At 42.8% G+C, this 288,358-nt stretch overlaps 4 protein-coding genes across 4 annotated transcripts; 2 read left to right on the top strand and 2 right to left on the bottom strand.

The window, feature by feature from the left end:
- Positions 1 to 3,925: 3,925 nt before the first annotated feature.
- Positions 3,926 to 87,404, top strand: LOC120031564 (zinc finger protein 236-like). The gene is made up of 32 exons (XM_038977372.1): positions 3,926 to 4,021; positions 7,375 to 7,508; positions 8,529 to 8,693; positions 9,416 to 9,594; positions 9,839 to 9,969; positions 19,350 to 19,522; positions 25,974 to 26,096; positions 26,540 to 26,713; positions 28,700 to 28,877; positions 30,673 to 30,945; positions 38,105 to 38,308; positions 38,394 to 38,526; positions 44,612 to 44,872; positions 45,184 to 45,440; positions 49,166 to 49,267; positions 52,525 to 52,664; positions 53,524 to 53,633; positions 55,560 to 55,711; positions 57,472 to 57,648; positions 59,795 to 60,083; positions 64,151 to 64,254; positions 65,251 to 65,652; positions 67,793 to 67,938; positions 68,179 to 68,401; positions 70,404 to 70,607; positions 71,943 to 72,086; positions 73,898 to 74,064; positions 75,119 to 75,247; positions 75,355 to 75,549; positions 77,512 to 77,641; positions 79,018 to 79,191; positions 85,224 to 87,404. The coding sequence occupies exons 1-32, from the start codon at positions 3,970 to 3,972 to the stop codon at positions 85,358 to 85,360; spliced, it is 5,562 nt and encodes a 1,853-aa protein (XP_038833300.1). The 5' UTR covers positions 3,926 to 3,969; the 3' UTR covers positions 85,361 to 87,404.
- Positions 87,405 to 91,896: 4,492 nt separating this feature from the next.
- Positions 91,897 to 106,522, bottom strand: LOC120031565 (myelin basic protein-like). The gene is made up of 5 exons (XM_038977374.1): positions 106,409 to 106,522; positions 94,085 to 94,177; positions 93,693 to 93,719; positions 93,342 to 93,371; positions 91,897 to 91,995 (listed from the first exon to the last, which is right to left on the bottom strand). The coding sequence occupies exons 1-5, from the start codon at positions 106,520 to 106,522 to the stop codon at positions 91,897 to 91,899; spliced, it is 363 nt and encodes a 120-aa protein (XP_038833302.1).
- LOC120031269 (myelin basic protein-like) lies at positions 104,341 to 150,984 on the bottom strand. Its single transcript, XM_038976946.1, has 4 exons — positions 150,822 to 150,984; positions 135,124 to 135,182; positions 125,694 to 125,781; positions 104,341 to 106,927 (listed from the first exon to the last, which is right to left on the bottom strand). Exons 2-4 carry the CDS (start codon positions 135,166 to 135,168, stop codon positions 106,635 to 106,637), a joined length of 426 nt encoding a protein of 141 aa, XP_038832874.1. The 5' UTR covers positions 135,169 to 135,182; positions 150,822 to 150,984; the 3' UTR covers positions 104,341 to 106,634.
- A 17,003-nt stretch (positions 150,985 to 167,987) lies between these two features.
- On the top strand, positions 167,988 to 174,355 carry LOC120031566 (galanin receptor type 1-like). Its single transcript, XM_038977375.1, has 3 exons — positions 167,988 to 168,662; positions 168,881 to 168,946; positions 174,038 to 174,355. The coding sequence occupies exons 1-3, from the start codon at positions 167,988 to 167,990 to the stop codon at positions 174,353 to 174,355; spliced, it is 1,059 nt and encodes a 352-aa protein (XP_038833303.1).
- Positions 174,356 to 288,358: the final 114,003 nt, after the last annotated feature.

Genomic DNA, 288,358 nt, shown 5'->3' on the forward strand with positions numbered 1-288,358 from the left:
ATAAGCGGCAGGCGGACGAGCAATATCCACAGTTGTAGTGCAGATGAAGCCTGAGCGGGAATGTGAAGCTACATGAACTGGCTAGCTTTATAAATGCCTGCGGAAATCTAGCTTCTTTTGTAGTATACCCCTATAGCCAGTTTCTTTTGAAACCTATTTTACTGTGCCAGGTCACATAGACCGTATGGTCACACAAGGTGTCACCTGTGGATTCAAAATGGAAAGCCTAATATTTGGGGTAGATGTTCCTAAAACTGATCTATATATAGACATATTATAAAGTATGAAATGGCTTGGTCTTTCACGTCATGAATTTACAATCATATTATCATATCTGTATATGGTTTATTATGCTTTCATTATGTACTAGACCATATGGTTGAAAAGTTTCTTTTTCTCAGACATAAATAAACAATTCCAGGTGAAAGTCAAAGACCTAGCTTTCTGGGGGGACACATTTTGCAGGTTTCCCAAGGCTCTGACACTCTTATCCAGAGCAATTAGGGTGAAGTGCCTTGCTCTAGGTCACATTAACAGATTTTCCACCTTGTCGGTTCGGGGATTCAAACCAGTGACCTTTCGGTTACTGGCCCAACGCGCTTAACCGCTAGGCTACCTGCCACCACACTATTAAAAATATTGCTTCAACACCATAGTACCCTCCAAGCTCATCATTAAGCTAGAGGCCCTGGGTCTCAACCCCGGCCTGTGCAATTGGGTCCTGGACTTCCTGACGGACCGCCCCCAGGTGGTGAAGATAGGAAAAAACATCTCCACTTTGCTGATCCTCAACACTCGGGCCCCACAACGGTGCGTGCTCAACCTCCTCCTGTGCTCCCTGTTCACCCATGACTGCGTGGCCATGCACGCCTCCAACTCAAACATCAAGTTTGTGGACGACACAACAGTAGTAGGCTTGAGTACCAAAAACGACAAGACAGCCTACAGGGAGGAGGTGAGGGCACTCGGAGTGTGGTGTCAGCAAAACACCTCTCACTCAACGTCAACAAAACAAAGGAGATGATCGTGGACTTCAGGAAACAGCAGAGGGAGCACCCCCCTATCCACATCGACGGGACAGCACTGGAGAAGGTGGAAAGTTTTAAGTTCCTCGGCATACACATCACGGACAAACTGAAATGGTGCACACAGACAGTGTGGTGAAGAAGGCGCAGCAGTGCCTCTTCAACCTCAGGAGGCTGAGGAAATTTGGCTTGTCAACTAAAACCCTCACAAACTTTTACAGATGCACAACTGAGAGCATCCTGTCGGACTGCATCACCGCCTGGTACGGAAACTGCACCGCCCACAACCGTAAGGCCCAGAGGGTGGTGCGGTCCGCACAACACATCACGGGGGCAAACTACCTGCCCTCCAGGACACCTACAGCACCCGATGTCACAGGAAGGCCAAAAAGATCAAGGACAACAACCAGCCGAGCCACTGCCTGTTCACCCTGTTACCATCCAGAAGGCGAGGTCAGTACAGGTGCATCAAAGCTGGGACCGAGAGACTGAAAAACAGCTTCTATCTCAAGGCCATCAGACTGTTAAACCGCTATCACTAACACAGAGAGGCTGCTGCCTACATACAGACTTAAAATCATTGGCCACTTTAATAAATGGATCACTAGTCACTTTAATAATGGCACTTTAATAATGTCTACTTATCTTGCATCTCATATGTATATACTGTATTTTATACCATCTATTGCATCTTGCCTATGCCACTCTGTCATTGCTCATCCATATATTTATATGTATATATTCTAATTCCATTCCGTTACTTAGATTTGTAGATATTTCTGCACTGTCGGAACTAGAAGCACAAGCATTTCGCCACACTCGCAATAACATCTGCTAGCCATGTGTTTGTGACCAATACAATTTGATTTGAATATAGCCATTGCAAAACAGTGCAAAATGCCTGTTAGCTCAAGATTAAACAACCTTTTCTCCTGGAATAGAAATCTCCATGTGGAGTATTCATTCCAGCATCACACGCTGGTCATACCATGGTGATGATGGGAGGTGGGTGATTTATGATACCTGTTGAAGGGATCCCCTCCCTCTTCGCAGGGGACGCTGGCTGCTGGGAGGATCTCCTCCCTCTGCAGTGATACTGCCAGTTAGGAGGATCCCCTCCCTCTTCACAGGGTTGATGCATGTTGGGAGGTTTCCCTGCCTCTGCAGTGATGCTGTCTGTATGGAGGATCCCCTCCCTCGGCACAGGAATACTGGCTGCTGGGAGGATCCTCTCCCTCTGACCAGGGACGATGCCTGTTGGGAGAATCCCCTCCTTAACAGGGACTATGCACAGTGATGCTTGTTGCCTGTCTCCCTCTGTGGAGTGATGCTGTCAGTTGGGATGATCTCCTCCCTCTGTGCAGTGACAACGCTGGCTGCTGGAAGGATCCCTTCCCTCTGAACAGGGACAATGCTTGTTGGGGGATCCCTTCCCTCTTCCCAGGGACAGTGGCTGTTGGGGGATCCCTTCCCTCTTCCCAGGGACGGTGGCTGTTGGTAGGATCCCAAACATCTGTGTAGGGATGCTGTCTGCTGGGATGATTCCCTCCCTCTGTGCAGTGATAGACTTGCCATACAGATTTTAGAGTAGACCTATGAGACCTATGCCAGGATAAGACAAATAGTTTATGTGCAGGACCATATGTTTATCTGAGACATGCTTGACAGAGCGAATCTGTCACTTCATTATCAGAGCAGATCGAATTTATAGCCTTATATACATGAAAGGTCACAATCATATTTGGTAAATCTTTGCATCACACATTAGGGTACAGTCAGTGATGCATATCAGTGTTCTATATACAGTATATGCAGTGAACAGGGTTTACCTTATTAAAGTGAGAAGATTAAGCCTATAGGCTATGCATTTTAGTTCTAAAGCTCATCACATTTCACATAAAATTGAATTGAGTTTACATGCACTGCATCACGGAAACTATGTAGCCCACAATCCTATGAGGATAACATGTCCAATGCCATAATCATGGCACAGGAACAGGTAGGCCTAGACCACATTAGCCTAAAGGAGGATAATACATCTTAATACATGTATTAATGCTTCATGTTGCTTTCCCCCCATCCTATAGTAGCCTATCCTTGCTTTTTCTTGCATGATTTTGAACAGGAATCGTGCCTACTTTATAAAAGTCCTAATTATATGCTGTCACTGGACATGGAAAAAAAATAGACCCTATTCTTTTTTTTCTTTGAAAAGTATACACCAGTTGCATGTGACAAATACAATTTCATTTCGATTTGAATGGTGTCACGTGATCGATGACTTTCCCCATTCCTTCTACAGTCTATTTTTTATTATTATTATTTTTTTAAATAATGTAGAATAGTCTGTAAACATACAGGAAGTACACAAATAGACAATGATAACATATGCTAGGGGATACAACAAATTACAGATTATACAAAGACCTTAAAAGAAACACACATATTGATTGTTTTACAGCTTTCTTATTAGAAGAATGTTGAATGGTCTTAATGTACTGCTCGAATTCCTTATAGAAAACACGGAAGTGTTTTTTTATTAGTGAATTTACATTTATGAATATGACATTTTGCCATTAGCACAATTAGATTGAGATAAAATTGTTTTTCTTTATCTTTATTATAGTAAAGGAAACCGAGCAGCACGTTCTCCCATAACAAACAAAAGTAATCAAGCATATTAACAATTATAAAACTGTAGACTTTATTCCCTATTCTTATTAAGAATTTGATGACACTCCTGCTCCTCCTTGAGACAATGCATATCCATATACGCTAGATGTCTCCCTCCTCCATGCATCGGAGCCTCGCAACAAGTAGCCTAGTTAGACGTGCACTACTACCGCACTGAAGAGTTCATGTGTTCGAGAAGTGCTCGTCGTGAGGCAGTCGCCATTTTGAAACCCAAATCGTTCACAGTACACCCGCCCTGAAACCTGGAACTATGCCGCGGGGCCGGCCTCGCAAACTGAGGGATAAAACCAACGACGGAACAGGTAATCAGTCCCAAAATATCACGAATAAAAAAAGGCAGCAACCATGCTGTTTACACAAGTTCGTAATGAATGGACAAGCTGCTGCGTAGCTGAGATAAACTCACTTGAATATAGTGTATATAGTCCCCGGATATAGTATTCCGGGTGTCCATTGCTTTGTACTGTAAAGTAGTGATTGAGGCGGAATGATATTAATAACATTTCGGTGGCTCTACTTATCCAGATTCAGTCTAATTTACACTTCAGTGAGGCAGTGGTTCCCGTAGAGTCCTGTCAAATATAGAGAATTTGGCTAAGTAACGTTAGTTCGATGTTTTTCTGACTCGTGTGTTAGCATGTTGGTGCTAGGCAGTTGGCTAACAGGCTAGCCTTTGTTTTTAATTTGTGTGCGAGAAGACCGCTAGCTAGATGTCACTCCAAACCATCAAGAAAGTGGAGTGTTCACCATCCAGTCTCGGTTCGCTGCAGCTCGATAGCCACATCAGCGAGTTATAACTACTACTGTTAACTACCTAACTCTAGTTAACTAACATTAGTTTAGCTAGTTAGCATCCAACTCAAGTCGAGTGATCAGAAGAGAATGGGTTTTATGCATGTGGCTAAGTTAAAGTTTGTTGACATCCTATAGCTAACTAAGTTAACGCGTTGCCAGCGAGATACATCTGTAATACAAAAAACCCCCGAAGAATATCCCTATGCCAGAATTAAGTCAATTGGTAGTTAGCTAGCTAGTGTCGTAAGAGTAGTAACCTTAGTTAGAGCTAGCTATAGTATCAGATCATTTTTCCATGTCTGGTTTTATGACAGCCTACTAACTCGTCCAAGGAACTAGCTAGCGTAAAGTATGTTCTACCAGCTAGGCCATCGGGTGTGTAATCATCACCCCTAGAAATGTAGCGTTTCTATTGGTCAGATTCAGTTAGGTCCATCCCTATTTGCTGAACTTGTCCAATAAAAACGCTAGTTTTCGTTCAAATGTTTTGAGTGATGATTACCCCCCAGGAATATTCAGTGGGTTTGTTCAGTGCAGTGGTCACCAACCTTTTCTGTGTCGAAATGCAAGGCGAGATCTACCACTCAGATATGTTTTGAACATGACTTAAAAAAGCAAGCCTATGCAACATTAGCCTATTAAAAACAGTACTGTAGCAATGAGGTTTGTGCCCTAGCCTATAGGCCCAATACATTATCACCGCATTGCTTGAATTGCCCTGCCAATGCATTGTTGTTTGGACCATTTCAAAAAATATATATATATATAAAAAATTTGAGGTAAGCTATAGGATCACACCGGTAAGGGTCAGTTGTTGTATTACTTCTGAGGTACAGCAGAGTGAGCATACATTTAAATAATTTGCTTTTTATTGTACTGGGCTGATGGTGCCTGCATCTGGTCAGTCTCAGTGGAGAGAGGGCAGAAGACTGAGGGTCTGCCTCTCAATGTCCCTCCACTCCCTTTCCACCTCTGACACTGACCAAAAAGTGACATTCTTCCAGTTGATGGTGAAACTCAAGTCGCACCACATTATGTCTGCTTTATGCACAAATTCATGTTACTCCTATGAACAGAGAAAGTGAAATATTCCTCGATATAGAAAAATAATTAAATACCCAAGCTGCTAATAATAATGCAAGCCTATTGATACAATTTCCTACTCATTACAACTCAGTGCTGGTTGTAGCGTGAGTGGAAGTAGGAAGAACCTACATTTTATGGCTTATAAAAGTGTTGAATAAAAGTTTTTGACAGTGCGGAGTAAAAACAAGGACTCACTCATAAAAATGGCAGCTCTTTGATGTATTCGTTGATAGTCTAGTAATGGCTTTAAAAGTTTTTGAAATCTCACAGTATTGAGTTTTCTGTAGCTTACTTTTATGCCTGCTATGTTACTGCAGACACTGTAATCTTAGCCATCTGATTGGTCAGCGTTGGGCCTATAGTGCATTTGATTTGCTCTCCGGGCATGCCAGGAAGGCAGAGTTTGTACCTTCAGTCACATGAAATGGTTCAAAATCAATATCGACAAAACAAAATATGTTAGACAAGGTGGGATATTTCTTTGGTCAATTGCGGTGGGAACCCTTTTATGCGCAAACATGTCACAGTAAACTTGGGAGTCACGTGATGTTGTAGCCTACTACCACCACGACATATGACCCGCCCATATAACCATTACACGCAACATGTGCAATGGCTGTGGATATAATTACAGCGACCTATTTCAAAAACAACTTGTGTACCTCTTAATTTTCTATCAATGAACTGGGCACATGTAGTAGTTACAGAAAATATACAGGCCTGTACATATATACAAAATGACCAAGTGAAGTACAATTATGAGAGTGAAACAGTTGTCATAAAAAGTAGGCCCAATCCAGAAATAACTCCTAGTCCCCCTGATATTCAAATTCGGCCCCTGACATTTCATGTGGCCCCTGGTGTTCACTAATTTTATAGACTTAAAGAACAAATCATTTTGAGCATTGTGCATACTATTGAAACTGAACTCCCTATTTGCTCCCTAGCCCATGCCCCTGGCTTTAATCCTTCAATGTTTGCAGATCTGTAAGGTCAGCTGTATCATTTATGGTGGTTAGCATCACCACTGCACTGCGTAGGCTACCTATCCAGACCCTTCAGATTTGCAAACATTGAAAGATTAGGTACCAAGAGGAAGGGGTTGGTAGTGATTTGGTACAGGCTCGTATCTGTTTCCCCCATGTTGGCCTGCCCATTACCTGATTTGGCTACCAGATAAAGGCTAGCATAATAGGCCAAAACATATTGGTGGATGCTCTGTGTCTGTGTCTTAACCCTCTTTTTAGTTTAAGTATGAAAATTACAATAAAATGTGATTTATTAGGGCTATTCCATTGCCTGGCTGGTTTTTATTTGGATTAGTTTAGTTCTAAATATCTCCTTTCCACACATCAATCAGACTGACAGATGTATACAAACCCAGGGTTTTCCCCAAATAATGTAAGAGGCGCTGTGCCACTTTGTGGACTGGCTGCACCACTATTTAAATATATATTTTTAAAACTGTTATCATATAAGGCCATTATTTTCTCTAGATTACATGACATGGCAGTTGCAGGTGTTCAAATCCTGTCCCCCCCCCCCGGTCCTCCCGTTGCCAGACTTAGCAGCACCACCCTGTAAAAAAAATCCCGGGGAGAACCCTGCAAACCCTAAACCTAATATTTTACTGTCTTGAATCTGCTGGGAAATATGCTGGTGGACCAAAGCATTAGGGAAATTGCAGATACCGTTTAAGTAACCTAATTATGAGCACCATGGTAATATGATGGTAATATAATGTCTTTGTCTCCCTCTCTCTTTCTGTCAACAGAGGGTATATCTGGAGCCAAGCAGGACTACAGCCATGGGGATTCCAAGGACAACAAGTGCACTGTCTGCTCTCAGAGCTTCACTACTGAGAGCCAGCTACAGAGGCACCAGCGTGACCATGAGGCCAACGACAAGGCAAGCACAGTGCAAAGGGCCAGACGAGGCCGTTTGACACGACATAGGCTGGACAGACCTAGCCTGGGTGCCAGTCTCTTGCTGCTCTTTTGCCAACGCCTTATGGAATTGTCATGCCAATGTTTAGCTTGACAATGACAGTGGAGTAAGCAAAAGCATAAACCCATCTGGGACCGGGCTAGTACAGACCTACCTTAATGATCTCATTTGATATGGATAGACATGTACTTCATTCACATGATTGATTTTGTGTATGTATGAATGGTTTTCCGGATGTGAAAACACTAGATATATGTTACATCTATTGTTGATGAAGGTGAAGAACCCCCAAAAAGTACCAGCATGTAGGCCTAGTCCTTTTACTGATGTTTCTGCCCGACACACAGATGAGTTGTTCTCAGACGACAGTTGTAGCTTGTCAACAGAGATACAGTACGAGTAGATTTAAGTTTGTGTTTACTATTCATTATTCAGCCGTCAAGAGTGGGAGAGCCTCTTTGCAGGCCAGTGAGCAAACAGTCAGACAGACAGAGGGAACATCCTCTTTAGACAAATAGCCCAGTGTATAAGGGAAATGTAGTGCCACTAGAGAGCAAATGCAACTGACAAGAGTTATTTAAGAAATAAATATATTAGAAAATATACCCAGGAAATAAGACCTTCAGCCAAGCAGACCAACTGACATTTGCCTGAAAATTATAACAGGAGAGAAAATATACTGTCTGGACTATTTGTTATTGTAGGACTCAGTTACTCAGTCACATTTAAAAAAAAACGTTTAAGTCATTTAGCAGACGGTCCTATCCAGAGTGACATACAGGATCAATAAGGGTTAAGTGCCTTGCAAAGGCACATTGCCAGATTTTTCACTTGCTCTGCTTTGGTGATTCGAATCAGCGACATTTCGGTTACTGGCCCAACACTCTTAATAACCACTAGGCTACCTGCAGCCCACACAGTCACTCACTTGCGTACACTCGCTCACTTACTCACTGTCTTTTCTCTCTTTTTCCCTTCCAGCCTCACCGGTGCGACCAGTGTGCCCAGACGTTTAACGTGGAGTTCAACCTCACGCTCCACAAGTCCACACACGCCACCTCCAACCCCACCTGCCCGGTGTGCCACAAGAAGTTCTCCCGCGTGGCCAGTCTCAAGTCCCATATCATGCTGCATGAGAAGGAGGAGGTCAGTCAATCAGTGATATGGGGCGGCAGGTAGCCTAGTGGTTAGAGCGTTGGGCCAGTAACTGAAATGTTGCTGGATCGAATCCCCGAGCTGACAAGGTAAAAATCTGTCGTTCTGCCCCTGAACAAGGCAGTTAACCCACTGTTCCCCGGTAGGCCGTCATTGTAAATAAGAATTTGTTCTTAACGGACTTGCCTAGTTAAATAAAAAAATATGATTGAACTCATTCAAACATGTAATTAAAAAAATGTGATTGTCTTCTATCTGCTGGGGAAAATGGTTTATCGAAGGTTAAAATGTAATTTGTAGCTGGTGGCTAATACTTTTAATTATCTTATTAATTCAATTAATCAATAAATATCTGTGGACTTTTTCACATCAGGTCACAACCATCCTCATAATGATAATATTGCAACTGAAAATGAGTCCTTCCCTGTTCGTATGTTTTCTTCCATTTCATGCCGAATGAACACGACCGAGCTGGCTGGGCTTTTTAAACGTCTTGCACGACCGAACACGACCGAAGACTCAGATCTGGAGTTGTTTACTTCAGAAAGCGAATTATAATAATTTATATAGGTGACAGCTTTCTAAAGCACATGCATGAGTCGATCATGCGTGTCTTCTGAATTGGGGTCCTTCTCCGTCCTCCTCCTCTTGTCTGTGACCTCATCTTCTCGTCTCTTTCTCCGCCTCTGTTCTTTCCCCCTCTCCTCCTCTAGAATCTGATCTGTACAGAGTGTGGCGACGAGTTCATTCTCCACAGTCAGCTCATGCTGCATCTGGAGGAGCACCGCAAAGAGCTGTCTGGGGCCAAGGTGTACACCTGCAAGACCTGCAGCAAGGAGTTCAAGATGGCGGGCCAGCTCAAGGAGCACACCAAGACCCACATCAAGATGAGGTTAGAGAGCGAGGGGACAGTAGCACAGAGGGTCTCAGGTTTATTGATACTGTTGTCCAAAGTGCTTGTTTAGCAACACATTACTAAGTGTACTGAGTGCTCTTATCTCCCTGTGTCTTTCTGTTTCCTATTTTTCGTTTGGAGGACCAGCAGTTAAATTGTGTTTCAAAAGAACAACCTGACCCAAAGACTGTGTCCACATTGCGTTGATTTCTGTTTCTCGGGCACTTGTTTTTTCCGTCAGGCCACTCAGCTCGAATTCCAGAAACTACAAGAAGAATATTGATCGCAGTGGATTTACCAACAGCTGTCAGCACTGTGGCAAGACGTTTAAAAAGCCCAGCCAGCTCGTTCGACACACACGAATACACACAGGTAAGCAAAAGACAGCTGGGTCATGTTCATTATGGCACGCATCAGAAAACATTGAAAAACATTTTGCAACTGAAAATGAGTCCTTCCCTGTTTGTATGTTTTCTTCCATTTCATGCCTAATGAACATGACCGAAGACTCAGATTTGGAGTTGTTTACTTCAGAAAGCGATTTTAATTGGAGAGCATGAGATGAAATAATGGCCTCTTCAGCCCTAGAGGCCCAGTCAGTGTGCTGTATCACTGTTGGACACCAGGGGTCTCTACCATGATTGGGAATAATCCTTGTCTCTCATCAACAAGGACTCCTTTTTCACTGTTGCACCTACTAAGGATTCTGTCACAGGAGGCTGCTGAAGGGAGGACGGCTCATAATAATGGCCGGAACAGAGTGAATGGAATGGCATCGAACACCTGGAGACCCTGTGTTTGATGTATTTGATAGCACTCCAGTTGTTATTACGAGCCCGTTCTCCCCAACTAAGGTGCCACCAACCTAGTTAATACACAGGAGGCAAAGGCCACATTTGCCCTGAGAAATACAACAGGGCCATACAGTTTTCCCATACATGTTTCTACATTTTCCCCTTGTAAAATGTGTTGAAGTAGATATGGCATATATAGCCTTAAAAAAAAATCTCCCAAAACATCCACTAAAATATAATAGTCATACGCTACATGTACTGGGGCATTGTCATGCTGAAACAGGAAAGGGCCTTCCCCAAACTGTTGCCACGAAGTTGGAAGTACAGAATCATCTAGACTGTCATTGTATGCTGTAACGTTAAAATTCCCCTTCACTGGTACTAACGGGCTTAGCCTGAACCATGAAAAACAGCCCCAGACCATTATTCCTCCTCCACCAAACTTGACAGTTGGCACTATGCATTGGGGCAGGCAGCGTTCTCCTGGCATCCGCCAAACCCAGATTTGTCTGTCGGATTGCCAGATGATGAAGCGTGATTCATCACTCCAGAGAACGTGTTTCCACTGCTCCAGAGTCCAATGGTGGCGAGTTTTACACCACTCCAGCCGATGCTTGGCATTGCGCATGGTGATCTCAGGCTTGTGTGCGGCTGCTCGGCCTTGGAAACCCATTTCATGAAGCTCCCGACGGACAGTTCTTGTGCTGACGTTGCTTCCAGAGGCAGTTTGGAACCCGGTAGTAAGTGTTGCAACCGAGGAAAGATGATGAGTTTCCACTTCACAATAACAGAATTTCCAGTTGACCGGGGCAGCTCGGTCAAAAAAATGTGACAAACTGACTTGTTGGAAAGGTGGCATCCTATGACAGTGATACGTTGAAAGTCACTGAGCTCTTCAGTAAGGCCATGCTGATACCAATGTTTGTCTTTGGAGATTGCATGGCTGTGTACTCAATTTTATACATCTGTCATCAACAGGTGTGGCTGAAATAGCCAAATCCACTAATTTGAAGGGGTGTCCACATACTTTTGTATATATTCAGTAGTGTATCTTGCCAGTGGTGTGGAGAGTGACCCTGTTTAAACCCACAGCGTCAACACAGCTACTGACAGCTGTGTTGACACGCACACACATGCACACCCACACACACACAGACACGTATGATGCTAAGAAGGCGCCGACGGAGATGGTTGCCTCGCTTCAAGTCCCTAGGAAACTATGCAGTATTTCGTTTTTTTAATGTATTATTTCTTACATTGTTTGCCCAGAAAATCTTAAGTGATATTACATACAGCCGGGAAGAACTATTGGATATAAGAGCTACATCATTTTACCAACATTACAACCAGGAATACGACTTTCCCGAAGCGGATCCTTAGTTCGGACAACCACCCAGGACAGTGGGTAATCCCAGAAGCCATCCCAAAACAAGGTCGCCGCTGAAGAGGCAGACGTAGGGGCCTCCTGGACAGGCTTCGGGCACACCGCCCACCGCTTCCGAGTATACTACTCGCCAATGTCCATTCTCTTGACAACAAGTCAGACGAAATTTAAGCAAGGGTTGTCTTCCAGACAGACATCAGAGATTGTAATATTCTCTGTTTCACGGAAACATGGCTTTCTCAGGATACGTTGTCGGAGTCGGATCAGCCACCGGACTTCTTCATGCGTAGGGCAGACAGCGATAAACACCTCTCTGGGAAGAAGATGGGCGGGGGTGTATGCTTCATGATTAACGACTCATGGTGTAATCGTAACAACATACAGGAACTCAAGTCCTTCTGCTCACCTAACCTAGAATTCCTTACAGTCAAATGCCGGCCATATTATCTCCCAAGAGAATTCTCGTCAGTTATCGTCACAGCTGTGTATATACCCCCTCAAGCAGACACTACGACAGCCCTCAAGGAACTTCACTGGACTCTATGTAAACTGGAAACCATATATCCTGAGGCTGCATTTATTGTAGCTGGGGATTTTAACAAAGCAAATTTGAGAACAAGGCTACCTAAATTTTATTCAGCATATTGATTGCAGCACTCGCACGGCAGAAACTCAATCAGCTTGTACCTGTGACTATAAACATTCAACGCTGGTCTGACCAATCGGAATCCACGCTTCAAGATTGCTTTGATCACGCGGACAGGGAAATGTTCCGGGCAGCCTCAGAGAATATCATCGATCTATACGCTGACTCGATGAGTGAGTTTATAAGGAAGTGCATTGGAGATGTTGTACCCCCTGTGACTATTAAAACCTACCCTAAACAGAAATCGTGGATGGATGGCGGCATTCGCGCAAAACTGAAATCACAAACCACCGCATTTAACCATGGAAAGAGGACTGGGAATATGGCTGAATATATAAACAGTGTAGTTATTCCCTCCGCAAGGCAATCAAACAAGTGAAATGTCAGTATAGGGACAACGTGGAGTAGCAGTTCAACGGCTCAGACACGAGATGTATGTGGCAGGTTCTACAGGAAATCACGGACTACAAAAAGAAAACCAGCCACATTACGGACACCGACGTCTCGCTTCCAGACAAACTAAACACCTTCTTTGCCCGCTTTCAGGATAATACAGCGCCACCGTCACGGCCCACTAACAAGGACCGCACCCCCCTCTCCTTCTCTGTGGCCGACGTAAGACATTTTAAACGTGTTAAACCTCACAGAGCTGTTGGCCCAGACGGCATCCCTAGTCGTGTCCTCAGAGCATGCACAGACCAGCTGGCTGGTGTGTTTACGGACATATTCAATCGCTTCCAATCCCAGTCTGCTGTCCCACATGCTTCAAGATGGCCACCATTGTTCCTGTACCCAAGAAGGCAAAGGTAACTGAACTGAATGACTACTGCCCCGTATCACTGACTTCTGTCATCATGAAGTGCTTTGAGAGACTAGTCAAGGATCATAACACCTCCACCTTACCTGCCACCCTAGACCCACATCAGTTTGCATACCGCCCCAACAGGTCCACATATTGATGCAATCGCCTGCACACTGCCCTATCCCATCTGGGAAAGAGGAATACCTATGTAAGAATGCTGTTCATTGACTAATGCTCAGCATTCAACACCATAGTACCCTCCAAGCTCATTATTAAGCTGGAGGCCATGGGTCTCAACCCCGCCCTGTGCAATTGGATCCTGGACATTCTGACGGGCCGCCCCCAGGTGGTGAAGGTTGGAAACAACATCTCCACTTCGCTGACCCTCTACACTGGGGCCCCACCCCACAAGGGTGCGTGCTCAGCCCCCTCCTGTACTCCCTGTTCACCCATGACTGCGTGGCCATGCATACCTCGAACTCAATCATCAAGTTTGCAGATGACACAACAATAGTAGGCTTGATTACCAACAACGACAAGACAGCCTGCAGGGAGGAGGTGAGGGCACTCAGAGTGTGGTGTCAGGAAAACAACCTTTCACTCAACATCAACAAAACAAAGGAGATGATTGTGGACTTCAGGAAACAGCAGAGGGAGCACCCCCTATTCACATCGAAGGGACAGTAGTGGAGAAGGTGGAAAGTTTTAAGTTCCTCGGCTTACACATCACAAACAAACTGAAATGGTCCACTCACACAGTCAGTGTGGCGAAGAAGGCGCTATAGCGCCTCTTAAACCTCAGGAGGCTGAAGACATTTGGCTTGTCATCTAAACCCTAACAAAGTTTTACAGATGCACAATCGATCATCCTGTCGGGCTGTATCACTGCCTGGTACGGCAACTGCACCGCCCTCAACCGCAAGGCTCTCCAGAGGGTGGTGCGGTCTGCACAACGCATCACCGGGGGCAAAATACCTGCCCTCCAAAACACTAACTCAGAGCCGCTGCTGCCTACATAGAGACTCATATCACTAGCCACTTGAATAAATGGTTCACTAGTCACTTTAATCAATGCCACTTTAATAATGTTAACATATCTTACATTACTCATCTCATATGTATAGACTGTACCTTATACCGTCTGTTGCACCATGCCTATGCCCCTCATCCATATATTTATATGTACATATCCTTATTCCTCCCTTTAGATATGTGTGTATTAGGTAGTTGTTGGGGAATTGTTAGATTTGATTTGAAATAAACGTAACATTTTCAAAAGTTGCCATTCCTCCTAATACACCTACTGATTTCCTTTCAGACATATCACCTTAAGCCCAGACTCCTCTGAGTTCATTCAGAGTTTCAGCTATCCTTCCTCACAGAGCCCCTCCGTGCCACCTCATCTTAATGTTAATTTGTGGGCTGGATGGATGACTAATGCTGTGCTGGAGATGGTTGGTCTGTGCTCTGAATCTCAAACAGCACATTAAGGGGATGTGCTGAGGGGAGCTATGGTGCTTCAAGCTCAGCCTGCAGGCTCCAGTTAGCTAACTGAAACTAAAGCCGGTATCCTTTGCATCATGCCTTGCAGGCCGCTCTTACCAGGTGACGTGGAGAGGATCTGTGGCTGCACCACGTACTCTCATTACTGGTGTCCCCCATGGCTCGGTTCTAGGCCCTCTCCTCTTCTCTCTGTACACCAAGTCACTCGGCTCCGTCATATCCTCACATGGTCTCTCCTATCATTGCTTTGCGAATGACACTCAACTACTTTTCTCCTTAATAACCACTTCTGACACCCAGTTGGCGACACACATCTCTGCGTGCCTGGCAGATATCTCAACTTGGATGTCGGTCCACCACCTCAAGCTCAACTTAGACAAGACGAAACTGCTTTTCACACAGGAAGCGGCGCAGGTCCTAATCCAGGCACTCTCCTCTCCCGTCTGAACTACTTCAACTCGCTGTTGGCTGGCCTCCACTTGTGCCATCAAATCCCTACAACCTATCCAGAACGCTACAGCCCGCCTAGTTTTCAACCGTCCAAAGTTCTCTCATGTCACCCCGCTCCTCCGCACACTCCACTGGCTTCCAGTCGAAGCTCGCATCCACTACTACCATGGTGCTTACCTACGGAACAGCAAGAGGAACTGCCCCCACCTTCAGGCTATGCTCAAGCCCTACACTAGAGGTCGACCGATTAATCGGAATGGCCGATTTAATTAGGGCCGATTTCAAGTTTTCACAACAATCGGAAATTTTTAAATATATTTTTTAACACCTTTATTTAACTAGGCAAGTCAGTTAAGAACACATTCTTATTTTCAATGACGGCCTAGGAACGGTGGGTTAACTGCCTTGTTCAGGGGCAAAACGACAGATTTTTACCTTGTCAGCTCGGGGATTCAATCTTGCAACCTTACGGTTAACTAGTTCAATGCTCTAACCACCTGCCTCACGAGGAGCCCGCCTGTTACGGGAATGCAGTAAGAAACCAAGGAAAGTTGCTAGCTAGTATTAAACTTATCTTATAAAAAACAATCAATCAATCATAATCACTAGTTATAACTACACATGGTTGATGATATTACTAGTTTATCTAGCGTGTCCTGCGTTGCATATAATCGCGAAAAAGGACTGTCGTTGCTCCAACGTGTACCTAACCATAAACATCAATGCCTTTCTTAAAATCAATACACAGAAGTATATATTTTTAAACCTGCATATTTAGCTAAAAGAAATCCAGGTTAGCAGGCAATATTAACCAGGTGAAATTGTGTCAATTCTCTTGCGTTCATTGCACATAGAGTCAGGGTATATGCAACAGTTTGGGCCACCTGGCTCTTTGCAAACTAATTTGCCAGAATTTTACGTAATTATGACATAACATTGAAGGTTGCGCAATGTAACAGGAATATTTAGACTTATGGATGCCACCCGTTAGATAAAATACGGAACGGTTCCGTATTTCACTGAAAGAATAAACGTTTTGTTTTCGAGATGATAGTTTCCGGATTCGACCATATTAATGACCTAAGACTCGTATTTCTGTGTGTTATTATGTTATAATTAAGTCTATGATTTGATAGAGCAGTCTGACTGAGCGATGGTAGGCACCAGCAGGCTCGTAAGTATTCATTCAAACAGCACTTTCGTGCGATTTGCCAGCAGCTCTTCACAATGCTTCAAGCATTGCGCTGTTTATGACTTCAAGCCTATCAACTCCCAAGGTATATGAAATACAAATCGTATAGAGAGAAATAGTCCTATAATTCCTATAATAACTACAACCTAAAACTTCTTACCTGGGAATATTGAAGACTCATGTTAAAAGGAACCACCAGCTTTCATATGTTCTCATGTTCTGAGCAAGGAACTTAAACGTTAGCTTTCTTACGTGGCACATATTGCACTTTTACTTTCTTCTCCAACACTTTTTTTTGCATTATTTAAACCAAATTGAACATGTTTCATTATTTATTTGAGGCTAAATAGATTTTATTAATGTATTAAGTTAAAATAAGTGTTCATTCAGTATTGTTGTAATTGTCATTATTAAAAAAAAATAATGGGTCCTGGACATTCTGCAAACATTGTCACATGAGGGCGACGCGTGCAAGTTGATGGCAGAACAAGGGGTAGTTCTAATAGAATGGCATCAAAAAAAGCTTTTATTTACATGTTGCTTATGAGTGCATCTCACAGTACTTTTAGATTTTAAGGCTCGTATGAATGTCTTGCTTAACATAATGTTTGTCATCGCAAATCAACTGCATTATAAACTCAGCAAAAAAAGAAACGTCCTCTCACTGTCAACTGCGTTTATTTTCAGCAAACTTAACACGTATAAGTTTGCGGCTATGGAACCCTGACCTGTTCACCGGACGTGCTACCTGTCCCAGACCTGCTATTTTAACTCTCTAGAGACAGCAGGAGCGGTAGAGATACTCTCAATGATCGGCTATGAAAAGCCAACTGACATTTACTCCTGAGGTTCTGACTTGTTGCACCCTCGACAACTACTGTGATTATTATTATTTGACCATGCTGGTCATTTATTAACATTTTAACATCTTGGCCACCCCTCATAGCCTGGTTCCTCTCTAGGTTTCTTCCTAGGTTTTGGCCTTTCTAGGGAGTTTTTCCTAGCCACCGTGCTTCTACACCTGCATTGCTTGCTGTTTGGGGTTTTAGGCTGGGTTTCTGTACAGCACTTTGAGATAGCCCTTCTTACATCAGCTGATATTTAAATACATTTGATTTGATTTAAATATTTGAATGAACATTACAAGATTCAACAACTGAGACATAAACTGAACAAGTTTCACAGACATGTGAATTAATATAAATGGAATAATGTGTCCCTGAACAAAGGGGGGGTCAAAATAACAGTCAGTATCTGGTGTGGCCACCAACAACAAGTACTGCAGTGCATCGCCTCCTCATGCACTGCACCAGATTTGCCAGTTCTTGCTGTGAGATGTTACCCCACTCTTCCACCAAGGCACCTGCAAGTAGCCTCTTTAGTGTCCTAAGTTCAACCAGTAAAATGGTTCTTTGCTAGCTTTTGCTACAGGCTATATCAATGAGCGTTAGCATTCTAGCTAACAACTGCTGCATCCAAAATTGTTTTTTTTGCGAAGATCACAACCAAATATAATCTTAGCGACTGTTCAAGCAAGAAGTATTTTGTTTAGAGGTAATAAAAACGCAAATCTAGGCTATGTTCAATGGGCACAGATGGCGATGTATTTCATACTGCCGCACGCATCTCAGTGTGTCGTGTGCTGGGAATGTGCTGGGAATGGGTCTATTTAGTGGTGTGTTCTCCCTCTTCTTCTCTCTCTTTTCCCTTTGTATCTCCCAGGTGTATTGAGTATTGTGTGTTACACCTCACCAACGAGGTATACTTAAGCAATAAGGCCCGATGAGGTGTGGTATATGGCCACAGCTAAGTGCTGTTTTTATGCATGACTCAACGTGGAGTGCCTGGACACAGCCCTTAGCCGTGGTTTATTGGGCATATATCACAAACCCCTGAGGTTGCTTTTATAAACTGGTTAACAATGTAATTAGAGCAGTAAAACAATGTTTTGTCATACCCGTGGTATACGGTCTATCAGAATTCAGGGCTCAAACCACCGAGTTTATAATGAGTTTTATAGCATGGGATTGTTGAGTACTCGTTTCTGATTGGCTTGAATGGCATTCTAGAGCGTGCATCATTTCCCTATAATGCACAGTATAATTGCACAGTATAATTCAATGGCAATGAAGTTCATTCTTACATGTTCTATTTTAGCTGCTTTTGAAAGCCAAAGTCGAATTGAAAATATCAATATCATTGTTGATTTCGATTTTCATAATAGCAAGCTAGGATATTGGTTTAGTTAGCTAAGCTAGCAAGTCTATTTGTTTGGTTACCAAGGCAACTACTCTAGCTATCTAGCTAGCTAGTAAACATGCTAGCCACTTCAGTGGATGTTGTCACATCTCTACTGGCAAATGCGTTAAATTATAGCCATGGTATAAAATAGATGATCACCTCAGGACTCACCTCAGGAGAATAATGCAACTCCGCGGAAGGTTCGTTCCACTCCGAACACACATTCCAGGTCATGCTTTATTTTCCACAGAACTCATAGCCCCTCATTGATTTTCCCTTTCGTGTTCTTTCCCTGCCTCCCTCTCTCTCTCCCTCTCACATTTTGTCATGGGGTGCAGAGAAAAGTTTTCAGTTTTAAAGCACATTTTCTTGCAATTCTATACACTTTGCAATGTCTAATGTGTGTTCATGTGTCATTTGAGTGACTCAAGCATTACAGCAAAATCTATGGGCAACAACTCGTTAGCTGACACGGGCTAGTTGATCTTGAAATGTCTTATGAATAGCTCTGAAGTATGCAATGACTGACATGACAACAGGAAAACGGATGATGCAATACCCAATATCGAAATTGCACCTTGTGCATTCTACTATTACAACTTTCAAGAGTAAGTTGGAAGCCTGACTGAGTTCCTTAAAAATTCTGCCCCTCCCCCCCCACCTGCCGACCCACAATTTGGGAACCACTGATCTATACCACCCAGGTGTATTGAGTTGTGTTCTCTCTCCCTCCTACCCAGGCGAACGGCCGTACAAGTGCAGCCACTGTAGCAAGGCCTTCAACCAGAAAGTGGTGCTGCAGACCCATATGGTGAGGCACACGGGAGAGAAGCCCCACCTCTGCATCTTTTGCCCCGCTTCCTTCTCGCAGAAGGGAAACCTGCACTCGCACGTCCAGAGAGTGCACTCTGAGGTAAACAACCAACTAACTACATCACCTGGCACATCTCTGTTGCCCTGGTCTTTAATCAGTAGGCTGGGTGGAATTATTATTGGCAAATAGCTTTCACCTGTCTGATCCTCAAAGTTGTCTACAAGGTAATGTGTATGTGTGTACAGTACCATTCAAAACTTTGGACACACCGACTCATCTTAGGGTTTTACATTGTAGAATAATAGTGAAGACATCAAAACTATGAAAAAACATATGGAATCATATAGTAACCAAATTTGAGATTCTTCAAAATAGCCACCCTTTTCCTCGGTGACAGCTTTGCACACTCTTGGCATTCTCTCAACCAGCTTCATGAGGAATGTTTTTCCAACAGTCTTGAAGGAGTTCCCACATATGCTGAGCACTTGTTGGCTCCTTTTCCGTCACTATGTGGTCCAACTCATCTCAATTGAGTTGAGGTCGGGTGATTGTGGAGGCCAGGTCATCTGATGCAGCACTCCATCACTCGCATTGGTCAGATAGCCCTTACACAGTCTTGAGGTGTGTTTTGGGTCATTGTCCTGTTGAAAAACAAATGATAATCCCACTAAGCGCAAACCAAATGGGATGGCGTATCGCTGCAGAATGCTGTGGTAGCCATGCTGGTCAAGTGTGCCTTGAATTCTAAATCACTGACAGTGTCACCAGCAAAGCACCATCACACCTCCATGCTTCATGGTGGGAACCACACATGCAGAGATCATCCGTTAACCTACTCTGCGTCTCACAAAGAAACGGCGGTTGGAACCAAAAATCTCGATTTTATACTCATCAGACCAAAGGACAGATTTCCTCCGGTCTAATGTCCATTGCTCGTGTTTCTTGGTCCAAGCAAGTCTCTTCTTATTGGTGTCCTTTAGTAGTGGTTTCTTCGCAGCAATTCGACCATGAAGGCCTGATTCACGCAGTCTCCTCTGAACAGTTGATGTTGAAATGTGTCTGTTACTTGAACTCTGTGAAGCATTTATTTGGGCTGCAATGTGAAGTGCAGTTAACTCTGCTGAACTTATCCTTTGCAGCAGAGGTAACTCTGGGTCTTCCTTTCCTGTGGCAGTCCTCATGAGAGCCAGTTTCATCATAGCACTTGATGGTTTTTGCGACCTCACTTTCAAAGTTCTTTACATTTTCCCGATTGACTGACCTTCATGTCTTAATGGAATGATGGACTGTAGTTTCTCTTTGCTTATTTGAGCTGTTCTTGCCATAAAATGGACTTGGTCTTTTATCAAATAGGGCTATCTTCTGTATACCACCCCTACCTTGGCTCAAACGCATTAAGAAGGAAAGAAATTCCAGAAATGAACTTTTAACAGGCACTCCTGTTAATTGAAATGCATTCCAGGTGACTACCTCATGAAGCTGGTTGAGAGACTGCCAAGAGTGTGTAAAGCTGTCATCAAGGCAAAGGTGGCTTCTTTGAAGAATCTGAAGTATAGTTTTGATGTCTTCGCTATTATTCTACAATTTAGAAAATAGTACAAATAAAGAAAAACCCTGGAATGAGTAGGTGTGTCCAAACTTTTGACTGGTACTGTATATTTTAGCGATTTACATTTACTTTTGATACTTAAGTGCATTTAAAACCAAATACTTTTAGACTTCTACTCAAGTAGTATTTTACTGGGTGACTTTCACTTTTACTTGAGTCATTTTCTATTAAGGTATCTTTACTTTTACTCAAGTATGACAATTGGGTACTTTTTCCATCACTGATCTTTATCAAAGGTGTGCATAATTTCGGACCCCACTGTATATACCATCTAGGGAAGAGTCTAAAATGCTGACCACACCACTCGCGTTACGTACGCGAGCCTTGCAAAATAAATGTACACATACATGTTATTCAATCATTGCACCCACACTACTCACGTGCGCGAACGAGCGTCTGCTTTGCCAAGCGCTAAAATAGAAGTCAGTTCTATTTGTGACGCTGAACGCGGTGCAAATCCTGCCTCTCCCATCTCCTCATTGATTTATAGAAGCAGATACCCACGTGCCATCTCTTCATTGGTTGTACCCGCGTGGGTGATTGAAAGATGAACTGAGGTCGGTCGGTCGTTCGTCGTGGTAATACTATGAAAGTTAGATGCCAATCGCAATATAAAGTCCAAAGAAGAAAAGGCCTGGAAGAAGGAGAGATGACTAGAAACAATTCGGTTGACTGTTTTATGTGTGGATTAATTGTCGGGATAGTGGACCTTGTGTATTTCAGGTAAAATAACAACTCAACATTTATATCCCAGGACAAATTAGCTAGCAACAGCAAGCTAGCTAAATAGGACAAATTAGCTAGCAACTGCAAGCTAGCTTGCTAAATTGCCATAAATGTGTAATGCTTTTTGACCTGTCCCTAAATTAATATAATTGGTTCAGAGTTTGTTTTGATATTTCAACCTGCGTGTCGTGATCGCGTTTGGTGTGGGGCGACAAAATATATTTGCACGCGTCCGGTCTGGGCATGGTGTAAGGGTCTCTGGACAGGCCCCCCTGTCTCGCTCTCTCTCACTCACTCCCACACACGGACACCCTCCTCCCGGCTCAATTGCTTCAATAGAACGAGACTCTGTTGCAGGTAAAAAATGTTTCAGTCTCTTAGACAGAGAATGAGCTTAAATTACAGTTAATTGTCCTCGTCACCTACAGTCGTATGAGAAAGTTTGGGCACCCCTCTGAGGCTGCATAATAATTTACTCTGTCGTCACAGAAAATGATCACAGTGGCATGCCATTCATTTTCTAATAAAAGCTGAGTACTGGGGTATTGTCCAGACAAATCATTTTAGTGTAGCAATATTAAGTTGTATGAAATTAAATCAGATGTGAAAAATAGGCTATGCAAAAATGTGGGCACCCTTGTCATTCTGTTGATTTGAATACCTGTAACTACTTAGCACTGATTAATTGGAACACACAATTGGTTTGGTGAGCTCATTAAGCCTTGAACTTCATAGACAAGTGCATCCAATCATGAGAAAAGGTATTTAAGGTGGCCAATTGCAAGTTGTTGTTCTCTTTGACTCTCCTCTGAAGAGTGGCAACATGGGGGCCTCAAAACAACTCTCAAATGACCTGAAAACAAAGATTGTTCAACATTATGGTTTAGAGGAAGGCTACAAAAAGCTATCGCAGAGATTTAAGCTGTCAGTGTCCACTGTGAGGAACATAGTGAGGAAATGGAAGACCACAGGCACAGTTCTTGTTAAGGCCAGAAGTTGCAGGCCAAGTAAAATATCGGAGAGGCAAAGGCGAAGGATGGTGAGAACGGTCAAAAACAGCCCACAGACCACCTCCAAAGACCTACAACATCATCTTGCTGCAGATGGTGTCACTGTGCATCGTTCAACAATTCAGCGCACTTTGCACAAGGAGAAGCTGTATGGGAGAGTGATGCGGAAGAAGCCTTTTCTGCACACACGCCACAAACAGTCGCTTGAGGTATGCAAACGCACATTTGGACAAGCCAGCTTCATTTTGGAATAAGGTGCTGTGGACTGATGAAACAAAGATTGAGTTATTTGGTCATAACAAGGGACGTTATGCATGGCGGCAAAAGAACACAGCGTTCCAAGAAAAACACTTGCTACCCACAGTAAAATTTGGTGGGGATCCATCATGCTGTGGGGCTGTGTGGCCAGTGCCGGTACTGGGAATCTTGTTAAAGTTGAGGGTCGCATGGATTCCACTCAATATCAGCAGATTCTTGGGAATAATGTTGAAGAATCAGTCACAAAGTTGAAGTTACGCCGGGCGCTGGATATTTCAACAAGACAACGACCCAAAACACTGCTCAAAATCTACCCGGGCATTTATGCAGAGGAACAAGTACAATGTTCTGGAATGGCCATCCCAGTCCCCAGACCTGAATATCATTGAGAATCTGTGGGATGATTTGAAGCGGGCTGTCCATGCTCGGCAACCATCAAACCTAACTGAACTGGAGATGTTTTGTAAGGAGGAATGGTCCAAAATACCTTCATCCAGAATCCAGACACTCATTAGAGGCTATGGGAAGCGTCTAGAGGCTGTTATTTTAGCAAAAGGAGGCTCTACTAAATATTGATGTGATTTTTCTATTGGGGTGCCCAAATTTATGCACCTGTCTAATTTTGTTTTGATGCATATTGCACATTTTCTGTTCATCCAATAAACCTCATTTCACTACTGAAATATTACTGTGTCCATCAGTTATTTGATAGATCAAAATGAAATTGCTGATCCAAACACCCAATTATTTATAAATGGAAATCATGGAAAATAGTCAGGGGTGCCCAAACTTTTTCATACGACTGTATGTGCCTATGTAATTCGAAAATGTATCTTATGAGTCATCTAGCTGAACGCAAGACCTGGCTGTTTCTATATTATATGCCAGCCAGGTCATTTTAGGCTCCCTAAATATCCTGTAATGTCCATAGAAGAGCATGACTCCTCCGTCGGTTGCAGGCCCATAAAAAATGAAGGCGACTAATGGAGAGGAAGAGAGCGAGGATAGCGCCCAGCTCCTGTAGCCTCGATGGAGAGGCAGCTCTGTGGGGTCATGGCACATAAAGAGATGACTCCGTCAGGGATGCAGGGCAGGGCACGCAGATCGATGGATGGATCCAGACTAATGCTGCACCAGTTCATGATCTGCTGTCGCATTTTACCACTCAGAAAAGATGGCTTCCATTCTATTACACTCTCAGCAACGGAGCTTGTTCATTTAAACAAATGCCTCTGCATGCATTCTGATCACAGACAAAATCATACATTGTCAATGGTAGGAAATGGATTTGATGTGAAGGTGGGTCTTGTGTCTTCTGACCTTTGACCCCCCCCCCCCTGCCCCTTTGTCTTTAATCAGTTAGATATACGGAAATAATATAGGACATTCTTATGAAACAGAAGCTTCTATTACTGATGTAGCAACATTGCACACATCTAATGTGATATTTTCACATATTTGACGGTCCATGTGGAAAATAATGAGCCTAAATGAAAAGCAGTCTCTGGGTTATTCAGTATGACGATGGCAGTCGAGGAGTTAGTGTTTTATAGGTAGCCGTTTTTGAGTGACTGGCTCTATGCTCTATTGGACCTGAGTGCTACTTTCATCGAATTTGTGTCCAGTAGTCACCATTACTTACATCGATGCAAATGAGGACATGCAAATGTGAGGCTTCGTCCTTTTTTTATTGAGTGGCCAACTCAATCAGATAGCCTTTCAATTTTCCCCACCCCTCACAACAAATACATGTGATCGTTTTATCAACCGACCATTTTGAAACAAATGGGGAAGAGATTCTAAAGAGCCTCCGTAGCATGTTTTTGTCCGTCAGTGCTAACTGGTAATGATGCGGTGAGTTGATTTGAATCTGCCCCGAAGCCCCAACCCGTATTCATTCAACGTTGTTTTGAATAATGCATGTGATTCTCACGAGTGTCCTTCAACCTACTCTGGCAGTCGTGACCTCGGCTTTATGAACGGACTTTATGAATATATTACAGTTGGATGTGAGTGGGAATGCATTTCACAAGCAGCATCTGGAATATGGACAGGGAAGTGGGATTGTTTTTGCATGAAATTGTTCTCTATCCTCCTAATCGCTGCCTTATATTAGATTGCCCTTTAAAATAATCAGAAGATGGATATTTGTAATATCTGTCTTGGCGGAAGATAAAATATGTATAATGTATACACTGATTGTACAAAACATTAGGAACACCTGCTCTTTCCATGGCATAGACTGACCAGGTGAACCTAGGTGAAAGCTATGACCCCTTATGGTCACTTGTTAAATCTACTTCAGTCATTGTAGATGAAGGGGAGGAGACGGGTTAAAGAAGGATTTTTAAGTCTTGAGACATGGATTGTGTATGTTAGCCATTCAGAGGGTGGATGGGCAGGACAAAAGATTTCGGTGTCATTTTGAATGGGGTATGGTAACAGGCGCACCGGTTTGAGTGTCAAACCCAGCAGCGTTCCAGTTCTTTTCACGCTCAACAGTTTCCTGTGTGTATCAAGAACCCACCCAAAGGAAATCCAGCCAATTTGACACAACTGTGGGAAGCATTGGATTCAACATAGGCCAGCATCCCTGTGAAACGCTTTCGACACCTTGTAGAGTCCATGCCCCGACGAATTGTGGCTGTTCTGAGGGCAAAAGGGTTGCAAATCAATGTTAGGAAGATGTTCCTAATGTTTTGTACACTCAGTGTACATCTTAGTTGGTATTAAATTAGAATGACATGGCATGAGGTAGTTTATTTTTACCTGATGTAAAATAATTTGTTATTAATATAAAAATCGACGAAGAATGTAGCTTTCTGCTAATTCCCAATGGCATCATATCCAATGAAAGCATTTAGGCCTTTAACTGCTCATTTAATATAAAGTAATAATCACAGTTGTGTGTATACTGACTTTGTTTCCTGTATATGTGTCTCTTCAGCTTACGGGGGTGCCACTGTTCCCGTGCATGGACTGTAGCTGTGTGTTCAAAAAGCTGGGCAGTCTCAACGCCCACATCAGCAAGATGCACATCTTGCTCATAGAGGAATCGGCCAACACACAGGTGAGCGAGTGCATGCAGATGATGTGAACTTCTAGAAGTTTCTCCTGATTCGGTTTCTGACCTCTTTATTCAGTTTGTTGCCTCACGCTAGCTTGATGCTGAGGGATCAGACACACACACACCCACACTGGAACCTCCCTGTAGCTCTACCACTACATGCAGATTTTTATGTGATTATTTCAGAGTGGGGCTCAATATAAAAAAGCCTCTCATTTTCATAATATGTCATAAATGGAACCTTGAAAATAAGGTGTTCAGGTTCACTATTAATTAGGTGAACTAGGCTTCCATAAAAAAAATTCGCTCATCAATGATGCACTGCAAAAAACAAAAGATAGAAAATGCTCTACGCTGCTTAGATCAGCTAACCTCTGCCATTCTCAGTATTCCCTTTTTCTCCTCTCATTCTCTCCACCTTCACACCCTCCCTCGCTGTCCCGTAGGAGGTGGAGGAGTCGGGTCAGGGCGTGGCGGGGTCAGAGGGCAGCGAGGTGGTGACTGACGTGATCCAGCAGCTCCTAGAGCTGTCAGAGCAGGTGACAGGGGAGGGGACCCAGTCACAGCCCCAAGAACAGACCATCACCATGGAGACGGCCATCAACCAGGACATCCTACAGGTGGGAACCATAACACACTCAGGAATGCACGCATACATGTAGATACACATGCATGCTCATAAGCGTACACGCACGCGCAGACACACGAACGCACGCACGCACTCATGGATACATGTGTATACACACACACACACCTGCCCTGCTATACTTGAGAGGACTTTTTGAGGACCAATTCAAAGTCCTATTTTCCCTAAACCTTACCCTAACCTTAACCCTAATTGTAACCCTAACCTTAACCCCAACGCCTAAAATAGCCTTTTTACAAGGGAGGACCGGCAAACTTCTGGTACCGATTTTTAGATTATACAAGTGGATTTTTCTCTTCACTCGCGTCGTAGCCTGTCTAACTCCCGTTCAAAAGCCTGTGACTTGTCTCATAGTCAATCAATGTGATTTGTTTTTTCACTGAATCTGTCTGTATATTTGGTTAATTGATCTCTGGCTGGACAAGTGGAAGTGGTAGCTTGTTTAATCGTTCACTGATCAGAAACATTTAGCATGCAATAATGTAGCCTAAATCGACTAATCTATTGTAGTAGCCTTATATAGAGCCAAGGCTATTTTCTTAACGTCCCAATCCCACTGAAACGCAAAATCCTGACTCCTGTCTCGCATGAAAAGTCCTAACTTTATTCTGTAATCCAGGGGTTGGATTATCCAAGAACATCTCGTCTGTTTTATTTTATCTTTATTTAACTAGGCAAGTCAGTTAAGAACAAATTCTTATTTTCAATGACAACCTAGGAACAGTGGGTTAACTGCCTTGTTTAGAGGCAGAACAGATTTGTAACTTGTCAGCTCGGGGATTCGAACTTGCAAACTTTCGGTTACTAGTCCAACGCTCTAACCACTAGGCTACCCTGCCGCCCCAATGCATGTCAAAATACCGCTATAACATTTCACGCGCTTCTCTGCGCTGTCTCGTATTATGAGAGCTTCCCTAGAGAATGTGTGATCAACAAATGGTGAGAGTAGATATGGATATTTACATTTTTAAACATGGATCAAATATAACACCTTGATATTAAAAACAATTTCCTCTCTCCATCTCCCCGTTATTCCTGAGCTGATCTGCGATCTGTATAATCATCAACTAGATTTAGCCAAATAAGAGCTATTCTGTCATTTGTTGGAGGTTATCTAGCAAGCTTAGCAATTTTGCTCAATTTACTTTTGTTTGATGGCGATTACAAAGTTGGTGTTATTCGACAACGCTATAGACTGTCTCGGGGTGCACTCTGTGTGTGCTCTGTGTCCAGATAGCCTAGGCCTACTGCTGAAATGCGCTGAATTAATTGAGGAACATGATTTCGCAATTCACAACAATGTCATTGGCAATCAAAGTTACTGTGTCATTACTAAATATCAGTTTCACTTGCTGTGAATTCTTTAAATAGTGGCACAGCGACAATCTTGTTTTGTGAGAACCCTGGCATAGTGACCATATCTTGGTTTTAAACTTGGTTTGAATGGGAATCGGTTTCTGGCTCATTTTAAATGTCAGACCAGGCTTGGGCTTCAGCTCACCAGGCTTGGGTTGGGACCGGGATCGAATTTTCAGTTTGCTTCTGATGAGAACTTCATTCAGGTCTCGTGTGCAGTCTGGCAGTGTCAATTATGCGTGTGCTTTGAATTTATGATGACTTTTTGTGAAGTAAATACACTACTTTTAAGGCTTCTTTGCGACAACCTGTTTGGATAATGTGATATTTTTTTTCTTGCATATATGCTGCTGCGCATGTTGTGTATTCCGTGGAATTGCAATAGTGCGACATTGGGGGGAAAACGTTGTAATTTCCCCTTTTTGGGGAAAGAGTGGGCCCAGGATAGTCCCGGGATCCTGGTTAGCGTCATGTAGCCTAGCTCTAATAATGTGATCGAGGGATACAGCACAGTATTGTCCAATACTGTGGATGGAAAAATGTACTAATTCATAGTATTAGTCAAAAAAAAAATTTAAACCCTGTCACCCCTGAACCCACACAGCAAGCCCTGGAGAACAGTGGGTTGAGCGTGGTTCAGTCCCAGACCAACGGAGCGGCCAGACAGACTCAGAGCCATGCCGCCGAGGGGGCTCTACCTGACAGTAAGAAGTTACCAGGCCAGGACAAAACCGCCAAGAAGGAGAAGAAAAGTATCTTCAAAAAACCTGTACAGATGCCAGGTAGGGCATACCCCAAATAATGTCCATGTGTGCTTGTGTATGTCACCGTCTCTCCGTTCCGTTTCAACTCCCATCAGTTTCCTAGCTCGTGAAATGTCCATTGACAATAAACATGTATATTGCATATAGTGCATTTGGAAAGCATTCAGACTACCTTCCCTTATACCACATTTTGTGACGTTACAGCCTTGTAAAATGGGTTGAATAAATGTTTTTCCTTATCAATCTACACACAATACCCCATAATGACAAACCGAAAAAAGTTTTTTAAAAGTCTTTGCAAACGTATTCAGACCCTTTGCTAGTGGACTCGAAATTGAGCTCGGGTGCATCCTGTTTCCGTTGATCATCCTTGAGGTGTTTCTACAACTTGAATGGAGTCCACCTGTGGTAAATTAAATTGATTGGACATGATTTGGAAAGGCACACACCTGTCTATATAAGGTCTCACAGTTGTCAGAGCAAAAACCAAGCAAAAAACATTTCTGCACCATTGAAGATCCCCAAGAACACAGTGGCCTCCATCATTCTTAAATGGAAGAAGTTTAGAACCACCAAAACTCTTCCTAGAGCTGGCCGCCTGGTCAAACTGAGTGATCGGGGGAAGAATGGCCTTGTTCAGGGAGGTGACCAAGAACCGTATGGTCACTCTGACAGAGTTCCTCTCTGGAGATGGGATTACCTTCCAGAAGGACAACCATCTCTGTAGCACTCCACCAATCAGGCCTTTATGGTAGAGTGGCCAGACGGAAGCCATTCCTCATTAAAAGGCAAATGACAGCCCGCTTAGTTCGCCAAAAGGCACCTAAAGGACTCTCAGACCATGATTAACAAGATTCTCTGGTCTGATGAAACCAAGATTGAACTCTTTGGCCTGAATACCAAGCATCACGTCTGAAGGAAACCTGAAACCATCCCTGCGGGATCGAAGGAAAGATGAAAGGTTCTAGTCAGGGCCGAGGGAAAGATGAACGGCGCAAAGTACAGAGAGATCCTTGATCGAAACCTGCTCCAGAGTGCTCAGGACATCAAACTGGGGTGAAGGTTCACCTTCCAACAGGACAACGACCCAAAGCACACAGCCAAGACAATGCAGGAGTGGCTTCAGGACAAGTGTCTGAATGTCCTTGAGTGGTCCAGTCGGACTTGAACCCGATCGAACATCTCTGGAGAGACCTGAAAATAGCTGTGCAGCAATGCTCCCCATCCAACCTGACAGAGGTTGAGAGGATCTGCAGAGAAGAATCGGAGAAGCTCCCTAAATACAAGTGTGCCAAACCTTTAGCGTCATACCCAAGAAGACTCAAGGCTGTAATTGCTGACAAAGGTGCTTCAACAAAGCACTGAGTAAAGCGTCTGAATACTTAAGTAAATGTGATATTTCAGTTTTAAAAAATTTATAAATTTGCACAAAAAAAAAAAATCGGTTTTTGCTTTGGCATTATAGGGTTCCAACAATTTAAATAATTTTTGAATAAGGCTGTAACATAACAAAATGTGGAAAAAGTCAAGGGGTCTGAATACGTTCCAAATGCACTATATATCGGGAGTTTCAATTGATCCCCCGAATTGAAGGAATTTAAGTGTATTTTGTCTCAGCTCTGCTCATCTCATGTGGGACCGGTGTCGTATCCATTAGGGCACCCTATAACAAAACGTTTTGAAACCTAACACGAAAATGAATGTTTGTTATTGGCCAGGTCCAAGGTAGTCTCTCCCTGTTTCAGTCTGTTTTTCTTCCATTTTGGTGCTTAATGAACACAACCCATGTCACCTCTTTCCCCCTTCCCCATAGGTTCCATCAGGGAGGAGAACGGCGTGCGGTGGCACAGCTGCCCTTACTGCAGCAAGGAGTTCAAGAAGCCCAGCGACCTGGTGCGCCACGTCCGCATCCACACGCACGAGAAGCCCTTCAAGTGCAAGCAGTGCTTCCGCGCCTTTGCCGTCAAGAGCACCCTCACTGCCCACATGAAGACGCACACAGGCGTCAAGGCCTTCGAGTGCCAGTGCTGTATGAAGTGTTTCTCCACGTCGGGCAGCAGGAAGGTCCACATGCGCCTACATACAGGTGAGTGATTATTATGGCGTTGTGTGATATTAGCACCAACAGAGATTTGAATTCAACCATTTTGATTGTATTCAGAGATACACATTTAGTTCCTGTTGGCAGCTATATCGCTCCATAATGGTCATGCATGGGACTGTGTTGTCAGGTTTGCAGGAATGTTGCTTTTGTACATAATTCTGAATTTGTGATCAAGACTTATTATGATTAACGTTGGTGTCACAATCTGGGTTTGACAGACTTGATTAAGTTATAGAAAAAAAGTCCTATTTTCTTTTATTAATTTGTCCTGTTTGTCCTCTTGTTTTTTTTGTGTTTAATGAAAATGTAGTCTATTTCAAAAGAACAGAATACTTTGAGTTGTCCTTATGTTAGATCCTGATCTGTCTATGCCATATGGCCGTGGGCTACACTAGTTAATTTAGCAGACAAGAATTGCTTTGAATTCCGTGGAATTCATTTATATTATTTTAAAGTATGAAGAATGCATTTGAACAAAGCTGAATAAAATAGCTATTCTGTGTTGGGCAGTTAACAAAGAGATACTGTAGGTACTCCTATATGCTTAGAATTATTAATGTAACTAGTTCTACAAATGTCGGGCTATATGTGTTCCTTACATTGTAAGGTTGCATGATGTGACTAATGATGTTTTGAAAAAAGCAGCCTGCTTTGTTTAATTGCGCAGGCTGTACACACTTCATCAGTCTCTCATTCACAATTTGAGAAGCACTTGATAATGCCTTTGTGTGGCCAAAACGCACCTAAACAAAATCAATGCCTTTTGCGGCCCTTCTCCCTGAGTGCTGCCTGCTCCGAAGCACCTCTCACTCACACGGTTCTCCATCACGCGATCGGGTCTTTCTCACAGGCTACAAGTGATGACAGACACATCGGGGACACAACTGCGCACGTCCTTATCCAATTCCGAGGTGCATATTAAAGAGATTGGAAGAACTGTCCACATTTACAGTACCAGTCAAAAGTTTGGACACGTTCAAGGGTTTTTCTTTATTATTACTATTTTCGATATTGTATAATAATAGTGAAGACATCAACTATGATATTACACATAAGGAATCATGTAGTAACCAAAAAAGTGTTAAACAAATCAAAATATATTTTATATTTGAGATTCTTCAAAGTAGCCACCCTTTGCCTTGATGACAGCTTTGCACACTCTTGGCATTCTCTCAACCAGCTTCATGAGGAATGCCAACAGTCTTGAAGGAGTTCCCACATATGCTGAGCACTTGTTGGCTGATTGTCCTTCACTCTGTGGTCCAACTCCTCCCAAACCATCTCAATTAGGTTGAGGTCAGGTGATTGTGGAGGCCAGGTCATCTGATGCAGCATTCCATCACTCTCCTCCTTGGTCAAATAGCCCTTACACAGCCTGGAGGTATTTTGGGTCATTGTCCTGTTGAAAAACAAATGATCTTCCCACTCAGCGCAAACCAGATAGGATGGCATATTGCTGCAGAATGCTGTGGTAGCCATGCTGCTTAAGTGTGCCTTGAATTCTAAATAAATCACAGACAGTGTCACCAGCAAAGCACCCCCACACCACCTCCTCCATGCTTCACTGTGGGAACCACACATGCGGAGATCATCCGTTCACCTACTCTGCGTCTCACATCGTCACATGGGTTTAAACCAAAAATCTTGAATTTAGACTCATCAGACTAAAGGACAGATTTCCACTTGTCTAATGTCCATTGATTGTGTTTCTTGGCCCAAGCAAGTCTCTTCCTCTTATTGGTGACCTTTAGTAGTGGTTTCTTTGCAGCAATTTGACCATGAAGGCCTGATTCACGTGGTTTCCTCTGAACAGTTGATATTGAGATGTGTCTGTTACTTGAACTCTGTGAAGCATTTATTTGCGCTGCAATTCCTGAGGCTGGTAACTCTAATGAACTTATCCTCTGCAGCAGAGGTAACTCTGGGTCTTCCTTTCCTGTGGCGGTCCTCATCAGAGCCAGTTTCATCATAGCGCTTGATGGTTTTTGCGACTGCACTTGAAGAAACTTTCAAAGTTCTTGGAATGTTCCGTATTGACTGACCTTCACGTCTTAAAGTAATGATGGACTGTCGTTTCTCTTTGCTTATTTGAGCTGTTCTTGCCATAAAATGGACTTGGCCTTTTATCAAATAGGGCTCTCTTCTGTATACCCACCCCTACCTTGTCACAACACAACTGATCAAACACATTAAGAAGGAAAGAAATTCCACAAATTAACTTTTTACAAGGGATGAAGCTGGTTGAGAGAATGCCAAGAATGTGCAAATCTGTCAAATAGCTTTTTTTATGGTGAAAATGATCTTCCCCAAACTTGAAACTCGCGCTGCGAGTTAGCTTCTACACCCCTTGTAAAGCGGATTAATCTGTCTTATGGCTTGGGGGTAGAAGCTGTTAAGGAGCCTTTTGGTCCTAGACTTACTTGGCGTTCCGTTTGCCGTGCGGTAGCAGAGAAAACAGTCTTTGACTTAGGTGACTGGAGTCTTTGACAATTTTTTGGGCCCTTCCTCTGACACCGCCTAGTTTATAGGTCCTGGATGGCAGGAAGCTTGGCCCCAGTGATGTACTGGGCCGTACGCACTACCCTCTGTTGCTCCTTGCGGTCAGATGCCGAGCAGTTGCCATACCAGGAGGTGATGCAACCGGTCAGGATGCTCTCGATGGTGCAGCTGTATAACTTTTTGAGGATCTGGGGACCCATGCCAAATCTTTTCAGTCTCCTGAGGGGGAATAGGTTTTGTCATGCCCTCTTCACGACTGTCTTGGTGTGTTTGGACCATGATAGTTCGTTGGTGATGTGGACACCAAGGAACTTGAAACTCTCGACCCGCTCCACTACAGCCCTGTCGATGTTAATGGGGGCCTGTTCGGCCCGCCTTTTCCTGTAATCCATGATCAGCTCCTTTGACTTGCTCACGTTGAGGGAGAGGTTGTTGTCCTGGCACCACACTGCCAGTTCTCTGACCTCCTCCCTATAGGCTGTCTCATCGTTGTCGGTGATCAGGCCTACCACTGTTGTCGTCAGCAAACTTAATGATGGTGATGGAGAGCATTCCAAGACGCATGAAAGCTGTGATTGAAAATCAGGCTTATTCCACCAAATATTGATTTCTGAACTCTTCCTAAGTTAAAACATTAGTATTGTGTTGTATAAAAATGGTTATGAACTTGATTTTCTTTGCATTATTCGAGGTCTGACAACACGGCATCTTTTTTGTTATTTTGACTAGTTGTCATTTTCTGCAAATAAATGCTCTAAATTACAATATTTTGATTTGGAATTTGAGAGAAATGTTTATAGAATAAGTAGTTTATAGAATAAAACAAACATTTTCATTTTACCCAAACACATACCTACAGTTGAAGTTGGAAGTTTACATACACCTTAGTCAAATACATTTAAAATAATTTTTCACTATTCCTGACATTTAATCCTAGTAAAAATTCCCTGTCTTAGGTCAGTTAGGATCACCACTTTATTTTAAAAATGTGAGATGTCAGAATAATAGTAGAGAGAATGATTTATTTCAGCTTTTATTTATTTCATCACATTCCCAGTGGGTCAGAAGTTTACATATACTCAATTGGTATTTCTTAGCATTGCCTTTAAATTGTTTAACTTGGGTCAAACGTTTCGGGTAGCCTTCCACAAGCTTCCCACAATAAGTTCGGTGAATTTTGGCCCATTCCTCCTGACAGAGCTGATGTAACTGAGTCAGGTGGTCATTATGGCCAAACAGTTATATTTTTGTTTCATCAGACCAGAGGACATTTCTCCAAAAAGTATGATCTTTGTCCCCATGTGCAGTTGCAAACCGTAGTCTGGCTTTTTAATGCCGGTTTTGGAGCAGTGTCTTCTTCCTTGTTGAGTGGCCTTTCAGGTTATGTCAATATAGGACGCGTTTTACTGTGGATATAGATACTTTTGTACCTGTTTCCTCCAGCATCTTCACAAGGTCCTTTGCTATTGTTCTGGGATTGATTTGCACTTTTCGCAGCAAAGTACGTTCATCTCTAGGAGACAGAACGAGTCTCCTTCCTGAGCGGTATGATGGCTGCGTGTGTCCCATGGTGTTTATACTTGCGTACTATTGTTTGTACAGATGAACGTGCTACCTTCAGGCGTTTGTAAATTGCTCCCAAGGATGAACCAGACTTGTGGAGGTCTACATTTGTTTTTTTGAGGTCTTGGCTGATTTCTTTTGATTTTCCCATGATGTCAAGCAAAGAGGCACTGAGTTTGAGGGTAGGCCTTGAAATACATCCACAGGTACACCTCCAATTGACTCAAATGATGTCAATTAGCCTATCAGAAGCTTCTAAAGCCATGACATCATTTTCTGGAATTTTCTAAGCTGTTTAAAGGCACTTCTACTTGGTCACAATCCCGGATCCGGTAGCACCCTCATCAGTAAAAAAAGCTGACTAGCATAGCCTAGCATAGCGCCACAAGTAAATACTAGCATCTAAATATCATTAAATCACAAGTCCAAGACACCAGATGAAAGATACACATCTTGTGAATCCAGCCATCATTTCTGATTTTTAAAATGTTTTACAGGGAAGACACAATATGTATTTCTATTAGCTAACCACGATAGCAAAAGACACAACTTTTTTTTTCACCATTTTTTTCCTGCATAGGTAGCTATCACAATTTCGACCAAATAAAGATATAAATAGTCACTAACCAAGAAACAACTTCATCAGATGACAGTCTGATAACATATTTATTGTATAGCATATGTTTTGTTAGAAAAATGTGCATATTTCAGGTATAAATCATAGTTTTACATTGCAGCCACCATCACAACTCTCACCAAAGCAACTAGAATAACTACAGAGACCAACGTGAATTACCTAAATACTCATCATAAAACATTTATGAAAAATACACAGCGTAGAGCAAATGAAAGACAAAGATCTTGTGAATCCAGCCAATATTTCAGATTTTTTAAGTGTTTTACAGTGAAAACACAATATAGCATTATATTAGCTTACTACAATAGCCAACCACACAACAGCATTGATTCAAGCCAACAATAGCGATAACGAATAAACCAGCAAAAGATATTAATTTTTTCACTAACCTTCTCAAACTTCTTCAGATGACAGTCCTATAACATCATATTACACAATACATATAGAGTTTGTTCGAAAATGTGCATATTTAGCGGCACAAATCGTGGTTATACAATGAGAATAGTAGCCAAGCTGCCAACAAAATGTCGGGAGAAATCTTGGGAGAGGCACCTAATCTAATCATTAACTAATCATAAACTTGACTAAAAAATACAGGTTGGACAGCAAATGAAAGATACATTAGTTCTTAATGCAACCGCTGTGTTAGATTTTTTAAATTAACGTTACTACGACATACAGCCTGCGTTAAAGCGAGACCGCACCGAAATTAATGGCGGAATAGGAGTTTTACATTTTTCAACAGAACAACGAATTAACATCATAAATAGTTCTTACTTTTTGATGAGCTTTCATCAGAATCTTGGGCAAGTTGTCCTTTGTCCAGAAGAATCGTTGCTCGGTTGTAGATTGTCGCCTTCAACTTTGGAATTAGCAGTAAACATTAGCCATGTGGCGAAGACGTGCCCAACTCACTATAACGCAGCACTAAGAAAATTCAGAAAATCGCAATATACTGATATAAAATGATATAACTCGGTTTAAAATAACTACATTATGACGTTCTTAACACCTATATCGAATAAAATCAGAGCCGGATATATCTAAGGCCTATAACGAGAGCTTTCCAGAACGACATCCTGAGGTCTGTCTTGCGTCATGGCGAATGTTGAAAAGATTGTACCCTACGTACCAAGACCATTTATATGGCCTCAGATCTGCCTAGCAACTCCATTCCAATTCTCACTGCTTGCTGACATCTAGGGGAAGGCCTATGCAGTGCATGTCGACCAATAGAAGACATGCAAATTAATAAACTGACCCTAGAACAGAGTGCCCGATTTCAGATTTCTCACTTCCTGACAGGAAGTTTGCTCCAACTTGAGTTCTGTTTTACTCACAGATATAATTCCAACGGTTTTAGAAACTAGAGAGTGTTTTCTATCCAATAGTAATAATAATATGCATATTGTACGAGCAAGAATTGAGTACGAGGCAGTTTAATTTGGGAACGAAATTTTTACAAAGTGAAAACAGCACCCCCTATTGAGACACAGTCAACTTATTTCTGACCCACTGGAATTGTGATACCGTGAAATAATCTGTCTGTAAACAATTGTTGGGAAAATGACTTGTGTCATGCACAAAGTAGATGTCCTAACCAACTTGCCAAAACTATAGTTTAACAAGAAATTTGTGGAGTGGTTGAAAAAACGACCTAAGTGTATGTAAACTTCCGACTTCAACTGTATAAATAGTAAAAGCAGAGAAACTGATCATTTAGCAGTGGTCTCTTAATTTTTTCCAGAGTTGTGTTATGACAACATTTTGCTCGTTTTGGACTTCGGTGAGTTTTTTTTCAGTTGTTCGGGCAGCCGGAGTCAAGCGAGTCTACGCCCCTTCATCTGTGATTGGTCAACAGTAGGGATTCTTCAATAAAGTCTTTGTTGTCATTCAAAGAGATGACTCGTTTTCATGCAAAAAACAAATATTGGAAAATACTGCACCAAACATTCTAGTTAGATGTAAAATTGAGCGATTTAAGATCTCTTCGTCAAAAACGTAAAAATGAATGACAGATTTCTAGAGTTATCGTAGATTAATTCGGACAATTCTGAGAAATTGTATACTGGCTATGGCGTCTCAAAATGGACAAACAGTACTATAGCCGCTTGAAAAACGAAAAGAAAAAGTGAAGGTCTTTAAAGCGAGTATGTGAGTACACTAGTTCGGTTCGGCTAGCCGAGCTGAAGCATGCTGACAACTTTAGGCGTTGGCGTGCCACAGGATTCTTTTGATTTCATGTCATCTCTCAGGAGACATTGGTACGTTAAATCGATTTTTGGCATACTCAATACGATACTGTTTAAGTTAGCATTTTCTCTAGCTTGTCTCTTGATTTAACTGACATGAATACATTTCCATTTCAAAACTGATGCAGTTTGTTCTCGTTATTGTTATTTCATTCTACGTGCTAATTGAGGTGTATGTTCTTGTTGTCAGGTCTGCGTCCGTTCCCGTGCCCTCACTGTGACAAGATCTTCCGTACGTCGGGCCACAGAAAAACACACATCGCCTCCCACTTCAAGAGCCTGCAGCAGAAGAAGCACAAGTTCCCACGCAAAATCCACAGAACCAAGGTGTCCAAGAGCAACCTACCTCTGCCTGATATCCCCCTGCAAGAGCCCATACTCATCACGGACCTCGGTAACGCATGCATGCTCGCGCGCTCCCTCACATTCACGCATGCACACACACACGCACTTTGTTCATATTGTCCTCCCCTCCCCAGGTCTCATCCAGTCCCAGAACCCTCGCCTGGTCTTTCAGACGTACCTGGAGATGGTGGACAATGATCGGCCATACAAGTGTCCCTGCTGTAACAAGGCCTATAAGAAATCCAGCCACCTCAAGCAGCACGTTAGGTACAGCTATCCTCTATACGCACTCACGTACTGTGTCTCACACACACACACACACAAGCATTTCGCTACACTCGCAATAACATCTGCTAACCATGTGTATGTGACCAGTAAAAATGTATTTGACACACACACAGCATATGTTTTACTATCCTTCTGGGGCCTAAAATTGATTTGTCCTTGTCGGAAATGTCCCCACGAGGGAGAATTTTCCTTGTTTTACTATCCTAGTGGGGACTTTTGGGGATTTCCGGTACCCATGAGGATAGTAATACAAGCACACACACACACACACACACAAGCACACACACACACACACACACACACACACACACACACACACACACACACACACACACACACACACACACACACACACACACACACACACACATTTAGTTTGTATTCACATTTATTCCTTTAGAAATATCATCCTCTCTGAAGCAGCCGGCATTGCCGACATATACCAGTGAATGTATTTCTGATACAGTGCATGGATATATAGTAGTGAGAGGAAGTTATATATTTCGCCTCAGTTTAGATCCTCTTGTACCTTGTCACTGGGATAAGCCTGCTGTAGCATGTCAGACAGCTGCTGAGCTGCTGTTATCAGTGGAGTTAGAGTCCACCCCTGTGGCTTAGGGGCATTAGCTCCTCATTTGATGCGAGAGGGATGAGCCGGGCTGAGCAGAGCCCGGGGATGGACAAGGCGGCAGGGGGAGGAGGGCTCAGCACATGGCAGAGGGTTTGAGCCACTGGCAGGCGCATGGGTTCAAGTAGTATTTGTTTTCTTTCAAATACTTTGAGGGTTTTATTGAGCCTGCCTAGAGTAGTACACTATATACACTACGGTTCATAAGTTTGGGATCACTTTCCATGAAAACATACATGAAATGAGTTGCAAAATGAATAGGAAATATAGTCAAGATGTTGACAAGGTTATAAATAATGATTTTTAATTGAAATAATAATTGTGTCCTTCAAACTTTGTTTTTGTCAAAGAATCCTCCATTTGGAGCAATTACAGCCATGTAGACCTTTGGCATTCTAAGTGGTCAATTTGTTGAGGTAATCTGAAGAGATTTCACCCCATGCTTCCTGAAGCACCTCCCACAAATTGGGTTGGCTCGATGGGCACTTCTACGGTCAATCTGCTCCCACAACAGCTCTATAGTGTTGCGATCCGGTGACTGTGCTGGCCATTCCATTATAGACAGAATACCAGCTGACTGCTTCTTCCATAAATAGTTCTTGCATAATTTGGAGCTGTGCTTTGGTTCATTGCCCTGTTGTAGGAAGAAATTGACTCCAATTAAGCGCCGTCCACAGGGTATGGCATGGTGTTGCAAAATGGAGTGACAGCCTTCCTTCTTAAAGATCCCTTTTACCCTGTACAAATCTCCCACTTTACCTCAACCAAAGCACCCCAGACCATCACATTGCCTCCACCATGCTTGACAGATGGCGTCAAGCACTCCTCCAGCATCTTTTCATTCTCACTAATGTTGTTCTTTGTGATCCGAACACCTCAAACTTAGATTAGTCTGTCCATAACAATTTTTTCCAGTCTTCCTGTGTCTGTGTTCTTAATCTTTTCTTTTTATTGGCCAGTCTGAGATATGGCTTTTTCTTTGCAACCCTGCCTAGAAGGCCAGCATCCTGGAGTCGCATCTTCACTGTTGACGTTGTTTTGCGGGTACTATTTAATGAAGCTGCCAGTTTAGGACTTGTAAGGCATCTGTTTCTCAAACTAGACACTCTAATGTACTTGTCCTCTTGCTCAGTTGTGCACCGGAGCCTCCCTCTCCTCTTTCTATTCTGGTTAGAGCCAGTTTGCTCTTCTGTGAAGGGAGTAGTACACAGCGTTGTAGTTTCTTGGCAATTTCTCGCATGGAATAGCCTTCATTTCTCAAAACAAGAATAGACTGACGAGTTTCAGAAGACAGTTCTTTGTTTCTGGCCACAAATGCTGATGCTCCAGATACTCAACTAGTCTAAAGAAGGCCAGTTGTATTGCTTCTTTAGTCAGGACATCAGTTTTCAGCTGTGCTAACATAATTGCAAAAGGGTTTTCTAATGATTAATTAGCCTTTTTAAAATTATGAACTTGGATTAGCTAACACAACGTGCCATTGGAACACAGGAGTGATGGTTGCTGATAATGGGCCTCTACGCGTGTGTAGATATTCCTTAAAAAATCTGCCGTTTCCAGCTACAATAGTCATTTACAACATTAACAATGTCTACACTGTTTTTCTGATCAATTTGATGTTATTTTAATGGACAAAAAATGTGCTTTTCTTTCAAAAACAAGGACATTTCTAAGTGACCCCAAACTTTTTGAACGGTAGTGTATACAAAAGTACTTGGACTCCCCTTCAAATTTGTGGATTCAGCCACGCCCATTGCCCATGACTTTCATCGTGGCACCGTCATAGGATGCCACCTTTACAACAAGTCAGTTCGTCAAATTTCTACCCTGCTAGAGCTGCCCCAGTCAACCGTGAGTGCGGTTATTGTGAAGTGGAAATGTCTAGGAGCCGCGAAGTGGTAGGCACAAGCTCACAGAATGCGAGCGCGGAAGCTGAAGCTCATACCGCATAAAGAATTGTCTGTCCTCGGTTGTAACACTCACTACATAGTTTCAAACTGCCTCGTCAGCACAATCATTGTTAGTCGGGAGCTTCATGAAATGGGTTCCCATGGCCGCACAGTGGCACACAAGCCTAAGATTACTATGCGCAATGCCGAGCATCGGCTGGAGTGGTGTAAAGCTTGCCGCCATTGGACTCTGGAGCAGTGGAAACGCGTTCTCTGGAGTGATGAATCACACTTCACAATCTGGCAGTCCGACGGACGAATCGGGGTTGGCGGATGCCCAGGAGAACGCTACCTGCCCCAATGCATAGTGCCAACTGTAAAGTTTGGTGGATGAGGAATAATGGTCTGGGCTCCTTAGTTCCGTTGAAGGGAAATCTTAACGCTACAGCATACAATTACATTCTAGACGTTTCTGTGCTTCCAACTTTGTGGCAACAGTTTGGGGAAGGCCCTTTCCTGTTTTTGCATGACAATACCCCTGTGCACAAAGCGAGGTCCATACAAATGGTTTGTCGAGATCGGTGTGGAATAACTTGACTGGCCTGCACGGAGCCCTAACCTCAACCCCATCGAACATCTTTGGGATGAATTGGAACGCGGACTGCGAGCCAGGCAAAATTGGCCAACATCAGTGCCCAACCTCACTAATGCTCTGGTGGCTGAATGGAAGAAAGTCCCCGCAGCAATGTTCCAACATCTAGTGGAAAGCCTTCCCAGAAGAGTGGAGGCTGTTATAGCAGCAATTATTTTGCAATTAGATGTTAAACTAGCAGGTGTCCACATACTTTTGGTCATGTAGTGTATTTAAAGTATAGAAAACAAATACTATTTGAACCCAGGTCTGGCTAATGTCTATTGTCTATGTCCTGCGGGCCTGGTTTATGATAGGACAGGCCAGTTAGATCTTTTTCCTCTGTACATGCTTTCCTCTCTGAGGGGATTTAGGGACAGAGAGGGGGAGAGAAATATTCAGATGTAGTGTGGGGCGGCAGGTAGCCTAGTGGATAAGAGCTTTGGGCCAGTAACCATAACAGTAATTGCTCCTGTAAGTTGCTCTGGATAAGAGCGGTCTGCTAAATGACTAAAATGTGTGACAGGACATTTTATTTTGTCTGGTTTAATCTCCAGGTTGTTGTCAGGAATAACGTGTAATGTCACAGTGATGGATAGGTCTTATTTTTGTTTTCAGTAGCCTAAGTCATTATAGGTCCATTAACTAGCAAATGTATCTGGAAAATGTCATCCCGCCATTTACCACAGGGAAAAATCCCTCTACAATGAGTATTGCATTCAGTTTCTGAGTTTTTTCTTAGGATGAGAAAAATGGGAGATTGAAGTTTGGGGCTACAAGGTGTAATTGCCGAGCGATATTCATTGATTCTCTCAAGATGTCGTTTTGCCCTTTGGGCTGACACATCGAATCTTCCCCTTGACTAAAATGTTTCTTCGTTTTACTACTGTGGGGAAAAGAAAAGTAACAGCCTATTTAATAAAGGTCACAGTCTCGATAAACAAGGAAACAAAAGTTAACCTTAATAAGGACGTTGCCTTCGCTGCTCTGCTCAGCCTATCTGAGATTGACGTTCTGTATTCCCTCGTGTCTGTTTACCTCAGACCAGGACCGAGCCCAAGTCAAAACTCTGTCACATTATACCGATAAACGTGTTCCTCAGAGGGAATTTACTGCGTACACCAATCAGAACATATAATGCTTACTGTTTTTTTTTCTCAGGATTTGCAAGTTCGAGTCCCTTGACATGTATAGAACTATTTATTCTTCCTCATTTGAGCCATTGACTCAGACCATAACACACCCAGTCATAACATCACCTATAACATTACATTCATAACATTCTACTATACCCAGGGTTGATATGCAAAGTGTTTGTGATATGACCAGAGGAAGATCCTTTGTGGATCAAAACGTTGTCAGTGAAGGTGGTCTTTGGGAGCATATTCAGTGTGCGGGCCTTTCTGTTCTTGTGATGATACAGTGCATTCGGAAAGTATTCAGACCCCTAGACTTTCTCCACATTTTGTTACCTTACAGCTTTATTTAAAAAATGGATTTAATTGTTTTTCCCCCTCATCAATCTACACACAAAACTTCATAATGACAAAGCAAAAACAGGTTGTCAGAAATCTTTGCAAATGTATAAAAAAATATATAATAATATCACATTTACATAAGTATTCAGACCCTTTACTCAGTACTTTGGCAGCGATTACAGCCTCGAGTCTTCTTGGGTATGACGTCACAAGCTTGGCACACCTGTATTTGGGGAGTTTCTCCCATTCTTCTCTGCAGATCCTCTCAAGCTCTGTCAGGTTGGATGGAGAGCATCACTGCACAGCAGGTGTCTCCAGAGATGTTCGATCAGGTTCAAGTCCGGGCTCTGGCTGGGCCACTCAAGTACATTGAGACTTGTCCCGAAGCAACTCCTGCGTTGTCTTGGTTGTGTGCTTAGGGTCGTTGTCCTGTTGGAAGGCGAACCTTCGCCCCAGTCTGAGGTCCTGAGTGCTCTGGAGCAGGTTTTCATCTCTGTGCTTTGCTCTGTTCATCTTTCCCTCGGTTCTGACTAGTCTCCTAGTCCCTGCCGTTGAAAAACATCCCCACAGCATGATGGTGCCACCACCATGCTTCACTGTAGGTATGGTGCCAGGTTTCCTCCAGACGTGATGCTTGGCATTCATTCCAATGAGTACAATCTTGGTTTCATCAGACCGGAGAATCTTGTTTCTCGTGGTCTGAGAGTCCTTATTAAGGGGCCACTCTACTATAAAAGCCTGATTGGTGGAGTGCTGCAGAGATGGTTGTCCTTCTAGAAGGTTCCCCCATCTCCACAGAGGAACTCTGGAGTTCTGTCAGAGTGACCATCAAGTTCTTGGTCACCTCCCTGACCAAGGCCCTTCTCAGTTTGGCTGGGCGGCCAGCTCTAGGAAGATCTTAGTGGTTCCAAACGTCTTCCATTTAAGGATGATGGAGGCCACTGTGTTCTTGGGGACCTTCAATGCTGCTGACATTTTTTAGTACCCTTCCCCAGATCTGTGCCTTGACACAATCCTGTCTCGGAGCTCTATGGACAATTCCTTCGACCTCGAGGCTTGGTTTTTGCTCTGACATGCCCTGTCAACTGTGGGACCTTATATAGACAGGTGTGTTCCTTTCCAAATCATGTCCAATCAATTGAATTTACTGCAGGTGTACTTCAAGTTGTAGAAACTTCTGAGGATGATCAATGGAAACAGGATGCACCTGAGCTCAATTTTGAGTTTTTCTGTTTTTTATTTGTAATAACTCTGCAAAAATATCTTTAACCTGTCATTATGGGGTATTGTGTGTAGATTGAGGATATATATATTTTTTAATCAATTTTAGAATAAGGTTGTAGCATAATAAAATGTGGGAAAAGTCTTGGGGTCTGAATACTTTCTGAATGCACGGTCTGTCTCATGCGATTAACATTGTTAGGTCATCTTCCATCAGGTCTCACACGGGAGAGAGGCCGTACAAGTGTGTCCAGTGCAGTAAGGGCTTTGCCTCCTCGGGGGTGCTGAAGGCCCACATCCGGACCCACTCGGGCCTCAAGGCCTACAAGTGCCTGATTTGTGACACCACGTTCACCACCAGCGGCAGCCTGCGCCGCCATATGACCACCCACAGCGACATGCGGCCCTACATGTGCCCTTACTGCCAGAAGACATTCAAGTCCTCACCCAACTGCAGGAAGCACATGAAGACCCACAGGTTAGTAATGCTCATGTGTTGTCGGGCACAGAGTTGTTTCAGGTCATGTGATCTGACCAGGTGGGAAAAGGAAAAACTACAGGCCCTAATTCAGGGCATGTGATCAAGAATACTGGCTAGCTAAGTGGCTAGCACTGCGTCGCTCTCCCAATTTGGTTATTGTCACATTGCTGAAATTTGTGTGAAATTGAATCTTTCTCAACTCTAAATCTCTAGATGTCAAATCTTTCCATAAAAAATGGCTGATTTCTGTTTGTTTTGTAGGTCAAATTAGTAAGCAACCTGAATCCACCTCCCCTTTCCCCTGCCAGGTATGAGTTGGCCCAGCAGCTCCACCAACAGCAGAACCCGGAGCCCTCGCCGCTGGACGACCCCATGGATGGCACCACCGTGACCCACGACCTGCAGGTGGAGTTGGAGGACGGCACCCTACAGCAGGAGGCTCCTCCCACGGTGGGCTCGGAGCAGCAGGGCATGCTGGAACTGGGCCAGGCGCAGGTGGTGGACGGCGGCCAACAGGTGTCGCTGGAGACCCAGCTGAGTGACCAGCCCCTGGGACAGGATGAGGGTAAGAGTGTCAGCGTGTTAGAAGGCATCATTTTAGACAAGGCACAGACTCACTGGTCTTGAACACGTAAAACGTAGTTATTAGGGACGCGTGGTGATCGCCAGATCAGTGATTCGGTGCAGTCTGACGGCAGTCTGATCTTGAACATAGTCTTTTAATGTCGATGACAATCATGCCATAACTTTATAGGCCTGCTGCCACATAAATGGGGTCAATTTCACACCATGTGTATTGATTTCAAAATAAAATAAATTGTGAACATGAAAAATTAAAGTTGACAAAGTAAACATTGTATTTTCGAGAACGGGTGAAGTATGTTGAAATCAAAAAACAAACATTTGAAAGCTAAATGTATAGAATTCTAAACAAAAATAAGACATCAAAATGCAAAAACTTACAAGCAAATAATTTTAAAGCAAGAGCAAAACTATGACAAAAGCTAAAAATATATATTTGAAAACATATGCAAAAATCCTTTTCGGTGAAACTTTCCCAGCAACCAATCCTATTGAATAAATGTTGCCTACACTCTTGCCAGCATGTACTACCTTTTGGTTACGCTACTCATATCTCTGCTTTTGATGGCTGTTTCTTTGCTTTCACTGCCAGTCTTTTCGATTGCGAGTTTTGGCATTATTTTTCCGTGAAGAGCGGGGTTTAGAGGGAGGCGTAGACAATGAGTCTCCAATGGTCCGCTAGTTTTGGAGTGACAGTTCGTCTTAACCCAATCAATGAACATGAGACAGGCTTTTTTTCTATTGCCTACTTAAGTAGACGGTCTGACGACACCATTACGCTAAACTTTTTTTTGCAGTTACCTGTACAGTCGTGGCCAAAAGTTTTGATAATGACACAAATATTAATTTTCACAAAGTCTGCTGCCTTAGTTTGTATGATGGCAATTTGCATATACTCCAGAATGTTATGAAGAGTGATCAGATGAATTGCAATTAATTGCAAAGTCCCTCTTTGCCATGCAAATGAACTGAATCCCCAAAAAAACATTTCCACTGCATTTCAGCCCTGCCACAAAAGGACCAGCTGACATCATGTCAGTGATTCTCTCGTTAACACAGGTGTGAGTGTTGACGAGGACAAGGCTGGAGATCACTCTGTCATGCTGATTGAGTTCAAATAACAGACTGGAAGCTTCAAAAGGAGGGTGGTGCTTGGAATCATTGTTCTTCCTCTGTCAAACATGGTTACCTGCAAGGAAACACGTGCCATCATCATTGCTTTGCACAAAAAGGGATTCACAGGCAAGGATATTGCTGTCAGTAAGATTGCACCTAAATCAACCATTTATCGGATCATCAAGAACTTCAAGGAGAGCGGTTCAATTGTTGTGAAGAAGGCTTCAGGGCGCCCAAGAAAGTCCAGCAAGCGCCAGGACCGTCTCCTAAAGTTGATTCAGCTGCGGGATTGGGGCACCACCAGTACAGAGCTGGCTCAGGAATGGCAGCAGGCAGGTGTGAGTGCATCTGCACGCACAGTGAGGTGAAGACTTTTGGAGGATGGCCTGGTGTCAAGAAGGGCAGCAAAGAAGCCACTTCTCTCGAGGAAAAACATCAGGGACAGACTGATATTCTGCAAAAGGTACAGGGATTGGACTGCTGAGGACTGGGGAAAAGTCATTTTCTCTGATGAATCCCCTTTCCGATTGTTTGGGGCATCCAGAAAAAAGCTTGTCCGGAGAAGACAAGGTGAGCGCTACAATCAGTTCTGTGTAATGCCAACAGTAAAGCATCCTGAGACCATTCATGTGTGGGGTTGCTTCTCAGCCAAGGGAGTGGGCTCACTCACAATTTTGCCAAAGAACACAGCCATGAATAAAGAATGGTACCAACACATCCTCTGAGAGCAACTTCTCCCAACCATCCAGGAAAAGTTTGGTGACGAACAATGCCTTTTCCAGCATGATAGAGCACCTTGCCATAAGGCAAAAGTGATAACTAAGTGGCTCGAGTAACAAAATATTGATATTTTGGGTCCATGGCCAGGAAACTCCCCAGACCTTAATCCCATTGAGAACTTGTGGTCAATCCTCAAGAGGCGGGTAGACAAACAAAAACCCACAAATTCTGACAAACTCCAAGCATTGATTATGCAATAATGGGCTGCCATCAGTCAGAATGTAGCCCAGAAGTTAATTGACAGCATGCCAGGGCGGATTGCAGAGGTATTGAAAAAGAAGGGTCAACAATGCAAATATTGACTCTTTGCGTCAACTTCATGTAATTGTCAATAAAAGCCTTTTACACTTATGAAATGCTTGTAATTATACTTCAGTATTCCATAGTAACATCTGACAAAAATATCTAAAGACACTGAAGCAGCACATTTTGTGAAAATTAATATTTGTGTCATTCTCAACTTTTTTGCCACAACTGTACAGTTGAACCTTCGAACTACAAAATGTCCTTGTCATATCATGTCTGCCTCGGTTAAATGCCAAAGAACAGTCGACATAGAGAGGCTGTTTGAGTCTACAGGAAAGTCTCTAAAGTTACCCCCCCCTGTCTCCATCTCGGATGGGGTAGGATAGTATTCTTGGTCTCTGCGGTGCCACATAGGGCTCTTGTCAAAGGTAGTGCACTATATAGGGAATAGGGAGCCACTTGGAATGCAGTCTGAGTATCACAGTGTGACAGTGATTGGGACTGGGGAGCTTTAGACGGATCAAAGGTCAGCAAACTGGAATCAGGTTGTTACTCCAGAGGACAGGTCGCCTGTCTGCCTTCAAGAAAGGTCACTATTGTCAGTGGCAGTCTTTTTGCCATTCGAAAAACTAGAGGGCAAACGGAAATGGAGACTTGATTAGTGACCTTTCTCTCTAGACTCTCAATCTCAACTTTCAAAAAATATGTTCATATGACTTTCATTTTGCCAGGATATACCATGGATGTTAGAAACCTCTGTTTCGAGGGTAATCCTGATTGCCATCTATAATGTTTGAATTGAAACCCCATGCACGGTAGAACTGGCCGAATTTAACCATCTGAGGTCAATAGTCTATAATTCCTCTCAGTGAAGAATCTACGTGAAGCATCTCTAGTTCTCCAGTGCTTTGTGCTTGATATTCAGCCTGGGGTCCAAAGACCGACAGCAAATTAAAGATGAACCCCAATTTGACTACTGAACCTTGGCTTGCTCTCTTGTTGCTGTCTGCGTGCTGTGTTGCTTTAATGGCCTAGAGCAGTCGAAAGCGTGATTTTTCTGTGCTTTATATATATTTCCACACTATGAGGTTGGAATAATAGTGTGAAAATTATGATAATGACCTAGTGTAAGAGCTGTTTGAGCTGAACTTTCTGCCTATTTTGGTGGGAGGGAGTTTTTGCCTTCCATGTTGACATCACCATGCGGTAAATTAGTTAATAGACCAATAAGAAAGAGTTCCAAACTTCTCTGCCGATAAGTGCCCATTTTCTGTTTTCCCCTCCCCACTCAAATCACTCCCATACAAGTCCTAGCAAAATGTTTTTTTGTTTTTTTTCTTGCTTGAGAAATGTTTCTTTGCTAAGATGCTACAGTATTTTGGGTTTTGTTTCTTTTTGACCATTTTTCATTGGAAAAAAATCACAGTAATTATTTGATATTAAGATAAAGGTCCAATGCAGATGTTTTTAAGTGAATCGTAATACTTTGGTCTTTTATTTACACAGTCTACCCAGACTAACCGGCTTTGTTCCTCTGTCCTCTTATCTTTCCCCCTCTGACTCCAGACACCTTTGTGACTACCCAGCATGCTCTGCCTCAGAATATTAGCCAGTTTGAGACACAGACACTCCCGCAGCCTGGCTTTGACCAGCAAGCACTTACTCAAGGTAACTCATGCACGTACACACAAAAACACACACTGCATGCATACAAACCTTTCTCTCGGTACATTTAACAATGTCTGTGAGTTAACCCGGGGTAAATTATACACACACACACACACACACACACACACACACACACACACACACACACACACACACACACACACACACACACACACACACACACACACACACACGTTGGCAGCCCGCGGCTGTCTCAACCCAGTGTAATGGACAAACGCCATGGTTGCCTCTGACCTCTGGCTGAGAAGAGCCCATTTACAGCGAGGACTGTCAGAAAGCATCTGCTTGGCACATCAGATGTAACATTTTCACAATGGGTAGCCTAACCTTTTGTCTCCGTAACGATTGCATCCAGCCTCTATTGCCCACAGCAATATGCTCTCCCCCTCCTACAGAGGTGCATCAAACACTAGAACACGTTCTCTTTCGACAGGTTTTCCTGCCACATCCAAGGCCACCCTATACTCTCTGTATAGTTTTGATAAAGTAAAAAGTTTGATGTCATAAATAAACCCGAGACCGACAGCAGGGAGGATATTGATGTGTGTGTGTGTCTGTGTTTCTCATTAGCATGTGTGTGGCACTCCACCAGGTGGACTTCAACGCATTTCCTCTCCTCTCTTGTTCTTTTCAAGAAGGAAAGTAAGGAATTATGAGGAAAATCCGGGAACTTCTCTCTGCCGTCTGCCAGCATTTTAACGAACCGTGGCCGTTCACCAATGTCAGTGAGTGGAGCTTTAATGAATGACTGTGTGGTTCAGAGAGTCCCCTAATTTGCACCTGAAGACAATCCGACTGGTGGCACAGGAAGTTTCCTGCACAGTCTTCGTCCACACGCGCGCACAGACTGGCGGCGTGGGCTCTGGAAGCATCAGTCTGTTGATGGCGCATTGTAGGAGGATGAGTCGTTGCGATCCTTAATTAGCTTTTGAGGAACTTTTCCAATCACCCTTTTAGCCATGTCATGTTTGCAGTAAGTCATTAGTTAATGTCCTCCTCCTAATTTTGGCAAAGCCAGATATCCAGATGTACAGGGTTAACTCATTTCGTGCTGTGGTGCATCTCCTGTTGGGAAGTGTGAGTTGTATCCTTAATAGGCTTTTCAAATCCACTTCTATCTCTGTAATCAATTCATCTATTCTAAGGTTCAAGCTGTGTACCAGTGGAGGCTTGTGGGGGAAGAAATCAGAGGACAGGTTCCTGGAATTAAAATGATTGGAACGGTATCAAACACATTCATTCCCTTACAGCCATGACAATGAGCCCGTCCTTCGATTTCAAGCTTCCACATGTGTATACAGTGCATTTGGAAAGTATTCAGACCCCTTGTGTTTTTCCACATTTTCTTACGTTACAGCCTTATTCTAAAATTGATTAAATATTTGTTTCCCCTTATCAATCTACACACAATACCCCATAATGACAAAGCAAAAACTGGTTTTTAGACATTTTTGCAAATGTATTAACAATAAAAACTGAAATATCACTGTTACATAAGTATTCAGATCCTCTCTAGCTCTGTCAGGTTGGCTGGGAAGCGGCAGGTTTTCGGGTATTTTCAGTTTTTTTCAGAGATCGGGTTCAAGTCTGGGCTCTTGCTGGGTCACTCAAGGACATTCAGAGACTTGTCCCGAAGCCACTCCTGCGTTGTCTTGGCTGTGTGCTTAGGGTTGTTGTCCTGTTGGAAGGTGACCCTTCACCCCAGTCTGAGGTCCTGAGCTCTCTGGAGCAGGTTTCTATCAAGGATCTCTCTGTAATTTGCTGAGTTCATATTTCCCTAGATCCTAACTAGTCTCCCAGTCCCTGCCGCTGAAAAACATCCCCACAGCATGATGCTGCCACCACCATGCTTCACCGTAGGGATGGTGCCAGGTTTCCTCCAGAGGTGATTCTTGGTTTCATCAGACCAGAGAATCTTGTTTCTCCTGGTCTGAGAGTCATTAGGTGGCTTTTATGCAAACTTCAAGCGGGCTGTCATGTGCCTTTTACTGAGGAGTGGCTTTCGTGGGGCCACTCTACCATAAAGGCCTGATTGGTAGAGTTCTGCAAAGATGGTTGTCCTTCTGGAAGGTTCTCCCATCTCCACAGAGGAAGTCTGGAGCTCTGTCAGATTGACCATCGGGTTCTTGGTCACCTCCCTGACCAAGGCCCTTCTGTTTCCTGGGCATGGATGTCGATTAAGGCAGCCCCCGCACCTCTCTGAGGGGTTGGGTTAAATGCGGAAGACACATTTCAGTTGAAGGCATTCAGTTGTACAACTGACTAGGTATCCCCCTTTCTCCTCCGATTGCTCAGTTTTGGCGGGCGGTCAGCTCTGATTTTTTTATCGAACCCGGGTCTGTAGTGACGCCTCTAGCACTGCGATGCTGCGTCACCGAGTGACCACTGCGTCACTCGGCCCCCAAAAGAAGAGTCTTGGTGGTTCCAAACTTCTTCCATTTAAGAATGATGGAGGCCACTGTGTTCTTGGGGACCTTCAATGCTGCAGAATTCTTTTGGTACCGTTCCCCTGATCTATGTCTCGACACTGATGTCTGCGCTCTACAGACAATTCCTTCGACCTCATGGCTTGATTTTTGCTCTGACATGCACTGTCAACTGTGGGACCTTATATAGACAGGTCCAGTCAATTGAATTTACCACAGGTGGACTCCAATCAAGTTGTAGAAACATCTCAAGGATAATCAATGCAAACAGGATGCACCTGAGCTCAATTTCTCATAGCAAAGGGTCTGAATACTTAAGTAAATTAGCAAAAATGTCTAAAACCCAGATTTCGCTTTGTCATTATGGGGTATAGTGTGTAGATTGATGAGGATTTTTTAAATTTCGTTTTTTTTTATTAATAGGGGCGGCAGGTAGCCTGGTGGTTAGAGCGTTGGACCAGTAACCAAAAGGTTGCTGGATTGAATCCCCAAGCTGACAAGGTAAAATCTGTCGTTCTGCCCCATGAACAAGGCAGTTATCCCTCTGTTCCCCGGTAGGCCGTCTTTGTAAATAAGAATTTGTTCTTAACCTTTATTTAACTAGGCAAGTCAGTTAAGTAAAAAAATGAAGAAGAATAATACATTCGAATAAGGCGTAACAAAATGTGGGAAAAGTCAAGTGGTCCGAATACTTTACGAATGCACTGTACACCCTCCTTTAGAGTTGCTAGAGTCCCATTAAGTGCTCATACAGGGTTAACCCATTGCATGCTGTAGTGCTGACTGTACCCCTTTTGTGTCCTCCTGCAGGTTTCACCATCACCGCGGACGGCTATGCCCAGGCCCAGTTCTCCACGGTGCAGCAGCTACAGGACTCCAGCACCCTGGAGTCTCAGGCCCTGTCCTCCAGCTACCACCCCCAGAACCTGCTCCATGTGCCCAGCCAAGAGGTGGGGAGTCCAGCACCGTCAGCCTCTACCTCCACACCTTCCACAGGGGGCTTCCACCTCACCATCATAGCGTGGCATTGGCTCTATGTAGAGTGGGGTTGCAAAATGTCCCCAAAGTTCTTCGAAAACCCTCCCGTGGGGATTTCTGAAAAACCCAAGGACTTTGGGAAATGTCCAATGAAATGTTATTTATCACACGTGTCGAATACAACTGGTGTAGACTTTACAGTGGAATGGTTGCTTACAAACTTTTCCCAACGATGCAGAGTTTTACAAAATTATAATAAATCAAAAATGAACTAACACAAAATAAATAAAATACACAAGATGGGAGCTATATACAGGGAGTACCAGGTCAATGTGCAGAGGTACTTGAGGTAGATATGTACATGAAGGCAGGGTAAGGTGACCAGGCATCCGGATAGATAATAATAAGCGTAAAATAAAGAGCAGAGTAGCAGCAGCAAATGATGTGTCTAAAAGTCTGCGTAATGTGTGTGCGTGTGTGGTGTTTGAGTGAGGGATTTGCGTGGGAGTGACAGTGTAGTGTGTGATTGTGTGTATATGGTGTGTATACAAAGTCTAGTGAGTGTGCGTAGGGTTAGTGCAGATAGTTTGGGTACCATTTAATGAACTATTGAGCAGTCTGGCTATTTAGCAGACATATGGCTTGGGGATAGAAGCCGTCTCAGAGCCTGTTTTGCCACCCTAATTTAGCAGGTGTTCTATCAAGCCGAAAACAGCTGAATTAATTGAAGTAGTCCATTCAAATAAACTGTATAGCATATTGTCAAGAAGTTTTGTATTCAGTGATTAATCACAATGTAGTTCATTAATGGTTGCGTATATTTCTGTTTAGACGAGTGGCCTGCTCCAGGAGACTAGCCAAGGAGACCTCCAGCTGTCCGACCAGACGCAAGACTACCAAGACCCAGAAGACAGCGAGGACAACAGCAAGAGGGCTTACAGGTGTGTGTCTGTATGTACACGTGTGTGTGTGTGTGTGTGTGTGTGTGTGTGTGTGTGTGTGTGTGTGTGTGTGTGTGTGTGTGTGTGTGTGTGTGTGTGTGTGTCTGCATGCGTATGTGTGCGGTGTGGCTCAGTTGGTAGCGCATGGTGATAGCAATAGTTGTGGGTTCGATTCCCATGGGGATCAGTATGAAAAACGTATGCGCTCACTGCGGTGAGTCGTTTTGGATAAGAGCCTCTGCTAAATGACTAAAATGTAAATGTGTGTGAGCAAGCGAGACCGAGCCCTATAACTTTCGGCAAGTAATAGATACATTTACGTTCTGTCATTGTTTGAGGTTCCCGGCTCGTCTGCAGATAACACTGTTTAGCACCTTTATCAACCGTTGTGCTCTAGGGCTGTGAACAGCATTAGCAGTCGACACCGAGGAATGCGAAGCTACGATAACACTATCAGAATTGCACCTCCGTTGCTGTCATTGTCCGCTGATACCGTGACCATTTTGAGAGCGACACATAAATCATATTCGGGTCTTTTTAGAATCAAGCTGTTTTTTTTTTTATTTTTATCTACCACCGCACAACATTCCCGCTCATACAGTCAAGTCTTTGTCTCCTTCTTTCTAAAGCCGTTTGTTAAGTTCCTCGAAGCCCCACTACCACTAGCTTTCAATTTGTTTATTTAGAATTTGCGCAACTAAATAACTGTGTCCCAAATGGCACCCTATTCCCTATCTAGTGCACTACTTTTGACCAGGGCAGACTCCCCAAGCAGACAACGAGTTAACTCTGCTAGCTTCCTGTCTGTAAAGGTGACTGTGGCAGCTTGTTGCTACAAGTTTTTTTGTTTTGTGACGAACGTGTGCGTCAGATGTCTGTGGAGGTGACGGTGGCAGCTTGTGTTGCCACAAGCTCTTAGTTTTCCAACTAACTTGTGCGTCAGATGTAGGCGGAGGACACTGGCCACGGATGTTGTTGCGTTGTGGAAGCAGAGATTGGGACGGCAAGTGGACTGAGTAATGGTTCATGCTTTTATTCAGCTTTGCCTCTGTTGTTCCCCATGGCACTCAGAACGGATGCAAAAAATAAATACTTATGAAATCCCTACCACGTCAGCACACGATGCATTATTAGTTCCGGTCTAGGCTGAAACGACTAGCGGTATAGACAAAACAAGAGAAAGGATGACCTAGATAGATATGGGAAGGAAATGTGTATTTCAGATTGTGACCTACTGAACTTTCTCCTTCAGATACGACACGGATGTAATCAAGACTAATGTTTTAGCAGTGAGAAAAGAGTATAGTGTCTGGAATGGTGTGACTTCAGTTTGGGTGTAATGCTCTGTATGGAGTTCCTGTATATGTATCAGAATTAGACTCCACATTTCTGTTTAGATAAGTATACACATACACCTCATATCTATGGGGAGATGATCGCTCTGTCTCATTCTAAAGGCCAACGCAGACAAAGTGGTGGAGCTTCAACACATAACTCACAATTAACTCACGCCTTCCAAACAGAAAGCACAAACAGATGCCATAGGGCTGAGTTAGTGACCTTTCCAAGGAAAAGTTTGCTTTTCAATTATTCCACTCTTCACAAAAAGTCTGATGTACTTTTATGAACCTCAGCTTTCTTTGTGAATCGGTGGTGGAACTTTGAAATGATTCCTGTTGTCGCTATTGTTATCTGATGATTTGTGACTTTTGATAGGAGCTTTATTGATACACATCTCATTGACAGAAACAGACCGTCTCTATTATATCATGGCCGTGTTCATTAGGGCACGCAATGGAAAATGTTTTTTGCAACAGACCAAATGAGTGTTTCCTTTTGGTGGTCAGTTAGTCCCTCCCTGTTTTAGCCTGTTTTCTTCAGTTTGATTCCTAATGAGCACGACCTGTGTGTTTTGATTCCCCCCAGGTGCACCATGTGTAATAAACCGTTTAAGAAGTCCAGCCATCTGAAGCAACACGTGCGCTCCCACACCGGGGAGAAACCCTACTGCTGCAACATTTGTGGCCGATGCTTCGTCTCAGCAGGGGTCCTCAAGTCCCACCTCAACACACACACAGGTACGAACAGTGTACCTCAACACTGCATGCGTAGTTAAAATGGCACGCTATTTATCTCACCGACCCAGACCCGCGCCTCTCGTAGGACAAGCAAAGTGCTTCATTTGACGAATTCTGTTCGTTCACGTACAACCGTCAAATATCGATTTCATAATTGTTTCTCTCTCGTGGCTGTGCAGCTGTGTTGTGGAGAGAAATTACATAATACTATAGCCACAAATGTTTTGGGATACCCAGTGGTGTAAAAAATACTTTAAAATACTACTTAATTCGTTTTTTGGGGTATCTGTATTTTTTTGTTGTTCTATTTTACCCCTGATCTTGTCTCATCGCTGCAACTCCCCCTCAGGCTCGGGAAGCGAAGTTTGAGTCATGCGTCCTCTGAAACATGACCCGCCAAACCGCGCTTTGGATCATACCCCTTTTTTCCCCCCTAAGTTTTCGCCTAAAATGACATACCCAAATCTAACTGCCTGTAGCTCAGGACCTGAAGCGAGGATATGCATATTATTGATATCATTTGAAAAGAAACACTTTGACGTTTGTGGAAATGTGGAATTAATGTAGGAGAATATAACACATTAGATTTGGTAAAAGATAATACAAAGAAAAAAACATGTTCTTATGTATTTTTTTTGTTCCATCTTTGAAAAGCAAGAGAAACGCCATTATCTGACTTAGACTCTAGGTGAAATTCAGAGTTTGGCCGCTAGATGGCAGCAGTGTATGTGCAAAATTGTAGACTGATCCAATGAACCATTGCATTTCTGTTGAAAATGTTGTATCAAGTCTGCTCAAATATGCCTTATTGGTCAAGTACATAACTGTGCTATCTCCTCAAACAATAGCATGGTATGTTTTTACTGTAATAGCTACTGTAAATTGGATAGTGCAGTTTGATTAACAAGAATTTAAGCTTTCTGCCCATTAAAGATATGTCTATGTCCTGGAAAATGTTCTTGTTACTTACAACGTCATGCTAATCACATTAGCGCAAGTTAGCTCAACCGTCCCGATGGTTGGACACCGATCCTTAAGAGGTTACCGCCCGCTTAACCCGGAAGCTAGCCGCACCAATGTGTCGGAGGAAACACTGTTCAACTGACGACCAAGGTCAGCCTGCAGGTGCCTGGCCCGCCACAAGGAGTCGCTAATTCGCGATAAGCCATGTAAAGCTCCCCCGGCCAAACCTTCCCCTAACCCGGATGCTTAGACCGCTGCGCCACTCGGGAGGTGGGGCATCTGTACTTTACTATTTCAATTTTTGACAACTTTTACTCCAATACATTCCTAAAGAAAATAATGTACTTTTTACTTCATACATTTTCTCTGACACCCAAAAGTACTCGTCACATTTTGAATGCTTAGCAGGACAGGAAAATGGTCCAGTTCACACACTTATCAAGATATCATCCCTGGTCATCCCTACTGCCTTTAATCTGGCAGACTCACTAAACACAAATGCTTTGTTTGTAAATTAGCCCCTTAAATAAATGTTTTTTTAATGAAATCCCGCCGTCTTGTTTGCTTAATATAAGGAATTTGAAATGATTTACGTTTGATACTTAAGTATATTTAAAACCAAATACTTTTATACTTTTACTCAAGTAGTATTTTACTATGAAGGTATCTTTACTTTTACTCAAGTATGACAATTGGGTACTTTTTCCACCTCTGTGGAAACCAAAAGCTTTATTGGTCAACACACTGATGAAACATATAGTTATTTATATTTTCATCTCCTTTGCTCCCGCTCCTAGGAGTGAAGGCCTATAAGTGTAACATGTGTGACACTTCCTTCACCACCAACGGCAGTCTGAACCGCCACATGGTCGTCCACCTGAAGCCCTACAAGTGTCACATGTGTGAGGACAGCTTCCGCAACAGCGTGCTGTATAGGAAGCACTTGAAGAAGGACCACGCCGAAGTGGACAGAGGTACAGACATAGGCTGCGTCCCAATAATATCTCCTTTCTCCTAAAGTGTGTATTCGCTCACTACCTCCCACAAATCTAAAAGCATTGGATTGGTGGAGGTATGGCCTAGTAGGAGTTTCTATGATATTTCTTATACCAGTCATTTCCTTCCAAATCAGTGAAGGGAAGTGAACAAGTGCACACTGAGGGAGGAAGGAGAGGTATTTGGGACATTGCCATAGAGATATACACTAGACAAGCATTTCGCGACACCCGCAATAACATCTGCTAAATATGTGTATGTGACCATTACATTTGTGGCTAGTGTCATAAATCTGTTTAGCTCTAGATTTGCTGATAATGACAGCCATATTGGTCAGTGTTATATTTAATTATATGGTTACAGAGATGCACTATATACAGAAGTATGTGGACACCCCTTCATATTAGTGGATTCATTGCTGACAGGTGTGTAAAATTGAGCACAAAGTCATGCAATCTCCATAGCCAAACATTAGCAGTAGAATGGCCTTACTGAAGAGTTCAGTGACTTTCAACGTGGCACCGTCATAGGATACCACTTTTCCAACAAGCCAGTTTGTAACATTTCTGCCCTGCTAGAGCTGCCCCGGTGAACTGGAAGTGCTGTTATTGTGAAGTGGAAACGTCTAGGAGCAACAACAATGGCTCAGCCGCAAAGTGGTAGGCCACACAAGCTCACAGAACGGAACCACTTAGTGCTGAAGTCTGTAGCGCTTAAAAATAGCATGTCCTCGGTTGCAACACTCACTATCGAGTTCCAAACTGCCTTTGGAAGCAACGTCAGCACAAGAACTGTTCGTCGGGAGCTTCATGAAATGGGTTTCCATGGCCGAGCAGCCGCACACAAGCCTAAGATCATCATGCGCAATGCCAAGCGTCGGCTGGAGTGGTGTAAAGCTCGCCGCTATTGGGTTCTTCTGGAGCAGTGGAAATGCATTCTCTGGATGATGAATCATGTTTCACCATCTGGCAGTCCGACTGACAAATCTGGGTTTGGCAGATGCCAGGAGAACGCTACCTGCCCCAATGCATAGTGCCAACTGCAAAGTTTGGTGGAGGAGGAATAATGGTCTGGGGCTGTTTTTCATGGTTCAGGCCCCTTAGTTCCAGTGAAGGGATATCTTAACGCTACAGCATACAATGACATTCTAGACGGTTCTGTGCTTCCAACTTTGTGGAAACAGTTTGGGTAAGGCCCTTTCCTGTTTCAGCAGGACAATGCCCCTGTGCACAAAGCGAGGTCCATACAGAAATGATTTGTCGAGATCCGTGTGGAAGAACTTGACTGGCCTGCACAGAGCCCTGACCTCAACTCCATCGAACACCTTTGCGATGAATTGGAACGCGGACTGCGAGTCAGGCCTAATTACCCAACATCAGTGCCTGACCTCACTAATGCTCTTGTGGCTGAATGGAAGCAAGTCCCCGCAACAATGTTCCAACATCTAGTGGAAAGCCTTCCCAGAAGAGCGGAGGCTGTTATAGCAGCAATGTTCCAACTTCTAGTGGAAAGCCTTCCCAGAAGAGTGGAGGCTGTTATATCAGCAAAGGGGGACCAACTCCATATTAATGCCCATCATTTTGGAATGAGATATTCGACAAGCAGGTGTCCACATACATCTGGTCATGTAGAGTATACTCTGTAGAGATATGCTCTTTTTAAAGATGCAGTCTTGCACATTTTGTCAGAAAAGGGACGATAAAATGAGTATCAGCTTTTGTGAGGTTTTATGTGGATTTTGACACCAAGGCAATATACACCATTTTCATTTTGGCCCTCCAGATCTCTGCAAAGAAAGAATTTGGGAAAGAAAATGAGTTTCACACCCCTGGAAAAAGGCAATCAGCCATGATTACATAACAGTTAAAGCAGACCGTGGTCACATACGCTTTCCAAATATTTGAGATGCTTGATTTAGCTGGTCTGCTTCCATATAGAGTGAGCACTTTTAGTAATATTCTATTTGATTCTATTCTGCCTGACGAGCTTATATTGACAAGCGGCAATCATTTCGAAATGCAGCTGAAATGGGACCAGGTCTGAGTTCGAATCGTGGCCGTGATGTTGAGTGACACTTAAGGAGCATGTGTATCCTTTCCTCCTATAATGTCTCTCCCCTCGCAGGGCTGGAGGATGAGGACGGCGAGGAGGAAGAGGAGGGCGAGCAGACCGTGATGAAGAGGAACCGGGCCAACATCATAACCTTCACGGAGGAGCAGGCGGAGGAGCTGGCCAAGAATGACCCTGGTGACGAGGCGTCGGTGTCGGAGAAGGTGCTGGCCCAGTCGGCGGCGGAGCGCGACCGCATCAGCGAGATCAAGGACAAGGCGGTGGAGCTGGAGACGGAGCCCAAGTTCGCCAACTGCTGTAACTTCTGCCCCAAGAGCTTCAAGAAGCCCAGCGACCTCGTCAGGTGAGCTGAGTGTCGGAGAACTGTCTCCCTCTGTCCCGTACTCTCTTGTATGCTCTTTCTCACTCTCTCTTCGTCTACTTTCTGCCTCTCTTTCGCTGTCCTATTCGGGGCCTGGAACTAACTTTTTGTTCCACCAGCCACTCTGTGGCAGGTAACGTTAGATTTAAAAATTGACCAGCCACTCAGATGTTTTACTAGCCAAAATGTTTTTGCTCCATAATTACACCTAAACCTCCCCTCCAAAATCAGATGAACATGCTTCTAAAACAAGAAATGTATTACTAATAAGACGTTATGTGGTATATTGCCCAATGCTATTGTAACGGATGTGAAATGGCTAGCTAGTTAGCGGGTACGCGCTAATAGCATTTCAATCGGTTACATCACTTGCTCTGAGACCTGAAGTAGGGTTTCGCCTTGCTCTGCAAGGGCCGTGGCCTTTGTGGAGCGATGGGTAACGACGCTTCGTGGGTGTCAGTTGTTGATGTGTGCAGAGCGTCCCTGGTTCGCGCCCGTGTCGGGGCGAGGGGACGACGTAAAGTTAGACTGTTACATTGATGCTGTTGACCCGGTTGCTGCGGAAAAGGAGGAGGTTGAAAGGGGGGTGAGTGTAACGGATGTGAAATGGCTAGCTAGTTAGCGGGTACGCGCTAATAGCATTTCAATCGGTTACGTCACTTGCTCTGAGACCTGAAGTAGGGTTTCCCCTTGCTCTGCAAGGGCCGCGGCCTTTGTGGCGCGATGGGTAACGATGCTTCGTGGGCGACCGTTGTTGATGTGTGCAGAAGGTCCCTGGTTCGCGCCGGTGTCGGGGCGAGGGGACGGTTTAAAGTTATACTGTTACACTATTTCCTTTTTTTTTTTTTTATCAAAATCAAAATATCACTGATGAGACCAAAAAAAAATCTGTTGCCCCTTTAAAGGAAAGAGTCACCCGTTTTGAGCGATGTTCTATCGATTCCCTGGGTCATTTTCATGTTTTCATGTGTATCTGAGCTATTGCTGTTCAAGCAGACATAAATTCGTGCTGGTATGAAGCATCTCACTACACTGGAAGTTAAAAGGAATAGGACTTTGAGATCACAAAAACATCTACAGTATCATACATGTCAGGTTTCAATACTGGCCGATGTCATAATGCGAGAGGTTGTCTTCAAATGAGCCACTGATCATATTTTTGCAATATTCCTACCTGGAGAAATGTGTAATTTAAGAGAAGGTCTAGCACATTTCTCCTATTTGTCTGCCTCTTCACTCCAGGGTGCGTCGCAAATGTCAAACTCTGCCGGTTGAACATGGTGAGATTGTAGAGTCCTAAGTTGATAGTGCAGTTTGTTTAGGCGATTTTACAGCTAACTAGCTACTTCACATGCCGATGTTAACTTTGGTTTTATTGTGTGTAGCTACGTTTGCTAGCTAGCTAGCCAGCCCTTAGAGAAAGCATTGCATTGTGGGTTTTGTAGTTGACTTGAGCTGTAACAGATTACCACGTTTCCACATCGATTTTCACATGTTGGCACCAACCTTATTATAACGATAAAATAAAACATTTGTTCACAAAAATATTGTTCTCACATAATATTGTTATTTAACACTGTACATTTTATGCCTGTGCGCAACACTTTTTCAGCACAGGCAGTGTTGTTGCACGTGATGGGATATTATAGGATTTGTAGTTCTTTGTGTGATTATCTACCAGCTATGAAACGAAACGACAGAAACACTTTGAAAACGGCTACTGCAGCATTTATTTTGCTATATGTGATCACACTTGGCTTTTAACTCTATTTTTATTGGCGAATGCAAGTGAAATGCTTGCACTGTGGAGCCCTGACCACCCGCCAACGTGGCTGGCGAAATAGACATGGCAGGTGTTCATTTTAGGTCTTATTCCCCCTCATGCTCTGTCTCTGAGCGACTCAGACTCTCTCTGTGTCTCTGAATATCATGCTCTTGGGGTTGGAGTTTCCCCCACCTCTCTGAGCTCTTTGACAGGGGCTCTTCTCTGTAGTCATGTTCAGGTGCAGTTCAGGTCCATCTCTCGCTCTCTCTCTCTCTCGCTCTCTCTCTCTCTCATTATTCTGTCATGATTGTCTTTCCCAGCGGTTGAAGAGTTACCTTGTCGTTCCAGGCCCCCCCCCTTCCTGGACCTCTCAAAGAGCAATGCCCAGCTCATTGTCTCCCCACCCATCCTATATCCCAGAAGAGCCCTCCACCACAGAGAGCCCAATTACAGGGCCCTGAACAGGCTCCAAACTGCGGCCCTGACCCAACCTCTCTCCCAGAAGAAGAGCCCTCCTGCCAGTCACTACAACACTTTCCACTGCAGACCTCTGCTCTGAGAGGGGCTCCACAATAGACCCTATCTGAAGTTACTAACACAGCCCACAGCACTCACAGGCTGGCTGACAGGGTTAGTGTTTAGTTGGGTGCTTATCACCTGCCAATACACACAAACACACACACACACACACACACACAATTTGTGAGATCACTGCCAAACAGCCGATTTGATTTCTTATCTCCCCTGTATATATGATTGTCCTCGTCAGGCACTGGAGAAATGAGTTATTTCCCCTCTTCATTTTCCTCTTGTTTGACACTAGTGTTCCACCGGTGTGTGAACAGTGTGTGACAGGCAACATTTTTCTGAAAAGGTCAATCTGCAGTAACAATAACACAGCGGTCCACGTCACTCAGCTGTTTGGTGTGGCTGGAGAAATGTAACCACTTTCAAATTCATAGGAATAGGTATGGATGCAAGGACTGACCATCCGTGATTGCAAATGTATATTTTGAATCATGTTTTGAGGCTATACAGTGTGTGTTTACAGCTGCGTTGTTTACGAACAGTGGAGTTAAACAGTGTTGTATTTTGGGCTCTGATGGGGGTACGACAGTTTGAACTAAGCTCACGAGGCATGTTATATTCTACAAAAATCAATGGGTATATATCACGGATGTAGCGATCACAGATCGCCCCTTTGAGGAATGATGCCTCCGTTATACATGAGCGGAGCTGAGTGAGGAGAGGTATGATATAGTTTGACAGCTGGAATTGTCCCATCTTTTTACGGAGTCATCTTGGACGCAGATAAAAGGATGCTATGAAATGGACAGAGGGGCTATATCAACAGCTCATTTATTTAGTACAGTGTTTCGGGCAGTAACTTTCAGTTAGTGAAATAATTGCAAGCCGAGCATAAAACGATCTGCTACCAAGAGAATAGGTTTCACTGAAATGAGCTCTGGTTTTATTGGGCCATAAAAGGTTGGTTGCAATTAATGACGAGGAATATTAGATTGGGGTATTAAGATATTAAGTAATGATCATTGTTGCGTCGTCAAACATCCCCCTTGCGACCAGTCGTAACACAAGGCCATATTGAAGTATTTATGGGATAGGCTTAGCTTTTTCATTTCAGAAGTTCTTCAAAAGTAGCCTCATTGGATTATGGAGTCACTAAGCCTGCCAAAAACAAGGGGAAATGACACCAACACCCTAGGAATGGCTATATTTTCACTTCATTTCATGGTGCTCTTTTATCAAAAACAATAAAGGTGACATGGTTTTGGCAAACCCTGACAAGCTACCCATTCTCATAGAAAACTTTCTGCTTTGTCAGCAAAAATGGAGTAATATTAAAATAAATGTACCCCCGCTCAGGGAGACCTAACAACGTTACCTAGTACACATTACAAACAAAGACCAAAGTTATGAGAGGGAGTAAACTAACAATTTTGCTGAGTCAGTGGCCTTGTGCCTGAAAGCCTTGCAGATTCAAGTTCAGAAAGCGAAGACGTCCACGTGTTATTTAATTTCATGGGAGCCTTGGTAAGCGCAAAGCATGCAAAATGAAAATAGGGAAACATCAGAATGGCCACAGGTGATAAATGCATTGTGTGTTGCACTGTATTTTTTTTTTAATGAAAAGAATGTGAGCCTTCTTTTAATAAATTCTTCAACTCTGAAAACTTAACCTAAAGCGTTCCCTTGACACTCTCTCCATTCTAACAGGAATGTTCATGAGTAACTCGCTCGCTCTTTCTCTCCCTCCTCTCTCTAGACATATCCGGATCCACACAGGAGAGCGCCCTTACAAGTGTGATGAGTGTGGGAAGAACTTCACCGTGAAGTCCACCCTGGACTGCCACATAAAGACCCACACAGGTCTGTGTGTAGTGCACAGTGTGTACTTCCACTCCATCTGATCAGTAGATAAATGCGTGATTAAAATGCCGCTGATCGGTCCCTGTTAATTAGATTTAACGATGTTAAGGTTGTTACTACATTAGCCACAATATGTTCTCAATATGGTCCAACTCTGTGGGTGTAGAGTGCACTTTGATGCCACGTTTAAAGAGTTACATTATGTAAATCAATCAGTAAATGCAGTGAAAGAGGGTCTGTACTCAAAAGCAAGAGAGTTTATACGCTTCTCGGAAGCGTAGTCCTAATTTATTATGAACAATATTTAAATCCGCCTCATTTGCATGTCTTATCATCTAACGGCGCCTTGGGGAGTAATTGTGCCCGGTGATTTATGGGACGGAGTTTGATCGCCCGGCGCGAGATGGTAGCAGAAAAGTTTTGTCAGTCGAGGGATATTAGATGATATCTCCTCACACCTTGTTCTCTTATGGTAATTACTGTGGTTTGACACGCTGACCCTGGAGCAGACACACTCATTCTCCCTGATTTTAATGAGAAGGCCCAGACATTAGCTAAGTAGGCCTCATACTCCCAAGTTATTGTTGATGAGCTGTGGGTTAGTGTCCTCTTTAGCGACGTCTGAATTAACTTTTGGAACGGCAGTAATCAGACAAGTGACTCGTTTTATTGGTACTCTATAGGGGCGAAATCGTGGAAAGGGCGTTCTGTCAGAACGGAGGGGCGATACATTCGTCAATGGAACAATCAAATTCAAACTCAGTTTCAAGTTTTTTGAGAATATTTTTTCTTTGGTATTGATTCACGTCAATCTAGAGTCACAATAAAACCTTGGCGGCCATCACCCGATCCCAGACCTCAGCCACATTTATTGCAAAACCTACCACTATGTCAAATAATGAGAATCAGTGGTACACTGTAGGGCTACATACTATAGGGGAAAACAAGAAGAAACGTACCGTTAACAATGCTATCATTCGGTTCTCTCCCCTGCAGGTCAGAAGCTGTTCAGCTGTCACATGTGCAACACGTCCTTTTCCACCAAAGGGAGTCTGAAAGTCCACATGCGTCTCCACACGGGCTCCAAGCCCTTCAAATGCCCCTTCTGCGAGCTCCGCTTCCGCACCTCAGGCCACCGCAAGACCCACATCCAGTGTCACTACCGGCCCAGCTCAGAGGGTCGGAAGGCCAAGCGAGCGACGTCATCCAGAAGTAACCAGGACCAGCAGCAGCACCCGGGTAACCCAGAGACCCTGCACCCTGTGGGCCTGCTCCAGGCTACTAGCACAGACCATAACATCTACCTCCCAGCCAACCAGGTCCTCACAGGCCAGTTTGACCAGAACCTGCTGCAGCAGGGCCTGGTGAGCCAGGCTATTCTGCCTACCTCCATGTCAGGTAAGGACTCACTCACTCACTCACATCAGGGTTGGGGCTCAATTCCAATTCAATTCATATATTGAGTTGCACATGGGTCCCTCTCCATAAAATGTATAAATACAATTCAATTCCTGACTGAGTTTAGGTGGAATTCACCCCAACCCTGGCACACACTCACGTTCCCCACAACCGTCCATTGCCACAAACACATCATTATTTCATTCTTATTGCCAAATCTTATTACCCTATGCAAGCCTAGCTCACCCCTTCCACTATTGACATGAAGCATGCGCCCAAGTGCTGCTCAGCACAGCAACCATATTTCACCTGAACAGTCAACCCTAGCCTAGTCTACATTTCAAACCATAGTTTGAGACAGAGAGGAGAGGTTTGAAGCCTGAGTCTAAGTACAGTCTATTCTCAGTAGCCAGCCAGGAAGAGCTGATGAATGGTGTTTACAGCTACTGGGCTCGTGTCATCACTAGGCAAGAGGAGATGCTTTCTAAGGGGTGCTTCATCACTGCACACCACAACCTGCCTATTCTGCACTAGGTGTGTTTGGCTATAGATGCATAGATAGAGGGAGGACGAGAGCTGGATATGACGAGGAAAGAGAGCTGGATATTACATCCCTCGTGGGACATTACATCATACTGTCGCCATTTCAACCACTTTTTGGTTGTAACAGTGTCATTTCAACTGTTTTGCTCTGTCTCATTTCCAGGCAGAATTGTCACTGTTGTCATATTCGAGGATTTCAGTGAATTGAGAGTGAGGTCAAATAGTTTAGTCCAGTAAAATATCAAAAGTATTCATACTTTTTTTTATCAGAATACTTGGTAGTAAAGAAGGACATGCTTGTCTTTCATAGCCTGATGACTCTCACTAAATTCCTCCACTGCTCTGTCGTTCACTACATACTTTAGTCTTGAGACTGAAATTGTTTGTGGTGAAGAGGGGCACGAGGGGTGTTGTACGAAACAAAGTCGTCAGCGATTGGATCGTCTCTAACCAATCCGAGTACACATTTCCAAACTGCCGTTTTACCCACTTGTGTTCTGTCTCTGGCCCAACCCGTCGGTTTCTGGACCAATAAGTCGGCACCAAATGTGTTTGAATTCGGTGAGGGGTCGAGGAGGCACTCCAATCCAGACTCATTGTGGAGAAGTAACTAACGTCCATGGGCATTTGGCTGGAGCAAAGGAGTCTGGGTAGCCAGGCGACGTCTTTCACGGCCTGGTTCAAAAGCAAGACCGATGTTCTGCAAATACTGAAAAGCACTTTTCCTGTAGTTTGCCTCGTGTGAGCCTCGTGTCAAAGACACGTTTCCATCTTATGTAGACTTACGGCAAATAAGTATTTGTTCAATCCAGTTCATTATGACGTTCTAGGCTACAACTACAGTATGATGTATCTGTTAATTAGTTCTACAGACTGGGATGGAATGAGGAGTCTGAAACAACATTTGTGGAGTCGGAAAAGCATCAACACTTAAAGAGTTGAAATGTTTTGACTGAACTCTGGCTCACTTCACCTCTCATCTGTCGTCTGTTCAAACTGGCGGTGAGGGGGAAGCCATCCCAAAAAAAGTAGCCGTGAAATGAATTTCCCTCGGTACTGTTCGAGAATCTACGTAGTAGCACTTCGAAATGGCTTCCACGCACCGTGCTCATTGCTGGCACACAGCTCCGCTTGTAGCCCCCTAGTTCCCTTGAAGATCCCCCATTGGATGTCACTCCGAGCCACTCTCCTTTTATCTGTCCGAGCAGACAAAGGCACATCGAGCAAACACAGAAAAATCTGAATTATTACAATTTGTTTTTTTATGACGCGAGTCTGCATTAAATTAAATTATTGAAGTTATTTTTCAAAGTCCCACACCTTATATTTTGTTTTATGGTGGGTTTAGAGTCTAGACACTTGAACTGGGCACATAATGTGTTTATAAGTTACATTATTCCAGAATAGATGGGTGTTTGTGATTCATTTAAGTGATAGAAAATGGCTGTAAATATCACAGAATGGGAGTCTGCTTTTTATAACAGCCCGTTTTTGTGCCTTACTGATGTTGTGAAACTTCAAACAAAAATCAAATTATCCAAGCTTGGGACAATATATGTCTTCTGATCTAATCGTGTGGTTTGTGATTGTATTGTAGCGGGTGGTGACCTGACAGTGTCTCTGTCGGAGGGTCTGGCTACTCTGGAGGGCATCCACCTCCAGCTTACCTCTGCCAACCTAGTGTGTCCCAACGTCCAGATCTCTGGCATCGACACCAGCAACATCAACAACATCACACTGCAGGTAATGAGGGGGGGGTGTGTCCGTGCATGTCACTGCCAGTGTCACCTACTTCTTGCCCTCTCTCCTTTGCTCCACCTCTCCTCCCTTGGTTCCCTCGTTTTCATCATCTGTCCTACTCTCTCCTCTGCTCCCTTATCACTCTCCCTCTCTCTTTTCACCTCTCTCTACCTCCCTCTCTCTCTACCCCTCCCCCCACCCCTCTCCTGTGTTGACTCATTGGGATTCTCCCATCCCCTCCAGATTGACCCAGCCATCCTCCAGCAGGGAGGTCTCCTCTCCCACGCCCTGACAGGAGATGGAGGCCTGACCAGCCACCCTGGTGCCCACCTCATGGCCACGGGAGACCCCTCGGCGCCCGGCTCCAATGTGGTCCTGCACCCGCTCACCAGCCTGTCCCTGCAGCCCTCCGCCATCGGCCCCAGCCACATCACCATGGGCAGCCTTGGCGAGCACGACAACACAGGTGCATGGTGGTCCCGTCTTCTCCCCGGAACTTTGCATTTTTGTTCCTATACTAACATGATCACTCAGGAGAATTGAAGGGATAGTTCACCCGGAAAGTTCACTTGTATTATGTTTATTAGTCAACTGTTACTACGATCCCAAGACATTGTGCGTGTCAGCAGTCACGTTTCGAAGATGGAGCATTTTCTGTACAAAGCAAAAACTGTGATGCCTTTTCGTTTAAAAAAAAAATTTCTCCTCAACTTACCTGTTCCTTTAACGGATGTATACATTTTCTTTGACAAAACGGGTGCCTGGTGCTCCCGTCTTCTCCCCATACCTCTCATATGCGTTCCTATACTAGCGTTGACCACGTTTACATGCGCACAGTATTCCTGATAGTAGTTCATATCCCGCCTAAGGTCTTATCCGGGATCAGCTGTTTACATACACATTTGATATCCCGCTCATGAGTATCCCTGTATCCATGAATTAACAGAATATTCCTCATTAAAGGTCATATGGGTTAAATGGAATAGTAACTGAAATCTGGACACTGACTTTGGCCTATAACCTTTCACATGTAACGTAATATAATTTTAACTTCTGCAGATTGATGCATTTCTGGCAGTGAAATTATACAAATGTTAATTTTGTCTCGGGAACAGGAGTGGAGAAATATGATTTCAATCTTTCGCCGTCTCTTGAGAAAATGTGACTGCGCGTGTAATTTGTTGTCTTTGACACTGTCATGCAAGCAGACAGTATTTCAACCACATAAAATATGCAACCAAGACGAACAGAAGTCTTTCCAGGAACGTGTTTCGTAATTTTCTCAGCTTTTAATTTCCTCAAAACCGGTCAAACTGATGACATTTGGACATTTTACACAGGACTGTTTTTGGAGTTATTGCATTTTCTCCCCGGTCCCTAAACGAACCAGACAACTTTACTGGTGTTTACTTGATTACTAATGCATTCATTCTATCGATGTAAGACATTCTGGTGAGCCCTACTTTATTTAGTCTTCTAGGGCAGCAAGTTTTGACAGAAGTGAAGCTGCGTGTATCAAACTTCAGTTGACAAATGGACTACCAAATGTTGGAAATTATAAGATGGCCTACCAAATGTCTGATTTTATTTTTTATTATAGTAAATTAATTATAGTAGGCAAAATGATTATGGAATTGTTCATGTGGATTGAACTGCACAGGTAGCCCACTTTTTGAGGTGATTTTGTTTGACAATCAGATGAAAACATCATCACACAACACCCATGATAAGCAAAACTCAGCCTGCGCAGACCGCAAAAACAACAGTAAACGGGATAAGATTTTTTACATGCCACGTTATCCCGTTTTCGATCAGCATATCCCTGGCTTATCCGGGTTTCTCATAACCGGGATACAAGCTTTTTCGGGTTATTGTAAACGGGATTTGATGTTTATATGCATCAACTCAAAAACAGAATTCTTGAGTAATGTGAATAATAACATTATCACTCAGAATAATTCATGAAATTCTGGATTTTCCTTGAACACACCGCTTCCTTGCAGCCAAACTCAAAATGGGTAGATGTTTCACAGTAGTATTTTTTTAAACTAATTCATGCAGATGACCGTGTCTCTTCTCTTCTACTCATATCCTTTCCTCTCTTTTGGGCCCCGCAGCTTTCTGTTGTTTATGTGAGTGTCTGTGATGTGTGGCCCCACCGAGAGACTGTCACAATGAGTTTGTTCCACAGCCATGCTTTCACACCAGCTGGACGACTTTGACGGCATAGGGTGTCAGCTTAAGCCATGGGAGGGATGGGGGGGTGGCAGGGATAGGGGGAGAGGAGAGAATAGATAGAGCGAGGGAGGGAGGGAGTAAAAGAGGGATAAGGAGAGGAGGGATGAAAAGGGGAGAGGATAGGAGAGAAAAAAAGAGAGGAAGGAATGGAGGAAGGATAGAAGTGAGCAGAGTCAATTAGTTAATGATGACTTCTGTAGCTCCCTGTTTTCTCTCTTTCCCCCTTTTAGGCTCTCATCAGGACCTGAGTCATGTGATGAGTGCTCCAGGCCTGGTGTCCAGTGGGGCTCATGGTGCTCAGGAGATCACCCTGACCATCAACAACTCCAGCCTCACCCAGGCTCTAGCTCAGGCCCAGGCCCAGGCCATCGCTGCTGCTGGGGGCAACACTGCTGCAGGCAACCACCCCCAGGAGATCACACTCACCATATCAGGTAAGACGCACACAAATGATCTGTCCCTGTTCTCCATACTTCTCCCAAAGTGTACACTTGCACGCTCTCCGTCATGGATTTATCAATGAAGGAAACTCTCCTACGAATGCTTTCATCAATCCAAATGCTTTAAAATATGCACTATACAGACATTTCTCTGCCATTTCCTGGTGGCTTTAACATTCGAATAGTTTCAGTTTATGTGACGAAACAAGCAAGTATATTGTAGCAAGTCATAGTATCATCTAAACCGCTGTGAAAAATATTTTCAGCTGTTTGAGGCTTGTGTGCAAAACTAAAAGTAAAAGACTCAAAAGCGAACCTTAAGAAAGGGAAGCATAGAAAAGGCACACATAGAACACACCTACCGCTTCTTAGGACTTGCTTTCAATGAGATTGACAGATCTACAACACACATTGTTATGTGAATTTGGTCGGGTCGCCCAGAAAGTGACATATTCTAGCTTAAAATCTGACACAAGTGCACACTTTGGGAAAACACACACACAGCTACAGACAAACACTCACCACAGGCACTCACTCGCTCATGCCCACACACTCCTCGCCTATTCTTATAAATATGTCGTTGCTGCGCTCACACACATACACACACACACAGGCACACACACACACACACACACACACACACACACACACACACACACACACACACACACACACACACACACACACACAGGCACACACTCACAGGCACACACTGGCACACACTCACAGGCACAAGTTTGATTCACTCTGATGCATACACACTCAAACATCCTCTTACATGGAGCCGTCAATACCCAAAACTTAATCCAGGATACCTATATCCAGCTTAGAATCAGTTCCCCTCCACTCTGCCCGGAATTCAATTTCAGTCGTAAAATTTCATTTAAAGTGCATCATCACAGAGGGGCAATTTCACGGTAGCCGAGTGATGCTGAGACTAAAAAAAAGTTTTATGCCAAACCAAAAAAAACAATGATTTCAAAGTTAAACAATCAACTCAGAGAAAATACATTTGATCAATGATTTCAAAGTTAAACAATCAACTCTATGCACAAGGACGACTTTTAACAATTTCCACAGAAAATATTACAAAAACACATTTACTTGACGAACAGTGCAGATGCGATGTTTGATAGCCAGCATGCTGGTTTGTGCTTCTTGTGCCGTCATTCTGTTAACCAAACTTTGCATAAATGTAAACAAAACAAAAAACTAGACGGAGATGATGAAGACTGCAGACATAGAAAAGAGCAAGAAGGGGCGGGAGGAAGGTCATTGAATCACGTCACTGTGGGCTGGAGATCAAATGTATTTTCTCTCTCTCTCAAGGTCAAGACCTCCTCCAGCAGCACGGCGCCCCTGGTGGCGGAGAGATGATTGGCGGGATCAGGCTGGCATCCCACCAAACCACAGGTGCCACCCTCACCATGGGCAATGACCACCTGCTACCTCAGAGCAACGCGGGCCTGACTGGTAAGGATTGGCAGCAGCACTGCTCTGTGTGTATGTCTGCGTCTACTCACCCATTGTGCAGCCCACTGGGAGCACAGAGTGAAGGGCCTGTGATGTAAAGTGTGTCGAGTGATTCGTTCAGCGGGAGCGATGGAGAGCTGGGTCAATTAGCAGGCTGATTGCAGTACCTCTCCACGCTCCATCACTTGTGGAGTTAAATCAACTTCTCTGAGCCATCGTCATCACTCTCCTCTCAACTCAAGTGGACAATATTCTGTGACAAACAATGAATAGGCATTGAGAGGAGTTGGTCCTTTTACAAATCTATTCTTATTTAACAACAGTGAGTCATCTAATCGAGAGACATTACGAAAGAATGAGACGATAGTAAAGCTTTGGGTTGGATGAATGGTGAATTGTGTATTTGTATGCCAAGGCAGAGGCTATTCTTCCAGGGGTCCAAACACATGAAGGCACTTGCATCACACATAAAACAAAAGATAAAACAGTACATCATATAACAACATTAATCCCCTACATATCTACAAATCAAAACGTACAATACAACAATATTACAATGTACGTGTGTGTCTATTCACAGTCCCCGCTGTTCCATAAGGTGTATTTTTATTTGTTTTTTAAAATCTGATTCTACTGCTGTCATCAGTTACCTGATGTGGAATAGAGTTCCATGTAGCCATAGCTCTATGTAGGACTGTGTGCCTCACATATTCTGTTCTGGACTTGAGGATTGTGAAGAGACCTCTGGTAGCATGTCTTATGGGGTATGTATGGGTGTCTGAGCTGTGTGCTATTAGTTTAGACAGACAGCTCGGTGCATTCAGCATGTCAACATTTCTTATGAAAATAAGTAGTGATGAAGTCAATCTCTTCTCTACTTTGAGCCGTGAGAGATTGACATGCATTTCATTAATGTTAGCTCTCCGTTTACTTTTAAGGGCCCGCCGTGCTGACCTGTTCTGAGCCAATTGGAGCGGCAGGTAGCCTAGTGGTTAGAGTGTTGGGCCAGTAACCAAAAGGTTTTTAGATCGAATCCCCGAGCTGATGACAATCTGTCGTTCTGCCCCTGAACAAGGCAGTTAACCCACTGTTCCTAGGCCGTCATTGTAACTAAGAATTTGTTCTTAACTGACTTGCATAGTTAAATAAAGGATTTTTTTAAAATTATAATAATTGTAATTTTCCAAGGTCCATCTTTGTGGCACCTGACCACACGACTGAACAGTAGTCAAGGTGCGACAAAACTAGGGCCTGTAGGACCTGCCTTCTTGATAGTGTTGAGATTCTGGGCAGACTTCTCCCCATCTTAGCTATTGTTGTATCAACACGTTTTGACCATGACCGTTTACAATCCAGAGTTACTCCAAGCAGATTATTCACCTCAACTTGCTCGATTTAGGCCTAGGGGTTCTTGGTCATTCACATTTCTACGCTGTGGAACATAGTTGGCAAGATTCCTTGTGAGTGTTGGCAAGCTGCTAGGCCTAATTTCCCTTCACACTGTCACATCACAATTTTAAATGATGCCTGCAGAGAACAAGTTAATTATCTGGTGACCTCTTATAAAATTAGCTTTTTTTTCACGCATTTGCTGTTCATGTGGCGTTTTCAGGCATCTGCCCAATCCACTCCGTCAATTTCCACTGGCTTGCTCTCCGTCCGATTATCCTATGCCACAGTGCATCATTCTACCCATTTGAAAATGCATTGCCAGTTCATTTTCAATGGCATGACACCAGAATGGCTTATTAAAATCTCGCAAATATTTCTGTCAAGCTAAATTCTCACCTACTTCCTGTCTCTCCTGTCAGTCACCAGCCTGCCGCCTTGCACCTCCCTATCGCAGACGGCTGGCTCCCAGAGCCTGGTGATGTCGTCGTCGAGCATGGCCAGCGACGGCAGCGTGACTCTCACACTGGAGGACACACAGGGTATGCTGGACGCTCAACCTCAATTCACGCTCAACTTCAACGCACAGGTAACCACTCTGAAACACACACACACAATCATGCGCGTACACAACAGCACATACACAGGTAACCACTCTGAAAAATACACACATGGGCGTGCATACACTCACCCACACGCAGATATATCTTACTATACTTTTTGGGGACCAACAATTGATTCCCCATTCAAAATCATATTTCCCTAAACCTAACCACTAACCTTAATTCTAACCCCAAATCTAAACCTAACCTTAATTCTAACCCTAAATCTAAACCTAACCACTAACCTTAATTCTAACCCTAAATCTAAACCTGACCACTAACCTTAATTATAACCCTAAATCTAAACCTAACCACTAACCTTAATTCTAACCCTGAATCTAAACCTAACCACTAACCTTAATTCTAAATCTAAATCTAACCACCAACCTTAATTCTAACCCTAAATCTAAACCTAACCACTAACCTTGATTCTAAATCTAAACCTAACCACTAACCTTAATTCTAACCCTAAATCTAAACCTAACCACTAACCTTAATTCTAACCCTAAATCTAAACCTGACCACTAACCTTAATTATAACCCTAAATCTAAACCTAACCACTAACCTTAATTCTAACCCTGAATCTAAACCTAACCACTAACCTTAATTCTAAATCTAAACCTAACCACCAACCTTAATTCTAACCCTAAATCTAAACCTAACCACTAACCTTGATTCTAAATCTAAACCTAACCACTAACCTTAATTCTAACCCTAAATCTAAACCTAACCACTAACCTTAATTCTAACCCTAAATCTAAACCTAACCACTAACCTTGATTCTAAATCTAAACCTAACCACTAACCTTAATTCTAACCCTAAATCTAAACCTAACCACTAACCTTAATTCTAACCCTAAATCTAAACCTAACCCCTAAGCCTAAAATATACTTTTTACAATTGAGGACCACTTCTCTGAATTTTAGTTGGTTTACTATTCTTGTGAGGGCTTCTGGTACTCACAAGTATAGTAAAACATGTACACACACACACACACACACACACACACACAGTAACAGTGAGTATCTTCTCTCCATAGAGTCAGCAGTACCAAACTATGCTCAGTGACCAGGATCTCTCAGGACAACAGACCGGCTCCACCCAGCAGGTCATACTGGTCAGTCACCACCCCCAGGCCACCGAGGGACAGCCCAACAATATTTACAGGGTCAGTCAGTCACTGTGTGTGTACGTGTGTTGTTAACAGATATTTAACAAGGACCGGGCGGTGGGTAGGATAACATGCGTATAACGTGTGTGTTGTGTTGAAACCAGCTGTCAGAGGAGGGCCAGGCGGTCGAGAAGGAGGACCAGGGGGAGAACCAGAAGCAGAACCAGTGTTTCTACTGCGATCAGGTGTGTCAGAGCGCCAACACGCTGCGACGCCACTGCAGGCAGGCCCACGGCAAGGAGCGCTGCCACGTCTGCAGAGTGTGTGGCAAGGCCTTCAAAAGAGCTACTCACTTAAAGGTAAGCACGGACAGACACACAGTCGCCCACACACACACACTGGAGACTGGACTATAGTATGGAACACACAGTAGGTCTGGGCAGACACACACACACACACTACAGCGTGTTTATATGTTGTATGTATTCCTTCCCTTCCCTGATAGTAGTTGCCCTGTCTTGCCCTCAGAGCAGAGTTCAACTCTGGATAATCGTTTCCTGTGGGACCAGCTCTGAGTACTCTTGAGTGTATTCTGGGCGGTGGGACGGGGTTAGGAGTGGGTTACAGGTGTCAAACGGCCGTGGGTTTCTCAGCGTTCAGAGTTTAAACACAATCTCCTTAGAGGACAAGAGCACAATGACTCAAACCTTTCTTCTGCTGCTTCAGTTTCCGACGGGGTCTCGTAACAACGATAAATCAACTGTCACTCTTCCCTCTCTCTGTGTCCCAAACGCCGACTGCCTCCTGACAGGGTAATAATAGCCCCGGGAGGAGCGAGAGATAAAAGTTAACAGCTGAAGTCCAATTTCAGATAGTTTTTAGGCTGATGGTAATTTTCTCGAGTGCAAACTTTCTCTCCTCTGACAATGCTACTCATGAGGATACGGCTGCCCAAGGAAGAGAGGCTCTCCGTTTAATATCTCCACCCCAGCACGTAAACAGTGGGAAGCTCTCAGCGTTGAGGAGAGGCAGGAGCTTGACCTAATTTCTAGGGTTACAAGCAGAAGCAAGCCCCCTACAAGCTGCTCATCCAGCCTGAGAGCCATGCTGTTCTGTAACTCCTCAACGTCCTCCTCTGTCCTTGGCTGTGTACTGTGTGTGTGTGTACTGTGTGTGTGTGTACTGTGTGTGTGTGTACTGTGTGCATGTGTACTGTGTGTGTGTGTGAGCGTATGACCGTCTTTACCTGATATGACACGTGTGATCCCCTGATGGTGTGTCTGTGTCCATGTGTATGAACAAGAGAGAGAGCACATTAGATGTGTGTTTTGATTGTGCGTCATTCAGAGAGCGTTCGTGTGTGTTAAGATACTTATATATCTTCTCTGGCTCAGTGACGCCCCCCCCCCTCATTCCTTGCTCATCCTGCTCCCAAAAGCTTTCCTCATCTCATTTACGGAATTAAACGCTCCTTTGGAAAGGGGGAGCACGGCTGGAACCGTATCAAAGCCTGTTCCGTACTAATCGGCAGCCCCATGTAACCCTGGCGGGGACATTTGGCCCATAGACTTCCCTGAAACTGGCTGATTTTCCATTTAGAGGAGTGGATACTTTGTTAGTACATTAAGCTTATCAAGCATCCGATGCAATTACGCAAACCGATTTTTAGTTCTGGGTGTCTGCGATTAGAGAATGTTTAATTCATGTTTTGTTTTATTTCTCCACTTTACAAACTGTTGCTGGGTTCATTAACTTTATGATGTCATTTAGCGATGGAGAGAGACAAACGGAAACAGTTTCATCAATAGTCATTTTCTATGACTCTGGGGACATGCAGAGAAAGTTATTTTTACCAACTTTCAGTTACTGATTTTTCTTGGTCTTAAAAGCAATCAGGGGCCTACTATACTCTCCTTTTCATTCATCACACTACCCTATGACGAGACTGGCCTTCTTGTTTCTTTGTTCATGACTAGACGGGAGTTTTCTTCAGTCTTCTTCATTAGACTTTGGAGTCTCTTGAGGATTCGTTATTAGATTGGAGTTTATTGATGGTTTGTCAGTAGACTTTGGGGTTTCTGGATGGTTCTGCATTAGAATTTTTTTGTTCTTTTTGGGATGGTTCATCATTAGAGTTTTGGGTTTCCAATGTTCCCAGATGTTTTTTTTCCCGGTTTTAAGTGTACGCTGGCGCAGTTGGCGGGCCAGTTCTCGTGCAAATTGCAGATTAAAAAATATATATATATTTGCTATGTTTCACCTTTTCTTCTGAAAGATTTTTTTTTCTGTGTCCCCGGACCTTTGACCTCTTTCTCCTACAGGAGCACGAGCGTGTCCACCAGCGAGGACCCTCACTGGGCTCCCAAAGGCCCAAGTTCTTCAAATGCTCCTCCTGTGACAAAGCCTTCGCCAAGCCCAGCCAACTAGAGAGACACAACCGCACACACACAGGTAATCCCACACACGCACGCACAACGTTCACTCGAATAAATCCCTGACTACTACTATTGTTTAGGAATATTGTACGTCCCAGCCTTGAAGGCGCAAAAGTAAAAATATACCATATGAATGAAGATGCTATCCGATGCTATCCGAGTCCTCGACTAGAGTGACCTTCCATCAGGCATTTGGGACACTTCAAAGACCTCAGGAAAAACGTTTTCATGTATATGCCTCAATGGCAGAATGACCAAATGAACTTCTTCAGAGCAAATCATGGAGTCTCCTAAGAGGAATATAACACAACTCCGACACGACAAAGTAGGATGTGCATTTGCTTCTTTTGAATTGGGGCCTTTTGGTTCTGGAGGGGTAAGTATTAAGGTGAAGTGCGACTTGAACGTTTTGACTCGTTGCTACCTACTGCCTACTCTTATGGCCACCCACTCAATGGCTGTGTCAGAGGCAGGCCGGTGTGAGATTACTGTAATGTTGTGTGTTGAAGAGCCCACTGTGGAAGCTGAACCGGTAGGGGGGGTGGGTCCTGTCTTACCTCTTATCGTCCTCAGCAGGAGAGACTGTAAGGGAGCTTGTACACACAATATGTAATGACATAGCCTAGCTTGCTAGCGTCACGTCAGCAAGCGAAAAGCATCGCGATCACAACCGTCGCTCTTAGCGCTTGTTTAAGCAAACGGGGGGAACCTTCGTACTAGAGATATGTTTTAATCTCCATCTCCACATCAGAAGAGAGGCAGAGCCATTGTCTTCAACAAATTGTGTGTGGCTGTTTTCTCACAGCGCAGTTTTCATGTTTTAGATTGAGGAAGAGGCACTTAAATAATGTCCATGGACTTAGTTACAGACATAACAGGTCTTTGCTCAATTTCAGTTCAATAAGTCAATGTATTTTTGACCGTAATGGTACCAATTATGATAGGTCATTATGTTCCAAGATTATGCTGAAGGCCTAATGGGAGGCGGCACCTGGCAATGCTATTATTCTGAATTGGCACAGTAGGCTACAAGTTATTTTGGTAAATCGGATTTACACTTTGCCGGCGGTTCACATCTTTCAGCAGATAATGTAAGCTGACTAGACCTTTTCATTTTTTATCACATTTTTATTCAATTGGATGTAAATTGCTACCGCTTGCAGTAATATAGCGCAACGCGTCAATTGCTGTGCGTGCATTCACTTTTTAGAAGTAATTCTGTTCCATATTTCAAACTTATTTTAGTGCGAGACACCTTTTTATTGCCTTCTTCACAAGATTGAATGAAAATGTGTGTTTTGTATTCATCCGGCGAATTGCACCGCCATTGCCGAGTAACCTTTTGCACTCCTGAAAGTCTTGAGAAGGTGTCTCTCTGTTTTTTTTGTGCAGGTGAGCGTCCCTTTAAGTGTTCCCAGTGTGACAAGGCCTTCAACCAAAAGAGTGCCCTGCAGGTACACACGGTCAAACACACAGGGGAGAAGCCCTACAAGTGTGAGGTCTGCAGCATCAGCTTCACACAGAAGAGCAACATGAAGCTGCACATGAAGAGGTCGCACGGCTATGGTGAGTCACGGACACGCAGACACTCAAAACACTCGCAATACCCCCCCCCCCCGCAAGACTATCACACTCTAGACACGGCAAAAAATTCTGAAGCCCGAGCACATCTCAAGTGTTTGTGGTTGGGCTGAGATGAAAGGTGACCTTGTGCGAAATTCACAGCCAGACGAAACCTTGCTTGTCAGTCTCCGATACCTTAATTAAATCCTGAGAGTCCCTACATGCTTTCTCTCTGAGGAGGCCAGTCCATTGTTGATGGACGCCACAGCCCAGGTGACACCCTTTTCTCTAAATTCTCGCGGACTGGGACAGTAGCCTCTGAGAATAACATTGACTTATACGCGAACACGGTGACTGAGTTCATCAGGAAGTGTATAGGGGATGTTGTTCCCACGCCTAAAATGACATACCCAAATCTAACTGCCTGTAGCTCAGGACCGGAAGCAAGGGTCAAATCAAATGTTATTTGTCACATCCGCCGAATACGACAGGTGTAGACCTTACCGTGAAATGCTTATTTACAAGCCCTTAACCAACAATACAGTTCAAGAAATAGAGTTAAGAAAATATTTACTAAATAAACTAAAGTAAAAAATGTAATAAAAAGAAACGCAATAACAATAACAAGCCTATATACAAGGGGTACCGGTACCGAGTCAATGTGTGGGGGTACAGGTTAGACGAGGTAATTTGTACATGTAGGTAGGTGTAAAGTGACTATGCATAGATAATAAACAGCGAGTAGCAGCAGTGTAAAAACAAAGGGTGGGGTAGGGGGGGGGGGGGGGTAAAATGTAAATAGTCCGGATGGCTATTTGATACATTTTTCAGCAGTCTTATGGCTTGGGGGTAGAAGCTGTTAAGGATCATTTTGGACCTAGACTTGGTGCTCCAGTACCGCTTGCCGTGCAGTAGCAGAAAGAACAGTCTATGACTTGGGTGACTGGAGTCTTTGACAATTATTTGGGCCTTCCTCTGACACCGCCTAGTTTATAGGTCCTGGATGGCAGGAAGCTTGGCCCCAGTGATGGACTGGGCCGTACGCACTACCCTCTGTAACGCTTTACGGTCGGAGGCCGAGCAGTTGCCATACCAGGTGGTGATGCAACGGGTCAGGATGGTGCAGCTGTAGAACCTTTTGAAGCCAAGAAACATGATCAATGGACATTAGACCAGTGAAAATCTGTCCTTTGGTCTGATGAGTCCAAATTTGCACAGCATTCTGCAGCGATACGCCATCCCATCTGGTTTGCGCTTAGTGGGACTATCATTTGTTTTTCAACAGAACAATGACCCAACACACCTCCAGGCTGTGTAAGGGCTATTTGACCAAGAAGGAGAGTGATGGAGTGCTGCATCAGATGACCTGGCCTCCACAATCACCCGACCTCAACCCAATTGAGATGGTTTGGGATGAGTGAGACCGCAGAGTGAAGGAAAAGCAGCCAACAAGTGCTCGATATATGTGGGAACTCCCTCAAGACTGTTGGAAATGTGTTCCAGTTGAAGCTCATTGAGAGAATGCTAAGAGAGTGCAAAGCTGTCATCAAGGCGAAGGGTGTCTACTTTGAAGAATCAAAAAATATAAAATATATTTAGATTGTTTTTTAACACTTTTTTGGTCACTACATGATTTCATGTGTTTATTTCATAGTTTTGATGTCTTCACTATTATTATATAATGTAGAAAATAGTAAAAATACATAAAAACTCTTCAATGGCTAGGTGTGTCCAAACTCTTGACTGGTACTGTATATTTTATTCAGCTTTGTTCAATTGTATTCTTCATATTATGAAATAATATCAAATAAAGCCACAGAATCATAAACAAATCTTGTCTGCAAAATGACTAGTGTAGCCCACAGCCGTTTGGCATAGCCACATCAGAACCTAACATATGGACAACTCAGAGTATGCTATTCTGTTCTTCTAAAATAGACTGCATATCATGCTTCTTTAGACCTGTCTAAAAAAAAAAATAATAGATTTATTGTGAAGGTGTAGGCTATATTACATGGATTTATTAGACTTTTTAAAATTGATTTATTAGACTTTTTAAAATGGCTTGTAGGCTATGTGTGGAAGCCAGGAGATGCTAATTGTTAATTAACAGTCATTTACCGCTAGACCGACAGTTAGTGCTTGACAATCACCGGCTGACGAAATCTCGTAACCGCCACAGCCCTTGGCGCAACAGCTCCACTTCATCCTCATGAGGCTGAAGAAATTTGGCTTGACCCCTAAGACCCTCACAAACTTTTACAGATGCACAATTGAGAGCATCCTGTTGGGCTGTATCACCGCCTGGTACGGCAACTGCACCGCCTGCAACCGCAGGGTTCTCCAGAGGGTGGTACGGTCTGCCCAATGCATCACCGGGGGCATACTGCCTGCCCTCCAGGAGACCTACAGCACCCGATGTCACAGGAAGGACAAAAAGATCATCAACGACATCAACTACCCGAGCCACGACTTGTTCACCCCACTATCATCCGTTCAGGTGCATAAAAGCTGTGTCCGAGAGACTGAAAACCAGCTTCTATCAAGGCCATCAGACTGTTAAATAGCCGTCACTAGCCGGCTGCCACCCGGTTACTGAACCCTGCACCTTAGAGGCTGCTGCCCTATATACATAGACATGGTATCGCTGGCCACTTTAATAATGTTTACCTACTGTTTTACTCATCTCATATGTACAGTTGAATTCGGGAGTTTACATACACCTTAGCCAAATACGTTTAAACTCAGTTTATCACTATTCCTTACATTTAATCCTAGTAAAAACTCCCTGATTTAGGCCAGTTAGGATCACCACTTTATTCTAAGAATGTGAAATGTCAGGATAATAGTAGAGATTGATTTATTTCAGCTTTTATTTCTTTCATCACATTCTCAGTGAGTCAGAAGTTTACATACACTCAATTAGTGTTTGGTAGCGTTGCCTTTAAATTGTTTAACTTGGGTCAAACGTTTTGGGTAGCCTTCCACAAGCTTCCCACAATAAGTTGGGTGAATTTTGGCCCATTCCTCCTGACAGAGCTGGTGTAACTGAATCAGGTTTGTAGGCCTCCTTGCTTGCACACGCTTTTTCAGTTCTGCCCACAAATGTTCTATGGGATTGAGGTCAGGGCTTTGTGATGGCCACTCCAATACCTTGACTTTGTTGTTCTTAAGCCATTTTGACACAACTTGGAAGTATGCTTTGAGTCATTGTCCATTTGGAAGACCGATTTGCGACCAAGCTTTAACTTCCTGACTGATGTCTTGAGATGTTGCTTCAATATATCTCCATAATTTCCCATCCTCATGATGCCATCTATTTTGTGAAGTGCACCAGTCCCTCCTGCAGCAAAGCACCCCCACAACATGATGCTGCCACCCCCGTGCTTCACGGTTGGGATGGTGTTCTTCGGTTTGCAAGCCTCCCGTCTTTTTCCTCCAAACATAACAATGGTCATTATGGCCAAACAGTTCTATTTTTGTTTCATCAGACCAGAGGACATTTCTCCAAAAAGTACGATCTTTGTCCCCATGTGCAGTTGCAAACCGTAGTCTGGCTTTTTTATGGCGGGTTTGGAGCAGTGTCTTCTTCCTTGCTGAGCGGCCTTTCAGGTTATGTCGATATAGGACTCATTTTACTGTGGATATAGATACTTTTGCACCTGTTTCCTCCAGCATCTCCACAAGATACTTTGCTGTTGTTCTGGGATTGATTTGCATTTTTCACATCAAAGTACGTAGAGATGTAGCGATGACTAGGAGACGGAACACGTCTCCTTCCTGAGCGGTATGACGGCTGCATGGCCCCATGGTGTTTATACTTGCGTACTATTGTTTGTACAGATGAACTTGGTACCTTCAGGCATTTGTAAATTGCTCCCAAGGATGAACCAGACTTGTGGAGGTCTACAATTTTTTTTCTGAGGTCTTGGCTGATTTCTTTTGATTTTCCCATGATGTCGAGCAAAGAGGCACAGAGTTTGAAGGTAGGCCTTGAAATACATCCAGAGGTACACCTCCAATTGACTCAAATTATGTCAATTAGCCTATCAGAAGCTTCTAAAGCCATGACATGAAGCTGAAGCTGTTTAAAGGCACAGTCAACTTAGTGTATGTAAACTTCTGACCAACTGGAATTGTGATACAGTGAATTATAAGTGAAATAATCCATCTGTAAACAATTGTTGGAAAAATGACTTGTGTCATGCACAAAGTAGATGTCCTAACCAACTTGCCAAAACTATAGTTTGTTAACAAGACATTTGTGGAGTGGTTGAAAAACGAGTTTTAATTACTCCAACCTAAGTGTATGTAAACTTCCGACTTCAACTGTATATACTGTATTCTATTCTACTGTATTTTAGTCAATGACACTTCGACATTGCTCGTCCTATTATTTATATATTTCTTAATTCCATTATTTTACTTTTAGATTTGTGTGTGTCGTTGTGAATTGTTAGATACTACTGCCCTGTTGGAGCTAGGAGCACAAGCATTTCACTACCTCCACAATAACATCTGCTAAATATGTGTATGTGACCAATAAAATGTGATTTGATTTGTGGACTACTTTTGACCAGGGAAAAATAGGGATAAAGCTCACAAATCAGGCTGATACTCCATCTCTCAATCCTGCTGCATTTCCCTGCCTGAAAGGCCTTTTGACAGAGAAGGCAGCCACACTTGTGATGAGAGAACCTGTCCTTTTCATTCTCATTCGGAAGCTCATACGGAAGCTTCGGGCCTAAATATTTCAACAGCCACCGGGCTGATTGACTGGAGCTGTAAGTCAGCGCTCTGATTCTCACTTGAAACGGGGAGTCACTAACTGTTTGTGACAAAATGCTTATGACGGTGGCAAATGTTTGAACAGTATTTAGCATTTTCAATGGATTATTGTGTTGGATGTTGACGTTAGGACTGTCTGGAATATGCAACTCTGTCACTAACTTTTGGTGCTATATAGCGCTTCTAATACCATGGTAAATATGTGAATAGGGATTATTGTGCATTTTAATTTGACATTCTAAATGATTAATCCCCACTGGGTGGTTCGAGCCCTGAATGCTAATTGGCTGACAGCCTTGGTATACCAATCGGTGTACAACGGGTATGACAAAACATTTATTTTTACTGCTCTAACTACGTTGGTAACCAGTTTATAATGGCAATAAGGCACCTCGGAGGTTTGTGCTATATGGCCAATATAACATAGCTAAGGGCTGTGTCCAGGCACTGTGTTTGTGTGGGGGTGAGTGTGAGCATCAGTCCTTGCGCGCTTATAGGGGAAGGCTAGCAAAAAAAAATGTCAAGGCGATTTCTAACAAACATTCACCTGGATGATTCACAATCGCTCTTTCGCTGAGAGCGTCTGTAAGAGACAGTCACATTTAAGTGAGTTCATTCAATAGATAGATGGGTTTAATTATGGAACCTTTCTGTGACGCACTCTCCCATTTAGTGCCTGTTTGGTCCTGTATACCTCCATTTAAACATTTGATGGTTATTACAAAGGAAATGTCCTCTGCTGAACTGACTCTCGTGGTCTATTGATGGATCCCAGACACAAAGGCTCTGTCTCGACTGCTTACAACATCTGTCCTCACCACCTCTTCATCTGCACTGATTGGAAAAACAATATGGCTGTAGGCACCTCGTCCTCCTCAGGCTGACTCATCGTCACCTTTGCCAATTCTTCCAGATCAATGCGTCAAAGGAGAGGAGGCGAGGAGAGGATTTTTTTTGACAATTGAGAAAGAGCTCTGGTAAAATTTCACCTGTCACTCACCCCTTCTTCAAACTTACCTCACAGGTGGTAAATGCATTGTGTGTTGCACTGTATTTTTTCATTCTTAAACTCTGAAACTTAACCTAACGAGTTCCCTTGACACACTCTCTCCATTCTAACAGGAACGTTCATGAGTAACTTTGTCCCTCTCACTCTCACTGTCCTTTCTCTCTCTTTCATTCTCTTCTCTCCCTCTCTCTCTCTGTGTCTTTATCTCTCTCTCTGTCTTACTTTTTCTTGGACACAGGTCCCGATCGGACCCAGGAGGCGACGTTGGAGCAGGGGACAGAGACGGATGTCCCTCCCGAGCTGAATGACATGGAAGAGGTTGTCCAGGAGTCTTCTGGAGACTGGCACTGTGGCATCCCCAACGTCTTCCCTTAGCTCCCAACTCAGAATTGAATTGACCATCCCAGTTCATCCCAGCATAGACTCTTTACTAGGCGTCTGTGCACTGATGATACAAAGCACTGATTTTACCACTAAGTAGGTGTGGGAAAAACCTACCCCTCAGATCAACCCCCTCCTTTCCTCACCTCTTTTTAATCGAGTTGGACATTTCTGCACTTTTTCTAAAGCATATCCAAGGTGATGTTGCCACGCACATACTGAAAACAGAAAGCGTGTGCGGCCATACCTACACGCATTAGGTCTTAGCAGCAGCTATTTCTGCCCGTTTCTCTTGTCCTCAGATATGCATTAAAGGGACAATCTGTGATTGCTACATCACTTTTTTTTTTTTACTTTTAAATTCATGATATATACCCATTGATTATTGAAGAGTATAACTTAAAAATGCCTTAGTTCAGCTTGTTCCTCTTTTTTTTGTAAAAAACAACAACATTTTATCGCCTCGACATGGTTAAATCTATCCTTTTGATATCATAGCTCTGTCTTATGAATTTGGTTACATTTCTCCAGCCTCGTCCCTCAGCTATTTACCAAATCGGTGGCGGGTTGCCCGCTTTTATTATTGTTTGAACTGCAGATTGTCCCTTTAAAGACAGAGAACTGGTCCCTCCATTGACTAAATTGCTGAATCAACCTGCGCTCTGATTCTCATTAGTACGAGTCCCTTATGAGACGTTTTAGTCAATACGCCGTTTAGTAATCAGAAGCTGACCTCCCAGTACAGTTCACCAGTCGGGGCTGTAGCTAGCTGAGGTAGGCTACCGGCGGTTGGTTCCTAGACTGTTGTTGACTCTGTTTGCCAATGAGATTGGCGAACGCTATAGATCTGCATGGCTGCACTGTCAGTCCTGCGGTACTGGTTCACATCACCCTGTAGAGTAGAATAACCACTCACCTGCTCCATCCAGAAACAGCACCCCCCCCCCCAGACACCCCTGTAGATCCGCGGTCCATAAGTCAGCAGTAGTCAGTCACAAACTGCTCCGTGTGACCTATTACGGACTGGACTAGGTAGTAGCAATAGTGTTAGAGCTCCACCTTGCCCTCTGTACGGCTGGATGAGAGGTTTGCCTTATTGCGTATTCCTATCCAATAATTTCAGATCTACACAAGTGTATAATGGGCAGGGTCTAAGCGTTGTTTCTAGACAGGGAACTCCATCTGTCCCGTGCTCCTGGGGCTGCTCCACACACTGCGAACAGGCCCACTCTTTAACTGTGCTTTAACAGGCACACACATTGGAGTGCTCTATGTGTAGTTACCCAAAAAGTACATTTCTTTTTAAAGTCACATATTTTTGCATATTTATGCTATACACTTTTCTAAAAGGCAAGCTAAATGTTTTGTTTTTGATTAATTAGTTGTAAAAATATATATATATTTTTGCCGTAAAGTTGAAGGTATGGTGAGACTATAAAGTGCTCAGAGTCATATGGGTCAGACCTGGGTTCAAATACACTTTGAAATGATTCGCTTTAGTCTGCCTGGAGTGCCAGATGGGTGGGCTTGCAGAATGCGATCTTGCAAATGACTACTCTGTAGGTTTCATTGTGCCAGGCAAGCTCGATCAAGCCCGGATAAAGCATAATGATTTCGAAGAGGATTTGAACCTAGGTCTGGTGTGGATTTGATCCCTCTCTTCTGAAACGTTATGCCTGTAAATTTGACAATGACGACGACGACCTGTGAAACCACTGTCATTGGCTGCTGTATAAGGGCTTCAGGGGTTGACTCCACGTTCACAAGGTGTTGCATGAAATTGTAATTTAGTTGTAATCTTATGCACAGCCATTTTGTAATCTGATATTTAATTTTGCATTGTAAATAGTGTATGATTGCATATATTTTTGGATTCCTTATCAAATTGGTTGTGAACAAGAGTTCCTTTTTCATCAATTGCTGAACCAGTTTACAGACTATAAGCTGTTAAGTGTTGTTGTTTTTGTTTTTTTGGCAGGAATGTATTTTGTAATGTTGAAAAGTATTTAATTAATAAAACCAGTCATTTTTTTACAGATTTAATGTGTGCCAATTGTTTTAGAAATAATTTGTCTGAAGTTGATTGCATTTCATCTATGTTTGATTTTCTGTGATACGTGAAGATCTCGGTATGTCTCTGCATCAAAACCTTGTATCTAGAAAAGGCAAGTGATTAGCGATTGAAAAATCCATTTCCACATAGTCAAACCCCATTTTTGACCCTCTTTCTTTCATTAGTCCCAGAGTTATTAAACTTTCGCAGCATATGGAAAAAGCCTGACCACTTTCAACTTCTATAAAAACAAATGTCTCTTCTACCACATTGAGTCATTATTAAATTCCTCTCCTTGATTATACAATTATTGAGCAAACACAATTACTCTTGGAACCAGGAGCGAGATGCAGCTCTGTCATGAGTCTGCTTCAAACGACACAATGACCTGACCTAAACAAAGATGGATTCTGCAACAGAGTTGAATATTTCATCACTTCTTGTACCCTACACCTGCACGTTACTGCATGTGTGTACACTACTTTTTAAACTTCTATCAAACAACACAACCAGAGACCCATAACGATTTAATGATTTTTAATTCCTTTATTTTTTCAAGTTATTAAGTGGCTGGTCGTACATCTTTTTATTACCGATACAACAATGAGGGTCTCAAGAGTTTCATTTACATTCATTCACAGGACCCATACAAAAACGAGCGCGCACATCAAGACAGGGGGAGGGGTGACTGGGGGGGGGGGGGGGGGGGGGGGGCAGGCAGTATACTACAGATTACACACGTTTGTTTTTTAAACAAATGGAGGAAAGACTGGTGTGAGGATATTGGACAGTACAGTGGCAGTAATAAGCAGTTCATGCAACTCATCGCTCGTACCTTGGTCAACAAACTCCACGCTCCTCTATATCCATCGTCATCTTTTTTTAGTAACATTTATGCTTTTTACACGGTTAAATAACGAGCACCTTTATGACAGTGTTGGTGTTTTAATATCCACACAGAGTAAACACAGCACATTGTTTTTGGCAGTCAGAAATGGTATTGTTTAGCTAGCTGTTTTGTATTCATATTTTGTGCAGCGCTTCGATAGATATATGAAGCAAGAGATGCTTAAGACAGAGGAGACTACACTAATGGGGGAAAGGGTCTGAATCTGTCCTGCCATTGGAAATACCAGTCCGTCTGCTTTTCAACGGTCAAAACAGTGCACTTTAGACAAATGTCCGTTATATCTGGATGGGGAAACTCCCAATACCATACACATTAGTGTCTTAATCAATCTACATGTACTGAAAAACAAATGAAACAACATTAGAAATGATAACATCATCCATTGATTTCTACAATTCAGTGGATACTACAGACAGAGACTTTTAGTAGGTTAACAACTTTCAGTAGCTCGATGTCATTTTAGCACCGAAGATCACAGCCGGCCATAGACCCTAATGTAAAAACATGGAAGGACAGCAACACTTAAGACAGGACACGTACACTGATCATACAGGAGGATAGACGTACAAACACATGACCAACTGGCCATCGCAACAACCCATGCAAGCTGAGTAAGACAATGCTTAGCTAGGAATTCATGTCAGGTTGTACAGAAATGGGAGAGTGTGTGTGGGGTTTGGGGGGAAATGACAAAGACAAGCATGACAAGACAGATAATCACTCGTTTCTGAACCAGAACCAGACCTGGTCACACTTTCACAACCACAAGCGGTCAGGGCCAGGTCAGTTGGACCTAAGCTACTTCAGCCAGGTCTGGTCCAGTTAGCCAGCCTTGTTAGACGACTCTATACAGACAGACAGAGAAATAGAAATGAAGACACAGGTACTGTAGAGCTACGACAGGGGTCCTTTAGGCTGTAAGAGGGGGTCCGATGACTTCGGCAACAGTTCACATCCAAGATGGTTGCACAGGAGAGGCGGGAGGGAGAAGCAGAGGCGGGGAGCACAGATTGTGTCGCTATATCTACCAGCCAGGTGCGGTGGCGGAGGCATTTGAGTTATAAAATGAAAGGGTTAGAAAAGCAGGGAGAGGTGTGTGTGAGTCGACAAAGATCCGTTCTTTTATCTTCTTTGTTTTCCCCCACTTGTGTCCCTTTTCTTGACGTCTGCCTTTGTGCTCTTGAAAGGGGACCTCATTTTTTGGGTAGAGACCCAGTCCGGCTTGCGCCCTGCAAGAGAGTGAGAGACAAAATAATCATCAGGAAATGGACTGTTTTTGTCATTCGCTAACGATGCTTCACTAAAAGGACCTGCTAAATAGGACACAAATGTCCAGCTGTATATTGACGTACAGTCTACGTGGCCTTGAGCATTGTGTACAATTGTTTTGTTAGAATAGGTGGGTGAGTTCTAGGCCTACAGTATGATCATAATTGTTTATTTTGTGAATTCTCGGCTATGCCCTTAAAAGAAACATCTCCCAGTTCTAATTTGCATGTTGTTGCCAAAACTGATCAATGATGTGTTGTACTGTGTTCACCAAGCTCGATCCCTAAGAATAGATTGTGCATTTTCTCGTGGGGATATAAAAGTGGGAAAAAGAGGGGAGGATTGGAACGGAACAAAGATTATACAAATGAGAAAATTCTTTAGGGAGAACTATTGGAATGAATATAATCCATAACGTACAAAGCCTTTTAAATCTCCTGAAACAAAAGGAGATCAGAGGAAACGTGCCAGGCTCTGAGCCATTCTTACAGCAATTTGAGTTTCAAATCATTATCGGTTCGAAAAACAAACTAATTAGAATGCGGTAACAGAACTGGAGAATGGAAAACGTGAAATAAAAGTCCGTCCCCAGATAATGATGAAACAAAACGGTAATCAGAAGCGCTAGAGATGGTGGCTTTAGCTTAGCGCCAATTAGGCAGAGAGATTGTGGGGAAACAAGCTATTAGCAAGAGAAGATTGGTGTACTATTTACCCACACATTTGTAGATTTGATCGTCTTCATCTTTTAGTTTCATAATGCATCATAGTCCAGCTAGCAAAGACACCTATGCAGGGAGCATGTGGATATATACAGACTCTCTAAACATTTTTAAAAGTAGGCCCCTGTATGGTAGGAGGGAGATGACTGTGCTTGGTTGCCTTGCTAATCATTGTGAGTGCACTGACTGTACCTACGGGAACATAAGCTCCCAGTGCCTATTCTGCCTAATTAAATAACTGTATCTGAAGCTTGGGCCAGACTGGGTAATTAAAACTGCCAGAGACCTCCAGAGCATGTCCTGGAGATTAGCATTCACCATGCCATGGATGACGCAAGGAGAGACAAACAAACAAACAACAGCCTCTCAGAATGCAGGGGCTCTCCGAGTCACTACTCAGAGGAGAAAGTGAGTCTACTGGCAGAGTGAGAGGTGAGAAAGATAAGCGGAGAGCGTAAGAGAAGGAGAGAGACAGACAGAGGTGGAGACCAAAAGAGAGAGGTAGAGAAAGATACAGTAGAGACTGTAGTAAAAATATCTATATTAATGGTATACTCTCTGTTCAAACATCTCAGTCATTTGTTTGAGATGAACACACCGGGGTAGTATGCTGCTCCTCTAAATGTCATTCAGTATTCACTCAAGTGTATATAAGTGTGTCTGCCTTGCCTTTATGTGTAGCCTACTGTGTCGGAGAAAGACCTCTTGTATAAGTCTGTCTGTGTAGTATTACATCCCAGTATCATATACAGTGTACTTGGTACACACATGCATGAACCAGATGGTCAATCTAATTAAAAGCGCAATGTCCTAGTTGTAGAAAGAATGAAAGGCACTGCTTCCATAACAGCTTGGCTTACCTGACGGTGTGTTTGCAGCCGCGTAAGCCATCGGCAAAGTGAGCAAAGCTACCACACGCCACAATTGTAATTGCTAAGCATCTCCCATTGCAGTTAGCACAGGTCTTAGAACAGCCATTAAGAGTAAGCAAGACTACTATCCCTAAAGCTGGTTTCGAAGCCCTTTGTTTCACAGCCAGGTGTAGGCCCACAGGTGCAAGATCACTGCCTGCAAGTAAGCTGCCAATTATGTTAGGTGCTGCATGTCCGCATCAAGCCAAAAATAGCGTTACCTTTGACATCAAACTGCACTCTTTAATGCATGAAGCTTAAAGCATCAGCCAGACACTGTAATTATCACTGTCTAGAGGCTGTATCAAAATGCAGTTATTCTGCTGATGGTGTGATAGGCAGTGGAAGGTGTCGCCTTAGCCTATCAACGTTGAATAAATTCATAGCAAGTAAGAGTAAGTATATATTGCCGCCCATGACTCATTAGCTACTCACTGAATGGTGGGTATCATCACTGAGGTGAAAGAAGGAGAGAGAGACAGAAGGGAGGAATAAAAGAGAAAGAAAGACCCCATCGGTTTAATCAAGTGCACATTCGGGAATTTGTTTCAATAACATACAAAGGGAATTATATAATTGGATATTCCCTTTTTATGTTAATGTCAAAGACAGGGACACAAATGTCAAAGACAGATCAGAGCGTTTTCGTCCCTTTAAAAATGGGTTTAGTTTTCCTTTACCATTTTGAAGATCTTGGACAGGGTTCCGCTGTCTCCTGCACCGGCCTTCTTCGCCTTAGCGGATCCTGTTGACTTCTGAGACCCCTGGAAGAGAGCAGGGGTGAGGTAAGACACCGGGAGACATTGTTGTCGTCACCTAGCATGGTGGCCCAGTCAGTGTGTGCTTTTGCCAGCTCATCTCTCTGTTTGTTCATCTAAATGATTTACTAATGGCTAAAAAGCGGCATCATGTGTACATATCTTACGTGGGGTATTGCATGGTTGTTTCAAGAATGATAATATCATGTTGCATGAAAACAATAGAAGCGACAGCCTCGTCCCCAGGCTCAACTGAAAGCCAGCCGGTGACGAGGTTATAGAAAAGATGGCTATTGAGTCAGTGACTCTTATCATGGAGTGACATTGTACATACAGTTTTGAACTAGTCTAGCCTAGATCAAAAAGTGGCTCATTCGTGGCGGCATCGAAGCAGTGGAGCAAAAATCAATCCGAGTCAAGTGGAAGTGCTTCACTTAAGCACTTTTCTAAATCAAACATTTGAAATTCCATCTCGGTAACAGCTGAGCTGTGGCTGCTCTGACTCTCACAGGGGGGGATTTAGACTGGGAACCGTTCACGCAGAACTCCGATCAACATGCACGAGGATGAATGAAATGTTGGGGAGGAACACTTCAAAGTGTTATTTAAAGATCCCTTACCTCAGAGAAGAGCTTTAAAGATCTCATCCCTTATCACTCTGTTATTTCACCCCCCCCCCAGACAATGTTAGCTGTTATGTGTGACTCATAACATCCACAACACACACACACACTCACACCACGCACTCATACACACCAGTGGAGGCTTCTGAGGGGAGGACGGCTCATAATGATGGCTGGAATGGAGTCGATGGAATGGTTTCAAATGTGGTTTCTATGTACAATTCCAGTGAATCCATTCCAGAGGAGCCGTCCTCCCCTCAACAGCCACCACTGACACACACACACACACAGAGACATACAGAAAGACACAAACGCATGTGCACACACACACTCACACTCACACTCACACCCACACCCACACCCACACACACACACACACACACACACACACACACACACACACACACACACACACACGTGCATGCACGCTCGCACAGGGGCCAAGACTTCAAATTCAGCAGGGCGAATAAGAAAAAGCAGGATTAAGTTGCTGGTTATCATACCGAAAGGGAAAAACGACTTCAATTGAGCCGGAGGCGGAGAGCTTGCCAAACCAAACCACTCAAAACATGATTTAATAAAATAGAAAAACTGATGAGGGTGTTATGCATGTATGCTTGGATTACAAGAAGCTCTCAAGTCTTAAAATGGCTACAGAATATACTGTTTTAAAGAACGACCGGGGATTTTTCTCCTCGTTTTCTTTAGCTGTAGCGTTTAACCACGTACCTGGCCTAGTTTCGCAGTCATTGCCGTCCACTGGACAAGGACACGTAAGAGACAGAGACAGGGAATAGACAGGGGTGAGACGCAGGGGTGAGACACAGGGGTGAGGGGAGGAAAGTTAATCACTCAGAGCAAAGGCAGTGCAGCAAAGAAGAGATGAGTCCACATCCAGGGTGGAGCATAGCAGAGTAAGGCAGACGCTCGCGTCACCAGAGAGAGCACAGACTCAGTGACATACGTTCAGTGACATCACATGTTAACAAAGACAAATACACAATCCCATCCAAAGACTAAAACAACCTTCAACTCCTCAATTGGACAATATTGACAAAGAGTAAGGTAAATGGGGCTCACCCTAGACTTAGGAGGGGCAGGGGACACCTGAGGGGAGAGAGTGACACAGACCTTTAGAAATACAATAGATGAGGGTATTTCTCATTACATTTTAGTCCTTTAGCAGACACTCTTATCCAGAGCGACTTAAAGGAGACCATTAGGGTTAAGTGCCTTGCTCAAGGGCACATCAACTGATTTTCCATCTAGTTGGCTCAGGGATTTGAACCAGTGACCTTTCGTTTACTGGCCTAAAGTTATTTCTACTGCTAGGCTACCTGCTCTTAACCGCTAGGCTACCTGCTCTTAACCGCTAGGCTACCTGCTCTTAACTGGTAGACCACCTGCCGCCCTCATATCATCAAGTCAAACATCAACAGTGGCAGGCAAACTATGCAAATGGGTTTACTCACGATCGTTCTGAAGAGGCGCACAACAGCGTTCTCCCCACCCTTAGGGGTTGCCTTGGCAGGTCTGACAGGAGAGGACAGGCCACGGAAAGAACCCTGGAGGAAATGGAGGGAGGGATGGAAGAAGGAAAGGAGGGCGGGATGGAAGAAGGAAAGGAGGCAGAGATGGAAGAAGTAACGGAGGGAGGGATGGAAGAACATTATAAAGACGCAGCGGGAAAACATATAGCCCAACACAACCTAACAATAAAGTGTGCTACCTGAACCAGACCAGGCTCTACTCTGGTTCCACTCTCCAGCTCCTGAAAGGTGTTACCATTGGAAACAGCTGGTGGCATATTGCCAAACACCAGGGATGCTGGAAGCACATTTTCTGGGGCTGTGGAACGACTTCTTCTTCAACTGGATGGACTACCTGGGGAGCTCTTACATCACAGAAGACCTGAGATAAGCTCTCCGAGTCATTCACAGCAGACTCAAGTAGGTGTACACAGATATCGCCCATCCAAAACTCATTCAAACTGAAAATAAGTCATTCAAAACTAACTGGATGAAGGAATTATAAACAAATGAATAAAGTCAGTAGGAGAAAGTTTTGGATCTTTTGCAAAGTGTGATAAATATCAACACTAAATGCTGTTGAAGGGGAAGTTAAGTAGAGATCAATGCAATTAAGTTGTACTTCAGACAGATACATCTTCAGGGGATTGGATAGGGATGAATGCAAAATTAGCTCTATGTCTCGTTCTCTTGAACTTGAATAAATAGCATCCCCCCTTTTTCTCACAATATGCTTCAACGTGTACTTTCCAGGCGCACACAACTGGGACCTTAATTAAAATTGTGTGATTCTGAAAAGATTCATTGTCCTTTTCTCAATAATAACCCCGATTATTCCCGGTTGGCTATTTAGGGATATGTTTGTGAATAACATCCTTTGATATAGCGAAACCCATTTCATCCTAATGAGTGCCTCTCTCTCTGTGGTATTTTGTGGCGTGAGAGCAAGGGGACCTTTATAACCCCATTAATGTCAGTAAGTGAAGAGAGTGGAGAGGCTGAGGCTCTCACTGAATCCCTGTGATTATCCCTATGAGAGAACTTTACCAAACAGAGAGGGCAAACTTTCACCCCTGTACATCATTCACAATATAATACACTCATTAGTGGTTCCAATTGAATCTCATTCACTGTCTTTTCTGCCCATATATGGATGGATGGTTGGATGCAGACTCATGCAGACAATGACCTCAGGAAAGAAACACATTAACATAGAAAATGTGTTTGTTCTTATGAGCATTATCCTCTCCAATAAATAGGCATCTAACCCGGAGGACCAGAGGTCATTTAGAATCTATCAAACCAAGCGGCGCATTCTATTGGTAGTGGATGATAATATCCAACACATTTATGAATACAGATGACGCTCAGTAGAATAGCCAGGTAGCATGGATGTCGAAAACAAGTGGAAAATAAGTTATTTTCAATCAAAAAAGTGCTCGCTGGGTTTGTGCTGGAGCTGGTACAGGTGATTTAATTCCACCGCTTGTGGTTGTTGTGAAGAACTGATCTGTCTCACAGCTGCGACTGGATGACTCAACGGTTAACCTTTCTGTGTCCCAGCAGCTCTGTCACCAAGATGGAGACAACAGGGGTGCGTACCAAATGACACCCCATCCCCATTTTGACCAGGGCCCATCAACAGTAGTGTAATATATAGGGAATAGGGTGTCATTTGGGATGCAGATCTAGGGGTTCATTACTGATTGCCATTGCAGAACCCTGTCCACAGTTGATTAGGAATGACATCAATGTTAGGTACAACACACATCAGAAGTTCCAGTCATGTTCCCACTAAATACAGTTCCAGAGGTTGAGCAGCCTGAGAGAAAGAGTTAGGGAGAGAAAGTCAGAGAGTGGAGGGAGAGAAGTAGAGCGAGAGAGACATTGAAAGACAGGGGTAAGACAGGCAAGGAGTTAGTAAAAGAGGAATAGATGTGAAGAGAGAGAGAGAGGTGCTCAGTGGTGATTTCAGTGTTGCCGCGGGTTTCTCTGTACCTTCACACCCATGCGTTGTCTTCAGATAATGCAACTAGACCAACAATTATACACTATTGTATGTTACATGATGTTGGCAGCTTGAGAAAACCTTCAAAATTTTAGCTGATTCAGAATTTTTGGAAAGTATTGTTCTGTGGAATTTTTATGACTCTAGGAGTCACAGGAGGTTGGTGGCTCTTTAATTGGGGAGGACGGGCTGGTGGTAATGACTGGCGTGAAATCAGTGGAATGGTATGAAATACATCAAACACATGGTTTCCAGGTGTTCGATGCCATTCCATTTGCTCTGTTCCGGCCATTATTATGAGCTGTCCTCCCCTCAGCAGCCTCCTGTGCCAGGAGTAAAAGGTCATTCAAAATGCATCAGTGAATCAGGCAATAGTTCTGAAAATATATATATTTTTAACATCTACTTTACCTTATTTTACATTGAGTAATCCTCAATTCTGAATTTAGAATCCGTTTTGATTTATTTGTAAAGAAGGATCACAATATTCAGTTATGAACTTCACATGTCCTTCACTGAAACATGTTGCACTGAACGTTGTCAGTATAGTATTACCAAAACACAAGAAGAGTGTTCAAAGGACAACGCTATTCTGACTCAAGGAGGGTCCTTTCAGGATAGAGCCGAGCGGGGGATTATTGCGCAGGGAGGGGGGGAACGGTCTCCTCTCTCTGTTTGATGTTTGAAGAGTACGAGAGGTAAGTGTGTGTTCCAGGCACGGAGCGCATTGTTATTTGGCCACAATTCAGACTTCACAAAGTAGCTGTGCTCGTTCCACAGCGGGAGCGAAAAACAATACAAACGCACCACACTGTCATCCAACTTCCATAAAGCTGCAAATCCCGTTTCCTCCTCAACATACATGACTGGATTTACACAACAATGGACGCCCGTTCAACATTCTCTAAACTCAGCGAGCTGCTCTTCATTTGACACTTCACTATCCCATTAACACGTCAGTGTCGTTTCACCTCTGACATAGAGCCTGTTATCCAGAGGTATTAAATCAGTTACCTCTATCATGACAACAGCCATAAGTTAGAAGTGCAGTCATGAATGGATATGACACCAGATCACATCGTCATGTTAATGTCATAGTGACCAAAAGTTTCCTGCAGTGAAGAACAAGGTCACCTAGACCCAGGTAGAGACAGTATTCAGGACTCATAGGACACCTCCTCCCTGAGGATTTAATTACTGTCAAACCTCTCTCCTCAGAGGTGCTGGAGGTCAAACCTGGACGCCCCGACTCCTTCAGAAATGGATCACGGTCAATCATTTATTCTGGAATAAATGAATTGTAAAAATGTATTATTTACTAAGGAGCAGGAAGATATGAGGGCCACATAGTGATCACTACATCCTATCCTATTGGGACAGTGTGTGAGTTATTGTGGACACACACAAATCACAAACTGCCCACTGTCAAATAAACAGATCTTACCCACAATAGGTGAAACATCCATGCACCCTACATTAAAATTATGTACAGTTGAAGTCGGAAGTTTGCATACACGTAGGTTGGAGTCATTAAAACTCGTTTTTCAACCACTCCACAAATTTATTGTTAACAAACTATAGTTTTGGCAAGTCGGTTAGGACATCTACTTTGTGCATGACACAAGTAATATTTCCAACAATTGTTTACAGACAGATTATTTCACTTCTAATTCAGTATATCACAATTCAGGTGGGTCAGAAGTTGACTGTGCCTTTAAACAGCTTGGAGAATTCCAGAAAATGATGTCATGGCTTTAGAAGCTTCTGATAGGCTAATTGACATAATTTGAGTCAATTGAAGGTGTATCTGTGGATGTATTTCAAGGCCTACCTTCAAACTCAGTGCCTCTTTGCTCGACATCATGGGAAAATCAAAAGAAATCAGCCAAGACCTCAGGAAAAAAATTGTAGACGTCCACAAGTCTGGTTCATCCTTGGGAGCAATTTACAAATGCCTGAAGGTACCACGTTCATCTGTACAAACAATAGTACGCAAGTATAAACACCATGGGACCACGCAGCCATCATACCGCTCAGGAAGGAGATGCGTTAAATCTCCTAGAGATTAATGTACTTTGATGCGAAAAATGCAAATCAATCCCAGAACAACAGCAAAGGACGCTGTGAAGATGCTGGAGGAAACAGGTACAAAAGTCCTATATCGACATAACCTGAAAGGCCGCTCAGCAAGGCTCAAAAACCGCAATAAAAAAGCCAGACTACGGTTTGCAACTGGGGGCACATGGGGACAAAGATCGTACTTTTTGGAGAAATGTCTTCTGGTCTGATGAAACAAAAATAGAACTGTTTGGCCATAATTACCATTCTTATGTTTGGTGGAAAAAGGGGGAGGCTTGCAAGCCGAAGAACACCATCCCAACCATGAAGCACGGGGGTGGCAGCATCATGTTGTGGGTGTGCTTTGCTGCAGGAGGGACTGGTGCACTTCACAAAATAGATGGCATCATGAGGATGGAAAATTCTGTGGATATATTGAAGCCACATCTCAAGACATCAGTCAGGAAGTTAAAGCTTGGTCTTCCAAATAGACAATGACTCCAAGCATACTTCTAAAGTTGTGGCAAAATGTCTTAAGGACAACAAAGTCAAGGTATTGGGAGTGGCCATCACAAAGCCCTGACCTCAATCCTATCGACAATTTGTGGGTAGAACTGAAAAAGCTTGTGTGAACAAGGAGGCCTACAAACCTGACTCAGTTACACCAGCTCTGTCAGGAGGAATGGGCCAAAATTCACCCAAATTATTGTTGGAAGCTTGTGGAAGGCTACCCGCAACATTTGATCCAAGTTAAACAATTTAAAGGCAATGCTACCAAATACTAATTGAGTCTATGTAAACTTCTGACCCACTGGGAATGTGATGAAAGAAATAAAAGCTGAAATAAATAATTCTCTCTAGTATTATTCTGACATTTCACATTCTTAAAATAAAGTGGTGATGCTAACTGACCTAAGACAGGGAATTTTTACTGATTAAATGTCAGGAATTGTGAAAAACTGAGTTTAAATGTATTTGGCTAAGGTGTATGTAAACTTCCGACTACAACTGTATATATAGTGCTATTATATAGTCCTCAATCCATCACAGCTTTACATTTGACTTGGATTTGATTGTCCGTCAGTGTCATAACTGACAACTTGGCGATTGATTAATAAGACTGACCGGCTGCAGATCCACTAGCCACTGACTAACTCCTTTGGAGTGAAATCTACTGTAACAGTTCGTAGTCTCGGGAGGACAGACTTTTTGAAGTACTTGCCAGATGACCTCTTTGGTTGTCTCTTTGCTGAAACTTCTCCAAATATTTAAGAGAAGCTAGCAGGAATTGGACAACTACCTCAGGGGGTTGACAGTTTACAACAAAGTGTCATATTAGAAAGCAGTGGAGCTCTAGAACATTCCCTAACACTGATGAAAAATAACAAGACAAAGTTGGGGACTACAATCTAGTAAACCATAATTGAACTGGTTCTTTTACCATCCAATACCAGGGTACTGGACCAGACATCTAGTGAGACCTAGCTCTTGACATTTGACAGTGCTTGTCTTACAGTGCCAGGTGAAAGTAGGGTAATAGTAGGTATACTCTACACTCCTCATTCCTCATCAACTCTGGATCCTAAAACAAACAAAACACCAACTATACCACAGTCAAATAAATGTAGTGCTCAGAGAAAGTTCAGGTTGTTTTTCTTGTCCTTGTTTCACTCTCAAGTACAAACACTTGACTTAACTTGACTCTGGCTATCACTATTAATGTCTTAGATTTGGTCAAATATACACATTTACAAATTAAGAACAAGGTAGCATTGACTCCTTGACTCTTTCATTTTTTTTGACCATGAGGAACATCTAATGGATTCAATGAGAAGTAGCATGAAAATACTTCAGTAGAGGTCTCCAAAACGTGGGACAGACTAAGTGAGACAGACTTTCTTGTTTTCATTTTGTATTCCGGTTGGTTTTGAAAATAGCTGTTATTTGCCCCTTTGCTAACCTGAACACAAAATGAAAACAGGAAATAAACACTGTTGTTTTATCCTGATTGACTGTATCTTGATAAGCTTTCCAAGATGTTCAATTAAAAAGCAATTCAAAAAATACTTTCAATTAAAAAAAGCATAAAATACTAATGTGACTGAAATATAATTTTCAGTTGAAAAAAAGTCATGAGGCAGACAGTACTAAGATGCATTTCCAAAAGAAAGAATTCAGCATATTAACCTGGTCCCAGATCTGTTAATGCTGTCTTGCCAAATCCTATGGTCACTGTCATGCCAAACATGATTAACTTCTCACTGTGCCCATCAATGACAGCATGATCAGATATGGAGATTGAGGTGAGGCCAGACTGTTTGGCATGACAACAATTATAGAAGTTGGCTAAGAAAGCGCAGACAGATCTGTTACCAGGGTATCAGTCAATGTCGGTGTACCTTCTAGTTCTTTCATCCAAGAAACAAGACATTAGCCCACATTTTACATGGCCTTAAGCTACTTAATTAAGCTACTTACACCACACTTCTCCCAGCCTCATCTAGACAAGTGTGCTGTTACTGCAGAGTGTGGTCTTATCCACTTAAGAAGTGAAAAGACAAAACAAATGGGAATAGTTTGATGATGTACATTCCATTCCCTCTTCAACTAGGCCAGCTTCTCCCATTGGCTATTCCTAGCATTGACCACCTCAGCCCAGCATGAGAGGTTACTTCTCAAGCTCGACTGGATCGAAACTGAATTGTTAGAAGGACATTCACCGTAGTGTTGCATCAGAGGAGGGTTATTAAAAGTGTCATGACTGTCCTTTGAGGATCAGAATGGGCAGATCAGACAGGTGGGGGGTGACAGAAACCAGGCCTCTCTCTCTCTCCCACAGAGATGAGAGGGGGAGCTGCTGGATGGTCACCTTCACACCCTGCTCTAAATCTCTGGAGGGGGGAACTTTCTCTCTCTACCCTTTAGTATTGGGATTGGAACGTCTTTTGTCTAAAGAGACTTCTGCCAGCCAAAAACTCTAACGTCCAAAAGGTGAACTTCGGAACAAATATTTCTAACATCCGAATGTGGGAAATGGTCAATGAGTAGATGTAGAAAACGAATGTCATACTGCTTTTAATTTTGTGATGTTATTAAAAACTGTATGAACCAAATACCGTAACTTAGGAAAGAAACCCCCTTCGGCTGTCAAGTTTCCATCCCATATGTTGTCTATGTGATATGAAAATGGATGTAACTATTTTTGTTAAGACAGGGATGTGATTTTAGTTTCTAATAAGATCATTGTTTTTCATATAAACTGTGCACAGTGACTAGCCACGCCCCTAGTGAGGTCAGAGTTCGTGTCAGGAACGCCCCCGAGTGCTTAAAAGGACTCGCTAAGATGTAACATACTCGACCAAAAGAAGTGAGACCATGGTCCACACGTTGAAATGGTTGGAAACGCTGAAACTCTCAACCTCAACACTAGATCAGAAGATAACCTCACCTACCAGACCAGTAAAGCATGGAGCGTTAGCTATATGTGGGGAATGATTAGAACTTTGCCTCAACTTAACCTCACCTACCAGACCAGAAAAATGTCCCATTTATCTCTCTCTCTTTCCCCACCCTCTCTCCATATGTGTAACAAGCCATCATATCTGGTCAGTCTACTAGGGACTTTTGTCTCATGTAAGTGTATATTCTGTGTTATTATTTAGTTAGTTAGTAAATAAATGATTAAACCACTTTTTGTAGTACTGAATAATCAGCAACGACTGTTCAGAATGAGAACTGATGAGGTAATGATTAATAAGTGACTGTTATGGATATATAAAACTTATATCTTCTTGAGTTTAATTCGGGAGATGGTAACTTGTTAAACAACTTCTTCCGTGGTGCCCCAAATTCCTAATCAATTAGTTGTTACATGATTAATTTAAATCTGGTAACAATTAAACATAGTTATTTATTCAATCCCCTAACTATCATCAGATTAATGAAATTCACATCACAACAAAAGTGACATTACAAAATAAAAACAACAGCAATACAAAAGCATAACAAAACACTGCTCAGGGTGGGTGTTGTTAAGAGAGTTTAATCAAGCCATTTATCCAAACGCTCAGAACAGGATCAGGTTAGGAACAGATGTTGGTCATTACAATTCACAGGAAATACAAACAAAATTACAAGCATCAGTTGGATATCTCAAAGCATTACAAAAGGGATCAGCGAATAGGATCCATGGATCCACCCTGGGATCAAACAGACTCCCACACACACAAACACAGTTCCTGACAGGGTAAAGGAAGACCTGGGTTCAAATACTATTTGAACTCCTTAAAATACTTTTAGCGTCTGCTTTAGCCTGCCTTGAGTTCCAGATGGGCAGGGTTTTCACTTTGAGACTACTCTATTGGCTCCATTGCGCCAGGCAAGCTCAATCAAGCCCAGCTGAAGCATTTGAAATGATTTTAGATAGTATTTGATCCAGGTCGGGGTAAAAGACACCAGTGAACCTGAGCGGTGCTCCATCTAGCTGGCGGGAGGAGTTCAGCTCTTAGAAGCTTTTGGCCAAGACTCTGGGGTTGAGTTAGCTCGGGTATCAGTCTGCTTCTGCTATCATGCCACTCCTTGTCACGCAAACATTTTGTTGACATGTTTGGCATGATGGCACAAACAGACTGGTACTCAGGCCAAGGATGAGTGCAAAACCTTTTGGGTTCTGAATCATAAACTGTTGTTGTACTGTACTTTTAACATTCTTCAGGCTATCGGGTCCTAGTTCTGATAAAGTTACTCAATAGACCCCGCACTTAAATTGACTTATTTTGCTGTCATGGAGTTCAGTTTCATGGTGACTGCACATAGACACTCATTTATCCATCAAATTAGTCTAATAAGGTCTTCCCCTTTTTGAATAATACAGATTACCAATCAGCTTTGACAGGTAAGAAATTGGCTTTAGTTCCTGAGGTTAAACCAGTTTTGTCTTCGTTTTTGGTGATATCTTTCTAATTTCTTAAAATAAATATGACGTCACCATGCAGATTCCCATGAACTAGTTTCAAACCAGAATCAACTAATGAAAAGATAAAAAATAAAAGGTTAAACCAAGACAAGAATGTACAACAGAAAGAGCTAATTCCAGGTTGTAAAAGGATCCATGGCTGAACAGTGAACGTTCATATCTGTCAATAACAGTAGCCCTTTCCTGCAGTCAAATTACCTAGTGGCCTCATGGGTGAAATGTTATTCATAATCTTTTATAAATTTATTATAAAAAAATTAAATTAAGCTGCAAATCTGGTGTTTATGTCAAACGGTTTTGTTATATTTCAGTCTTCTGTGATGTATATAAAGTGTAATATTGGGATGCAAACTCAAAATTGAATACATTCCAACTCTATATCTGACATAGTACAGGTGTCTTCTTTTCTTTAAGCCCATAACCATGTGTGTGAGGTGTATACTTTTGTTTCAAAATAGATTTGTTTAAGACTACCAAGAGACACTGACCCTGATTTAGCCCACTGCAGTAAAAGGTTAAAGAAGGATTTTTAAGCCTCGAGACTATTGAGATGTGGATTGTAGTATGTGTGCCATTCAGAGGGTGAATGGGCAAGACAAAAGATTGAAGTGCCTTTGAACGGGGTATGGTAGTAGGTTCCAGGCACACCGGTTTGGTGTTTGGTGTGATACACAGCTTCCCGTGTGTATCAAGAATAGTCCACCCTCCAAAGGACGTGTTCCTAATGTTTTGTACACCCAGTGTATATTTCCACACTATGAGGCTGGAATAATACTGTGAAATTGTGAAAATTATGTCAATTCCCTTTTAGTGTAAGAGCTGTTTGAAAAGACAGCATGAAATGTAAGCCTGTTTTGGTGGGATTACCAGGCAGTCAATTAGTTAATAGACCAATAAGAAAGAGTTCCAAACCTCTCTGCCAATAACAGCTAGTTTTCCCCTCCCCACTCAGACCACTCCCACATAGTCCTAGCTAAATTCTTGCTTGAGAAATTACTCTTTGCTAAGAAGCAATTTGTTTCTTTTGACCATTTTAATTGAAAACAATCACAGTAAAGGTACTTGACTGTTACCCAGAAATGATTTGATATTAGATTTTTTTTAAACGGCTACTTTGGACCTTGAAGATACATTTTTTTTATTTAATTTAATTTTTAATTTAAATATGTTTATCCTTTTTTAAACTTTGATCAGTGCAGAAAAAAAAAATATATTCTGCCCGAGGCAACAGAGAGTTAGGGATCATGTATTTGAATTACAAACACTTATCACACATCTGAAGGCAACTCCACTACTCTGATGTAGAAAACAACATACCATTTCCTGAAAGAACAGAAAGAGGTGACAATGAAATTCAAACAAATAGATAAAATAGATAAAACCAAAAAGCTAATACTGCCTCTTTTTACAATAATTTTGTTCATTCAATTTTGACAGGCAAAACACTGACATTTTCACTCGTGACAGATGTTTTAGCAGTACATTTCAATGATGTTTAAAATGTGAAAGAATCTGATCTACAATGCACACAACCAAATCATTCCGAAATGAAAAACAAAAACTGCTAAAATTACTTTGATCTGGGATTGAATTAAAATATGCAAAAGTCAAAAGATTTTTGTCCTCTCTGAAGTTGTTATAAGGCTTGGGAGAATGCATATTGTTGAGACAGTTCAGACCACATTCTACAACCTATTGGATCACCATCTCAAACTACCATTCTCCTCTCTGAACCAATGAGGAACTCACTCCCAATCCCCAGAGTGAAACAGAGCTGGACAACATAACAGAGTTGGACTTGAACTCTCTCTTCAACACACTGTACCAACTTCAACACATAACTGTTGAAATATACAGTACGTTTTGTTTCAGACTTTCCTCTGCTTCCAAAGGTGACAAATGATACACAAACAGTGCCAAGCGGACTGAAATGTGCACTGCACTGGGTTGCCATATCAACATCCCTTGTCACCAGCTCAAAGGAGAGGCTTTGGGATTTAGCATTTAGCACATCACAGAGAGAGCGAGACAAACAAGGCAATGTGGGCTCAACTATTCTCACTGTACCGCAACAGTTATCCACACACACATCTGGGTCCAGGTGGCGCTTGCTACGCCAGGATAGTGGGTTCAATTCTCGGGACCACCCATACTTCAAATGTATGCACGCATGACTGTAAATCGCTTTGGATGAAAGCGTCCTCTAAATGACATATATTATCTGAACTCCGACTACACAACGCAGCATCTTGAATTCTACATAAACCCATATAGGATAAGGATTAGCCGAGATAAATGGGTTCTCCTACTCTATAGTATATTATATTATTTATGTTGGATTATGTACAATATTATGGGCTAGAGCTGTCTTTGTAAAGGAGTGAGAGAATCCTAGTCGAAGACTCTCTCCACACCCGATGGAGGTCCATGCAAGGCATTTAGGTTATAGTTCCCCACCATGGACTATCCACAGTTAAAATGGCAAACAACTAAAGACTCAGAAATCAGGTAAATTGGTAGCCTAACAATCATAACAGTCTCTCCCAAAATACATCCAAGTAAGGGTGCTGACATATGACATTTCTTACAATTTTCCCCATGAAATCTCCCGAATCATTACTCTCTCTTAAAAATACCTGATACACAACTTTAAAACGGCTCCAGTTTTAGATATATTTATGAGTTAAGCATACAGTATATTTGGAATGAAAGCACACACACACACACACACACGTAAATGGATCAATTCAATCATTCACTTGTACTGTACCACAACTATGACCATATAAGTAGCACAGATGCTTTGAAGCTCCAACTGAAATAAAATGTAAAATATACAATTTTAAATAAAAAAAAATTGTGGTACTAACAATCACAAAACAATTATTCCAATGACTTTAAGTCAAAGCCTCTTTGCGCTACACTAATCTCAAACCACACCCAAATCAGTTATCCAGTGTCTAAATGTAGCTTTCAATGCCATTCATTCGCAAATAAGCACATTTCAGGAGAATGTCATAAACTTTGGTACATCACAAGAAAAAAGAAAAACGACATCAAATCTAAGCAAATTGAAACAAAAACTTGTGACAAATTCTTGCAGATCACAATCTGCCAAAACCATAAGTCAGACATTAGTTCGTCAAATGAAGACTGAATACAAAAATGAACCATGGTACTTTAAAGGTGTATCTTTGAAACAAATCAAACTCTCTCCTTTCCTCACCTTGCTCTTCCTCTTCTTGTCCCCTCCAAAGAAGTTCCCAATTTGATCCATAAGGCCAGGGGCCTTCTTTTTCCTTCCCAGGCTAGACAGTCCAGAGGAGCTTGCAGTTGCCATGTCGGTGGTTAGGGTTGGGTAATGCTGCTAGTATCTCTGTAAGTGGGGTTCGGTCTCTCAGGTAAGAGCGAAGGGGGTATTAAGAGCGAGAAAGGAGGGCAAAGAAACAAACTTAGTCTAGATCCTGATCCTCTGAACCGCACTCTGATCCCGCTCCGCTGTGCTCTTGGATGGTCTGTAGCTCATCCGATTCAGAAGGGCGGTCTTTGAAGGTGTTGTCCTCGCGGCCCGGGGCATCTCGGGAGAAGAGGCGGACCAGGTGGGGGCGTGGCACGGCGCTATCGTCAGCATCAGCTGTGCTGGCCTCATAGCTGTTGGGCCCCTCAGCGCCCGTGGAGTCAGTCACCGCCGCCGCCTTCTCAGAGGGGCAGCCATTGTTCGGGTTCACATCTGCCTCACCCAGGCCTGCGCAGAAACAACAAGGGTTATCTATTGGACTATGGGCCTGCATGGCGCACAAGGGCCCTGCACAATGAGTCCCTTTGACAAGACCCTGCCCTTTCTGCCAGAGAAACTCAACAGAGAAGGGATCCTGAGTGACATGCCCTGTAATAGATCTAGAACACAGATCAAATACATAGCTAGGAGATTATTGCACATGGGAAAACCATACATTGTTAGCAAGGGTCATTACCTACAGTACTATCAAAACGGTTTCAGTGTCTCCTCCCTCAGTCCAAGCCAAAAGTTCCTTACAGTTATAATACTGTATAAAAGTAACATAGCACACACATATCCTTCCCCAAACCCCCACCACAAGCCCGATAATGGCATACTTTCCACATTCCTGTACAGGAATCATTTCACCAGGTAAGTTGACTGAGAACACATTCTCATTTACAACAACGACCTGGGGAATAGTTACAGGGGAGAGGAAGGGGGGATGAATGAGCCAATTGGAGGCTGGGGATGATTAGGTGGCCATGATGGTATGAGGGCCAGATTGGGAATTTAGTCAGGACACCGGGGTTAACATCCCTACTCTTATGATAAGTGCCATGGGATCTTTAGTGACCACAGAGAGTCAGAACACCTGTTTAATGTCACATCCGAAAGACGGCACCCTACACAGGGCAATGTCCCCAATCACTGCCCCGGGGCATTGGGAAATATATTTTTTTAGACCATAAGGAAAGAGTGCCTCCTACTGGCCCTCAACACCACTCCCAGCAGCATCTGGTCTCCTATCCAGGAACAACCCTGCTTAGCTTCAGAGCCAGGCCAGCAGTGGAATGCAGGGTGGTACTCATATCCCTAGGTCAGTCATTTGTCATTGAATGTCCGACGCTGACACGCTAAATCACACGTTTCTCCATTTGTTTTCCACATGTGCGAATGGACACTATGGCCATCAGTGTGACGCTGAGATCTACGGCATTAACTGTAACTTATCCCCTTCTGACAGAAGCCACCATGCTAGTTAGCTCCCGGAGCACAAGGCATGCAGTGCAGCGCTCCCTGAAGAACAATGTAGACACTATACTGGAACGAAATGGTGTAGGAAAAAACAACAGTGGAATCCGCATGCTAATATGTCCTCAACAGTGGTCTATTGTCAGAGCCGCATAGTTGTTTACGTGGGACAAGGAGGCCAGTGTCACTAAAATAACTCCTATAAGTATGGATGTTCAACCCGATGCACAGTGACACTTATCTGACGCCTGAGCAACTGCAAGGCAGGTGTTGGTTTGAGCCGGTTTGAGCAGATCATTGGGTTCGAGAAAGACCTCGACAGTAACTCAAAATGGATCAACAAGCCGTTCAGATGGAAGGATATCACAGCATTTAGAATAAAACATAAACATAACATAAAAAAAAAAAACGCAATTTGGAGAACCAAACCGAACTTCCAGATCTGGATCCACTGACGAATGTTCCGATTCTATGATCAAAGAGACGCGTTACATTCCTGATCAGCTATCTTCCAAAGGGCTATGATGGATCTGAGTACAACTAAAGCACGGACGCTGAGACTGTTAGAGTTGTGCGAATGATGTACATGGAGGTAGAGCCATACTACTCGAGTCAGCTGCAACGACAAATCACAGGCACTTGAACTGGCACACCGAAATGAAATATCTACCATCAAAGCAGGTTTACTGTAGCGGAAGCCATTTACTTACTAAAACAAATTGCTCTTAGATATGATTGTGTCAGGATGAAAGGATGGCTGGTCTCAACCCAAAGCTCAAAGCCCATTGGGGGAACCAGAATGCCACCAGCACGTCTTTTCTTATTTCTCTAGGAGTCAGTAAGACCTTGATACTTTCCCAGCGAACAAATCACAGAACCAAACATCCCTCGTCACCTTGGTGAAAGGCAACTGTAATTGCGATCCTACACCTCACAACATGGAATATGAGAGACTAGAAGAGCAGGAAGGAGAAAAGAAAGATCAGGAGAAAGAGAGAGAGAGAGAGAGAGAGAGAGAGAGAGAGAGAGAGAGAGAGAGAGAGAGAGAGAGAGAAACAGAGACAGAATGGAGAAAGAAAGAGAGAGAGAGAGGGATTCATTGATATAGTATGAAAAGGAAGGAGAGAGAATGAGAGGATGAGAGAGATATTTCCCCAGTAGATGTGGTGGAGGTTTGTGCTGCTGTGACAATGCTATAAAGACATAGTGATTTGATGTTATAAAAATGATGATGAAAGCAGTGCCTGTGCTCCGATGCTCCAGCAGCTCCCCAATATGAGCAAACTGTTCAGACTTATTTCCTCCCGGCAGCGGCCCTGTTATGTTACAGAGTCATCTCACTCCATCACCTCCATCATCAACTACCATCAAGCCCACTACCTCAGCAAAACAAAACTACTAGCGTTGCTCTGATACGCCCTTTCCACTGCACTTACAGTATGATGACAAGTCACCTCGCACCTTGTATGCTTGGCAAACACAAAAAAAAACGCTGAATAATCTGTCTAACCCCCTTTCCTTCTCCCTCGCTCTGTGACTCTGGGAAAGGAACTCCATAGATGTGGTTATCTATGTGTGTGTTACATGCTTTGACATTGAAACACCTCTGCAGATTAAAACTCCAACAAAACGTACAATTTTATAGTTTTGCATTTCCCCATCTACTCTACATGTGCGTATTGTTCGAAAATAATACAGTTATGAATAAAGTTTAGAAAGATAAATAGTCATCTTGACATTAGACTGCTTTTAAAAAAGGTCTAAACACATCTGACTGACTTTGATTTTAAGGTGGAATACCCCTTTAATGCTTTGTCTTTGGTTCCCTGACAGCAATACTGCGACAGAGACCTGAACAGGACTCTCGGTCTCCATTAGGCTCGGCCACTATTTGCAGGTGCACTCAGAATATGTCCGCACCGGGCCACCGTCTCCACTTTATCCTAATAACACATATCGTCAGTCATTCAATCAACCAGATTAAATAGTCTCTCTCACACACTCTCCCTGCCAAATAAGTTAAGAGCACTGTTCCCTCCACAGATAACTGAGCTTAAATCGAACTCAATTTTCGATTAGGAAATGCTGTTAGTCATGTGCTCAGAGAAGTGTAGCGCACAACGACGACGCCTTTAAAAATTGCGGACGGTTACATTTAATTAACGCTCCCTACATTGCTGTGAGACACCGAGTTGTGTCACAAACGCCCGCCCCACTTTATACGTAATATACTGTATATTTGAAGCCCTAATGAAGTGGCACTGGAATGTCGAAGCCCAAAGCAAAACCCGAAAAATAAAACATTTGAATCACCTTTTGGAAAACAAGACTCAAAAGAGCCTAAAAAAAGCGAGATGAAAAGTGAGATACAGGGATCGAAAGAGAGAGAGAGAGAGAGAGAGAGAGAGAGAGAGAGACAGGGATCGAAAGAGAGAGAGAGAGAGAGAGAAAAGAGGTGGTTTATCCCCAGTGTGCCCCTTCACTACATTAACACAACCATGCTTACCCCTCTCCCCAAGCAAAGATGCAGTAGCAGAGATAGCGGGGATGATAAAACACTGGTGCTTGTCAACAACATGAAAGGGAAATGAATGGGCAGGCTGACGCAGAACACTGAGGGGGGGGGGGGGGGGGGGGGGGGTAGAAAGGTCTCTACAGAGCTGCTCGGGGTTTTGCAATGTAACACGCTGCGCTCACTTTTCTTGATCTATTGCTCTTCCGATGAGAACATTTAATGAGGCTCTCACGGGCAACGTGTCCGTCACAGGGCAGGCTGAGGCAGGCACAGGGCCTGGCTGGAGACAGATGATAGGCCTTGGTTGAATGGTTGAAAAGCACACAGCCACTCATCGTGACACAGTACATATTCTCTTGGGAGACGGACCACTTCAAAATCAGGCCTGTTATTGATCTACACTCTTAGAAAAAAAAGGTGCCATCTAAAACCAAAAAGGGTTATTCGGCTGTCTCCATACCCTTTAAAGTCGGAGAAGCTTTTAAAAGAATCCCATTTGGGTCCATGTGGAATCCTTTCCAAAGAGGCTTCTACCTGGAACCAAAAATGGTTCTCCTGTGGAGATGGCCGCAGAACCCTTTTGGAAGCCTTTTTTCTAAGAGTGTACTTTAAATATGTGCTTATTTACCAAGCTATGACCGTTCCATAACAAGAATCTCTGTAGTGCCGAGTGAGAGGAGAAGAAGGAGAAGCGACAACCCACAGTGAAAAACAGACAAGAGAGGAGAGGAAGAATGCAGCGAGTGGGCCTTGGCTCTCAATCTCTCTCCTAATGGCCCCTGTAGTGCAGAGGACGTTTAGCCTTCTGGTGGACCAGCGTCTGGAACAACAACAAGGAGCCAGCTAGGATCCACCCATAGTGGTGGGACCCAGGCACGGGAAGTATTCCTCTAAGAAGCAGCGCAGCTATGTGGCCCTTGACCAGACCTCCCACCCAGGAGTAAAAAACTGCCACCACCCACAGCATTCATCATGGATCCCGGACCTCCACCCACAGGCCCCGGAGAGAATGACCCTCTGTCTTCAGACTCATCAGGCGTTCATGGTCAGGCTGTCCTCCGGAGATTTTTCAGCAGAGATAGAGGAGATGCTACAGATGCTACAGCTAAACCCCTTATTTTTCGCCTCGGTCCTTGAACCCCCAAGCCCCTTGCATGACTTCTGTGACCTTCACTTCCTACAACTGCTCAATGCAAATGGGGAATCATGTGCACGTCAGAAATAACAGCTCAACCAAACCTGTGTACGCACTTAGAAAAAAGGAGGACCCTTTAAAGAACCCTTTTTGGTTCAAGGTACAACCCTTTCGGGTTCCATGTAGAACATTTTCCACAGACGGTTCTACATGGAACCAAAAAGGGTTATACTTGGAACCAAAAAGGGTTCTCCTATGGGGACAATGAAAGCATGTATGTGATATCAGCTTTTACCCAGGACAAAATCGATGATAAAAATGAATCAGTGGCGGTGCCAATTCTTCACTATTTCAGCATGCACTCAGTGTTGAGGTTTACATCGTAATCTGAACTAGTCCCAGTGAGGCTGGCACCACTGCCAGCGATGATGGAACCTCAACTCCTCTGTCAACACCGGCCAATGCTTTTCGCACTGATCTGTTTACTGGCCAAGAACATCTCACTCAGAGCATTATCTCTCTCCCTCTTAGACTCTCTTTCTTTCAGTATTTTACTCCCTCTCTTTTACTCTCTCTCTTTCTCCCTGTCTCTCTCTTCCTCTCTGTCTTTTACTCTCTCTATTTCTCTCTCTCTCATTGGGTTTCTAGCCCATGATCTCTCCTCTCTCAGGTAAAAGGTGTTAGGTAACAACAGCACAGAACAGGACAGAGCTGGACAGAGCAGACAGATACAGCATCAACAGGTTGCTATTGATCAATCCACAGTGTGTGTGTGTGTGTGTGTGCGTATGTACAGAGACTTTGCCTTGCCACCTCCAACACAAGACAGCTGTTAGCTGTGTGAACGTGGGCTAACGCAGCCTCCATTTACAGTATGCCCATAGAATACACTAGTTAGTTTCCTCTCCCACCACCATTGTCCTGGATCAATGGCAAACTTAAACAGAAAAGGAGTAAATCCAGTCGGTGACAATGGATTTTGTTACGCCCAGAGCACAATGCACCATTATCCTGCTTTAGATGAACATATATATAGGCTTTCGTCTAATTGCTTCATTTCTTCTTGCTTCAATTTCCTCTTTACGTTATGTTTTATTCTTTTAAAGTCTAAGATGTTGGGGGAGGAGGGGGTGCTAAGCTGACATATGGAGCTGTTTTAAGACGGTCAAATTACATTTTCAATTTAAGGACCTCTTTAAGGTACATATATTTTTTTAAGTATAAAATAATGATTTGATAAAAATATAGATGTTGTCCTTTGTTACTAAAGCCCATAGAAAAGCATTGAATAACATATTCATAAATGGCAAAAAGGACAGTCAAAAAATGTATCATAAGAAACAAGGTTTTGAAGTGTCTGTCCTAAATCTAGGAGAGTGCAAAGCTGTCATCAAGGCAGCTTTAACACTTTTTTCCTTACTACATGATTCCATATGTGTTATTTCATAGTTTTGATGTCTTCACTATTATTCTACAATATAGCAAATAGTAAAAAATAAAGAAAAACCCTGGTAAGAGCAGGTGTGTCCAAACTTTTGACTGACATACATATATACACACACACACACACACACACACACACACATACACATACACACATATATATAATATATATATATACATACAGTTGAAGTCAGAAGTTTACATACCCCTTAGCCAAATACATTTAAACTCAGTTTTTCACAATTCCTGACATTTAATCCTAGTAAAAAGTCCCTGTCTTAGGTCAGTTAGGATCACCACTTTATTTTAAGACTGTGAAATGTCAGAATAATAGAGAGAATGATTTATTTCAGCTTTTATTTCTTTCATTTAATTTCCAGTGGGTCAGAAGTTTACATACACTCAATTAGTATTTGCTAGCATTGCCTTTAAATTGTTTAACTTGGGTCAAACGTTTCAGGTAGCCATCCACAAGCTTCTCACAATAAGTTGGGTGAATTTTGGCCCATTCCTCCTGACAGAGCTGGTGTAACTCAGTCAGGTTTGTAGGCCTCCTTACTCGCACACACTTTTCAGTTCTGCCCACAATTTTTCTATAGGATTGAGGTCAGAGCTTTGTGATGGCCACTCCAATACCTTGACTTTGTTGTCCTGAAGCCATTTTGCCACAACTTTAGAAGTATGTGTGGGGTCATTGTCCATTTGGAAGACCCATTTGCGACCAAGCTTTAATTTCCTGACTGATGTCTTGAGATGTTGCTTCAATATATCCACATAATTTTTCTGTCTCATGATGCCATCTATTTTGTGAAGTGCACTAGTCCCTCCTGCAGCAAAGCACCCCCACAACATGATGCTGCCACCATCGTGCTTCACGGTTGGGATGGTGTTCTTCAGCTTGCAAGCATCCCCCTTTTTCCTCCAAACATAAGAATGGTCATTATGTCCCCATGTGAAGTTGCAAATCATAGTCTGACTTTTTATGGCGGTTTTGGAGCAGTGGCTTCTTCCTTGCTGAGCGGCCTTTCAGGTTATGTCGATATAGGACTCGTTTTACTGTGGATGTAGATACTTTTGTACCTGTTTCCTCCAGCATCTTCACAAGGTCCTTTGCTGTTGTTCTGGGATTGATTTGCACTTTTCGCACCAAAGTACGTTCATCTCTAGGAGACAGAACGTGTCTCCTTCCTGAGCGGTATGACGACTGCGTGGTCCCATGGTGTTTATACTTGCGTACTATTGTTGGTACAGATGAACGTGGTACCTTCAGGCGTTTGGAAATTGTTCCCACGGATGAACCAGACTTGTGGAGGTCTACATTTGTTTTTCCTGAGGTCTTGGCTGATTTCTTTTGATTTTCCCATGATGTCAAGCAAAGAGGCACTGAGTTTGAAGGTAGGCTTTGAAATACATCCACAGGTACACCTCCAATTGACTCAAAATATGTCAATTAGCCTATCAGAAGCTTCTAAAGCCATGACATCATTCTCTGGAATTGTCCAAGCTGTTTAAAGGCACAGTCAACTTAGTGTATGTAAACTTCTGACCCATTGGAATTGTGATACAGTGAATTATAAGTGAAATAATCTGTCTGTAAACAATTGTTGGAAAAATGACTTGTGTCATGTACAAAATAGATGTCCTAACCGACTTGCCAAAACTATAGTTTGTTAACAAGACATTTGTGGAGTGGTTGAAAAACGAGTTTTAATGACTCCAACCTAAGTGTATGTAAACTTCCGACTTCAACTGTACCTTGGGGATATCTCATACTGCAACTTGTCCATGCTTATTCACAAAACGGCGCAAAAAAAATTATGTTAAGCTTTTTGTCCATATATCAAATATGGCTTGATATGACTCTTGTTGTAGATGGGGTCGTTAACTCAACTGGCATTACAAAAAACACATTCCATTGTATGAGCTACATCAGTTTACATCATTTGAATTCATATTCTACACTACCATGGAAATTGTTGCATCACCATACCAGGTAGCCATTACAAATGTAACCATGAGTTGACTGGTCAAATTGCAACGAAGCTTCATCACGTTGTTCAATACGCTATCTGACCGCTGGCATAATTAACTCATCATCCTGAGTGCTTGTGTCAAGTGGAGAGTCAAAAAAACACCCAGAAAAACAGACCATCTATACACATCTAAATCTACCATCTGCACTAGTGTCGACAAGACAGCAAAACACTGCTCGCTCAATTTCCTGAAGACACTTTGTCTTATCACACAGGTTCACAGAAAGTTCAGCGCGCAATCGTAAAAACCTATGTGACTCGCTCTGGCAAGTTTGTTAGGAAAGAATTTTCAGAAAACTGTCGATTTTTTGGGGGGGGTGGGGGGCATTTACAGCTCTATTTGTATGTAAAGCATTTGAATGATCATTTTGGGAATGGGGAAGCAGTGGGCTACACTAGGTCCAAATGTTTTCCCAGAGTGATGAGTGATGGATGTCCATTCCTTCCTCTACTCTACAATAGTCATCGTCCATCCATCTCCAGCTGTTCACACACTCCCTAATTGTCCAGCCAGATGGTCAAGGCAAGATGACGTGGACCCTGGGACTCTGGACACACTGATTCACTAACTCACGCACATGTGATACACACACACACACACACACACACACACACACACACACACACACACACACACACACACACACACACACACACACACACACACACACACACACACACACACACACACACACACACACACAATGCATGTAGCCCCATCACAGAATGAATGACTCCACAAGACATTGCCGACCATTCTCAGTTATATTGTACATTTCACTATCGGCCACTCTCTCTCTGTGGAAGCACTACGTGGACCCAGGTCCTATACTGCGCCTGTTGACCAGTCCCTCCAGTGAAGCACACGCTTGGTCACATGGATATCAACCTAGTATGTGTCCAAAATGGCACTCTATTGCCTGGTAGGAGACTCTGGCCAGAAGTAGTGCACCGACTTTATGGGTTAGCAAGTTCACTGTCAAACTACTTCTCACATTTGCTTTAGCTTTTCTCACACGCACACAGAGAGAGAGAGAGAAAAATAAAAAAAGAGAGGAGAAAGAAAGAGAAAGAAAGAGAAAAAAAAGAGAAGAGAAAGAAAGAAAGAGAGATAAAGACAGAGTCAGTGAGAGAATCTGAACAATGGCGTCAAAGCAGAGAACACTGGCCCAGTGATGAATGGTGGCTCTCAACAATCAACGCTTTTGAGTGGCGAGGAGCTCTGCTGTGGCAGTGCCAGGGTCTAGTGCCCGCTGTACCAGCTAGTGGTAGCCCCAGCCACCGAGACAAATGCCTGAGCCATCAGCCTCTTTGATATACGGCCTGACATAAGGCACAGCGAAAGACTGTAGCTAAATAATGGCCTGCCCAGCATTTCTATACATGACCCTAAGCATGATGGGATGTTAATTGATGAATTCACTCAGGAACCGCAACTGTGTGGAAGCGCCTGCTTTCAATATACTGTACTTTGTATCCCTCATGTATTCAAGTGTTTCCACTATTTTGTCAGTTACCTGTAGATATAAATAAAGAGAGGAACAAAGGACGGGAGAGAGAAAGAGAGAGAGAGAGAGAGCGAGCGAGCGAGACAAAACAGAGGAATTCTCTCCCAGTCTGGGTTGTTAAAGTGCAAGCAGCAAACAATAAAGGAATTAAGTACACAGAGCAGGCCTTGTTTTATCTGGCTTGCAGTCTTGTCTGATAAAAGTTTTCTAACAGGCTCAGAAGAAAATCTAATTCCCCGTTATGTTGTGGTTCACTTTTCATTTTACATCCTGACCCTTGGAGCTTTTCAATGGAGTTAGTAACGAACAGACAAACGAGCGATCGACGGATGGAGCGATGGAGGGAAGGGAGCCAGGTTGAAAAACAGCAGCACCCACTCATATCCTTTTCTCCTTCAGCCAGAACAGAAGAGCATAGAGCTCTTAACCCAATCAGCCCTGGGACAGACTAATGTAGTCTGCTGCAGCATAGGCAAGGCAGCAGCAGGCCCGTTAGAAAGGCAGAGGACGTGACAGGTCCCAAATGCAATCAGAACCAAGACGCAAACATGAAATAAGTCATGATTGACTTATGGTGAAATCATTACATTTTCTTGAACGAGGCAAGACGGTGGGGATCTTGAACGAGGCAAGACGGTGGGGATCTTGAACGAGTCAAGACGGTGGGGATCTTGAACGGAATTGCTCGTTCATAAAAAGGTAGAAGACCAATGTCTATTCCTCTATATTTTTTCCCTTCTTTTATATCCAAGACCTTCAGCAATTCATTCCAGTTGCTTTTGAATTATATTCAATATCTGAATCGAGTCATTTTAGCTATTTTGACTCTCCCGGGTTTCAAGGTTGACTACTTGAGCACACAGTGTTGGTTTCATAATGTCGACCCCACAGACTTCTTGGCCACACTTTCCTTGAGCTTAAAGAGCAAACGCAGTTCAAGTGGATCGAAAAATACACCCACATGGTTCTGAAACCTTCTCCAACACGAGAAAACATTCACCTGCAATGGGATATGCTCAGAGAGCCTCTCACATCCCTATGGCGGACCCCTAGGCCTAGACCACCCTGTCCTCAGTGAAAGAGAACCACAGCACCACGAGAGATCTTGATTAGAATCTCCCAGCTACTGTTTGTTTAATACTATTCCGAGGAGAGGGGACGGGGGGGACGGGGGGGTGGAGTGACAGACTGACAGGCAGGGAAGAGGGTCAGCTAAGGAAAGCCAGACAGGTCAGGAGGATCTGGAGCCAGGGCGGACACAGACAGACCTGGACTGTGGCTGCAGCCTGAGTGTAGGCCCCGGAGCAGACCTAGGTAATGGAGCCATAATGGCCTTTTAACAGCACACTGCAGACTACGGTGTGTTTGCTCAGGACTGGAAAACGAACAGAAAGTGTGGCGTGGATACTTTAGAGACCTTAACGCTTGAGAGGCCTCGGCGACCAGAGAGGTCTGCTGATGACAACTCAAACAGAACAGACCACTAAGCTGGCTCTCACAAACCACTTTAACCATGGCAATTTGGTGGGAAATTCCATATTTTTTTTAACTCTCTGTACCAAGCCGTCAAATTGTTTCGGTCAATGTGCTTGAGAGCAATAATAAATGTTCTTTCCTCTCTGGAAGTTGATAAGAGTTCTAGAAAAGAGGCATTTCACAAAATAACAGTGTGCCAACAGCCTGTTCAGAACGGTTTAATATTATCAACGCCTGATAAAAACAGCACACCATAAAAAGAGCCTGGACTTCAGACTGACACGAGATTAGGATCCACCGTACCTGAATGTTACACACCTGTTGTGTCAGTGCCCTAACAAAGCCCACACTTCTAATATAATAATACCAACAACAATAGTAATAATATTGGATCATTTGTCTCATTGACAAAAAAATCTGTTTCCAAGAGAGAGATGTCAATTCAACAATGAAAAGACCAAGCCTCAAAAGCTCTTTCTCGGTCCTTTGGCCGGCGTTGCTTATCTTAATGAATCAAAAAGCCAATCCAGTGGTTTTCTCTATATAGGTTGCCACCAGGTGAGTTGCATAAGAACAGCTGTGGAGCGCATCCCTATAAACATTGGATGAGGGCTGCAGGGATAATAATTGCATTCGATGTGTCAGGGTAAGTGTCTCCTTTCTTAAATGAGATCAACCACTTTCACCTGCATCGGAACTCTCTCAAATCCCTTGACACTTTATCGCAGAACCTGAGCAAGCCTAACGTTCCAGTTAAGGGAATCTTCAACTTTGTACGGTATAAACAAAAGGGTATCATCCCACTCCTAATCCCTTCCCGACCACCTTCATAAAATCATAATTTGTCACTCGCTGAACGTCACATGTGGGTGACCATTTTGTGCCTTCCAAAATATGTTTCCCCTCCATCACAGAATCAGCAAGGTACACCGACAGACAAACGTTTATGTTTAATAATTGACAAGTTGTGTATAGGTTGTTTGTATGTTATTCTAGGATCAGGTGATACTATATCTTACCTCCCCAGGTTAAAAAAGGGTTTCCTTTAGGTGGGGGGTTTGATTGGAGCCTAGGCCCAAACAGCATTGACCAATGACAAGTGTTTAACTCATGGGACATGAATTGGCTGCAGGTGGATCTCTAGTTACGGATCAATCTAAATGCACTGTAACATCCCCAGCTGATAACAAGGTGCATTATTGAGGATGAAAGGATACCTGCCCATAACAAAACATCTCACTGTCAGGTACATTAATATAGACTGAGCCGCATGCACACGGGCAAATGTACACAGGGGCGAATGTAAGAAAGAATTTGCACGCACCAACCCGCACACACAAACACACAAAAACAAACACACTAGATCAGTCAATAATCCCAGTCACATGCTACATCTCATGCTTCTTGACCTGTAGTTAACCTTGTTCCCCAACCCTGAATCCCTCCCTTCGCCCTTCGCCCATCTCCTCCCCCCCCCCCCCCCCCCCCCCCCCACTGAGCTTTCATCTCTTGTTCTGCTACTTGGGGGCACTCTCTACCTTCCCTCTCTCTCCCTGCTCTCTCTCTGTTTCTCTCCTCCCTCAGTCTCCCCACTTTCTCTCACTTCCTTCCCTTCCCTCATTCCTGGCCTCTTTCTCTCCCTTTTCTCTCTCGGTCTCCCTGCCCAATCTCCCTTCCCTCTCTAACGTACAGCTCTCTCTTACCTGGTTCTCCTTGTGTTCTCTACCTTTTCTCTCTCTTCCCCCTCTGTCTTCCCTCCCTCCCTTACCTTCTCCTCCCTCTCTCAATGAGAGGCGTGACGAAAGCCCCAAGACCTTCCTTTGCACTGTGCCACATGATAAGCACTAGGGTCAGCATTGCCCTTACAGAATAACAGGCAGCGGCCTTCTCCGCCCCCCTGCTTCCCCCTGCCTACCTCACACCTCTCCCATTAATTAGTGTTGTCTTTGTGTCTCCATGTCTATAGTGATCAGAGGCAGCGGTGCGCCACAGGGGTCAGCTTTGAGCTGCTTGTTTGTTGTTCGGCTCCCAGTCGATACGGTGTTCCAGGGGTGTGCTCATGTGCAGGAACACAAAGAACATTTCTCCAACGCCACGGGTGCAACAGCCAGACCTCAGCTCTTTTAAATCAGAACTGATAAAAAGGTGAAAAGGGGGAGAGAATGACCGTTTGCTGTTCAATTCACAGTGTCTGGTGTGTTGTGACTGAGGCTTTTGAGTCTGGATTTGTGAGAGGATCAATTAGATGATACTCTATCTGATTGTGTCTGGTTAAACATACGCTGAAATATGTTGAGGCTACCTTAAATTCGCATTTTCCTTTGATCGTTAGGCACAGCCATCGTACGAGGGATAAAGAAGGGGGTTCTCAAAACATAATGTTTTAACTTGCGATAAATATGTTCAGTTGAAGTCGGAAGTTTACATACACCTTAGATAAATACATTTAAACTCTGTTTTTCAAAATTCCTGACATTTAATCCTAGTAAAATTCCCTGCCTTAGGTCAGTTAGGATCACCACTTTATTTAGGAATGTGAAATGTCAGAAAAATAGGAGAGAGAATTATTTATTTCGCTTTTATTTCTTTCATCACATTCCCAGTGGGTCAAAAGTTTGCATACAATCAATTAGTATTTGGTTGCATTGCCTTTAAATTGTTTACCTTGGGTCAAACGTTTCAGGTAGCCTTCCACAAGCTTCCCACAATAAATTGGGTAAATTTTAGCCCATTCCTCCTGACAGAGCTGGTGTAACAGTTAGGTTTGTAGGCCTCCTTGCTCACACACGCTTTTTCAGTTCTGCACACACATTTTCTATGGGATTGAGGTCAGGGCTTTGTGATGGCCACTCCAATACCTTGACTTTGTTGTCCTTAAGCCATTTTGCCACAACTTTGGAAGTATGCTTGGGATCATTGGACATTTCTCCAAAAAGTATGATCTTGTTCCCATGTGCAGTTGCAAACCGTAGTCTGGCTTTTTTATGGCGGGTTTGGAGCAGGGCTTCTTCCTTGCTGAGCGGCCTTTCAGGTTATGTCGATATAGGACTCGTTTTACTGTGGATATAGATACTTTTGTACCTGTTCCCTCCAGCATCTTCACAAGGTCCTTTGCTGTTTTTCTGGGATTGATTTGCACTTTTCGCACCAAAGTGCGTTCATATCTAAGATACAGAACGCATCTAATTCCTGAGCGGTATGACGGCTGCGTGGTCCCATGGTGTTTACACTTGCGTACTATTGTTTGTGCAAATGAACGTGGTACCTTCAGGGGTTTGGAAATTGCTCCCAAGGATGAACCAGCCTTGTGGAGGTCTACAAATTTATTTCTGAGGTCTTGGCTAATTTCTTTTGATATGCCCATGATGTCAAGCAAAGAGGCACTGAGTTTGAAGGTAGGCTTTGAAATACATCCACAGGTACACCTCCAATTGACTCAAATTATGTCAATTAGCCTATCAGAAGCTTCTAAAGCCATGACCTCATTTTCTGGAATTTTCCAAGCTGTTTAAAGGCACAGTCAACTTAGTGTATGTAAACTTCTGACCCACTGGAATTGTGATACACTGAATTATAAGTGAAATAATCTGTCTGTAAACAATTGTTGGAAAAATGACTTGTGTCATGCACAAAGTAGATGTTCTAACCGACTTGGCAAAACTATAGTTTGTTAACAAGAAATTTGTGGAGTGGTTGAAAAACTAGTTTTAATGACTCCCACCTAAGTGTATATAAACTTCCGACTTCAACTGTATGAGTGAGTGAAGCAGACATAGATTTTCTACATTGAAAGATACACTACATCACCAAAAGTATGTGGACACCCCTTCAAATTAGTGGATTCGGCTATTTCAGCCATGCCCGTTGCTGACAGGTGTATAAAATTGAGCACACAGCCATGCAATCTCCATAGACAAACATTGGCAGTAGAATGGCCCGTACTGAAGAGCTCAGTGACTTTTAACGTGGCACCGTCATAGGATGCCAACTTTCCAACAAGTCAGTTCATAAAATGTCTGCCCTGCTAAAGCTGCCCCGGTCAATTGTAAGTGCTGTTATTGTGAAGTGGAAACGTCTAGGAGCAACAACGGTTCAACCGCGAAGTGGTAGGCCACACAAGCGCACAGAACGCGACCGCCGAGTTCTGAAGCGGGTAGCGTGTGAAAAATCATCTGTCCTTGGTTGCAACACTCCCTAAAGAGTTCCAAACTGCCTCTGGAAGCAACGTCAGCACAAGAACTGTTCATTGGGAGCTTCATGAAATGCATTTCCATGGCCGAGCAGCCGCACACAAGCCTAAGATCACCATGTGCAATGCCAAGTGTCAGTTGGAGTGGTGTAAAGCTCGCTGCCATTGGACTCTGGAGCAGTGGAAACGCGTTCTCTGGAGTGATGAATCTGGGTTTGGCGGATGCCGGGAGAACGCTACCTGCCCCAATGCATAGTGCCAACTGTAAAGTTTGGTGGAGGAGGAATAATGGTCTGGGGCTGGTTTCATGGTTCGGGCTAGGCCCCTTAGTTCCAGTGAAGGGAAATATTAACGTTAAAGCATACAATGACATTCTAGACAATTTTGTGCTTCCAACTTTGTGGCAACAGTTTGGGTAAGGCCCTTTCCTGTTTCAGCATGACAATGCACCTGTGCACAAAGGTCCATATGGTTTGTCGAGATCGGTGTGGAAGAACTTGACTGGCCTGCACAGAGCACTGACCTCAACCCCATTGGAATTGGAATGCCGACTGCGAGTCAGGCCTAATCGCCCAACATCAATGCCGACCTCACTAATGCTCTTGAAGCTGAATGGAAGCGACGTTACAATATCTAGTGGAAAGCCTTCCCAGAAGAGTGGAGGCTGTTATAGCAGCAAAGGGGGGACCAACTCCATATTAATGCCCATCATTTTGGAACGAGATGTTCGACAAGCAGGTCTTTGGCCATGTAGTGTAGGTTTCATCCATTACATATGGGATCTAAATGACATATACAAAACAATTCAATTCAAGTAGGCAAAATGCAATTGTTAACAAAAAATAGATAACAGTAGATGACGAGACGTCTTGTTTCTTCTCATTGAATAAAAATGTAATTACAGACTGATGTACAGTATCAGTCGAAAGATTGGACAAACCTACACATTCCAGGGTTTTTCTTTATTTCAATTAACAGGTGTGCCTTGTTAAAAGTTAATTTGTGGAATGTCCTTCCTTCTTAATGCGTTTGAGCCAATCAGTTTTGACAAGGTCGGAGTGGTATACAGAAGATAGCCCTATTTGGTAAAAGACCAAGTCCATATTATGGCAAGAACAGCTCAAAAAAGTGAAGAGAAACGACAGTCCATCATTACTTTAAAACATGAAGGTCAGTCAATACGGAAAATGTCAAGAACTTTGAATGTTCTTCAAGTGCAGTCGCAAAAACCATCAAGCGCTATGATGAAACTGGCTTTCATGAGGACCACCACAGGAAAGGAAGGCCCAGAGTTACCTCTGCTGCAGAGGATCATTTTTTTTAAATTTTAAATTTAACCTTTATTTAACTAGGCAAGTCAGTTAAGAACAGATTCTTATTTACAATGACAGCCTACAACGGCAAAACCCGGACGACGCTGGGCCAATTGTGCGCCGCCCTATGGGACTCCCAATCACAGCCAGTTGTGATACAGCCTGGAATCAAACCAGGGAGTCTGTAGTGACGGTTCTAGCACTGAGAGGAAGTGCCTTAGACCGCTGCACCACTCGGGAGCCCAACTAAGGTTAAGTTCATTCGGGTTACCAGCCTCAGAAATTACATCCCAAATAAAAATAAGTTCAAGAAACAGACACATCTCAGCATTAACTATTCAGAGGAGACTGTGTGAATCAGGCCTTCATGGTCGAATTGCTGCAAAGAAACCACTACTAAAGGACACCAATAAGAAGAAGAGACTTGCTTGGACCATTAAACACGATCAATAGACATTAGAACACTGGAAATCTGTCCTTTGGTCTGATGAGTACAAATGTGAGATTTTGTGTCTTTGTGTTGTTCCCACCGTGAAGAATGGAGGAGGTGTGATGGTGTGGGGATGCTTTGCTGGTGACACTGTCAGTGATTTATTTAGAATTCAAGGCACACTTAACCAGCATGGCTACCACATTATTCTGCAGCGTTACGCCATCCCATCTGGTTTGCGCTTAGTGGGACTATCATTTGTTTTTCAACAGGACAATGACCCAACACACCTCCAGGTTGTGTAAGGGCTATTTGACCAAGAAGGAGAGTGATAGAATGCTGCATCAGATGACCTGGCCTCCACAATCACCCGACCTCAACAGAATTGAGATGGTTTGGGATGAGTTGGACCGCAGAGTGAAGGAAAAGCAACCAACAAGTGCTCAGCATATATGGGAACTCCTTCAAGACTGTTGGAAAAGCCTTCCAGGTGAAGCTGGTTGAGAGAATACCAAACGTGTGTAAAGCTGTCATCGAGGCAAAGGGTGGCTACTTTGAAGAATCTAAAATATATAATATATTTTGATTTGTTTAAAAATGTACTACATGATTCCATATGTGTTATGTCATAGTTTTGATGTCTTCACTACTTTTCTACAATGTAGAAAATAGTAAAAATAAAGAAAAACCCTTGAATAAATAGGTGTCCAAACTCTTGACTGGTACTGTATGTCCAAACAATTTGACATAGAACACTTCATGGGAAACCTCATCTGCATGTAAAATGTAAATTAACTCACATCAGCATTTCTAAATTGCACGGTTTGCCTCCTTACTGGCAGCCATCTCCATCACTGTAAAGAAATCACTGCGTAGCCAACCATCTAGGACTCTCAGCCAGCTTTCTGTGGCTCTGCTATAACACAATGGATTCTGCCCTCACCTGTTAGGTTAGAGTACTACATTTAGGGCACAATCATCTTTTTACACGTCTTGTATTTCTACACGTCTTATTTGTCTAGTCATACCCTGGGATGCATCCGCAATGTACACAAAATGTGCAAAGCTCTCAATTCACTGTTAGAGCAGACAGTCCAAGTAGCCTAGAGGAGTAGGGGTGGATGAAAAACAACCTTCATTTACAGGTTGACAGAGTGCGGAGGGAGGGAACAGGGGATGTAGCACTCTTTCCATTACCAGGTTGGGTCACACCCATCACCATTAGCAATGAATCCCTGGGCCACGGATACCTTGTCGCCACCCGGGTTCCTTCACTGAAAGATACTCTGCATTGAGAGATGGGCTGTTATGAAGCGCTGCTTTTTCTTTCTGCTGCTGAAAAGGTTCACACTGCCTAAATCATTTAAGAGCATTGCTTGAAGTGGACCAGTGCTGACTGGTATAGAGTACCAGCAACTCAAAATCTCTGCTTTAGTACCAGAACCCCTTGCGAAATATTGGCACCCAAGAGTACCGTCACCTATTTTTATTCCACTTGAAGCCATGTTTAAGAGACCTTTCGGGTGAGGGGTGAGGGAACACTTTTTACTACATCCTTTAATCATTATGAAGCAACAGCATTGTAGCATAACCACGACAACCCTTTCCATCTTTTGTAACTGTATGTATTATGGCTGAATTTGCTTTGTGTCTACGTGTTCTTTACCAAAAATTACAAAAACTAAAACGGCTGAAAAAATAAATAAAAATCCTTACCAAAGACCTCATCTTGTGATTCGGGTTCTGCCATGGTCTCACCAACGGGTGCTGGTTCTATGCTCTGTTCTGCTTCTGGTGACGAAGGCTTTTAAAAGAGAGAGAGAGCACAAACAGAAAGAGGTGAGCTGAGATACCATGGCAACAGAGCAGAGAGGCTTTTCATTATCAGCCACATGGAGCCGAATCTGATATTTGTTTAGAGGCTTACCTGAATTATCGCAGCACACAAAAGTCAGGCACATTTGCAGTATTTCGGGGATGTGCTTATTATCATGAAAGCATTGCTAAATGCATTAACCCCCCTCTCCTCTAGACACTTACACACCCACACACCTACGCCATCACATGCATGTACACTGAGTGTACAAAAAATTAAGGACACCTTCCTAATATTGAGTTGCACCCCCACTTTTGTCCTCAGAACAGTCTCAATTCATTGGGGCATGGACTCTACAAGGTGCTGAAAGCGTTCCACAGGGATGCTGGCCAATGTTGACTCCAATGCTTCCCACAGTTGTGCCAAGTTAGCTGGATGTCCTTCGGGTGGTGAACCACTCTTGATACACACTGGAAACTGTTGAGCGTGAAAAAGCCAGCAGCATTGCAGTTCTTGACACACTCAAACCGGTGTGCCTGGCACCTACGACCATACCCCGTTCAAAAGGCACTTAAATATTTTGTCTTGCCCATTCACCCTCTGAATGGCACACATACACAATCAATGTCTCAATTGTCTCAAAGCATAAAAATCCTTATTTAACCCATCTCCTCCCTTTCATCTACACTGATTGAAGTGGATTTAACAAGTGGCATAAATAAGGGATCAATCATTGCTTCCACCTGGATTCACCAGTTAAGTCTATGTCATGGAAAGAGCAGGTGTCCTTAATGTTTTGTACACTCAGGTGTAAATGCACACACAAACACAAAAACGCACGTGCAAACACACACATACGCACGCACACACACACACACACACGTCATCAAAAAATATATATTAAAAATATAGAAATGTCCCTCTGAAAAAAGCTTATGGTGTGTTCAGAATATTATGGTGACTCAGCTGGACTGAGATTGTGTTCATATTCAAGCATAGCTTGAAGTCAATAGCGTCTTACGTATCCGGTTCCATAAATTCAAATTCAAATGTGTACCATTATCTGAGCACTGGTGGTACATTGACTTTACATTGAATCTTACAATATACTGTATTATTTCCCATTAATCACCATTCGATAATACATTTTGAAACCCGCTTTCCAGTCACATTTCCCATCTCCTTCCAAAAAGAGAATACACCTCCTCTCTTCTCTGACTGCTTTTTTTATATCACAAACCGTGGGGGCACTTTAAAATGTGGCTATTTCTACAAAGTGGGCCACGCAGCCACGAGTGGCGGCCTAGCCTACTTGTCACCGTCCGCAGGTAGGAGCTGACGACGTGACTTTGCACCTGCTTATCATAATAGAGGAATGATATTTCCATCTTGTTGAGAAGAGCATCCCAGAGGGAGAGGACAGACGGAGGGAAGCAGCACAGCTACACAGACGGAGGGAAGCAGCACAGCTACACAGCTACACAGACGGAGGGAAGCAGCACAGCTACACAGCTACACAGACGGAGGGAAGCAGCACAGCTACACAGCTACACAGACGGAGGGAAGCAGCACAGCTACACAGCTACACAGACGGAGGGAAGCAGCACAGCTACACAGAACGAGATAAGACCAGCCACTCGCACCACAATGACGGGGGAATCAAATTCAACTGCTGGATGCTCTTGCCAGCATACTTGGGGTCCAACATGTACGCTGCGGCGTGTATGGGCTTCAGGCAGAAGTCTTCACGCTTTTTGATGTATTTCAGAACTGCAGTTTCCTCTGCTTGGAGCGACAGTGAAGTGGGCAGGGCAGTACGGATTTCTTCTCTTACATCTGCAAGCAGAGTCTGAACATCAGATAGGATGGCATTGTCTCCCTCAATCTGTGCAATTGCTACTGCTATAGGTTTCAGGCTGCTTACCACTCTATCCCAAAATACATAATCCAGGAGGATCCTCTTGATGGGGCTGTCCATATTGGCAGACTGTGATATGGCCATTGCTTGGAGAGACTCCTGCCCCTCCAGGAGATTGTCAAACATGATGACAACACCAACCCAACGGGTGTTGCTGGACAGCTTCAATGTGGTGCTCTTATTCTTCTCACTTTGCTTGGTGAGATTGATTGCTGCTATAACAGGAACACTAACTAGGCCTCAGGCTCCCTCCACTGGAGACTTGATTTACACGCCGCCTCTCGTCTTAATCTGCAATGAATTCACACATATACAACACGACTCTCTTGAAACTGAGAAAAAGCCAATAAGGTGGCTTTCAAAATGGCAGAACATGCTCAACAGTTCTGGAAGTTGGACATGGATTAGGGTCTCCACGACAGTTCACAATGCAGGCTTATCAGACAGGAGATTGGATTCTACCACAGGCCTGATAATGCATGGATTCTCCTCAGACACAGCCACGTCTCCCAAATCTGCTTTGTGAGGGTGGATAAATGGTCCGATCCCCGATGTACGTGTGTCTCAGTGTATGCATAAGGCCTTATAGCCAGCACCATAATGGTTGCTTGGAATCAATGTTGTGACACTCTTTAAACTGTAAAATGTTTTGTGTGTTTGTGTGTGTGGGAGGGCGGGGGGGGGGGGGGGGGGGGTATCACCTATCACCTATGATACAAGCAGGCAGATTAGTACATTAAATAACATTGCTTGCATCATTTCTGATCCCCTTTCTTTGTTCTTTGGTCCCCACCACTCCCTCTCCTGGTTGGATCACCAGGTGAAAAATATTACAATTCAATATACACTGCCTCAACACTCCTGTTTTTCATGGTACCCCAACAGGCTGGCTGAGTCGGACAGAGCCCCATAGATTCTCATCAACCCCGGGGTAGGTGGCCAGGACAGGCAGGCCCAGGCCCAGCCCCAGCCCGGGTTTTACTGTCACTGTCCTGTTGTCTAGGTAAGCCCATGCCAGGAATATTAAGGCCTCGTTATTCCGTGCTTCTGACACCATTCAAAGAGGCTGTCTTCCCTTTCTCTCTCTTTTTTTTCACCCTCTTGTCTTTTCTAATTCCATTATGCAGTGGAAGAGGAGAAGGGTGGGGCAAAGTTGATTGCGGCCACAGCTGAATTTTAATGGCGCGCCTATTTTCTCTGCTGTAATTTGAAAATCGGTGACAAATTGACTTCGGCAAGGCGGAGGTTAATTACCTGATGTCGTTAAAGTACATTACTCGCCATTTAAAGCACCCTCTTTCCTCCCCACCCACGCCGTAACAGACAGGAACAATAGGTGGGGTGCAATTTCAGGATTCAGAGAGCGAGACACTGAGAGAAAACAACTCACCTCTTAATCATCTTTTTTCTGTTCAATTATGGGCGGCATCGCATTCTGCTTTTTCAGTAAAGTAGCTGCTCTCAGACCCAACCTGACTGAACACAGCGGTGTGTTATTGTTAAATAAGCCTCTACTTGTCCTTATCGGTGTACCACACAGCATTAAGGCAGCTACTGTATATGCAAAACATATATTGTAGATCGGGTAAGAGTTCAACTAAAACCATGGAAACACCACGCATACATCTCCCCATGGGGGATAGATCCAGAATCTCCTCAGTGCAGCCCATCTAAATGACCCTACATTTATTTATATGTGTATTCGACACTATGTCGGGGTACAAGTCGAAGTATAAGGCTTGTTTGGATGTCAACCTCAATGTATGTTCATTTCACAATCACCAATTAACTGCATTACAGTAAAACATTACGTCAACTTCCACCACCAATGTATTTTTGGCTAGCTATGCTACCACCTTATCCAAACAGGAGCTAACCATTAGCAAAAAATAAATAAAAAATGAAACCCGAAAAGGACAACTTCTAAATATTATGCAAATATACGCTACCGGTCAAAAGTTTTAGAACACCTACTCATTCAAGGGTTTTTCTTTTCTTTTTCTATTTTCTACATTGTAGAATAATAGTGAATACATCAAAACTATGAAATAACACATATGGTATCGTGTAGTAACCAAAAAAAAAGTGTTAACAAATCAAAATACATTTTATATTTGAGATTCTTCAAATAGCACCCCTTTGCCTTGATGACAGCTTTGCACACTCTTGGCATTCTCTCTGCATTTCAATTAAACAGGTGTGCCTTCTTAAAAGTACATTTGTGGAATTTCTTTCCTTCTTAATGCGTTTGAGCCAATCAGTTATGTTGTGACAAGGTGGGGGGGTATACAGAAGATAGCCCTATTTGGTAAAAGACCAAGTCCATATTATGGCAAGAACAGCTCAAATAAGCAAAGAGAAACGACAGTCCATCATTACTTTAAGATACGAAGGTCAGTCAATACAGAACATTTCAAGAACTTTGAAAGTTTCTTCAAGTGCAGTCGCAAAAACCATCAAGTGCTATGATGAAACTGGCTCTCATGAGGACCGCCACAGGAAAGGAAGACCCAGAGTTACCTTTGCTGCAGGGTATAAGTTCATTAGAGTTACCAGCCTCAGAAATTGCAGCACAAATAAATGCTTCACAGAGTTCAAGTAACAGACACATCTCAACATCAACTGTTCTGAGGAGACTGTGTGAATCAGGCCTTCATGGTCAAATTACTGCAAAGAAACCACTACTAAAGGACACCAATAATAAGAAGAGACTTGCTTGGCCAAAGAAACACGAGCAATGGACATTAGACCAGTGGAAATCTGTCCTTTGGTCTGGAGTCCAAATTGGAGATTTTTGGTTCCAACCGTCGTGTCTTCGTGAGACGCGATGTGGCTGAACGGATGATCTCTGCATGTGTATTTCCCCCCGTAAAGCATGGAGGTGGAGGTGTTATGGTGCATTGATGGTGATACTGTCAGTGATTTATTTAGAATTCAAGGCACAATTAACCAGCATGGCTACAACAGCATTCTGCAGCGATACGCCATCCCATCTGGTTTGAGCTTAGTGGGACTATATCATTTGTTTTTCTACAGGACAATGACCCAACACACCTCCAGGTTGTGTAAGGGCTATTTTACCAAGAAGGAGAGTGATGGAGTGCTGCATCAGATGACCTGGCCTCCACAATCCCCCGACTTCAACCAAATTGAGGTGGTTTGGGATGAGTCGGTCCGCAGAGTGACGAAAAACCAGCCAACAAGTGCTCAGCATATGTGGGAACTCCTTGAAGACTGTTGGAAAAGCATTCTAGGTGAAGCTGGTTGACAGAATGCCAAGAGTGTGCAAAGCTGTCATCAAGGCAAAGGGTTGCTATTTGAAGAATCTCAAATATAAAATATATTTTGATTTGTTTAACACTTTTTTGGTTACTACACAATTCCATTGATGTCTTCACTATTATTCTACAATGTAGAAAATAGTAAAAATAAAGAAACCCTTGAATGAGTAGGTGCTCAAAAACTATTGACCGGTAGTGTACAGTATATGCTAATCGGATTTTAGTAACCACATTGTGGGCCTGTTAGGACACACAAATAGCAACGGATTTGACAAATACCCACTTTGTTAGATCCAGGTATTTGTTTATGGCACCAATGACGGTGTCCTTGTGATATCCCCTTGATCTCTTACCGTATGTGTAGAGCACATGGAATAACAGCAGATGAAACCTCCCCAGAAAACCGTTTCAAGTATTGGTCTACTATCTATAAAAAGACAAAAGATTTTGTTTGAGCATGGACCTCTACACTATAAATGTAGGCCTTTAAGTTAGGTCATATTGGCAATTCTTGAGTTGGAACACAAATGAATCATACAAAAGGTGAGAATGTTTTTAATCATACGCGTTGTATTCACTACCTACAGTAACAGAGCCACCCAAGGACTTACAGACATCAAGCCATAGAAATAGAAGAAGAACTATTCTCTATGAGTCAAGCCACCCCACAGCCAAAAGGTTTTATCTTATCTGTGCGAGTCCTCTTCTGCACAAAGGCTCTCTAAGGCTTTGGCTTAATCCAGTTAATTCTACTGAGTGGACAGAACAAACCACAGAGGGCTAACCAGCTTCAGAACGACCACCCAAACACTAGGGCAGGGAATTGCCAGGACCTCACAACACGATATTATCACGTTACTTAGGTGTCGATATGATACAGTATGTATTGCCATTCTATATGTATCACGATTCTATATGTATTGCAGATTCGATACTGCAATTTTATTGCGATTCAATGTCCCAAACATATTTTTGGCGCAGGAACAGCTGACTAGCAGTAGCTTAATTTAACTTCCTTCTTTTAGAGAATTCATAGTTGGCGTCAGAGTCTATATAATATCGTAAAAAATAATATTGCGACACTCAACTGTATCGATTTATCGCCCCCCCCCCATCGCTAGCAAACACCCCCATTGACTGGTGATACTTGACTTTTAAAAGCTCTTTAATTGAATCATTTATGTAGGCTAGTTCAAAACAGAAAAGCATAACAAATTAACTCATGATAGAAATGACAAATCTTCCCCAAAAGGGTAAAAGCATCAGTGTTTGAGACATGATATAAAACATGACATCACTCAATGTGTAGGATGGTTGAAATGAGCTCAACGTTACTGGACAGCTGGGCTCTTTGTGTGGGAGTGCTGAATGGGCTCTTGTGGACCATTGGCCCTGAGCTAATGATAGTATGAAATTGACAAGAAGCTGATTCGTACGAACAAATACGAAAATGTATGCACTGGATAAGAGCATCCGCTAAATGACTAAAATGTCAAGTGTAATTCATAATAATCTGCCCGATAGTCCATTCGTCCTTACAGAAGGAAATGGGACACTCACGCTGCTTTCGTCTCTGTGTGTTGTGTGAGGTGGGTGGCTGGATGTGGGTGACGCGACGATGAAATGAGCCATTGAATGGCCTAACGTAACGCATCAGATATCGCCATGGCAACATATTATGCCCGCCAAGAGTGAGAATTTCATCGGTGGGATGTCTAAACGGCCATCTGTCAATAAATGCATCGTGCCACAGAGATACTGCTTTCTCCTTCACATTTTGATGAACAAACACACCAATGTCTCTTCTTGAGTAAGTAACAGCACTGTACCCTCCACAGCTACACTCATTACAGTTGAAAGATCTATTTTATCATTATGAGCGAGCAGTTTAGCTTTGCATAGCGGTCCCAACCCATGGCAATGATAAGCAAGGAAATGTCATCCTTCTGAGGTGTAACAACAGGGTGATATTCGAAATGAATGTGAGTTGGGAATCAGTCCATCACCAGAAGTGATCTAATATTCGTCAGTTTGTCATTTTAAAAACCTCGTTCTGATTCTGTGACCCTGAACAAGACAGGGCTACGAATCTGCTGAAAATGATGAATCAAAAGATACTGTACATCACATCCAACATTAACCTGAAACAGCCTAGTTATATAACCAGGCTAGCTCCTGAGACCTGACATAACCTTTCCTCCTCTAGCAGGCGAACTTTGTCATCACTTACTGAAATCCCAGTGTCCTGACCACCCAGGCACACTCTGATAGTAGCTAATCAACCACTGCCTGGCAACACCGCCAGTCCGCCATTCTAAGATCGGCAAGTCGATAAGAAGACTCAGCGGCTCCGAGTCGCAACACTCCTACTGATAAAAAAAAAAACACACCTCTCTCAGGACTGGACTGCCCATAAAAAAAATAATCTCCCCAGAAGCATGGAGAGAGAGGAGTGGCAGAAAAGAGAGGGAGTGATAAAAAAAAATATCAAGGGTGTCAAGCTCATTTTGCCCTGAGCGCCGGATTCGGACCTCACCAAGGTCTGGAGGTTCGCACTTACAATTTATTTTATTTCCTCACCGTCAAAAGTAATAATTAAAAAAAAAATGGCCCTCTATCCATCGATTTTGGAATTTTCAATGCTCCCTGAATGTCTAGGGTAAGTTTCGATGACTTTTAGCAAGCTTGACAGAGTGAAAAGTTCCTAAATGTAGGTCCATTATTATTTCCAATTAAATATTATGAAAATGCTCTCAGCGTAAACAGTCTGGGCCCTGGTCAAAAGTAGTGCACTACATAAGGGAAAAGGGTGCCACTTGGAATGCAGCCTTTGTCTGCCATTCATTTGAGTGTTATATTATTCGAGTGCCGCACCAGACTCTTTTTGAAGCCATTTGTATTTTTCTGAGTGCTTCAGATTTGATTGAGAGCTTCTTTACGGTCGTAACCCCATCGTTCTGACGGACGACTACATGACTCAACTGCAAGCAGGGTTCAAAGTCCTGCCTCACCTCCCTGATAAAGGCTTAAGCTGTGAATGACATAAGAGGCTCTACAGTCTACAAATCACCTTGAACTTTACCGTTGTCAGTATTACCCCCATAAAAAACTAAAGGATCAAACTTATCTTACACACAATGCACATCTACACTAAAAGCGTATACTGCGTATGTTCTGTAGTGCTGAGCGATTAGTGCTTTTTTTCTTTCATTTTCAATATTTTTTTTTAACAAATGCATTGTGGGTTCACTGCTGTAACACAGAATAAAATAATTGATTGGTAGTGACTGCCCATTACTATCACTTATCAGGCTCTAACCATCATTTATTCACATTACTTTGGTTGTTTATGTTACACATTTGTTTTTAGTTTGATGATGATATTATTTCATTAACACAACCCCAATGACTGCCCATTTCTGCATATCACCTATTAATAAACCATCCGTAATTCACCTTACTTTAATAAAATATTTCAGTTGTTGTGTACATATAATAAAATTTAAAAAATAAATAAAATCGATATATATTTGATGATTTATTATTTTATTTCAAGTCTTTATCTAATCTCTGCTCAGGCAGTAGCCAGCCAGCCATCTACCTCTGTTCCCCAAAGAGTCCTCCTTCAGGCTAGTAGGCTAGCCTAGCTGGCTAACTGCCGGCTGTCTGACAAAATCACTGTTTCAGCAGTTCTTCAAAGTTGATTTTAAGACGGCGAAATAACACCTATGAATCTATTAGATGCATTGTCAGGTAGAGACACCAGACCAACTGCTATCTATTCCTCTCGTGTCTCTCTATCGTGCTTCCCCTCAGTGTCTGTCTGCTGGCCCCACAGGCAGGCTTGAACCAATATAGGCGTAATGGATTCTGGTCATTGTAGTTAATTACCACATTTACTTCACTTAACTATGATGAGTTGGACAACATGTCCCAGAGAGTAATCTCTCTAGAGAAACGGCACAAACAGCGCGTTGAGCGCACAGAAAACAAATCATTTAACTGATGTTGGTCAATTACTTATTTTAAAAAACAAAAATAAACCAACATTTCGGTTAAATCGCTGAGCACTAATGTCCTGTATACTTGCACAAACTCACGCATACATACATTTTCAACTGAGACGCTTACCTTGCTCTGCGGCTGTGGCTCGCGTTTTCCTAGATGCTGTCCCATGTTGTCAACAGAGACTGTGGAGAAAAGAGAAGAATGGTATCAGACCCATCTGGAAATACAACGCTCCTTTAAAATCAGAGACTCTCTGCTGCCACTGAAACCGACAGAGCTGACGTTAAAGAAGAGAAACACTACTTCATAAGTCACATAAATCCCTCTTCCTCCATTCTCCACCCCACGCCACCATCCCCCAATGCACCAACAACCAACAAAATTAACAAATAAACAAAAGGAAAACCAAAACAGATCACGCAAAATAAAAACACATCAAGGAAAATAAAAATCTAAAGAGCAAGGCCAACTGTGTACGTTTCAGCGCATGTCTGGCACTATTTACCCATGTGTATGCGTGCATGTATGTGTGTGTGTGTCCGTGTGTGTCACATGTGTGCATTTGAATGCGAGTTTGTGTATATGCATGTGTACATGCGTACAAGCACCTGCGCAGCATCAGTCTCAAGCAAACAGGCATAGTGTCATTCAAAACATTTTTTTTTAAACGTTATTTTAGACTTTTATCTTTGACCGTCATTCTATCCCTCGCCCAGCAACTCCACTCCCACTTGTCTCCAGTTCCACATCCCGACCCTCAGTTTCCTTCAGCCTATCCCACCTATCTCTGCTGACCACCATCTTTGGATTTCTTCGTGCCATATATCTTTCAACTACGCTGTGATGTTTAACATACAATTTGATCGAATAGAATCCACAGATTGCGAGTTGAAGATAAATACTTTCACTAATAAGAGTATGAGTAACTGACTGACCAAGTCTCTCCAGATCTTCAAACAATGCTACTTTTAGGGTCAATTTTAGATCAATGTTATGCATTTTCTGCCATTCCTGAACCTGAGACCAGAAACAGGCTACGGGCAATGCCAGAACAAATGGTCTATTGAGTCTGTATCCTCACATCAAAATCTCCAGAGCTGTGATGATTGTATGCCACAAATATTCAACATTTTGTTGGTGGTAAGAATTCTGTACAATCATTTTAGCTGAAAGGCAGGAAGTCTTGAATCTTGCGTCGTTTTATATATCAACTCATACACCCTGTACCATGGAATTAGTACATCAAAAATCCCTTCCCAACTATTTTGGAGTCTGTATGGCACAGCTGTCAACATCCTGGTCCTCAAATGAAACTGATATGCTTTCCTATTTATTATATTTTTGTCCCTCCACCAGTTTTGATCCTTTATATTGGGCAGACAGACCAGTTCCCTACCTCCTCCCGCTGCTCTCGCAACCGCACTGCACACTGCCCTAACCCATCTGGACAGGAGGAATACCTATGTAAGATTGCTGTTCATTGATTACAGCTCAGCATTTAACACCATAGTGCCCTCCAAACTCGTCATTAAGCTCGAGACCCTGGGTCTCGACCCCGCCCTGTGCAACTGGGTCCTGGACTTTGATGGGCCGCCCCCAGGTGGTGAGAGTAGGAAACAACATCTCCACCCCGCTGATCCTCAACACTGGGGCCCCACAAGGGTGTGTTCTCAGCCCTCTCCTGTACTCCCTGTTCACCCATGACTGCGTGGCCATGCACGCCTCCAACTCAATCATCAAGTTTTCAGACGACACTACAGTGGTAGGCTTGATTACCAACAACGATGAGACGGCCTACAGGGAGATGAGGGCCCTCGGAGTGTGGTGTCAGGAAAATAACCTCACACTCAACAAAACAAAGGAGATGATCGTGGACTTCAGGAAACAGCAGAGGAAGCAACCCCCCTATCCACATCGACAGGACAGTAGTGGAGAAGGTGGAAAGTTTTAAGTTCCTCGGCGTACACATCACGGACAAACTGAAATGGTCCACCCACACAGACAGCATGGTGAAGGAGCAATAGCGCCTCTTCAACCTCAGGAGGCTGAAGAAATTTGGCTTGTCACCAAAAACACAAACTTTTACAGATGCACAATCGAGAGCATCCTGTTGGGCTGTATCACCGCCTGGTACGGCAACTGCTCCGCCCACAACCATAAGGCTCTCCAGAGGGTAGTGAGGTCTGCACAACGCATCACCAGGGGCAAACTACCTGCCTTCCAGGACACATACACCACCCGATGTCACAGGAAGGCCAAAAAGATCATCAAGGACATCCACCACCTGAGCCACTGCCTGTTCACCCCGCTATCATTCAGAAGGCGAGGCAGGAAAGGTGCATCAAAGCATGGACCAAGAGACTGAAAAACAGTTTCTATCTCAAGGCCATCAGACTGTTAAACAGCCATCACTAACATTGAGTGGCTTCTGCTAACATACAGACTCATTCTCTAGCCACTTTTATAATTAACATTTGGATGTAATAAATGTATCACTAGTCACTTAAACAATGGCACTTTATATAATGTTTACATACCCTACATTACTAATCTCATATGCATATACTGTACTCTATACCATCTACTGCATCTTGCCTATGCCGTTTGGCCATCGCTCATTCATGTATTTATATGTACATATTCTTATTCATTCCTTTACACTTGTGTGTATAAGGTAGTTGTTGTGAAATTGTTAGATTACTTGTTAGATATTACTGCACGGTCGGAACTAGAAGCACAAGCATTTCACTACACACGCACTAAAATCTGCTAACCATGTGTATGTGACCAATAAAATTTGATTTGATTGGAATTGCCACTTGCCTCCTCCATTTTGGGGGTAATGCTTTAATCAGTTGGTTGTAATGGTTGGATTGAACAGACCTTCCTATACAATTCCGATAACTCCATAAAAGACACAACTCTACCATTCCAATTTACAATATCATTTAAAAACAAAATACCCATCATCTTTCCATACATACATGTCTTATAAACCAGCAAATTTGAGTTCAACCATAATATTTGTTCTATCTTTTCTGGGGGACGAAATTGAAATTGTAACCAGCTCTGCAATGCTTGTTTGAAAAAGGTTTGATTTTCGATTGAATTAATATGGCAATTTGCACAAAGGCAATTTTTAAACAATGGATGAGCTTTTCTTAGTAATCTACTTGAGAACCATTTAGGGTTCAAGTTAAACTTTTGTATAAGTGAAGCTTTTAGAGAGAGGTTTAGTGCTTTTATATTTAATCATCTCAACCCACCAAGTTCATATTCATTATAGAAATAGGCTTTATCTTGTCATAATTAGGTTTTAGTCCAGAGGCCAGAAAATAATGAAGAATTAAATCAATCGGATGTCTCCTGTAATAACATAGACCCAATTGACAAGGTAATGAAGACTAAATCCTGCATCAATGCTCCAATCTCATCTTTACCTTAACAAAAAGGTCAAAATCTTAAAGCCCTCGTGCCCGAAACAAATTACCACATGAAACATTGAGCAGAACAGTCTGGAATTAGAGACAAAGCCACGGACTGTGTGGCTGATGAAACTTTTCTCATTGTTCTGGCAGCAAGGGAGCACTGTTTACCTTACATTTCGAATTCAGATAATACACTTCCGGTGTCTCAAAGAGCGAGATCCTGATTAAAAACACACTGAGCGTGGTGCCCATACTATGCTTGATATAGCATTTGAATATATCCCAAATCTCGGGGCCTGTACGCAAGGGGGTTGGCACAGCACTACACACCGTTGATCCTAACAACTGTGTGATGCTTTTGGACAATTAAATCATGAGAAATAATGAGCGCGCTGAAACACTTAATTGACTTGTAATGGCATTGAGTGAATCCGAGATGTGATCCGTGTGCGCCGGGAGCTATGATGCATTTTTGTTACGTTGTCTTTTGTTGGGACTGAATGCAGCCCTACTTACGTGTGACAGCAGGCTACACAGGATGAGATGGTTGTTTTCTGTCACACGGGGCTTCAAATGGGTTCTGATATCCTGCTGTAATAGGGAGCTGTTTCCATTGGCTTTAGCATTCACAGTAGGGGGGGGGGGGGGGGGGGGATTTATTTGACCTCTGCACTGATCTGCACCAGAAATAGGCCTACCTAAGGGGCAATCTGTGATTCCTACATCAATTTGGGGACTTTTAAATGAATTATATATAGTATGCTCATTGATTATTGAAGAACATAACTTGTAAATATCTCATGAGATTAGTTCAACTGTCACACCCCATCGGAAACGGAAAATATACGCTTGTTTCACTCCAATGTTTGTTAACAATGTACAGTTGAAGTCGGACGTTTACATACACCTTAGCAAAATACATTTAAACTAATTTTTTTTCACAACCCCTGACATTTAATCCTAGTAAAAGTTCCCTGTTTTAGGTCAGTTGGAATCACCACTTTATGTTAGAATAATAGTAGAGAATGATTTATTTCAGCTTTTATTTCCTTTATCACATTCCCATTTGGTCAGAAGTTTACATGCACTCAATTAGTATTTGGTAGCATTGCCTTTAAATTGTTTAACTTGGGTCAAACGTTTCAGGTAGCCATCCACAAGCTTCTTGGGTGAATTCTGGCCCATTCCTCATGACAGAGCTGGTGTAACTGAATCAGGTTTGTAGGCCTCCTTGCTTGCACACGCTTTTCAGTTCTGCCCACAATTTCTATAGGATTGAGGTCAGGGCTTTGTGATGGCCACTCCAATACCCTGACTTTGTTGTCCTTAAGCCATTTTGCCACAATTTTGGAAGTATGCTTGGGGTCATTGTCCATTTGGAATATCCATTTGCGACCAAGCTTTAACTTCCTGACTGATGTCTTGAGATGTTCCATCCTCATGATGACATCTATTTTGTGAAGTGCACCAGTCCCTACTGCAGCAAAGCACCCCCACAACATGATGCTGCCACTCCCGTGGGATGGTGTTCTCCGGCTTGCAAGCCCCCCCCTTTTCCCTCCAAACATAATGATGGTCATTATGGCCAAACAGTTCTATTTTTGTTTCATCAGACCAGCGGACATTTCTCCAAAAAGTACGATCTTTGTGCCCATGTGCAGTTGCAAACCGTAGTCTGGCTTTTTTTAATGGCAGTTTTGGAGCAGTGGCTTCTTCCTTGCTGAGGGGCCTTTCAGGTTATGTTGATATAGGACTCGTTTTACTGTGGATATAGATACTTTTGTACCCGTTTCCTCCAGCATCTTCACAAGGTCCTTTGCTGTTGTTCTGGGATTGATTTGCTCTTCTCGCACCAAAGTGCGTTCATCTCTAGGAGACAGAACGCGTCTAATTCCTGAGCGGTATGCCGGCTGCGTGGTCCCATGGTGTTTATACTTGCGTACTATTGTTTGTACAGATGAACGTGCTACCTTCAGGCGTTTGGAAATTGCTCCCATGGATGACTTGTGGAGGTCTACAATTTTTTTCTGAGGTCTTGGCTGATTTCTTTTGATTTTCCCATGATGTCAAGCAAAGAGGCACTGAGTTGGAAGGTAAGCCTTGAAATACATCCACAGGTACACCTCCAATTGACTCAAATTATGTCAATTAGCCTATCAGAAGCTTCTAAAGCCATGACCTCATTTTCTGGAATTTTCCAAGCTGTTTAAAGGCACAGTCAACTTAGTGTATGTAAACTTCTGACCCACTGGAATTGTGATACACTGAATTATAAGTGAAATAATCTGTCTGTAAATAATTGTTGGAAAAATGACTTGTGTCATGCACAAAGTAGATGTCCTAACCGACTTGCCAAAACTATAGTTTGTTAACAAGAAATTTGTGGAGTGGTTGAAAAACGAGTTTTAATTCCAACCTCAGTGTATGTAAACTTCCGACTTCAACTGTAAATGTAAAGAAACACTGTATGGCCGCAAAACATGGTAAAACTATATATTTTTATGAAATGGATGGTCGGCCCTTGAATCCAGAGCTCTGTCTATGAATTTGAGAGTGGTTACTTTTCTCCAGCCCCATCCCTCAGCTTTTTCCCAAAACAGTGGTGGAGATGCCTTACTATTATTATTATTATTTGAACTGCAGATTGACCCTTTAATAATCACAATATTGCAGCAGCTACAATCTCCTAACTTTTCTTTTACGATTACTGTGTAGCGGTTGTGATTACAAATGTGAGTTTAAAGTAAATGTTCGGGAACAACCTTTTCTCATGGACATCATAAAAGAAAGTTACAGGATGATTACCTCCGCAATATAGTGAGTATTACCTACGGCATGTATAGTTACAGGATGATTACCTCCGCAATATAGTGAGTATTACCTACAGCATATACAGTATAGAGCAGATTAGAGCATTTTTCAGAGGCCAAATGTAGCCCTTGATGTCTCATACAGTATACTACTGCATATGGCTTAAGATTAGAAACAGTAGAGTACAAAGCAGCATCTCGATAGCCATTACAATTAAATAGGTCTTTCAGATCCAGAGCCAAAAAACTCCAGCTTTGTTGCTACGGGCCTTTCTGGAAGCTCATCCCACCACCAGAGCACACCGCCTGTCATCTTGAGAACGTCTCCATTTTCAAACAGACAGGTGAGACTGAAAGCAGCCATGATGCCGGAGTTATTGGGTGATAGATTTCAGCAGACTGCTGAAAGCAAAGAGAGGAGGAGTGTATGCGAGTTGCTCTGTGAATTCAACGCTTCCCTTCAAAACAAAAAGAGGTCTTAGCAGATCAGAGTAGCCTGGTGATGGTTCCACTGTCCCTTTTAAAGGGCGAAAAATATATCATCACAATAGTTGGCCAGCTGGTTCGTTTACAGTAGGCTCCCAAACACATGAGCATGGTAGTCACGCACAGCCACGACTTCAGTTAACTACAAAACGGAATACACGTTGGCTTTGGAATTCATCTGCTGTTACTAACAGAAAATGACATACTTTGTACAACTGCCATATAACCTGAGCTTTGGCTAGCTCAGTTCTCTTATGGAGCAAGGTCCTGAAACAAGTTTTAATCCTTTCTTAAAACAACACTCTCTGGTGTGAGGTCTCAATCATGTAGGCATGGTTACGTAGTTCAATAGCTATAACCAAGAAAGACAAGACAACTAGGCTAGATGAAAATGTAACGCAGAAAACAAATTGACAAAAGACTAGCAAACCAAAGTAAGACGCCGACCCTTCTGAATGCTGCTTTGCCATCTTTCTCCAGACTAGAAAGATTAAATGCATTCCTGGCTTTGCCTGTGAACAAGACCACCTTTCAAGTAACCACACTGACAACGTGTTAACATTCTTCCCAAGGTTGGGAGTGTGAGATACTCTGTGAACGTATTATCTGCAAGGTTCTGGGAAACCATAAATAACACCCAGAGAATATCTACGTCACAAAAAAAGTGGTGAGAGAATACAGTACCTGGCCTTCCGGGATGAGGTTTCCCTGAAATAAATATTACACAACCACAACGGGAGCCTGTGAGGACTTGCAAAACATGGCCGTTGCATAACAATAAAAGAAAAAGCTATGCTGTAATTAAACTTCTACACAGCAGCCTCCAATCCAACACAGGATGATCCGTTCCATGCCTCTATAAGGCCTCTATAAGATTCTATGACTCAAACACTTAGCAAATCAAATGGGAGGTAGACTACAGGCAGGGGAAGAGAACATAAAGAGACTGAGAGACAGTGGATGAGAATGACCCCCCCCCGGGGACATGAACTTTGCCTATTCTATTTGAAGGTTGTACGGGAGATACAGCACCAGGGAAGCATGCTAATTATAGGACGACCCTCTTCACATATAGGCCAGCACTCACAGCACTGAAGCACACAGCCATCAGTGCATATGAGCAATTATCTATAGTCCCTCTGACTAAGTTCTGCTTGTGTGATTACTCTGCTGTCTGTTACCTAGGGCCATGAGACTCAAATATTTTGATTTGGTCTGGCTGAGAGGCTTAATTCATTACAAAATACCTCATACACTTTTCCTCATATCAACATACTGCCTTCATCTACTGTCAGTGGGTTGTTTGTCTGATAGCTAGTAGTTAATGGATTTTTTTTATTTAATACTAGTCCCATAAGAAACTGGGAGTTTGTTTAAAATGTATGTCCACTCTCTATCCACGGAGGATGTACAGTTGAAGTCGGAAGTTTACATACACTTAGGTTGGAGTCATTAAAACTCGTTTTTCAACCACTCCACAAATTTCTTGTTTACAAACTATAGTTTTGGCAAGTCGGTTAGGACATCTATTTTGTACATGACACAAGTCATTTTTACAACAATTGTTTACAGACAGATTATTTCACTTATAATTCACTGTATCACAATTCCAGTGGGTCAGAAGTTTACATACACCAAGTTGACTGTGCCTTTAAACAGCTTGGAAATTACAGAAAAGATGTCATGATTTTAGAAGCTTCTGATAAATTATGTCAATTAGCCTGAGTCAATTGGAGGTGTACCTGTGGATGTATTTCAAGGCCTACCTTCAAACTCAGTGCCTCTTTGCTTGACATCATGGGAAAATCAAAAGAAATCAGCCAAGACCTCAGAAAAGAAATTGTAGACCTCCACAAGTCTGGTTCATCCATGGGAGCAATTTACAAAGGCCTGAAGGTAGCACGTTCATCTGTACAAACAATAGTACGCAAGTATAAACACCATGGGACCATGCAGCTGTCATACCGCTCAGGAAGGAGACGCGTTCTGTCTCCTAGAGATGAACGTACTTTGGTGCGAACAGTGCAAATCAATCCTAGAAGCAACAGCAAAGGACCTTGTGAAGATGATGGAGAAAACAGGTACAAAAGTATCTATATCCACAGTAAAACGAGTCCTATATCGATATAACCTGAAAGGTCGCTTAGCAAGGAAGAAGACACTGCTCCAAAACCGCCATAAAAAAGCCAGACTACGGTTTGCAACTGCACATGGGGACAAAGATCGTACTTTTTGGAGAAATGTCCGCTGGTCTGATGAAACAAAAATAGAACTGTTTGGCCATAATGACCATTGTTATGTTTGGAGGAGAAAGGGGGAGGCTTGCAAGCCGAAGAACACCATCCCAACCGTGAAGCACGGGGGTGGCAGCATCATGTTGTGGGGGTGCTTTGCTGCAGGAGGGGCTGGTGCACTTCACAAAATAGATGGCATCATGAGGATGGAAAATGGATGTGGATATATTGAAGCAACATCTCAAGACATCAGTCAGGAAGTTAAGGCTTGGACTCAAATGGGTCTTCCAAATGGACAATGACCCCAAGCATACTTCCAAAGTTGTGGCAAAATGGCCAAAGGACAACAAAGTCCAGGTATTGGAGTGGTCATCACAAAGCCCTGACCTCAATCCTATAGAAAATATGTGGGCATAACTGAAAAAGCGTGTGCGAGCAAGGAGGCCTACAAACCTGGCTCAGTTACACCAGCTCTGTCAGGAGGAATGGGCCAAATTTCACCCAACTTATTGTGGGAAGCTTGTGGAAGGCTACCCGAAACATTTGACCCAAGCTAAACAATTTAAAGGCAATGCTACCAAATATTAATTGAGTGTATGTAAACTTCTGACCCACTGGGAATGTGATGAAAGAAAAAAAAGCTGAAAGAAATAATTCTCTCCAGTATTATTCTGACATTTCACATTCTTAAAATAAAGTGGTGATCCTAACTGACCTAAGACAGGGAATTTTTACTTGGATTAAATGTCAGGAATTGTGAAAAACTGAGTTTAAATGTATTTGGCTAAGGTGTATGTAAACTTCTGACTTCAACTGTAAATGACTGCTCTCCCATAGTGTAAGAGAGGAGAATTCACCATTTTAAACATGTACCAACTTGGAGATAAAGGCATCACAGCTCAATTCATAAGCCATACCTCCAGATCTCCATCTGAGAGTGATGGTTTTAAGTATCAACAGAAAAAGCCATCTCCTTCTCTACAGTGAGAAATAGATACATAAATATTCATCTCTTCTGCTTCCCAACCTGCGAGACTGAAACGGATATTACTTTCCTGCAACATAAATCGTCCTTTAGGGATAAAGAGCTATTTATGATTGCTGACAGAAGGAACTATGGATTATCCTGTAATACAAACAGCGGGCACAATAAAATCAAGACACAATGTGATACACTTCTCAAGTTTGACAGAATGAACACATATTCTTGTTCCCATCACTGGGTGTATACATTTTACAGGCTCAGAGAACAACAAACCTAAACGTTGCTCTAAACATTTGAGTTTCCTCCTCTTTGACACGTTATTCTGGTCACTGTACCAAACACAGGGTCAGCGAGCACACTGAGTGAAGTAGACACTCTCTATTCGGAGTTAACTCCGGAGATTGAGAAAGACAAGAAAACAATTCACAGTGCTGCTGAGCAGTTTTCCCATGGGACTAAGATATAATTCTAAGATATCAGGGGAGAACGGTGCCATGACTCGCTCCCTCTAAGTCCTCATATCATCAGTGTTAACTGGCCACAATGATAAAGTCCCAGAAGGTTATACATGCCAGTAGTATCTCCCAGCTGTGTGTGGTCTTAGTAAGGGTGAGAAACACTGCCCTGTCCATGGTGCTGAATGCAGACCAATACACTCACTCATCATCTCGGTCTCTCTCACACACCCCACACACACAAACAGATTTCCTGTCATTATGTCAGATAACGTGCGGGGCTGGTGTGTATGTGTGTGGCTATTCCATGGAAATGAGCTAATATACAGTGGGGCAAAAAAGTATTTAGTCAGCCACCAATTGTGCAAGTTCTCCCACTTAAAAATATGAGAGAGGCCTGTAATTTTCATCATAGGTACACTTCAACTATGACAGACAAAATGAGAAAAAAAAATCCAGAAAATCACATTGTAGGATTTTTTATGAACTTATTTGCAAATTATGGTGGAAAATAAGTATTTGGTCAATAACAAAAGTTTATTATATACCCTTTGTTGGCAATGACAGAGGTCAAACGTTTTCTGTAAGTCTTCACAAGGTTTTTACACACTGTTGCTGGTATTTTGGCCCATTCCTCCATGCAGATCTCCTCTAGAGCAGTGATGTTTTGGGGCTGTTGCTGGGCAACACGGACTTTCAACTCCCTCCAAAGATTTTCTATGGGGTTGAGATCTGGAGACTGGCTAGGCCACTCTAGGACCTTGAAATGCTTCTTACGAAGCCTCTCCTTCGTTGCCCGGGCGGTGTGTTTGGGATCATTGTCATGCTGAAAGACCCAGCCACGTTTCATCTTCAAATGCCCTTGCTGATGGAAGGAGGTTTTCACTCAAAATCTCACAATACATGGCCCCATTCATTCTTTCCTTTACACGGATCAGTGGTCCTGGTCTCTTTGCAGAAAAACAGCCCCAAAGCATGATGTTTCCACCCCCATGCTTCACAGTAGGTATGGTGTTCTTTGGATGCAACTCAGCATTCTTTGTCCTCCAAACACGACGAGTTGAGTTTTTACCAAAAAGTTATATTTTGGTTTCATCTGACCATATGACATTCTCCCAATCTTCTTCTGGATCATCCAAATGCTCTCTAGCAAACTTCAGACGGGCCTGGACATGTACTGGCTTAAGCAGGGGGACACGTCTGGCACTGCAGGATTTGAGTCCCTGGCGGCGTAGTGTGTTACTGATGGTAGGCTTTGTTACTTTGGTCCCAGCTCTCTGCAGGTCATTCACTAGGTCCCCCCGTGTGGTTCTGGGATTTTTGCTCACCGTTCTTGTGATCATTTTGACCCCAAAATGTGGAGCCCCAGATCGAGGGAGATTATCAGTGGTCTTGTATGTCTTTCTTAATAATTGCTCCCACAGTTGATTTCTTCAAACCAAGCTGCTTACCTATTGCAGATTCAGTCTTCCCAGCCTGGTGCAGGTCTACAATTTTGTTTCTGGTGTCCTTTGACAGCTCTTTGGTCTTGGCCATAGTGGAGTTTGGAGTGTGACTGTTTGAGGTTGTGGACAGGTGTCTTTTATACTGATAACAAGTTCAAACAGGTGCCATTAATACAGGTAACGAGTGGAGGACAGAGGAGCCTCTTAAAGAAGAAGTTACAGGTCTGTGAGAGCCAGAAATCTTGCTTGTTTGTCGTCCTTGTGGAAGGACGACAGTCGTCCTTGTGGAAGGTGGACAAGTGCTTCATTTAACCCTCCAGGTGCCCAAGGGGTTGCGTAACCCACTTGGAGAAACTCAGTGATACTAAGTCCCTGGTAGTGACACTAGAGCCAGGGTCAGAGGTCAACATCTGTCCTTGGAGAGAGCATCTGGTGTACAGCAATCTAGGTCGTGTTCATGAGGGCACACAACGGATTTTTTTTTTGCGACAGAATATAAAAAAAGAATGTTTCTTATTGGACAAGTTCATGTTATCCCATCCTTGTTTCAGTACATTTTTCATTGCGTTTCGTGTCTAGTGAACTTGAACGTGGAGACAGAGTTGGATGGAAGAAAACTTTACTAGGAGAGAGGCTCATGTTTCTCTATCCCTGTTTCTTATCTCTGTATGTAATCCTCTTTCACTTCTTCCTTTCGCCTCCATACTCATCTCTCTCAATCTCTGGGAAGAGAAAGGCTACTGTTTAAATATCTCTCTGTCCTGGTTTCTTTCTCCCGATCTTCTCCTCTTTCACTTCTACTCCTTCCTTTGCTCTCTACTCATCGCTCCCTCAAGCTCTGGGAAGAGAGATGTGTGAGTGTTTGAAGGTCATGCTTGTGGGCAAGGCACTGTCCTAATCCCCTGTTCACTGGGCTTCAAGACGTTTTTGTCATTTTAGAAGTTCACAGAAAGGATGACCGTAAACACCATGGTCACACCACGGTCCACTGTCTAAGTCCAAAATGTGCAGAAATGCCAGTATAGACCCCATTGCAGCATCACTGTGGTCCTGTTCTACTCAGCAAGCCCAGAAATGAGCGGCAGAATCGAGCTTTGCTTTAGGCCCATTCAGTCAGCACTGAATCATTGATGCGGACAGCTGTGTCTTTTACAGTAGGAAGTTTGGACAGTTGTTCTCCGCTCCATAATATCTCGTCCTGATACTCCATATGACCTGTGATGTTTCCAGTTCCAGGCAGCGGCCTGTCCTTCACTTAACTCTCATACTGCCACACAGTCTCTCCCAAACCCCTGGGCAGAAGAAGCCAACACTGAAGACTATATTCTGTGATTTCTGGAGGACCTTCACAGCAGAGAAATGTGTTTGGGGTAGTATCCTCGGGTTATGTTCTGTAGAATCCTCCAGAACAAATCTGAGATCAAAAACAACCCTGATGCCTTTGAAGAGTGAGAGAGATCGTATCAAGTGGAGTATCATTAGTCTTCTCACCAGGCTAAATAAGTAACGTAGGGAGGCATTTAAGAGTACAGCAATATAAATCTCAGCCCTAAGGACCGGTGTCGATGTTGGTTTGTGTGTGTATTTTCTGCTTTATGGACATGCCTAAATCCCCTGATATGCATCGTGTTCCCAGAGAGCGTTGTTTCTGGAGTGTACGTTGATACTCTTCGCCCACAGCTTACACAATCCACGGGCACCTGGGGTTCACCACTAAAAGCGGGGATTTCTAAACTTGGCACAGGTGGCATGAAAATAATCCCCGCCATCTGTTTCTACTGCACGTTGTAGACACTACGCACGGTCCGACCATGCTGGGTGAACTCAACACGTCAGCCAACTATGCTGTCATCATCATGGCTTTCTGTGCGCACGAAGAGTCGGGTTGCACCTCCCTTGCGTCACATGACGAGGTTCAAGGTGATATGAATCAACCTGCCTGAAAGCAACACCAACTGGCGCAGACAGGGGAGGAAGTGAGATAGACAGAAGGGAGGAAGTTGGTGAGAGTGTGAGGACGGAAGTTACCTTGGTGATTCACCTGCTTGCACAGGCATGCACATGCAGACATGTACACCTACACACACACGCATATTAGACATGCAAACAGGAGACTCTCTAAGATACACAGAAAAATCCACTTCCGTGTTCATTCCCACACAGGATAACATTTCCACAGATACATTTCCACACATTTCAAGTCTTATATTGCATCTGTAAGCTACTTCATACCTCGATATATGCATGTCTAATATGGACCAGCTTGAGGAAAGAACTAGAAGACTTTACTGTTGCTCTGGTTTCGTAGAGACCCAGGCATTCCCCTGCGTCTCTACAGCAGCAACAACCAGAATAGTATGAATAGTCACAAAACATCCCAACTTATAATCAGGACAACCTGAGGGTTATAGCCAATAGACACACTCAAAATCGTGTTCACGCAGTGTGTCAGGTGCGAGAAGGCGTGCTTTGTGAAAGGCAAATGAAGGAACATTAAAGCACCAAGACATGTGACTGTTAAACAGCTGAGCCATTTTGACTGACTGAGTTAACACCTCTGTAATATATTATGGAATCTCTTCCAATTACCTGGTTATTCAGTGGAACATGTGGAACTATCGCTTTCCTGTCAATTCTGTTCAAAACTACAACTGAGAATGCAAAGTTCCACTTAGGCAGAATGGTCGCACTTCTCCACCACAAGAGATGTACATTGTATTTTTTTGCACACAACACATTGATCTTACAGATTCCTTTTCTTTCTCCTCTCAATTCAGTCGGGGGTTAGTGTTTCGTTCACTTGCTACTACCAGATGTCCTCTTTGAAAACAGCACTTAGAAGAGGACACATGTCGATGACGTAAGTCTGTCAGTTTAGACCTGGGCTATAATAGTATTTGACATATTTTGGAAATAGTCCCAAAAGTGCACTGTGCACCGTGCACCCATCTGGGTCCAGTTTGAACCCAGGTCTGGTATCAGTTCCCTTTCTCCTCTATTCTTTGTTACGAGTCCTGAAGAGAACCGTGGCTATAGGCTTTTCATTCACTAAATCAGTGGGGTTCAGACAGAAAGACCCACTCATGTGCATGTGTTTTTATTTATAGAACGCAGCACATCAAGATAGAGGATGGCTTTGGGGTCAAATGTTTTTTTTTTCTGATCCGCATTAGCCTGGTTAGGTGACTAACCTACATGTAAACAAATCAATTCAAATCAGTAAAAGGGAGTAGGCCTACGCGTTTCTGTTTGTTTGGTTCCTTCTCCGTGTGCGAGCTAACTAATTATGTAACAGATGTCTTGTAGTGTGAAATGCATTCTGAAAACAGAAACATTGTAGATAACGCCAGCTCTCACCAGCTAGAATAAAATAGGCTTAGATTATAAAACACAGCAGGTCCAGACAGTGCATCTCGTTGTGGACTACAGGTAGGCTATATGATGTTAGTCTTGTTTACATCTTCCTCGGCGACCTAACTAGGTTTATAATAGGGTGTTTTTCACGCTCTCTCCATCCACTCCTTTATGAAATTGTTTTTGCCACGGTGCCTGTACTAGCATCATATTCAACTGTGAGTTGGCGTGAACACTACTTGGAGGAAAACTTATTGTGACATTCACTGTGATAGCATGATGTGATCTTCGACCGACAGTGACAGTCTAGCCTATTTTGTTCTGAAGGCCTAAGTGAGGCTATAGAAATATATGCGTATTGACAATAGGCATGTGTCGCTTTGTCAAACATCGAATAGAACTGATGAATAACACGACATTCCTCGCATCTTATGCAGGTGGAAACCTAACGAGCTCTTACAGACTAAACAAGACAGCGTACATGTTTACTAAATCGGTTGATGCGCAATCAGCGCAACAAAACAGCTGTCAACAGAATTACAACGTATTCGTCACATGGTTGCGCGCTGCTACAACCACAATGTACTATTATTTTCGTTTCGTTTTCGACTGTCTTTTACATACCCTTCTCCGTTTAGATTGAATCAAATGCATCCACAATAAGAGGCTGTGATTTTGATGTGTAGTTTCTCTTCTCGTGGACAATAACGTATTTTCTTCCACGGTTTGACGTTGTTTTCACAGACTGTCTTCGTAAAAAAGTATGTCTCGTTGCTTCCTGTTTTAGGTACAGTGATGGTTGTTTCTTCGGGGTGGGGCGGAATGTTGATACTCCGCAAAGAAATGTGGGCAAAAGAGCAGAGCATGCCCGTACACGCACGCACTCGTTATTGTAATATCTGTATCACGAGACACGTTCGTTCAAGGTATGTGATAGAGTGGTTGCTGCCCTTGACAGTTAGTGAAGAAACCATATTTTGTTGTAAAACAAGGTATATCGGGCAACACATAAACTGCTGCAATGTACTATATTTGCTTTGAATAAAATGGAATTGGACATGAATGTGAATTGTTTTTTATTCAAATCAGTTAGGGCCACTAATTACACAGTATTAATTGCACAGGAATTAAAATATTGTACTGATCCTCGCTATTTGAGCCACGTTACAATTCTCAACAGGTCAGTTAAAAACTCCCTTTAAAAAACCCTTTAAAAACCCTTTAAAAATATATATATTTTCGCCTAAAATTACATACCCAAATCTAACTGCCTGTAGCTCAGGACCTGAAGCAATGATATGCATATTCTTAAATACCATTTGAAAGGAAACACTAACATTTGTGGAAATGTGAAATTAATGTAGGAGAATATAACACATTAGATCTGGTATAAGATAATACCATCATCTTTGAAACGCAAGAGAAAGGCCATAATGTATTAATCCAGCCCAGGCACAATTTAGATAGTGGCCACTAGATTACAGCAGTGCAAAGTTTTAGACTGATCCAATGAACCATTGCATAGCTGTTCAAAATGTTGTATCAAGACTGCCCAAATGTGCCTAATTTGTTTATTAATACATTTTCAAGTTCATAATTGTGCACTCTCCTCAAACAATAGCATGGTATTATTTCACTGTAATAGCTACTGTAAATTGGACAGTGCAGTTAGATGAACAATAATTTAAGCTTTTTGACAATATCAGATATGTCTATGTCCTGGGAATAGTTTTTGTTACTTACAACTTCATGCTAATCACATTAGCCTATGTTAGCTCAACAACAACACCGATCCCGTAGAGGTTTTAATCCTATTGGTACGATGTGTAGGCTGTTTGCCTTTTACACCAGCCACCTGGGTTTGCTTTCCTGCCCCGTTTTTCACTACACTGGTGTCAGAAGTAGGATGACGGCCGTGAGGCCATAGGGAACGCACAACCGTACATGTGAGGGGGCAGCGGTCGCTTGAATCACAGGGACATGCCTTCCTGTTTGGAGGGGGCAGTGTAGCAATCTTGCTATCTGAAGCATGTAATCATTTGTTAGAAACTTTTACAATCATATTGGCGCAATGAGTAGGGTGTTTGCCTTTCATGCCAGCAACTCAGGTTCATTTCCCTGCCCTAACGTTTGCTACAATGTTATGTACACTGAACAAAAATAAGAACACAACGTGTAAAGTGTTCCCCCCAAGTTTCATGAGCTGAAATAATAGATCCCAGGAATGTTCAATACGCACTAAAAGCTTTTTTCTCATAAATTCGTTTACATCCCTGTTAGTGAAATGCTTCCTTTGCCAAGATAATCCACATGACAGGTGTGGCATATCAAGAAGCTGATTAAACAGCATGATCATTACACAGGTGCACCTTGTGCTGGGGCAGTAAAAGGCCACTCTAAAATGTGCAGTTTTATTACACAACACAATGCCACAGATGTCTCAAGTTCTGAGAGAGCATGCAATTGGCATGCTGAGTGCAGGAATGTCTGCCAGAGATGTTGCCAGATAATTGAATGTCATTTCTCTGCCATAAGCCACCTCCAACGTCGTTTTAGAGAATTTGGCAGTGCATCCAACCTGCCTCAGAACCATAGACATGTGTATGACGTTGTGTAGGCGAGCGGTATTCTGATGTCAACATTGTGAACAGACTTTCCCATGGTGGCAGTGGAGTTATGGTATGGGCAGGCATAAGCTATGGACAACCAACACAATTGAATGTCTTTCCTTCTTATTGCGTTTGAGCCAATCAGTTGTGTTGTGATAAGGTAGGGGTGGTATTCCGAAGATAGCCCTATTTGGTAAAAAACCAAGTCCATATTATGGCAAGAACAGCTCAAATAAGCAAAGAGAAATGACAGTCCATCTTTACTTTAAGACATGAAAGTCAGTCAATCTGGAAAATTTCAAGAACATTGAAAGTTTCTTCAAGTGCAGTCGCAAAAATCATCAAGCGCTATGATGAAACTGGTTTTCATGAGAACTGCCACAGGAAAGGAAGTTACCTCTGCTGCAGAGGATACGTTCATTAGAGTTACCAGCCTCAGAAATTGCAGCCCAAATAAATGTTTCACAGAGTTCAGGTAACAGACACATCTCAACATCAACTGTTCAGAGGAGACTGTGTGAATCAGGCCTTCATGGTTGTATTGCTGCAAAGAAACCACTACTAAAGGACACCAATAAGAAGAAGAGACCTGCTTGGGCCAAGAAACACAAGCAATGGACATTAGACCGGTGGAAATCTGTCCTTAGGTCTGATGAGTTCAAATTTGAGATTTTGGGTTCCAACCATGTCTTTGTGAGACGCAGAGTAGGTGAACGGATGATCTCTGCATGTGTGGTTCCTACCGTGAAACATGGAGGGGGAGGTGTGATGGTGTGGGGGTGCTTTGCTGGTGACATTGTTGATTTATTTAGGCACACTTAACTAGCATGGCTATCACAGCATTCTGCAGCGATACGCCAACCCATCTGTTGTGCGCATAGCGGGACTATCATTTGTTTTTCAACAGGACAATGACCCAACACACCTCCAGGCTGTGTAAGGGCTATTTGACCAAAAAGGAGAGTAATGGAGTGCTGCATCAGATTACCTGGTCTCCACAATCACCCGACCTCAACCAAATTGAGATGGTTTGGGATGAGTTGGACTGCAGAGTGAAGGAAAAGCAGCCAACAAGTGCTCAGCATAAGTGGGAACTCCTTCAAGACTGTTGGAAAAGCATTCCAGGTGAATCTGGTTGAGAGAATGCCAAGATTGTTCAAAGCTGTCATCAAGGCAAAGGGTGGCTACTTTGAAGAATCTCAAGTATAAAATAGATTTAGATTTGTTTACTGCTGAAACTGATGTTGGACAATCAAATTCGATATGTAAATTAACGAAAATCGTTAAGGGGTCATTGACATAAAGCTTATTTTACACTGCTCCAGTGAAACAAGGCCCGACATGCATTTATGAAAGGACTTGTTTCCAAAGCTCAAAGTATCTTACTCTGTTTTACAGTTCTACAGGAATATTAAAATATATGTTAAATATTTAACATGAAAGTGCTATTTTTATTGTAACTTAAACAATTATGGGGTCGTGCCATGTGTGATAACCGGTGGTGTCACGTTCCTGACCTGTTTTTCCTTTCTCTTGTATTATTTTAGTTGGTCAGGGCGTGAGTTGGGGTGGGTTGTCGATGTGTTTGTTCTATGTTGGGTTGTTTGTGTTCGGCCGGGTATGATTCTCAATCAGAGACAGCTGTCAATTGTTGTCCCTGATTGAGAATCATACTTAAGCAGCCTGTGATTCACGTGGTGGCTGTGGGTGGTTGTATCGCGTGTCTGTGTTTGTACCACACGGGACTGTTTGCGGTTTGTCACATTTGTTGTTTTGTATGTTAAGTGTTCATTCTATTTTCATTAAATATGAACACTAACCACTCTGCATATTGGTCTGATCCTTCTCGCCTCTCCTCCTCGTCCGAGGAGGAGGATTACGACGATCGTTACAGAACCACCCACCAATCTAGGACCAAGCGGAGTGGAGAAGGGAGGCGACAGCAGTGGGAAAAAACCCAGGACTCCTGGACTTGGGAGGAGATCCTGGACGGCAAAGGACCCTGGAATATCGCCGTCCCAAGGCGGAGCTGGAGGCAGCGAAGGCAGAGAGGCGCTGGTATGAGGAGGCAGCGCGGCGACGCGGTTGGGAGCTCGAGAGTCAGACCCAAAAATTTCTTGGGGGGGGGGGGCACACGAGGAGTGTGGCAAAGCCGGGTAGGATACCTGAGCCAACTCCCCGTGCTTACCGTGGAGTGAGAGGGCGTCGTACTGGTCAGACACCGTGTTATGCGGTAAAGCGCACGGTGTCCCCAGTACGCGTGCTTAGCCCAGTGCGGGCTATTCCACCTCGCCGCACTGGTAGGGCTAAGTTGGGCATCGAGCCGGATGTCATGAAGCCGGCCCAACGCATCTGGCCTCCAGTGCGTCTCCTCGGGCCGGCATACATGGCACCAGCCTTACGAATGGTGTCCCCGGTTCGCCAGCATAGCCCAGTGCGGGCTATTCCACCTCGCCGCACTGGCAGGGCTACGGGGACCATTCAACCTGGTAAGGTTGGGCAGGCTCGGTGCTCAAGAGCGCGTGTCCTCCTTCACGGTCCGGTATACCCGGTGCCACCTCCACGTACCAGTCCACCGGTGGCAGCCCCCCGCACCAGGCTGTCTCTCCGGGTTCTCTCTCCAGCTGCTCCCACCTGTCCAGCGCTGTCAGAGCCTTCCTCCTCTCCAGCGCAGCCAGTGTCTGAGCTGTCTGCCTGCCCAGCGCTGTATGAAATGTCTGCCTGCACAGCACCGTCAGAGCTGTCCGTCTGTGATGAGCCGTCCAGCCAGGACCAGCCAGAGCCGTCCAGCCAGGACCAGCCAGAGCCGTCCAGCCAGGACCAGCCAGAGCCGTCCAGCCAGGACCAGCCAGAGCCGTCCAGCCAGGAGCCGCCAGAGCCGTCCAGCCAGGAGCCGCCAGAGCCGTCCAGCCAGGAGCCGCCAGAGCCGTCCAGCCAGGAGCCGCCAGAGCCGTCCAGCCAGGAGCCGCCAGAGCCGTCCAGCCAGGAGCCGCCAGAGCCGTCCAGCCAGGAGCCGCCAGAGCCAGCCAGCCAGGATCCGCCAGAGCCAGCCAGCCAGGATCCGCCAGAGCTAGCCAGCCAGGATCCGCCAGAGCCAGCCAGCCAGGATCCGCCCCTCATTCCGGTGTGGTCCCTCATTCCGGTGTGGCCCCTCAGTCCGGTGCTGCCCTTTGGTAGAGTGGGATTGACATGGAGGGTGGCCATTGGGAGGAGGCCAAGGAAGCGGGGTTTGACTATGGTGGGGTGGGGACCACGACCAGCGCCAGAGCCGCCACCGTGGACAGACGCCCACCCAGACCCTCCCCTAGACTTTATGCTGGTGCGCCCGGAGTTCGCACCTTAAGGGGGGGGTTATGTCACGTTCCTGACCTGTTTTTCCTTTCTCTTGTATTATTTTAGTTGGTCAGGGCGTGAGTTGGGGTGGGTTGTCGATGTGTTTGTTCTATGTTGGGTTGTTTGTGTTCGGCCGGGTATGATTCTCAATCAGAGACAGCTGTCAATCGTTGTCCCTGATTGAGAATCATACTTAGGCAGCCTGTGATTCACGTGGTGGCTGTGGGTGGTTGTATCACGTGTCTGTGTTTGTACCACACGGGACTGTTTGCGGTTTGTCACGTTTGTTGTTTTGTATGTTAAGTGTTCATTCTATTTTCATTAAATATGAACACTAACCACTCTGCATATTGGTCTGATCCTTCTCGCCTCTCCTCCTCGTCCGAGGAGGAGGATTACGACGATCGTTACAGGTGGGATATTATTAATAAGAAACTTGTTCTCCTATAGGTAGTAGGTTGCATAATGATAGCAACAATGTAACTCTCCGGTGCAAGGGTTCAAGTAAAACTCCCTTATGCCTGGTAAGGGACCTTCTATATGTGCACGCGTGCACCACATTTTTTTATGGGCCTAAATATAGAATTACTGTACATAAATAATTGGAGCTTACTTCTTCATCTTCCAATAAATACGTGGTAAGACTACCTGTTTGACAGACACAATTATCCTATCCATAGATATCGGCCAAATACTCCAATACTGTCGCATGCACTGATTAAATACCTCCGTGTCTGGGAAGGGCTTGGTGTGTTTGATCAAAACCAGGGCTCGAATTGAGTGAGGGTATCACATACACTTTGTTAAAGAAAAGGGCAAAAAGGATATATATTGTTTGATTCATATTTTGAAATATATACGTACAACGCATCCAGATCATATCAAGCGTTCTATGCATAATTTGCCTCCCGAGTTGCGCACTGGTCAACGCACTAGAGGTTCTGGGTTGAGTCCAGGCTCTGTCGCATCCGGCCACGACCGGGAGACCCATGGGGCTGCGCACAATTGGCCCAGCATCATCCGGGTTAGGGGAGGGTTTGGCCGGTAGGGATGTCCTTGTCACATCGCGCACTAGTGACTCCTGTGACGGGCCGGCAGCAGTGCACGCTGACACGGTCGCCAGGTGTTTCCTCCGACACATTGGTGCGGCTGGCTTCAAGGTTAGGTGGGCAGTGCGGCTTGGTTGGGTTGTGTTTCGGAGGACACACGGCTCTCGACCTTCGCCTCTGCCGAGTCCGTATGGGAGTTGCAGCGATGAGGCAAGACTGTAACTACCAATTGGATAGACTGTAACTGTAACTACCTATCAAGACTGTAACTACCTATTAATTGAGCTTTTCTCTTTCTGAAAAGAGAAGATGTTTGTTTAAAAGGCAGCTTTTAGGGAAGCACTTCTGTTGTTGGGTAAAACAACGGATGAGTAGCCAGCAGTTGAAAAGTACAGTTTTCTGCGTCAGTAGAGCCTCTGTCTGGGTGGAAAGGTCACTTTTGAAATTGCTATGCTTAGATTCATAAGGATGTCTAAGATGTAATTATTTTAGTCTCGCAGAACGTCCACGGCATTGGTGATTTTATCAATGTAATCAGATTGAAAATATTAGGCTATGTTATTGACATTGAACTGATTATATAGCGTACTAACCAGATGTGTTAAATAAACAACGTGTTCAATTTGTAGCATAGGCCTATTAATTAGGCTGCTATTATGTTCTGTTCCTCCAACTTTTAGCTGCGATTTTTTTTGTCTAGCCTAGGGCGGCAGAACGTCCAGGACCGGCCCTGTATTTAACCACATATTTTGGGCATTAAAAAATCTCCATATACTAGACTTCCATAAAAAAATGGACTGGTACTGGGAGTCTTGTGAGGCCTGTGGGCGTCATAGAGCAAAACAACCGACATATACAGTGCCTTCAGAAAGAATTTAGACCCCTTGACTTTTCCACATTTTGTTACTTTACAGCCTTATACTAAAATTGATTAAATTACACACAATACCCCATAATGACAATAAGACATTTTTGGCAAATGTATTACAAATGAAAAACAGAAATACCTTATTAACATAAGTATTCAGAACCTTTGTTATGAGACTCGAAATTGAGCTCAGGTGCATCCTGTTTCCATTGATCGTTCTTGAGATGTTTTTACAACTTGATTGGAGTCCACCTGTGTTAAATCCAATTGATTGGACATGATTTGGAAAGGCAAACACGTGTTTATATAAGGTCCCACAGTTGACAGTGCATGTCAGAGGAAAAACCAAGTCATGAGGTCGAAGGAATTGTCCGTAGAGCTCTGAGACAGGATTGTGTCGAGGCACAGATCTAGGGAAGGGTACCAAAAAATGTCTGAAGCATTGAAGGTCCCCAAGAACACAGTGGCCTCCATCATTCTTAAATGGAAGAAGTTTGGAACCACTAAGACTCTTCCTGGAGCTGGCTGCCCGGCCAAACTGAGCAATCGGAGGAGAAGGACCTTGGTCAGGGAGATGACCAAGAACCCGATTGTCACTCTGACAGAGTTCTAGAGTTCCTCTATGGAGATGGGAAAACCTTCCAGAAGGACCACCATCTCTGCAGCACTCCACCAATCAGGCCTTTGTGATATTGGCCAGACTGAAGCCACTCCTCAGTAAAAGACACATGAAAGCCTGCTTGGAGTTTGCCAAAAGGCACCTAAAGACTCTCAGACCATGAGAAACAAGATTCTCTGGTCTGATGAAACCAAGATTGAACTCTGGCCTGAATGCCAAGTGTCACGTCTGGAAGACACCTGACACCATCCCTACAGTGAAGCATAGTGGTGGCAGCAGCATCATGCTGTGGGGATGTTTTTCAGCGGCAGGGACTGGGAGACTAGTCAGGATCGAGGCAAAGATGAACGGATGAAAACCTGCATCAGAGCACTCAAGACTTCAGCCTGGGGCGAAGGTTCACCTTCCAACAGGAGAATGACCATAAGCACACAGCCAAGACAACACTGGAGTGGCTTCGGTACACTTCTCTGAATGTCCTTGAGTGACCCAGCCAGAGCCCAACCAACCTGACAGAGCTTGAGATGATCTGCAGAGAGGAATGGGAGAAACTCCCTAAATACAGGTGTGCCAAGCTTGTAGCGTCATACCCAAGAAGACTTGAGGCTGTAATCGCTGCTTCATCAAAGTACTGAGTAAAGGGTCTGAATACCTATGTAAATGTGATATTTCAGTTTTTTTTATTTTTATATATTAGCAAAAATTTCTACAAACCTGTTTTTGCTTTGTCATTATGGAGTATTGTGTGAAGATTGAGGAAAAAAATCTATTTAATCAATTTTAGAATAAGGCTGTAACCTAACAAAATGTGTTAAAATTCGAGGTGAAATGTGTTAAAATTCAAGGCACAGTACATGTTCATGAGAGTCTCACCCTTGCACAGAGAGGTTAGTATTGGTGTGTAGCCCAAACGGTTCAGACGCTACAGACAGAAGTTGGCAGAACTGCTCTACCGACTTCAGACGAGTCTCCTGACATTTGTAGAAGTCATAGAGCAAAACGGACAGATGCTTCAGATGATTTTCTGTGGAGACAGATTTTCGGGATGTCGCATGATTTGACTGCTCTATCTCTGTCACCTGTTGTATTATTTGTTATGTCTTTCCTGGTGGATTAAACTGAAATTGAAACCAACTTTCTATGGCTTGTTTAAAAAATTAGTATTTTGGAGATTATTTTGTTTTCAAATAACTGAAAATGAATGAGAAAAAGGCCATTCTTGAACATGGGGTGATACATTCTTACTAATGTGTTAATAGAGCCAGTTTGTTATTTAGAATTATTTATTTATGTTTTTAGAGGGAGAGAAACCAAAAGCCCACCATCGCCTCATGGGTCTCCCGGTCATGGCCGGCGCAGGTATCGAACCAGCATCTGTAGCAAAACAGTCTGCACTGCGATGCAGTGTCTTAGACCACTGCGCCACTCGGGAGGCCCCATCTAAAAAGTTTTTAATGCTGATCAATTGCCATGCACAAAGTATCTATTGTCCTGCTAATAGCCCATAATGGTGCTGTACAACGTGACCGGTCGGGAGTAGGCAACAGTACTACAGTAAGAGCAAAATAATCTTAACGTTTCCACACCCTAATTCTAGTCTAACCAATACCCAAACGGAGATTCAGTGAAAATAAAAATCTCATTGATTTCTCAACATGCTTGTCTCAGAGCAGCGCTGTCTTGACCTCTGAATGCTGTCTTTTCCCCCTTCCACTTGACTCTTTCATTAATTTTGAAAGAGTATTTCCCAGTAAACAACAATTTGTTTACCTTCATTAGCCAATTTAAAGGTGAAATAAAAAATAAATAAAACTTTGTTCCAATATTTCTGTCATTCAGTGATATTTACTCCCATAGTAATTTGTTATGGATCCATATGGAAAATGACATGCGCAAGAGACGGTGGTAATATTTTTCCTTTTAGAGACTATAATACATGGTATCCAGGTCAGGATAACCAAAACATTTCTTTATTAAAGACTATCAGAAAGAATGTTGGTAGTTATTTATTTTGACCCAAAGCCATGAATGAGTGAGTCACTCAGCTTTATGTAGGTGCCGAGGCCATATGACTGCGCCATCAACTTGATTATTTAGCAGACATCACTTGCTTATATTCAGTCAACACATATATCTTAAGAATATCATGGAATATAATTGAACATTTTAGTTTCTCTTAGAATAAAAACCTTAGTGTAACAACAGTTTTGTTAAGTAATACTGACGATTAGTAACAACAAAAGAAGTGTATTTTTCCGGGTGTGCGCGTGCAGGACAGAGGAATAGCAATTCTTACACTATTGTTCTAAATTCAATCACCTTCTTCATCCTCATCATTCAGCTCATTGAAATTCAATTTTGAAGTCGTGCGCAATTATCAGTTTCTGTGTGGTTTATGTCGCCCATTCATTGTCAGTTAGAGACACATTAGCGCCTTGGGACACAAAAGCATAATCAGTGCTCTAACTCCCCCTTGTGGTGGTCTGGAGCAATGAAGCAGTGACGCAGGGTACCGTACTAAACCACAAATTACCTCTAAATCCCGCAGCATAATCTCAAAACTTTTAGTTGAGCATCCACTGTAGGCGGATGCGATGGATTGAGACGCATCAACAGTATCATTGGATCCGAGGCTAAGCAATCCTTCCCTTTGTGTCTGTTTTGACACGTTCACGAGTAGTATCCATGGTCGAGCTTCTTCAACTAGCTCAACTTCATAAGAACAAAAAGAGCAAGAAAGCCACGCAATAAGTGCACACACCTGTTTTATGTTCTACATTATTTAAAATGAGGTTCACAAAGTAAGGCCGCAACAGTGTCAGCTCTGGAGAGCTCTTGCACTATAGAGGGCTAAATCGACAAGTCTCCTTGAAAATATCAGTTTCACTTTTAACAATAATTGTTGCTATATTTAAAAATATATATATTTTTGGGGACGGGGAAGACCGCAAATCAATATTGCACTGGGCATTTTGATTATTTGTAAGTTATGTCGCCCTGTGACAACCCAGGCACCCTTATTGTAAAATGACCAAGTCACATCAAGGTCTTATGAAAGAAATGTACAGGGTATTTATTTTTCCAATCCCTGAAAAGACAATACTTGAATTCTAATCGAACCCAGAATTTAAATAGCTCATTTTATATCTGTTTGGGAGTTGCATCGAAGTATATAACGCAGTAGATCCACAGGATCAGGTGTTCAGAGACAAATACAAAACAATTTATCCATTCACTTTCAATTTCCTTGAAAGTTTGTGCTTTTCTGCCCCGCTATAACTGTCAGATGGAATCAAATTACACAATATATGTTAAGAAAAAGTATGTAAGAAATAAGTTGTAATAACTGATATTCTTTCTGAGTTCCAGCTCAGACAAGGAAACGTGTCCAAAGATCTCTGGTCTTATTTTGGATGTAAGAAATGACCAACTATTGTATGTAAATTTCACATACTGTAGGATTAATTTGCAATAGACCATACGGCAAGCCATACAATCTTGGGTCGTATGCATTAGTGCACACCATTGCAAAACATTGCAACGGAAAACAAAAGCGAGCGATTCATATTGAACAAGTTGAGATACAGTAGTCCCTCTCGGTGTCAGTCTGTTTTCTTCCATTTGGTGCCAAGTGAATACGACCCTGAACAACCGCTTTATGGTTATTACAGGAATTTGTGTTTGTCACTCATCAATAATGCAATTACCAATGCAATTATGCTGATTGGAGACTTTTGGACACAGGTGATGTGTCTTCCGTTCAGGTAACCTAGGAGCAGGAAATATAGAGATTGCAAACAGAGATTTTCCATCTCATGTTACTCTGTTTTATTGTTATTTTCCTATGTTGATAATCAGTCATCATTATCAAGAAGGCCTGGCTTCTCCTTCGGGAGGCAATCATCTAGAGTGTGTGTGTGTGGGCAGGGGGGGGATAAAACCACCATTAAGACAGGGCTTCACGTTGATTTGTGAATTGTCATTGTCTTATTGACGCTACAACCTAAAACTATTATTTTTACCATCTGATTGAGATGGATATGTGTTCAGTTGGCTATTGTCATTGTCCTCACTATTGCACATTTGCATATGGCTCAAGCCTCAATAAGTAGGCTTTACATGTGAGCTGCTGTTCTGTTTCCTCTATGTCTGCCACTTAGGAGACTGTACTGATACCAGAACTGTATGCTGGTAGCCTATAATGCCCAAAACGTTTCCTGCATGCTGCTAGCCAGCTAGCTTCCTTTCCTGGACAACAACAAGCAGGTAATTGCCATATCATTGGAGTCGGAGGCACCTTCACATCAGAAGCAGTGATTAAGGTGCTCTGGAAGTAGTGAGTCTCCCTCAGAACACTCAGGCAATGTCCACTGCAACAACACCGGAAGAAAATTGACAGGCCATTCTGGGGGGTTTCCACCTAGTGCTCAGAAAGCCTGTAATGGGCATTCTATGTGTAGCTAGGTGAGCCAAGGATGAAATAGCATAAAATAGAGGCACAACAAAGCTCTGATATTTGACAAAATGACAGACCAATCACAGAGGGAAACAGTCTTATTTGTGGTGCGTTGCCAGGAACATGGGTTGTTCACAATTCAGCTTTTAGTGCTCACAGTCTAGTAAACAGTATCTGTTGGTTGTCCAAACCAAATATTTGCATATACATTCTACATACTTATTTGATTGTAAAGGTTGGCTTTTATTCTCATTGCGTGTTCGCTTCTGTAAGTACAGATAATGCTCACATCTTGAACAGACAGCACCAATTTAACATTTTGGTGCACTAGAATTGATGAAAACACGTCATTTATTTCACACCTATTCAGGTTGGCTGTACTAAGGATTCAACTAAGTAGTTCAGTTAATCAGCGAATCAATTACTGTCACAGCCGCTTCAGACAACCTTATCTCTTCAATATAGAACAGCCCCATCTAGTGGACGTAAAATTCCATAGTAACCATGTGGTCTATTTTTCTATAACCTATAATCTCAGATGTTTGTTTGGCCATATGAAGAATTCTGAAAAAAGTTGATGCCGATAAGTTGCCAGTGTAAACGGACGTTGTATTCATCAATCTGCTTGAAGTAGATTGAAGAATATTCTTAAATGTGTTGTGTCCATTTGGCATGTTGGCGCGTGTGTTATTGATGCTGTACATCGTCCTGTCTCAATGTTGCTTTTTTCCCCTTTTCTGAACCATGATCATAATCTGGAGTCATAAGGCTCACCTAAACCAGATCTAAAATCAAATAACTATATAAACCTTACTGTTTACTTTCACTTTGAAATGATATATTTATTTGTGAAATAATCTTTATGATTGCCGTCATTTGTTTGGTGCCAATCTGTTTACATCATTCCATTTTAATCTCAATCACATTAAGCCCAGCGAATAAAACCTGCACGTTATTGATCATGTCTTATGAAAATATTAGGGCTGTCTAAAGTACATTTTCCTTGTCTTCATTGAATGACAGAGTGCAGTAAACAATGACATTCAGCCAAATGAAGAATAAGCTATAGCTTATAAATCGACTCTCTCTTGTCCACAATGCCTTTTTTTGTTGTCTGTGAAGCAAAAGGTCTTGAAGCCAATGGAGTGGTTCTGACTCGAATGGCAGGTTTACTTCTTTCTGCCTTTGTTGTTGATGACTCTTTGCTGATGTGGGTAAACACAGCTGCATGATTGGGGTGATATGGGTGCTGTGTGGAAATGTGTGTTTGGGCATGCACTGATAGCTTGGCGCTAGCTGGGCTGAGAAAAGCCACTCAACCCTGACCCAGGACAATGAGGGAAATACACGCTACCTTGCATCGTGGCTCTGTTGTCATAGCTTCTAGGGCAGCGCTTGCTGAACTTCTGGGTCCATTCCATTTCATCTCCCAGCTTAGGCCAGCGCCATAGCATTAACACAGGCATAGAAAAATAACCCCCAGAATGCCTGGAGGTCCTGAGAAGAGATGGTGGTCAGTTCCATCTAAATTCCAGTTATAGCATGGTTATTGTTGTTCTTTGATAGCTCCAGGTATATTGGTAAATCATTCCCCAGAGCTCTATGACACCCCAACAATAGGCCACAGCAGGATTTATGTGTCACACTGTCTAATCTTTTAACATTCACTATCTTGGACAATAGGTCATAACTCACAGTGTACAACAGAGTCCCATACGCTACCAAGGAACTGTAAAGTCCCACATATAGTGTGTTTGTTTGCGTGTGCGTGTTTGTGTGTGCGTGCATGTGTGTGTTTGTGTGTGCATGTGTGTGTGTGTGTGTGTGTGTGTGTGTGTGTGTGTGTGTGTGTGTGTGTGTGTGTGTGTGTGTCTGTGCATGTATGTCTGTGTGTGTGTATCCATGTGTGTATGTATGTTGTGTGTGTGTTTTAAGCATGATCAACCAGTCATGAATCTCGTCTGTGCTGTTTAGTCCTGCACATATGTGAGAATTCCATTAACCAGAGGGCTGTAACATCAATTAGTAAATGATATGGGCGAGTGGAAGCAAATTGAAGGATAGAAGAGATAACTGAAATGATTTGTTCTGGAGAGCACACTTTTCTTTGTCCTGATGTTGTTCAGCAGAGGAGGAATGGCATCAACATTTGGCCATCCACAGGGGAGAACCCTGGGGGAAATACTAATGGGCTATTGTGGATTCTGTATCTTTTACTGTAAATGCCTCCATCTCATGAAGTATCCTGTCCCCAAATACATGCTCTAGGCCTACTGTCAGAACAAGAGCCAGGCACAATCATTTACCATTATCAGAGAGGAGCTAATGCTTGTCATTTTTTTAAATATAATAATTTGGGACGAAATAATGTTTGTCAAGCCTGGACCACTATCCTTCATTGGCTAACCACATATCCAACACCTTGTTTCATAAGCCAACAGGCCCATTTCACAGACATGATGAATGCCAACTACACTGAGTGTACACAACATTTTCAAGAGATAATGCTGGACAATTAATCAAATGGCCTGCCGGACTATTTGCATTGAACTGCATTGTTGGTTAAGGGCCTGCAAGTATAAGCATTTCACGGTAAAGTCTTCAGGGCATGTGACAAATACAATTTGATTTGACAATAGGAATATCTGCTCTTTCCATGACATAGACTGACCAGGTGAATCCAGTTGAAAGCTATGATCCTTTATTTATGTGTTAAATCCACATCAACCAGTGTAGATGAAGGGGAGGAGACAGGTTAAAGACGAATTGAGACATGAATTGTGTATGTGTGCTACTCAGAGGGTGAATGGGAAAGACAAAATATTGAAGTGCATTTAACAGGGTTTTGTAGTAAGTGCCAGGAGCACTGATTTGAGTGTGTCACGTACTTCACGCTCAATATTTTCCCGTGTGTATCATTTATGGTCCACCACCCAAAGGACATGCAGCCAATTGTGGGTATCTTTGGAGTCAATATCGGCCAGCATCCCTGTGGAATGCTTTCGACACCTTGAAGAGTCCAAGCCCCGAAAAATGTAGGATGTTCTGAGGCCAAAAGGGGGTGCAACTCAATATTAGGACGGTGTTCCGAATATTCTGTACACTCAGTGTATATTAGACTGCTGTTAGCAATTGCAATCACCCCAGATGTTAGCCTACAAGAGAATGATGTCATTCGATATCTTATACATCGCATATAACTCTCCTTCCGTGGCCTCCAATTGCTCTTAAATACAAGTAAAACTAAATGCATGCTCTTCAACCGATCGCTGCCTGCACCTGCCCGCCCGTCCAACATCACTACTTTGGACGGTTCTGACTTAGAATATGTGAACTACAAATATCTAGGTGTCTGGTTAGACTGTAAACTCTCCTTCCAGACTCACATCAAACATCTCCAATCCAAAGTTAAATCTAGAATCGGCTTCCTATTTCGCAACAAAGCATCCTTCACTCATGCTGCCAAACATACCCTTGTAAAACTGACCATCCTACCGATCCTCGACTTCGGCGATGTCATTTACAAAATAGCCTCCAATACCCTACTCAATAAATTGGATGCAGTCTATCACAGTGCCATCCGTTTTTTCGCCAAAGCCCCATATACTACCCACCACTGCGACCTGTACGCTCTCGTTGGCTGGCCCTCGCTTCATATTCGTCGCCAAACCTACTGGCTCCAGGTCATCTACAAGACCCTGCTAGGTAAAGTCCCCCCTTATCTCAGCTCGCTGGTCACCATAGCAGCACCCACCTGTAGCACGCGCCCCAGCAGGTATATCTCTCTGGTCACCCCCAAAACCAATTCTTCCTTTGGCCGCCTATCCATCCAGTTCTCTGCTGCCAATGACTGGAATGAACTACAAAATCTCTGAAACTGGAAACACTTATCTCCCTCACTAGCTTTAAGCACCAGCTGTCAGAGCAGCTCACAGATTACTGCACCTGTACATAGCCCATCTATAATTTAACCCAAACAACTACCTACTGTATTTATTTATTTTGCTCCTTTGCAACCCATTATTTATATTTCTACTTTGCACATTCTTCCACTGCAAATCTACCATTCCAGTGTTTTACTTGCTATATTGTATTTACTTCGCCACCATGGTCTTTTTTTTGCCTTTACCTCCCTTATCTCACCTCATTTGCTCACATTGTATATACTTATTTTTTCTACTGTATTATTGACTGTATGTTTGTTTTACTCCATGTGTAACTCTGTGTTGTTGTATGTGTCAAACTGCTTTGCTTTATCTTGGCCAGGTCGCAATTGTAAATGAGAACTTGTTCTCAACTTGCCTACCTGGTTAAATGAAGGTGAAATAAAAATAAATAAAAAATTGTGCATAAATATGGCCACGAGAAGGCCAAGTTTAATTTTGGAATGCTTTTTAGTACATCTTGGGCGGTGGTACTGAAAGCTGACGTAAGACACGCAGCCCAGCCCCTTCTATAATATGTAGGGGGAAATAGGGCGAGGAGGGATTTGAGCGGAGCCAGCCAGCGACTGAGGACGCACCAGGTGGAGACAGCAACTACATTACGCACCAAGAATATATAAAACAGTACATTCCGGGCAGCTAACTTCAGACATATTGACAAAATGTATCGTAAAAAGTATCTTCACTTACATTGTATCGAAAAACAATGAGGAACATTGTAACGAATTGAGATACAATATTGTGTGATGGCTGTATTCAAAAGACTCAAGAGACTTTGAAACAAATGATGCTTTTATTATCTGAATAGGCAACAACGTCTGCCAGCTACTGTCAAACGACCCAGGAAGACATATGAAGGCATTTGTGCGCCCTACACTTACATTTGAACATAGTTCAGCACTAGAAAAAGTGATGAACTCGTCTGGTTTGGACAACCTAACCGAATTTGCATCATGGTATCTCAACAGAACGGATGTCGAGGAGGAAAATCAGAAACTTCTGTTCGGGATTGGGATGGACAACTTCATTACGCTTTTGGTTTTCGGACTCATCTTTACGCTTGGAGTGTTGGGAAACTCCATGGTCATCACCGTGCTGGCACGTAGTAAACCCGGAAAACCACGGAGCACCACCAACATATTCATCCTCAACCTTAGCATCGCCGACCTGTCCTACCTGCTTTTCTGCATCCCTTTTCAGTCAACTATTTACATGATGCCGACATGGGTTCTGGGTGCCTTCATCTGCAAGTTCATTCATTATTTCTTCACCGTTTCCATGCTGGTCAGTATTTTCACCTTGTCCGCAATGTCGGTGGACCGCTACATTGCCATTGTTCACTCCAGAAAGTCGTCCTACATCCGCGTGTCAAAGCACGCTTTGATCGGAGTGGTGGTCATTTGGATACTCTCTTTGGCCATGGCGGCGCCAGTCGCCGTCATACACAACATATACCAGAGAGACGAGAATCACACCTATTGCTGGGAAGTGTGGCCGGATCAAAACCAAAAGAAAGTCTATGTTGTGTGCACGTTTGTTTTTGGTTATGTATTGCCCCTGCTGCTGATTTCGTTTTGTTACGCAAAGGTACGCAGGCAATCCTGATTTATTTATTATTGTATTGATAGATAATTGCCTATGTCAATTTCTGAGTTTGTGTAATCTAAGATGGGGACAACTAAGACATAAATTAGATAGCCTTTGAAAATAAATTATTTCAATACAATGTTATTACATATTTGTTATAGCATAGGCTTTAATTAATCGTTTGATAGGTTATCACACAATTCTTTATGCATTTTCAGGTTTTAAATCACCTGCACAAAAAACTCAGAAACATGTCCAAAAAGTCAGAGGCATCGAAAAAGAAGGTATGTAAAACCATTCATGACATTTTACATATTGACTGTTGATGGTGATCATTAGTGTATGGCGGACAGCCCCACACATGCAGTATGTTGGAGTATTACAGTCTCCCACACCAGTTGTCCAGCAGCAATAGTAGGGGAACAAGACCAACATTAGTTACAGTCTGGGATTTAAAGCTACAGTCTGGGATTTAAAGCTACAGTCTGGGATTTAAAGCTACAGTCTGGGATTTAAAGCTACAGTCTGGGATTTAAAGCTACAGTCTGGGATTTAGGAAGCTGTGCAATGGTCATTTCAATTCTTAATATTTACTTAATGATTCTTGAAGAATATAAGGTCTACATGTCTCATGAGCTTAGCACTATGACCCACTATGGCTTTATCATAACCCAAAATAGAAGGTTGTACTACTTGTTTACATCAAGAATGTAAAGATACATTGTTTAGCTTCAAAATATGGTTAAAACTATATCTAGGAGTTTGACCATCTTGGCCTGTCAGTCCTTGCATTTAAAGAGCTGTCTATGAATTTGAATGGAGCTACGCCTCATCGCTCAGCTCAGCCATATGCCAAACAAGGGGCGGGAAACCTGTTTTGTTGTTTTTTGACATTTTGACTTTAATGCTTTTTCTAGACATGTTGTCAAGAGCTCTAGGCAAGTGTTAAAACATTCAATGTCATTTAAGCTTCATAAGGCTTCCATCCCTCTAGCCTAAAAACACTATTTGGATAAGATGTTTCCAAAGATATAATCATGTCAAAAAATCAATATTGGTTGTTGTTTCTCGCCACCTAGTCATTTTATGAAGTTGGCTTTAGCAGGCACAGAGAGCTTCCCAATCTCCCAACCTCATATCTGGCTACCAAGAAGCCATTTCATGCCATCAATCAAGTTAGAGTAGCTAGCTTGTCTAACTACCTTAGCTGACATGTCTTCTGGCGAGGTTGGTAGACTTCAGAAAAGCAAGCGATAACTACATGTACTGAACAAGACTCACATTCCTTTCAACCTTTTACCCAGATTTTAGCAGAGATGCAGAGAAGCATATTTAGTTTCTTTAAAAGAAGAAACACAGACAGCTCAAGAGGTATGTTTAGATATGCAGACAAAATAGAAATATTATTGACATAGAATTAATCATAATGATTATGGCTCTAGATTGTAGGAAAAAGCTGTTTCCGGTGTTTGAAAAATACAAAAATCTCCAACTTCCGGACTAGCGGCTTAGCCCCCGTCCGGACCACCCCCTAGCCATCCTCACATACTGACGTAACAGCATTGAGCTGCAACATATACCATGGAAGAACCAACATCCCATTGCCAGTTTTCTAGGCAAAAATAATAGTCTAGTGAAGAAAAATAACCAATAAACTTAGTCAGTATTGTAAATTGAATAGAAGGCACTTGGTATCGGCGGTACAGTCCATTTACAATGTCCCTGAAGCGCCTGTCAATTACCACACTTGAGTGAAGCAGCAGAGTGGGAAAGTGCAATCAAACTGGACTTTCAGCTATTACTCTTCTTAATGGCCATTTGCCTGTCTAAGCCAACCCGCCGCTGCTGCTCGCCTGGCCCTTTAGTGTTGGCCTTTAACAATATGCCCAGACACCGGTCCACATGGCTTACGCATAACTAAACAATAAAAGATGAATGTTGGTCTGAACTATGTGTTTACAAAAATGTATTCTCAGTTGGTCACATATAGACAGTTCAAATGTCATTCAATGAGTATAAACTCTGATTGATGAAATAATATTTGTCTATAGGAATATCTTCACCATAATCTGGTTTCCATCCAACCTTTTTATGCAGGTAAAGTACATGTCGGATAAAAAATGTCACGACAGGCCTGATGGAAACAGTTCATTTTGTCGGTAAACGTTCCAAATGTCGACAAAGCTAAATACGCTAGACAAGGTGGGATCTTTATGTCACTCGGAGTAAAAAATAAATAAATAATAATTGTATCTGCGAGCTGTTGGCAAGAACGCACGTGCCAATACCAGATGGGGCACATGCACTATATAATGCAACTTGTTTTAGACAAAACCATCAGGAGAGTTGAAAAGTTTTTTAAATTTAACGACAAAAGGGATTTTTATGTGGACTACGTCATCCTGCACATCCACAATAAGTCAATTGGATGGAAACACGTCTCTGGTGGGAACGTGCACATATTATTTTTATGCAGATTTTTTGAATATTCTCATGAAAATATGTCGCCAATTGGATGGAAACCTAGCTGATGAGATATTGCTGCCTGGTTCAAATCGATGCGCATGTTTGAGTCGTCAATCATCTCACCCAACCAGCCTCATTTATTTACAGTTAAAGCTTTCACCGTGGATACAATTAAATGTGTCAAATGAGTAAAGAAAACGGAGGCTATGTCCATAGGCAGATCAAGACACAAGGTGTTCAATTAAAGGTATAATCAGTTGTGTGTTTGTGTGTCTGTGTCTACAAAACATTAAGAACACTTTCATAAAATTGAATCCAACTGCCACTTTGGCTCTCACAACAGCCTCAACTTGTCGTGACATGGACTCTACAAGGTGTCGAAAGCGCTCCACAGGGATGCTGGCCCATGTTGACTCCAATGCTTCCCACGGTTGTGTCAAGATGGCTGGATGTCATTTGGGTGGCGGTCCATTCTTGATACACACAGGAAACTGTTGAGTGTGAAAAACCCAGCAGCGTTGCAGTTCTTGACACAAACCGGTGCGCCTGGCACCTACCATCATACCCTGTTCAAAGGCAATTAAATAATTTGTCTTGCTTATTCACCCTCTGAATGGAACACGTACACAATCCATGTCTTAGCTGTCTCCTCCCCTTCTACCCTGATTGAAGTGGATTTAACAAGGGATCATAGCTTTAAACTGGATTCACCTGGTCAGTCTATGTCATGGAAAAAGCTGGTGTTCATAATGTTTTGTACACTCAGTGTATGTATGCATGTGTGTGTGTGTGTGCTCGCATATGTGTGTGCACGTGTGAGGAGTAGGAGGAGGCTGGCCTCGATCTCCAGCCATCAGTTCAGTAACTCCTCCAATGCTGTGAAACAACGTGTCAGGAGCAGCTGGGCAAACAATACTACTATCACCACTATTATAAAACGTCTCCACTTATCAGCCCTAGGTACACACAGGAGGAGGACAGGGTGTGTATAGACTGTCGTGTGTGGCATCCCAGCACAACAGAAAATACATATTTTCAACATCTTGTGCTTATAGGGATATCTCTAAAGCTCCTGTAATCCTCTTTGTCCTTTCACTTTGACAAGTGTATTGAGCAAATGTTTAACTTTCAGTCCGCTCTTCAAAAATAATCTTGACAATGTGTTTGGATTATTACAAAAGGGAATCGTAACATGGGAGATCAATGGAGGCCAGATCAACCTGGATTTTTTTGTTATCATGCACTTGGTTATAAATGGGATGCGTCATATGAATTCCAGCACTTTCTGACACTTCGTGATAAACATAGTCAAATGAATGAAATGTCAACAGACGGTTGTTAGCGATTGCAGTCTTAAACAAACATCTTTAGGCTGTTCTGCTAAAAAAAAGTGTTCCGTGGAGTAGGTAATGGGTTTGTTTTTGATTGGCATGCCACTATGTTTTAATGAATTCCCTGTGTAGGAGGTGTGAGGCACAGTTAATTAGCAGATTTAACAGTTTTACTCTCTTATTTCATTCAATTAGGCGTTTAATTCAACAGCACACAGGAATTGTTATGGATGCCAATGCTGGACTTGTTCTTCCAATAGCCTCGAAATGGAGAACTAAAGCCCTTCATTGATTTTGTCTTTTGGGGGATTTTGAGCCCCTCTGACTGTGTGTGCGTGTGGGTATGTGCGGTGTTGGTTGTGTATGTGTGCTGTACTATACAAACAGATTCAGATTTCTCTTCCATACCATATACAGTAGCTTAAGATAGTGATTTATATATTTATATTTCCATATACGTATGAGCCCAAGAACAATTTATAGATTCACAAGTTGTCACCATCAAATTAGCTGTGTTCGGTCTCCAAGAGAAACACCACATAGACTCAAACACCTAGACTTAACTAATGATGGTAAAATAAATAACAGTGCAAGGTTATTTCCGTTTTAATTTTGGGATTTGACTGTTTAACGAATAATTGAACACTACACATACCAATTGTACAGCTCTGAATGATTGGGAGTTCAGGGTACAGTCAGTTCTGCTAGTCTTCAAGGGAGACCTGGAACAGGTGAAAGGGAGTTTTTTTTATGTGGCTGTGCCTTTTGCAAGAATGTGGTTGATGTTGATTTTGGGCTGGTTGTAGTGCTGAATGGTAGGTGTTTGAGCTGGACTTATATTTTCAAGCTTACTGAAAACCTCACTTCATTCAATTCATTACTTAGCTACATCTATCCCTCTGTGTCTGATCTCTCTGTCTCTATATTACAGGTCTGTTTTTTATAATGAGCATTCCTATCGGTCTTCGACCATATATCTTTCTCCCCGCCTCACTCCTCTCTCTGTGTCCTTCATCTCCCTCTCTCCTTCCCTCACTCCTTTTTTCTGAGCATCGTCTCCCAGTTTCCTGGAAAAGATCCATGTGCTACCATGTTAGCGGGGCTCAGGGACTGCTGTGGCAGGCAGACACATTTGTAAACATCTCCAGCCCTGCCCCAATGCCTTCTCTGTATGTTCCCGCTCTTTAATATATCTCCCATGTTGCGTGCTAATTATTTAATACAGCGGTAAATCAATCTGCAAGCCAGGAAGGTAGGGGAAAGGCAGAGCAGGCCAGCAAGCATGAAATTGGCATTTCCTCTGACAGGTGCCACCTTTAACTATGCTAGTTTTGGCAAAAGACATGAGAACATCCCAGATTCTACTGAAAGACAATCTCATAAAGGGACAAGGTTATATACGTCACATGCTTAGTGGACGCACATAGTTATTACAACTAGACAATGTATTGACATTAGTAGATACGTTCAGAAGTCCATTTTTTATTCATGAAAGGTAAAACGGTAGTGGACAAATTCCACTCTTCATACTTGAAGACCTTTTACCCTGTGCCCCCCCCTCTCCTCTCTCTCCACTAGACTGCCCAGACGGTTCTTGTAGTGGTGGTGGTGTTCTGCCTGTCATGGCTCCCCCACCATGTGGTCCACCTGTGGGTGGAGTTCGGCAACTTCCCCTTGACCCAGTGGTCCTTCTTGTTCCGGGTGGTGGCCCACTGCCTGGCCTATAGCAACTCCTCCGTCAACCCTGTCATCTACGCCTTCCTCTCGGAGAACTTCAGAAAGGCCTACAAGCAGGTGTTCAGGTGTCAGATTACCAACTCCCCTCTCAACGAACTCAAGGAGTTCCGCAGCAAGGTGGACAACACACCGCCCTCCACCAACTGCACCAACGTCTGATTGGAGGTCACTGAGTGCCAGTTCAACTACGGCCATGACGGCTGGTTGTTTTCCGAGGGTCCTTCTGAGACATGATGCTATGAGGTTCCATGTTTCGATTCGGAAATGGTATGAAGACAATATGAAGAAAACTGTATATGCGCTCAAGCTACATAGTTCCACATCAGCGCTGTTCCATCATCAAAATAACGCCTGGCCAGACGATGTGCCATTCTGGACGTACTATCATATGTGTAGTGAGCGTCTCTTTCTTTCTTGCTCCCTCTCTCTATCTTGCTTTCTCTCTCGTTCTCTCTGTCGTGATCACAGGAAGATTGCCGAGTCTGACTCTCAGGAAAGGAAAGAATGTGGACTATGATATCTCACTGACCATCTTATTATACATCAAAACTGTGGATGTTTGGTCATTTGCCTTCTTTTATGTGCATGTGCATATTGTCGGTCCTTTGTGATGCTGTATTTCTGCTCTCTTAAGTAGCTGTTGAAATGAGCCTCTATAATATAGCTTCACTCTACACATTGAAGCTTGATGTTACTGCTGTATATGTTACATGGTAGCCTATCATGGAGTAGTTTTGAATTGTTAAAACATATTAGCTATTGCTCTATTAGATATTGCCCAGAATATAAGAAAAATGTACACGGTGTAATTTTGTCTTTAAAGTTGAATATTGTTTGAAGAGAAAGCATTTTGTGGTTTGAATGTAATGGCCAATTTTCTTGTTGTGAGTTGCCAACGTGTGTATACAAGGGAAATGTTGTCCGTATAACTTAAACCTGTCTTGCCACCTGTAATAGAGACTTTTCAATTGAAAAAAAAACACAAGTTGGGATTTTTAATAACGCTATTGTATAAACTATTTAAAAATACTCTAATGTGTACTCAATATAAGCCTACTTTATCTTATTTATTGAATTGGTGTACAATATGGAAAGTCCATGTTTTATGGCGTATTGTTTTGTCATGACATTGGCTTGTACATTAGAGCTTGTACAGGTACTGTATGTGGTTCAAAGGCATTGTGTGGGATCTCGTTACCCTTTGACTTCCATTTCTGCCCATCATTAGAGTAAACTAAAGAAAAATCTTCAAAGATCAGAGTGCCAAGATTTTGTTTGTCTGTGGTAACCACTTACAATCAGAAGTAGACAGAAAGAAAACACAATTATTCTCACAAAAGTATATCCTGCTCCTTTTCACAGCTAACACCACATCCATGTTTGGTAGTTCAGTATATGTGAGAGAGATTTGAAAAAGTTACTTCTTCTCATTTTATGTGTCGAAAGCTAGCTAATACTCTTTAAATATTTTGTTTGGTTAACATAAGCCAATCAGGGATTGCCTACTCCAGATAGAGAACAAGAATGAATACAGTAAAAAACAAAAAAACATGGAAGAGACAGCACTTTGGTTATTTCGATCCATGGTATAGGACAAAACTATCTCATACGGATTTGTATATACTTGAGTACTGCCATGGGAAACTCACTTCGTGGTCATTGTACGGTGGCTATCTCCATAGCGAGCCGCCGTTGCACACTCTTACTTAAGCGTAAACACATGTCAGTAATGAACATCTAGAATGGGTAAGGTTTAGGCATGCTATGAAGTGGTTAGGGTAAGTGGTAGGCAGGGTAAGGTTAAGTGTAGGTATGCTACTGTAGCAAGTGGCTAAGGTAAGTGTTAGGGTAAGGTTAGGAAACAAGAACATGCATGGAGTGGAAACTGCCGCTACTCACAGATTACAAATCCTTACAAATCCAAATCGTTCCCCCCACAATCCCCAACCAAGCACCTGGCAAAGCAACGTGACTCGTCACGTTTTCACTCACCACATAAGGGCGTTACAATTACACTCAAACTCAGCTGACCGTAGAATCGTTGGAACTACTAATTATTTGGAACTACTAATTATTTATTTCACTTTGTATTTACGGATGAATGCAACCCAGAGACTATCAAGTGATAATCATGTTTAAATTATTCCTTTTTATCCCTCATTACTCGTTAACAGTGTGTTTAATGAAGACTCTCTTGATGAATTAAGACTCGTGAGGATTCTTTAGTTTCTGCTCAAGAACACCGTGACACAAATATTTGCTTTCTGGGATAGAAGAAACTTTCTACACATATCTATCTGTATTTGAATTTCTAAAATGTTTGGGGAAAATGTAAAACGCTTCTTTTTTGTTTGTTTTTGTGCCATATCATGCTGGAAAAAAATCGACACTTTTATATTTTGCCAATGCAGTGCTTATACATGTTGATATCACATTAAACTGTTGTGACAAGCAATATGTTTCCTCATGAAAAGACTCACTGATTTAATTTGTTGTATTTCTTTCTACTATGCACATACAATATACAGTATCGTGATGAAGGTAGATGGATTTGACCATCTGTAATTCACTTCCATTCCCTCAATCAAGTCTTCCTTTCCATTGCGGTAACAGGTAACAACCAGCTGGCCCATGAGAGAAGAATACATTTCCTGAAAGTGGCATTTGGCTAATGTGCTGAATTGGACTGTTTAGCCCAGGCAATGGACCACTGGCATCGCTCAGAATAGATTGGTTTACAAGGCATGAATACAAAATGTGCTTATCTTTTTACACTAGAAAGCAACCAATCATCAGCCACATCATCCAGCACCACCCAGTTCTGCAGGAATAAATGTCTCACATCAGAAAGCGTGAAAAATGCTGTAGTACTTAAAAATAGCTTTTTTTTTAAAGAGCCCAGTCTTAGTAAACACACTTGAAGCAAAAATCATACATAATACATTAAACATGAAAATGATATCATCCCGGAAGCATAGCCGTACAAGAATGTGGAGATGAAGTTGATTCCAGAACCAATTTCTGTTGTGAATTATTTTGTTGGTAGCATGATCCCTTCAGGACAGTAAACACCACTTGCTCCCATCCAAATATCCACTTTATCCTTACTCATCTTCTTGGCTAGCTATTTTACAACCTCCTACTTTTACTACTTTCTTTTCTGGGTCACCATGCTCACCCATAAGAATAATAAACAACTCTGTCCCCTAAAGATGTAGGATCTTAATTTGACCAGTATTTTCGCAGCATAATCCTGCAGCAACTGGATTTGAACTTTTAGTCCGTAATGTTGCTTGAATCGTGGTTAGGCAATTAGCTGGCTAAAATTGGGCTACATGAAAAGTGCAGTACTGTTAAAATAACCGTGTGCTAGTGCAGGTTTTCAGTGAATTTATGTAAATCACAAAACTCATCTGCATTTCCTGTGGCACAGGAAAATTCTCAGCAACAAATTAAGATCCTACATCTGTACCAAAGTTATTAGGCAATAAATAAAACTCTTTAATCATGCAGAGAACATCCATGGTTCTAGCCTACAGTACTGTTACAAGGTCACTCTTTTTCCTCAGTAGCGCAAACACACTCCAACCACATCTTGTGCAATTGATTTTGGAGGACTGAGATATATTTATTTAATTCCGAAGAGGATGAAAGTAAGGGCTATTATTGACTATTGTTGAGGGCTGTACCAGTCAAGCCTGGTTTCATCCTGGGTCTGCTTTTGGGATACGTTTTTTTGGTCATGTTCTTTCTACCCATGTTGAGGTACAAATATTAATGTGTAGTTAAAGTATATTTAGCACATTTTGTGCTTTGGTGGATGTGCTGGTATTTTGTGAGTTGATAAGATATCTGCTCTATGAATTCTAGTTTATCGACCCAGCAGGTAAATAACATTGGACTAAACAAGCTATCTGCTCCCTCCCTTGCATGTAACATATGCTAGGAGTATGTGAGGGTTCTTATCTTACCTTCCCACTTATGTTTCCCCACAGCTTTGACTGTTTACTTATGATTAAACAGCATATGCACTGTAATATGGCACTGCTTGGTTAGAGACTGCTGCCACTGTTTCGCCAGCACAATTATCATTTATAATTGACTATACACAGGGTGGGGGAGGGTTTGTACACACCATGTTATGAGACTGTAAACATCTTAGAGAATCTGCCCTCCAAAGCTAATTAATATGAATAAGAACATTAATAATGCATCTGTCTTCTGTGGAATAAAATATATTAGCTAAGGGATACTCTGAACAGGCAAAATACTTTTTATTTATTTATTGAATATTCGAAACATACAATATACTTGCAGTGAAGCCGCTCAACAACTACATCATACCAGTCATCCAACAGATTCCCATTCAGAGCGACACACAGAGGCATCCAGGGTCAATGCCCTGCTCAAGGGCATGTTGACCGATCTACCACCAGGTCAAAAAATGTGAACCCGAACCCTCCAAGATCCCCCCACAGTTCCCCAATAGCTGTCCCTCAACCATTCGAGACCCCTCCCACAGTCCTCCCAGGAAGAAAAATAAAAAATAAATTAATTCCATTCCCCACCCCCAAGAACCCCACAATGCACCAACAACCAAGAGAATGAACTAAAGAGAAAAAAGGAAAAGACAGAAGAAAACAGCTAACAATGCAATTTTTTATTTATTTTTTAAAATGCATTTAATACAAAGGACATCAAGGACAACTAAAATCATAACAGCAATGTCAACTGTATATGTTTGTGTGCATGTCTGTTTTTTTTTTAACCTTTGACCATCATTATATCTCCCACACAGCAACTCCACTCCCACTTGTCTCCAATTCCACATACCAATCCTCAGATTCCCTCAGCCCATCCCAATCAATCTCTGCAGGCCACCCACTTCGGGTTTCTACGCAACACACATCTTTCAACTATGCTGTGATGTTTAACGTACAATTTCAATCTATCTAATCGAATAGAATCCACAGATTGCGAGTTGAAGATAAATATTTTTACTAAGAGTTTTAATATATTAGCAATTGACTGACCCGGTCTCTCCAAATCTCCTAACAGTACAGTTTGTAGGGTCAATTTTAGATCAATGCTATGCATTTTCAGCCATTCCTGAATCTGAGACCAGAAGCAGGCTATCTGAAGGCAATACCAAAATAAATGATATATTGATTCTGTATCTTCACAACAAAATCTGCAGAGCTTCGATGATTTTTTGCCCCAAATATTCAACATTTTGTTGGTGGCAAGAATTCTATATAATAATTTTAGCTGAAATGCACAAAGTCTTGAATCTTGCGTTGTTTTATATATCAACTCATACACCCTGTACCATGGAATCGGTATATCAAAAATCTATTCCCAACTATTTTGCAATCTGTATGGCACAGTTGTCAACATCCTGGTCCTCAAATGAAACTGGTATGCTTTCCTATTTATGCTATTTTTATTCCTGTGTCAGTTTTGATCCTTTATATTGGGCAGACAGACCAGTTCCCTATCTCCTCCCGCCTCCTCCATTTTTGGGGTAATGCTGTAATCAATTGGTTGTACTCTTGGAATGAGCAGACCTTTCTGTACAATTCTGATAACTCCATGAAGGACATAACTCTACCATTCCAATTTACAATATCATTTAAGAACAAAATACCCTTTTCAAACATCTTTCCCATAAATACAGGTATTTTATCAACCAGCACATTTGAGTTCAGCCATAATATTTGTTCTATCTTTTCAGGGGGATGAAATTGAAATTGTAGCCAGCTCTGCAATGCTTGTTTGAAAAAGAGAGATACTTTGAAAAAAGTATAATTTTCAATTAATCGAAAATGAGACATTGCAATCTGCACAAAGGCAAAAAGGCTATTTTTAAACAATAGATGAGCTTTTCTTAGTAATCTACTTGAGAACCATTTAGGCTTCAAATAAAACTTTTGAATGAGTGAATCTTTTAGGAGAGCGGTTTAGTGCTTTTATATTTAATATTCTCAACCCACCCAATTCATATTCATTATATAGATAGGCACGTTTTATTTAGTCTGGTTTAGCGTCCCAGATAAAGCGAAATATTTTTTGCCCATATGATTTGAAAACGAATCATCAGGAATAGGCAGCGCCATAAGTAAGTGAGTAAACTGAGATATGACTAAGGAGTTAATCAGGGCTATTTTACCATAAATAGACAGGTATTTACCTCTCCATGGTTGCAGGATCTTGTCTATTTTTACAGGTTTTCTATTGAAATTCATTGTGGAGAGCTTATTTATATCTTTTGTGATATGAATACAGAGTATATCTACTTCACCATCAGCCCATGTTATAGGTAAACTGCAGGGTAATGTAAAATTTATATTTTTTAAGTATCCAATACGTAATATTGTACACTTATCATAATTAGGTTTTAGTCCAGAGAGTACAGAAAAGTTATCTAGCTCTTCAATGAGACATTGCAGGGATCTAGCTTGTGGACTTAATATAAAACTTGAGTCATCGGCATACATGGACACCTTTGTTTTTAAGCCTTGGATTTCTAATCCTCTAATGTTGTTATTGGATCAGAGTTTAATAGCTAGCATTTCGATGGCCATATCGAATAGATATGGTGACAGCGGACACCCTTGTTTAACTCCTCTTGACAATTCAAAACTCTGAGAAGTAGCCGTTATTTACTATTTTACACCTGAGGTTGCTATACATTATTTTTATCCATTTTATAAGAGAATTACCTTGATTGAAAAAATCCATTTATAAATAAAGTCCAGTCTTACTTTATCAAATGCCTTTTCAAAATCCACTATAAATACAATTCCTGGCTTCTTATATGTTTCATGATGTTCTATTATTTGTAGTTGTTGTCGTATATTATCTCCAATGTATCGTCCATGTAAAAAACCTGTCTGATCAGGATGAACAATACCTGGGAAAACCCTTTTCATTCTGACTGCTATGCATTTTGCTAGTATTTTTGCATCACAACATTGAAGTGTAAGGGTCCTCCAGTTTTTTAGATAGACTGGGTCTTTATATTTGCCATCTGGGTCTTGTTTTAATAATAGAGAAATCAGACCTTCCTGCTGAGTACCTGACAGACTACAATTTCTATAGGAGTAGTTAAAACAATCTAACAATGGAGCTTTTAGTATAGGAAAAAAATACTTCATATACCTCTACCGGTATGCCATCAACCCCAAAGGGTTTTTCCAGACTGAAAGGATTTAATAGACTCAAAAAGTTCTTACTCTGTAATTTGGCCTTCGCACTGATCTTTCTGTACATTTGTCAATTTTCCATTTGTTATATTATTTGGAAAGAATTCCTTACCATAATCTTCATTCATTGGGAAAGGATGAGACGGAAAAGAGAACATCTGCCTAAAATAATTAGCTTCCTCTTTTAAAATATATTTCGGAGAATCATATATTGGAAAAATTAAGTTATAAATTATTTTGTCTTAGTTAAAAAATAAGTTGTCCTCCAGTAAACTTTGATTAAATTTCCAATATCCCCGTCCACGTGGAAAATCTATAACAGTTATGTGAATGCCAATTAGATGATGATCCGATCGTCTCCTATTAAAACTTTTTTAACCTTTGATGCAAGAGAGAAAGAGACAAGAAAGTAGTCAAGACAACTAGCTTTATTAAGTCTCCTCCATGTACTGTATATCTCACTAGGTTGGGGTTTTTTAGTCTCCAAATATCCACTATTTCTAATGTGTCCATAATATTTGTGATTTCATTAAGGGCACAGTGATGATAGTTTGTAGAGTGATTACCTTTACGGTCCATTGAGGTACTTAACACTGTGATATAGTCTCCTACATATTGATTAGATAATTTGTTGCCTGTAAATTCAATAAATTGATATAAATGTTTTCAAAGAAGTGTGGATCATCCTGATTTGGACCATATAGATTAATGAGCCAAATCTCTTTTTCGTCCACTTTCATATTCAAAAGGATCCACCTTCCTTGTGAATCATTCCTGACTATTTGCACATTCAGATACACATTTTTGTTAATATCACACCCTTTGAGTTCCTTTGTCCATGACAGAAAATTAGTTCACCACGCCATTTCTTTTCCTACGCAACTTCATCTAAGGATGTAGAGTGAGTTTCCTGTAAACAGTATCCTTTTCTTTCAGCCATGTAAAGGCTCATCTTTTTTTATAATCTGCTAAACCGTTACAATTATAACTGGCTATACTTATTTCACCCCTACCATAACTAGATACTATTCTCAGTCTAGGGCAATATATTTACCGATGACAGCTTTCTCCTAAGGATAATGGAAAATACAGATTATCTCTGGAAAGTCTGAAATATGTTTGGTCAATATTTACAATACTGGCAAAAAAGGGTGAGATGCAGGGTGTGTTTTTGTACAAACTCAGTTTAGACCAGGTTTTGGGCAGTAGTAATTAGTTAAATTGTTTGTTTTTGGTGTATATAAAGTAATGAGCAAAAGGGTGGAAGTATTATTAGACATTGCATTGTGAATTCTGTGTGTGTGTATTTAAGGCCGTAGCCATGGAGTCAACATTGAGCTCTGCTCTGCTCTCGTCCTCTCTCCTCGGGTCCTATATTCTCCTCTCCTCTTCAGTCATCTCTTCTCCCCTCGTCTCCCCTGCTTTCCAGTCATCTCTTTTCCTTTCCTCTGCTCTTCTCTCCTATCCTCTCATCTCGTCTCCAGGCAATGATATGTGTTTTGACTTGCCGTTCTCCAAGCAAAGGATCCAAAGGCCTTTTTGCGCTTATCGTTGACACCGATAAAAGACTGGCATATTCCTTCAAGGTGCAGTCTGTCCAGTTTCTCCTGGACACATGGCCACATTATTCAGCCTTGTTTGACTCATGGATGATCTAAGCCATGTCTTAAGCCTCCTCAGGGCACTAAAACTCCTCTCAGCCTCTACAGAGGAGGCAGGGATGACCAGCAGAAGCCTTACTAAAGCTTCCACCTGGCTGAAGAGACCTCTCACCTCTGGCACCATTTCCCCAATAATGCTAGCAACATCTGAGCTCTTTTGATATGTGTAATTAACCCCAAAACAAGGACAGCTGCACCAGCAGTAGTCTTGAATTCAATTCAGGATACTCGTCTACCACCTTGCACATTTTCAAGCTGCTGCAGCAGGTGGAATCCAGCTTGATCAAACCTCTCTATAAATTGAGTATTCACTGTGTCCAAGGCGTTGTAGAATTGGGCTCTGTACAAAGACTGGGCATCTGGATGGATATGGGCTGCAGCCTGACCGGTGTAACGCTTTGTAGGTTTGCGGATATGAGGCATCTGAATAGGTTGTAGGTCCAACTTTGTGGCCATAGCAGTTGCTTTTGCGAACAAGACATCAGTGCTCCTTCGCTTGTCCTGCATGCTTGTTTTGACATGGTCCACAGCCTCCAACATGCCTGAAATGGTCTGTTTCCTAAGCTGCAGGGAGGTGATCAGGCACTCCAAATCCCCCATCAGGTCTTCAGCCACTACAAGGTCGAGCACAGTGTTCCTTTTTAGAAATGTTCCATGAAGACCATTAACCTTAGTTGAAGTGTCAGATGAGCTGCATGATGCCATTTCTTCAAGGGCTGTCAGCACTGACTCATACTGGCTGAGATCTGAGGGGACGGCAGGGGTGCGAACAGTTCACCTGACGGGACAGAGAGGTTTCAACGAGGTGAAACCATGCTTTGATTTTGCGATTTCCTGGAAAATCACCTTGAACTTGCTAGATTGATTAAAGAAGCCCCCCAATTCATGCACCAGACCCATTGAATCTCTTCCTAGTGGAGAGGCTACACAGGCAGCATGCGTAACTAAGTTCACGCAGTGTGGACCACAGTGACAATACATAGCCAGAGGCTGTTCTTTCCTTAAAATGGCTTGCACCCCCTGCAATTGGCCAGCCATGTTTGCGGCTCCGTCATAGGCTTGTCCTCGAAGTTGAGACAGAGGAAGGCCTAGACGCATCATCACATCACATGCCATCTTGGCTATATTTTGCCCTGTCGTTGATGACAGTTCGTAGAGTCCCAGGAATTCTTCCTTCTGGTTGTAGATCTGCATCTACAAAGAGTCAAACATATTGACTCCTGCTCAGCTCCTGATATATCCTGGGTGCATTCAAACATATTGACTCCTGATCAACTCCTGATATATCCTGGGTGCATTCAAACATATTGACTCCTGATCAACTCCTGATATATCCTGGGTGCATTCAAACATATTGACTCCTGCTCAACTCCTGATATATCCTGGGTGCATTCAAACATATTGACTCCTGCTCAACTCCTGATATATCCTGGGTGCATTCAAACATATTGACTCCTGTTCAACTCCTGATATATCCTGGGTGCATTCAAACATATTGACTCCTGATCAACTCCTGATATATCCTGGGTGCATTCAAACATATTGACTCCTGATCAACTCCTGATATATCCTGGGTGCATTCAAACATATTGACTCCTGCTCAACTCCTGATATATCCTGGGTGCATTCAAACATATTGACTCCTGCTCAACTCCTGATATATCCTGGGTGCCATCAATGATAAGTGTGAGCTGGACCACTGGTATCGATGTTATTTCCGACACAATTTATTTGACGATTGTATAACCCACCAGCTTCAAAATTGAGTTTTGCATTTGGGGACTGGTGAAATCAAAGTGACCTTTAAGCCCTCTGTCTTGTACTGTATTTCAGATAATACAATCAAGCAGGGAGAGTGAGTCTGAGACAATGACAGACAGAGAGAGAGAGCAGACAGGCAGGCGAAGATGAAGGTGCAGGAGAGGGAGGGGAGGAGCCTGCACCTCGCCCAAATCAGCCAAATGTGAACGTCATACCTAGTCAAACCTTATCAAATAGGACACTCTACTTTCAGGAGAAATGGTTTAAAGATTATACCGTGCTCCATTACAGTCCCTCCTCTGTTTCTATTGTGCTAAATACTTTGCAACACAAAAGTCTAAGCTTGCCGCAAAAGCAGGTTCAGATTTTGTCAAGACCGGCTTTCAAATTTGGAAGGCGGCACTGGAGAAATTTCGTGCGTATAAAGACAGCCAGTGTCACAAATTAGCTGTGATGACTCAGGAGCCAAAGCCTGTTATTAATGTGCAACTTTCACGTGAGCTTGAAGACAGCAGCAACAAGCGAGGAGAAATCTTATGAAGATTGTTGGGGTGTGTGAAGTACTTGGCGCGGCAAGGTCAGGCTTTTCGAGGCATTGATAAGGAGAGTGAGAATGTCAGCCAGCTTCTAAAATACACATGAGAAGCCATACCTATAGGAATATCTCAGCTTAAATTAACATTAGGATTAGACTGTTGTGACGTCATTATTCGGTCTTAACCATCAATATTTGCTCCTTTTCTCACTCACCTGCTCTCCCTGTCCTGTCGGCATCCTCGTGCTCCCCCTCTCTCTACTCTGAACGCACCAGAGTGAACGTGAAAGAAATATTATCATTAAAAGTGGTGTTTCTTGCCATGATGTTCAGGCTGCCCAAAAAACTGATGAATGTCACATGAACAAACACTAATAATGCTATTTATCATAAGCAAGTACAGCCATACATTATACTATACTAATACGCAATACATTAAAGCTACTACTGTCTACATAAATTACACATGCAGCGCAACATAAATTATTGCCACTTTACTCAGACTTCACGTGGGCTTTCTGACAAATATAACGTAATAAAGAATTTCATCTTAGTTGAATACGCCCGTGAGCACCATTGTTGGTCGCTGGGTGAATGTGTGGCTAATTAACTTTTCAGGTAGCTTAGCTATGATAGCTAACGTTAGTGATGGTTGATTGATTGGCACTCGCAAATCGGCCCGTTTTCACCAAAAACGTTTGTTTCTACTCCATGTAATTACTGACACTTTCTAGCTAAATATAATTTATTTCCACAATTACAGTTCCAGCGCAAAATGACGTATTGACGTTGACGTTAAAACTTTAACAATCGACAGTGATATAGCCTACGTAACACTCGGATTACATTCAAATGTTCCACTTTTTATTACATTTGAAAGTAATGAAATTGAAAGACAGTACAGTGTTTGTACCTACCCACAGCAGTCGAGCAAAGGGCTACTCAACTAGTCTAAAGAAGGCCAGTTGTATTGCTTCTTTAATCAGAACAACAGTTTTCAGCTGTGCTAACATAATGGCAAAAGGGTTTTGTAATTATCAATTAGCCTTTTAAAATGATAAACTTGGATTAGCTAACACAACGTGCCATTGGAACACAGGAGTGATGGTTGCTGATAATGGGCCTCTATACGCCTAGGTAGATATTTCATTCAAAATCAGCCGTTTCCAGCTACAATAGTAATTTACAACATTAACAATGTCTACACTGTATTTCTGATCAATTTGATGTTATTTTAATGGACAAAAAAAAGTGATTTTCTTTGAAAAACAAGGACATTCCTAAGTGACCCCAAACTTTTGAACGGTAGTGTATATTATAATTAGGGCCCTGTGTGTGTGTGTGATTTGCGCATGATCACTGCATTGTCAGCTAAATCTGAAGGGACAGATGTCTAGTACATTGTGGCCAAGTGTCCATCTAGATTTCATGTTATGCTAGCTATTATATTCCAACTAGGAATATTTGGAGTCAAATGAGGCCAGGGCAGTGAATCGCAGTAAGCCACACACACACAAATCAGAGCATTATAATGGGCAGAGACACAGGTACAAGCCCCGCATTAGAGCTGAGATAACAGCACAAGTTACTGTATTATATACAAATTTGTAATGATGTCAGAGGACCTTGTTGCAAAGGAAGATGGATTTGAAAACGAGGAATCCATCTCAATGAAGACTATGAATATGGGGGTGGTGTTGGTGCTCAACTCTCTCTACATCTTCAGAGGTGGAAGAGATCCTCCAGAGCTATGTGTCCGGGGCTGCTGCGTGTTCTCCTAATGGTTGGGATCATTGGACTGACTGTTCAATAAAATGGACTTCTTGATCAGTACTACTACGTAGGGGAAAACCAACAAGCCAGATTCAATACCCTCACGAAAGAGAGAGAGACCAGTTACAGGAAAAAGTGAACAAACTAGACATGGAGCTCAATGGAAAGAGGACGTTTGGAGAATCCATCTACTACCTCTCCACTGAGAAGAAATCCTGGCATGAGAGAAGACAGGACTGTCAGGAGAGCGTGTTAGACCTGGTGATCATAACTGCGAAGCGGAACAGGAGTTTATATATGGATTCAAAGCATTTCTGAATGTCTGGATTGGCCTGCATGACATCAAAATAGAGGGAGACTGGGAGTGGTTTGATGCCACAAGAGCTACAACTACGCATTGGATGAAAAATGAACCCAATAACTATGACTTTGAGGACTGCGGTATGTTCGGTGATATGGAGTTTAATATCCATATAAGAATAGATTTTGTAGAAATTCCAGTTATTTTAATCATTTGTTTCATTCATTATATATTCATTATGCAACATTTGCACCAGCTTAGTTTAGATCAGGTTGTGGGCAATGGTAATTAGTAAAATGTTATTACTGTAGAAAAAGTAATAAGCAGTAGGCTCGAAGTATTATTAAACATTGCCATGTGAATCATTCTTCATTTTGTTAGTAGCTTAAACACAATTCACTGGGCTAAAACCTCTCCTGCATGTCTTTCACAAAACACGGCACAGAACACCATACATATGTATACACACACACTGCATTCAGAAAGAATTCAGACCCCTTGAATTTTTCCACATTGTTATGTTACAGTCTTACTCTAAAATTGATTAAAGTCATTTTTTTCCCTCATCAATCTACACATAATAACAAAAGTGATAACAGGTTTAAAGACATTTTAGCAAAAAACTGAAATATATCACTTAAGTATTCAGACCTTTTGCTATGAGACTCAGAATTGAGCTCAGGTGAATCCTGTTTCCATTGATCATCCTTGAGACGTTTCTACATCTTGATTGTCCACCTGTGGTAAATTCAATTGATTGGACATGATTTGGAAAGGCACACACCTGTCTATGTAATGTCCCACAGTTGACAGGGCATGTCAGAGCAAAAACCAAGCCATGAGGTTGAAGGACTTGTCCGTAGAGCGCCGAGAGAGGATTGCACAGATCTGGGGAAGGGTACCAAAACATTTCTGCAGCATTGAAGGTCCCCAAGAACACAGTGGCCTCCATCATTCTTAAATGGAAGAAGTTAGGAACCACCAAGACTCTTCCTAGAGATGGCTGCCCAGTCAAACTGAGCAATCAGGTGAGAAAGGCCTTGGTCAGGGAGGTGACCAAGAACCCGATTGGAGCTCTGTCAGAGCTCCAGACTTCCTCTGTGGAGATAGGAGAACCTTACAGAAGGACAACAATCTCTGCAGCACTCCACCAATCAGGCCGTTATGGTAGAGCGGCCAGACAGAAGCCACTCCTAAGTAAAAGGCATGACAGCCCGCTTGGAGTTTGCCAAAAGACACCTAAAGACTCTCAAACCATGAGAAACAAGATTCTCTGGTGTGATGAAACCAACATTGAACAATTTGACCTGAATGCCAAGCGTCATGTCTGGAGTAAACCTGGCACCATCCCTATGGTGAAGCATGGTGGTGGCAGACTGTGGGGTTGTTTTTCAGCGGTAGGGACTGGGAGATTAGTCAGGGTTGAGGGAAAGATGAATCGAGCAAAATATAGAGAGATCCTTGATGAAAACCTGCCTCTAGGACCTCAGACTGGGGTGAATGTTCACCTTCCAACAGAACAATAACTCTAAGCACACAGCCAAGACAATGCAGGAGTGGCTTCGGGACAAGTCTCTGAATGTCCTTGAGTGGCCCAGCCAGAGCCCAGACTTGAACCTGATCGAACATCTCTGGAGAGACCTGAAAATAGCTGTGCAGCAACGCTCCCTATCCAACCTGACAGGGCTCGAGAGGATCTGCAGAGAAGAATGGCAGAAACTCCCCAAATACAGGTGTGCCAAGCCCGACTTGTTCATTAGTAGCCTAGTGGTTAGACCGTTGGACTAGTAACCAAAAGGTTGCAAGATCGAATCCCCAAGGTAAAAATCTGTCGTTCTGCCCCTGAACAAGGCAGTTAACCCACTGTTCCTAGGCCGTCATTGAAAATAAGAATTTGTTCTTAACTGACTTGCCTAGTTAAATAAAGGTAAAAAAATAAAATTACTATGGGACAGCAGGAGATTGAATATTTGTCACGTCCTGGCCATAGAGAGGCTTTTATTCTCTATTTTGGTTAGGCCAGGGTGTTACTAGGGTGGGCATTCTAGTTTCTTTATTTCTATGTTTTTTATTTCTATGTTTTGGCCGGGTATGGTTCTCAATCAGGGACAGCTGTCTATCGTTGTCTCTGATTGGGAATCATACTTAGGCAGCCTTTTTTCCTTTGGTGTTTGTGGGTAGTTATCTTTGTTAGTGGCACTATAGCCCTGTTAAGCTTCACGGTTGTTTCTTCGTTTCTTGTTTTGTTGGCGACATTTACAATAATAAAATAAAATGTACGCTTACCACGCTGCACCTTGGTCTCCTTTCAACGACGGCCGTGACAATATTGAACCAATGTTGCAAATGTTGCAGAGACAGACAGCAATGTTTATACAAATCTCTGCTGTTGAAAACGAAATGCTAGTCTAAAAGAAATGTGACATAATGTCTAGATACTTTTTATAGTGGAGATCAAGTTTATAAGTTGCCTGGCTGGGCTGATGAGACAGTGGATTGCGCAGTCAGATGGAACAGAGTAAATAGGTATTTTGACATCAGATTTAGCCGGTGGCAACTTGTGGAATAGACACCAGCTGGAAGGCGGTTTTAACCAATCAGCATTCAGGATTAGACCCACCCGTTGTATAACACTGGACACAAACCGGTCTTGCTGTCTTTGGAACTTGTCTATTGCAAAACATGGAACAGACCACTAGAATCTAAAATGTGTGATCCAGGAAGGATTCTGCAGGAGGATTTTGAGATCACATGCTGAGCTCCTTGGGCTGCCCAGAGTACACAGGGAAATTGTCGTCCCTCTCCTTCAGTGGAGAAACAAACATGTACACAGTTGTATGTGTACAGATATATAGAAACAACAGATAAATGTATATTCTTTCAAATAGATAAGACGGTAGAGTTTCAGGCCTGAAGTCTGATGTCTGAGGTCACAGTGATCGTACAAGATATTGGCTCTGCCAAAACACCCCTGGGCAAAAAAACAATTACTCCAACAATGCCACATTTCCCAGAAAGACATTTGAGAAACAACGTGTGTCCCCAAACCGAAGGTGCACTCAGTCGAAACTACCCTTTGCTCATAACATTTAGCTTTTTCAGACCTTCCTTTTCCCCTGTCAGAGACCTAAAACAAAAATAAAATAAAAGCAAGGCATAACATTGCAAAGATGTGTTGTGCATATTGTGTGGTTCAATTTAAAAATGGTTGTGTACTCTGCATCCTGAGTATGCTGGGTTTGTTCCTTCCAGGTAGCAAGTACATTATCTCTGGTCTTCTCAGAACATCTCAGTCCTCAGGGTTTTTCATTTAGCAAGAATTACAATCATATGCACTGGAGCAAATCAGATGTTCTATATGCAGGCAGGATGTTGGTGCCCAAGGCTCCCCTTTAGCCACCTGCTGCCAGGCAGGAGTATGCACTGATTACTGCTCTGATTCTGTCTCCTTCTAATCATGAGAGAGATATAAAAAATTACTTGTGTCCCAAGGTGGTTTCATCTCTCACAAACTGCCTGTGAATGCAAAATGTTCTGCCTACACCTGTACCATTACAGTAAAAAATCAGTGTGTCCCTAGGTCCCTAAGTGATCCAGTATCTCCTTATCACTCCAGGCCACAATGACATGTTGAACGAGAGAATGGCATCAGGTTTGCTACTGTCTGTGAATTTAAATCTGGTACGCAGTACGCTGTAAACGAGTACGCACATTTCTGTATTATTCTCTTTGTACATTCAGTAGAGTTCTGCATATCCTTATTCCTTTCGTTCTATCTCTCTATTCCAGCCAATATCACGAGAAATCAAACAAGATCAGCCCAGATGATCAGCTATCAACCCAGGTTCCTGTTCGAGGTTGTAAACGTCATAGCTGCTGTAACCTGCTGAGTGACACCGGACGGAGCCATGTATACCATGCTATTGTTAGCAACACCAACCTGTCTGAGTCTATTAACACACTCTCTCCATCACATTACCTCTCTGTCATAATAGTGTGTGATATGAACAACCATTGCAAAAAGAAGATAACACATGACTTAATGCTTTATAAGCAAGTATACACATCTGTAATGTGAAAAAATAAGGCTGAAACATAAGTCTGTTATGTCTCTGTAGGTATAAAACTGAGTCAAAACTGCTGGTATTCAGTCAATCATTATGATACATGATAATAAGGCATTGTAAGAGGTTCATAAATGCTGGTGCACTAAGACTTTAAAGGAGAAGTTCAGTATTTTACAACTTGATGTTAGATAGGCAGTACTCAGCATCAGACTGTTACCATGGTTACTCCATAGCTATCAGTCTGAAAGAAGTCACTGTAAAGATGCTTACAAGCCAGAATGTTGATTACAATTATATGAGGTTGCTTTACCGATTGCATATGCTGTTGGTCCTTTTGACGGTAGGAGGTGGAGATAGGTAAACATCACTTTCCTATGGATACCCTGACTTTTGCGGCGCGGGTAGGTTCTGTCGCTTGTATTGTCAATCTCATCGCATTGCACAATGGTTAAAGAATAGGTGAATGTAAACGTAGTCAACCGAAGCTGGTTTCCTTGCAATCAGTTGGAAGTGTTTGCCGTTTGGTCTGTGGTTCAGTGAGGGTCAGCCATATTGTGCAAGTGTTTGTCATATGCGAATTGCATGAGTATTGAAAAATAAAATACAGAAGCACAAACTGATATACAGACCAGCGTACTGAAAGTCGCGTTAATAACACTACTCTGTGGATATTCTGTCAAACTTATCGAGCAGCCGAAGGACAAATCGCACAGACCAGACAACCGGTAGAGCAAGTTTAAATGTCATTTTGTTCAACATTCTGGCTTGTAAGGAACCGTTTCACAATTTTGCACACAAATGTCTCAGGCTGTATACAGTAGGTCTAATTAAGAAGGGCTGTCACAACACCGTAGTCTTTCCCTACAATGCCAGCCATGAGGGTAAGGGTTCAGTATCTAATAGAGGAAATAAGAACGTTAACAAACCTCAACAAGAGGCCTTTCACTGCATGCCAGCCCAATTAAACACAGCCATTGTCATGTCCTGACCATAGTTCTTATGTGTTTTGCTTGTTTAGTGTTGGTCAGGACGTGAGCTGGGTGGGAATTCTATGTTGTGTGTCTAGTTTGTCTGTTTCTATGTTCAACCTAATATGGTTCTCAATCAGAGGCAGCTGTCTATCGTTGTCCCTGATTGAGAATCATATATAGGTGGCTTGTTTTGTGTTGGGGGTTTGTGGGTGATTGTTTCCTGTCTCTGTGTTTGTGTTCTGCACCAGATAGGACTGTTTTCGGTTTTCACATTTATTGTTTTTGTTGTTTGTAGTGTTCACACATTCTTTATTAAATATGTTGAACACTAGCCGCGCTGCATTTTGGTCCTCTCCTTCACCCCAGGAAGAAAGCCGTTACAGAATCACCCACCAAACTAGGACCAAGCAGCGTGGCAACGGGCAGCAGCGACAGCAGCAGCAGCAGCGGGACCAGGAGAAATGGACTTGGGAGGACATTTTGGACGGCAAGGGTTGCTACACATGGGAGGAGATCCTGGCTGGAAAGGATCGCCTCCCATGGGAACAGCTGGAGGCAGCTAGGAGAGCAGAGGCAACCGGAGAGAGGAACCGGCGTTATGAAGGTACGCGGCTAGCATGGAAACCCGAGAAGAAATCCCCAAAATGTCTTGGGGGGGGGGGGGGGGGCTAAAGGGTAGTGTGGCGAAGTCAGGTAGGAGACCTGCGCCCACTTCTCATGCTTACCGTGAAGAGCGGGAGTACGGGCAGACACCGTGTTATGCGGAAGAGCGCACGGTGTCTCCTGTACGTGTGCATAGCCCGGTGCGGGTTATTCCACCTCCCCGCACTGGCCGGGCTAGATTGAGCGTTGAGCCAAGTGCCATGAAGCCGGCTCAACATATCTGGCCTCCAGTACGTCTCCTCGGGCCGGTGTACATGGCACCAGCCTTACGCATGGTGTCCCCGGTTCGCCTACACAGCCCAGTGCGGGTTATTCCACCTCCCCGCATTGGTCGGGCTACGGGGAGCATGCAACCAGGTAAGGTTGGGCAGGCTCAGTGCTCAAGGGAGCCAGTACGCCTGCACGGTCCGGTATATCCGGCGCCACCTTCCCGCCCCAGCCCAGTACCTCCAGTTCAAGCACCCCGCACTCGCCTTATGGTGCGTGGCCCCAGCCCAGTACCACCAGTGCCTACACCACGCACCAGGCTTCCAGTGCGTCTCCAGAGCCCTGTTCCTCCTCCACGCACTCTCCCTATGGTGCGTGTCTCCAGCCCAGTACCTCCAGTTCCGGTACCACGCACCAGGCCTATAGTGCGCCTCGAGAGTCCAGTGTGCCCTGTTCCTGTTCTCCGCACTTGCCTTGAGGTGCGTGTCTCCAGTCCGGTACCACCAGTTCCGGCACCACGCACCAGGCCTACTGTGCGCCTCAGCAGGTCAGAGTCGGCCGTCTGCCCAACGCCGCCTGCACTGCTCGTCTGTCCAGCGCCGTCTGAGCCATCTGCCTGCCCAGCGCCGTCTGAGCCATCCGTCTGACGGACGGACAACGACCCTAAGCACACAGCCAAGACAACGCAGGAGTTGCTTCAGGACAAGTCTCTGAATGTCCTTGAGTGGCCCAGCCAGAGCCCGGACTTGAACTTGAACGAACATCTCTGGAGAGACCTGAAAATAGCTGTGCAGCAATGCTCCCCATCCAACCTGACAGAGCTTGAGAGGATCTGCAGAGAAGAATGGGAGAAACTCCCCAAATACAGGTGTGCCAAGCTTGTGGCATCATACCCAAGAAGACTCCAGGCTGTAATCGCTGCCATCTGCCCAGCGCCGTCTGAGCCATCCGTCTGCCCAGCGCCGTCTGAGCCATCCGTCTGCCCAGCGCCGTCTGAGCCATCCGTCTGCCCAGCGCCGTATGAGCCATCCGTCTGCCCAGCGCCGTCTGAGCCTTCCATCTGCCCAGCGCCGTTAGAGCCGCCCTTCTGTCCCGAGCCGTTAGAGCCGCCCGTCTGTCCCGAGCCGTTAGAGCCGTCCGTCAGTCAGGAGCCGCTAGAGCCGTCCGTCAGTCAGGAGCCGTTAGAGCCGTCCGTCAGTCAGGAGCCGCCAGAGCCGTCCGTCAGTCAGGAGCTGCCAGAGCCGCCAGCCAGTCAGGAGCTGCCAGAGCCGCCAGCCAGTCAGGAGCTGCCAGAGCCGCCAGCCAGTCAGGAGCTGCCAGAGCCGCCAGCCAGTCAGGAGCTGCCAGAGCCGCCAGCCAGTCAGGAGCTGCCAGAGCCGCCAGCCAGTCAGGAGCTGCCAGAGCCGCCTGCCAGTCAGGAGCTGCCAGAGCCGCCAGCCAGTCAGGAGCTGCAAGAGCCGGCAGCCAGTCAGGAGCTGCCAGAGCCGCCAGCCAGTCAGGAGCTGCCAGAGCCGCCAGCCAGTCAGGAGCTGCCCTCCAGTCATGAGCTGCCCTCCAGTCATGAGCTGCCCTCCAGTCATGAGCTGCCCTCCAGTCATGAGCTGCCCTCCAGTCCGGAGCTGCCCCTCAGTCCGGAGCTGCCCCTCAGTCCGGAGCTGCCCCTCAGTCCGGAGCTGCCCCTCAGTCCGGAGCTGCCCCTCAGTCCGGAGCTGCCTGTAGTCCGGAGCTGCCCTTCAGTCCGGAGCTGCCTCTCTGTCCGGAGCTGCCCTTCAGTCCAGAGTTGCCCCTCTGTCCTGAGCTACCTCTCTGTCTTGAGTTACCTCTCTGTCCTGAGCTACCTCTCTGTCCTGAGCTACCTCTCTGTCCTGAGCTATCTCCTCTATCTAGGGGGGACCGTTGTGAAGGTTCCTAGACCAGGGTCGGGGGCGAGGGTCGCCACTCAAAGGACGCTAAGGAGGGGGACAAAGACAATGGTGGAGTGGTGTCCTCGTCCTGCGCCGGAGCCGCCACCGCGGACAGATGCCCACCCAGACCCTCCCCGTGAGTTTTAGGGGTGCGTTCGGAGTCCGCACCTCAGGAGGGGGGTACTGTCACGTCCTGACCATAGTTCTTATGTGTTTTGCTTGTTTAGTGTTGGTCAGGACGTGAGCTGGGTGGGAATTCTATGTTGTGTGTCTAGTTTGTCTGTTTCTATGTTCAGCCTAATATGGTTCTCAATCAGAGGCAGCTGTCTATCGTTGTCCCTGATTGAGAATCATATATAGGTGGCTTGTTTTGTGTTGGGGGTTTGTGGGTGATTGTTTCCTGTCTCTGTGTTTGTGTTCTGCACCAGATAGGACTGTTTTCGGTTTTCACATTTATTGTTTTTGTTGTTTGTAGTGTTCACACATTCTTTATTAACTATGTTGAACACTAGCCGCGCTGCATTTTGGTCCTCTCCTTCACCCCAGGAAGAAAGCCGTTACAGCCATAAAATAAGGGAAGGTAATTAAAGTGAAGCAATACATTCTTCAACTCATCTAATTAATAAATAGGTCTCTATTGGATTATCACTGCCGTATCTGCATTGCTGTATCCTATGCTATACTTGAGTGGTTTATAGTGGAGGAGAACTGGCATGCATTCCACTGTTTCTATATGCATATTTGGCGGGACTAGCATATAGCTGACATTAGGGTAGTCATTGGGATCCATTTGGAGAAGCTTTTCATAAGTCATGTCAAAATATTTCACAAATCATAAACCAAGAACCCGATGGTCACTCAGACAGTGCTCTAGAGTTCCTCTGTGGAGATGGGAGAACCTTCCAGAAGGACAACCATCTTTGCAGCACTCCACCTATTAGGCCTTCATGGTAGAGTGGCCACTAGAAAGCCACTCCTCAGTAAAAGGTACATGACAGCCCGCTAGGAGTTTGCCAAAAGGCACCTAAAGACTGTCAGACCATGAGAAAGAAGATTCTCTGGTCTGGTGAAACCAAGATTGAACTCTTTGACCTGAATGCCAAGCATCACGTCTGGGGGAACCCTGACACCATCTCTATGTTGAAGCATGGTGGTGGCAGTATCATGCTGTGGGGATGTTTTTCAGCAGCAGGGGCTGGGAGATTAGTCAGGATTGAGAGATTCTTGATGAAAACCTGCTCCAGAATGCTCAGGGCCTCAGACTGGGGCGAAGGCTCACCATCCAACAGGACAACGACCCTAAGCATACAGCCAAGACAACGCTGGAGTGGCTTCAGGACAAGTCTCTGAATGTCCTTGAGTGGCCCAGCCAGAGCCCGGACTTGAACCTGATCGAACATCTCTGGAGAGACCTGAAAATAGCTGTGCAGCAATGCTCCCCATCCAACCTGACAGAGCTTGAGAGGATCTGCAGAGAAGAATGGGAGAAACTCCCCAAATACAGGTGTGCCAAGCTTGTGGCATCATACCCAAGAAGACTCCAGGCTGTAATCGCTGCCAAAGGTGTTTCAACAAAGTAATGAGTAAAGGGTCTGAATACTTATGTAAATGTAATATTTAAGTTGTTTTTTTTAAATGCATTTGCTAAAATAAATGTTTTGCTATTTTTGCTTTGTCATTATGGGGTAGTGTGTGTAGATTGATGAGTGAAACAACTATTTAATCAATTTTAGAAGACTAACTTAACAAAATGTGGAAAAAGTCAAGGTGTCTGAATACTTTCAGAATGTACTGTATACAGTGAAAAAACTGTAACTAATTCCATGAGATAGAGAGCAATCATTTGAGCTCCGCCGCTGATGTGCTCGCCCGTGCCAACAAAGTTATGACATGAGAGCTATTCCCCAAGTTTCACAGCATCAGACATATATCTGCTGTTTACTTATTTCACTCAGATCGACATCATTGCTTTTCAAAGTGCAACAACGTGTCCGCATCAGTATCACCAACGAACATAGATACAGCCTCTTTCATAGTAAAAAGTACACCCTGCTTGATGACAACAATATGATAACAGGTTGTTATCAAGTTAATTTTGAGATATTGACACAGGTATTATTGTTTGAAAAACAAGGTTGTTTCTCAGCCGCCATAGTAATTTAAAGGCCATCGACGGCCACTATAAGTTCTAAAGGGTTTTAAGACAGTTTTCGTATTTGGTTGATGACGGACACTTTCCAAATGAAGATAGCTAGCAGCTTATAACATTAGCTTGGGGTAACCGAGCTAGGTAGCTGGCTAGCTTGTTTATTTCATTAGCCAGCTAGGTAGAGTTATTTTCATGAACTGAAGATATATTTCAATAAGAGAACAACAAGTGGCTGCCTAGCTAATACTTAGTCACATGGATTCCTAAATCATTGTTAAGAATCTAAAAACATGATTGCAGTTTCTGGTCATTCTTTTCAGGCTGGTTGCATTGGTTCTAGCTAGGTACCATGCTAAAGCTAGCTAGCTACCCCAGAAGTTGCTAATATTTTATTTATTTAACTAGGCAAGTCAGTTAAGAACAAATTCTTATTTACAATGGCCTACCCCGGCCAAACCCGGACAACGCTGGGCCAATTGTGCACCGCCCTATGGGACTCCCAATCACGGCCAGATGTGATACAACCTGGATACAAACCAGGGACTGTAGTGACACCTCTTGCACTGCGATGCAGTGCCTTAGACCGCTGCACCACTCGGTAGCCCAAAAGGAATACCCTGTCATGCTTTCTAAGAAACTCAGCTCTAAGAAGTTTTCACATAGAATAAATGATCCTCATAGCTATAAGTCAATTATTCATATTATGAGAGCAAACCGAAGTAACCGAAGGCATAACAAAAACTCACAGGGGTGCTCAAAGTCACTTAAATCTGTTTTGTCCTGCAGTCTGAACACCCAAAAAGCACATGGAATATGATAAATTCAAGCAACATTTCAAACCACTTTCGTAGGCAGTTTGAAATCAGATACAAATGCAACTTGTGTCTGAACGGTCAACTCAGATTTTTTTGCACTGAAGTGGTTTTAGACTGTTATTTGGCAAATGTTTCTTGCTAGCTACTCTGTTGACAGTTTGACAAGAACATGTGGTAGCTAACTAGCTTGTTAATTGTTTACAAACAAAATTACTGAATGCGCTAGAAAGAAAAACAGCTACTGAACCTAGCTAGATAGTTGACTGTTGTGGTTAGCCAAAAAATACTTGTTTTGAAAGTTGGATTATTTTATCTTTTGAAAATGTTTTTACACTATGATTTTGAACACCCAAAGCAACTGGGAAACATCCTTGGCAGGTATTGTCATCACCTTAGCTTGCTACATAACTTCTGAGTGATAGGAAGCATGAGCAACACCAATCGGCATACACCATTACACATACACTCAGCTATGACAACTAGCATATACAGGTCAGCAAAAAAACTGCTGTCTGAACACACACAAATTCGATTTGGTCACTTGTAACTTGCTGTTTGGACAGTCAGTGATTCGAGTATTAAGGTCTGCAGTGTGCACAAGGCTTTATGCAGATTTCAGTGAGTTAAGTCAAGGTTAGAACATTGCCTCCCACCAAATCACTGACAGGAGGACACATCCTATCACATTTGAAGGTAAGACCCAGATGCAGACAGCGTCGAATTAACAAAAGTTTGTTAATTCGAACACGGGAAGGCAAAGGTAGACCCAGCACCTCTCCTCCGGGCCATAACCCTCCCAGTCAGCCAGGTACTGGAATCCCCTGCCCAGAGGTTGAACCTTCAGGAGACGTCTCACCATGTACGGCGGTCGGCCGTCGATGAGACGGGGGAGAGGGGTGGGCCTGGAAACAGGAGACGAGGAATTCAGACATGTTTTAACTCTAGACACAGAAAAGGTAGGAAAAATAGGGTACAGGGCAACAGAGGACGAATAGCAGATGATCTTGGAGCGGGGGGGGAAAGGTCTCGGCTTCCGGGGGTGTAGCCGAGTGCCAGCATCTCAGGCTTGACCTTCTTGGATACCCGGCAGTGCTGCGGAAGCTAAGTGGCCCGGGCCTTCCTGAAGCCCTCCCGGAGGTCCTGGTACTCTGCAGAGCTGGAGGAGAGGTCCGGTGCAATTTACAAGCCCCCAGGAAGATGTCCCGGGGAAGGCAGAGCTGACTTCAGGCAATGAGTATGGCAGGACAGGCTCCAGCCCACGATGGCACCAGTAGCCCCGTCAATGGAGGGATTGTGTCGCTGGAGCCAAGAGAATCCCAATACCACCGGAACCTGTGGAGATTCAAGCAGCAGGAATTGGATCGTCTTGCTGTGGTTCCCCGACACTCGTAGGTTGACGGGGGTGGTCTGGTGGGTGACCTGGGCTATAGAGCACTCGTCCAGCGCTCTAACACCCATGGGAATGGAGAGGGGTTGAGTGGGGATTCCCAGTTCGGAAACCAGGGCAATGTCCATGAGACTCACATTGGTCCCCGTGTCGATGAGTACCTGGAGAGCCTTGGACTGGTCGCCCCACTGCAGGATGGCATGGAGAGGGGGGGTGAGCCAGAGGAGACAAATGTTTCTTTAAGACCCACCAGAGTACTCACTCTAACGAATGAGCTAGGTCTTTTGAAGGGACAGGTAGACACATAATGACCGGCAGTACCGCAATACCGACAACTCTGGGTCTCAAGGCTGCGTATGCATTCGGCTGGAGACAGCCCAGCCCTGCCGAGATGCATCGGCTCGGGAAGAGGAGAATCGGCAGTCTCCGGAGTGTCTTGAAGGGACTCGGGTAAGCTTGGATCCTCTCGGGGAGGTAGACGCCAGGGACTTCCGGAGTTTATCAGATGCAAGGTGGGATCCCTGAGTGAGCGATTGGGACCACAATCGGACCTCTTCTGCCTCCTACATTGCCAACCAACGATCCGGATGTTAAAAGAGATGAGTGTGTCGAGATCCGTTGGTAGTTCTCTGGCTGCCAGCTCATCCTTTACCTCCTCCGATAATCCATGCAGGAACTTGTCGAACAGCGCTTCCGGGTTCCAGGTACCCTCCGAGGGGAACGAAGAAGGCTGCAGCTCAAAAACGAGGGAGCACTGGGAGAGAAAGGCCCGGCAGGTTCTGGAATATCCATCGTAGCTCTCCGGGGAAGGTAAGCGGGGTTCCCGTGAAACCGACGGCGCTGCTACCAGCCGGGTTACTGAGGGGCTGGGAGGTTACTGTTGTTTTTGGCTGCCTGGTAGGCAACCCACGGAATTGCTCCCGCAATGCGCCCAATGCTAGGTCGTGATGTTCGGCCACATCCTGGAACCCTTCCATCAAAACGCAAAGCAACTCCTCGTGTCTACTAATGATGGCTCCTTGGGAGGAGATGGCGTTGCGGAGCTGGTCCAAGTCTGCTGGGTCAGTCATGGCGAGTTCGTACTATCACGTTTGAAGATAAGACCCAGGTGCAGACAGTGTCGAAGTAACAAAAGTTTATTCATTCGAACACGGGAAGGCAAAGGACGGCAAGCAGACTCAGGGTCAGGGCAGGCAGAGGTCGATAATTCAGAGTAGAGGACAAAGGTACAGGACGGCAGGCGGGCTCAGGGTGAGGGCAGGCAGAAAGGACACAACCAGGAACATAGACAAGACAGGCGCAAGGGGAAAACCGCTGGTAAGTTTGAGGAACAAAACGAACTCGCACAGACAGACAGAAAATACAAGTATAAGTACCCAGGGGATAATGGGGAAGATGGGCGACACCTGGACGGGGGTGGAGACAAGCACAAAGACAGGTGAAACAGATCAGGGCGTGACACATCCTGTGTCTATTCAAGCCTTCCACACAGCACAAACAGGAAGCTGTTTATTTATTCATAGTTCATATGAATAGGGACAGATATGAAAATATTGACACATGATCATTGACACTGTATCATCAACGTTCTGAGAATCATAGTTCGCAATCACCAAAACGTAATAAAAACAAGGTGCTGCGGATTAGTTAATTTTCAGTTCGTTTTGAATGTATGAGTTCATTTTAGTTCAACTGAGATACCCTAAGGATTATAGCTGGAAGTAAAATTGGTCTCAAGCTGTGTTCCCTAAGTGCATTAGAGTTTGTCGTGGAAATTCAGTACCGAGAGAGACGATGTAATTTCTTCAAACAATCATCTTTATTTAATATCCATTAATTATTGCAATAATAAGGCTGTCAAGAGCCGAGAGTCTACCCTTTACAGACCATGCAGTTTCTTATATAGCTGATACCAATAATGCTTAGTCACCCCTCCCATATAGATCGGAGGCACCATAAGCCACTTTGGGGTTTATCCCGTGGTCATCTTCCTCTGGTGAGGTTCGCCAGATGCAAGGATGTTTAGACACAATAAGTATTATGTTCTACTCCCCCAGGCTCTCTTTATCTTGCTTACACCCACCAGCTGTAGGTTTTTACCTAGCCGTCACTTAATCAGGTGCCAGCCCCAGCTTCGAAAAACTCTCAGTTCACCCAGAATGAAGGAGAGAAATGTCTTACTACGGTAGTAGTTAGTAAGCTTGATGAGATCTTTTGGGAGTCATTATCAAAAAACAATCTAAAATATTTAGGGAACACAATAGGTCAAGTCAGTAGGAGTTACCTTCGCCACACAGAGTAATGTAAACATTTGATTGAACTTCTTTTTCAAAATCAAATGTTTGGTCTGAGTGTTTGATGTCCATGAGATGAACATCTAAAATAACAAGCTTGGTATCAAATACGTTGGACTTTGCATATCAAATGGAATTGGTGCCCAGCACACTGAGTTGATTTCACGCAGTGCTCTAAAGTACTTAAGTAAAAGTACTTTAAAGTACTTTACTATTTATATTTTTGACAACTTTTACTTTTAATAATGTACTTTTTACTCCATACATTTCCCCTGACACCCAAAAGTACTCATTACATATTGAATGCTTAGCAGGACAGGAAAATGGTCCAATTCACGCACTTATCAAGAGAACATCCCTAGTCATCCCTACTGCCTCTGATCTGGGGGACTCACTGAACACAAATGCTTCATTTGTAAATTATGTCTGAGTGTTGGAGTGTGCCCCTGGCTATCCGTAAATAAAAAGAAAAAAAAAGAAATTTGTGTTGTCTGGTTTGCTTAATATAAGGAATTTGAAATGATTTATGCTTTTGATACTTAAGTATATTTTAGCAATTACATTTACTTTTGATACTTAACTATATTTAAACCAAATACTTTTAGACTTATAATCAAGTAATATTTTACTTGGTGACTTACAATTTTTACTTGAGTCCTTTTCTATTTACTTCTTCAGGATTGGTGGGGCCACTGCGGGACAGTTGAGCTAACGTAGGCAAATGCAATTAGCATGAGGTTGTAAGTAACAAGAACATTTCCCAGGACATAGACATATCTGATATTGCCAGAAAGCGTAAATTCTTGTTAATCTAACTGCACTGTCCAATTTACAGTAGCTATTACACTGAAAGAATACCATGCTATTGTTTGAGGAGAGTGCAAATTAGGCACATTTGGGGAGTCTTGATACAATTTTTTTAACAGAAATGCAATGGTTCATTGAATCAGTCTAAAACTTTGCACATAAACTGTTGCCATCTAGTGGCCAAAATCTAAATTGCACCTGGGATGGAATAATACATTATGGCCTTTCTCTTGCATTTCAAAGATGATGGTACAAAAAATATACAAAAAAACGTTTTTTTTTCTCTTCATATTATCTTTTACCAGATCTAATGTGTTATATTCTCCTACATTCCTTTCACATTTCCACAAACTTCAAAGTGTTTCCTTTCAAATGGGGTGCGTCACTTGAGTGGGTTGAGTCACTGACGTGATCTTCCTGTCCAGGTTGGCGCCCCCCCTTGGATTGTGTCGTGGGGGAGATCTTCGTGGGCTATACTCGGCCTTGTCTCAGGATGGTAAGTTGGTGGTTGGAGATATCTCTCTAGTGGTGTGGGGGCTGTGCTTTGGCAAAGTGGGTGGGGTTATATCCTGTCTGTTTGGCCCTGCCTGGGAGTATCGTTGGACGGGGCCACAGTGTCTCCCGACCCCTCCTGTCTCAGCCTCCAGTATTTATGCTGCAATAGTTTATGTATCGGGGGGCTAGGGTCAGTCTGTTATATCTGGAGTATTTCTCCTGTCTTATCCAGTGTCCTGTGTGAATTTAAGTATGCTCTCTCATTCTCTTTCTTTCTTTCTCTCTCTCTCTCGGAGGACCTGAGCCCTAGGACCATGCCTAAGGACTACCTGGCCTGATGACTCCTTGCTGTCCTCAGTCCACCTGGTCGTGCTGCTGCTCCAGTTTCAACTGTTCTGCCTGCGGCTATGGAACCCTGACCTGTTCACCGGAAGTGCTACCTGTCCCGGACCTGCTGTTTTCAACTCTTTAGAGACAACAGGAGCGGTAGAGATACTCTGAATGATCGGCTATGAAAAGCCAACTGACATTTACTCCTGAGGCGCTGACCTGTTGCACCCTCGACAACCACTGTGATTATTATTTGACCCTGCTGGTAATTTATGAACATTTGAACATCTTGGCCATGTTCTGTTATAATCTCCACCCGGGACAGCCAGAAGAGGACTCCTCATAGCCTGGTTCCTCTCTAGGTTTCTTCCTAGGTTCGGGCCTTTCTAGGGAGTTTTTCCTAGCCACCGTGCTTCTACACCTGCATTGCTTGCTGTTTAGGGTTTTAGGCTGGATTTCTGTACAGCACTTTGTGACATCAGCTGATGTAAGAAGGGCTCTCTAAATAAATTTGATTGATTGATTCAAATGGTACCAAGAATATGCATATCCTTTCTTCAGGGCCTGAGCTACAGGCAGTTAGATTTGGGTATGCCATTTTAGGCGAAAATGGGAAAAGAAGGGTCCGATCTTTAAGAGTTAAGGCATCTTTACTTTGACTTAAGTATGACAATTTAATAATTCCCCCACCACTCATTTCAGGACCCGGACTGTTGATGCTTGTTTGTGGAGGGTGCCTGTAATAACAGTACTGTTTTTCATAGCAGTCCCTCATGCTAGCCGCTACACCATATGGAGTCAAAGTCATAATGTCCTTTAGAGGACATGAAATCACATGTTTATCTGTAACGGACATTAAGGGGAATCGTGGCTTCACTTCTGACGTCAATGTGATGTCCACCAGAGAAACTAGTGTATCTGATGTCTTAGATTAAGTGGTTCTTTGGGGTGTCAGTAATACGCTCCAACTCTTAATTGTCATAATAGATCAAGTCAATACCCTTAGCTCTTGAAAAAAAGTAGTCAATTGGCAATCAACAGGTGTTGGAGATTGAATGAAAACACATATGGAGTACCGGTAGATACGCTCTGAATTCAGGGAGGACAGGTGTTAGTACATGCTCCAACTCCTAATAAAATGTCCTTAGCTACGGAAAGTCCATTGGTATGTTACAGGTATTTCAGATTGGATAAACCCTCTGGAGACTGCACAGATGGAGGACATATAGCTTCCTTTTCTGAACACACCCATCACTGAGTCACTTCCAAAAACCTGTCTGTTTTTCATTTTCAGTTCCTGCGTGTGTCTCAAAGGTGTTCTTTTACTTTCATATGAAGTCCTGGCTATTCTGCCATATTCCAAATACAGTAGGAGCATCAAGGGATCTCCTCCCTCGGCATACTGTTCTATTGAAGATATCATTCGTCTGATAGGTTCTGAAAAGATCAGTCTCTCCTCACAAGGCAGCATGGTTCAAAGAGGAGAGAGTGTTTGAAACTAGACACGAAGCAGGACTGTCAATGGATAGTCTGTATTATTTGGTTTAGGCTCAGTGAAGATGGGGACACACAGTATTCTTTTGAGCTTTTCAAGGAACAGAAGAAACCGAATTAATTAACACGACGCATTTTGATAAAAAATACATGTTTACATTCAAATGCCGCTCCTGTGAAATAGTGACGTGCGTACGCTTAGTTTCCTGAAACAAGTCACATATGATTGCTTTGCGACATCTATTAAAAGTTGTGCCTGTTCCACATTCTGTACATTTTGAATATAACTCCGTTTATTGTGAACTTGACAGGGTTGAGCGGCTTCTGTCCCACTGTTTTGGGTGATATTTACACTACTTGGTAGTTACATAGTGTAGGTTCACATTATTCCATCGTTATTACAACTGTGATACCTTTGCAGTGTAAACCTTTTCTTCAGTCTTAGAACATTTCAACATAGAATTCGCCATTCTAGTCATTTTCACTGCTTGTGCTAGCTTGGAAACTATCAAGCTGGCACAAGCAATACGTGAGAAAAATATCTCACCTTGAAGTGTATTGTACACATAACATTAAGGACACCTGCTTTTTCCATGACATAGACTGACCAGGTGAATACAGGTGAAAACTATGATCCCATATTGATGTCACTTGTCAAATCCACTTCAATTAGTAGCTGAAAAGGAGGAAAAAGGTTAAAAAATGATTTTAAAGCTTTGAGACATGGGGAATAGTTACGCCAAAAGATTTAGGTGCCTTTGAATGGGGTATGTTAGTAGGTGCCAGGTGCACTAGTTTGTGTCAAGAACTGTAACGCTAAAGCGTTTTTCCACTCAACAGTTTCCTGTGTGTATCAAGAATGGTCCACCACCCAAAGGACATCCATCCAATTTGACACAAATGTGGGAAAAATTGGAGTTGACATAGGCCAGCATCCCTGTGTAATGCTTTCAACACCTTGTAGAGTTCATGCCCGACAAATTGAGGGGGGGGGGATATTGGATTTACCGTTTGCGCATCATGTCTCCTAAAGGTTTGAACCAAAAGTTTGAAATCAGACCATTCCTTACAAGAATATGTCATGTTGATTTGTCCTGCCTTCCAGGTCTCCTACTTGGTTGTTTTGTACATAGACAGTACCAGTCAAATGTTTGGACACACTTCCTCATTCAAGGGTTTTTCTTAATTTGTTTAAGGCAAAGGGTGGCTACTTTAAAGAATATCAAATATCAAATATATTTTTGGATTTGTTTAACACTTTTTTGGTTACCACATGATTCCATATGTGTATTTTCATCGTTTTGATGTCTTCACTTTTATTCCACAACGTAGAAAATAGTTAAAATAAAGAAAAACCCTTGAATGAGTAGGTGTGTTCAAATCTTTTGACTGGTAGTGTATATTAGATTCTGTAATTACTAAAAGTGCTCATCTCATTGATGTCACGTTAATAGGGAGTTTTAATACTCCACCCAAAAATACAACATTCCATGAAAGGCACGGGGACGAAGCCCAAAACAAACACATATACAAAAACACAGGGATGTAACCCAAACAAAAGATTGAGGTTAAACCTCTAAGAAATACTCGGGACGAGACCCGTAATAACAATACACGGGACGAGACCCGTAATAACAAGTGCACAACAATACACGGGGCGAGACCCATAACAATGAGTACACAATACATGCAGCACGAAAGCCGAAACAACAAAGCACAGGTACTGACAAGACCAACGGACATCGGAACATTAATCAACCAAACAATGGTGAACAGAGGGCACATATATACAATTACTAATCAGGGGGAATGGGAACCAGGTGTGCGTGATGAAACAGTTCAGTGACGCCTGGAGGTCGGTGGCGTAGACCTCCGGAACTGGTGCACAGAATGAGCAGCAGTACCGGGGGAATCCGTGACAATTGATATCAAATGATTAGAGATACACAAGTTGTTTTTGAAATAGGTCACTGGAATTATATCTACGGCCACGGCGCCTCCTGTGCATAATGGTCATATTATGCGAAGGATAACAGTTTCCAACATAATATATTTTACTATTGCCCAAACCTATTTTTATGTATATAATCCTTTATGCCCATATGTAACTCTGTAATTAATTATGATTGATTATGCACTGATTATGCACTGATTATGCACTGATCAAGATCTGTTTTGGATCGAAACGTGGTCAATAAAACGGTGGAGCGTAAAGAGTGTGCAGGCCTTCTTGTTCTTTACTAGAGTTTCTGTCACTAACATCTACCCTGAGGGGTTACAAGATTGGTGGATTCATTTTGAAAGTTGCTGAAACACTCAGGCTTATCAAATTAAAGCCATGGACTTTAAGTTGGAAGCATTTGTGGTAAACCCTACATGGGAGATGTTTGATAAATGTACAAAGGTGAATCTGCTCGTTATTGCAAAGCATTATGACATCAGTGTGGCAGCTGGCGATCCAAAGCAGTAGTCAAAGAGTTGATCTGTACTTCTTTGGTGGAGGAGGAAATCCTCCCAGAGAGGGAGGTTGATGAAAAGGGTCCTACGGGTAGTAGGGTGAGTCCCGTAAAATGTGCAACTGCGAGAGATAGAACTAAAAGCAAAGTTGGACCAACAGAAATTAGAGCTTGTGCACAAGGAAAGAGAACGTGAGGAGAGATTGGAGTGACAGAAATTAGAACTCGAGCACAAGGAAAGGAAAGAGAACGTGAGGAGAGATTGGCGAAGGAGAAATTTGATCTTGAGCACAAGGAAAGAGAACGTGAGTGTTACAAATGCACGGAGACTTGTTGTGCAATTAAACTGAACGTATTTCCTTCAGATCAACATGTTAACAACTTGTACAAATCTCACCCATCGAATCCTCGCACCTCCGTTCACATACAACGTGCCTGAAGCATTCTTAAAGCAACAGTATTCTATACTCAACAGAGCTACGACACCATATTAATGAACACAACATCCCTCCAACCCTCCCCGCTCAAGTTCATATAGTCTTTAAGCCACGAGGGAGGAGCTATGACCCGTTGGGGTCTCCCAGTGTTCAGAGGTGTGGCTGGTGGCAGGGGAACTGCAGGCATTTGAGGTCTGACTGGTGGAAGGGCCCTGAACTGAGCCTAGTGCAGGGGTAGAGGTGTGTGAGCCCCTTGACCTTGCCCATGGTGAGTTGGACCTTTCTGAGGCGATTTGCATGCCAACGGGATCCATCCTGAAGTTGGAATGTTGCAGGCCCTAGCTGTCATTCCACTCTCAGGGGCTTGGACCAAAATGGGGAGAGCTTGTTCCGACGGTTGTCAGTCCTGATCTGCACCCAGTCCTGGGCCTTCAGGCTTGGTTGTTTCACTCTGTGAGACGTATCATAACGTTGTTTCGTCCGTTGCTGTGCCACTCTAACATAGGCTTGTGTTGCTGCAATAGGCTTGTTCTTTTGTTTTGGGCAGAGGCAGTCCAAAGGGAGTTTCAGTTCCCTGCCAATCATCAGGGAGCCAGGAGACACCCCAGTTGTGGAGTGCTTGGTAGCCCTGATGTGGAGTAGTGTAAGGCACAGAGCCACATCATAAGGTCGTCCCACAGCTAAGTAGATCCGTATGCCATCCTTCAGGGTCCTGTTCAATCAATCAAATGTATTTATAAAACCCTTTTTACATCAGCCGAAATCACAAAGTGCTGAACACGAGAAACCCAGGCTAAAACCCCAAACAGCAAGGAATGCAGATGTAGAAGCATGGTGGCTAAGAAAAACTCCCTAGAAAGGCAGGAACCTAGGAAGAAACCTAGAGAGGAACCAGGCTCTGAGGGGTGGCCAGTCCTCTTCTGGCTGTGCCGGGTGGAGATTATAACAGTACATGGCCAAGATGTTCAAATGTTCATAGATGACCAGCAGGGTCAAATAATAAGGGTGCAACAGGTCAGCACCCCAGGAGTAAATGTCAGTTGGCTTTTCATAGCTGAGCATTTAGAGTTTGAGACAGCAGGTGCGGTAGAGAGAAAGAGTCGAAAACAGCAGGTCCGGGACAAGATAGCACGTCCGGTGAACAGGTCAGGGTTCCATAGTCGCAGGCAGAACAGTTGAAACTGGAGCAGCAGCACAATCGTTAGAGACAAACTGGGGGCCATTGCCTGTCGTAATGGTGCTGGGCAACCCCCACTGACAGAACAGCTTATCCAATGTTTGTATGATCATCTGTGAGGTGCTAGAGGACAACGCCACGGCTTCTGCCCATTGCGAATGCAAGTCATGAATGATCAGTAGGTATCTTGCGTGTGCTGGGGCCCTGTACAACTCTACAGATATCCACCTCCATGTGGTCCCAGGGAGCCTTTGGCCATTTCACTGGTGTCAGGGTTGCAGGAGTGGGTCTGCCCGATTTCCCACTCATTGTGGGTCTGCCCAATTTTCCCACTCATTGTTGTTGTCCCCCTTTGTTTCTTCCCCCTCAGTTGCACACCACTGTTGCAGGTGAGATCGCCCTGGACAGAAGGTCAACCACAACATTGTGGCGTCCCGGGGTGTACTCAAGATCGAAATTGTACTGGTTCAGACGGCCTGCCCATCTGAAAAGCCATAGAGGCTTGTGTCCGGAGCCCTGTGTAGCCAGCAGTGCTGTGAGGGCTTGATGGTCTGTGCGGAGTTTGAATGGTCTGCAGTACAAGTACAAGTGCCAGTGCTCGCACGCCCACATGCAAGCCAGGGCCTCCCACTCTCCCACAGAGTACTTTTGTTCAGACAAGGCCTGTGAGGCAAAATCCACTGGCTGTTCAACTTCTCCATGCAGTTGAGACAAAACAGCTTCAAGGACGAGTGCCGAGGCATCACAGGTGACAATCATTTGTGCTGACGTGTCGAAGTGAGCCAGTGTTGGGGTCGATGTGAGCTGCACCTTGAGCTCCTGCACAGCATCCCGACAGTCGTGAGTCCATGGTGCGTCTTTTTTCAGAAGCCGTCGAAGAGGAGCGGTTGTCTCAGCGTAGTTTGGAAGAAACTGTTGCCATGCCGAGGAATGATGCCAGCTGTGCTGCGGACTGAGGCTCAGGCAAGGTGAGAATGGCATCCACATGGGTCAGGATGGGGGTGATGCCCTGGATAGAGAGTCTGTATCCAAGGAACTCAACGTCTGACACCCCAAACACACACTTTTCAGTGTTGAGTCTGGCCCTGTTCTCGAAGAGCTGATGAAATACCTGCTGCAAGCGAGAATCTTGCTCTGTCTGTGATGCACTGTGCACCACAATGTCATCCAGATTGCTTGACACTCCAGGGATGCCTGCCAGGAGAAATGTCATAATCTTCTGGAAACATCTGGGCGCCGAGCTGAGTCCGAATGGCATGTGTTTGTACCTGAACAGCCCCTGTGGGTATTGAACACAGTGAGATCTTGACTCTCATGTGCCAGGGGAACATGGAGGTTTCCTCAGGTCTAGTTTGCTGAATACCGTGGACCCATAAAAATGGGTTGTGAGCTCCTTAGCGGTTGGTAGCTGGTACTTATCAGGAATAATAGCTTTGTTCACGGCCCTGAGGTCCATGCAGATCCCAAGATCGCCATTTTTCTTGGGTGCAACAACCAGGTTTGAGTCCCATGGCGAGGCGTCAATGCGCTCGATGATGTCATCCTCCAGGAGGTTGTCAAGTCCCTTGCCAATGTGCTCCCGAAGGGTCAGCGGAACCCTCTGCAATGGCTGGATTACTGGCTTGACCTCTTTGTAGGCCAATGGACGAATCCTCTGACGTGACCTAGCCCCTCAAACAGTTCTGAGTACTCCATAGGCACTGGTGTAGGCATGTGCTGCACATGTGCACCAGTTGAATCTGACAGCTTGAACACTAGGGCATGAAATAAGTCCAGTCCCTGTGCCATCTGTTGCAACATAGAACTGGGTGTCCGGTGTGTTGTATCAGACTGGTTGTGATTGAGATTGGTGTGGGGTTGTAGCTGTAGAGGGATACTGCTGGTCTCTGCAGTGGCACGTGACAAAAAGGAGTTATAAGTGGCCTTGTTCAAAAGTGACACTTTTGCTCCAGTGTCAATCACCAATGAGGTTAACACCCTCAATGTAGCGGTCACATTGCTTGAACACAACTGAGTCATCATGTACAGAGTTAATGGAGACTGGTGAACTTCGACCTGCATCTGCTCGATACTGTCCTGCCGCTGCTAAATGACAACAATGGCAATGTAGATGCTCTTGCTGCATGCCCATTGGAGCCACAATTTGAACAACGTCGCCCCCCAGTGGTTTCATGCACATTTTGCACTGGTGCCTTAGCCAGTGTGTGAAGCCCGCCCGAGATGTGCTCTGTAGTTTATGTAGGTCAGCGACTGCAACTTCCATTTGTTTTCCAATATTCAGTGCTTTCTCCAGTGCCAGATCATCGGTCTCTCACAACAATTTCTCCCTCAGTGGAGCACATGATGTTTTTTCAATTAACTGATCATGTACAAATTTTGTTTTCATGTGGTCCGAATCTGCATGGTCCCACTAGCTCGCTCAAGGAGGAGACAAACTGTGCTACGTACTCACCCGGCAGTTGAGCTCGTTGTCTGAATAGAAAACGATGCATGATCACGCTGTGTGAGTCACTGTAATGTTCCTCGAGAGCTTGGACCGCGGATTGCCACACCCCTAAAATGGCTGCGAGATATTTGGTCACTGCACCTCCAGTGTTCTTGTGGGAAAAGCTCCAAAAATGTACGCCGCTTTATCTCTTGACCAGAGTTCAGATTATGACACTGTTAAAGCTGCTATCCTTCGGGCTTACAAGTTGGTTCCAGAGGCATACAGACAACAGTTCTGTTAATTACGAAAGACAGAATCTCAAAGTCATGTTGAGTACGCAAGGGAACAAGCATGTCTTTTTGATCAGTGGTGTGGTTCTCAAGAGGTCAAGGACAGACACTTATAATTCTCGAGCAGTTTTTTCATACACACCAGTTGTCATGACTGCCGTGAGAAAGGACACCTTGTCTCTCAGTGTCCTATAAGTTGAAACAGAAAAACGAAAGAGAGAAAAAGCAGTTTCTTCTTGTGGGAGCACTCCAGCCCGTTAAGTCTCTGGTTGAGACTGGTGTATCTCCTAAACAAGATTTTGGATCAGATGTGTATGAACCCTTTGTTTCAGATGGGTTCATGTCTCTGCAGAGTGGCTATGCTGTTAAGCAGCCGGTGAAGATACTGCGAGACACTGGGGCAGACCGGTCCTTCATTTTGCCTTTGACACTTCAGCAACTGGTTACAGTATGTTAGTACAAGGCTTGTAGATGTGTTGCATGGAAGATCCTTTGTATAATGTGGAACTCGAGTCTGATCTTATTCCTGGTTCCGTTGTAGTTGAAGTGAGGTCTAGACTACCGGTGACGGGGTCTCATTCATTTTGGGAAACAATTTGACTAGAGGGAAGGTTGTGCAAAATCCTGTTGTTTGTAAGGAACCCAGAGTAGAGGAACCCAATGGGTTATAAGAAAAGTACCCTAGAGTGTTCCCAGCATGTGCTGTTACACGTGCTATGTCTAAGAAAGTCACCTGGAGCAAGTCTAGTTTTGAGAAGGATGTCAGCGATTGCACCATGGTTGATCTGTCTGATACGTTTACAGGTGATCCTGATTTCGGTAAACCTCCTGAGTTGACCTCTCCTTTGAAAACTCCAAAGGTGAGCGAGTTTGTAGGACCGCTGAAGGAAGAGAAGGTCCCAACAGTTGACACTTTGATGTCCAGGAAGCAGCTGATTTCGTAACCGAGTGGAAACGTCTAGGAGCAACAACAGCTCAGCCGCGAAGTGGTAGGCCATACAAGCTCACAGAATGGACGGCTGTGTGCTGAAGCGCGTAGCGTGTAAAAATAATCTTTCCTCGGTTGCAACAATCACTACCGAGTTCCAAACTGCCTCTGGAAGCAACGTCAGCGCAAGAACTGTTCGTTGTGAGCTTCATGAAATGGATTTCTATGGCCGAGCAGACGCACGCAAGCCTAAGATCACCATGCACAATGCTAAGCGTCGGCTGGAGTGGTATAAATGTCGCCACCATTGGACTTTGGAGCAGTGAATACGAGTTCATGAATCACGCTTCACCATCTCGCAGTCTGACGGACAAATCTGGGTTTGGTAGATGACAGGAGAACGCTACCTACCCAAATGCATAGTGCCAACTGTAAAGTTTGGTGGAGGAGGAATAATGGTCTGGGGTTGTTTCTCATGGTTCGGTCTGTTACTTTAGTTCCCTTAGTTCCAGTGAAGGAAATTCTTAATGCTACAGAATACAATTGCATTCTAGATGATTCTGTGCTTCCAACTTTGTGGCAACAGTTTTGGGAAGGCCCTTTCCAGCCTTCCCATTCAGCATGACAATGCCCCCGTGCACAAAGCGAGGTCCATACAAAAATGGTTTGTCGAGATCGGAAGTGGAAAACTTGACTAACCTGCACAGAGTTCTGACCTCAACTCCATTGAACACATTCTGGTGCCCAACCTCACTAATGCTAACGTGGCTGAATGGAAGCAAATCTTCACAGCTGCCAACCTGACACTTAACTGTTAAAGAGCAAAATTGCCCGAGCAACAGTAAATGTCTCGGGAAGGTGGTGGGGCAAGGGAAAGTATGACCAGTCCTTGCAAAGGTGGAGGCCATCAATAACCTTCTAGTACCAGCCTCTCGCCAGGAACTGCTTAGATTCTTGGGAATGGCTGGTTACTACCATGTTTTTTACAAGAACTTTGCCCAGGTTGTTACGCCACTCACAGATTTGATCAGTCTGAAAGTTGTTTTCCGTTGGCGCCTCGACTGTCAGCAGGCTTTTGAGAAGACAAAGACCCTTTTGGTCTCTGCATCGGTGCTAGCTGCTCCGGATTTCCGTTATCCGTTTGCTCTGTACACCAATGTCAGTGACGGAGGTGCAGGGGCTGTGCTCAGACAGAAAGACGATAAGTGTTGAGCACCCTGTGGGATACTTTTAAAATAAATTGGCCTCATATCAAAAACACTACTCTACTATCGAGAAGTATACACTCGCTTTGGTAATGGCTCTTCAGCACTTTGAGCTTTATGTAATGGTCTCTACACCTCTGGCTGTCTATACCGACCAAAACTATCTTGTGTAGATCTACGGTGTACAAATGCCAAATCACTGTGTCTTGTTTGCTATGAAACTGTCCCTGTTTGCGAATAATTAAATCTGACACGTCATTAGGAATCTGAGCATTGTACTTTCAAAAGTCAGGCCTACCTTTCCACCCTAGACAGAGTAGTCCTAGTGACGCAGAAAAATGTAAGCTTTAACTGCAGGCTATTCTTCATCCGTGGCTTAACCTAGCGGGAGAAGGTCACACGTGTTTCCCTAAAAGCTGTCTGGGTTTAAACATCTTCTATTGTACAGAAAGTGAATTGATTAATCAATTGATACTTCCCAAGCAAAGGCTTTTTGTCTCCTCGGCTATAGAAGGTTGTAGCTCAGCCTCTGAATGTCAAAGAGACTAAACAACGATATCCCCATATGCATGAGTCACATCTTTCCCGGGTATTTTAAAGCATTGCGGACCAAAGCCCTGTTATAGATCACTTTTTATGAACCGGGTGGTTTGAGCCCTGAATATATCAGCCATATGCCACACTCCCTCGTGCCTTATTGCTTATATATAATCGGATTTGTTTTATTTTATTCAAAATTTTAAGCCTACTAGGGGTAGGCTTGTGCCTTTTGCCATTTTCTTTAATAAAAGGTAGGCCTATGGCATACCCTTTCATACTCCCTCAATTCGAGTCTTGGTTTTAACTTAACAGCCCTTCAATGGCACAGAGGTAGGCCATATAAAGAGTGCATGTGTGTGGAGGAATTGACCAACAAATCTATGGATATAGCAGCCTATAGCCTAATTTCGTATGTCAAACAGTTAGGCCTACCTTATAAATAGGAAAAAAAATTGACTCCAACACAAAGCCCTCTTGTTGTTAGTAAAGTGTAATTCAAATTCAAGTGGACTTTCAGCTCATACCAATGCATACCAATTTGTCTCTCTCCTGTCTCTCTCTTTGCCTTTGCGATTAGTGTCTCTCCTGGAGGCAGACATTGATTCTGGTTATCAACACAAGCTTTGTGTGTCCTCTAATCTTTCTCGCTCCAGTATCTAAGTAATCTCGCACGCCAATAGAGATCACTCCAGGCCTTCCTCTCCACTTTCTGATTAGGTATCCCGACACGCACACACACACACACACACACACAGACACACACACACACACACACACACACACACACACACACACACACACACACACACACACACACACACACACACACACACACACACACACACACACACACACACACACACACACACACACACACACACACACAAGGAAGGTAAAAGACTCCACTACTGTGTACTTGCTCTCACTCTCTCAATCCTCAATTAAAATGTGTGCATGTTTGTCTTGATCAATACAGCAATATACAAGGCTGCAGTAATTCCATCACATTCATGACAATATGGGGTTGGGTGGAGAGGCTTCCTCTAACCCATTGCTTTCTACTACATATAATAATATGATTAGGCTATATCTTTACATTAAAAACACAAGTCTGTCAGATTTCCAGTCATTCCAATTAATTGAATACCCCTTGATCTTCAAGAATAGGACTTGTAAATATGGAAATATAGATTAGCCAAATTGTTTTACCTGAGCATTACCCAAAAACGAAGGACTTATTAGCCTACTCTGTTGTTTATGGTTTTGTTGTCATGGAGGACTGATTGGGCAAGTAAAGAAAGTGCGATTTGCATTTGAAAAATGTATGCCATATGCTGCATTTGCTACAGGCCTATTGTTTACGTTTTTGTTGGTGACACTTTGATATCACGACAATTTGCTGCTACTGTATGAAGCCCTTTCCTGCTGTCAAATGACCAAGTGGCCTCATGGGTGGAATGCTATTGGTATTTTCCATAATTTCATAATAAACATATTTTTTGGGGGGGGGGGGGTAAACATCCAGTGTTTTTCTATGTCAAACATTGTTATATTTCAGTTATGTATATAAAGTGTAATATTAGGATGCAAACTCAAAATTGAATACTTTTGTACTCTGTACATCTTTTTTGTAAGCCCATAACCATGTGTGTCAGACGTATACTTTTGTTTTGAAGTAGATTTGTTTTAAACTACCAAGAAACACTCTGTGTGTCCCTGATTTAGCCCACTGCAGTAAAAGTCTGTCAAAGTGTGCGAATTTGAGCATTTGTCCATCAGACCTTCTTTTTTTTGTTATCAGCACAAATTGCATTGAGTAATGAAAGCCCCACCAGTGGTTTTCTTAAATTAAACTTGTTTTTGAGAGTATGGAGCACAATATCACAGAAGAGTTTAGAAAGGAGGAACTTCCTCAAACTTTTGCTCCGTAGGCTGGGATCGGCTCTATGCAGCTGTTGCAAGAGCGCATTTATCACTGGCTGTCCACTGGTTGCAAAAACAATAATAGATAAGCAGCTTAAACTTCTTCAGTTCAACCATTATTGGGTTAAAATACTGTAATGGCTGTCTTCGGGTGAAAGAGAGGAGGACCAAACTGCAGCGTGATGATAATCCATATTTTAACAGGCTACTTAAACAACGAACAAAAACAACAAACTGACAGAAAGAACCGAAGACGCTACAGTCCCGAACTAGTGAACACAGACCAGATGAACACACGAACAGGAACAATCACCCACCAAACACACTAAAAAAACAGGCTACCTAAATATGGTTCCCAATCAGAGACAATGACTAACACCTGCCTCTGATTGAGAACCATATCAGGCCAAACAAGAAACCCCACATAGAAACAGACAACATAGATAATACCCACCCAGCTCACGTCCTGACCAACTAAATAAAGACTAAACAAAGGAAAATAAGGTCAGAAACGTGACAGTACCCCCCCCCCCCCCCCAAGGTGCGGACTCCGGCCGCAAAACCTGAACCTGTCTGGGTGGGCATCTGTCCACGGTGGCGGCTCTGGCGCTGGACGTGGCCCCCACTCCACCATAGTCAATCCCCGCTTCCGTGGCCTCCTCGGAACGGCGACCCTCCTAAATGACCCCACTGGACTGAGGGGTGCCTCTGGACTGAGGGGTGCCTCTGGACTGAGGGGCAGCTCCGGACTGAGGGGCAGCTCCGGACTGAGGGGTAGCTCATGACCGAGGGGTAGCTCATGACCGAGGGGTAGCTCATGACCGAGGGGTAGCTCATGACTGAGGGGTAGATCATGACTGAGGGGTAGATCATGACTGAGGGGTAGATCATGACTGAAGGGCAGCTCATGACTGAGAGGTAGCTCATGACTGAGAGGTAGCTCATGACTGAGAGGTAGCTCATGACTGAGAGGTAGCTCATGACTGGCGGGCGGCTCCTGACTGGCGGGCGGCTCCTGACTGGCGGGCGGCTCTGGCGGCACCTGACTGGCGGGCGGCTCTGGCGGCTCCTGACTGGCGGGCGGCTCTGGCGGCTCCTGACTGGCGGGCGGCTCTGGCGGCTCCTGACTGGCGGGCGGCTCTGGCGGCTCCTGACTGGCGGACGGCTCTGGCGGATCCTGACTGGCGGGCGGCTCTAGCGGCTCCAGACTGGCGCACTATAAGCCTGGTGTGTGGTACCGGCACTGGTGGTACCGGGCTGAGGGCACGCACCTCAGGGCGAGTGCGGGGAGAAGGAACAGTGCGTACAGGGCTCTGGAGACGCACCGTAGGCCTGGTGCGTGGTGCCGGAACTGGTGGTACCGGGCTGGGAACACACACCACTGGGCGAGTGCGGAAAGGAGGAACAGGGCGTACTGGACTCTGGAGACGCACAGGAAGCCTGGTGCGTGGTGTTGGCACTGGTGGTACTGGGCTGGTGCGAGGAGGTGGCACCGGATAGACCGGACCGTGAAGGCGCACTGGAGCTCTTGAGCACCGAGCCTGCCCAACCTTACCTGGTGGAATGCTCCCCGTAGCCAGGCCAGTGCGGCGAGGTAGAATAGCCCGCACTGGGCTGTGCTGGCGGGGACACCATGCGTAAGGCTGGTGCCATGTACACCGGCCCGAGGAGACGCACTGGAGACCAGATGCGTTGAGCCGGCTTCATGGCACCTGGCTCGATGCCCACTCTAGCCCGGCCGATACGAGGAGCTGGGATGTACCGCACCGGGCTATGCACACGTACAGGAGACACCGTGCGCTCTTCCGCATAACACGGTGTCTACCCGTACTCTCGCTCTCCACTGTAAGCACGGGAAGTTGGCGCAGGTCTCCTACCTGACTTCGCCACACACCCCGTGTTCCCCCTCCAATAATTTTTTGGGTCTGTCTCTCGGGCTTCCTACCGCGTCGCCGTGCTGCCTCCAATCGCCGGTTTCCCTCCTCACATTGCTCCATAGAATCCCAGGCAGGCTCCGGCACTCTCCCTGGGTCGACCGCCCACCTGTCTATCTCTTCCCAAGTATTAACACAGTCCAGATCACGCTTTCGTGCAGCCTCCTCATAACGCCTCCTCTCCGCTTTCGCTGCCTCCAGCTATCTTCTGTATACCACCCCTACCATGTCACAACACAAATGATTGGCTCAAATGTTAAGGAAAGAAATTCCACAAATTAACTTTTGACAAGGCGAACCTGTTAATTGAAATGCATTCCAGGTGACTACCTCATGAAGCTGGTTGAGAGAATGCCAAGAGTGTTCAAAGCTGTCATCAAGGCAAAGCGTGGCTACTTCGAAGAATGTTTAACACTTTTTTGGTTACTACATGATTCTATATGTGTTATTTCATAGTTTTGATGTATTCACTAATATTCTACAATGTCAAAAATAGTACAAATAAATAAAAACCCTATAACGAGTAGGTGTGTCCAAACATTTGACTGGTACTTTATACATTTGTGAATAGCCATCCACAACAACCACAATCTGTAAGGCGCAAATAGCTGAATGAGAGAGCAGCAGTATGATTTACATCAATGCGTTACGTAGATATCAATAATCAGCCTGGCCTCATAGACTAGACGTAATGTAATAAATGTAAATCCGGGACACTGAAATTAGTACGATATGTTACGTTTGGTATTATTACATAAGACAGATGGCTACAGATGGTCGGGGTGGATGGGTCGGCGTATAACGTGATCGTCTAGCAACCGAAAGGTTGCGAGTTCCGATATCATCACGGACAACTTTAACATTTTAGCTAAAAAGCAACTTTTCAACTGCTGCATTTTAGCTACTTTGCAACTACTTAGCATGTTAGCTAACGCTTCCCCTAACGCTAACCTTAACCCTTTAATGTAACTCCTTAACTTAACCCTAACCCCTAACCACTAGCCTAGCTAATGTTAGCCACCTAGACAGAATTCGTAACGTATAGCAAATCCCTAGAATATAGTATATTTTGCAAATTCATAACATAACATATTATAACATATTATACATTTTGAAAATTCATAACATATACTATGAATTGTAAAGCGTAACATATCATACAAAATAGGTGATGGACATCAACAAATTAATACATACCATACAAAACGTAACATATCATACTAAATGGAGTATCTCGGATTTACGTACAGAATAATACGAAATGCTCTGAGACCAGGTTGCAATAATATGTGATATCCGTAGTGCTCGTAGGCTACACCAATTCTGTCGTCTTTCTTTACCTCCAGTTTTTATTCAAATTGGATCATCTTTAGATGCCGACAGCAGTCGCACCATTGGAAGACATAGCCTTGACTGTAGCCTACAAAAGCCTATTCCCCCTATTTTCCCGTGATCCATCAAACTCATTTGGTGTGTCATAGTGGTCTCTGAGTTGTGGTCAGACTCGCTCAGGCGGACCAAACTTTAACTTGCGCCTTTTTTCTTTGCTGGTTTTGCAAAACATCCTTTCTGAATTTAAAAGTAATCCTAGAAGTAATCATCTAGTTTTTCAAAAGTATCTGTAATTTGATTACAATATTGTTGTTGGTAATGCAACGGATTATGGTAAAAAAAAAGGATTACGTGTAATCTGTTTTGGGGAGTAACGGATTTAAACTTGTAAACTTTTGATAGACTTAAACAGCTGTATATTATCGAGCTATCAAAGTGTCACCAATGAAAACGTAAACAATAGGCCATTAGCAAATGCAGCATATGGTATACATTTTTCACATGCAAATAGCCCTTTTAGGTAGCGCTCAAAGCATGCCATTCCATGAAAGCAGCATTTCTTATTCAACTCCAAGCAATGAGCCCAATCAGTCCTCCATGACAACACAATCAGTTCTCTCCAGTTTAACAGCTGCACCATTTAGAGCATTTTGACTGGCTGCATCACCGCTTGGTAAGGCAACTGCTCTGCATCCGACGTCAAGGCGCTACAGAGGGTAGTGCGTTCGGCCCATTACATCAATGGGGCCAAACTCCCTGCCATCCAGGACCTCTATACCAGGCGGTGTCAGAGGAAGGCCCTAAAAATTGCCAAAGCCTCCAAGCACCCACGTCATAGGCTGTTCTCTCTGCTACCGTACAGGAAGCGGTACAGGATCACCAAATCCGTGACCAAAAGACATCGGAACAGATTCTACCCCCAAACCATAAGACTGCTGAACAGTTAATAAAATGGCTACCTGGACAATGCACATTGACCCTCTCTATTACTTATCTTCATTGTTTTGCACTGATCCCCTTGCACCGGCTCTATGCACACTCACTAGTCTCGACCCATGCACTCACACATACGACACTGCAGTGGCGGACGGTGCCGTTTTAAGATGATGGGAGGATGATTTGATTTTTATATTTCTATTATAGCATATTGGACGACTGTCATTCATATTCCATTCACCCAGTTCAATGTAACGTCGATAGGTTTAGGCTACTACATGATACTAGAATGCTCCCTGTACCCATCACGAGGTTGCTACAACCTAGCTTATGAATGAAGGTTTACAACGTAGGTGCACACAGGTCGAGATCATTTTTTGTCATCACGGTGACACAGTGCCCACTCCTGCCTGCATCTAGCTGATCTAGGGTGTAATCGTTAGACCTCTGATAGGTTGGAGGACGTCATAATTACTGTGAACGTCTATGGAAGGGGGTGAGAACCATGAGCCTCCTAGGTTTTGTATTGAAGCCAATATACCCACTCCAACACACACACACACACACTACAAACGTGCAGGCACGCTCACACACAAAACACACACACACACACACACACATGCATATTGACGCCACACATACACATACTCACACAGACACATGTTACATACGCTGCTGCTACTTAATTTGTCAACATATTGTGACATGGAATCTACATAGAAAATGTAATGGATTTGAAAAAAGTTGTTGTTTGAGGGTCAAATTTCAACCGCAGGATTATGTCATCATGTCATCCAAATTTCCACATAGACAAACATCGTATAGAGTATGTTGAATGTGTACCTTTTAAAACAAAGTCATATTTTCAACGTTATATCCACTATCAGAAGAAAAAAAACAATATGCTTGGCAGCACCTCCTATTGGAGAATGCATCCATCTACCCTTTAGTCTCCCATTCAAGATTTCAACCACACCAAGCCGTGCTTAGCTATGATATTTGTCATTGACTATTATCAATGTGCTACATTGAGAATGATTGTTGAGAGAGGTCCACTTAAATACTAAAGAGATTGACTGTTGCAATCAAATAACAGAGCAAATGAAATGTGACCATACTTTATCAATCTGCTATTTAGGCCTATATAGCATTTGCAAAGTCATCAACAGCAATTGTTTGAATTCAACCCAGAATTCAACATAAAATGGACTTGCTCTGGTTAGCTCTGAATGATTTCAAATGTAATAATATTTAGTGTCATTGAATTGTATTTGGTTGTCAAAGCAACCAAATAACAACATTAGAAGGAGATGTACAGTATCTTCTGCTTGGATAGGTACATCTGCGCCACTGATTTAGTCTGGTTTTAATTCCAGTTTGTCTACAAATTAAAAATGTATACGTTGGATTCAGGTCTCCAACTCAACCCAAAAAATAAAAGTTATAGAATAGGACTAAATCAAATCAACAATAATGCACTTTAAATAAAGTTTGATTTGATTTAGTCCTATTATTTAACTTTTCTTTTTTGGTTGATTTGGAGACGTGAATCCAACATATACATTTCTCATTTGTAGACAAACTGGAATTAAAACCAGACTAAGTCAGTGGTACAGATGGGCCTATATCTAAGCAGAATATACTGTTGATATTTGGTTGTGTTGACAACCAAACACAATTCAATATCACTTTTGAAATACAATAAATAGCCGACAAGTTAACAAATTGGATTCATGTCTCCAATTCAACCAAAAAGAAAAGTTCAAGAACGTGATTAATTAATTGGCCCAAATGGAACTATACAAGCAGTAGATACAGTGCATCTACTTTGAATGTTGATATTTGGTTGCGTTGTCAACCAAACACAATTCAATATTACTTTTGTCTTACAGCAAATAGCCTAAAATGAAGCCTATTTTTACAAACTAATGTAACATTCAACCTTAAAAAAAGTAACACATTACATGGCCACATTTTGAGGTTACTGTAACTATACGTTTCTTCATATGTAATCATGTAAATGTGTGTGCATGTTCAAGATAGCATGAATAGGTCATCGCAGGTCTGTGGAGATCTTCACAATTACTGTAATAATCTGCTCAGAATATCAAATTGTATTGATCACTTGCACCATTATTTTTGTATGTAGTCTAAACTGCAATCCAGGTCATTTTATTCTGATATTAGATGAAGCACAGTGATATCACATTGTCTTTTATAAATAAACTAAATATCTGACATCGTAATCCCATTAGAATTTTTCTGTCCTTTTAAATGGTTTAAAGTGCAGTGATAGACATTTGGGTGACAACTAAACCAAAAACCCAGCATTGTTTCTCCATTGGAATGTCATTGTGCTTTAAGATGGTTGAAAGCATCGTGATAACACATTGAAATTCAACACATTTCTGGCTGACTTTTTGAGTAGGTGAATATAGGTTGACGTCTCATTGATCAACGTCTCAACCAAACATTACCCAATCGTCCAAATTGAAATTACGTAGCGTGCCAAGTGGGATGTCAGTTTAGTAGATATCGCCATCTAGAGGCATAGACTCTTAGGGGCAGTCTGTGATCGCTACATACGTTTATTTTTGGACTTGTAAATTCATTATATATAGTAATTGACTCTTGAACAATATAACCATTCCGCAAGTGCCTTGCTCAAAAGCACTGTCCCCCCAGAAGTGCCTCCATCTGGCGACCCCCACGTCAGCCTCCTGTGATGGAGCAGGGAATGACTCATCACGGCAAACATCTATGCACCGCTGCTCTTCATTCAGCTGTTGTATTGAGATTCAGACAATATCAGCCCCCGTCATTTTCATAGCTGGTTGTAATGTCATGAAAGTACCACCATTGTGCAGAATAATCATGTTTTTGGCAGGCATGGCTGTCGAACACGAAGCCAATCAGAAACGTCAAATATTGCGCGATAGTACAAAGAGAGCTATTATCTAGAGCTAACCACACCACCTCAAACCTCCTCAATTCTACAGCGGTCTAAAGACAGGGCAGGTGGATTTTAATAGGGTACAATAGTCCAGCTATACTGAGCACTTCTCACAAGCATCCTACTGTGAGACTCATTTTCATATATTTCACGAGGCCTACATACAGTGCCTAGTGAAAGTCTACACACACCTTTAACTGCCTTAAAATGACAGCTAAAAAGGGATTCAATTAGAATGTTTCAAATATACACAACCTACTCCACATATACAGTGCAGACTTGTATTTTTATGAAGATGTCGTCATTGCGTATGTCTTCACTGAGTTAATACTTGGTGGAAGCACCTTTGGCAGCCATTACACCTGTGAATCAATTAGAATAATATTCTACTAGCTTCGCACAATTCTTAGGTCAACGTTTATGCATTGTTTTTGACAAAATGACTCAAGCAAATTCAACAGCAATATTCTAACATTGTTTCTTTTCAATCAAATTAAAGTCAGGACAGAGACTGGACCACTCAGGAACACTCAACACCTATTGGAAAGACATTTTGGTGTCTCTTTGGCTTTAGAATTTGTGTAAATGTCCTTCTGAAAAATGTAACTCTATCCCAGGGTTAGTTTCTCAGAAGACTGAGGCAGGTTTTCCTCTACCTTTTTACCTGTGCTTTGATCCTTTCATATTTATTTCGATTCTGACAAACTCCCCAGTCCCTGCCAGTGCAAGCATACTCATAACATGATCCTGCCACCACCAAGGTTGAGGAGTAATGGATTACATGTAGGGTTGGGTAGGTTACTTTCTAAATGTAATCTGTTACAGTTACTAGTTACCTGTCCATCATTGTAATCAGTAACGTACATTCTGGATTACCCAAGTTTAGTGAAGTCATCTGATTTAGAGGCATTAGAAGAAGACAAAAATGGATGCTATAAATTGAACAACATCTATTGCAGGATAAATCAATGTTAGAGTTTACATAGCTGGCCATAAATGGATGTTGCATGTAGGCTTCTTCAAACCCATTGCTTTCTACTACCAATAATAATCTGATTAGGCTATATCTTTACATAAAAAAAACAAAGTCTGTCAGATTTCCAGTCATTCCAGTTAATTTAATACGCCTTGATCTTCAAGAATAGGACTTGGAAATATGGAATAAAACAAGTGTAAACTTTACAGTTAAATGCTTACTTACAAGACAAGTGCAAGTGCACTGTTGGGTTTGAGGTGTCTGAAATGCATCTGAGAAATATGGAAAAGCATCAAAGACAACAAACCCAGGTCCCAAAAAAGGTTCTTCAAGTCTATTTATTTTCCTTCATGTTTTACCTCACAGTAACCTTCCCATGAGTCTTGCAAAACGGACGACACGTTAGTGTTTGTCAGAGTCTTCAGCTTTCCATAGTAGGGTCATACTAGTTTGTAGTCTACAACCATTCAGACTATACAGATGTTTTTGTGAGAATACCAGTTTTCGGGATTACTTCGCCTCAGCTGCATCAGCGCATGCGGTGGATTGAGATGCAGCCCATGCTAAAACCTAGGTTGAAGATGACAAAGGTTAAGACAGCGGGATTCTAACATCCCATAACTCTTTGCAACAATGGGACCAGCTATGCTAGTTAGCAATGGCGCTAGCCCAATGAATTTGTTAATTTTCTAACGCTGCCGCATGGAATTATTATGTTGCCCTAACCTGTATATTTTAGACCGTGTAAACAGTGATAAGAAAGGCAATTTAAATAATAATAAAATGGCGATTCCGTGCGGGGGAGGACATTGACTTTACATATCTACACAAGGCATGTTTATGGACAGTTGTTGAAACAAATTGCTCAGCGTGCAGTCTCAGTTGGTCACTGATGGACATAGTTAGTCGTAGTTGGTCCTGATTCAATATGAATTGGCCGCAGACAGTTGGTCTGAGTTGGAAAAAAACAACCCAACATATCATCGATAGTTAGTTGACTGTATAACCAGATTCCAACCAATTGGTCTCTGTTATGACTAGGTACAGTAAATTAATCTTTTTCTCATAGAGAATGGTAAAAACGTTATAGGCTGCTTGTTATCTGGTCAGATAAACAGATTACAAATGGAGTAAGGCACCTTTTTCTGGTTGCTAAAGAAAACAATTGCCACCATCGGTTTTACTGGGAATCAACTGAAAAAAAGTCTACTTCTTCCACTAACACCATATGCTGAGGTGAGTCACTGAGTAGGTGTCTAGACAGCTGTCATTTCTAGTATTTTCTTTCATGAATATTCATGAACATTCAGGTAAGCTTTTATCGAAAATGGTGACGCTTAATGCTGATTATTGGAGAGAAGGACACATGTCCTTTTAGTTCATTTGCTTCTGTCAATAAATTAAAAAAAAAACACTGGAGAGAAGATACACTTCTGTTCTCCTAAAAATAATAATAACTGTAATCAAAGTAAAATTATGTTTTCATTTCATTAGTGGTACACAGACTTGCATGGACGTGTACTTGCATTCATCCATACTCACTATGATAATCAGAGTGGATATGGAGCAACAGAAGAAATATACTTTCATTATTTACTGGAAAAGCTGTAATAGCCCTTTTACATCAACCACTCCAGCCAATGCTTATTGGTCTGGTAGAAGCTAAGCAAACAGGACACACTGTCCAGTGTCCACAACAGAAAGTTAAGCTTTGAGGAAATATTGACTTCACAACCACAGTCTGCATCGAGAACACTGCAAGTGAGTTTATGTACAGAAATCTGTTTTTTTTGTGCAAAGGGAGCTTAGCCTCCTGTGTGGATGAATACAAAAAAGATGAGAGAGAGAGAGAGACTGAACACATCCACATGAATAGCAGCATTTCATGTGGTTCACCCCTGGTGGGTCGGTATAATTTGTGGAACGTTCCAAATGGAATCTGTTCCAAAAACTTTGTAAATAACAACGTTGCCAACAAACAACGCAGAATAAGAATAAGATACTGCAATGGGCAATTTAATTACGTTTTTCACTCACCACGTTTATTCCGAAAAATGTCTGTCCTCACTCTGGTAACCTATGGACAAACATTAAGAATAAGCTACGTGGCGAGTTGATGCCTATTCGGCAGCTAGTTTGCTTGTTTGATATAAATACTATGCATGCCAGTCTCTCTTAGCTAAGAGTTAATGTGTTGAAAATCCAAAATTGTTTGCATAGTCAACTTACACACAGCTCTGACACCCCCCCCCCAACTTATCCCACCAGACATGCCACCATTGGTCTTTTCACAGTCCCCAAATCCAGAACAAATTCAAGAAAGCGTACAATATTATATAGAGCCCCTATTGCATGGAACTTCCTTCCATCTCATATTGCTCAAATAAACAGCAAACCTGGTTTCAAAAAACAGATAAAGCAACACCTCACGGCACAATGCCTCTCCCCTATTTGACCTAGATAGTTTGTGTGTATGCATTGATATGGAGGTTACGTGTGCCTTTCAATTTTTTAAATGTAGTTCTGTCCTTGAGCTGTTCTTGTCTATTGATGTTCTGTATTATGTCATTCTGTATTATGCTTCATGTTTTGTGTGGACCACAGGAAGAGTAGCTGCTGCTTTTGCAACAGCTAATGGGGATCCTAATAAAATACCAAATACCACAGGTGATTCCAGCAGCCATTACAGTAGCAAGATAACGGGATGATGGGACTCTCCGGAAATACCCACAATACCTCCCTCTACAGAACGCAATGCATTATGAATGAACAGTCTGCACCAGCACTCCAGGGAGGTCGACACTAATGATTATTTATTTCCCTCTCCTCCTCTGGCTTTTAGTTACTGTAGATGCCTCATTTTGAAAAACAAAACAAAAAAACAGCAAACAAGCACAGGTCGTGTTCCTGAGATTAAAGGTTTGAAACGACAGCTGCAGAAATCTGTATTGTGTTCTCTTTCCATGCCATCCAATTTTAATGTATTAAAGCAACCCTTTACCAGACAAAAACTGAGGCAGAAGTTGAGTACTCACTCCAGTGCTGTGTTTCATTTAAAAAGTTTGAGTGGGCATAGAAATGAAATAAATAGACCTACTGTACCTGGCTTAAACGCAAAGAAAACGAACATGCTGTATCTGGTAGAATCATCTTTATATGGAATTTGATGAAAGGGAATGTTCAATGTTCAAACAGGTGTCAGCTGCTGACCGCATGTTCTACCTTGGTAGCCAGCAAAAAGCTTCCCCTCCCCAACAGAACGTTGACATTCCAATGGCCTTCGAATCGTAATTATCCTCGACTATCAAGCTGCGTTCACGTCTGCTGGAAGCTCTCAATTATCCTGGCTACAGGAAATGGTCAAATTATATTTCAGGATAAACGGCTATCATGTTGTTTTGGTCAAACACCAGAAACCTCAAGGTAGTTTGCAAAGTTACACCACTAACTCTTGCTCAAGTTTTCTGTAAGCTTATTTCCTTATCATGAGATGGAATGGATCATTTGTCTGATACAGGCAATTGCAAGAGTATAAATATGTTTTAATCTCTTCACAATTCTTATTTCCAATTTCTAATACCAGGTATTTGGATTGAAATGTCTAGCGGAAATCTCCAATATTAATCTTCGATTAAATGTAATAACTCATTAGACACCACACAACATCGAAAGACAGGTTAATTAAGTTATTTATTTCCATTGTCAGTAATAAATAGGTATGTGTCAGAAATGTTTGTAAACAGTTTAAAAAAACATAAAAAGCTTAGTACAAAAACCTAGTTTTCTCAAATCCAAAGAAGTGATCATTCTCAAAGACCTGTTTAAATGATATTGTATTGATTAACATGATACACTGAGTGTACAAAACATTAGGAACACCTTCCTAATATTGAGTTGCACCCCCTTTTGCCCTCAGAACAGCCTCAATTCGTCGGGGCATGGACTCTACAATGTGCCGAAAGCGCTCCACAGCGATACTGGCCAATGTTGACTCCAATGCTTCCTACAGTTGTGTCAAGTTGGATGGTAGTGGATCTCTACTCCGAATAGCTCGTTCCATCTCATCCCACAGATGCTCAGTTGGCTTGAGATCTGGTGACTGCTGGGCAGGCCACTGCAGTAAGCTGAATACACTAAAGGACTCCTGATATCTTCAGGAGTGATAAGAATATTTTTTGTCTTTATCTGTTGTCTAGTACTGTCTTTTTGCTAGCTAGGTCCATCTACCTCAGGTGCTGCCTGTCTTCCCAGTAGCCTACTTGGTGTCTGAACTGCTGAGTGCTCATAACTTGCAGATGATTGTTGACACATCAACTAGGATCAAGTTCTCCTCTCATAGGCAATCAGCAATAAGTTAGGTGTTTTCTTCACCTCTTCTAGGCAATTAGCAATTAGTGTTAGTACTTCAGTCTCCCCTGGTTTCTCAGCAGTAGCTGTAAGAGGCGGTCATGTCAGTCTCATCGGCATAACTAAGATCATCGCCGAAACAAAGACGGTTCCGCTGAGTTCTTCTGCAGAGTTCTCTGAGGAAGGAAAGATAGGAAGGCTCCACACCACTCTCTCACTTGAGTATCTTACCTAGTTATTTTCTGATGATCTCACTTTGCTGTTTTGTAGCTTTGGCAACTTTGTGTGTTTTCTATAACTGTTTGCTCATCTCCCTGTAGGCTTTACTGATGCTCCCCACCCCTTGGCTGTAACCATTCTAATTTAGTTTACCATGCGCGAACAACCCATGTGGAATTCCTGGTAGCGTTTAGAACTGCCGATCAAGAACGGCGAGTTCATTTCAGTCTATGCTGCCCTTCAGTCCCTTGACTTGTTGGCCCTGGCAGACACATGGATCACCCCGTAGAACACTGCTACTCCAGCTGCTCTCTTCATCTGACTATGTTTTCTCTCATAGTCCAAGAGCATCCGATTGTCGCGGTGGCACAGGGCTACTCATTTCTCCTAACTGGAGATTCTCTTTTCTACCTCTCTCACCTGTCCATCTGCTCATTTGAATTCCATACTGTCACTTGTTTACTCAGGCTTACCAGTGTTGTCATCGTTCGCACACTAGGTTCCCTTGGAGAGTTCCTCGATGAGCTTAACACCCTTGTTCATTAGCCCCTCCACCACCCCCCCCTCTTCGGAGGACAAATATCTTTTAGTTTTTAGTTTTTTACAGCTTTTTTTGCTGCATATACTGTACATACATTTTACATACATGAGCTCTTTAATCCCAACCCTCAGCCACTCTCAGCCCATCCCACCTATCACCATAGACCACCCTCGTTCAGTTTCCATGTGCCATATATTTTTCAATTGTGTTGTGATGTTTTACATAATTAATTTACCTTTCTAATCGTATATTATGCACAGATTGTGAGCTAAAGATGAAAACCTTTCCTACGAGTATTATCACATTATTTATTGACTGACTATGGCTTTCCAAATCGCCCAACACTGCTATTTATAAGGTTAATTTTAAGTGCATGTTGTGATTGTATTTTTTTTTTTTTTTACCATTCCTGAACCTGTGACCAGAAACCAGCTACATAGGGGCAATACCAGAAAAAATGATCTATTGATTCTGTCTCTTTGCAGCAAAATCTACAGAGCTGAGATTGTTGTATGCCCCATATATATAAATATATATATATATATATATAGCATTCTGTTGGTGGCAAGAATTTTATAGAATTTAAATTGAAAGACTGTTGGATCCAGACCACCTCCAGAGAACACGGATCAGTCCACAGCAACTGGGTTTGGAAGAAGAGCGCAACCAAATATTGACCCTGGAAAGCACTAAGGTCCTCTCCATCGTTCGTTCTCTCGTTCCCTCACAGTGTAGCCAGCTGGGTTGTAGCAGCATGAATCAGAATCATCCAAGTGTTGAATCAAGTGTAGTTTTTTGTACCAGTTCATAAACCATGTGCCATGGAATTGGTACATCGCAAATCTCTTCCCATTTATTTTGCAACCTGTATGGTGCAGCTGTCAACATTTTTGTCCTCAAATGAAACTGGTATAGTTTTCTATCTATGCCAGTTCCTTTCAGCCAATTTGTATCTTTTTAAACAAGTTCCCTACCTTCTCTCTTTTCCACTTCCCTTATACAATTTGTATTGAGCAGATATTCCCATATATTTTCCATAACTGCATATGTAACTCCTCCGTTTCTATTCATAATATCATTAACAAATATTAAAAAAAAAAATGTTATCCGATAAAAAATGTTTAAAAAAAAAATCAGTATATTTGAGTTTAACCATAACATTTGTTGTAATATTTGTTCTATCTTTTCTGGAGGATAAAACTGAAATTGTAACCAGCTTTGTATGGCGTGTTTAAGAAAGGGCGATACTTAATTTAATTATCAATTAGTTGGAAAAGAGAAGTTGTAATCTGTACGAAGGCAAAAAGGCAATTTTTGAACAAAGGATGAGCCTTTCTTCAACCAAAAATGGTTCTCCAGTAGATTAAGTATAATTTATGTACGAGTGAAGCTTTTAGTGAGAGATTTAAAGCTTTAATATTTCATAATTTTAGACCCCCCCAAACTCATGTTCATTATAAATAGTCACATTTAATTTTGTCTGGCTTAGCATTCCAAATAAAATGAAAAACGTTTTGCTTTAAATGAGTCTGGAGTAGGCAGCACCATTAGTAAGTAAGTAAACTGTGATATGACCAAATAGTTCATCAATGTAATTTTTCCAATGAATAGACAAGTATTTACCTCTCCATGGTTGCATAATCTTCTATTTTTGTTAACTTTATATTGAAATTAATTGTGGTAAGTTAATTTATATTTTTTGAGATGTGAATACCAAGTATGTCTACTTCACCATCCACCCCTTTTATTGGTAAACTACAAGGTCGTGTGAACACTGTATTTTTTTTAACGATCCAATATGTAATATGGTACACTTGTCATAATTAGGTTTTAATCCAGAGAGGCTAGAAAAGTGATCAAGATCTTCAATGAGACTGTGCAAGCATCCAGATTGCGGATTTAAGAAAAAACTAGAGTCATCAGCAATTGACACTTGTTTTTATCCCCTGGATTTCTAACACCTTGATGTTCTTGTTGGATCTAATTTTAATAGCTAGCATTTAATAAATAGCTTTGGAACAAGGGACAGCCTTGTTTTACTCCTCTTAAAAGCTCAATACTGAGAAGTAACCATTATTTACTATTTTACATCTGGGGTTGCTGTACATAACTTTAACCCATTGTATAAGAGATTCACCAAAATTAAAGAAAATAAATTCACCAAAATTATATAATTCTAGTCATACTTTATCAAACGCCTTTTCAAAAATCTGCTATGAAGACCAGGCCTGGGACTCCGGTGTTTAATATTCAATTGTTTCAAGTAATTGTTGTATATTATCTACAATATATCGTCCATGTAAAAAACCTGTCTGATCAGGATGAACAATATCTGGTAAAACCTTTTTTATTCTATGTGCTATGCATTTCGCGAGGATTTTCGCATCACAACATTGAAGCGTGAGAGGCCTCCAGTTTTTTAAATGGACTGGATCTTTATACTTACCACCTGGGTCCTGTTTTAGTAGTAATGAAATCAGACCTTCTTGTTGAGTACCTGAAAGTCTACCATTTGTATGAGAGTAATTAAAACATGCTAATAATGGATCTTTGAGTACATATCCACTAGTTCTACTGGTATACCGTCAAGTCCTGGTGTTTTTCCAAACTGAAAAGATGTTATTGGCTCGAAGTTCCTCTTCTGTAAGTTGGCCTTGACACAGGTCTTTATGTAAATTTGTTAATTTTATATTATTATTATGAACGAAATCCTTACAGTTAACATCATTCAGTGGAAATGGAGGACACTGAAAAGAAACATATTCTTAAAATATTTTGCTTCCTCTTTCGAAATATAATTTGGTGAATCATGGATAACTCCATTTCTAACGAGTTTCTGTAAATTATTTTTGGTAGAAGTTTCAAGAAAAATTTTGTGCATTTTCCCCCATTTTCCATCCAATTCGCTTTATTTTTGTAATGCATTACACTTGATTGTTCTTGAATAAGTACCTCCATTTCTTTTTGTTTTTCCGTTAACCTATTTTGTGCCTCTATAGTACAGTTTCCATTACCATCTACCTGCGTTGTTACTTCCTCTATTTCGTTTATTGGTCTACTGGAGTATTGTGTTGAATGGCCTCTAAAAGTACATTTGAAAGTGTCCCAGACAATAAGGGGATCTGCTGTACCTATGTTGTGCAAAAAAATAGGCTTTGATAATAGGTTTTGATAACATTTGCAATATCCCCGTCCACGTGGAAATTCTTTGAGAGTATTATGGAGGCCAATTAGATCACATTTGGTCTCCTATAATACTTTTTAAAAACTTTTGATGGCAGCAAGAATGAGACTAGGAAGTAATCAAGACGGCTATATATCAATCAATCAATCAATCAAGTTTATTTTATATAGCCCTTCGTACATCAGCTAATATCTCGAAGTGCTGTACAGAAACCCAGCCTAAAACCCCAAACAGCAAGCAATGCAGGTGTAGAAGCACGGTGGCTAGGAAAAACTATATATATATATATTGAGGTACTTAAAACCGTATTATAATCTCCCACCATAATAATAGTAACACGTCTGCCCCCCCACCCCCCACGGTGCTTGAGGGCGCCAGGCTGCCCTGCATCACGCACTCCTATCATCCATTACGCACACCTGCCTTCCCTCATCACGCGCATCAGCGATATTGGACTCACCTGCACTCACTCATCACCTGTTATTACCTCTCCTATATTTGTCAGTTCCCCAGCTCTGTTCCCCACTTCTGCCTTGATTGTTTTTTGTCTTTGTTTTCTTGTATGCTGACGCTGTTCCTGTCTCGTTTCCATATCAGTTCCTTATTAAATGTTTGACTCCCCGTACCTGCTTCGTCTCTCCAGCGTCATTCCATGTGACAAATAGATTATTTTGTTGCTCGTGTGCTAAATAGATTATTATATATATTTTCAAAGAAGTGTGGATCATCATTATTTGGCCCATATAGATTAATTAGCCAGATCTGTTTTTGGTCCAATAGAATATTTAAAATAATCCATCTTCCTTGCGGATTTGTTTGCACAATCAGATCAAAATGTGTATTCATTAGTATAATCACCCCTTTTGAGTTTCTTTGCCCATGACAAAAATATATTTCTCCGTCCCAGTCCTTTTTCCACCCACTCTCATCTATATTTGTAGAATGAGTTTCCTGTAAACAATAGATATTATATTCTTTGTCTTTCAGCCATGTAAAAATTTATATTTTTATCTGCTAAAACATTACAATTATAACTGGCTATACTTATTTAACCACTTACATAATGGTCCCCAAGTTACAATCATACTTACCACACCCTTGATAAGCTCACTTCCTGATGATGGCTCACCGCTCTTCGTACTTGGCGACTTCAATCTCATGATGTCTGCCTTCGATTCATTTACTTCCCTTCCTTGCCTCTTTTGACCTCACCCTTTCCCAATCCCCTCCAACTCACAAGGCAGGCAATACACTTGACCTCATCTTTATTAGTTTGCCTACTAATCTCACTGCAACACCACTCTCCAGGTCTCTGATCACTACTTTGTTTGTTTGCTTTTCTGTCTCTCTTTCCTCCAACCCTAGCCACTCAGTCCCTACCAAGATGATATCTCCCACTACTCTCTCCTCCTGTATCCTATCTCTCCCTTCTGCTAAATCCTTCTCCCTTCTGTCTCCTGTTTCTGCCTCTTCGACCCTACTCTCCACCCTTTCTCCCATTCTATGACTCGCACTGTCCCCTCTTGCTCCGTGTCTGAGTGAATCATTGCGAGCTTACAGAGCAGGGCTTTGGGCAGCTGAGCACAAATGGAGGAAAACTAAACTTCCGGAGGACCTATCATCCTTTCACTCCCTCCTCTCCCTCTGTATCCGCTGCTAAAGACACTCTCTATCAATCTAAATGTCAAGCTTCTGCCTCTAGCCATAGGAAACACTTTTCCACCTTCTCGTCCTACCTTAATCCTCCACTCCCTCCTCCCTCTCTGTGGACAACTTTGTCAAACACTTTGAAAAGAAGGTTGACATCCGCTCCTCATCCACTCAGCCTATTAAGTCCACAGGTCCCACTCAAACAGAACTACCCTACGCCTTGACCTCTTTCTCCCTTCTCTCTCCAGATGAAATCCTGTTACTAGTGAAGACTGACTGCCCAACAACCTGCCCGCTCGACCCCATCCCCTCCTCCCTTCTGGAGACCTTCTCCTATTCCTCACTTCCCCTCATTAACTCATCCCTGACCACTGGCTGCGTCCCCTCTGACTTCAAAATGTCCCGATTTGCTCACCTCCTCGAGAAACCAATACTCGACTCATCTGACATCAAAAACTACAGACCTGTATCCCTTTTTTTCCAAAATATTTGAGCATGCTGTCTCTGATCAACTCTCTCGTTATCTCTCAGAATGATCTTCTTGACCCCAACCAGTCAGGCTTCAAGACGGGTCACTCAACCGAGACCACTCTTCTCTGTGTCATGGAGGCTCTCCGCACTGCCAAAGCTGACTCTCTCTCCTCTGTTCTCATCCTCCTAGATCTATCCACTGCCTTCAACACTGAACCATCAGATCCTCCCCTCCACCCTCTCAGGGCTGGGCATCTCAGGCTCTGCACACTCTTGGATTGCATCCTACCTGACAGGCCGCTCCTACCAGCTGACGTGGAGAGGATCGGTGTCTAAACCACGTAGTCTCACTACTGGTGTCCCCCAGGGCTCGGTTCAAGACCCTCTTCTCTCTATACAGAAAGTCACTCTGCTCCGTCATATCCTCACATGGTCTTTCCTATCATTGCTATGCAGATGACTCGCAACTCATTTTCTCTTTTCTCCCTTCTGACACCCAGGTGGCGGCACGCATCTCTGCGTGCCTGGCTGATATCTGCACCTGATTGGACGCACCTGACTGGCAATGATGTTCAGATATCCAGTGGTATTCAAACATTGCTCCACTTTTATCAAGGGGCCCAATGTGTGCCATGAAAACACACCTCCCACCACCACCACCAGCCTGCAATGTTGAGACACGGGATGATGGATGCATGTACACATGTGGTTTTCTCCATACCCTAGTCCTTCCAACAGCGTGAAACAGCAGGAACCAGGATTCATCATACCAGGCAAGTATTTCCAATTCTCCAGTGTCCAGTGTCTTCATTCCTTAGCCCACTGCAACCACAATTTCTTGTTTTCTTGCCGAAAGAAGTGGAACTCTGTAAGGTCATCGGCTGCCAAACCCCATTCGTGTCAAGGTACGACGAGTTGTGCATCCTTTTATGGTCTTTGGGCACCAATGTTGTACTGGACTGTCAGTTGACTAACTGTCTGTTGCTCTGCACAATTCGTGTCAGCCTCCTTTGTCCTATTTTATCAATTAATTTTCTTCGACCACTGGCCTGCTGTTGGCTGGATGGCGTTTGGGTGGTGGATTCTTGATACACACAGGGAACTGCTGAGAGTGAAAAACCCAAATGGATTTAACAGGTGACATTATAAGGGATCATAGCTTTCACCTGGATTCACCTGGTGTAACGATCGTCCTGGGAAGAAGGAGTGGACCAAAATGCAGCGTGGTACGTATCCATATTTATTTAATGAACACTAAAATAACAAAAATAACAAAGAGAACGACCGAAACAGTTCTGGCTGGTGCAGACACTCCACAGAAAACAACTACCCACAAACACAGGGTACCTAAGTATGGTTCTCAATCAGAGACAACGATAGACAGCTGCCTCTGATTGAGAACCACACACGGCCAAACACAAAGAAATAGACAACATAGAACACCAGACATAGAATGCCCACCCCAACTCACGCCCTGACCAAACCAAAATAGAGACATAAAAAATGAACTAAGGTCAGGGCGTGACACCTGGTCAGTCTGTCCTAATGTTTTGTACACTCAGTGTACATTTCCTTTGTGTACTATTGCTTATAAGGCTATTTCTAAGGCCTACTTATACATTTTTTGGGGTTCTCTGTGGACTATCCTTTGGACCTGCTGTTTTCGACTCTCTTTCTCTACCGTACCTGCTGTCTCTAACTCTGAATGATCGGCAATGAAAAGCCAACTGACATTTACTCCTGTTGCACGCTCTACAACCACTGTGATTATTATTATGTGACCCTGCTGGTCATTTATGAACATTTGAACATCTTGGCCATGTACTGTTATAATCTGCACCCGGCACAGCCAGAAGAGGACTGGCCACCCCTCAGAGCCTGGTTCCTCTCTAGGTTTCTTCCTAGGTTCTGGCCATTCTAGGGAGTTTTTCCTAGCCACCGTGCTTCTACATCTGCATTGTTTGGGGTTTTAGGCTGGGTTTCTGTATAGCACTTTGACATCGGCTGACGTAAAAAGGGCTTTATAAATACGTTTGATTACACAGACTAGCAACTGAACTGGTAAAATCAATCCTTACTTAATATCTCAAGGCTGAATTATTTAGATTTTAGCAGAATTTTGGGACTGAATTGAAATGTTACTTTCATTGGAGAACAAGGACTTGCTTTTGCATTTTCATTTGTGATTCAGAGACTGAGCCCGTACATTTGCCAGCTGGTTCATTTATGATCAAGCATAATTCTGTACATGACATTTGTGCCCTCGCTTGTTTTTCTATCAGCTATATTGGGTTTGGTTCTGACTGACCATTATAATTATTTGACTCAATGATCCAGGTGTCAATAGAGACAATACCCAGCACCCTCTAGGGGATACTGTTTGGTTCAATCATAGCTGAATCAACACCGGTTCTTTCCCTAAGTCAATGGAGGAGCCTCTCTTTCCAGCGCAGAGGGAGGGAGATTACCAGGGAAATTGTCTGAGGAGAGGGAGAGCGGCATTTGCTCTTCCCCTGTGTCTGTTTGATAATTAAAGTGGGATTGCGTGGACTGATGTCTTCATGTACTCTATCATCGCAGGCTTTCCTCTAAGTTATTCACTGCCTCACCAAGGAGATGTGGCGAGGAGGTGGGGGACAGAATCCGTGTGTATATGTGTCTCTGTTGTGTGAGTGTTTACATTTGTGCATGGAGATAGTCTGGAGGGAAGAGAACACTTTCTGTATCTAGTTGTAAGAGAATGAGTAAAGAGGGTCAGAAAAGTTAATTCTGAAAAAGATAGTAGTGGTGTGTGTTGGTGAATGCACGGGAAAATACCTTAAATGTGTTTTACAGAATTAATACTGTAGATTGCACTGCGTTATGGGTAAAATGCTGAATAGCACTTCTGAGAAATTACTCAGTAACATACTGTATTTCTTTAAAGTAGGCCTAATGGCTTGCACCTACTGTAGACTAGAGTCACATTTTCAGTTTCAGGCACCAACCTCATGCTGTCGGTTGAGAGGCATGAATCTCAGACTATAAGCTCCCTTACACCAGATAGACTTGCTCCTGATCATAGAATCCTAATTTTAACTCCATCTACCTCTTTCTCCCCCCAACCCCACACACAATATATGCTTTGAATTACTGTTGTAATGATCCGTCGCTTTGGTTACATACAGTAAATAGCCGTAAATCGCAATGCACTCTGGGAGATTTTAGGCATAACTGGTATATGATACCTGAGATGACATTGAAACATTGATTTAACAGTACATTACTGTAAAGAAGTAGTGTATTTCAAATGATGCTGTAATTCCACCCCACAGAATACAGCACCCTACCGTATTTTTTGAGCGCCAAAAACATTTGACAGCTAGTGGGTGCATGGTATTGTTTCTGTCTCATTAAATATTTTGAGGCGTGTCTTGTAAGAGGCTACATTTGTTGTACCCGTGAGTGATGTACCAACTGATCTAATATGTGGTAGTAGTGCCTCAACAATTATATAGAGAACAGATTGGAGTGGCAGCAAGCCTCAAACCATTGATAATGGTTGAGTATTTGCCATGTCCTTGGTCTGTTTTGCCCTGTAGTCACTGCAAGTTTGGAAATATTCATATACACAATACATTTGATATGCTGTAATATGAAAATACATTACTAAGCAGCCGACCTACTTGCACCAATTACATTAAAATACTGTAAAATACAAACCCTGGTAGCAGAGTTGCTAGCAAATTATTGTAATTATATAATACAGCTGTGCTAATGACTACAGTACTACATTCATGTACAGTATAATTCTGTATTGTACTATTTTTCTTACTGTATAACAAGTGACACCATCGCCGCTATAAAGCAAAATTACAGTATTTAGCTGGCATCTCTGCTGCCAGTATAATGCTGTGAATTTACAGGGAAAGGTTTTAAAGTGCAGGCACGCCACAAACATTTTCTGTTTCTACACGTAGAAATTTTCTGTTTCCACAGCCACTGTCTGAACAAACATGAGATATCCATGAGATAGAATTGATATATATTTTCCCCTAAACCTCTGCATTTCGATTGGCATTCCAAAGTTTTTCAAATCCAAAATAAACTATGTACACATCGTCGTCAAACAACAAACCTTAGACTTGACACATCTGTCTTGCACTACATCAATACAAGTCCCAAGGCCCTCTGCACACACAAAAAAACAGAGAAAAAAGGATGCTGTCAAATCTCTTGATTATCTGTTTTTCTCAGTTTCTGGCCAAAACAGCCGTGTTTATCAGGGGGAGACGCACACTTAAAGCTCCCATCCCTCAGCCCCACCCTGGGACTCTCTCCCGAAACCCCAGGGTGTCTTGTGCCCGCCAGGTGCAGAAAAAGCCCTGATAAACCCTTCCATTAAACTGTGGGTGTTTGCCTTCCATCCATTTTCTGTCTCAACGACGGTGCCCAGAGTTCCTCTCCTAGCCGGTCCCAGTGATAAGGACATGGTGTTTCTTTCAGACTCCTGTAAAACTAACTTTAGAAGAGATGGCATGGGAGCCGTACCTGAATACTAATGGTTTTAGTGCAAAACCACATCCTTGTGAAACTGAAAGCTTGAGACGTTAGGTATAGTAGCCCATAACGTCAGGACGCATGCAGCACAATGGATTTTGTGAGTGCAACCATTCCAACATTTTCATCTACTGTAGCCTAATTGTTCTGAAGGACTCAACGTATGAATGATGGCGTCTGGAAAAGCAATAGCCACAAAGGCTGGCCTTTTAGTGTTTGAGCTAAAATCGTCGACACTCAGTCGATAATGCACAGTGCTCATAGAAACGGCTAAATGTGTTCAAGATTATAGCGACCATAATGCCCTTGAGCTTTCAGTAAAGAGAGAAACAACTTCCTTTTTTCGGATTATGGCTGAACTATGCCTCTTTTAGCCTCCCCAAGAAGCAAAAATATGTTGATTAGATTGCTAGATGCTGAACTAAGATCGCTATAGTATTTCAATAAGAAGATCCACGTTTTTGGTTCACTTTTATTCGCCTCACTTTAAAAAAAGAAATCCATTACACACTTATTTAAATTTGTATGGCCTTAGTGGAGAAACAGTATGGTGAATGAGGGACTGCACTTATTGAGTAATGAGTAATATCGCATTTGGTGGTACACTACATGGCCAAAAGTATGTGGACGACTGATTCCAAAATCATTGGCAATAATATGGAGTTGGTCCCCCCCCTCTTTGCTGCTGTAACAGCCTCCACTCTTCTCAGAAGGCTTTCCATTTGATGTTGGAACATTCCTGTGGGGACTTGCTTCCATTCAGCCACGAGCATTAGTGAGGTCGGGCACTGATGTTGGGCGATTAGGCCTGGCTCGCGTTTCAATTCATCCCAAAGGTGTGGGTTGAGGTCAAAACTCTGTGCAGGCCAGTCAAGTTCTTCCACACCGATATTGACAAACCATTTCTTTATGGACCTCGCTTTGTGCACAGGGGCATTGTCGGGCTGAAACAGGAAAGGACCTTCCCCAAACTGTTGCCATAAAGTTGGAAGCACAGAATCGTCTAGAATGTCATTGTATGCTGTAGCGTTAATATTTCTATTCACTGGGACTAAGGGGCCCGAACCATGAAGAACAGCCCCAGACCACTATTCCTCCTCCACCAAACTTTACAGTTGGAGCTATGCATTGGGACAGGTAGCGTTTTCCTGGCATCCGCCAAACCCAGATTCATCTGTCGGACTGCCAGATAGTGAAGCATGATTCATCACTCCAGAGAACGTGTTTACACTGCTCCATAGTCCAATAGCTGTGAGCTTTATACCACTCCAACCATTGCTTGGCATTACGCATGGTGATCTTAGGCTTGTGTGCAGCTGCTCGGCCATGGAATCCCATTTTATGAAGCTCCGAACAAATAGTACTTGTGCTGACGTTGATTCTGGAGGCAGTTTGGAACTCGGTAGCTGGTGTTGCAACCGAGGACAGACAATTTTTACGTGCTTCAGCACTCGGCGGTCCCATTCTGTGAGCTTGTGTGGCCTTCCATTTCCCAGCTGAGCAATTGTTGCACCTAGATGTTTCCACTTCACAATAACAGCACTTACAGTTGACCCGGGGCGGCTCTAGCAGGGCATAAATTTGACGAATGGACAAGTTGAAAAGGTGTCATCCTATGACGGTGCCACATTGAAAGTCACTGAGCTTTTCAGTACGGGCCATTTTACTGCCAATGTTTGTCTATGGAGATTGCATGTGCTCAAAATAATACACCCGTCAGCAACGGGTGTGGCTGAGATAGCCGAATCCACTCATTTGAAGGCATGTCCACATACTTTTGGTGATATCTCCAGGGATACTGTGTTATCTATGATAGTATGTCCGTAAAGGTCATCATTGGACACTTACTCAAAACTATTTTATACTGTAATAATCTTAATTTTGGAATGTTTGAGGTTATAATGAGGTTTTACAGATTACCCACTGTGCACACCATGTCATTCCAACCTGGATAATTGGGTAATATGTGGTTGAGATGTTGATCAATGAGACTACAGCCTGTATTCACCCGCCAAAAGTTAGTTGAATGTCTAATGTGTTGTCACTATGCTTTCAACCATCTTAAAGCACAACCAAATTTCAATGGAAAAACGATGTCAGATTTTTGGTTTAGTTGTCACCCAAATGTAGCACTGCTCTTTCAACCATTTTAAAGCACTGCAAAGTTAAAATGGGATTACAATGGCAGATGTTTTGTTTATTTCAAATGAAATTGTATTTGTCACAGTCGCCAAATACAAACAGGTGTAGACCTTACCATGAAATGCATACTTACAAGCCCTTAACCAACAATGCAGTTAGAAGAAAAATAAGAGTTAAGAAAATATTTACGAAATAAAAAGAAAGTAACACAGTAAAGCAACAAGGCTATAGACGGGGGTATCGGTAGCGAGTCAATGTGCGAGGGTACAGGTTAGTCAAGGTAATTGAGGTGATACTGTATGTACATGTAGGTAGGTGTAAAGTGACATAGATACTAAACAGCGAGTAGCATCAGCGTAAAGAAATGGGGGGGTCAATGCAAATAGTCTGGGTAACCATTAGATTAACTGTTCAGCTGTCTTATGGCTTGAGGGTAGAAGCTGTTAAGGTGCTATTTGGACCTAGACTTGGCTCTCCAGTACCGCTTGCCGTGTGGTAGCAGGAAGAACATGACTAGGGGTCTATGACTAGGGTGGCTGGAGTCTTTGACAATTTTTAGGGCCTTCCTCTGACATCGCCTGGTATAGAGGTCCTGGATGGCAGGAAGCTTGGCCCCAGTGATGCACTGGGCTACACGCGCTACCCTCTGTAGCGCCTTGTGGTCAGATGCTGAGTAGTTGCCATGCCAGGCAGTGACGCAACCAGTCAGGATGCTCTCGATAGCGCAGCTGTTGAACTTTTTGAGGATCTGAGGACCCATGCCAAATCTTTTCAGTCTTCTGAGGGGGAATAGGCATTGTTGTGCCCTCTTCACAACTGTTTTGGTGTGTTTGGACCATGATTGTTTTTTGGTGATGTGGACACCAAGGAACTTGAAGCTCTCAACCTGCTCCACTACAGCCCTGTCAATGTGAATGGGGGCGTGCTCGGCCCTCCTTTTGCTGTAGTCCACAATTATCTCCTTTGTCTTGATCCCGTTGAGGGAGAGCTTGTTGTCCTGGCACCACATTGCCAGGTCTCTAACCTCCTCCCTATAGGCTGTCTCATTGTTGTCGTGGATCAGGCCTACCACTGTTTTGTCGTCAGCAAACTTAATGATGGCCACGCAGTCATGGGTGAACAGGGAGTACAGGAGAGGACTAAGCACGCACCCCTGAGGGGCCCCCATGTTGAGGATCAGCGTGGCAGAGGTGGTGATGCCTACACTTACCATCTGGGGGCGGCCCGTCGAAGTCCAGGATCCAGTTGCAGAGGGAGGTGTTCAGTCCCAGGTTCCTGAGCTTTGAGGTTACTATGGTGTTGAACGCTGTGCTGTAGTCAATGAACAGCATTCTCATGTAGGTGTTCCTTTTTGTCCAGGTGGGAAAGGGCAGTGTGGAGTGCAATAGAGTGTGTCATCTGTGGATCTGTTGGGGTAGTATGAGAATTGGAGTGGGTCTAAGGTTTCTGGGATGATGGTGTTGATGTGAGCCATGACTAGCCTTTCAAAGGCCTTCATGGCTGCAGATGTGAAATACAGCAGATGATTGTGTTATCACTGTGCTTCATCTAATAGCAGAATCAAATTACCTGGATTGCAGTTGAGATTATATTAAAAGTACATGGTGCACAGATTATTACAGCAAATAATAACAGCCTCAATTCGTCGGTGCATGGACTCTTCAAAGTGTCAACAGCATCCCTGTGGAATGCTTGCCCATGTTAACTCTAATGCTTCCCACAGTTGTGTCAAGTTGGCTGGATGTCCTATGGGTGGTGGACCATTGTTGATACACACGGGAGTGTGGCAAAACCCAGCAGCGTTGCAGTTCTTGACACAAACCAGCGCAACTTGCACCTACAACCATACCCCATTCAAAGGCACTTCTATTTTTTGTCTTGTCCATTCACCCTCTGAATGGCACACATAAACAATCCTTGTCTCAATTGTCTCAAGGCTTAAATATCATTCTTTAACCTGTCTCCTCCCCTTCATCTACACTGATTTGAAGTGGATTTAACAAGCGACATCAATGTGATCATAGATTTAACCTGGACTCACCTGGTCAGTCTATGTCATGGAAAAAGCAGGTGTTCTTAATGTTTTGTATACTCAGTGTATAGTTGCTGTAACCTCCACATGGCCATGAGTGTCTTACTCATTTTAAAGTTGAGTGTTACATTAGTTTGTAAAAACCTAAACTTCAGGCTATTTATTATATTACACAAGTAGTTTTGAATTGTGATTGGTTGGCAAAGCAATTAAATATTAATATTTAAAGGAGATATGCTGTATCTACAGTACTGTTTGGATAGTTCTGGCTGAGACACTGGCTTAATCCCATTCTTTAACTTTTTTGGTTGAGTTGGAGACTTGTCAACAACTTAATAGGCTATTTAGTGTATTTCAAGTGGTATCAAATTGTGTTTGGATAGTGTGTTTGAATCTTCTGTTTGGATAGTTCCATCTGCCCCACTGACTTCTGGCTTTAATTCCAGTTTGTCTACAAATGAATTATTATGTTGGATTCACATCTACATCTCAACCAAAAAGTCAAAGAATAGGACTAAATCAAATTTGAAATGCACTTTAAAGTTGCATTTGATTTAGTCCTATTCTTTAAATTAATTTAAATTAGACAAACACGATAGCACGTTGATAATAGTCAGTGACATATCATAGCTGAGCAGAACTGGGTTTGCTTAAAACCCTGAATGGGAGACAGCATGATAGCCGCAGATCAATTCTTTATTAGGAAGTTCTGCCCTCAGCAGATAGTTATTTTTTTCTGACAGTGGATATGACGTTGTGGATATGACGTTGTGGATATGACGTTGTTTTAAAAATATGAATTCAATTCAAAAAGTTGATTACTTTTTCAAATCCAATGCATTTTCCATGTAGATTCCACGTCACAATACGTTGACAAATTACATTGAAACAACATTGATTCAACCAGTTTACGTCCAGTGGGTAGAAAGCAATAATCCTACGTCCGTTTCCATATGGAAGCTGAATTGACATTTTAATGGACCTTTGATTTAATTCCAGCCTCAGTGAAGGTCCACAGAGATGTGACTGACTTCACTAATGTCTAACGCATGACCACACGGCAGTTCTAGATACTCCCCACTCTCAGTGCTAGGTTTAGTTCATCAGGGCACACCGTTTCAATATGTTGTGCAACGGAAAACTAAAACTGATATTGGACAAGTTCAGATACAGTTACTCCCCATTTCACACTCTTTTTCTGAATGTTTTGTTCTGTTCTGTGCCTACTGAACCTGACCCTGATATCAGGACTACTGTTGACCTATAAAACGTATCTTACGAGGTGAGTTCCATATCCTTACACTGTAGGTCAATTATTATTCTTTGTGTCTATGTACAATGGTTTACTGTGAAAAGTGACGATCGTGTCACCATCCCTGATGACATGCAATGGCATGACTTTCCAGAAATCAATATTTGAAAATAGTTGGGCTTTAGAAAAATGCGGTTGAAAACACACTCAATATAATTACTACAATTATTTAATCAGAATGTCAGAATGTCCTTCACAAAGTTAGCAGTTCCTGTAAGCCTTTTCCTTCCCGTCAACTCTTTCATCTTTTCATAACATTTGATGGTATTATGTCTCAGATGTTTACGCCTCGGTCTATCATAAATGACTTGCTCTCTCGCTCTCAGTCACACAACATGCACGCGCACCCATGCATAGACAGACAGACAGACAGACAGACAGACAGACAGACAGACAGACAGACAGACAGACAGACAGACAGACAGACAGACAGACAGACAGACAGACAGAGAGACAGAGAGACAGAGAGACAGAGAGACAGACAGACAGACATTGTTTTACTATCCTTGTGGGCACCAAACAATTGATTCCAGTATAATGCTGGGTGTCACTCCGGAGCTAGCACACTATAAGTGTGGTGTATACGGACATCATTAGGCATGACACAATGCCAAGTCTCAAAAGTTCACCTGGTGGCCTATGGGGGGCAGAGACGCTGCTGGGATATATGCAGAGTTTACATTTTCACTCTACTTTAATTGCTGTTGATCTGGCTTTGGAATTTTGTGATTCTACTGGCTACTTGGTTTTGTCTTCGCCCAATGTTTTTCGTTAAGCTTTTTGCTTCGGATGTTTTAATACGCTCTACCACGCACCTGTCTGGTAAGGTTCAACGCCTCCTCTCCTACTCAGCCTCCCGACAAAAGCTTCTCCCAAGCGGGTGTGACACCTACTCCCGTTGCCTGCTGCACTGCTGCTTGGACCCAACCCAGCAATCTGCTCTCCGTCTGCCCTGGCCTGTCTCCCTTGTCTACCCCTGCCACACTCCCCCCTCTCTCCTGAGCTTTTGCTCGCATCCAGCACACACACACACACACACACACACACACACACACACACACACACACACACACACACACACACACACACACACACACACACACACACACACACACACACACACGAGACGTTGGACTGATCTGCATTTTTTTGTAGGCTAATTAACTTGTGAAGCTTATTATGTTAACTTTACTCAAACAAATTAATTAACTAGCATAGGGCAACTATTTATTTATTTTCTCAGACTTTTATAGCCTAATGGACTCCTAGAGCTACTCTCATGTTATTTTGTTGGGGCGAGTGACTCTTTGAACTTACAATGGCTAGCCCCAAGCCATACTATATACGCTTTGTTGACTATGAACTTGCTTGTTTACCTGACTGCGGGACATACAATGTTTGTTCCCACACTCGCGACTCTGACTCTAGTACTACAGTGCCCTGATTGTATTACTGCTGATGATATCTATATTAGTCTGGTGTTTTCTGTAATGAACTTAGTGATCGTAATGGCTGCTCAGTTAAACAACTTGTCCTGATTTGTCATAGACGATTACTGAAAAACTTTAATGAGCAAGCCTTCCTTCATGACCTAGCCTCTGTAAATTGGTATAGAATCAGCTTGATCCCCGCTGTCAAATCCCCTCTTCCTTTTTGATATTTTCAGTGGTGTTGTTAACAAGCACTCACCCATAAAGAAAACAAGGATTAAAAGCGGGTTCAGCCCCTGGTTCGACCGTGATCTGGCAGAGTTACTCCACCTCAAGAGCACCATTTGGCGACAGGCTCGGCACACAAATACTAAGACTGGCCGGCTGTCGTTCATGCAAATGAGAATTAAGTGCACTCAAGCTATCCGGAAGGCCAAAGTTAGTTACTTTAAGGAGCAGTTCTCTCTCTGTGGGTCTAACCTCAAGAAGTTCTGAAAAAGTTGTAAAACCTGAAGAATAAATCCTCCTCCTCACAGCTACCCGTGTCACTTAATGTTGATAATGTGGTTGTTACTGACAAGGAGCACATGGCTGAGCGCTTTAATCACCACTTCATTAAGTCAGGATTCCTATTTGACTCAGCCATGCCTCCTTGCCCATCCAACACTTCCTCATCTCTCTGCCCTTCTAATGCGACTAGCCCTGATGCTCCTCCCACTCTTTCCCTTGCCCCGCTACATAGTTTCTCCTATTCAGGCTGTCACTGAGTCTGAGGAGCTAAAGGAGCTACTAAATCTTGACCCCCAAAAAACATCTGGGTCGGATGGTTTATATCCTTTGTTCTTTAAGATTGCAGCCCATATCATCGCTGGTGTATCCCTCACCTTTTTAACCTGTCTCTCCTCTCTGGGGAGGTTCCCAGTGCTTGGAAGTCAGCCACGGTGTGTCCTTGTGGAGATCAAGCTGATCCTAACTGTTATAGGTCTATGTCTATCTTGCCTGTTTATCAAAAGTGTTGGGAAAAACATGTCAATAATCATTTGACTGGCCTTCTTGATATGTATAGTATTCTTTCTAGTATGCAATCTGGTTTCCGCTCAGGTTATGGATGTGTCACTGCAACCTTAAAGGTCCTAAATGATGTCACCATTGCCATTGATTCTAAGCAATGCTGTGCTGCTATTTTTATTGACTTGGCCAAAGCTTTTGATAGATAAAGACCATTCCATTGTTGTGGGTTAGCTATAGGGTATTTGTGTCTCTGAGGGGTCTTTGGCCTGGTTTGCTAACTACCTCTCTCAAAGAGTGCAGTGTAAAAAGTTAGAACATCTGCTGTTCTGTTATAATCTCCATCCGGCACAGCCCGAAGAGGACTGGCCACCACTCATAGCCTGGTTCCTCTCTAGGTTTCTTCCTAGGTTCTGGCCTTTCTAGGGAGTTTTTCCTGGCCACCGTGCTTCTACACCTGCATCTCTCGCTGTTTGGGGTTTTAGGCTGGGTTTCTGTACAGCACTTTGTGATATCAGCTTATGTAAGAAGGGCTTTATAAATAAATGTTATTTGATCAATGCATCATCAACAATCTAGTTGACTCGGTAAAGTTCTCTCTTTCATTTGTGCTTCTCTCACCGAGCGAGGACGTTTATTGATGGAGATTTCCAAGAGACATCAGTTGGACCGGTTTAAAGGAAATGAAAATCTGCAAAAAAACAATCCCACATGTTTCTGATAATATTTTAGTTTGTTTGGATGCATATTTTATGTGGTTGAAAATGAAATACCGTCAGCTTGTATGTCGCTGAAAGAAATTGCGAGTTTAGGCTACACAATAGCTCCCCGAGTGCGCAATCGCATTCTGTCAAGATGCTGAAATAAATCAATCACATTTCTCCAAAGTTGGTCTATCGTTTTACTGCGAGAAATATTTAATTCTGCATGAGTTAATATTATAAAAGGCTACATGTGAGGCCTACAGTTATTGTCCAGACTTCAGTTACTGTTACAACTATTAAGCTGCTACACTCTAAAATAATTTCCACATCCATACAGTGCCATTTGATAAATGCAAAGAGACTTCACTTACAAAACATCAAAAAGTGTTATGAATGACATCATTCATTAATAAGCCTACACAGGTTTTATAACCTGAATTGATGCATACCAATTGTACCACCTGAACAAGGCGGTTAACCCAATGTTCCTAGGCCGTCATTGAAAATAAGAATGTGTTCTTAACTGACTTGCCCAGTTAAATAAAGGTAAAATACATTTTAAAAATACACTGTGGTTTGTGCGCGTCGGCCACTCATCTCTGCCTTGGCAAAATGTCAGTGTTATCGTTGATGTGCACAGCACAATTATTTAAAAATCTTTGGAGCTTATTCCACAACTTTTCAAGTCTTCGCAAATGTTTGATGCGACTGACATGCAGTAATTCTAAATAGTGTAATAGCCTTTTCTTGAAATCTGTTTTAATGATTGTGATAGGATCACATTTTATGGAATGGTGTACCCCCACTATTTATTTAACTGGTAGTCGGTATCAGACCATTCCAGCTAACTTTCACCCCTGGTTGTCAGACACCCTTATTCGCTCACACATTACTGTACAATTCCCATTCAAAATCCTATTTCCCCTACCCCAACTCCTAACTCTAATTCTAACACTAATTCTAACTTTTACACTAAACCTAACCTAAGCTTTTTTCCTTGTGGGGACCAACTGTCTGAAATTTCCTTGGTTCACTATCCTTGTGAGGTCTTTTGAAAAGAAGATTTGAATACATACCCTTATGTTTCTCTTCAGATTTGATTTTGAGGATGGTTTTGTAGGCCCACTTCAAGGTGATATAGACACAGGCTGTGCGACACACATGGCCAACCTTTGTTTCATGTGAAGTAGTGGTTTCTTCAGGATGTCGGTTGTCATGGAGACCATGCGCTTTGGTAAGAGCTTTATATAATCCACATTAGATAACATCAGGGTCATGTTCAGTAGGGGAAAAGTGTTTTGAAATGGGGTGAAACGAGGAGGTACCATCTTCACTAACATCGTGCCATTGAGTAAGAACACACATTGTCCTATGATGCTTCTATTCCACACGACTTGTTTATTTACGGCTCAGGATTCACAACATGTTTCTTTCCCTATATTGATTTAGAGATACATAGGCTGAGATGATGGATTCCATTCATTTCCACCCTATCTTCAAAATCTAGCTATAGATACTTTCCCCTATAGGGAATCCGTCTATGGATAAGCTGTCAATGCTTTGGTCTTTGAACACGGCTACTCCTCAGGCCTACACTAAGATTCAATAGTGACGTGTGTCCACTGATCCGGATGTTGTTTGTGTAGAGCCACAGACAAAATGTTGTCTTTGTTGGATCCGTTAGATGAAATATGCACCCAATATAGTATGACCTACAAAATGACTTCATCCAACAACTACGATATGACATCCATCAAGAAATTCGACAACTGGTACATTACATACAGCAGAGGTCCACTTGAGACAGACAGGCATTTTCAAACTACAGTATGATACCATTTTATTTCATACCATTTGGTATGACTTTAGTATGACTAAAAACATATTTCTGGAGAATAACATATTGTCTTCATAAAGTATAGCGTTGGGAAGTAGTCATGACATGCCACCAAAGTCAAAGAACACCTAGTCCTAATTTTAAAAACTTAGTTGAATTAATGTGAAACATGCACACAGTCATCTACTCCTGGTCGTGAGAACATTCTCCCGTTGGGTAAGTCAGGAAAGTCTCTGGTCTTTAGGTAATGCACTGTGTAATGGTGACCCCTAGAGGTTTGCCACAGTCAGACATGCCTTGGTTGTGGAGGTGGGTTGCATTGTTCTCACGTCTTTACCAGATGAGAAGGAGATGTGACAAAAATCAGATGGATGTCTTGGTTAAAGTTAGAAATTTAAGTGGGCCCTTAGGCAACCTCATTCATTGAAACATACAGTCAGAGCTTCTGAATCTCAAATCCATTGAAAAGAAAGTGAATGATTATGGAAATGCAGCCTTTCTCTCCCCCTGGAGTTTCATCCATTTCCTGACGCCAGTTGTGGTAGTAAGTGAATGCAGGGTCGGCATTATAATCCCCTTCTCCACTCCCACTGTGAACTTTTCCAACGTCTCATATAGAAATATAGATAAGGGGGGGGCTTCCTCAAAGTAATAGGAAGACCTTAGTTGAGTTTTAGGGAGAACCTGAGGTTTGTCATATTTCGATGGTGCACTCTTAGAAGTGATGGTGTTGAAAACACAAAAAATTGCTCTTAGATCTTGTAACACATGTTGTGTGGATTGTAAATTTTTTAAAAAAAAAGACAAAACATTCTGGAGGAGCCCTTTGGTAATATTGGGGCCTGAAGCAGCCATTTCTGTATGTTTCTTTTCAGATCAATCAAACGTATTTGTAAAGCTCTTTTTACATCAACCGATGTCAAAGTGCTATACAGAAACCCAGCATAAAACCCCAAACAGCAAGCAATGCAGATGTAGAAGCACGGTGGCTGGGAAAAACTCCCTAGAAAGGCAGGAGCCTAAGAAGAAACCTAGAGAGGAACCAGGCTCTGAGGGGTGGCCAGTCCTGTTTTGGCTGTGCAGGGTTGAGATTATAACAGTACCTGGCCAAGATGTTCAAACGTTCATAGATGACCAGCAGGGTCAAATAATAATAATCACATTGGTTGTAGAAGGTGCAACAGGTCAGCACCTCAGGAGTAAATGTCTGTTGGCTTTTCATAGCCGAGCATTCAGAGGTCGAGACAGCAGGTACAATAGAGGAAGAGAGTCAAAAAGAGCAGGTCCGGGACAAGGTAGCACATCCGGTGAACAGGTCAGGGTTCCATAGCCAAAGGCAAAACAGTTGAAACTGGAGCAGCAGCACGACCAGGTGGACAGGGGACAGAAAGGAGTCCTCAGGCCAGGTAGTCCTGAGGCATGGTCCCAGGGCTCAGGTCCTCCGGGAGGGGAGAGGGAGAGAGAGAATTAGAGGGAGCATACTTAAATTCACACAGGACACCGGATAAGACAGGAGAAATACTCCAGATATAACCGACTGACCCTAGCCCCCCGACAAACTATTGCAGCATAAATACTGGAGGCTGAGACAGGATGGGTCGGGAGACTCTGTGGCCCCGTCCGACGATACCCCCGGACAGGGCCAACCAGGCAGGATATAACCCCACCCACTTTTCCAAAGCAGAGTTCCCCACACCACTAGAGGGATATCTTCAACCACCAACTTACTACCCTGAGACAAGCCTGAGTGTAGCCCACGAAGATCTCCCCACGACACGAACCCGAGGGGGGTCGCCAAACCCGGACAGGAAGATCACGTCAGTGACTCAACCCATTCAAGTGACGCACCCCTCCTAGGGAAGGGATGGAAGAGCACCAGTAAGCCAATGACTCAGCCCCCGTAATAGGGTTAGAGGTAGAGAATCCCGGTGGAGAGGGGAACCGGCAAGGCAGAGACAGCAAATTCTAGGGACAATAAGGAGACCTGCTTCTTGTGACCGTAGCGTACGTGTAGGTATGTACGGCAGGACCAAATCGGAAAGATAGGTAGGAGCAAGCCCATGTAATGCTTTGTAGGTTAGCAGTACAACCTTGAAATTAGCCCTAGCCTTAACAGGAAGCCAGTGTGGAGAGGCTAGCACTGGAGTAATAGGATCACATTTTTTGGTTCTAGTCAGGATTCTAGCAGCCGTGTTTAGCACTAACTGAAGTTTATTTCGTGCTTTATCCGGGTAGCCGGAAAGTAGAGCGTTGCAGTAGTCTAATCTAGAAGTCACAAAAGCATGGATGAACTTTTCTGCATCATTTTTGGACAGAAAGTTTGATTTTTGCAATGTTACGAAGATGGAAAAAAGATGTCCTTTAGATAGTCATAAAATTCTTGAATTCATCACCGCTGAAGTGAAAGTCATCCTCTCTTGGAATGCTGATTTTTAGTTAGCTTTGTGACAGTATCCAAAATGTATTTTTGATTGTTCTTATTTTCCTCAATTAAGTTGGAAAAATAGGATGATCAAGCAGCAGTGAGGGCTCTCGATACTGTCTTTCCAAGCTAGTCGGAAGACTTCCAGTTTAGTGTAGCACCATTTCCTTTCCAATTTTCTGGAAGCTTGCTTCTGGGCTCGGCTATTTTCTGTATACCAGGGAGCTAGTTTCTTATGACAAATGTTTAGGGGTGCGACTTCATCTAGGGTATTATGCAAAGTTAAATTTAGTTCAGTTAGGTGGTTAACTGATTTTTGTACTCCGACATCCTTGGGTAGGTGGAGGGAAACTGGGAAGGGCATCTAGGAATCTTTTGGTTGTCCGAGAATTTAAAGCACGGCTTTTGATGATCCTTGGTTGGGGTCTAAACAGATTATTTGTTGCGATTGCAAACATAATAAATTGGTGGTCCGTTAGTCCAGGATTATGAGGAAAAACATTAAGATCCACAATATTTATTCCACGGGACAAAACTAGATCCAGAGTATGACTGTGGTAGTGAGTAGGTACGGAGACATGTTGGACAAACCCACTGAGTCGATGATGGCTCCAAAAGCCTTTTGGTGTGGGTCTGTGGATTTTTCCATGTGAATATTATCTGCCAAGACTACAAGGTTCGATAGGAATTCAGGGAACTCAGTGAGAAACGCTGTATACGGCCCAGGAGGCCTGCAAACAGCAGCTATTGAAAGTGATTGAGTAGCCTGCATAGATTTCATGACTAGAATCTCAAGACTAAAACGCAGTCATTTTTTAAATTTGCTATGGTAAATGTTAGCAACACCTCCGCGGGACGCGCGGGTATATGGTCACTAGTGTAACCAGGAGGAGAGGCATCATTTAACACAATTAAAATATAAACCTACGTAATAGCCAAGCATTTGCTTTAAACTTTATTTCAGATTGGAAAATAGTAATAATAGCTGCCCTTTAGAGCAGGGGTAGTCAACTTTTTCCAGCTGGGAAACCATTTAAATCTCTCAAATCGTATTGAATGCAACTTACCCTCTCACAACCAACACCCCGAAGGGAAGAGTGGGGTATATTGAGATATTTTTTACATTCAGACAGCATCACTCCGTCAAGGGAAATGTAGTATTTGTTCTATCAAAGATAGCTACATATATTTCAGGATGTTGTGCATCCCTGGAAATACTCAGAATTGATGTAAACATTAACATTTTGTAAATATAGCTTGTCCTAAAAAAAAAGTATGGGGGTATGGGGTAAGTTTAGCCACGGGACTGGGTAAATTAAGCCGCCTACAAATTTCTGTACTGACTAAAATATTACCACTACAATTTTAAAACCATGTCTATCTTTATTTCCCAAATACAATTCAACACAATCACATTAGCTTTTTTGTCATTTAATCATTTTAAGCATATTTTAATACAGGTACACCTAACAAACAGATTGCACTTAAAAAAAAAAAAAAACTTTTAACATAGGCCAGGCCCTATGGTTACCTCATATCCCAGTGATAATACCTTGCATATGCCTGGGAAGACAATTAAATGACAATTACATTGGCTCAACTTACCCCAGGGAAAAATATTTAGACTATATTAGCGCATACAGCTACAAGGATGCACTTTCATGCTAGGTTTAGGACCTCATATTGAAGCTTTTAGATACCTCAACAGATGTTCAGATGATCTACTTTGGTTTAGATACAATAATCGTGAAACCTCTAACACAATACATTCATTTGACATGGTGAAAATCTGTTTTTCGGACCTAACTTGCCTACCACTTTTTCCATGTCATTTTTTTCCTTCACAGACTCCATGAAATATGTCTTCTTCCTAAATCTTTGGTCACATTTTTTTGTGTGTGTTTTCCTAGAAACATGGGTGGCTCAATTTACCCCTTTAGCTCAACTCACCACACTCCCCCTACACCAAAAACAAACTATTCTTACTTCTATAATATGTTTGTTGAAGATCATTTTCTTAATATTTTCTACATAAACCATCAAGTATGTCATATTATTCAGAATATGAGACTGTATAATAACAAAAATGCAATCTCCAATGTACTACTTTTATTTCATCCTCACTAACAGTAGTAGGCCAATTTTTTTTTTCTAAATGTAAAAAAATAAATAGCCATTTCAGAAGTTTAAAAGGGAAGAGAAGGGAACAATATAGACCATTACTTTTTTTTGTTTTGAACCGGTTCAGAACTTTATTTTTCTGGTCTTGTAACCATCGAATGGATCGGAAAAAATAAATGGTTATTTTCAGAACGAAATGGTTGGAAAATAATTGTAGTTCCAACCCCTGGTTTGTGCACAACTTTATTATTGTAGCCTAGTCCATGGTTTTTGCATTAATACACATGGATACTTTGCGTTACCACTAGGGGGAGCTGTAGGCATGCACCTCTCGGTCCGTGACCGTTGGAAGAAATCAACTCCATGTCTATACATCCTGTTTTCAGGTTTGTAACTTTTATAAGCATTGTTTTGTTTTCAAATTCTAGAGATAACTATTCACAGTTAAGATAAACATGTTTTTTGGTCGTTTTAATGTATAATTTAAGTGTTTTGACCAAGTGAAAATAGTGAGATTTCCCCATTCATACAGTACGTGTAGAAGCCACGGAGTTACGGTAGCTAGCTAAGCTCTAGATCTAACACCGCTCGAAAAAAAACATGTCACTCTCTTTGGAAGAGTGGGGTTAAAGTGCCGTCTAAAACCATGCAGTGCAGCTCGTCAGACTTTTGACAATAGTTCGGCAGCCTCTAATGCTCTTTGGCACCGTACGAGTGAAGCACGTCTATTTCATGCAGTGCGTCAGCAGTTCTTCCACTGTTCCGAGAAATGGTCATGCATATTCATATATTTTAATTTCATGCAAATGAAGGTTGCGTCGTTAACACACCCACAATGGAAACACAATCATGGCCTCGGATTTGCAGGTGGACGCATTAGAACAGGTTAGTGTAGTTTTTGGTGCTCTTTGAAACCAGCAACTGACGGTAAATACACGACTTCGCAACAGAGGTTGAAACATTCATAACTGATGGGGCACTACATCAACATACACATTGTTTTGCAATCTCGGAAGAAAACTAGAACGTCTACGTTGCACAGTAATATCGCAAACATATCTCATTGTTTATTTTAGGGATGAGGAGACTCTTCGTGATTCCTTTAGTAAAAAGCGAGTTATCATATTCACTGCTTCAAACATTAACTTCCGTGCTGCACAGGTGTGGGAATTGTCTTTATAGTGCAATAAACTTTGTGGTTTCTTTAACACAGAAGAGGTCACAGGTATGCCTAAATTTGACACAAAACCAACAAGAAAGTCTGCCGTGTTGAGAGCAGTTGTATGAAACCAATCAATGTCAAAGAAAGCTCTCAACTGTGCCAGCCCGCTATTAATGTCCGTTTAAGAAACATTTTGCAACGGAAACGGCAGAATGAATACACCCCTGATCACCCACACACACCGTTCACTTTCATTGCAGCCACATACAGCATCATCACCTTGCCCATTGTATAATTCCTTCTCGCAGCGACACACTCTGCTCCTCTCACCTTTTCCCCTTTAAACTTGTGGACACAGCTGTCTGTGACCAGGCACAAAAACCTCTTCAAGCCAAACCTTCCTACCATAACTAATAACCACTACAGAGCCTATATCGTTGTCACCATAGTCGCTAATGTCATTGTCAACAAATTAGAATTAATGCTTTAGCAAACCCACAATCCAATCACACAGTACAGTGTACAGCAAGCAGTTACACTGGTGGGCTCCGGTGGTAATAAATGAATCAAATGGGAAGCTTACCTTGACTTGGAAAAGTTGCAGTGTTGGATAGCCTTAGCTGTTTCCTCTCTGTTTGAGTCAAGTTGTTGAGTAGGCTAAATTAGCTGCATTAGCTAAGCAAGTGAAAGGTAAACTGAGACGAAGAAAAAAAAATACAACTAAAAATAGCTCTGCTGCGTCTCCTTTTTTTGAAGATATGAATTTGTTCAAAACAGAGCAGCTATTTTCTTTCTCTCTTTGAGTCAACTACTCACCACATTTTATGCACTGCAGTGCTAGCTAGCTGTAGCTTATGCTTCCAGGTCTTCCAACCTGGAAGTTGTCATAATTACTGTGTAAGTCTATGGACGGGGGTGAGAACCATGAGCCTCCTAGGTTTTATATTAAAGTCAGAGGAGGACGGAAAATAGCTGTCCTCCGGCTACCCCATTATGCTGTTGAGGCTACTGTAGACCTTTATTGCAAAAGTGTTATTTTAAACAGTTATTTGGTGACATAAATACATTTAGTATAGTTTGATCTAAAAATTATAACTTTAATAAAGTTTCACTATGGTTTTTATGAAATTCACTGAGGATGGTCCTCCCCTTCCTCCTTTGAGGAGCCTCAACTGCTCTAAAGGTCTGGGGGGGTCAGATATAATTTGAGCTATTTTCATAGGAGTTATTATGAGTGCAATAGCTGGGTATAGTGTGAAAGGGCTGGGTTTTGATGAGTAAACAAGTTGCAGTTATGATGGCTTGTCCACTCAAGACGTTCTATGGCTTAATACTACATGTGTTTGTCTCGTTCTGTAGGTTATTGACTGTGTTTGCGTTGCCATCAACTCCAATTCGGCTGGCACACAGTATTCTCATCCTAGTCCATTGTGGATTGATACTACAGTTGATTAAATAGCAGTGGCTACAGTAACAAGTGATTGCAACAGTAAAAAAAGATAACATCCAGGGTTTGCTCAACATGACAGTTAACTTTGTAATTGGCTTCAACGAGTATGGCCTTTACGCATCGCACCTCACCAAGTAAAACTGATTGCATTAACGTTGAAAAAGTCAATCTGATGACGTTGAATCAACGTAGGAAACTGATTCGATGTGAAAAGTAATCAACGACAGGGAACTTCGTCATTTTTTTTTCACCCAGCTTATAACCTAAATACAAATTACATGGTGAAATGTTTTGTGGATTTCACGTTTAATTCATGTTAGTTGACATCAACCAAATGTAAATCAAAAATCGACGTTGAAATGAGGTCTGCCCAGTGGAAGGCTATGCTTGGTTTTGAATCAAATAAAAGGACATTTCTAAATAGGATGTTTATGGCACAAAAAAAATAATAATAATCACATCTGTCTTCAGGGCCGACTCTAGCCTTTTGGAGGCCCTAAGCGAGAGTTGGTGCAACTCAAGGTGCCATAAAAAAGCACCCCCCTTCCCCAACATAAAATATTTTCATATGACCCTCCCTTTGTACCGTAAAAACGACCACAAATAACAATACCGGGGGGGCTTATTTCATATTTTGAATTATAGTCAAACATTTTCCACGCCAATGCACCACACAACCAATAAGCAAAGCATACCAATTTTGGGTGGTTCAATATCATGGTTTGCGTTTTCAACACCACAGTAAATAGACTGTCAATCTCGACAAACAAAAAATACATTCCTCCCTACCTCGTAGTCCTACCCAATAGCAACGGCTTGGCTTGACAATCTCTGAATGTCATTACACTTTTTGGTGTTTTTTTTATTTTTTTTTACAGATTCATCAAATGGCCGCTGCACAGTTTGGATTGATTGGTTGTTAATTTTATTTGTCAGTTAAAAAAAACTAAACAATTGTGGACTTATTTCCATTGTGGTCCTTATTATTTTTTATATAAATACAAATACAATTACATACAGTGCCTTCAGAAAGTATTGTCTTTTTCGTGTCCCAGCCTGAATTTAAACCGTATTAAGTTACAATTTTTTTCTTCACTGGCCTACACACAATACCCCATAATGTCAAAGTGGAATTGTGTTTTTAGAAAGTGTCTTGACTCAATAAGTATTCACCCCTTTGTTATGGAAAGCCTAAATAAGTACATGAGTAAAAATGTGTTTATCAAGTCACTTAATAACTTGTATAGATTCACTCTGTGTACAATAGTGTTTAACATGATTTATTAATGACTACCTCATCTCTGTACCCCACACATACAATTATCTGTAAGGTCCCTCAGTCGAGCAGTGCATTTCACACAGGTTCAACCTGTTACTTAACAATACTAATCTAATTGACAGTAAAAAGGAGGAAACCTGTACATAATGAAAGTATTCCAAAACATCCATCCCGTTTGGAACAAGGCACTAAAGTAATACTGCAAAACAATGTGGCAATGCAATTCACTTTTTGGCCCGGAGTGTAATGTTTGGTGTAAATCCAGTACAACACATTACTGAGTAGCACGCTCCATATTTTCAAGCATAGTGGTGGCTGCATCATGTTATTGGTGTGCTTGTTGTAATCGTTTACAGTCTGGGGAGTTTCAGGATAAAAAATAAATGGGAGGGACTAAGCACATGCAAATTCCCAGAGGAAAACCTGGTTCAGTCTGCTTTCCACCAGACACTGGGAGATGAATTCACCTTTCAGCAGGACAATGAACTAAAACACAAGGCCAAATCTACACTGGAGCTGCTTAGCAAGAAGACAGTGAATGTTCCTGACTGGCTGAGTTTTGACTAAAATCTGCTTGAAAATCTAAGGCAATAGCTGCAAATGGTTGTCTAGCAATGATCAACAACCAATTTGACAGAGCTTGAAGAATTTAAAAAATAATAAATGGGCAAATGCTGCACAATCCAGGTGTGGAGAGGTTTTAGAGACTTACCCAGAAAGATGGGCAAATGTTACCAAACATGAAAATAATAGGCCTGCATTACAGTAGGCAGCTAATTGTTAAATTACACTTTCCATCCTTGGAAGGTCACTGTTTCTGCACTGATCTCCTGTGATTGAGACAATGTTAGCTAGCCAATGGGAGCGTAGTAGAACGGCCCTCTGAGGAATGGGACGTGGTTTTGGCTTAACTGTGTTGGGGAAAAAGACGCGGGCAGGAAAGACAGACTGGTAGACTGATATTATTGACCTGTTGTATAGTAAAAGTTAACATGTAGAAAAGCTTAGTGTAGTACCAAATCACCTTGATATAGGGGAGGCGCATGCAAGCAGATTAGGACATTGTGACTAGGATGGAAGAAATTGTATACTAAAATCTGCAAAAGAGCAAATGTAAACCAGGGGGGAAAAAAATCAATAAAGACACAACCCTCCCCAAAGCAAGGCTCAACTTTTTGCGGGGACAAAATTAACTCTACTCTCCTTACTATAAACAGTTTTTTTTCTTTAAAAAAAATCTAACTTTGTGTTGGTTCTGCCTCAATTACAGTTTTTCCTGGCCCATAGACTACTTTCAGGATGAAGAACCATCTAACATTAAGTTGAGCAAGGAAATATTCTGATACTGGGGCATTACATTTATTTTACTATGCATATCAGTTAAGAAAAAATTCTTATTTTCAATGACGGCCTAGGAACAGTGGGTTAACTGCCTTGTTCAGGGGCAGAACGACAGATTTTTACCTTGTCAGCTCGGTGATTCATTCTTGCAACCTTTCGGTTACTAGTCCACCGCTCTAACCACTAGGCTACCTGCCGCCTCACATCTGTACACAGCCTTCAGCATATGCTGTGCCACTTATGCCTATGAAGTAAAACTGTATAAGGAACTGTCCCGAATCCTCTTTTGTAATTACAAAAACGATGCACTCACTAAAGTGCTCTGTAACAATATGTTGTTACTCGTGTAATTGCACCAATCCTACTCAGGTACAAAGCATTGGATATCTCCAATAAGCAATTTTCCCTCTTCAGTGACTTCCAATTAAAATATAAAGACACGTACATATTTGCCCTCCTTAAATGGATGAAATCAATAATTGATTCTCTGGTGAGAGTCATGATCAATATTTTCAGCAAATTGCAAATCACAACCCCCCCCCCAAAATTGTTTGTAAAGACCATCAGAATACAGCAATCAATAACATTTTTGGGACAGAGAGAGACATTAATTTCCAGTAAATACTAGAAGAATACTTCCATTATTTTACAAACATTGTCTGCTCTCTGTAATTTCAAGCTCTATCCACTTGGTGGCAGGTTTGTGGAACTTATACATGCTCCTGTGAAGGAGACCCAGTCACCTTCCTCATAATACTCTAGTTACCATTATGAAACTGTATTCAGTATTCTATGATGACTGTTAATTTATGGTGAAGGCAATATAAGCACTTCTGGTCTATATATATATATATATATATAAAAAAAAAATTACTTTATACTGAACAAATATGCTTTTCTCAAGAAAATATATTTTAAATTTTTAGGGCCGTTATAATGTATACCCCTAAAATTAACACGTCTTATATAGAACACCTATTGGAGGCTCCCAGATGCTTGAAACATCAAACTTAACTATCAAACAATGGTTGCATAGTCATCCCATAATCAGCTAACATCATTTTGAAAAAGCCGGTTCAAATGACCTTTTAGGGGTCCATGCAAAACAAGTATGTTAAAAAGTAATTCAAATACATTCTATCAATTAATTATTTAGAGTGGAAACACTTGTATGCTGTGGCGTGAGTAAGTAGTTAAAACATTAAGGAAGGGGAAATGAGGTGTCATTCCAAAGGCCTGGGATTGATAGGTTAAAAGAGTCTTCTGTTGCATCTTCAGCTTCAAAAGTGAAAGAAAACTGATACTCATAAGGAAAGTCCTTTAAAGATGGAATCCGAAGTAGGGGGCAACTGCGCCACTGTCCGCCCCACAGCCGTTGTTATTGTTTTTTATTTTGTTTATCAGACCTCAGGATAAGACCCAGATGCAGACAGTTCGAAATAACAAATGTTTACTTACAAAACAGGGGGCAGGCAAATGACAGGTCAAGGGTAGGCAGAGGTCAGTAATCCAGGGCAGAGTCCGTAGGGTACAGAGCGGCAGGCAGGCTCAGGGCAGGCAGGCAGGGGTCAGTAATTCAGGGCAGTGTCAAGAGGTACAGAACGGTAGGTAGGCTCAGGCAGAATGGTCGAAAACCGGGAGTAGAAAACAGGAACAAACGAGAAACAGGAGTAAGGGGAAAAACCGCTGGTAAGCTTGACGAGACAAGACGAACTGGGAACAGACAAACAGAAAACACAGGTATAAATACCCAGGGGAATAATGGGGGAAATGGGTGACACCTGGAGGGGGATGGAGGCAAGCACAAGACAGGTGAAACAGATCAGGGTGTGACATTGTTGACAAGCAGAGGGGGGGGGGAGTGCTGGGGGAGAAGCGCACATCAAGGTAAAAACATTTGCATTACATATGCTGTTCTATCGCGCATGCAATGATGTCCGAGGGGGAAAAAATTGATTTTTGTTTGCAGTCATTTCTTTGTTGTTGTAATATCGCAAACGGGACATGGCTGTTTCACCATTAAGGGTTCCTGCTTTCTCCACAAAGAAAGCCATTTAATCCTTAATACCTCGAGGAGGGCTTTCACTTAGTCATTTCTTGTTGACTTGTTTTTGGATAGTGTTCTTTCAATTTTCTAAATGCTTTGGTTAAAATCCGATGAAGAAAAACACAAAAGGGGTAAAAGAAAAACAAATATGCCACGTAGCCAGCCAGAAGGTAAAGAATGTCATCTGTGTTTCATTATTTATGGCTAAGCTATACTCTTTACTCTGTGCTTTTTTACTCTAAATTTGCCCCTTACCCATGCTGCTTAGAATTATGCACTGCCCTTAATGGAGCTGCCACGCTTGGCTGCCCCCTAAATCGCCAGCCCCTGCTGGCTGGGCATCTTTCTCAAGCACACCCTGCCAGGGCCACTTTTGATGACATCATCAGAGCTGTCAGTCTTATCCTGGTCCGCTCCCTCTGGCGAATGGGAGTCATGCACTGTTGCACACTATATCTGTCCTCCATGCCCCTTCCCCTTCCCCATCCCCTTCATCCGCTACCAGGCCTCCCAGCAGTGCTGTTTCAATGTTTTGTAGCGACAGATTATGGTTGATGGTTTCATCTTAATCACTTCCAATTTTCATTTTCATCTCCACAGGTTCACGCTACACTGCTCTCCCTCACACAAACACTTAGAAGCCAAAGTCACTTCATGTCTCAGCCATTCATTAACCATGAACTGTCTGACACTCTTCTATAGCACTGCCTCTGTGTGCTCACCAGGCCTCATGCTCGGGCGCATGTCACAACAGGGTTCCTTAATTTCTAGACGAGAGCATTTACTCTTCTCCTTGAAAGACATTGATTTATCTAAAAGCTAATGTAAGAGCGACAACTGTTGTGTGAATGCCATGGCACCCCAGTCTGGGGTGTCCATGATGCAGATGTCTGTGCTAGTGTTCATAGACTGCATACACATCACACATTTCCTCAAGCTTATAGTGTCTTCAATGTGCTCTCTCCATTTGCACCACAAATACTGTATAATGGTCCAGTACTGACTGCCAAATGCCACAGATCTCCTGTTGTGATTCTGACAACCACAAACCTACTCAATACCCACTGGCCACAGACGTCAGTTCAACGTCTAGTTTGGATTTACATTTGGTTGAGTTGTCAGCTAACCTGAATTCAACGTGAAATCAACAAAAACATTTACCATGTCATTGGATGTAATTTAGGTTAAAAGTTGGGCGAATAAATTACTACATTTCCTGAAGTTGATGACTTTTTCAAATCCAATCAGTTTTCCATGTTGATTCAACGTCATCACATTGAATGTTTTTGTTGAAATGACGTGGAAACAACGTTGATTCAACCAGTTTTTGCACAGTGGGTATTGTCCAATGCAGGTATTCCCAAACGGGGGTACGTGTACCCCCAGGGGTACGCAAAATGCCGTCGGGGGTACGCCAAATAAAAATGTGATTCATATAAAAAAATATATAAAAAAATGTACTAAAGATTATTGAAGATTTATTTAAGATTCTAACACGGAACCCAAACCGGACTATAGCGTGCGCTATAGTGCATAAATGTATTTTGTCCCCCCACACCAAAGGCAATCACGACACGTAGGTTCAAATATCAAAACAAACTCTGAACCAATGTCATTCATTTGGGGACAGGTCGAAAAGCATTAAACATGTATGGCAATTTATCTAGTTAGCTTGCACTTGCTAGCTAATGTGTCCTATTTAGCTAGCTTGCTGTTGCTAGCTAATTTGTCCTGGGATATAAACATTGAGTTGTTATTTTACCTGATATGCACAAGGTCCTCTACTCCGACAATTAATCCACACTTAAAACGGCCAACCGAATCGTTTCTAGTCATCTCTCCTCCTTCCAGGCTTTTTCATCTTTGAATTTATATGGTGATCGCATCTAAACTTTCATAGTATTACCACGACCACCGGCAAAACAGTTAGTCTTTCAATCACCCCTGTGGGTATAACCAATGAGGAGATGGCACGTGGGTACCTGCTTCTATAAACCAATGAGGAGATGTGAGAGGCAGGACTTTCAGCGCGATCTGCGTCAGAAATAGGAATGACTTCTATTTTAACCCTTGGCAACGCAGACGCTCGTTGGCGTGCGCGAGCAGTGTGGGTGAAATAATTGAATAACATGGATTTCTACATTTATTTTGCGATGCTTGCGCACGCGATGTGTCCGGTCTGGTCAGCATGTAAGATTATTATTATTATTTTTTTTTTTTCACATTTTCAAACAATACATTTATATTTTCCAACGTGGCTATACATTTAGGTGAGTTTTTTTTCGTTTCACTGCCAAAAATCAAATCAAAACATCTGGTGTTCAGCGAAATAACAACACAATGTCAAATACAGGTAGCCTAGTCAAATAATTAACATCCAATCACATTAACCGTTACTTTCTCGCGGGAAACTTTCACTCTTGCGCAGACATTTAGAAACAAAACATGGCAATTCGAAAAATAAGCCACAGGAGTTTTTTGGGCGAGAATAAAGACGACTTTCGAGTAGTAAGACAGTAAAAAAGCAACAGATACCATCAATAAGAAGGGGCTAGAAGCATCTTACATGATGAGCTACCAAGTGGCTAGGACAGGCAAGCCCCATACTATTGTGGAGGAATTCTTCCTGCTGCTGCGGATATGGCTGGGACAATACTGGGGGAAAAGGCCCAAAAAACTACACAGACAATGCCTTCATCAAACAACACTGTTCCACGAAGCATCAGTGACATGGCAGGAGATGTTTTGAAACAATTACTGCTTCACATGCAAGCCAGTGAATTATATGCATTACAGCTGGATGAGTCAACAGACGTGGCGGGCCTGGCACAGCTCCTGGTATATGTCCGTTATGTTTATGGGCGGTCAATTAAGGAAGACATCCTCTTCTGCAAACCACTGGAAACCAGGACAACAGGAGAGGATATTTTTAAAGTACTGGACAACTTTGTGACATCAAATGGACGTGGTCAAGATGTGTTGGTATCTGTACTGATGGTGCAAAAGCCATGACAGGGAGACATAGTGGAGTGGTAACGCGCGTGCAAGCAGTTGCTCCCGACGCCACTTGGGTACACTGCAGCATCCACCGAGAGGCTCTTGCTGCCAAGGGAATGCCTGACAGATTGAAAGACGTTTTGGACACCACAGTGAAAATGGTTAACTTTGTTAAAACTTCTTCAGGATGGGTGGGTCCCCTGCGGGATGCTTGAGCTAACGTAGGCTAATGCGATTAGCATGAGGTTGTAAGTAACAAGAACATTTCCCAGGACATAGACAAATCTGATACTGGCAGAAAGCTTACATTCTTGTTAAAGCAAGGCAACAGTCCACTTACCGATTTCTGAACAAGCCTCATCGAAATTGCAAAAAGCGATTTTGTGAAAATTGTATTTAATCAGAAGCCACTGCCAGATTTCTGGATAGGGCTGCGCCCAGAGATTCTTGCCTTGGCAAATCGCGCTGTTAAGACACTGATGCCCTTTGCAACCACGTACCCATGTGAGACTGGATTCTCTGCCCTCACTAGCATGAAAACTAAATACAGGCACAGACTGTGTGTGGGAAATGATTTAAGACTTAGACTCTCTCCAATGCAACCCAACATTGCAAAGTTATGTGCATCCATTCAAGCATACCCTTCTCATTAACCTGTGGTGAGTTATTCACCATTTTTGATGAACAAATAAAGAATGTTTTGAAGGGGTACGGGAGTATAAAAAGTTTGCGAACCACTGGTGTAATGTCAATGTCATAAACAACAGGAAATTCCAATGTCATATATGTGTCCATACAACAGCAAATACATCAGTTTGCTATATAACACTCCCTAATCTTTGTGACTCTTAAGGAAGGAGCATTAAATAGAGAGCCATTTGACTCTTCATTTGTTGGAAGTGCGTTGTCTTTGAGCCTGTGTGACCTTGCAACCTCTGGATGCAGACGCACACTCAGACAAACATGGCTTTCTTGCGGACATGGCAAAAAGCCAAAACAAATAACCTGTCTCGAAGTGTCGGAAAAACCACAAGAAACCCTAAACCCAGACCCGCGGCCCGGCAGTACTCACTCACAGGGCTATCAGCGAATGACTTGTTGAAATTTTAATTGTCTGAATGCATCATGTGGTTTGGAAGCAAAATCAAATCAGGAGAGATCATCCCTCCTGTGTGACACCCATCCAAAGGAGAGCAGCATTTTTGATTAGGCTTTAAGTTATTTATTTTTTGCTGGCTCTGATTTCAAGGTCAGGTTACACCAACTTGGGGGACAAATGGATGACATTGTATGGATAGGTAATTCAAGAGTCTGTGCTTTGACAGATAAGGAGGAGATAGGAGACAGGTGTTCTGTAGAAAAGGAGATATCCATTAGACAATTGATCACCAAAGACTGTATCATAATTCAATTTTTTTTAAGTAACTACATATCTTTTGACTGGATTAATAAGAATCCTCATAATGTTTAAGAGGAGTGGTATCAACGTTTTTTAGTAAGGATGGGACAGTTAACATTTCCAGTCCTGTTCAGACATGATACTGTAGAGTATCACTTATCTAACAACAACACAGCAATACATGTAATTAAAGAAATGCAAGAACGAAACAGAGACGAGAGAGAACTCAGTAATTGTTATTGTATGTACCAGCAATCTACCCCTGCATCCTGCTATTGCTATACATCATACACTTGTATTCATTTATTTTTTGCAAAAGATTACTTTGGTTGTCCCCATAGGATAACCTTTTTTGGTTCCAGTTAAAATCCTTTTTGTTTCCAGGTAGAACCCTTTTGGTTCCAAGGAGAACCGTTTTGGGTACCATGTAAAACCCTTTCCACAGAGGGTTTTACATGGAGTCCAAAATGGTTCTACCTGGAACCAACAAGGGTTCTTCAAAGGGTTCTTCCTATGGGGACAGCTGAAGAACTCTTTTGGTTCTATATAGTAACTTTTTTTCATAGAATGTGGGGAGCTTTTTTCATTACTGTAATGTAGTCCCAAATTGTACTCCTCAGCATTATACACTGTTTAAATGGAATAAAAATGTCAAGAATTTGTGAAATATTAGAGACCATTTGCCTCTTTTTATTTCCTGACAAAATTAAAAGTCGTTGATGTAAATGTACAATTTTCCAAAATACGTGTTGAAACGTAGGCAAGGATCCACATAAAAACAATCACACTGAGATTCAGGGAAACTGACAGTCACAATTAGAGAAAAATCACAATTGAAGTGGAAGCCTATTCAGTTTTACTTGCTTCTGTTATTATTCATTAGGCCAGATGTGGAACCGCTGGATGCCTACAGTATGCTGAGCGATCACACAGATATTAACATTGCATATGGGATGGAAACGCATAAAACGGCACCCAACTTTACGATAATCAAATCTTAAGGGCCATTTATAATACGACTCACCAGAAAATGAACAATATGGTGGAATTGAATTACTTTGATGTGCCTTCTTCCCTGCTTATTAATCGCTTCGGTCATTAATAATAACAGGCAGTAAATATTCATTACAACCCCCCCATATTGTGACAAAAAGGCTCTGTCTGGCCAATTAAAAATGCATAAGGTGTAATGGCCCTTTATGAATAACTTAGCAGATGCCTCTCCATCGCTATACACCCTGGTAAAGGCAACAATGCCCTCATACATACACTATGTCTGTTTTCTCTGTACAGAACTCTCTGAGACCTAGGTCTGCAGCCAGAAGAGCAAATCGTTTTTTCTTAAGGCAGTAGGTTGACATCTACAAGTAAGCTCTATCATTAGATTGTGATTTCTACCTTATGGGATCAACCTGATGAATTTCACTCGCAGATTTTCAGTTTGTGGATGTACAGTTTTGAGATGGCTGAAAATGTTAAGTTGAATGGTTTTAGTGCGGTAGTTTCATTCATGGCACTGTAGGTTATCAGCTGCCTACTTTAGGCCTGTAGAGAATGGTTTGCCTCTTAGGGTCACCGTTTAGTGGCAGACAAATGGACTAGTAAACAGAACAGTAAAGATTATCCAGTCGAAAAATACTGTATGTCAGTATGTATGTACATATTTGGTTCAGCTTTCTTTTCTTTTTTTCTACCATCATTGCAGCCCAGTAGGTGGCAGCTTTGTATAAGTAAACCCCCGAGCAGTAAGTTAGATACTGTTCAAAGCTTGCTCCGCTAGGTGAATTAATTGGCTGCAGTTAGAAAGTAAAGTACAACATGAAACCTTGAGGAATTGCGGTTTTAGTGAAATGTCTGCACACAATGAACAATAACTTAGTCGTAAAATCAAATGTCAAATGTCCATTGGTATAGGTATTGTTTTATTTAATATGTCTTTATCACAACTTGATTCTTAGTGTTAACTGACTATATATCTAATTAAGTTAGACCTGACATCAAAGATAAGAACACTAGTATTTGACTTACAGAGATCTTTGCAAAACGGAACCATATACAGTGCATTCAGAAAGTATTCAGACCCCTTCCCTTTTTCCACATTATATTACGTTACAGCCTTATTCTAAAATGGATTAAATTAAATATTTTCCTCATCTTTCTACACACTTATACCCCATAAAGACAAAGAAAAAACAGGTTTTATAAATTTCTGCAAATGTAAAAAACTGAAAAACCATATTAACATTAGTATTCAGACCCTTTGATATTAGACTCAAAATTGAGCTCAGGTGCATCTTGTTTCCATTGATCCTTCAGATGTTTCTACAACTTGATGAGAGTCCACCTGTGGAAAATTCAATTGATTGGACATCATTTGGAAAGGCACACACCTTTCTATATAATTCACAGTTGACAGTGCATGTCAGAGCAAAAACCAAGCCATGAGGTCGAAGGAATTGTCCGTAGAGCTCAGAGACAGGATTGTTTTGAGGCACAGATCTGGGAAAGGGTGCAAAAACAATTCTGCAGCATTGAAGGTCCCCAAGAACACAGTGGCCTCCATCATTCTTAAATGAAGAAGTTTGGAACCACCAAGACTCTTCCTAGAGCTGGCCGCCCGGCCAAACTGAGCCATCAGGGGAGAAGGGCCTTGGTCAGGGAGGTGACCAAGAACCCTATGTTCACTCTGACAGAGCTCCAGAGTTCCTCTGTGGAGGTGGGAGAACCTTCCAGAAGGACAACCATATCTGCAGTACTCCACCTGTCAGGTCTTTATGGTAGAGTGGCCAGACGGAAGCCACTCTTCAGTAAAAGACCCCATAGGAGAACCAACAGCCTGCTTGGTGTTTGCGAAAAGGCACCTAAAGGACTCTGAGACCATGAAAAACAAGATTCTCTGGTCTGAAGAAACCAGGTTTGAACTCTTTGGACTGAATGCCCAGCGTCACGTCTGGAGGAAACCAGGCACCATCCCTACGGTGACGCATGGTGGTGGAAGCATCATGCTGTGGGGATGTTTTTCAGCATCAGGGACTGGGAGACTAGTCAGGATCGAGGGAAACATGAGCTGAGAAAAGTACAGAGAGATCCTTGATAAAAACCTGCTCTAGAGTGCTCAGGACCTCAGACTGGGGTGAAGGTTCGCCTTCCAACAGGACAACGACCCTAAGCACACATCCAAGACAACGCAGGAGTGGCATCGGGACAGTGTCTGAATGTCCTTGAGTGGCCCAGCCAGAGCCCAAACTTGAACCCGATCGATCATCTCTGGAGAGACCTGAAAATAGCTGTGCAGTGATGCTCCCCACTCAACCTGACAGAGCTTGAGAGGATCTGCAGAGAAGAATGGGAGAAACTCCCAAATACAGGTGTGCCAAGCTTGTAGCGTGATACCCAAGAAGACTCGATGCTGTAATCGCTGCCAAAGGTGCTTCAACAAAGTACTGAGAAAGGGTCTGAATACTTATGTAAATAGGATATTTTTTGCTTTGTCATTATGGGATATTGTGTGTAGATTGATGAGGGAAAAAATTATTTTATCCATTTTAGAATAAGGCTGTAACGCAACAACATGTGGAAAAAGTCAAGGGGTCTGAATACTTTCCCGAATGCACTGTATCTTGGTACAATGACACTTTTCCATATAGCCTATATGTTTAGAGGTGATACAAGGTTGAAATGAAAGCATTTTACTGTGACGTCAATATAAATTATTTTCTTTTATTGAAGCCACTTCATCAGCGTCCAGTAAATGTCCCTATAAGAAACCACAGGCAGAAAAATTGAAAATCTAGAGCGGCTTATGTCTCAACCTCCAAATTGTCTGCTTCAAAACTTTTCTGGATATTAAAAAAAGAACGACAGTCTGTATTTAATGACTCCTTCACAGGAAAATACTTGGAAAGAAAAGATTGGCTAAATCCACTTATTTTTATCTGGGTTGTTGAAATCCAATGGCGTGCGCTAATTCATTTTTTTTTGCAAAAAGCCTGCATACAGGCTCAGTGGCAAACAAAAGTTTGAACACATAGACCATGCATACAGTAGATCATTCATTTCTAAGTTAATTATAACAAATTAATGCAGTAATTAAGAGACAGAGTTCGGTCATAGTGCATTCTCACACAGTATCATATTCAGTGATAATTCAATATTAGCCTACACTCTCAAAACAAGCTCCACATCAAAGCTAATTCATCCGAGACACAGCTATTTAAGTCATCATATCTCTTTACCAAATGCCCTATCATAATTTTCCTGTCGATCTGTTGTGACCTCTGGAAGTGATCGTTTATCTATCTGTGAAGTGATATGGGCTTCCTTCTGGATAACTGCACACAACCGCCACATTCTCCTTTCTTGTCCATTACGTTTTCATTTCGGATGACTCTCCTCATAGCTCAGCTCTCCGCAGTAACGGCTTCCATATAGCCTGTGTGTGTAAGTATAACCCGCACACAGGCCAGCGCACAGTAGAGATGATACGCTCTGTGACTGAGAGAGACTCAAAGGGCCCCGGAGCAGACTAGACCAGACCAGCCGATACATATATCACAGAGCCGGTGTCAGCAAGATTACTGGATAAAGATCGCAAAATGACACTTTTCCTTTTCTGTGCTCGCTGGCTCGCTGCACAGCCTGAGAGCTGCCTTTCCACCAGGCCCTAGACAAGGATATCGATCACAGCCGTCCTCTCCCATCTGGGCTCCCGTCTCCTCTCCCACCACGGCAGATGATGGGTATTTTACAGGCAAATAAGTTCTTAATTTCTTCTGGCGATAACATCAATGAATACATTGACTCAGTCACTGGATTCATCAAAAAATGTATAGATCACGTGATACCGATAGTATCTATCAAAATGTACCCGAATCAAAAAACGTGGATTAATAGCAGCCTTGTAGGAAAAATGAAAGAGAGAGATTCTGATTATAAACAGGGCAAGGTGACCGGGAACAATAGTTTGGTTAAACACAAGTATAGGGGCAAAATGGAGGAGCAACTCAGTAGGTTGGACACACAGCGTATATGGCAGGGGTTCCAAACAATCACCGATTACAAAAAGAAAGCCAACCACATCACATTCAACAACGCCACCCTACCGGACAAGCTAAACACCTTATTTTCAAGATTTGAGCGCAATGACCCTGAGCTGCCGAGGAGAGCCCCCGATGACAGCGTGGGCTACATACACACAGTCTCCACTGAGGAGGGATGTAAAAGACATTCAAACGTGTTAACCCTCGCAAGGCTGCCGGCCCAGACGGCATCCCTAGCATTGCCCTCAGAGCATGTGCAGACCAACTGGCTGTTTTGTTCTCTGACATTTTCAATCTCTCCCGAGTTCCGGCCGCTATACCCACCTGCTTCAAGATGTCCACTATCATCCCTGTGCCCAAGAAAGGGAAAGTAACTGAACTGAATGACAACCGACCAGTAGAACTCACTTCTGTCATCATGAAGTGCCTCGAGGGGCTAGTCAAATCACCTCATCCCTCCCTGACATACACGACCCTCTCCAATTTGCCTACCTCCCTGACCGATCCACGGACGATGCAATTGCCATTGCAATGCACATGGCGCTTACCCACCTGGACAAAGGTAATGGATATGTGAGGATGCTGTTCATCGGCTACAGCTCAGCCTTCGATACCATAGTGCCCTCTAGGCCAATCACAAAGCTCACAGCCCTGGGTCTGAACTCCTCCCTATGCTACTGGATCCTGGACTTCCTGACTGACCACTCCCAGGTGGTGAAGGTAGGTATTTCCTGTATACCCGCGACTGCGTGGCCTCACACAGTTCCAACTCCATCATCAAGTTCGCTGACGACACGACAGTAGTAGGCCTGATTACCAACAATGGCGAGACAGCCTACATGAAGGAGGTAGGCACTCTGACGATTTGATGCCAGGTAAACAACCTCTCCCTCAACATCAACTGATTGTGGACTTCAGGAGGAACCAGGCTGGACACGCCCCCATCCTCATCAACGGTGCCGCCGTGGAGACAATCAGTAACTTTAAATTCCTTGTCGTACACAACTCAGAGAAGCTGAAATGGTCTAACCACACGGACACCGTAGTGACGAAGGCACGACAGCGACTCTTCAACCTCAGAATGCTGAAGAAATTTGGCCTGTCCCCGAGGGCCCTCTACAGGAGCACCATCGAGAGCATACTGTCGGGCTGCATCACAACCTGGTACGGCAACTCCACCGACGTGGACCGCAAGGCTCTTAAGAGGGTGATACGTGCAGAATCGTGCTGATACGTGCTGAATCTGATAAGACGGCCTCTCCTGAACATTGCTTATGACTCATTCCACCTTATTGGTTATTATTGGATGTTCAGAAGCAAGAGGACGGCTCACCTGAATAAAGAATACAGATTAAAAAGAGAAGGCAGGTGAGTTTAACTGAAGCACCCGTTGATACCATTTTACACAATTACTCATTAGACATTATCTTCCACCACTGGCTCCGTTGCTTCCTGAGCCTTTTAGTTTTTATTCAGAGGGTGAAAATTAATTTGGCTATAGGTCAAACTGGAGTTACCTTACTGGGATTCTTTCTTCACTGAGATTTGGCAATGCAACCAATGAGTTCCCCTCTACAGACTACTGTTTAAATCAATTTTACACCTATTTAGTAATTCAGTAAACTATTTAGAGTTTGAATATGAGTTACTTATTTTCCCCCTGGATATAGGCAGGCTATTTTTCTTTATCCCCCATGGCCTGAGTTATTCCCCTTGTGTGTATAAGGGGAGTTCAGTACGTTCCATTAAAGCTCCCCCTTCTCCATTCATTTCTGGAATGGGCTGAAACAAATCAATAGCACCAGCAAAAGCATTTTTATATATGCAGTTATTAAGTCATAAGCTACAATATGTCAGACTTCATTTCAGCAACAGCTGAGGCCTCCAATCTGCAGCCCCTTCCCCAGCTGAGCACCCGCGGGGGACGTTATGAGAATCATAAATAATATGTGGTAATGAGATATGAATTGATTACGTGGGGAAAAGCCTGACACTCTTCATCCATCACTCTAAATGATGTTTAACAATGGATTACCAGCCAATAATTCCCCCAATATGAGATTAAATAAAATAGCTGGGCTGTTTTCAGAAGACAAGCCGGGGCGGTCCCCTCCCTCCTATTTTCCACGGGCGCAAAATAAATCTGCTCAATTACTGTACCTCCAATCCGTTCTTCGCTGCTAAGGATATTATTATTTCATTTAGGACTTGTTCATGCATCATAGATTATTTCATTTCACTCAGTCAATAACGAGAAGTGCAGTATTTTATTTTATCCACTGGGGCCCGTGGTGAAGTGAGGCTTTAGAGTGTGCTTGGCTTGATACTGGGCGCTCGCTGTGCATGGAGGGAGGCTGGTGGTGGAAGCACATGGAACCAAGAATAAAATGTAGATGTTTATACATTCATTTATTCTTCAAATATCTGTTGTTTTATCACAGAGGTACACATTGGCCCTCACTACCCTCAGGTCTCTGACAAACCTAAACAAAAGGGTATTCCCTCAAACTGTGATCAATTGAAAATGAATTAGCTGTTCCCATAAGATGATTGGAACATCACCTCGATCCCAAGAACCACTGGAGAATTGGATAACGCACATACAGATAGCCACAAATCGCATGACTGTTTTCAGTGAAGCCAAAGTTCTGGTGTCATGTCATCAGAGTGTACCTCTGAGGGATTGACTGAGATGATCTGTGTTAATGTGCATTTTGATCCCTTTACTATGTTTCAAAACAGAAATGTGGAGAGAGAGAGAGAGCGAGAGGGAGAGAGGGCAAACAAGAGAGGCCTCAGGATTCTGAGATGGCATGTCATACCAAGCTGTCAAGGTTTCCATCTCTGCTTTGACTTTTTGTCATTGTAAAAAATAAATGGCAGCATATGGCCTTGACAGCTACCATGTGTGTTTGACATTAACGTACCCCCGTGTTGCTCTTAACACCTCACTGTTAATAATGCTGTCACTATAAAGAGATGGAGAGAGGGAGCGAGAGAGAGACAGACAGACAGGGAGGCAGGCAGGCAGGCAAAGATGTATAAATTCAGTACAATTGCTCGACGCGGCATTCCAGAGACGGGACACATTTTATTGAGAGAGTCTGTGTTGTAGAACAAGGTCTTTGTCTCGGGAGGAACTGTTTAACAGGCTTTGGATGGTCCACTGATAGAAGCACTAGTCTGGTCCCTGGTGACCCTCCTCTCTGTCCCATCAAGGAACAGTCTTAATTTGCCTGCTGTGTCAGTGTGAGACCTATTTTAGGAGCTCAGTGGAGTAAGGGACTGCATAATGAAACAGTCTCCCCCCCAAAATTACTGCAATTAAAATGCAATGATCGGAAATGTGTAATTTGCACAATAAAAGCATACGATTATTATTTTGATAAGGCATTGTTTATCTTGATGATAATAGTTTACATTTCATTAAGGACAGACCATAGGCCAGATCCTCTGGAGAGGTGTAAGAACAGAGTCGCATCCCTATGGCACATTAGGTCGGGTCACTTTGGCCCGGCATATGCATCTTAGAGTTAAGAAAATCAGTCAGAACACAGAAATGTTTTTTTTTTATTCAAATGATCCATATCACATATTGATCATTGCCAAATATAATCCCCCGTATACTCTGAGAATGGACTCCCAAATTGTTGGACTCTTTTTTTCAAGTATAATTTTATAGAATCTGGTACTCACTAAAACACATACAAGGCGCTAGATTAGAAGCATTGAAAAGCCACTCTATCTATCATTATCTCTCATTACGTCTACCGAGCTCTTGAACATATCAGCAAATTTAATAGTGCGCTCCAATCAATGATAATCTGACAATTTGAATTACTAATTAAATCCTGTCTTGTTTTCTGTTTGTTTTTATTTTGCTGTATTGATCCCCCATCTAATATTCCAGGAATTTCTTAAATAAAGTGTATTTAATGTTCCAACATCATAGTTTTGTTTTTTAATTACTTATTTTTTTATTTTAAAAAGTTTTTGCATCACTACCCCAAGTTTTCATATGTGGGTCAAATATGACCCGTGTTTATTTCGTATGGAATTCACTGCATTGCACTCGTCAAACTGACCTTTCTCTTTGCCACAACAATCAAATCTGTGTCATTAATCAAGTATTCATTTAATAAATTGTTTTATGTTCATTAATCACTGTTTTCATTTCTCCTTTTTAACTCATTGAGTAAGAGTTTTTGCATTACTACCCCAAGTTTGCCTATGCCAGGTATTTTTTTTTTTACCCATATACTGTACATTTCTCATGGACTTTGACAGGAACCTTTGATCCTAGTTAATGTTTTCAGTCAGGAATATACTTACAGTGGACAACACATCTGCAGTCAACAATTTCACAATACTGGAAAACAATTTTGCTCATCTGATACATGTAAGTATTTTACAAAACGTTTACCTCACAAAACATTTGATGTTTTCAGATAAATAATATTCCATAACTTTTGCACATCCATCATTACAAAAATTTGAGAGAAATGTATACTATTTAATGATAATAATAATAGCTATCTATCCTGATCTTGATCTTAGCCATGCAGCTAGTATACGTTGGAGGGGGGTGGGGTAGGGCAGTAGTAGCCACACTAATGCTAAATAATTGGAGTTTTGGGAAAACCACAATATGTTTTATGATTTTTACTCACTTTTTGATTGAAGTACCTATTTGTGTTTCTCTATTCACAGTGTTGTAAATGGCTCATAAGAATGTTCCCAGATATTTAAGATGCTGGATGAGGAAGCCATTGGTGCCTCTGAGGTATCCAATTCAGATAACACAGACTATGTGCCTATGGGTTAAGTTGGAGTTGTGGCGGCACCTGGTAGTCCAGCTGTCCTAGACGCGCCTACAGATGTGGAGGACTCCTCTGAGGGGGAGAGTGGAAAAAAAGGGTCTTACTGGAGTGAACATCCCCCCACTAAAGGCAGGACCAGAAGCCATAACATATTGAGGAGTTTCCCAGGGCCTGTACCGGGGTCAACAGTTGTGTCACCAAAAGATGCCTGGGAGCTGTTCATTAGTGACAACATCATTGAGATTGTGTACAAATTGTGAAGGACGGAGAACAACGACAGCAAAAGGGAAAGAGGGGAGAGAGGTCAACAAAGATGAACTACAGGCCTTTATTGGTTTAACCCTCCTCGCCGGGCGTGGAGAAAAGGTGGGATGTCTCCACATGGGAGCTATTTTTGGATCCACTGCAGAATTCAACGTTGGTCGGAAGATATGAGGATATACGTTGCTACCTGACATTGATGACAAGAGGACCAGCGTGTCCAGAGAGGCAACGGACCACCTGGCAGCCTTCTGGTATGTGTGGGACCTTTTCCTAACAAACTGTAGAGGAAGGTTCATCCCCAGCAACTGCATCACAGTGGATGAGCAGCTTGTGCCGTTCCGGGGGCAGAAGCAGGTTCACACAGTACATGCACAGCAAGCCTGCCAAATATGGCATAAAGATCTTCTGGCTATGTGATGCACAAAACCATTGATGGGATAGGCTACACAGGCAGACAGCCAGGAGAGGTTCAGAATAACCTTGGAGACAGCATTGTCCGTAAATTGTGCAGTGGAATGAACAAACGGTTTTAGTATTCTTTCTAAGTAATATTGCAATTCCTCGCTCAGACATTTTAAATATTTTCTAGTGTGTATTTTAGATTGATATTTTATTCATTCTTGTGAGACATTGTTGTATTAATACAAAAGATAATAGAAATAGAAATTCCAAAGTATAATTTTGTAAAAAAAGTAAATTGACCATTTCGCAGATTATTTTTTTTTTGAACCACAGATCGCAACATCACAATGGACACATTCTTTACTAGTGTCCCTTTGGCAGACTACTTCTTGGACAATAACTTGACAATTGTGGGGACTCTTCGCCAAAACAAGCCGGACATACCACCAATTATGAAGCCATCCAAGTTCAGGAAGGCGCATAGCTCCGAGTTTGATTTTAACGTCAACTTGACCATGATGAGTTATGTGCGAAGCAGCGAAAGGCGGTTGTCCTCCTGAGCACGCTGCAGGATGACAAAGCGGTGGATGAGGCCAGTGCCAAGAAGAAGCCAGAGATGATCCAAAACTATAACTGCACAAAAGGAGGATTGGACAATATGAATCAGATGGTGCGTAATTACACATGCAAACGCCAGACAAGGAGGTGGCCAATGGTGCTGTGGTACAACCTGCTGGATGTTGCCACCTTCAATGCTTACACCATATTTATGGCACAGAACCTCAACTTCATGGGAGGTGTGAACAGCACCTGACGGCTGTTCATCAAGGAGCTGGTCAAAGAGCTTGCGATCCCACACATGCTGAGGCGCATGGAAGGATGTTGCAACCTACCAACGGTCGTCACTGAAGCAATGGAAAGATGTGGGGAGATGAAAGAGAGCCATGCCACCACCACTCAGAGCACCCAGGGCCAGAAGAGGAAGAGATGCCAGCTATGCCCAAGCGCAACGTTTAGAAAAGTCAGCTGCTGGTGTACTCAGTGCAACATACCTGTCTACACAGAGCACAGTCACATTCTTGTGGTTTGTAACAAATGCATGGACTAAGACAGCATAAGTACACACGAACACGCGCACACGCGCACACACGCACTTTGTTCATTTTAGTGTTCATGTTTTCTAAATTCACAATTGTCAGTGTTGTCGTTTAAACTGACGACGAACTTTGGATTTTCAAATAAATGTTTTGAAATATTATTCAGCGTGTTTTAAGGTGTTTTTATTATGTTATTCACACAAAGGTAGGTTGAATGTGAAACGTTGATTGTGAGATTGTTTGTAAGAAAAATATGCAAATCTTTTCAATAGCCGTTACGAATTTTCATAATATGTCATCATAGAAATGTGTATCAAACTGGGAGACAAACATTTCAAACAATACAATAATCATGAAAAGGTTAAAATAATTATGTTCCACAAAATGGATAATATTTTAGACCCATATAAATAAAACTCAGATATTACATTATCGGGTGATTTTGACCCGGCATATGCATTCTTGGGGCGTCGTGTTTACTATGCATCCTAGGGTTAATAAGATACTTCATGGTTTGGGTCTTTATATATTAGAGGCGTTGGCACCCTTGGACAAGGGTTTAATTCCCTGCCATCTGATCTGTGCAAATGAGATCTTTCCAAATCAGCAGGAATTAAACATGTATAGAGGATGGGGCTTGAAACCGGACGAATAATCCCCTATACCTCCACCCACACTGCCTTCCCCTGATCTTCTACTCCCCCTGCTCTCCCCCTCTGTGGGTATGGAGCAGAGCAGTCTCCTGTCTGGAGCAGGACTGGATGGGAAGAGGTAGCTGTCACAGTGTCTGATTAATGACCCATCGGTGGCATGTCCAGCCACATTAGGGCTCCATGTATCTATGCGGGGCCAGGGGCTTTGTTCTGGGAGGAAATAGTGTCAGCGCCCCACAGCCGTTTGCCTATAAAAAGATAAAGATTTACTGTCATCAGAGGGCAGATTAAAGCGCACAATGGCGACATTGATTTTTACCAAAAAATTCACATTTTGGGAAAACTCATTCCAGGGCTGGCGTGAGATATGATCAGCTTATTTGGAAAGGGATAATATGGAATCTTCTCCCAGAATGAACTTTGAAAGAAGTAAATTGTAAATATTGATTTCTGAAATGAAGTGTCAATCTTGGTTGGGCCGAGATTATTTCTATCATCTCGCTCAACCCCCGGCAACGATGAATTCAAAACTGCTGACAAAGGGGAGTGTATAGGATTTCTGTTAGGGAGCAGTCGGCAGCGATTTAACGCTTGGCCGGCCCGCCGAGCCCTCGCCGGTAATGGCTGTTCAATTTTATCAGATAACGGAGGAGATCTCATCAGAGGCGAAAAATGAAATGAACTGTGACTCCGAATCAGGATCCCTGCTCTTATCCCGGCAAAAATCATCCGAGCGGGGCCCAGGGCTTTCCATTATTTCAGGTCACTTCATTACGGCCCTGCACACAGGACCCAATTGCTGCAAACAAAGCAGGCCTTTCCTGTCTCACCCAGGGGTCGAGTGTGAGGGGCAGTTTGATAGGCTCCTGACGTGTCCAGGGTTATCCCATTACCACTTAAGAGGGTTGGTGAAAGGTAGCAAATCTCAACCACTTGTTTGTTATCCTTCTCCACTCCACCTATTGCATCATGGGGCTTTGTTGGCCACCTTGTTCCCTTATTGTGGGAAATAAATCATATTTTACGGTAATTGTTTGAAATAGATTTTTTTGTTGTTGCTGCAGTTAATGTCATATGGACGATGACGTCAAGGTGAGCTGAAGAACATGCAGGAGGAGATAGGCCCATGTTGAACTGCGATGCAGAGGAAGATGTTGAGGAGTCATGCTTCTCAAACTGCCATGTTCTACTAGGACTTAGTATTCTAAGTCAAGATACGTATACTTGACTGAAAACAATTGATTGAAATCTTGGAAATAAGAGAGATATTTCAGGCTGAACTTTTGGAGGATTACTAGTAGTCAGTCAGATAGTAAGAGGAACAAGGGTTGTGGGATGAAATGAAAACAGAACAGAGATGGGGAAGATATGGGGCTGACAAGGAACCAAATATAAAATGTTGCATCTTAAAATGACATGTGGTGTGCGTGTGTAACCGATTTGTCTGTGGAATGAAATAAACCCCTATCACAAAGGAATGTGTGGCTTTCTGAGCAATTATCATTTTTATTTCAGTCTCCGTAGGCAAAGTATTGATCTCCAAGAGGAAGGGGGGTTCCATGCACACGTGGGCAGGGTCACTTGATAGCTACATGGGAGAAAAATGACGTTGGCCTGAGTAGGGAGATTTGTAAGGTAGCGATAAGAAGAGCTAGTGATGGAACAGGAGGATAGGATTAAAACCCAAGGACCAACAAGCTTACTCCTATAGATAATGCACAGCATGGAATAAAGACTGTTCTTTTATATTTGTATAAAGGGGTACATTGGTGGCATTGATGTTAGATTAATTGTAATGGTAATTTAACTGTTTGAACTGTTGTGCTTGGACCCCTGTTGGTCTTATAACTTATCTTTAAGCAGGTGGAATGAGTTAGAAAGTGCATAAGGTCAAATGTGAACAGTAAAATCTGAAATGAATGACATCCCACACAACTGTGTTGTCTGAGGGCTGTGAGTTCATGAGTCAATTTGGAAAATTATTGCAGTACTGGCTTTTTGCAAGAGACGCCATGGGATTCATCAAAAGCATTCAAAATTGACCCAGGACACCCAATACCGTTATGTAAAAAAAAAAAATGATGAGCAAGTTTATCCAACACACCAAACACAATAAGGTGCAGCTTTTATAATATTAATGATGTATATATACTGATGTGTGGGTAACTGTCAGCAATGTGTGTAACTGTCAGTAAGATCTTTTTTTTCTTCTATTGTTGTTATTTGACATTTTGTGTAGTTCAGTCCTTGAGCTTGTCTATTGATGTTCTGTATTATATCATGTTTTGTCTGGAGCCCAGGAAGAGGAGATGCTGATTCAGCAATAGTTAATTGGGATCGTAATAAAATACAAATTCTGGCTCGGGAGTATGTCAAGATCAAAAGATATACGAAAGGAGCAAAGGCTAAATAAAAAGTGGCAGTAAACCCTGCCACTGTCTTCTGAATACCTAACCCTGGGGTATAGTTGTCTTTTTCAACAGGACAATTACACAAAGACACACCAGAATGGCTTTCCAATTGGTGTTAAGTGTTCCTGAATGGTCTAGTCTCAGTCCTGATTTAAGTCTGCTTAAGAGACAAGGTTTGAATATGGCTGCCCATCAATGACAATGGACAATGGATATATGAGATGTGCAGAGTTGGTAGAATCTTATTCAAAAAGTATTACCTCTGGGGTGTGGAAACACACCATCAAACATCTTCGTTTTGTAATTTTTATTCAGTTGGAGAACTTTCTATATTTTTTTCTTCACTTTGAAAATGTGGCGTAGTTTGTGTACATCGTCAGTGACACTTTAATTAAAAAAACATTGTTTTATTTTAAGCCAGCAAAATTAGAAAACTGTACAATGGGTGTGTTGACTTTCACTACGCACTGTATTACCCCAAGAGTGGTGGTTAGCTAATCTTGTTAGAGAACACACACAGTCGCCTTTATGTGCTATCTTACAAAAGCCTTTTATCAACTCTAAAATCGACATCACGATTGGAAACAAATAAATAGGTACAGAAGCTTTTATTAATCTCTATCATTTTCGCATCTGAGTTGCTATCGGTCTCTCACCTTCTAGTTTTTACAGCTCGACTTGCTTTCTTTCTTTACCTCTTTCTCTCTCTCTCTCTCTCTCTCTGTTTCCTTCTTTCCAAGAAAGCTTAAAGGTTGTGAAGCTCAAGTACTCATGGAGAATTATCTGAGGGATCTCCTACTTGCTCCAGACCGGTGGATCTATACATCGACCCAGGCTTGAGTTACATTGTCCCAGTACAGGCCACACTTAGATGACACTGATACAAAACCACTATTCTCAGCATTACTCTGCAGTCACACACATTTCAAATGTAGGTGATAAGGGTATTCAGGGTGTTATCACACCCAATGTTATTACTCCTTGATCCTGAAACAGAATCAGGAAAATATGGGCGTGCTTGTTAAGTAAGGACAATGAATACAAATACAATGAAATTGGATTCTGACTTTTGAAAACTGTCTTTTTTTCCAGACAAAACAACAACTGCTGAATTTGTTGATCTGACTAAGCAGGAACTTTTGCGTAGCCTACAGCTTCACTGAGGTTTTCAACATGCCTGTGTGTAATGAATTGTAACCACATGGTCACCAAGTTCTCAGCAGTCTCTGTCTAGGGTGAGCAAGAGAAGAGAAACGGAAAAGGTAAGAATTAGCCATTTTAAAAATGTCTATGATTGATTATCTTTGGGCTAAAATGAACCAGCATTAGCCAAATAGTGCTGAGCAGCTACACTAAACAGGCTAGCTAGTGGCTAGCCTCTATTAACACCCGCGTGTCTTGATCAGTGAGAGAAGACAAAGTTACTCGAAGTTGGTGGCATTTACGATGTCAGATTCTTTCATGGAGCAAAAATGTATATAACTTAATAACAGAGCATTTTCTAAACTCATACGATCCACCTGAAACACCAGTTTCTTTCAAGTCGAGAATGAAAAAAGTATCGCTCAGAAGACGTTGGTCGAAAAATATCCTGATCAAATCAAATGTTATTTGTCACGTACACAATAGGATACACAGTATAGATTATGAATGTGCTATGTCAAGTATGACTGTATTTTCAAATATAAAGTGGGTAGTGTTTTTAAAATTTTATTTATTAGGGTCCCCATTAGTCGACAGCTAGTCTTACTGGGGTCCGACACATAACGAAAAATACATTTCAAACAAAATACTTTTACAATTGACATACATTTAAAAACATGAACATGTAGTGTGTGTGTGTGCATCTATCAGTTACAAATACATGTCAGTACATTCACACAAGAAGTAGGTCACATTTGGGAGAGGCGTTGTGCCATGAGGTGTTGCTTTATCTGTCTTGGTCGCACAGTTAAATAAATTGTATACACTAGAGCAGGAGTGTTGACTGGGTGTGTGTGCGTGTGTGGTTATGTGTCTGTGTAAGGGTTGGATGTGTGGAAAGTCATTGCAAATAGTCTTAACATTTTACATTACATTTTTGGTCATTTAGCAGAGGCTCTTATCAAGAGCGACTTATAGGAGCAATTAGGGTTTAAGTGCCTTGCTCAAAGGCACATCAACAGATTTTTCACCTAGTCGGCTCTGGGATTCAAGCCAGCCCCCTTTCGGTTCCTGGCCCAACGCTCTTAACCGCTAGGCTACCTGTCTCTAGGGGGCAAATATTCTCTAAGGTGCAGGTCTGTGTAGGGAGACAGCTAGGGTTAGCTGTTCAGCAGTGTGATGGCCTGGTGGTAGAAGCTGTCTCTGAGCCTGTTGGTCCGAGACCTGATGCTCCGGTACTGCTTGTCAGATGGTAACAGAGTGAACAGCCCATGGTTTGGTGACTGGAGCCTTTAATGATCTTCTGTGCCTTTCTCAAGCACTGCCGAGTGTGGATGTCTTGGGAGGGTAGTGACCTCTTCCCCAATGATGTATTGGGCCGTTCGCACAACCCTCTGTAGAGCCTTGCGGTTGAGGGCGGTGCAGTTGCCGTACCAGGCGGTGATGCAGCCAGTTATTTTCGATGGTGCAGCTGTAGAACTTCTTGATGATCTACAGCCGCATGCTGAATTGCTTCTGTCACCTGAGGTTGACGAGGCGCTGTTGCACCTTCTTCACCACGATGTCGGTCCGATTGGTCCATCAGGTCCTCTGTGATCTGCACGCCCAGGAACTTGAGGCTTTTGACCCTCTCCAATGCTCCTCCCTGTATGTTGTCTCATCGCCGTCGGTGATCAAGCCCACCACTGTAGTGTCGTTGGCAAACTTAATGATGGTGTTGAAGTCAAGCCTGGCCACGCAGTCGTGGGTGTTCAGGAAGTACAGGAGAGGGCTGAGCATACACCCCTGCTGGGCCCCCGTGTTGAGAGTCAGCGTGGCAGAGTTTGTGTTTCCTACCCTCACCACCTGGGAAGTCCAGGATCCAGTCGCAGAGGGAGGTGTTCAGACGTAGGGCCTTGAGATTAGTGACGAGCTTGGAGGGGACTATGGTGTTGAAAGCTGAGCTGTAGTTGCTAAACAGCATTGTCACATAGGTATTCCTCTTGTCCAGGTGGGGTAGGGCGGCGTGATTAGCGATTGCGTCATCCGTGGATCTGTTGGAACGGTATGCTAATTGTAATGGGTCCAGTGTGTCAGGTATGGTTTAGCTGATGTGGTAGTTGACCAGCCTCTCTAAGCACTCATGATGACAGTGCTCGAGGGCGATAGTAATTTAGTCATTTAGTCATTTAGTCAGGTTACCTTCGTCTGCTTGGGTACAGGAACATCTTGAAACGTGGGGGATCACAGACTCGGACAGGGAGAGGTTGATTACAGTAAAGTTTATTTATTTGCACCTTTAAAAAGATAAGATGCTCATCTATATCAAGGGTGCCAATAATTATGAATCTGACTGTATGTCCATAAACACTCCAGCCAGCTGGTCTGTGCAGGCTCTGAGAACGCGGCCGGGGATACCATCTGGTCCAGCTGCTTTGCCAGCATTCACACGCTTGAAAGTCTTGTTCACGCCGGACACAGAGATCAAGATCTCACAGTCCTCTTCTGCAGTGTGGGCCCTTGTAGGAGGATAGGAGTTGTTTGCATAAAATGCATTTAGCTCGTCTGGGAGAGGCATCAGTGTTTCCACGCAGCTGGTTTTCCCTTTATAATTCGTGATGGTTTGTAGTTCTTGCACATGCGTCTCGCATTGGAGCCGTTGAAATGCGATTCGGTGTCGTCCCTGTACTGTCTTTTTGGGTCTTTGATTGGTTACCGGAGGTCATAACTGGTCTTCTTATATGCCTCCGTATCCCCAGACACCCGACCAGAGTTAAATGCGTTAGTCCGCTACGTCTATACAGCGGCCTGTTATCAACGGTTGTCACTGCTAATGATGAGAACCGTTTGATTTAAATTGGATAGGCTAACTGATAGCAGCTATAGTATATTGAAAACTTGAAGCCATTTCATAAGGGATATTTTCATTTTTTTTTCTCTCAGTTGGATTACATTGAAGTAGCAGTGTTATTGGTGTAAACAGTCACATTTTACCCATGGCTACCTATGGTTGCATGGAGTTAGCCACCTGTTTGTGTTTCTGCATTTGAGGATCCACACCCACACGTACATGATGGTTAAAACAATGCTAGCAAGTAGTTGGTATCTTATATTGAATAAAAAAGCTACCTGTAGCAGTATGTCCAAAGAAAGTAGCACTGGTACTTGTCGCTAATTGCTAGCCAGTCACTAATGTTGTGATTCAAGGAATTACTGTAAGTCAGGTCAGATAGATCTGTGGTTATTGGAGAATGTTAGATAAGCCCGAGTGTGTTGTATAGACCTGGTCACACTGGTGGACTGGTGTGGACTGATGCACCATGTCTCAGCATGTCTCAGACACCTGCCATGTGATGTGATATCTCCCATAGAGGTCAGCTTACACTTCTAATGAACCGGCGTTGAAAAATTCTTCCCTCCATTACGCAGTTCTGATCACTCCATTTGTGGGACATTTAGAACGAGCTAGGGGAACCGCAGAGCTCTTCCTCCATCCCATTGAACAACGACAAGGTTGACGTTAAAATAAACTCAAGAGAAAGAAAAGTCCTGGAAACAAAGTTGTAGCCGACGGTTACGTTTCAGAGCACAGAGCAATTTAAAGCCCTGGAATGTAGAATTAGAGGGGATTTGATGCGTTTCAAATTGGACGGATGGGGGACACCAGTGGCGTTGCACCTTCAGGCATTATTTAAGTAATGTCTTGTGGCACGTTTGATTCATGGAAGCAAGGGCACAGAAATGAGGGATTTACCATGCAGATGCCTCTGCGGTTTGTTTTATTCTTCTGTCAACCACTCTGAGTTTATGCTCCACTGGAGAAAAAACAAGCATGCACACAAGTTGATTTAAATCATACAAAGTGTATGTTTGAGCTAACTGGCTATTCACTTAAACAACATCTACATCAAGCCGTGGCTCCACGGACCTCATTCAGTCCTTATCGAAACACCACTGGCGAGAGAGAACTTCATTTGCTTACGAAAAAAAGAGGAAGATATTCACAGCACTTATCTATGGCGGAAGCCCTTTCTGTTGTATGTATGAAACCTATCCAGAACTTCATTATATCTCCTCTCTCTGGAGAGTCCCAGTACAGTGCCTATTTATCTTGTCTGTCTCTCTCTCTCTCTCTCTCTCTCTCTCTCTCTCTCTCTCTCTCTCTCTCTCTCTCTCTCTCTCTGTCTCTCTCTCTCTCTCTCTGATAAAAGGAACCGCATCACAGACAAGAGCATCATCAACATGAGCAGTGTACTGGTGACATGCAGATAGCCCCCTTGTTTTTGGTAATGGAGGGAACAGTGATCGATAGGAACCAGGAAGATGGCTCCGGCCGAGGAAGCTCCTGTTCATCTGGCCCTAGTCCAGATGAATAATGTTGCTGCCATCATAGTGGGGATAATGTAATGGTGACACTTAGCTCCGTGATGAATCACCTGTCACTGATAGAGTGGCAAGTCTAACAGCCCATCCCATGACATTTTCTGAAATATTAATTTCCTTCCACATGCTGACCAAAATAAGTTCAAAATAACTAACATTTAAACTGTGTTCCTGGTGACAATTTAGATTATGACCATGCATATGCATGTCGATGAATGAAACAAGATATGTACTGTATGTCTGTATAGCTCAGCAATTGTGATTGGACTGTTCTGAATTCAAGAGAACCTTTTCCTTTCAGCTTAAACTTGTTTCATGACAGTTTAAAATGTTTGCAGACAATAAGGATCTCTTGATATGGTTTTGAAGATGTGTTGGGGCTAGTAGACAGTGGTGGTGGTAGAAGTGATTGGACATATCCCATCTCCACCACCCCCACGATAATCCATTTACTGTGGCTTTTTGTTGAAATAGTTTGACACACACAGTTTGTTTAACGGGCACACTGGGACCTTGTGTACAGAAACTTAAATTGATTTTATTCCTAACTCCCTTATCTATAAATATTTAGGAACAGAGCAGTTTTTATGATTTATTACTTCAAAGCTCTAAAGTCTCCTGTTGACACCAAACCAAAGAACGCACTTATCCCGCGGAGCATATCTCGGAGGCGGCCGTGGTTATGCCCAAATGCTGCACTCCTGCGTTCACGTCAGAAAGGAATTCAGATTTTGTTGACAGAGATTATGGAAGGAAATAACGGAAGAGATAAAAACTTCAATTATGATTATTTTATTTTATTAAAGCTTCGCTTCGATATGGCAGATGGGCTGATAAACGACACGTTTGGAAGTCAGAGGCTGTTGAAGATGTGCCTATTGATTGGGATAACGGCAAATAGGCTAACATGACCTGCTTCTGAGATCCAATTGTTTGGTCCCTTGATGTAACACTCTCATGTGATGTCTTGAAATGATGTGAACTGAAAGGTAATGTCTAAAGGAGAACTTGCTTTTGCTGTTTAACCCAAATTATTCTGAATTATCTTGCAAATGTTACAATAATAATATACTTGAACAGTTGACCACATTGGTCTGGTGAAAGAAATGTTAGGAAACTATCATCAGTAGAGCTTGGGCCTTTTGTAGCTCCTCCCTAGACATAAGAGGAAGATAGGGGCATCGGTAGAATGGACTTGCGTAGACATTTGACCTTGAATGCGTTATTTGCTCTAGTGAAACAGGCTAAATATTTGCCTGCCATGGTTGATGATACTCTGGAACTTAACACCCTTAATGGTTTTGATGGAGAAGCCTGGGAAGCCGGCCGGCTCTCCTGCTGCAGGGTGATGGGATTGCGAAATTAGGAGTAGTGAATTGGGTTCTACAGTTAGGACACTGTGTTTAATTCACTGGGCTTTATAATACAACTGCCCTGGCGCTGTAAAGGACCTAAGCAAGAGAGGAGAAAAGACTTGAGTCCCTTTATTGATACAATGTCACCTTGAACAGCACTTGGTCCCGTTATTGTACACTACCGGTAGGCTTCCACATTGTCAAAAGAACTGGGCCCGGTTTCCCAAAAGCATCTTAAGGCTAAGTTTGTCATTAGAATCTTCGTAGGAGCATCATTCAATTTCCCGAGCTGTTTCCCAAAACCATCGTTAGTGAAGTTGCACTTGACAACGGCCTCGGACCATTGTTGAACAGCTAAGTGCATTGTTAGATGCGTTTCCCCCCCCCCCCCCCCCCTTTACTGTGTTACTATATATACAGTAGACCTCCGCTAAATATAGAATCAAGATGTTCATCTGTTTCTCCGTGACCATAATTAACTTCAGAACGAAGTTGACTACAAATACAAAGTTGCCAATGTCTTTGCGATTGTTACAAAAAGGTAAAGGATAAGAAGATGCTTCAAATGAAAACCGAAATGACTGAATTAAAATATAAATAGCCTACAGTATAGGCTACAGGCCTATATAATTCGTTCAATTGAGTTCA

This window comes from Salvelinus namaycush, chromosome 37, assembly GCF_016432855.1.
Source record: "Salvelinus namaycush isolate Seneca chromosome 37, SaNama_1.0, whole genome shotgun sequence".
NCBI classification, from domain to species: domain Eukaryota; kingdom Metazoa; phylum Chordata; class Actinopteri; order Salmoniformes; family Salmonidae; genus Salvelinus; species Salvelinus namaycush.

Excerpts from the sequence above, each read along its gene's own strand:
- LOC120031564 (XM_038977372.1), top strand. The coding sequence starts at position 3,970 with ATGCCGCGGGGCCGGCCTCGCAAACTGAGGGATAAAACCAACGACGGA. Across the intron at positions 55,712-57,471 it reads CCACCTCAACACACACACAG|GAGTGAAGGCCTATAAGTGT; the intron begins GTACGAACAGTG and ends TCCCGCTCCTAG. Across the intron at positions 60,084-64,150 it reads AAGCCCAGCGACCTCGTCAG|ACATATCCGGATCCACACAG; the intron begins GTGAGCTGAGTG and ends TCCTCTCTCTAG.
- LOC120031565 (XM_038977374.1), bottom strand. The coding sequence starts at position 106,522 with ATGGCAACTGCAAGCTCCTCTGGACTGTCTAGCCTGGGAAGGAAAAAG. Across the intron at positions 94,178-106,408 it reads ACAAGAAGAGGAAGAGCAAG|GGTTCTTTCCGTGGCCTGTC; the intron begins GTGAGGAAAGGA and ends CATTTCCTCCAG. Across the intron at positions 93,720-94,084 it reads TGCGCCTCTTCAGAACGATC|GTGTCCCCTGCCCCTCCTAA; the intron begins GTGAGTAAACCC and ends CTCTCCCCTCAG.
- LOC120031269 (XM_038976946.1), bottom strand. The coding sequence starts at position 135,168 with ATGGGACAGCATCTAGGAAAACGCGAGCCACAGCCGCAGAGCAAG. Across the intron at positions 125,782-135,123 it reads AGCCACAGCCGCAGAGCAAG|CCTTCGTCACCAGAAGCAGA; the intron begins GTAAGCGTCTCA and ends CTCTTTTAAAAG. Across the intron at positions 106,928-125,693 it reads ATCACAAGATGAGGTCTTTG|GCCTGGGTGAGGCAGATGTG; the intron begins GTAAGGATTTTT and ends GTTTCTGCGCAG.
- LOC120031566 (XM_038977375.1), top strand. The coding sequence starts at position 167,988 with ATGAACTCGTCTGGTTTGGACAACCTAACCGAATTTGCATCATGGTAT. Across the intron at positions 168,663-168,880 it reads TTTCGTTTTGTTACGCAAAG|GTTTTAAATCACCTGCACAA; the intron begins GTACGCAGGCAA and ends ATGCATTTTCAG. Across the intron at positions 168,947-174,037 it reads CAGAGGCATCGAAAAAGAAG|ACTGCCCAGACGGTTCTTGT; the intron begins GTATGTAAAACC and ends TCTCTCCACTAG.